This window comes from Parasteatoda tepidariorum, chromosome 6 (genome assembly GCF_982258835.1).
Source record: "Parasteatoda tepidariorum strain Cologne lab strain chromosome 6, Ptep-v5.0, whole genome shotgun sequence".
NCBI classification, from domain to species: domain Eukaryota; kingdom Metazoa; phylum Arthropoda; class Arachnida; order Araneae; family Theridiidae; genus Parasteatoda; species Parasteatoda tepidariorum.
Window position 1 is genome coordinate 62,087,037 of NC_141760.1, and position 288,358 is coordinate 62,375,394.

The following is a 288,358-nucleotide window of genomic DNA, read 5'->3' on the forward strand; positions in this document are numbered from 1 at the left end:
ATAGAATCCTAATTAGAATAAAATTTTGAGACTATTTTAAAAAATTTTCAAGATAAGGAGCAAAAAACATTTTCTTTTTAAAGAAAGGCAAAATAAAAACAAAATGAGCCGAAATTCTTACTTCTTCGAAATTCTTAAACTAATTAGGTGATATACTTACACTGTCCAGAGAAAAAATAACTTCCGTTTCTCTCTCATAAACAAAAGAGGAAAGAATTAGAGGAAGAACCAAGCTTGCTTTACAACGTATGATGTTAAACTAGTTAAAGGTCTTAGATTTTTCTGTATGAGGACAGATCAGGTCCGCTGCTGAGGGGGAAATCAGATGAAGAGATACGCTGAGGATCTTATATATCAGCAAGCAAGAAAAACATAAGTAAGTATAGCCTGACTATGGAAAGAACTCCCCTAGCCATTTGTCTGGATTAGGGGTGATGACTATGGTTACGAGGTTTGACTATTTCAAGTAGGCGTGCTGGGTCCATATTTAAGACAGGTTTTGAATCGGAAATGCGAGTGAAAATGTAACAGGGAAAAAAAGAGATTCTCCCTTTTAATTATGTTATTTCTTGTTTCCTTATCAGCAAGCGGCATTAGACTTTCTGTGGCGAGGGGAGTTCTTTTTATCGACAAACTGTAAGTAAGTAATCATAAACCTGTTACATGTATGTCGTAACTCTATAGCAACATTAGATACAGGATCTCTAAATACGTGTATGACAATTTTCGATTTCTCAAAAATCTGAACCCTGAAAAAATATTTAATGTACGTTAAATGAATTATTAATGAATGGAAATTAATTTTTGTTACTACCATTTAAAAAATTAAAAAGCCGTACCCAATTTAATCTATTTATTACATTTATACGAAATACTATTAACTAGATAAAATACTAAGCTTTAGTTCAATGCCAAGCCTTAAGTAAAACATTCAAAATCAAAATGAAAGAATGTACTGTTTTCCATTCCGAAATTCAGTATTTTATGTTTTACAAAGTATGTAATAAATTTTCTTAATATTTTATAACTTATAAGATTTAAAATTAAATTTTGATAAAATTGTGTACATATAATAAGTTGTTGTGCTTTTACTTCAATGGCTAATTCACAAAATTTCCTTTCACTTTAGATTCAATGGAGCATGTTTCTTAAATATATTCTTTCCTGGTATGTTAGGATTTTGCGAAAGTAAACTTCGGTGAAAAGAGTCTATGCAAAGCAATGGGAAAAAATTCGATTTACTTCCTCCATCTTTCTTTCCGGATTCGAAATTCTCGAAGGGACTACAAGACCTCACATCAATTGCTTTTCTACTATATCCAGAAACTGGAACATGATTGTGGAATAAGATCGATATGTTGCATGTCAGAGCTGAACAAACTTTGAGGAAAGGGCAGCACTCAAAAACAGGAAAAAAGAGGAGAAACCTTTGGAAGTTGATTTCATACCAAGGAGTATGGTGGAATATTTTTTTTTCTTTTTTCTTTTGGAGTTTGTAAAATATAATGTTGGAATGCAACATCAAATCGCCGGAGGGAATAGCGCTTGAACTCACAAAAAAAGAAGGTTGTTATATACTTTGTCTAAAAGAATGGATATGTTGCTTTGTTGTGATAGTTTCAGAGGAAAACAAAACTTTCTGTCCGACTAGGATATAAATATTTGTACGTATAGACAATATAGGTTACAAAGAAAATAATCACAATAGCTCAAAATCCATAAATAATTATTTCAAACATGCTTTAAACGTTTTTAAGTTTTAATATATTTATTCACTCGTGGCAAAAATATTTATTGCTGAATTTATTCCAAACATTAATGTATTGTAAAAATACAATAACATCTTTCAAATAGTTACAGTCGTTGAGAATTTAGAGATTTGTAATATATATTTTTGAACCATTTAAAGTGCTTATTATGCTTTTAAAAGAACATTTAAAAAAAAAATATCAACACATTAATGATACAAAATGTGAATAAAGCACCATCAAAAGTACAGAAATAGACATACTATAATATTAGATCTATAAGCACGAATTTTTCTCGGAGTCTAAGCGCAAAATAATTCATATACAGTCATTTTCTATTTAGACTCTGATGAAGGTTGCTGTTTATAGAAACGAAAATAGTCTTATGTGCTTGTAATGGTTTTTTATTCGTTTTGTTTCATTCATATCTAGCACAAAGTATCCAATTCCCTTATCTTTATATGGTTCAACGCATTATTTTTCAAAATTAGAATAAAAAAATTTGTGAGTTTAATGTATGCTATGCATTTATGTCTCTGATTACAAGTATTTTCATAAACATTTTTAGTTTTTTTCACATTCCAATGCTATTGTTGCAAGTAATACTAGCCAATAATATCGGTAGTATAAGCTATAAATGGCACTATGTAGGGATATTTTTAGAATTTCTCCTTATCCTTAATTCTTTTTTGCGTAAACAAAAAGAAAAGAATGCAAGCCAGAGTATTGAATTGAAATCTGTCTCGAAAGAGAACTTCCTAGAAATGTTACCCTTGTCAAGTCAAAATATAAAAAATGACACATTTTTCAAAATTTTCAATTTCAAATTTAGAACGAAAAGAGATTTTTTTAGATTTATTTATTTTTCATTGTGTTTAAACTGTGACAAAACTCTTAAAGTAATAAAATAAAATTTGAATAAGTTCAATAATTCCGAAATAAAAACAAAACCTTCAAAAATTCCGAAATATTTTTATACTTACTCAGTATACGCCGCAACACCCAAAAGAAGTTCTTTGGTAATGGTTTTGATAAAATAAATAAACAAAAAAGGTTTTGAACTCTGTGTTAAAATTTGGTAAATGTGGTAGAGTGAGGTCATTTTGTAACAATACCTCAGAGAGTGGCATGAAAAGCAATTTATTTTGTGACCTTTAGTTTTCAGTTTTATTTACGAAATGTGTTATATTAAGAAGTATAGATTTTAATACCAGAATTTATAGTATATCGTTATCATGTAAATGTAAAAATCACCTTAATTACCGTTCATTTTGGCTTAATTAACGAAATTATGTTTTTTTTTTACCAGAAATATCTTTACCATACATTACGGTAATTTTACCAAAATTTCTCCGAAAGTATCAAAGCATCATGAATAGCAGTTGGCGTACCCTTGTATTCTGTTTTAATTGCCAAAAAAGTTTATTATTGGCTGTCGACTCTATTTTTTGAACATTTCAGTAAGTGGCAGTGTAGACTTATCAATTTTCTAATGCATGAAGTAAGCAATATGCTAGTGAGTATTCAGTTTAAATTAACCTTTTAAAATTATAAAAATTTCTATCTAAGAAAAAAGAACTAAGGATGCATCATAATCCTAATTTTCATAATTTATATAAAGTTTTCTAGTTTTTTTCAATTAAGTGATGTCATAGGAAATTAATTTTTTTAAGAGACACATAGTAAAAATATCAAAATTTGACTCATTATACAAATATAATCATTTTTCTCTTGCAAACAAAAAATGCATATTTTTTTAAAGTTACAAATAAATTCTATTTAACTCTTTAATTCAGATGCATTAAATTTTTAACACTATAAATTTTTATATTCTGCAAATTAAAATTAGAAGGGTATGTATAATACTATTTTTTACATCATAATCTGTTGGTTTAACATTATCCGTTAATTTTAAATTAACTGATTTTTAAATTCATTGACTAGAGACTTTTCAAATATAATCATTTTTCTTTTTTGAGCACAAAATGCTTAACACAATATTTAAAAAAAATTGTGTATGAATTCAATCAAACTATTCAATTCAGAATGCGCTAAATTTGTAACAGTAACATTGCTAATAAAATACTCTGCAAGTTAAAATTAGAGACGTATACTATTGCTTGTTTCATAATCTGTCAATTTTAATATTATTCATTAATTTTAAATCGTTAACTGATTTTTTTTTTCAATTCAATGACGTGAAACGTTTTAAAACAATCGATTACTCTTTAAGATAGTGCTTATAAATTATTTTGGCAACTCTTCTGAATTTTAATACAGAGCTTAATTTTGAAAGGCTTTTGATAATTCGGAAAACTCGAAAATTCTTTCAACAAATAAGGTGCTCTTCACCGCTATCTTTTCATCTCACAAATGAATAATTCAAAACACCCTGACACTTTAATACCATGGGATGCATTTCCTGGTTGCTGAGTTACAGACCCCCTTGAGAATGCAGGTCAGTAGCATGACTGCAATCTTCTATTGAGAGAATGAGACTTTTGCTTTTGTCGTCCCTAGTCTGTTCTGCTTGGAGAGCTTGGCGTCACTGGTGGTCACAAAATGTGACAGGTTGCATCCCTTTGAGGGCAGAAAATATGCACTTGTCGCCATTGCTATCTATGCTTTTATAAAAGGTAATACGTTCCTGCGATCCATTTAGATAGCGCTTATTTGTGAGATAGTAAAATCGAATAATCCTAAAACTTTTTAATAAACTAGTTTGAAGATAGTTTTAATTTCCAAATGGGTAAGAAATATTACTATTAATTCCATACCAATGTATGAAATATGGCTGATATTCAATACATTTTAAAGTATTATAAACTTTCTTGGTATAGCATAAGACAATTTTTTATAACTGGCGTTGAACAGCCAATCTATATTAAAATTATAAAGCTTAAACTCTGATGTCTTATAAATTTTTTTTTGATAACCGTCGTTAAACAGTCGACCCAATTTTTGATTTTACGACTACTAATGCTCAACTCCGTAGCCTTGTAATTTTGAACCCAATCTAGAAGACAAGGGAACTCCTGGATCAAGTACTGGAAGAAAGTTTGCCTTTGTGGAGCACTTTTTGATGGAACTAGCCCGCATTTGCGTTACATGGAGAGGAAGACCACGAGATCCTCCCACGGTTAGCTTGACGGCAAGGGGACTGTAATCCATGATCCGTCTACCACTGAAGATATTTTAAGTCAGCACTGTAGTTGGTACATGTCTTAGAATTTGGAACTCAACCCAGAAGACGAGAAAACCCCTGGAAAACGTGTTTGAATAAACTCCCTTTTTGAGTAAAACTGCCTCGAATTTTCGGCACAAATGGAAAAAACAACAAAAACCTCCCATGCTTAGCCCAATAACAAGGAAATTCTAACCCAATATTTATCGATCTCTGCAAATCTGTTTCTTGAGAACTGTGATCACTGCAATTCGGGAACGTTATACAATCTGACCAGCCAGTTGTGGGATTCGAACAAGAACTGCCTCCTTGGTAAGCGAAATGTTATCTTTTAAATTGAAAAATGCAGGGTTACAAGATAACATTGCAACCCAGCAAACCGTTTGAAATTCTTTAGAAACCGGTTGATTCTTTCCTTTTTTCATTCAGTTAAAATTTTACTTTTCATTACCAATTCCCAATCAAACGGCTGTTTATCAAAAACAGAATATTCCTGAAACAATGAGCACTTTGCATCTCAAGTATGCTTTTTTTCTTTTCAAAAGGCGTTTTTACTTTAAAATTAGAAGGAAATGAGCTTGAATGTTAGTTTTTATCGCTCTAGTTTCGTAACTTTATGGCTAAAACAAAGTAATTTCCAGTAGTTCAGAAGCAGCCAGCAATATTTATTCAATCAAACCTAAATACTCATTCCCTTTTTACAGGATTGAAGTAAATGAATTCGAAACTTATTATTTTATTCAAACCTCACACAAGCAAGGCTATGCATATATTCTTATATTGTCTCTATAATAATTGCATTTGTGCATTATATTTGGCAAAACTTTCATCAGACTGATACGTAGCAATTGCTCCATTTCACATTACAATACATAAATCACTACTACCACTTTAACTATTTTATCGTTTGGTTTCACTCGCATTATTTCTATTTTGTATTTCTTTTCTAACTATTACTGATACTAATATAATTGCTGAAAATTGATGCCATGTTTTAATACAGTTATAAATCAATTCTCATATAAAAAATGCTGTATCCTCTAACACTAAAAGACTATACTTCCATAACAATAACGATATTTTTTTCTTTTAGATACATTAACAACTGAAGGCTATGTCCCACTGGTGCAGTTAAGGCTTAGAACACAGACCGTCATAAAATTTCTTCCTTTAAAACTAGGTTCACGATAGCCATGGGTCTCTATTTTGCTCCATGTCTGTCTGAAGGAAGTTGAAATATTCGTCTGCTAGCTTAACAACTCGAAATCAGGACTACGGTTGCCTAGTCAACGACGCATTTTCACCAGATAGCCATATTTGGCTACCACCACTCTTTGGGCATAGCAGTGTTCAATGAAATAATTGGAATATTCATATATCTTAGGTGAAATGAAAGTTTGACAGCCAAAAACCTACAGAGTAGAAGAAGATAATTTGTTGAGAAAAAAAAGTTTATAATAATAGTGTTTTTAAAAAGAAATTCAAACCTCTATTTTAATTCAAATCTAGAAATATCAAAGCTATCAGTATATTTTTATATTTTTTAAAACAATAATGCCATTTTTGTTTTATACATGATAAAAATTTCTATGAAACTGTTTCTTAGTAACTCTTGGAAACTTTAACAATTTGACTGACCGATAAGAAATCACTAGTATTACATTAACTATTTTATCCTTTACTTTTATCTGTACGATTATTTTTTTCTAACTATTATCAATAGATAACCAATTTGACGCCATGTTTCATTACAGTTATAAATCAATTCTCATACAAAAAATACCGTATCCACTAACACTTAAAGACTATCTTTTCATAACTATAATGATAATCTTTCTTTTTGGTAATAACAAAAGAAGGCCATATCCCTCTGGAGCAGTTAATGCTTAGAACACATACCATCATAAAATTTCTTCTCCCAAAGCTAAGTGCTCTATAACCATAGGTCTCCATTTTGTTCCATGTCTCCCTGGAGGAAGTCGAAATATTCGTCTGCTATCTTAACAACTCGATATCGAGCTTTAGACTCGATATCAGGACTACGGTTGCCTGGTCAACGACAGATTCAAACCAGATAACCACATTCGGCAACCACCACCCTCGGGCCATAGCGGTGTCAAGTGATACGATTGCATTATTGATACATCATCGGTGAGTTGAAAGTTTGCAGAAGAAAAACCGATAGAGCAGAAGAAGATGACTTTTTTTTGGAGGAAAAAGGAAGAATTTCATTGATTTCGGTTTTCATTTTACTTTCACCTATCCCCAATAATATTGGATTGATATTTTTTTTAACAAGGAAGAATAAGCACAGTTTTTTTTATTTCCTTTATAAAATATTTTGGTTTTTATTTTCGAAACTGATTCGTATTGAAATATTTATTTTGGCACAACGAAAATGATTTTTTTTTATAAGGAATGTATTTTAGTAAGTAAATATATTTAAAACAGATTGTAATCTGAAATGAAAGTTACTATATTTTTTTCAATTTTTTAGTTAGAAACTAATTACTTTTAGAGGAACTTTTGCATAATGCCCAATTACGTTTTGTGCACTTGCTTTATTATTACGAAAGATTGCGATTTTATTCAAAAGAGAATGTTATTTAATTTTCTTTATAATAATTTTGGGGTATAATAATTACAAGGAAAAAATCAGCTTTCTAAAGAAATGTTTTTTTCTCCCTGCTTTGTTTCCTTGATGGCAAACACTCGTTTTTTTCTACAAGAAGCTTAAGGCTTAAGATAGAAAGAGATGCACAGAGAAACAAACTTTGGCAAAATTACACTACTTGTACCGTCAAGATTTTTTTGCTAAAAATATAAATAAAAATATATAAATTAATCAATTAATAACAAAACAATATTGCTGGTCTTAGAAAAAAATATATATAGTAAATAAAAAAATTCCTTACTTGTTTCTGAACAGGGAATAATATTTCCTCTGTAATTAATTTGTCTTAATCTTTTTTCACAAAGTTATAAATTTTTCATGTAATGATGTGTATTTTTTTAGCCTCACTATGAAAAAAAATCTGGTAAAATTACAATAATATATGATAATGATACTTCTGGTAAAATAAATCGTAAATCTGGTTAATAAAACCAAACTGTACGTTATTTAAACCATTCATTCGACAATTTTTTTGCTAGCTATGGGGACGATTTGCCTGAAACTCTTAGCGTCAAAATAATAGTTCTTATTACCACACTTTTAGTTGAAATACAAAACTGAAAAATAACCGAATATAACCAAAAAAAGAATTTTTGTGTCGTTTAATAAAGCAAAATTTTACCAAAAGGCTCTTCAGAAATATCATTCTTTTTACCATTTATTTGATAATTTTAATCTTTTAAAGTCTTTTACCAAACGGAACGGTAATAAACTGTTTAAACTTCCATGGTTTATTAAAAATTGCGATTTATTTAAATGGTTGTTAGTTAGGTGGCGGTTAATTATCTGTTTTTCTGATATATTTCTCAATTATATGTGAGGAAAAATTAAGCTCTCAAGTGCTTTAAAGATACTAAACACGGATTGATCAAACTTCGAAGTTTGTTTTTTACATCGTTTATGGGGGTAGTGGGATTTATTTATTTATTCATTTCTATACACGGGATTATAAATTTTTTTTTTGTAAATGAAAGATTTAGATGTAAATGAAAGAATTTGATTTCAATTTAAAAAATGGATAGCACAAGTTTAAAAAAGACTGCATGAATATGCATTAATTGTTATTGCGGGATTTGATCTTACTTCAGATCGGTAAATAGAACAGTGATACCACTCAGTGATAAATGTCTCTAAGAGTAATGGGAAATAAAACAACCTTACATTATTGGGGGCCTTCGTTGTCGACAGGTATTGAACTAAACCAAACACTCTCCAGAGTAGAGTCAATATTTTTGTGCTGCACTCCTCAATTTTAGGCTATATTTTCTTCAATTTTGCGAGAGAATAGCTATTCTCTGTATTAATCACACTAGACTTTAAAAAACGAAATATATTTATTTATTGTTTTGCATACAAGATTATGGTGGAATATGAAATCGATACTTCATTTTTACTTAGCGTTTGGTGGAATGGCAAGACATCTCGACCAGGGAATCTCCTGCGAAATGAATAATTTGAAAAATAAACGCTATTATTTTGCTTATTTGTTTGTTTATTTATTAATACGCTTGCATATGACGACTTGTGTGCTCATTATAAAATATCGTTTATTAAACTTTGTCAAGTTGAGAAACAGGTAGCTCAAGTTAAAGAAAAACTACAAAGATTCCTCTATTGTAAAGTGGAGGAAGCGGCATAGCAGTCCTGCATATATCACTGTGATGTCATTTTCTATACTGTGCTGTCTGTACTCCAACTTAACAAAGGCTTTTGACAAAGGCATTTAAAATGACCACAGGAAAAATGCATTTGTGTTTAGAGCAATAAATAAATTACTGAGTTAAAAATAAATCGATGCTTCCACAGTAGCGTTTGTATTTAAATCCGCTTTCTCCAAGCTACCATTTTAGGATGATGTGTCTGCCCTGATGCGTGACAGTTAAGTTACAGATTTTGCTCTGCCTTGTCCAGGCAATTGTTTATTTACATTTACGTATTTTATATAGTTTTAAAAGTTGGTACAGGCTAGGCTACTACTTACATAGAAAGGAAAACAACTAACCCGCAAAAAACAAAATTAACGAGCGTTTGCTAAATAAAGTAGAGGTTGTCAAACTAATAAGTTTTGCATTATCTCAAATCATATAGATCTGTCAAAAATACCGATTTTTTAGTAAAACAATCAAATTTATCCACATTTCTTTCCCCACAGCATGATAATAAAACTGCTTTTTTTGTTAATTTTACCTAATGCTATAGCCAAAGCGCTAATGTTTCCAAGGAGAAAGAAACACGGTTAATTTCACCGTATTCTAGTAATTTTCGCCATACTTTTTTTATGAGTGTGAGAAACAAAACATACTTTTTCTTTGAAACAAAGTTTTTTTAATGCAGCAATATTTTGTTTTAACGACGCAACGTTGAAATAAAATAATTTGTCTGTGACGTTTTACTTTAAATGGCGAACTTGCAATTATGCAGAGTAAATTTTTTTTTTAACTCAGTAACTGCTGTTGGCAAAAGTAGCAACCCAAGAAAATATGATTTCTTCCTGAAAAGCTGAGTTATGTTTATAGTGACTTGTACCAATATCTCCTAGAAGAGAAAAGGACTCAACACGGGTTACCATAAACAAGAAATTTGATCCTTTAGTAGTCCAAACGTAATGACATATCTTTCGAATTATCCTCTACTGCGCAGTTTAATGGACCGTAGTGTAATCTTTCTTACCTTACCTCCACTGTGCAGTTTATGTTTATTACGTCGGACTATGAAATTGATCCATTCTGAAAACTTCTCTTTTCTATGAGGTGCTACTTGTATACCCTAGAATTTTCTAATGTAATTATTCTAAGAACGATTTCTGTAGCAAGTATAATAATCCTTAAAGCAATTACATCGCAATTCAATTTATCATATTTAAAGAAAAATATTTAAGAAAAAATATTTCTGACATATGTTATTACGTTGGAAGAACGTCCTCGTGTCTAATTTGCTGTACATATTTTTAAAAGAATATATTGCATAGAGCATATTGCACAGATGTTTTCAAAAATTTTATTCGTATTTCTTGTTTGAGTAATAAAAATTTTATATCTGATGTTTGATTTATAATGAAGTTTTCTAATCAAATTTATGCAATTTATTAAAACTGGCCTATCTATATATCTTACCCCGTATAAAAATTTTTAGTTTAAAAAATGAATTTTAGCAATTTAATCTTTACAAACTAATTTAAGACATAATATGTTGTATTAAATTGACAGGAAAGACCAAAAAAATTTTATTTTTTTTCAGTTTTTATTGCATGTCATGTCTTCACCTTAAAACAAAAAGTTATAAAGAGTAATTTAAAAAAAAATAATTTAAAACTTTTGTTTTGACGGAAAAATTGCTCTTTAGTGAGCCGTAATTTAATTACACCTGACATTTATGGTTATAAAAAAGATATGACATGCATTTTGTTGTATCTCGAATATTACGGGATGTCTTTGTGTCATCTTATTTAATAAGCTCCAAGTAAGTATAGCTTATTATTTTAAGAATATTTTGAATATTAAATTGAACCCAAGATCTCATATTTTTTGCTTGTATAACCTAAAGTTCTTTGTCAGTGGCAAACAATTTAGAGTGCATGGTCATTGCTTTTTAGAAATAATAAAGAAGTAAAAAGTAGCAAAATTTCAGCAATAATCGGACTAAATAATTATTTTTATTCATGATAATATATTTTTTAAACAACTACTGATACATTATTACGTTTTGAGGCATGTTATCAATTTATTACAGTTTATAATATTTTCCCTATAATCGAATACCAGTTAAATCAAACAGGATCTTCTTGGAACCTGATGAAATCCGGTTGAATCCGCTGCAGTAGTGGGAATTAAAGACGCGCCTCAATTTTTGAAGTGTATTAATATGATTAAAAAGCGCATTATCTTAAGGTACAAACGAAGTCTTTAATTAGACATTCCTTCATTTAACTCAGTTTTAGATCAAACTATAAATTTATTTTAATATAAATCGCAAATGTACAAATGAATAGCTGTTTTCAGATCAAATATAAGCACAAATATTGAAAAAACTGAAAATATTTAATTATAAAATATGTAATTTCTTCGACCAAGTATAAAATAATTTTGATGTCAGATAATGATAACTAGAAAATCTCTTATTATAAACATATAAGTGCACTACTGTTTTCGGATTGTTAGGAAATAATACGGTGAGAAATTGAGAAACTATGCAATAGATCAAGTATGCTACAATTTAATGCCTGACACTTAGAATTATGAAAAAGAATATTCAATGTTATTGTGCATCACTATTTCTTAGATAAAATATTTTTTTAGAAATACAGTTATAAGGAAGTAAAAAACCAAAAAACTAAAAAACTTACAAATTATGTAATGGGCGATATCTTTGTACACGTATACGACAATGAAAATGTCAGATTCTTAGAATCATAAGCGTTTTTAGCAATAAAATATACGAAGTATTAGATCAAATATGAAATTGAAAAGAAAAAAAAAATTTATTGCAGATAATTTTTTTCTGATAAAAATGTGCCACAAAGACGATCCGCTTCTTATCGCCACGAGTTAAAAAATACATCTTTGAAAAAAAAAATCATTTATACAGTTTGCATTGACACGCCCGAACGGAAAAGGAAATTGTCGATCTAGGAACCTACATTTCATTTTTTTCACAATAAAATATGACGCCAAAGAAAGATAGGGGAGCAAGAAAAAAAAATAACCCCCTAGGTATGTATCTCCCATATTCGAATATTGCCGTATTCTTCAACCCCGCGGCCTATAGGAGAAATTTCGCGCCTCGTTTTCTTTCTGCTATAATGGTGCCTTCCAGTTTTTCCCGGAAATGTAGAGCAACAACGAATTTTCTGCGCTGCTTCGGAAATTACATTTCTCCTGGAATATTTCCTCTCAGTTAAAGACGGATCCAATTAGAAAGATGCTTCCCTCTGCTTTTTTAGAAACAAATGAAGCATAAATATCAGTCTATGTTCTAACAAAAGAGATGTTGAATTCATACATTTGTTATGATGCGATGGGTTATTTACGATTCTGGAAAAAAAAAATTATGTTTCTGTGCTTGCGTGAGCTACTATTTTGAGTTTTCAGCAATTTGTGTAAGGGTTTTGTCATCATTAGTCGTACATTCAAATTGCTCTAGAAAAACTCATGTTGCGTCATTGTTATTTCCTTGCTTACCAATTTAGATTTAAAAAGAAAAGTTTTTACTAACTTTAAAATATTTTAACTAAAAAAAATAAAGAGAAGCTCCCAATGCATATGTGATTTTTTTTATTATTCTAGTATATTTTTTATTAGATAAATAACTTTTTAATGAAATTTATATTTTTCAGTTAATATAATTAATTATTTCCAGATAATCTCAGTATTCGCTAAATTTTCGGGTCCTAATTTTTTTTAAAATTGCTCACTTGCTATTCACTATTTTTATTGAACAAGCAAATCACATAAAAAAACAAAAAAATATGGATGCCACCTATAGTCACCAAAATAAAGTTAATAAAATTTATCACTTCCTATTCTGCTTATTACACTAAAAAAAGTTTAGTCAAAATACCCTGAAGATGGAAAAATTTTCCTTGCTTCTGGCTCTATGCAAACATCAAAAAATACCAAAATACCGAAATGCTTTGCTAATGATTTTGGTAAAATTAACAGTAAAAAGGCATTTTATAATATTTGTTTTAGAATTTTGTAGCTAATGCTTAATTTTTTTTAAAAAACAAGATTTTTGAAAATTTTACTACACAAATTAGTTACTACACAAATTCAAAAATCTTGTTTTTTCGCAATTAGTTAGGATCAAGAAAATTTGTAATAATGTTGAAAGTTTTCGAGAAGCTGTGGATAATTTTTTAAATAATTTGAGTAAAAATGATTTTCCTTTTAATTTTTGTAATGTTAATTTTTTAATTAAAAAAATGATTGATGGTTTTTAAGTTTTTATATATTTTTTCTTTTAACAGGGCGCAATTCTAGTCTTAACTGAGCAGCCCCAGTTAAGCATTCTATTAATTTATCTACGTATCTCCTTCTCCTGACCTTTTCATATCATTTTTAAACTTTTACTGCGCATTTTTATAGGGGGCGTTGTTTTTCAGTTTTTAGTGTTTTCTTTTCCTCCGCTTTTGAAGTTGATTCTTGACCTGTGACTGTGAGTTTTTAATTTTCTGATGATTTTTATTGATTTTCTTTTCGTAATTTGTTTATTCTTTTGAATGTATCTTGTTTTTCCTGGACCTCTATACAAAACCATCGGGGTACTGAGGGAGATATTTTAAGCTTTTGCTTCTCCCTCAAATAGAAATGGTTTTGTTTTTAATGGCTACCGAGGCCGGTACCCCCTGAAGACGTCGGCTTCGGTGGTCATATTTTTATTTTATTTCATTTGTTTTGTATTATGTTATTGTATGTTACTTATGATATTGTATGTTTTATTTACTTATTTGATTTAATAAGATTATTAAACCAAATTCATTTAACAATTATTGTAAAATTATTAATACAAAATAATTCAAAATAACAAAGCACTATTGGAAATAAATTTCTTTTACAACTGCTAAAATAGATAAATTTATAGCAATATTTTTAAGCAAACCAAACATAAAGTATTCACTGCATTTCTTAGATAAAAATAAAAGCGTATGCTAGATAAAAATGAAAGCAACTCATTTGAAACTATGCAATGGTACCTACTCGATCTTCCACCAGCACATCCTGCGAGCTGAATTATGCGAGCTAAAAATTATCACTTATTTTTCATTGCAGATTATATTTCTAAAGAAAAAAGTAACCCTATTTGAGGTGTAGGTTTATGCATTTTATATTACAGATGGCGCTGTAACTGAGACAATTAAAAAAGAATGGAGACTTTTAAAAATGATGCAGGAGATCCATCAAATTTAAAATAAATAAATAAAAATGGTTCAGTTTCATTTTCTTTTAAAAAATGCTTTTAAATAGATTAAAGAAATTAAATATGTATGTTTTTAAGTTCGTAATTTGTTCGGTCTCACGATTCACCGTTTTAAAAAATCTGCTCCTTATTTCAATTGTCTCCGTAACAGCACCATCTATAAAGGTAAATGCATAAACCGATACGGCAAAAACAATTTTAATTTTTTTCTGGAAAATCTAAATCTACTTTTAAAAAAAAAGAGTTCGTATTTAAGATTTTAAAATTTCTCCCCTCATTTCAGCCCAAGGGGTTGAGGGTGAAGGATCAAAATTTATCATTGAAGAATTTTTAAAAAAAATATTGAATGAGTCAATTTTCACTTTTTCTATCCAATGTATATTTCTCGAGATATTTGACTGTTTTCAAACTTTTTTTACGTCCTGTAAATGAACAAAAATATGGTGTATAAAAACAGTATACAACAAAAAGAGGGAAAAATGAATTTTGTATAAGACATCATTTTTAATTTCATTATGCCATTTCAAGTTCAGAATTCAGTGTTTGAATAAATTAAAAAAAATTTTTTTTAGAAAAAAGATAGTATTGAGAAGTAGTTAACTATTTTAATTTTTTTAAAATTCCTTTACATGGAATGCGGGCATTTGTGATTTGTAAAAAAATATTTAATCTTATCTTAATGTCACTTTAAGTTATAGTGTCATTTATGTACCGACAAAATTCTTGCTTTTAGAGAAAAAAATGTCTGAAATTGTCTGGGGAAACTAATTAATTAAACAATCTCGAGATAAAAAAGGACAATTAATTATTAAAAGGGAGTTTTCCTCATTTAAACAGAATTGTCGACATTTTTCAATAAAATTTTTCTTTATTAGTTCCTCTAAGAAATAAAATAAAAATAGCTCGCTCTAGCAACTGTAATATTAAAAACTCGAAACATTCCATGTAAGAATAAAATTATCTGATAAATTAAACTTTATCCCTCCTTATGTAAAGTTCGGATACATTTTTAATTAAAAGTGTGCAGATTTATTTCAGTAGCAAATTTCAACTGATGCATGATCAAAATAACGGTGTGTGTATAAAGACAAAAAAAAGTATAAATATAAAGATTAATAATAATGTATTAATAGAAATTATAATTGTAGCTTAAATCCTTCTAAAACACGTATTCTCTTATTATTAATACATTTCCTTTTTAACTTTCATTTAAAAAGCTTTTGTTCAAAATATTTAATCTCATTTTTTAATATTTTTAAATGTAATTAATATAAATATTAGTTATATATATTATATGCATCCTAATTTCCAATATTAAAGAAATTTCATGCGTAAATATTTTATATTTAAGCTAAGTTATGTGTTTTATTGGCCGACAGTATCCTTTCTTTTGGAAGTATTTTAGTGTCTATGTAGAGAAACTAATTAATTAACCAATCATGAGACAGAAAGAACCTGATAAATTATTAGGCAGAGAATTTTATTATTTGAACAAAAGTGTCTGGATTTTTAAATTAAATTATTCTCTATAGGTTCTCTTAAGGAAAAAAAATAGCGTGCCCTAGAAAGAAACTTTAAAGGGGAATGAAGGTATCAGATAAATTAAACCTTACCTCGCCCCATTCAAAGTTCGGATATTTGTTAATTAAAAATGTTCTGATTTATTTCAATAAAAAATTTAAACTGCTGTATCTCCAGAACAATAAAAAATATGTGTAATGGTTTATAATAAGATTTTCATTTGAAATCATATTGTTAACTTAGTTAAATTAATATTGGTTTACTTATTACTAATAATTTATTTTTAAATTTTGTTAATTTGAATTTAAAATAACAATGACACTCTTTTAAATTAATTGGTTTGCTTAATTGTGGTCAAACTAGTGATTTTCAATTGCAAGTAACAAAAGTATGAATTTCATGTATGAATTAGAATTTTGCCATCTGAACAAAAGCGCTATAAAATATTATTTAGAAAAAAATGTATAAATATAAGGATTTGCATAATTTTTTGTATTTATTTGCCGACATTTTCCTTTCCTATTTCAAGAATTGTAGCTTTTATCTTAGGAAACTAAATAATTAAACAATCATGAGATAAAGAAAAACTCGGTTAATTATTATATCTAGAATTTTATCATCTCATAAAAAGTGTCTGGTTTTTTAAATTAAATTACTTTCTATGGATTCTTTTAAGAAAAAACATAAATAGCGTACTCTGGAAAGGAAAACTTTGTAAAGATATGAGTTTACAATAAAAATTTTATTTGAAATCAATGTGTCAACTTAAATCTTAGAAAAAATAAAGTTGGCTTTCTCATTACTAATAAGTTATTTTCTAGTTTTGGTTTTATTTTCTAGCTTAATTCAGGTTAAGCATTTGAATTTCAGTTACAAAAAGCAAAAAAAAAGATTAATGAAAAGTGAAGGAATTTTATTATGCATGAATTATAGTTTCGTCATCTGAACAAAAATACAATTAAGTATGATGTTAAAAAAAAAGTTATAAAGATAAGAATTTACAATAAAATTGTTAGTTTAAATCATAATTGCCAATTAAATCTTAGATTAATAAATATTTGTTCTCGTACTACTGAAAATCTAATTTTATGAAAATGACAAAAACAATGAGACTAATTATGATATTTGTTTGATTTTGGATAAACTTATGAATTTCAATTGCATGAAACAAAATTTATGCAAGAATTAGAATTTTATCAACTAAATAAAATTACAGTAAAGCTTTAATTTAGAAAAAAAGGTATAAAAATAAGGATTTATAATAAAATTATTATTTCCAATCATAGTTGTAACTTAAACTTTAAATAAATAAATATTGGTTCTCTTATAACTAAAACGTTAATTTTAGTTCTATTATTTAGAATTTTCAATAGCAGCTATTAAAATAGATTTTTGATTTAGATCAAGCATTTGAATTTCAGTTTCATGTAACTGAAGAATGAAATTTACTTATGAATTGAAATTTTACCTTCTGCACAAAAGTACAATGAATTATGAATTAGGAAAAAAATGCATAAAGATAAGTAATTGAAATAAAATTATTATTTTAAGCCATAGTTGCAACTTAAATCTGAGATAAAAGAACAATGGTTCCTTTTTAAATACTAAATTACTTTTTTTTAGTTTTGTCAGTTGAAGTTTGCAATAGCACTCGATCAAAATAATTGTTTGATTTTGGTCAAACCCTTTGATTTCAATTTTATGTAGTTAAAATAATAATTTTATGTATTAGGTTTTATAACCTGTACAAAAATGGAATACAGTCTGAATTAGAAAAAAAAAGCTTGGAAATCAGGATTTATAGTAAACTGTTATTTTAAAATATAGTTGTAACTAAAATCTTAGTTAAATAAGTATTGGTTCAAGAATTTCCAGACATGAAAGTGAAGAAAAATTTTTTTTTTGGCTTTCTTTGCTTTCTTGTTTGGCAGGTCTTGAAAATGTGCGCTCATTCCTGATGTGCTGGAAATATTTCGACTATTATTTCATACTTGCTTAATTTTAAAACGAATGAGGTTTCCAGTCAGGTAATATCTTACCTTTTCAGTTTCTTGGAATTATTTATTTATATCTTGTGTTGTTAGACATTTACCCTATAGAAAAAAACTGTGACAGTCCAGCGACTTCATTTATGAGCTACGTCATTCCATGGTTTTCATTATTTATTTCAAATGGCAGAGGTAATTGACATGAAAAAGCAAAAACATAGGAACAAAACAAGAAAGTAAAAAGTCATTTCCTTAGGAGCGCTCTTGCTTTCCAATATCGCTCGGTAGACGACGACCCGCGGAGGGCCCTGCAGCACAGGATGTGGCTGCCATCCAAAACAGCTTGGCTCATGCATAGAGAACAATAGGGATCAGGTGCCAGCCCTAAACGAAACAGGTGCGCGGCAAGGCAGTCATGTCCGGTATGTAGTCGAAACTGAGCCACCGCTTCGCGGCGCGGCCAGTCTGGAATGGTGTTCTGTCGAAGATCTCTCCACACTTTGGTTTTTACCCTTTCTGACAATTGTTGGTGTAAATCCCCATGGATTTTTGATCTAATAATCCTTTTTAAAGCTGAAAAGGGGACTGGGCTACTAAGAGCCTGGAGAATTCTTGTGCCTCTCTTTGCCAAAACATCAGCCCTCTCATTTCCTGCAATATCACAATGCCCGGGAATCCATTGTAGGGCTACAGTTTTGCCAAAATGGTGGAGTTTGCGTATCGCATCCTGACATTTTAGAACGTCGCAATTGGAAGGGCAATGCATAGATTCAATCGAGCAAAGCGCCGCCTTCGAGTCTGAAAGGATAACCACATTTGAAAAAGACTCAATAAAACAAAAAAGCTGTTCAAGAGCAATACGGATTGCAACAACTTCCCCGTCAAAAGCAGATCTATTGGCACCCACTGGAGCACCAAAGGAGAAGAGATTACAAGAGATACCAGCTCCAGCATTTGGTTGATCCGGATGGAAAGAGCCATCCGTAAAAACTCTCAGCCAGAGCGGTTCCGGGTAACGGATTCCCATTGTCTCCAGCGCAAGAAGGTGGAGAGCAGCGGTAGATGTTTCACTTTTAACAATGTCCTGTTCAAGAGAGAGCCTGACATTAATTTTTTGGTAGTCAAGAGGGCTCACCAGTTCCACCTGACCTTCTAGTTGGGGCAGATCGATCCCAACCAATTGATCTTTGACAGTCTGAATAAATCCATTTTGAGTTTTTAAATTACGAGGAGTAAGTTGATAGTTAGTCCAGAAATTATCCATTTGGGTAAGTTTAAAGTATAGTAAGACAGCCCTTTCCCTAAAGACAACATCCAAAGGTTTAATGCCTGTGAGCAAGGTCATTGCGTCTATAGGTGTAGTTTTTACAGCACCTGTTATTAGTCTAAGGGCCTGGTTTTGTAAGACCTCAAGCTTTTGAAGTAGGGATGTAGGCATAGAGATGAGTGGTTCAGAGCAGTAAGTAAAAATTGGAAGGATGTATTTTTGATAAGTCAGAGCAAGGGTAGATCGGGCACATCCCCAGAGAGTGCCGGCAAGTCGTTTTAAAATAGGGAGGCGTCTTATTACCCGTTTGGCAACAAATGCAACATGGTTCCTCCAGCTCAGTTTAGAATCAAAAACGGTTCCGAGATAAGTGAAGGAATCAACATTTTCAAGCATAGTGCCAGAAAAAGAGAGATTTGGTATAATAGGTCGATGCATTAGTGAGAAAGTTTGAGTGGCACACTTATTCAGATTTACTACCACATTAGTTTCCTCACACCAACGACTGAGGGATTCCAGTGCAAGATTAAGTGTGGTCTCAACAGCTGATTTAGCGTGGCGCTTTGATGCTGTGGTCCAGAAAACAAGATCATCCCCATATAGGAGGCAATGGATGTTAGGCACTACCGTTAAGGTGTTTATCAAGTCATTGATGTAGACGTTGAAAAGGGCACAGCTGGTAACAGCTCCCTGTGGGAGACCAGTACGGAGATTAAAGCTTCTCGATTTTCCCTTTCCGAATTCAACTCTGCAGCTTCTTCCACAAAGGAAAGATCGAAACCAATTAAGCATGCATGAGTGGACACCAAAGTCAGCGAGTTTTTGTATCAAGAGTTCTCTCCAAACGGAGTCATAGGCCGATTTAAAATCTATATAAACAGCAGTCAGTACCTCTCTATTATCCAAGGAATCCTTTACCGCCTGACTGAAAAAGGTAACTTGGTCAACAGTGGATCGATTTCTTCTAAAACCTGCTTGCTCGTGACGTATTAAATTGAAATGTTCCAGATACCAGTTGAGTCTCGTATTGACCATTCTTTCCATTAGTTTGGCAGTAGTACTTGTCAGAGAGATGGGCCTAAAATTTTCAATGGAGTCTGAGCTTTTGCCCTTTTTTAAGATTGGGAAGATTTTGGCACTCTTCCAGCAATTAGGTACGACTCCCCTTTTCCAAAAAACATTGAAGATTTCTAAAAGTACCTTTTTTGCGTAATTTCCCATGTGCTTCAAAAATTCAGAGTGTATCCCGTCATCGCCAGGAGACTTTTTTATAGGAAGTCTTTTTAAAGACAGATCGAATTCATATTCGCTGAAAAGGTCAGAGAAGATATGATCGTCTTTTTGCCGATCTTCAGCGTGAGAGCTATTAAATTTTCTCTTGAGAACCTTCGAGTTCTTTCTTGCAAAGCAGCGCTTTCTTTGGGAAGAGTGGTAGAAATTTCCAAACGCGTTTGCAATTTTGGTTTCATCAGTTAGGTATCGATGATCAGCATGGATAGGTATGATCTTAATACTAGGCATGGATAGGCATGGTTTTCATTATAAAAAACAGAATTCTTTCTGTTTCAAAAACCAATTAACACTATTCTTGATGAGAATTATCTGTATACGCTCTAGGAACAATCCATCAAACCTTTAACCATGATATACGTGCCTTCAGTCACAATATCGTGTATATTTTTTACTTAATGAGGAATATAATTGAACCATGTTTTAAGTTGATACTCAATGTCATGTAATCAAAGTGAAGATGATTTCTTCTATAATAATATTGTTCAGTTTTGTGCAATATTAAGGTTGTAGAAAATTTGTACAATCTTGTGATTGAAGATGATTTTTCGAACTGAAATATTGCTCAGTTTTACGCAGTATCTAAGTTGTTAGAAATTTGCATACTTTTGTGGTTCAAAGCGTTTAAAAAGCTTTTAAAATGCATACTGTGTATTAAAATCAAACTCTGTGTTGAATACCCAATTTGAAAAGTAATGACTGGTCCTTATTTACCCTTTTGAAAAAATAAAAATTTGACTGACCGGCTAGTGATTTTCCAATCCAGCAGCGTTGAATGACCCGCTCTCTTGGTTGAAATTTTCTTCATTAAATTAATAATAAAAACTTGATTCTTGAAGTTCCTTCAATTCAAGTAAGGAATAATAAAAAGAATAATGAAATAAAAATAAATAAAAGCTTGCAGTACAATTGCGACTAACAACAACCAAGAGAAAAATCTCATAAAAAAAGTGAAAGAGAAAGAAAGAGAGCGAGTAGTTAAAGACTGGTGGATCGCAAATTAGCGTCTGGCTGCCCTATTTATAGGCTATGTTTTTATAAGAAATGGCGTTCTTTGCAAGAAATGCAAATCTTCTTTTTCACAACTCTAAGCATGCTCCATGAAAATTTGTTGTAATTTCAACTAAAAGAGCAATAGATACATGCAAGAGAAATAAAGTTCTCTGTTTTCAAACCTGGACATAAAATATCGTTTTCTGTCTTTTATTTTAATCTAAGTTGTTTCAGATTTTTATTATGAAAATAAGAAAAACCGTTGTTACAAAAGTTAACACAATGCTAGTTGATAATACTTCGTATGCATTTCATGAAAATTAATCCCACCTTCTATACTTTTTATTATGAAATTTTAATACCCCATTTAATCGGATATTTTGTATTATACTATTGTTTACTTTCGCATAGTATTAAGATTGTCAGCAATATTTGGAGAATCTTATGGTTAAAAGAGCTTAAAAGTTTTTAGAAATGCAAACTGCGTAATAATATCAAACTTTGCGTCGAGTCCACAAACTAGAAAATTAATGACTGGTGTACATTCACCCTTTTGAAGAAAAAAATGCGACTGCCCGGCTACTCTATTTATAAGCTACATCGTTCCACATAGTTCTACATAGTCCTATATAGTTCTTGTGGTTGAAAGAGTTGAAAAGTTTTTTAAAATGCAAACTGAGTATTAAAATTAAATTTTGTGTCGAGTTCCCAAACTAGCAAATTAACGACTGGTGTTCCTTCACAGTTTTGTCCCGCAGTGGACTGATCGTTAAGACGCGGTTCCCAGCAGATCACCGAAGTCAAGCATCACTGGCTGCGGTCAGTGTGCGGATGGATGACCACTTAGATCAGTCTGCGTAGGGACCGAGAGTGTGCGGTATTGGTCCTCGTTAAACTGCGCTACCGTTAAGTGCTCGACTTCGCGCGCAGGTCGTCGGGCTACCGAAGCGGGGGTGCCATCCCCTCCGTAGAGGATCAAAATTGTGATAGCATGTCTTCGGATCATCCTCCGGGATGTTTTCCAAACCGTCACCAATAGCCCATTGTGTAGCTCCAGTGCTACGTAAATTAACAACAACAACAACATCCTTCACAGTTTTGAAGAAAAAAATGCGACTGTCCGGCTACTCTTTTTATAAACTGCATAGTTCTACATCGTCCTATATGGTTCTTGTGTTTCAAAGAGCTGAAAAGTTTTTTAAAAAGCAAACTGCGTATTAAAATCAAATTTTGTGTCGAGTCCCCAAACTAGAAAATTAATGACTGGTCTTCATTCACCCTTTTGAAGAAAAAAATGTGACTGTCCGGTTACTCTATGCATAAACTACATAGTTCTATATAGTCCTATATAGTTCGTGTGGTTCAAAGAGTTGAAATGTTTCTTAAAAAGCAAACTGCGTATTAAAATCAAATTTTGTGTCGAGTCCCCAAACTAGAAAATTAATGACTGGTCTTCATTCACCCTTTTGAAGAAAAAAATGTGACTGTCCGGTTACTCTATGCATAAACTACATAGTTCTATATAGTCCTATATAGTTCGTGTGGTTCAAAGAGTTGAAATGTTTCTTAAAAAGCAAACTGCGTATTAAAATCAAATTTTGTGTCGAGTCCCCAAACTAGAAAATTAATGACTGGTCTTCATTCACCCTTTTGAGGAAAAAAATGTGACTGTCCGGCTACTCTATTTATAAGCTACATCGTTCCACGGCGTTCTTTATGAGAAATGAAATTCTTCCTTTTCACAACGATCGACACGCTCGATGAAAATTTGCCCGCGTTTCAACCAAGAGAGCAATAAATACACACAAGAGAAATAGTGTTCTCTTTTTTGAAACCGGGCGCGAACCGGGCCATAAATCACCCGGAATTATCGTAATCTGTTCCTTTTATGTGCACTTTACTAAACGCGCTAGTGGTCAAAAGCATCATCGAACGTTAATTAAACGTCGAAAAATATGAATGATGATCTATGCGCTGTAATAGAATAGCCAAGCTATTCTTTGAGTTAGATTTTTCACTTTGATTATTTAAATTCAAAAGTCTGAAGCATTAATAACTTTGAATATTATTTAGAATCCATCTGATGAACTTTTGTTAAGCCGTTATTTCGTATCTACAATCAGAAATTCCAATTAATTTAATTGCTTTATCCGACTTTTGCGTTAATGAAGAAAGTATTCTTAATTAGGAAAATATATTTTAGAAAGAATTTAATGATGTAGTTCGAGTTTTACACTAATGAATTTCTATTCAGGATGAAATTTTAAACGCGGCTTAATGAAAGGAAAATACAACGATGTTTTCAAATGCAATTTCTGATACTTTAATATTTATTTTAAACTATTCTTTTTTTAATTATAAATCAGAAATTTATAAGTTTTTTTTTATTTAAGGTTTAAAGAAAATTAATATTAGTTTTGTTTCCATCTTTTGGATATAAATTTAAAAATAAAATGCCAGTTAATATTTTAAACCTAAGGTACTATTTTACTTTAATTTTCAAATAATATAAATATGCTTGAGTAAAAATTTGAATAAAACTTTTTGATAAATTTTTGGGGATGAACAATGGCTTGATAATAAATTTGTTTTCAATTGCTTTCAAATAATTCTTAGTTTTAATGCAATAAATTCAAATTTTTACAGTAGCGCTTTACACATTTTTTAGTCGTATCATAGAAATTAAATGTGACTTGTTAAAACTTGAAAGAAAATAAATATGATTTCTAAAAAAAATCCCTTTGCCATTAAGGAAAATTGAAGTTTAATTCAATCGTAGTTATTAAATCATATAGTATTAAATTTCTTTTTTTTTTCGAAATGCATCCTTTTTACGGATTAGAAATTTTATTTCCATGTACTATTTCAAAATTTCTTTTACAAAATGATTCTCTCATTCTTTATAAGCAACGTTTATATATATATAAATTAACATTTTCATTTGTACAAGATGCGGGATTTTCCTATCTGAAAGCAGAGAATTTTTGTTTAAATTGCCATTTTTAGTCTATTTTTGTCGAAATGCACAATTTTAAAAATGTTATACATAACAGAGAGTTGTATAAATGTTGCAACAGATTTTTACTTCATCAGGATTAAAACTGCTTTGGTTCCAACGTTCGTGAATGTCATCATACGCCTCTAGGAGTGATTCTTCATTGTGACCTGTTTAGAAGCATGCGAAGAAATAGTTCATAAGGGAAATACCTCCATCGGCGTATGATGACTTTTCCGGTCATGGGCTTCTATGCAGTTTTAATCCTGACGGTATGGTGTGCTCGAACTGCCATCATTTGTCGCGACATTTACGTGAATTCCTATTTTTTATATTGTTTTTAAAGTGTACATTTCGATAAAAAATGTCTAAAAATTGGATTTCATAGAAATCAGTGGCTTGGAAAGAGAGACCGATTGCAGATTCTATAATCAGCGATACAAAAGTATTTATGATCTGTTAAAAAATCTCAGGGAAGAGAAAATTAAACAAAGGTTCTCTAATTCGTAAATCTACTGTGTTTTGAATTGTGATTGGAAAGTGGTGCATTTTTTTATTGAAGCGCATTTACTCTCTTTTAAAAATTGGACTTTCTACTGCTCATGTTTTAATATTATTAATGCTTATAAATAAAAATTTGGGGATATTTGTGAATAAAATTAACAGCATGAATATTACCATATACCAGCATGAATTATTATATTATGAGAAAATTAATATGTCTACTGCTCTCTTCGTACCACTCCTTCAGCGTTTGAGCTTTTTGTTTATCAACTTTTTTCTTGCGTATTTCGACTATTGACTATTTTGTTTTCAATTGTGGATAATAGATTTTGGACAGAGTTATAACAATTTTATAAAATATTTGTAACAATGGTTTGCTATGTGGTTTGAACTAAATTTAGGCATTCCGTATTCTTTAAGATAGGGGAGGAAAAATTAACTCTTTAATTATATTTAACTTCTCTGTCTGAAAATTTTACGCTTTTTGATATACAGTTAAGTCAACATATTATCTTCTTTTCAAACACTTTTGCTGTTTACACTTTTTTCTGTTTCTGTTTTGTTCTTTTTTTTCAAACACTTTCTGTTAGAGTTTATCTTAATAAATTAATGATTTCTTGGAATAATGAATAATTTCTTGGAAATCGTAACACTTTTCAGTGAAAAGCAAAAATCAGGGTAAATAAAGCACAAACGAAAGTACCTAAATGGACCTACTATTGTTTCAGTTCGAACTTTTCATTTATGTACATTCATTTGTGCTTTATTCAAGTTTTCACTTTAGTATACACTTCACAAAGCATTTTTTATCCTTTGTTGGACTTTTCAGCATACACTGAAAAGAAAAGTATGGTCAAACAAAAGCATCAGAATATGCTAAAATTTACCATGTTTTCGGCTTTTCGGGAACACTGAAAATTTTGCTAAGTTTTAATGAAGTGCATTAGTAATGAGTTTGGGAAAATTAATAATAAAGTATAGTTTTATAATAGTTGAAAAAATTTGGTAAATGTGATTAAGTTTGTTTATTTTATCGTAATATCTTAGCATGGTATAAAATCATTTATACTGTTAAATTTACTTAAATCAGTGTATTTTGTATTTCTTAACTAAATGTATGCTAATAGGAGCTATAATTTTGCTAACCAGAATTTCCAGTAAACCCTAACCATTTGAGCGGAAATATTACCAAATGAATGGTTTAAATACCACCTATTTAAGTTTTTATCACCCGAAATGTTTTTATTTTTACAGAAATGTCATTACCATACAATACGGTAATTTTACCAGATTTTTTCTATATGGAATTAAATGTGATTTTTTTTATCTTATACTTTACTTATTTCATTCTCAATATCAAAGATTCTTTATAAATTTTGATGTTTGAAAAGAAACCTTCAGGGGTAGAAAAAAAAAGAACTTCTAACCAACTTTCTCTTCATGTTTATTCTAACTATTTCGCAGAACAAATAAAATATAAATCTCCAAAATACGCAAACTGTGAGTAGTTATTGCTTAAAGTTCTATCTATAGTTCTCTTGTTACTCCTATTCATGGCTATTTGAATGCATATTGCATCCACAAATCTTGCACATTTATGCGATGTGCTCGCCAAAACTGTCAAGTGAGAAATTTTGTTGCACGGTCACGATTCTTCTCGATAGTCCACTTCACTCTCGATTTTCCTCCCAGTCTAGCACTTAAGGCTACCATTAACAGACTTCTAGCAAGGATTACTCCGTCTGGAGATGGAGATAAATCCTTGTCTTTCCTAATCACGTTAAAAGAGAAGATCTTCTTTATTACGTGAAAAAGTGGATTTTGAGTTGTTTTGGATTGGGTTTAAAAAGATTACAATAATTTGAATTACTTCTTTTTTTACTAAGGAAAAATCTGCTGAAAATGGCTCTAGAAATTTTTAGGTGGAATTTTAAAGAAATCAAGAATTTTAATTTAAAATCTTTGTAGTTAACAAAAAGAAAAAAAAGAAGAAAAAGCTATTTCTTGCAAAATTAAGTTTGACAACGTTTGTTTTTGGCAATTTTGGTATCATGGAAGACTTTCATAGAGAAAATATAGCTTTTTTGCCATGAATTATAATTTTAAATTTTGTTTCGTTCTATTTTATTCTCTGAAATATTTTTGAGTTTCAGTTTCATATTTAAAACCTTGATTTCATATGTAAAGTTTTGATTTCTTCATATTTAAAGTTTTGAGTTTCACATTTAAAGTTTTGAGTTTCATATTTAAAACTAATAAATAATTTTGATATTATTGAAATTCATATTTAAAACTAATAAATAATTTTGATATTATTGAAATTCATATTTAAAACTAATAAATAATTTTGATATTATTGAAATTCATATTTAAAACTAATAAATAATTTTGATATTATTGAAATTCATATTTAAAGTTAATAAATAATTTTGATATTATTGAAATTCATATTTCAAACTAATAAATAATTTTGATATTATGGTAATTCATATTTAAAACTAATGAACAATTCTGATATTATTTAAAAGTGATTTTGAACGCATAGCAATTTTGAGAGAAGTTCATACTTCTAGAAATAATCCATTGAGATGTCATAATAAAAATTTTCTTAAAGTTTATTTTTTTCATTCTTCTTTCTTTTTTTCCCGACTAATTGACCAAAATGCCTTTTAGTAAAATTAAAAGGAAACATTTAGTAGATACTGTGAATTATAGTATTATGTATTTTCTGCTTCATTTCAATACAATCATTGAATTAAGATTATCGAGATAAGATTGGGTTTAGGATATTTCTATCCTTGTTAAGAATGTTTTTTTGCATTGTAAATCTGTGTAGAGATATAAAATTTTCAAAACGATTCCAAATATTTCCTTTTCAGATAAGTAATTAAGGTTTTTTGTAGCATTTTTATTTATTCTTGTTGATTTTGTGCTGTTGTATAATAAATAGACAAAAAAATATTGATAATTTATCGAAAATCATTTTTCTAATTATTGTAAGCAATAATACTGATTCATATTTATTTTTTTAATAGTTTTAAAGTAATAACGGTGCATGTCATTCACATAAGTACGTGTGGTATTCAGCACAGAAACAAATTTAAGAACAGTAAAATATTGAAAAAAATCAGTTTATTATTTTTTTTTTTTTTGAAGTTATACTTCTTATGCGACTTCCAACAAGGTTGCGTTAAACGCTTAACGCTACATTTTTATTGGCCGGGAAATCACGTGGTAGCATCCAGTTTTCACTCATTCATTTCCATATTGTTTTGGTTCTCACTAGCATAAAAATAATAAAAGTCATAAAAATATTCGCGATCGCAACGCTCGAGTACGCCGTCTAGCGGGAGCCTGTAAATACCAGACATTAATTTATCACGTTTTCATTTAGTTCCATCGAAATCATTGACAGAATCAGACGCCATTTTTTAGCAGCAAATAAGAAACAAAATTTCCCTGAGGAAAAGGCTGAAGAACTTGAAAAAAATCTACAGAATATTAGTAAGTCTTTCAGGAACAGAACACGCCAAACATTTGAAGAAAAATTCCTCAATAATTTTTAATTTCTATTATCAACAAACTTGCAACTGATGACTTCCGATTTCGGATACTGTTACAGATGTGTGTATTAAGGTAAAATGCATTTCTTCTGTCTTCAATTCATTACGAATTAAAGTGAAGTCAACATTGCTTTCGTCATTCCAGTGAATAAATATGAATTCAGAACATACAGAATTGTAATAGTTATAACATATTCTTCTTCGTTATAGAATTAGTATATATTTCTGTATCCATATAATTCGGAAAAGTACAATAAAAAATTATCCAAGTTACTTGAAATAGTGCCATTTGTGCTGATTCTTAATTAATTTTAATCGTTTTCTTGGTAAGTATTTTTTAGTTTTGAAAGAATAAGTTCAACTAGAATTCAGCTACTCTGTTTTTAGCTACATATTCAAATTCATATCAATTATAAAATTTTGCTGTGTAGTAATGTTATCTAAAAGTAATGAAGGGATAAACTATGTATCTTATATTTGAGAATAAAGTTTTCAAACAAGGAACTTATCATTTTGGAATTCTCCAGGAATTATAAATCAGGTAAGTGCAATGATTTTTACAATAAAAAATTTGCTTGTAAATATTTTTTTTTCATTTGATGATGGTTCTCTACAGAATGGTTTTTTACGTTTGATTAAGAACTATAAGAATAATAAAAAAAGAAACAATATGAAAGTTTTTATTTCAATGTAAAGAATTCTTAAAATCGTTTTTTTATCCTAAGAATTCTTTATTTTCCGTTTTTTAGTTCATACTTTTTTGATAAAAATTGTTCTCAAAATGATTTTTTTGAAAAATTAAATGGTATAACATTATGTGCTTATGTATACTTCTTGTATATTCCAATGTTTGAAGTAATATGATTCAGAAAAGTATGGAATAAAAATTCGGTACTTACGTATTAACGCAACCGCCGCTACAGATTTGGCGGTTTTTAAGTGCCGCCAATCTACACTTAAAATTTTTGCGACAATTCATAAAATAAAACACTTTATTTAAAATCAAAATAGTCAATCGGATTTCGGTGGAAAATGAGCCGATATAGAGTTTAGCATAGATTCAAAACAATCATATCGCCATATGAACTCTGATAAATAAGATTCCAAATGAAATAACATTTCCAAAACGTACGTTTACCAAGATAAAGTTTCAACGTTATGGGAATTGGTAAATTTTTGTTTTTTCGGTAAAATATTTCCCTCCTGAAAATATAAAATTGCATCTTGTTTTTTTTTTGGCAAATCCCAAAGACGAATTTTTGTAACACTAAAAATGGCGACAAAAATAATTGTTTTTTTGTTTTTGTTTCGTCAGCATTCTTTATTTTACGTTTTTTAGTTTCTAAATAATGATTTTTATTGAAACTTGAAATTTTTTGATAAAAATTGTTATCAAAAAACTTTGTTTACATAATTAAATTTCATAAAATTATGAGGCTTATGTATACTTTTTGTTCATTTTAATTTTTGAAGTAATATGATTCTTAAAACTATAGAATGTGAAGTTTAAATGGGCCTTTCATGTTATATCATTAAATTTAGTAAAACTATTTATCGGGCATTAGGTTTTATATCTTATAAGAATATACACATTTTTTTCTGTTAATGTACAAATATTTTTCCGATGTGTTTTGGATATTCCTTCTCTAATAAAAAGAGATACCATTTTGTTTTCGCTTGCATAAGAAAGAATATCAAGCATTTTTCTTTTTTAAATTTAATTAGCCACAATAAAGAAGGAACGTTGCAATGCTACGTGCTACATTAACGACGTCTCTAGAGTAACTGAATGACTGTTCATATAGAAATCGCAGGTATTAGTCTCATACAACAACGCCCCCTATAGTTCGTTGCGATCGCGAATTGCTTTTCTATAAATATTTTTTTTTAGTTTGTTTTGATACACATATAATTAAATTGGGTATAATATGAAAAAAGCACAACTACTTCCACTTACTAGGAATAACATTTACCTTTTAGTTTAATTAATAAACTGAGTTTTAAATATGCTTACTAAATTCATAAACTTCGGTAAAACAACAATACAAATTATTTCCAAAGGAACTAGACTAATACAATTCCAACCTGGCGAGTAGCGACTTATAAACAAGACACTTCGTTTGATGCTTTTACTTGTTGCTAGAAATCAGGTTCGCAGAAAATGCTGTTTACTAGTTAAATTTAGTAGGAATAACACGATCTGTGACGTAGGCTATAGTATACCCAATAGAGTAGTATTTTTTATTTTCAAACTTAGTGGATAACAATTGCAAAAAATGAGTGAAAACAATCCCACGGACAATGCGACGGATTTAAGGTTATGTCAAGGTACGTCTCTTGTGAATATCAATTGATTGTTAGGTTTTCTGTTTTGAAATTACATTATGACGCATTCACATACATTATTAATACATTTTCCAGGGCGAGATGATGAGGCAACCACAAGCACTTCCACTGGTTCAAGAGGTCCACGAAGGAAAAATACTACCGTGATTACAGAGCACGACAACGAGCGGAGAAGGAAAAAGAGTCGCTGAGTAGAACTAGTGATCCTTCTACGACTGCTGATTCTTCTACAATTAACGTCGCAGGTTGCGAAGTTTAACTTCTTCCGCGCGGAGTGACTCAACGCACTATTTTTTTACTTTAGGTGTTGCGACAAAACGTTCATTGTCTTCATTAACACTTCAATATGTTTTAAAAAAATCGTGAAAATGTTCATGTAGTTAAAGCAAAACAAATATTGCTTAAAAAGAATTTTATATATAAAGTGAAATTTTATAATAAAGCAAGAATAATAGAATACATTAAATTCATCAGTAGTAGCTAGCTTAGCTTTTTAACATATATTGGCGCTGAACCATTTGACAAAAAATGAAACTATTTTGCTACCTTTGAAGTAAAAACGCGTCGGCTCTTCATTTATTCTAGCATAAAGTAAAAACACTTTATACATTTTTCTGTAGTATGAATATTATTAAGTAACCGAAGAATTTTAATTTTTTCCATTGGCTACAAAGAACTGAAAACTGAAACACGAAGCTAGCGAGTAGTCATAAGCATGAATGCTTAAATATACATGCATTCAAATTTTTGAAAGGAAATTCAGTTCTCGCGTGAGTGACAAAAAGCTAAGAAAAACTAAGCTTCAAACTGGTCAGAAATGAAAGGTTAAAAAAGAAAACTGTTAAAACTGTTTTATATTTTTGTTTTAATAATGCTAAGCATTTTACGCAGATCTAACAATAATTTAGAGCAGTATTTTATATTTAAAGACGTTTAATAAATAACGGAATAGACATGAATGTTTTAAAACAAAGATCAGTCAATTAAGCATCTTTTGATTTTTTTAATTCTACTATGGTTTTTATACATTTTTCAAGTTCATATTAGAATAAAGTATTTAAAAATGTTATGTCTCTAAACAAAAACATTTCTAATTGAATTCGTTGAATTATTTTTTTAAATGCAATTTCCAACTAGTATAGAAATGTATACAAATTAAATCGTGATGTATTTAAATTGAAATAAATATATGTAGATCAAGTTTTAAAAAATTGCATAGAGATATGCATATTTTTAAGATTTCATTTTTTAAAGAAAAATACCAACATAATGCAAAGGCTAGCTGTCCTAAATACGTAATAAATGAGTGAAGCGAAATCTAATTGCAAAGATATCCGAACAGAACAATAAAAATAGTTTAGTTGGCGAGTTCAATAAATAGGGTGTTGTGCCACTGAATAATCTATTATATATAATTCTCTTACGTGGCTCCCAAATTTTGGCTGTATTTCCTTTCCGACGGTGGCAACGCTTGCTTTGTTTTGAAAACCCAAAAGCAATCTGCCTTTTAATGATGTGTTTCTGATTTAATATATAAAATTCTCTTACGTGGCTCCCAAATTTCGGCTGAAGTACTTTGTACAACTAAATAAGATTCTTTTCACAACAGTTAAATATTTACTTTATTTTCTTCATTCATAGAGAAAACAGTCGGCAAAGAATTCTGTTAGGTTAAAAAACATTTCGCTAAAAAAATAACGAATTCTAAAAGAAATAAAAATAAACAACTTAAAAAATAAAAATGCTGTTGCCAGCCATGGAATTTTTTGAAATTTAACTTAGCAACATAAATCAAAATGACATAGAAGCGCAACTAGATCAAAATTATGATACCTGAGCCCTTGACGTAACAAATCCTTCAATTCTAAAAGTGTTGTATCGCCAAATGCCCAAATTAACAATTGTGCTCTTAAAGAAATTCTATAAAAAGTTTTAAAAAAACAACCTACTTCAACAACTGCTTCTTGAAGAACTTGGCTCATTGATTAAAAATATTGTTTTAATTTGACAGTACTAACTTTACTTCTACTTTCATTATTGCTATGACCCTCTTTCATTACATTTTACAACTTCATGCTAAATTTGAGGACTTTAAGTTGTTTTGTGGATGAATACTGACATTTAGAAATGTGTACATAAAAAAAATAATATTTAGAGGTTAAGAGTTGCCTCAGTAAAATTTGAATTGTTAGCAATGGCTTAAACAAAAAGTTTTATCTTAACTGACAAATACTATATCATAATTTTAACTTTTTCTATGACTATACTCATTTTCTTACTCTTTTCTTTGTTTTTTATACATTTTATATTTTTGTGATGAAATAAAAAACTTATAGTTGTTCTGCTTCTGAACACTGATGAAAACACAAAATGATGGGCTTCATCAACAATCAAAAATATATACATTTATTTTACAAATTCCATATTATTAAGGTGGCGCCCTTCAGAGAATTAAAAATACAAAATTATCTTCATCAAAGCCGATGCTTTACATCCGGCATTCAGTGGCAGACTACTATTTCATATTGTTTTACAACACATGGCTTTACCCCTCTGGTGGGAAAGACTTTAAAACAAAACTTACAACAGTTACTTTTCTCAACAACTGAAATTTAGAATAGTGTCATTAAGAAAAATTTGTGAACTGTTTGCAATTTCAAATTAATATTGAAATGTACTGGTTTAGAATTTTCTACAGTGAAAAGTTTTCGGAACTTCAGTATTCAAAAGAGTATACAAAAACTAGACGTTAAGAACGTATCCAATGAGCGAGCAAAAAGCGAGCATTGGATTGCGAAGCAATTCGAAATGAACTGCGAAAGCAGTTCCGGGGTTGGAGAGCGCCAGCGAGCAGGGGGCGAAGCCTCCTAGTGAATAATATATTGGATAAACTGTTAGTAAAGTTACTTTGAAATTTTCAAGACACTATCTCTTGAGATTTTGTGTATTATCATCTTGTTATAAGCTACAATAAAATTTGCTAGGCAATATTAATTAATAAATACTTTGTGACAAATTTCCTACAATCATAAAATTTCCTACATATGTATAATCACATTAACCGTTTGAAATAAATTTCAAAACTAAAAAATACATTAATATAGAAAGAGGAAGAGAAACACTATTCTTGTGTTAAAAATATACGTGTTCAATGCGAAAAAGGGATACACAAATTCCACGAAATTTTCTTTGTTTTTTAAGATACAATTTCCTAGTTTATGGTCAGAATGAACATTTTGTCGAAATGACGAAATAACTGTCGTCACTTCTACGAGCAAATGATTTTCGCCAAAAGTGAATAAATAGTAGTCATTTTTCCCCAAAAAAATTCCATGAAAGACTTGAAGGTTATGGTATCTTATTCGATGAAGGTTATGGTATCTAACGAGCGGCATTGTTGATCAATATTTCGTGGGCATCATATAGGTGGATCAACGTTGTCCAACAACACAAGAACAGATAAAACAGAGAGATAAATTACATCCATACCAGAATCAGGATTCGAACCCATGATTTTCCTTTTATAAGGACAACTCTATGACCACAACAGAGGTCAGCCGGTTTTTTTTCTCATTCTAGTTCCGATCGTCAAGTCTCCATTCTAGTTCCGTTATTCCAGCTAAATATCTTCCAAAATGTATTTAGACGAGGCTCCGAGTTGTTGAATTATTTTCGTCAAATATTTGAAAAGTCGCATTTCGTCACAAATCATGTGCTTTCGTGATGAAACGATTCTCAAAATTAACGAAATAGCGCTCAAGAATTATAGAACAGTCAAAAGGGGGAGTTTGATTTCTAAGAGTACTTATCTCTATAGATTTTTTCGGGACAAAAGCTTCATTTTAAATTATTTTAGTTTATTTACAAATCATAATCAATTTCATTTTTCAGAAAACAAAATCTTAAATTAACCCAGTTAAAATAATTTCAGAATCAGCATAAAAACTGATATTAATTTTATTAAATTATTTATTTAATGAAAAAAATTTTTTATTAAATTTTAATCTCATCATTTATAACAATTCCCTGACATATTGTAAGTCCGTTAAAGAAGCTTATGATGCACTTCATATTCTTAGCGCCAAGAAAGTTTATAAAATGGCGCTTTGGCGAAAACTACTTGGCGAACGCGCACCTTCTGTTCGCGAACAGAAAAGTAACTCCTAGGAGCAAACCGAAAGGAGAGTTAGTGTGTATGATGTTTTACTTGAGGCTACAGTCTGCCACGCAGGGGCATTGAGGTAGCGCCCCTGTCAAAGTCCGGACGTCTATCACAGTTTCGCCGCCCGGCAAAACAGGTGACATTGACAAAGTACAACTAAGTTTAACAAAAGAAGAAGTATTACACAATGTTTCAGAATAAAATGTTCTTCTTTTGAATTCTTTAAAACTAAAAAGAAGTGAAGTTGAATTAGAAACTGTCAAAAGTTTTGAGAAACTCTGTGCCGGCAGAAAAAACCACGTGCGCTTTTATTAAATAGAGTGTGTTTAAAAAATTATCTAAGTTAATTTCAACAATTTTAAAATAAGAAAAAAAAAACTTGCTAAGAAAATGACCCATATTACGAATTTGCTTGGAATTGTGTTTTAAATTTTTATTCGAATCGTTTAGGGGAAAATAATTTGTGTTAAGTAGAATTATATTGGAATTAACTAATTAAATATTTCCTATTCTGCAAATCAAAAATTTTCCTAAAGGATTATGGCGACTTTTGTGCACCAAATTCCTAATTGTTTCATATTAGGAATCATTACGTTTTCACTGTTAGGTAAGTAAGAAATTTTTCTAACATTTTTAATTTTGCAGTATTTAATAGTTATAATTAAATGAGTTTGTTAGGAGAAATTTTTATAGTACTGTAATCACTTTAAATATCTGGTTTGATATTTCTTTCTTGTTTTAGAAAAATGTTTTTTTTTTTTGGTTATACAAAAATAGATTATTGATTACTAATAATATTGCTATTCACAGAATTTAGTTTCGATTGTTTTGCTTTCTGCCAGTTAGTTTTTAAATTTTTTCTTCTATGTACAAGGTAAAAATTTCTAGAAAAATTTTCCATACTGTGCAGTAGTAAAATTTAAAAAAAAAAAAAAAAAAAAAAACGTACTTTTATTAATAAAAACAAAAGTATTCTGTATTTAAACCATTAATTTAATTATTTTCTCTTTCAAATGGCAACGGTTTACCAGAAATTATGGTTTTTAGAATTATAGCCCTCACTACGAAGCACTTATCAAAATATATAAAACCGAAAAGTAAATTTAACCGAAAAAAATGGTTTTTATGCCATGCTCTAAGATATCATATTAAAATTGACGAATTATACCACATTTACCAAATTTTATAGCAAATTATAAAATCATATTTTGCAATAAATTTTTAAAAAATCATTCCCAAAGCACTTCGGTAAAAATGATCAAGCTTTTTTGTGTCCCGATAGAGAACACGAAAAATTTGAGTATATTTTGTTAGTTTCGACCATATTTTTTATCAGTGCATGATATTTACGGACAGATAATGCACAAAATATGTTTATAAATTTTGCAAAAATATATTGTTTGATGATCCTTATTTGCAAAAGAGGAATCGTAAGTAAAAAAATGTAAAAGAATCCAGAAAAGTAGGTATTTTTTGTAACAAACTATTTTCTTTCAAGGCAATTCAGACTACGATGAATGCACATATTTGTTTGTGCAGACGTATTATATATAGTATAAATATATAATTAAACTATATATCAAGAATATTTTTCTCTGAGAGTCCGAGCACTCCAAATATTTTATTCACATTTTCTTTAAATTATGTTCAAATTTAAAAATTGTTTTTATGTAGATTTATATAAAATAATTTGCAACCAAAAATTTTATTCACGTTCTTCATTTTTTTAATAAAAAGAAAGTAATTATTTTACACAAAAAACTTTGTATGGAAAAGTTTTAGTGATTTCTAACTATTATTTTAATGACTCAGTAATAATATCATAGATTTTGTCTTTAAAATTCAAAATACAGGCTATAAAATCGTTTTTAGATTACAAATTAATTCCATCAATAAATTGAAAAATGTGCTTCAAATTTAAAATCTAATTTATTGCAATTATTTTGATGTTAGTAACAATAACTAGAGATTTATGCGTTAATGTATTTATTTTATCAATTAAAAAAAAATGTTTTGACATATGTTACATATCAAGCTGCATTTTGATGACCTTCCAAAAGTTTATGCAAATGAGTTGTTACATAACAATGTTTCTCTTACTAAGTAGTGTCATGGCATTCTTTAGATTATTTATTTTCAATTCATTGCAGCCTAAATTTTCTAATTCGTAATACTCATGATGATTTATCTGCAATATTACATTCTTAAGGATAATGCATCTTGCTATACTGCCAATACGGTGAATATTTATTTTTATGTTAATAGTAGAAATTCCACTTTATTGCGTTGACTTCCAAATGCCTAGATTTTAATTCCATTAAACATATGTTGCGAGAAGTCGAAAGTGCCATGCAACATCCAAATCTGCGATCGTCGAAACTACCATTGGAAAAAGCCATGAACGTTATACAAATGACAAATCAACGTTTTATAAAGTCCATACCAATAAGAGGCCGAGCTTTAATAAAGCAAAAAAAAAAATTAACCAAACGGTGTTTTGGGGTAATTACTGTAATAAGGCAGTCACATATTACAAATTGCTTGTAAAAATATATGGCATCAGATTTTAATTACTTGGATTTCCCAAAATGTTTCTAACTCCACAAACCATTTATTCCCAGATATTTCCATTAGATGTTAATTCTATTACATGAGTATTTTATTAAATATATATTCTGTTAGATATTAATATTATAATACATCTGGCTGAATACATGTTCTCCGATCTGCATGGAAAAAAATCGATAAATCACTGAACCACACTACGAAATCATACACAAAATTTAAAGGCTTATACCAGTACAATTTATGAAGCTAAAATAATTCCAATTTACTTTTTTTCTTGTTTTTTGTTCTTGCCATGAACTTTACGTTATTAGATTAAATAAAAGACGTTTTCAGTAGCTTATCCTGAAAAAATAACTTTTAACTGTAATCAGTATCTTTCGGATTGGTTTAATTGGTCAAAGCCAACTCATGATGATCAAAATGCACCACAATTAAGATATTTTCTCTGGTACATATCTATTTTATGGACCGCAAAACACCTCTTTCAATATTATCTATATTGAAGTTGCGCAGCATTAATGCAGCTTTAATTGGTTCCAAATAAATTAATATTAAAGGCATTGGCACATTTGGTTTTGAATAAAATTGCACCAATTACCGAAATACCAAAAGCGTGCATTACCAAAATAATTAAGCACCATGGGAAATGATAGCACTGCGACCTTTTATGTTCCTCCTGAACGAACTACTACCGTTTCTCAATTAAATTTACTTTCCAGTGCATGGCTTGAATTTTATTTTAATTAGTACTGACTACCAAAATTACCTTCCGATTTTTAACCTTTCTCCTAAAGGATTTAATATTATTTCTCCATTAACTTCCGTTTTAGGCAAGTAACTATTTTATTTAACAATATCACTGAAACCGTGGTGACTCAGGTGATAGAGCACTCGCCTCCCAATGAGGTGACCCAAGTTTGAATCCCAGCGATGACTGGTCAATACGAATTCCTCACCTGGCAGACGCTGACCGCAGTGCTGACGCAAAAATGTAAAATACCCTTAGTGGTAGGCTGATCATGGCTTAGAGTTCCCTCACCGTTAGTGTAAATATGAGAGGTTACGTGTTTTTCCTCTCCATGCAATGCAAATTAGGGCTAATTCCATCAAAATATCCTCCACGAAGGCAGATTTATGATAATGCTTAATCCAAGAATTTCTTGTCTTCAGGATTGGATACAAAATTACAAGGCTATGGGGTTTAATATTTATAGTCGTAAACTCAACTCGAAATCGGGTAGGCTGTTCAACGACGGTTATAAAATAAAGAATATCGCTGATTTTAAATTATTTAGTTTTATGGAAATACGTTTTTTAAGCGTAATTATATAAGTGGTTACATGTACTTAAAGAATACTAATTTGGTGACGTAGTCTGCCAATGCTAGAGTTATCGTGAATCATTGAGTTTTTCTGACATAGTGAATAAAAAATAATTAATTGCTAAAGTGCAATAAGCTCCTCTTTTGATTAATAAGAGCTATGAGCAAGCAAACATCACTTATGCTAAATTTAAAATCTTCTGCAGTTTCATTTATATCAATAACGCTTTCCTCTAAGCCAATGAAAAAATTTTATTCATTAAATGTCGCTCATAAAAGTTTTATTGAAATTTTGAACCATTTTTTAGGATGGGAGGCTAAAATGGTTTCTTAATCCTTCTGTCCAAATTTCAGCATTTCACAAATGAGTCTGGAGCTATAAGAGAGACGCACGTGCAACCGTATTATTATTATAGATCATCACGTCTTATCCTAAATTTTACGTTTTCTCCCTAGTTGGATTACAACAGATTGGATTACAACGTTAACGTTAACGCCAGAAGCAGCCAACAGAGCATTGAAATCGGCCAAGATTTTTTTTTGACATTAACAATAGCTTCTTCTTCCTCTTCTTCTTCATTCAGCAAAGCTGTAAAGTTTTTTTCTTGGACAAGGTCATTTTCTCTCTAAAGCACTGGTCGACAATAACGCAAAATTAAAATAAATATTTGTTTCCGTCATTAACGCATGCGCAATGCGAGATAATGTCTGCGTTGGAATGACTGCTCACGTCACGCTGAGCTTAAAAAACAGTATTTTGTTGGCGTCAAGGTACGTCAACTTCCCGCTGACGTCCAGAGAAGGCGCTTGTCTTAAGAAACCAGGCCTTAAGGTGTATTGAAAAGTGTACAGGATTTATGATAGAATAACAAAAATTAGCATTCAATAATTTATTTGAGAATTATTAACTGTTAAATTTGTTTAAAAAAATACCATACTGGCCTCTGTACAGAGCACCGGAATGCAACTACAGAGTTGGAATTTGGCGTACTGAAAGGCCCGCATTTGCTTATGAGCTTAAAGCAGAACTTTTTACGAAACTCTAATTTGCTCGAAAATTAAGTTTAACTATTTATTAAGTAGGTAATAAGTCAATTTTATTGTTATTATTATTATTATTTTTTTTTGTTGCTTTACGTTACATTTTGCTTTGCTGTCCAAAATCTATGCGAATTAGAAACTACGAAGGTGTGTTGAAAAAAAGTACAGTGAGTACGACGTAAGGAAAAAATCGTACTTGGCAGTTAGCTCGAGAAACCTGTTAAACTTGTTATAAATGAATCATGCTGGCTGATCTATTGTCCGTCGAAATATAACTAGAGCTGAAATTTGAAATGCTGACAATGAAATTTTTGTATTCTTATTTTAACGATACTATTTTTCGAAATTATATATTTAGTTATGTATTTAATAAGTTATATATTAAAGTTATTTCAAAGTTAAGTAATTTTTCCAAATATTTGTAAACTTTTTTGTTATAAATATTGACTATTTATCCATTGTTGTAGAAAAATGAATTTTTTTTAACGACATCTTTATTTTATTAGCTTGCGTTTGGGTAGATGTCAATCACCTGTAGCAAGAGAGAGAGAGAGAGAGATTACATGTAGCATTTATTCATATATATCTTAAAACAGAAAAAATTTTAAATCAGAAAAGAACTTTGTAAATAGTGATAAAGATCGTCAGCCATTTTAACTCTTATAAATTTCTTCAAAGCACAAAATTAGTTCTCGTTTATTTCTTCTTATTGAGTTTCACTATCTACATTCCTTAAGTAATTTTTTTTATTAGGCTTATTTTACGGATGATTATTTTTCAAATATATGCAATCCTCTTTTTTGTATGTAATCCTCTATTGCCCCAATATAAAACCAAAATGTTCACTATTTTTGGGGGATTTATTTACGTTTAATGGTAAATAATAAATGATGAATGAAAAGTAATTGGTGAGCGGAGTGAGCTGAGAGTGGATCTTACTAATATTATAAAAAAGCAAAGTTAAAGATATAATTTTTTTCACAAAATTTATAGCATCTTTCTCAATATCTAGCAATTTTGACTTTTATTTTATTTTCTATCGGCTATCAAATAAAAAATGTTTAACATTTTGTTTCAATGCAACTGGTGGATAAAACTTAAGTTCCATAATATCTGAATGAAAGTTTTTTTTTTCAAAACTTTAGTGGTTCATAATAATAATACAAGATAATCATTATTACATTAAAAAAAGAACAACAATGTAAGGCCTTAGCTTTGATAAATCAATGTTCTTCCAATTATTTCCTTTGCTAAGAAAAAGTATTATTAACCCAACCAGTACATGCGAAGTTCACTGTGTTTCTGGCTCTATGGGAACACTAAAAGGCATGATAGTTTAAATCAAAGCTCTTTGGTTACGAATTTTGGTGAATCCAAAAAGAAAATATGGTTTTATTACCTTTCCGTTCGGTGATAATAAGTGTGGTAAAATTTAGATATTTTATCATGATGCCTTAGAGCATGGCATGAAATTCGATTAAATTTACTTTTCAGTTTCGAATTTTTAATAAATGTGTGGGAATAAGAACTATAAATTTGAAAACCAGACAATTCGGTTAACCATTATCAAACAAACAGAAAAATTACCAAATGAATAGTTCAAATAGCGTGCATGAGTTATGTTTTTATTTCCTTACTAGAATCGTCATTTTCCTACAAATACTGCAGATTTACTAAAAAAAATTTTTCCTGTACTTGCATAAATTTTAATTTTTTCAATTTGCGTATGTTTGCTCTAAGTAGCACTGCAGACGATATACTAAATAAAATCTTTGTCCCAAGAGATTTAAATAAAAAGCAGACAAAAGTTAATTAATTTTAATGCATGCAGTGAAGTGTTTTCTGAACAAAACGTATTCTTTGCAATTAACAATTTAAAAAAATACACATGAAATTGGATTATTTTGTATTTTTCCATATGCTTATAACTTTCTAAAATGTTTCAGTTATTTATAGTATTAGGAATAGCTTTAATAGTATTGCTATTTTTTCTCTTAAACTGAGGATAACTTTCACGTGAACAGTATGTCAAATAAAAATATACATCGATTAATAATTATGTTATTAATTTCGAACGTAAGTTAGTATCTACCGCAGAAAAGCATTTAGAGTTTCCAGTCTAACTCTAAAGCGTATGACAAAGCGATTTATTTTTTATAGCTTGGGAAATGGTAATGTTGTTTGCTCTTAAGTTTAGAGTATCTTTTTATACCGTTATTTGGAAAATAAGTTAATCGTTTTCTTTTATTATTTCTTTAATTACATTTATGTAATTTTGCTTAATCGTTCGGTAATTTGTTTAATATTCATTCTCTAAACTGCCTTCATATATTCTCAGAAGATGCCGAATGCAAAAAAAAAAAAGAAAAATATATTTTTTCATCAGCCTGAAAAGAAATAAAAGTTTGATTTAAATATATTAAATATCACCTATTCTTACATATTCTTGTTTTGAAATGTATTTCCATTTTTGATGTAAAACATATTATTAATTTTTTAAACAAATGAAACAGTAATGATTATTTCCTTCAGTAATTGCGTGCAAGAAATAAAAGTTATATATTATAGTTTTTAAATAAATGATTTTAAATAAATTACAGCTATTGCTTTCACTCTCTTTTTTCTGCTATAGTTTTTATTCAGTAACAAAATTGAATAAATGGGAATGAACAATAGCATAGAAAACAATTGAATAAGACGCAAATTTGGTGTCTAATATTTGAATATTTAGCACGAACTAAACAATTTTTATTGAAATCAAACAAAATGCTCCACTGATACTTGGTATCAATTGAACTCTAAGAAAGCAAAGAGAAGAAAAATATGGTCAAACTTACCAAATTTTGGCAAACTTTACCCCTTATTTTCGGCTCTATTAGGAACACCAAAAATTCGGTACTTCTTACGGAAGCGCTTTGGTAAACAAGATAAACACAACATATATATATATATATATATATATATATATATATATATATATATATATATATATATATATATATATATATATATATATATATATATATATATATATATATATATATATATATATATATATATATATATATATATATATATATATATATATATATATATATATATATATATATATATATATACTCTATAGCAAAAAAATCGACGCACCAAGAAGCAATCATCCGATTGCTTTGAAATTTCGTATGAATGAATGTTTTGAACAAATATGGCTGGAATGATGCCGACTGGGGACGTATAGTCTTAAGCGAATCCCGCTTCCAACTGTGTCCTGACGATCATCGAAGACGTGTTTGGAGACGCACAGGGCAGAGGGGTGATCCTGCCTTCACTATTGCACGCCACACCGGCCCTCAACAAGGCATTATGGTCTGGGGCCCCATTTCCTTTGACAGCCGGACCCCTTTGGTCGTCTTTAGAGGTACAATTACTGCACAGCGGTACGTCGACGACATCCTAAGACCTGTTTTGCTACCGTTCCTTTTGCAGCGCCCTGGGTTGGTTTTTCAGCAATGCCAGATCACATACGGCACGTGTTGCTATGAACTGTCTGCAAGCTTGTCAAACTCTTCCTTGGCCTGCCAGAGCTCTGGCACGGAAGGTTGATGACCTCGTTCGACAATTGGATTGAATTTGGCAGGAAATACCGCAGGAGACCATTCGGGAGCCTTATCGGTCTAAGCCACGCCGTGTGGCAGCTTGTATCTAGGATAGAGGCGGGTTAATACCTTATTGAACTTGTTACTGTAACTCTGCAATAAATTATTAAATTGTTCTGAAATTTTATTTATTTACTATTCTGTACATTGTCTTCCTATCCACCAATTTTGGTTTCTATCGGACAATTCCTTAATAACTAAATAAATAAATAAATACAAGAAAACACGAAGAAAGTTAAGAAAAATAATTAAGCACTCTGTTTTGCGGATATAATCGTGTGGGCTGATGAAAAGATTATCTATTTTTTTTCCGGTTTTTTAAATAAAATTTCATCCTTTTCTTTTTTTTTTTTTTTAAACTGTTGTTTGTTATTTTTTACTTATATGTCTATATTTTTTCTTTGTTTTATTCTACATTTTGAACTTATATATATATATACGTTTATACATACAGAGAGAGAGAGATTAAACTTGCATAATAAAAAATAAATGAATAATCATAATGTCTACTTGTTGTCTTATTAATTTTATTTATTCTGAAATAATATTAATTATGCAAAATGCTTAATTATTTTTTTTTATGAAATTTCATCTTTAATTTTTCTTTTACTGCAAAAAAATAAATAGCTATTTTAAATATAATAAATAATAAAACTAAGTTGAATATGTACGGTTGCATTTGTGAAAAAAAACTAAAAAATAATTTATTTTTTTTAAAAAGAAAGGTAAAACATTTTACTTAAAATTTAACTCGCAATTTCAAGTCCAAGATTTTCAACTCATTCATTTTGAATGACAAGGATAAAGTAATACTCAAGGCTATAAATAGAGCATTTTTTTTCAATCCTTAAGACTCCAGAGCAAAATTGGATTTCCCCGCGACAAGATTTTTCCATTTTCATGCAAAGCGAAGGGATAATACACTTTTTGAAAACCTTTGTTTTGTGAGTGGTTTGTTTGATGCGACAGCACAAAATGTTGTTTTTTCTCCTTCTATCCCATGTTGAAAGCCAGGGAAATTACTTGTTGGATGATAAAATGGTTTCAAGTGTTATTTTCGAAAACTTAAATACACTTCCTTCTTCGAATGCATATTCGATGGAAATGCAAAGAAAATAGGATTTCGAAAGTGATTGCGAAGCTGAAATATTCACAATTTACATAGAAGATAAAATTACTTAAATTTAAACCAATTTAAAGATTTAAACTTCATTGCAACTTATTTTACTATAGAAAATGGAGAGGTTTAAAATTCTATTTAATTTTATTTTTAACGAACTCATATTTTTATGAATTACTTTAAATTGGAATAACGTTACTGGAATGATCTTAGCTTGACTAATGAATTTCACTAATAATTTAAAACAAATTCACTAACATATCTTTTTATTTTATAACAAATACTGAATTAAAAAAATTATTTTTTCTGTAAATAAAATAATATAAAGTGTTTTAAGATATCAGCACTTTAAAATGATATGTAACATTAAAAAATGATGTAATTTGGAAAAACGTGAAAAAGTCACAAAAAAATATTAATAACAATAATAATAGGTAAAACAAATATAGTCTACTAGATTTTAAGACAGAAAATAAAATTAATAAAGGAAATGTAAGTAGCAATATTATTCAACAAATACATATGTATTTACACAGAGGTTACAACATTTTGTAATTAAGGGTGTAGCGATGGCCCTAGTACAGCAAGTACTGTCTATAGTGTAGACAGTGTCTTAGTATAGACTCTGCACTGAGAAAAAAAAGCATGGTCGAAATAATTAGAATGTGGTAAAATTTACAGTGTTTCGGGCTCTATGGGAACACCATATTGCTCGGTAATTTTAATAGAAGCACTTTTGGTAATTATTTTGGTAAAATTACGTTATATTGCATGAGTTAAAACATGGAAAATGAGGTAAAATTTGACAATTCCATTTATTCGGTTAATTGTACCTTTCAGTTTTGTATCTTTTACTAAAAATGTGGTAATAGGTAGGATAATTTTTAAAGCCTGAATTTCCTCTTAACCGTTATCATGTACCATGTATGAACGGAAAAATAACCAAATGAATGTTTCAATATATTTTTATCTTATGACCAGAACTACATTTTTTTTTTACCAGAAATGTCTGTACCATAAAGAAAGGTAATTTTACCAGAATTGCTTCCTCTGAATAAGTATGCAACATAAGGATTTTTAAAGCAAGTTTTTAAATTTTACGTATTCTTATAAATGAGCAAATATTTCGCGCTTCAATTTTAAGAAATATTTGACATTCATTATATATTAAAATAAATTTCTAAAACAACTAAACTTAATATAAAATTTTTATGCACTTGAAAATCTGCACTGCCAAATACTTATCTGATTCTGCAAAGTCACATAAACATTTAGCTGAACTTAGTTCTGCGCGTAAAGATGTCAGGAATAATCAAATTAGGAATAAATACATTTTATGTAATCTTTACTGACACATAATCCCGTTTAACTATTAAAAGTAATGATAAAACTGAAGCAAAAAAAACTTTTCTTGGCGAAAAAAGGGGTCTCAGTTCTTCAGAAGTCTCAAATAAACAAAAGTTATCAATCAATAAATTGTCTATAAAAAGGAGAAAGCTGCCAAATTCTCTGTTTTATAGAAAATTTACTAAGCCTTCCATACTAGCCTCGAAATTCCTGTTATGCCCTTTCGGTAATGCTCTTCATTTGTATTTTATCAGCCATATACAGTGTATATCAGATTGTTATTTTATTTTATAACCGTCGTTGAACAGCTGGCTTAAATTTTGGGTATATGATTACTAACGTTCAAATTCAGCAGACAAGGGAACTCCTGGATCAAGTATTGGGAGGACTGTTTGAAGGAACTAACCCACATTTGAGTTGCATGAAGATGAAAACCTGAAAACCTTCCACGGGTAGCCAGGCGGCACGAGAACTCTTAATTCATGATCTGTCAACTACTGAGGATATAGTTTAATTTAAAACAAATTACAAGTGAATACAAGTTGGAAGTTTAATGACCCAAAGGTCAATGCAAGAGGGAATTGATGAATAATAAATGTTAACTTCTATAACTTATTGATGTATAATAGCTAATACATTTTCAATACATATGTTGTTTTCTTTCCAAGTCACAGATTTTTCAAGAAATACACGAAGTAATAAACTTTTGCGTGAAAATAATGTTTTGTTCAAGCATTTAGCACACACATAATTTTACATGTACTGCAGTAGTGCAATCCCTTATAGGAGAGCCGATCATCCTAAAATCTCGGGGCATTTTATTGGTTAGTTAGTCCATAATTTTAGGCTCCAATGTTATTCCGACTGCAATAAATCCCCTTTCACATATGATTTCCGCTTGTGATTACTCACACGCAATTTTAATGCACCTGTCCAAATGACTTATTTAGCTTCATGTCTATTTTGCAAAATATACCGCAGTGATCACTACATTGCTGTAAACGTTTCGCTTTCCCAAAACAAGCAAAATAGTAATATTATTTTCTTTATACGGCAGATGCTTGTTGCAGAAAAAAATCTGAGTAGCTCTATAAGTAACAACTACGTGAATAAATGCAGAGAAGTACCTCATTTTGGTAGTTTTTGATAAAAAGGAAGTGAACAAATATGTATTGAAATTAATGAGGGATAGAATATCTAAAACTTTAATACAAGATACTTAATTAAAAGATATTACTTTTTCTTTTTTTCATATTTTATCATGCAAATTTGCGGTTTTATTTACTAAAAATACCAATTCTATTTTGTGATATGAAATAAATATTCTGCTACTCAAAGTTTTATAATTATAAATAATGATTAGTATGACTATTCCCAATTACGAAATAAATAACTTTGAATTTATATTTTTTTCCTTATCTCCCGGACATTGCTACTATTAATTAAAGTTGATTTATTTCTTTTTGAAGATACTTAGTACAAACTAATTAGGTTGAAAGAATTGCTACTAAATTCTTTTCATTTAAAAGGATTTTTGAAAGAAAAAAAAAGCATCAAATTAAATGATCTAAAAACATTTGCTTACAGAATAAAGTTGTATCATTACACTGTGAGCCAAACAACGTATTTCTTTGCAATTATCTTACATATATCAAGATTTCTTGAAGCAATTATTGAATATACATTCTACTTAAAATAATCGAATTCTTTCCACTGTATTCCTTCGTCCCTCTTTCCGATGAAGTGTACTCCCGATTATCTTTGATTAGAACGAGTGGCTCTTCCATCTTTATTGTTTTAGTCCTCCAATCACCACTACCCCGATTTTAGAAAAGGTTTTTCTTTTCCTGAATCCGGAACCCCAATCACCTCATTAGCCTTAATGACAAGATATATAATTCAATGATGGAGTCTAGCTTGTCCCCTCACAAAGTCGTCTTTTGTCCATTCAATAATTCCCCTATCCACTAATGAAGGATTTCTTTAAAATCTTTTGAACACATCCGAATGTCTTCAAAAGAGATCTTATTGAAATACGGTGATGTAATTGAAATTGAATTTGAGTGGAGGCTTCTAAGAAATTTCAGAAGGGCTTTGATTTATTTCTCTAGGATTAAATTTATAGTTTTTTTTGCATTATTAAACTATGTGTAAAGCTACTTACCTTACTTAGTAAGAGGCAAATGTAATAATTGGTATTTAACAGTATATTTTGGTGTATTATTACGTTTGATAATAACAATAATTAAAAAAAAATTAAATTAACGGATTAAATGTTGATTTTAGAAAACGGTATGTAAACTAGTTAAATGAGGTGTAAAAAACCATATTTATCTGAATTAACTAGTTCGTACTAATGTAAATCAGCCACGAGGGCTCAATGGTTAAGACACTAAACTTCTATTGTGACATATCTAGAGGCTGAAAGCCTATTCATTTTCAGATAGATGGGTACCAGCTTGCCTGGAGAGGGATGGTGACTGGTATATAGTGATGGACACATTGCTGCCCTATTGCTGTTCATCTGAAAATTGTAGAACTTTTATCTCATTGACCATCGTATTAGCTATTGCTAAAGTGCTTTCTATTTCAGAGACATAAGTCATGTATCTAATATGCACTTGTGAAGATACTGATTAAGACTTGCGAAGATTTTTCATAATGTTACTGATAATATTATTGTTATGGTGATAAATTAATTCAAGGAATCATAATTGTTTAAATTAGCTGATTATTATTAATATGAATTAGTTGCAGGTTTATGGCACCATTAAGTTCTAATCGTCAAGACCGCGGTTCAATCCCTGGTGACTTAAAGCCCACTAACTCAAATAGTTAAGTATCCCCCCATCTCAGAAGTAAAGACAACTGGTGTGTAATGCTAACACGATAGCCACCATCTTGCTAATACTTTTGAAATATTGGAGTCTCAACCTTCATTTACCAATTTACGACAACTGGTTGTTGTACGCTTGGTTCACTTTTTTTCACTAACGCGAATGTTTAAAAGAACCAAAAAAATAATTGAACAGATTATTTTTGACGTCCAGTTATGTAGTTTCCAGTTATGTAATTTCCAGTTTCCAGTAAAGTCATTTCCAAAGAAATATTTATAATATATCTCAAAAGATAATATAGATAAGTATTACATAATGACTGCCCTTAATTTATATTTTTCTAAATTCTTGTAAAAAAAAAGTTAAAAAAGTTCACATTAGGGATCGAAAACTAATATTTAAGCGAGAAAATCAAAATCAAATATGATATTGAACTCAGGCGAAACACAATTGGGAAAAAACAAGACACAAAGCATTAGAACTTTGATATCTTTTCGCAGCAGAAAAAGATTGATAAGAACAAGTTAAGTTAAATTAAGCCATCTGACAATTATTAATAATTTATGTTCTGCTCAGTTGTAAATTATTAGATTTTTAAAAAACATTTTTGCTTCTTCTTTTAATTAATATCACTTTTCAAATTCAAATGTATTTAAATTCTACCCTCGTTTTTTCATGGATTTTAAATACGTATGCATGAAAGACGGTGTTTAGAGAACATTCTCTACGTCCAATATCATATTGGTACAGTTCATTATTTCGAAAATATATTTGACTTGGAGTGCTTCGCATGGTAAAGATGGTAGAGATTGCACTCTACCATGCTTATATTTGTTATTGAAAAACTGCGATAATGACTTAATGAAAAACTACGATTTACAAAATTCTGAAAAGTGTTTTATATTTTTTCAAAAATAATATAATATGAAATAAATATGTGGTAGATAATTCAAAACATTAAAAATTTGATTTAAAAAGTATACTTTTGAAAGTAATCCAGGGGAATTTTCCACGTATTTTTGGTTTTAGTTTGGTTTCAGCTCTTTTTCCTGTCATATGAGATTTGTTATGATATATTTATATAATATTTTTAAAGCTGCTATTATTGCATCGGTTTTTCTTTAAATAAGTTGTTATTTACTCAGTTTCAAATGATGAAGAAAAAATTAAAATTATTCTAAAATGCATAAAAAGTGTTTTTAGGAAATATTTTATCTTTATTTTAATCAAACTAAATAAATATATTGAAAAGTAAACGTTTATTCCATCAATACCATGCACAGAATTCAAGAACTTGTAAATATAAATTAATCAGATTCATTTAGCGTTAAAGATTTTCCTTTTTTTTCTTCAAAGAAACTATTTGGAATTTTTTGCTTCAAGATCAAAGTATTTTTACCTGATATACTTGAAATATAATAATTCTCTTAGTCATAAAATAATAATAGCAAGTAAATCGAAAGACATTTATTTCAACCCCACTTTTAATTCAATATTATTTCGCAAATATAATAAAAAATATAAAGAAAAAATAAATTATTAAGCTATGTTAATTAAGATTTCAATTCGCTTTGTTAAACAGCAAAGTTCATTTTTAATTTATTTCGAAACAAATGCGGCACAACTAATTGGGTTCCTTCTTGCTTTCATCTTTAGTGTTAAACAAAGCATCGAACGGTATTCTATCCAACAAAATTCTTCTTTTTATAATTTAAAGAAAAGTTACTTCACTATATTACCTTCATATAAACTTCCAAGTAAAGATTATGCTTAAAAACGTTATTTTCCGACAAAATACGAAGGATTTACTTCGTATCTTATACCCTCAAATGAATTAGTTTTTCTAAATGCATTGTGTATAAAAGTAAATCCTTTTTAATTAAAAATATTTCACAAGAGGAACTTTTGTTACTATGTATTAACAACGATTTTCAGCATCTTCTTGTAAGTTTTTTCAGTTATTGAAAATGTAGGCACGCATATGACAACCTGAGAAGTTTAGCTTTTCATATGCTTTTGTTTTTACCCACAAGATTATTTAAACTTTGTATGAATTAAAAAATGTTTTTTAAAATGGTTTGATAATTTTGCATACCGAGAAAAAGCTTTTATAGTAACATTTCATGAAAACAATCCATTTTTTTTTATTTATCTTATCTTTATCAAAGAAAAGGAATGATTCTATCTTTTAATGAATTAAATGGTCAAAGAATTTTAATTAAATAATGTATTCAAAATTTTAAATTTTTGAAAGTATTACTTTTAAAATTACTAATTCTAAATTTCAAATTTGTGTCGAAAAATATGTTAATTTAAAATAAGTACAGAGAACAAGACTATAACTTTTGATGTTAGCATCAGTTTTTTGAATACTAAGACATTTTAAGCTACAAAATATCACTCAAAAACTTACTCTCTCTGAACAAGCATACCTTTTTAGATTGAAATGTGATTTTTCATCGGTGGTTATTAAAGCAAAATATAGTGAGGAAAACTAATCATTGAATCAAAAAAGTAGTTAACAATTTCGTTTATTTAATATTCAATTTGAGTTATTAAATTATGTATTGTTTTATCGTTATTACACATGTTTAAGATTTTTTAAAATTTTAAAATATCGAAAAGCTTTTAAAATCATAATTTTTTTACGAAATGTGCTGAAACTAGCTTTATACTTTTATTGTTTGAAAATTCTAATTTATTTCATTACACGAGAATCGATATATAAATATAATTATTTAGTTTAAAATTGTTAAAAAGATATAATTTTGAAATTTTATACAATGTAAGAACTGTTTATAACAAAAATATAAAAGAAAATATGAATTTACAGTTTAGCAACGTATAAACATTAAAGAAGTATTTTAAAACATTTTTTTTTATAAATTGCTATAATAAAAGTTTTAAACTTTAGTTAGAAAACTAAAAAGGCACAAGCTATAAAATTTTAAGTCCTTTCATTGCTTTTATTACTATTTTTTGAAATTTTTTTACCTTTTTCCAGTGTTAAAAATTGCTGATTTTTGGGTTAAGTTACAGTATAACATATTTCGTTAGATTAAAAAGCTTAAAAAAGGTGCTTCGCTACGTAGCATAAGGTAAACAGATATGCTTGATAGCAAACAAGATCCTAGATAGCAGTGTGAGGATGATTTTAATGTGGTTGATGTCAGCAACAACCTTTATCCCACCTTCAAACAAGGTTTATGAACGATTAGCGAATAAACCGTGCGAACTTCCATGTTACATTTAATTATGCTATTTTGCGTGCTATGAGTTTAGCATTAAGCTTGCATAAACAAACCTTTTCTCTAGAGATTGAATATGCCTTTATAAAAAAAGGCTGGACAAAACTTGTAAACTCGAGGATGAATCCTCATTTGCAAATCAAAAGTAGAAAGTGTACTCTGAGGATAAATTCACTTTCTCAAGGTTTATTTGAGATTTTTTTACCATCATTGAAATAATGTTTGTAATTGCAAGCTTTTATATACTTTCCTTAACACTATAAAAATGAAAGTTGGCCTGCTTATTAAGTTTTCAACACAGACAAAATGTAAGGTTCCATTTCAGAGCCAGGACAAAACAGAAATGAAAATAAAGCTAACAGTAAAAACTAAAAATTAAGATTTTTTTTGAAAAGTTTTTTTCAATTTTCAAGAAATTCTTTTAATTCTGCAATAATTCTTCAATAATTCCTCAATTATACTTATAATTCTTCAATTTTTATAATTCTACAAATTTTTTAAACAAATTAGTCAAACTTTTTATGCAAACCAAATGAAATTGAAAATACAACGTTTGCAGTAAGGTTACTGCGTTAGGATAGGATGAAGAAATATACTTGATCGCAAACATCATATTTTACTATTAAATTACCTATTACTAGTAGAAGAAATATTTTACTATTAGATTTTATTGTATATCCAAAGGAAAAAAAGGTTTTTCTTTCATTGGTTACTTGTACTCAAGAACACAAAGGAAGTTACAACATAAATAGCTTTACTGAAAGGCTGTATATGACCTTATGCAGTTTATGACTCCCAAAACGCCATAAACTTACTACTTAACATCATCATAAAATGAGTATTACATAAAACAACTACTTAATAAGAGAAACCTCTAAAATGTTGTAACCCTTCATTTTACCCATTTGGACCACTGGTTATTAAGATTCACTCCCACCCAACATAGTTATTTTGAGAACCAAGAATAAATACCCCTTCAAAATCTCCCTATTCATTCCATTCGCGTACCTCCCCTCTAATTATCTGCTGAAAAGCGATATATGGAAATAATTCATGTCCATTTATTTACCGCAAGAGAGGACCCTTTCTAGTACGTTTGGAAGGCAAGTTAATGAGGTGGCTTCAAATTCACGAACTCCTTTCTATCTCATAGATCTGTTCTCTCCAACAAGGATCGTTAAAGGTTACCCTGGCCTCTCTGAATAATACTAATGGAATGGGACATTCCTTGACAAGTGGTACCAGTTACATATTTCTAGTTTGTCGTTTAAATGGAGCAAACATAAAAATAATATTTCAAACGAACTGAACATATTAAGTTAAAAAGGATTGTAAGCAGGCGAGCCTGGAAACATGTCATTACGCTGGAATATTTATCAAAGCGCTTTTGATAGCGGGGAAGTACAAATCTATAATACTCTTTGTGAAAATGAAAGATTTTTAAATGAAACTTTGCGTCTCGAACATGAGTATTTGTTTTATGGAATTAAAATCTGAGAAAGCGTTGTTTTTAGATAAAATCTTGGTTGTTTGTTGGCTTGGATGGGAGGGGGAATATTTCCTGAAGTAGAAGGGATGATTTTAAGTGTGTTTACAAAATTTTTAAGGAGTATATTCGCACTTAAAGAATTGTTCATAAATTAATGCGTTTTCAATTTTTCGTTATTGAGAGACTTTTATCGTCATCAAAAGTAAGAAAATGTAAGAGTTTAAAGTTAATTTCGTTGTGCAAACAGATAACAGGACAGAAAATATCGTATTTTGCTAACTTCAGCGTGAATTGAACGAAAAGAAACGATTAAATGGCATTTAATATAGGATTAAATATTGACTTAAATTAAAAGTAAAGACAAAATTCATAATATAGAAATAAATTAAATTGTTATTATGCTTAAATTGTTATTAGTTTCATGAATTGTAGTGGCAGTTCTCAATATATATCTACTGAAATTTTGTAAAAAAATTTCAATTAAAAAAAAAACTATACTCATTGGACGGTCATCTTAATAAGTAAGAGGAGAAAGAAACGAAAAATCAGTCTGAGTTTGTTCATAGTTTTTTTAATAAACGAGTGCAAATGGATCAAAATTATCAAAACCATTTTATTTCTCTGGCACAAATGGAATACAGTTGTTCCGCACTCATCCTTAAATAAGCTGATGTTAGAGGATTTCACAATTTATATTTATGTTACTGACCTTGATAGGGATTGGTCAGAGTAAGAAATTCTCAGTTTTTTCTCAATGCAAAAATAACTTATAACCGTCAATGTTCATAGCTTAAGTCCACTTTCTCAAACTGATCCAATATTTATACAGTAAGGGACAGGACATTACAGGACATTATAAAATCGCACTTAGCTTCAGGTATCATTTAACATCTTATAAATTCAATAAAAAATTTAATTAAATTGCTTCATACTCCTTATTTTTATGTCATGCGTAGTTTATTTCAATGGGGATGTTTTAAGTGCGAAGAATATTTAATTAATTTTGCTCTCATACCTTATAGTCACCTTTCTATATTGTGTTATTAAACCTTAATAGAAATATCTGAATCAAATTTTCTAGGTTTTTCAAAGATTTCTTGAATGATAGGAACCTTAAAAAATTTTTTAAGCCTACTATCACGTTACATGTATTGTATGTGATTGAATGTCGTGTTATTTCTTAATAATAGAATACACTAAAAATGCAAATTCTTTGTAGCCGTGGTATGAATATTTAACTCAAAGCACAGATTCACAAAAATGATCTTCACTTCTGGGGCTTATCGTTCAGGATTTTTTTTCTGCAAATGTAGGTTTATTTTATTAATACTGTAAAAAAGGATTTCTGAAAATTGAGCGATAATGTGTCAAACAAACAAAGAATAGCTGATGGTTAGAATTGAAAAAGTAAAGAATAGTTGATGCATTTAAAAATAAAATACCATTGACTCTTTGTTTGCAAAATGCTGAACCTCAACAGCTTTGTCGAGGGAGAATAGCGCTATTGAGGTGACCATTGATTATGAACAAAGGAACAGGATTTGAAAAAAAGACCTCCGGAATTGTAGGATACCCTAACCACCTTAGTTGCACACACCAATCCAGGGAGAGTTAGGAAACTCCATATAGTGACCTCTTCAATATCATATCAAGACATGCATACCCTTCTCTCAAAAGCTTGTAGGATACAGAGAAGTTAGCAAAAAGTGTTAATAAAATTACCGATCTCTTGGCTAAGATATCGGAATCATATTTTCCAAATTACCATTACATATCATGACATTAGTTTGTCATGATATGACATTTTGGTGGCCTATATATAAAGTTTCATGACTCTCCCTGATCTGATGTGCATAACTATGGTGGCTAAAGCATGATACTACGATCCAGGAGGTTCTTGGTTTGAATCCTGCAGACCGACAACAAATGTATCTTTCTTGACGGTCTCTCATGTCTCCCTTCTCATGCATTTTCCTCAAAAATAAGTACACAGTATCAAATATAAGTATCAAATATGGCTGTTATTTGGTACGGAACTATTTTGATATATTTTTGCCACATATTGAGACAACCTTTTTTCACAGTGTAAATAAGGATTTGTTGTCCAAATGTAGTATTTCGTATTCATTTTAAATAAAGCTATGATCCCAAAGAATGGATGGAGTTAATCTATAAAATGTCATTAGTTGAAGAGTACTTGAAATAACTTCCAGCATATTAAAATGCGTTTCTGAAAGCTAAGGCCAGAAATTTCAACTTTGCTATTATGAAAGAAAGGCGGGTCATTTTGAGCATTTTTATAATTGCAAGTAAAAAACATTTCAGTATGTTAACGTAAAGTTGTGTAATAATTTACTTAAACCAGTAAAATAAAAGCAAAAAATCATTTTAAAATATATTGTTTTGTACAAAAATTCACAAATCTTAAGCATAGGAATTTTGAAGACACTCTATAGATTTTCACATAAACCTTTAGGGGCAAAAGTTACGGTATATTTTATTTAATTCGGTATTTTTTCACATTAAGAATTACGTTAAAGACTCTTTTGATACCGTTTAATAGCCATGTGTTGAGACTATAGCAAATGTTGGAGCGGAAATGTTGGTCTGAAACTAAAGGTTTTACCAAATATTTAAATAAATATTTACTATATATTGTAAAAAATGTTATAATCATTAAATACAATTAAATTTTCAAAACGTTTATTATAAAATGTACATTTATTTAAAGCAAGTTTTATTTTTAAAATAATTAAACCAGTCACAACTTCAAAAAAAAAGATAATTTTTTTAATTAGTTTAAGTTGAAAGTGAATGCATAAAATAACATGTAAACACATTTAAACTATGAATCTTGTTCTGTGACTTGATATATTTGATAAAATGCAATAAAACACAAAAAATGTCTTCATTATTTTTGAATATTAATCCATCGCTACCGGGTTTTCAATTTCTATTTATAGTTTTGATTTCGGTTTATATTAAGAATTTAGCAGAATATTTATTATCATAACGAACGGAAACATGAAATAATAAAAAAAATGAAACAGAAATATTTTAAAATTGACAAACTAAAATAAGCAACAATAACACCAAAACACCAAGTAAAATAACACCAAGCATTCTTTTTCTTTTGTAAAATTATGTGTAAAATAACTTTTACATCTTTTTAGTGATAAAGCCACTAAATTAACGTTAGTTGAAATGACGCGATTAAGTCGTTTTAACTCAGTGGAACTTTTATTGCTTTACATCATGCATCACTTATTTGATTCATGGCCAGGCAAGTGTTAATATTTCAGCAAACAAGTCACTTTAGTTCTAAACAGAAGTTGTAGTACTTTTCATACTTTCCACTTCATTCTTTTTATTGGAAATGGAAAATTTGAGAGAATGCAACACATTATATAGCGTTTCTTTATCTAATATCGAAGAAATATTTATTTTCTAAGCGAGAAAACTTACTAAATCGTTTGTTAAATAAAGTGCTATTAGAAGGCTTATCAAAGTATCTAAAAAGTAACCATTTTTAGGTAAATGTATTGGAGATTTATTGTAAATTTATTGAAAGTTTTATTGTAAATATATGTTTAACGGAAGGGGATATATTATGGGCGACTTGATTTTCAATCAGAATCGATAGATGAAGCAAAATTAAGCTAAAAAGTTTAAAAATAAATTCACATAATTAAATTTGCGTTGGAGAAAGCCCTGAAGTAAACTCACTTAGTGAAGATAAAACGAAATTACAATCAAAAACAAAAACTCAGTCTTTAGAATCTAATGAACTAATGAACGCTAAAATAAACCTGTATATTCGAGGTAAAGTCAAAAATGGGCAAAAATATGTTTCCCTTACTGCAAGAATTTGAAGAAAAAAAATTGCAAAGTAATCGTTAATTAATTTCCGAATTTTAATAATATTAAGGAAAATGACAATAAAGCAAAGTAAAAACGCATTTGCAACAAAGTTAAGATTTTTTTCTTGAATTTTTTTTTTCTCCAGCGAGTATAAATTGCTTGAATATCTGCTTCATATGCTATCAACTTCTAACAAATCAATTTATATATTTTCAGTTAAGAAAGAAAAAAATAAATATCAAAGTAACACATCGATCCTTAATTTTATGACTCTCATACCATCACCATTTGCAAAAATGCCCTTTCAGTTGAATTAAGAGTGAATGATTATAGAGCTACTTTTTTACGACTTTCAAAATGATCGTCTTTCCAACAGAAACTGGTAAAGCTAACTGCCAGAGATGCTCTACCACTTAGCATAGTGATGGCGGACAACAAGGATCAGCGCGGCCCTTTTTATGCTTCTCCAAAAGAGCCGTAACGACCACCTGGTAGAGGGCCATAAAAACAGAGGCGCGTAGTATCTCGCAGTAGCCACAATTTTTGAAGTAGATGAAGCCTGAAAGTTTTATCTCTTTTGGTATTTTTTATCTTTTGTTTCTGCTACTTCCAGTGTTTCCAGGTTTAGTTGGTGTTTCTTCCACGCCAAAAATTGTTATAGAGTAACGTTTATTTTTCTTTATGGTTGGAAAAGATATGGTAGGGTTACAGCTATAGAGTATGGGGGATTTGTTCAGACAACTGATGGACCATGGAGGTTATTTCTGTTTGAGAGAATGGTGTTCTGTTCACTCAGGGATTTCTGTAAAAATTTAATCAGAAAAAAGAAAAGTTTTCATTTGTAACTGGGCTCGTAATTTTATTTAATGGTTTTTGGAAATTTTATTATTTAGGTTTAGGCAAAATATGAGGTTGGTGATTTTAGTTAATCACATTTGAAAATGATGTTTTAGTTTATAAGAGGTATTAATGAAACATTTAAATATCACATACGTATTTCACAATTTATGATACTTGGTACATTCACTGTGAAAATAAGGACAATAATTTACTATAAATTAATAATATTGTAAATTAAGAATTAAATAAAAATAAGCATAATTCAGATAGGTATTGCACCGTAGTGAAACCTATCTTAAAAAGCCTTGAAAAACTTTAAAAATTGGCGCGAATGATTAATTTATTACAAAGAAATACCAAATCGCTTTCTTACATCTGCAAAAGTTATAATTAAATAAGAACACTGATAGTTAATGAAACTTACATTAATCTGCAGCTCGTAAGTGAAAAAGGTTATGTTTTACTATACTAATCTGCAGCTCAATAGTGAAGATAGTTGTGTTTTTTGGTGCTCCGTAACCTAGGCAAAAATTTGTGAAGATTTCATCTATATAACTAAATTCTTGTTTAATGATTTTGGTCCATCATTAGAAGTTTTCAAGCAAATTATTGTGAAATTTCAAATTATTGACAGTATTGGCCAAGATGACGATTTCGTTTCCAGGAAGTGTATTGTTTGAATAATACTTCTTCTTATCTATTTGAATTTTTAAGGCAAATTATTTTGAAATTTCAAGCTATTTACAGTATGGTGACCAAGATGATGATTTCGTTTCCATGAATTGTATTGGTGGAATAATAGTTTTTCTTATCAATTTGAATAGACAAACTGATCTTGACCTATTTAATAACAAGTGAGTTTCAATCATCTTTACTGGTTGAAAAAATACTGGTTATGGTCGATTATTTGTCAACTAACTTCAAACTTCCTATGGGACTAATTTGATAAACTACTCAAATAAGCTGCATTTAAATGCACTTATGTTTTTAGATGTATAATTACGATATTCATGCTCTAGTAAAATTTATATAAACTTATCAATTGTATTAAACAAATTTTTAATATTTAATTTTTATTCACTTCAGTCTTGCTCGAATGAATTCATATAAATATTCCGTCTTCCCTCCGTTAATGTTTGATTAACTAATTGATTTTTATTTTGAAAAATATTGTATATATGTATCTCAAATTTATGATTCTTGCTTTGTCTAGTAATATTATCTAGTAAAAATAACTTTAATTCGTATGTGTATCACATCTTAATGTAATTTTAAAATTTAGTGTTACTGAATATAAAACATAGTGTCTGCTATTTTACACTAAAGTAGTGTAAAAAAGCATACCAGGAGTTTCACTATACCGGGAACTATCTCTGGTTTGGTGTAAAAGAACACTAAGAGAAGCACCACTTTGATGTAAAGTAGTGGCAACCATATTTGGTACTCCGATACATAAAAATGCTCTCACAGTGTACTAAAAGCGTTTGCATAAATAATTCCGGAGGAGGTAACCCAAAAAGATAAACTTGAAAGTAATTCAAAATCTGTTTGATTTTTTTTCTTTTTCTGATTTTTATGTAATTAGGAAGAAAGAAAATTTACACTCGGGCTTCGTGTGTAGAATTTTTTTAAAAAATAATTTCAATAACGTGTTAAATGTTAATGAACCTAAAACTACTTAGTCGTAAACTTACCTTAAGACTACTACTACTAAAACTACTTAGCTACTACTTAAAACTATTTAATTACTTTTCAGTCACTACTTTTCAAAAGTAAAATTTTTGACTTTTTACTCATTACTTTTGCTTATAATATTTGTACTTTTATTCGCAAATTTTCAAAAATAATATTCCTGTGTATGGTGCTAAGGTGGCAGACAATACAATTTTTTTAGCAATGTAAAGAAAACGTATGTTTCTTTTAAAATTGCAACAGTGAATAATAATAATACAACGAGAAAACATTTCTCACACGTCCTTCTCGATTGAGCAGATTAAACAATTTAAGCAAAATTTCGGGTTAGGGATTCAAACTGACTGCCTTTTGAACCTTTTGTCAAAATATTTAGATATTAGTACAAGAAAACTCACAAAGATGCACAGATTTTTCACTATTCTAAATATCATAAAATTTAAGTTTGAGGGGATAATTTGAGTAATAAAAACTCATCAATCACAAATCACCTTTTATTGTATTACTCAATGGGCTATGCTATAAGAAGAACGGCTTATGGCTATAAGAAGAAATTGGGGTTAAGGCAGGTATTGGTAAGATATGATTAGAAGTGTTTACAATTTTAATTATTTCCTTTATTCTTATTGTACATTATATTCGATTTCAAGTAAATTTATAAATTCAAAATATTTAATAGCTTAACGAAGTTAAAAATCCTAGTCTAATGCGAATTATTTTTAATTTAATATTTGATTTTCTTGCCAATATACTTTTAGCACAGAAACTGTTTGAAGTTTGGGTAATGCAATAGTTAAATACATTAAAGGCAAATTAATTCTGAAATATTTATTAGCTTAACAAAGCTAAAAAATCTTAGTCTAATACAAATTATTTTTAATTAAATATATGATTTTCTAACCAATAAATTTTAGAACAGAAACTGCTTGAAATGTGGGTAATGCAAAAAGTAAATACATGAAATGAAAATTAATTCCATTCTACTAATTTTGCAATTTCTAACTTAAAGACAAGATTATTATTTATAACACAGCAATATTATTTTACGAACAATCAGCCAAAAAAATATGGTAATTTAAACAAATTACGAAACGATTGCAAACAAGCAAAAAACAAAAAAAACGTAACAATGTCGATTACGAAACAAATAATTACAAGCCAATTATAAAAAAAAAACTAAACAAACTTAATAACGTCAATTACAAAACAAACGTAATTACAAACCGATATATAATTCTCATTGTAAATACTATATAATCTCGAAAATGCTTTTGGTATGTAGTTTTGAAATTATTTTATTTGCATTAAAGTTGAAATATTTATGGCAAGGTTTTTATTTAATTGTTGCATGATGATCAATTGTTCAAATATATTGTTGAAATAAATGTGGGACATTTTGATACATTTTTGACTATACGTAACACATTTTATATAAGTTACTTAACTAAAATGAAATTTAGTGTTTTGTGTGAGCTTATGAGAGGTTTACTTTCTGTTCCTAATTATATGATTTATGATCACTTTTTGGCAACTAAAATTTATCGCAGTTTTACATTTTAAAATAGGGTAATTCCAGTAGAGACGATGCAAAACAATAATAATCTTCTTTAAGAAAAATCAATTTACTGCGTTTTATGATAGTTTAATCTGTAACCAAGTATTTTTATCGTGATAAGTATTGTGTTTATTCAAAATATCTAAAAAGTTATTTTAATTTTCTATAGTTCAATTATTATTTTTCAAACCTTTGTTAAATCTCAAGTTCTCTTAAAAATGTTGCTTTTTTCCCAGCCTAATAACATAAATTCACGAGAAATGGTAACAAATAAATATAAAGAAAATCTTAGTATTGTTTAAGCTGTTATTATTAGGTTTAGGAATAGGTTTTTCAGTTCTATTCATGATTGCGTAGTGATGACTAATACTAATTTCTTTTTTATTGTTTGCTTTATGCTTTAGTCTATATCAGGGGTTTCCAACTTACATGAGGCCGGGGGCCACAATTAAACACACAAATCAAATGGCGGGCCGCAACTTTATCAAAATTTTTTGTTGGACTCTTTTATGTTTGAAGAAACATTAAATATTACTGTCAGAGTTTTACCAAGTTGTACAAAACAAAAGTATTGAATTACAAATTAAAATAAGAAGTAGATTTTTAAAAATAATTAATTGTTATTAATAATAATTTTAAAGACATAAATAAATAATAAAAATTCGGGCTACGCTAACTTTAATGTGCACCTATGTATTAAACAATTAATATACGACAGATATCTAATTGGGTATACCATAGCCTACGTCACAGATCGTGTTATTCCTACTAAATTTAACTAGTAAACAGCATTTTCTGCGAACCTGATTTCTAGCAACAAGTAAAAGCATCAAACGAAGTGTCTTGTTTATAAGTCGCTACTCGCCAGGTTGGAATTGTATTAGTCTAGTTCCTTTGGAAATAATTTATATTGTTGTTTTACTGAAGTTTATGAATTGAGTAAACATATTTAAAACTCAGTTTATTAATTAAACTAAAAGGTAAATGTTATTCCTAGTAAGTGGAAGTAGTTGTGCTTTTTTCATATTATACCCAATTGTTAAGGTATTAAAACTTACATAGTAGCACACAAAATATTCAATGAGAAAATTGAGGTTTGTCTGCTGCAACCACCAAAGAATCGATATTTACATTTAAAATTTACAAATGTGTGTGTAAATATTTTCGTCCAAAATTAGTGGTTTCAAAAAGTTAAATCGGAGAATTTCTTCGAGAAAATTTTTGAAACGCACATGCTAAATTATATTCACAAAATACAAAAAAAAATGAAATAAAAAAGAGCAACATACACGATTATTTTTGTATTTGAATAAATATTTTCTTGGATGCAAAACCTGAAAAATAAACCATGCAAAACCTTCTTGGATGCAAAACCTTCTTTGCACCGTTGGTATATTAAATTTTGCAGAAACGAAGAAATTAGGTTTTTATTAACGAGAAAAGTATTTTAAACCCATATGGAATTTTTACGAAAATTTTCCGCAAAAAAATGACAACTAATATATTTTAGTTCGTGGGCCACAAAAAAAAGGCTTCGCGGTTCGGATAACTGCGGAAACGCGTGAATAGGGAATTCAGATGCGTGATCACGAATGCTTTCAATTGCTCTATCAGCTTTCTATATTCTTTCAAACAGGTCATAACAGCTAACCATTAACTGCCTCTCAGTTTCTTTTTTCCCGATGCTATTACATTTGGATAATTGACCATTTTGTTATGTGAAAAACAAAAGTGTATTCAGAAAGAAAAGACAATAATATTACAAATGTTTAAATTAGGAAATGTTTATGGTGAAAAATAAAACTCCTCTAATGACCTATTTAATAAAATTAAAAATTTTGAAAATATAATCTTTTTATCAAGAATTTCTAAAAAAACCTGTATATAAATACCTAATCTCCCAAGCGAGATTTTTTAAATTATTTTTATAATTCCTTACAGCAGATGAATTGAATATTTCTTCTGCAGAAGCAGGACTACTTTGTTCTCGTAATACTGCTGGAGGACATTTGTTGCTATACAAATATTACTTTTAGTAATATATGTCAAGAAGGGTTTTGTTTCTCCCTTAGAAATCTGTGTAGTTAGTGAATTCAGAAAATTTTATCTAAAGAGCTTAAACTTTTACAGAACTAAAAAAAATATCTAATGATTGAGAACTCGTCAAATTAAAAGTTTGTAAACTTTTTTTTCAGTAAATGTGAATTTAAAATAATAAATTATACATTAAGTAAAATATATTTCTTGGGTAATCATTACAATAAAGAGTTATACCTGTTTTTTTTATAAGGTTTCTAAAATTATTAGTCGTGCAATAATTTCAAATAAATCAAAATCAGTTTGATTAAATTCATAAAAATAGATAGTGCTTAAAAACAAAATAATATAATTTAGTATGTGATAAAAACTAAACATGACTATTAATTAATTAGAAAAATGACACAGTCAAGTATAATAAAAATACTTTACCCGATAACGTTACTTTCAGTTTTAGTATCTACGTTTCCATCAGAAATATTTAAGTATGCAAATATAGATTAATAGTAGTAATTCTTACGAATATAGATTATTTCTAAAAGTATGGATACTCTTTGTTATGCGCTATAAAATATCTTTAAATATTTGTGACACCTTAATGTGTCTTCTCATCAGTTGTTTTTTCTGCCTTAACACTATCACCCCAATGTTATTTAATAAAAAATTGCTCACTGAGTAGAGATTTCTATGAAAATCTAGATGCTTTATAATTTTTATGTTTCTATATTTATTTTTTCACATATTTATGGAGGCTTGCAACATTTTTATTAAAAAAAAATAAGGAAATTTGATTTTTTTTTTATTTACATGTGTATTTGGCTTTCTTATATCTATTTAATTACTAATTAGTGACTTATATCTATTTAATTAGTGACTAGACAAATAAACTAGGCTGTTTCTAAGCTGGATCTTTTTTTTTAAATAATCGATTTCCAAAATAAAACGTTTTTATTAATTCTAACTTTACCTAAAATTATGAGCTTATTCCTATGGATTGAGAAAGCGTATAAACAGAAATTATTTATCAATGATAAATTTTATTTTTTACTTTTCATATTTTTTTATCATAGAAAATTTAAAATAAATTTCTCTGTAATAAATTAGTAATATATGTATTCTCTATATATAAGTTTTTACAATACAGCTCTTTCTTAGCGTGCAAAACAATTTATTTTATTATCTTAATTATAATAAAAAATGGATACTATTTCTTTTGCATCATTATAAATTTGTTTGGAAAAATACTTTTCCCTTGTTATCAGTTATTTTAAAATAATTAATAATTTTCACAAAAGGAAATTAACCTAATGATACTTAATATTCTATTATTATTTTAATACAATATTAACAATATTTAATCATTGATACATTTCGGAACAATAACAATGGAAAATTATCACAGTAAATACCATTAAAGAAATGTACAGTGCGCAAAAAAGATAAATAAGTAAAATAAAATGAAAATAAATTAAGAGCAACCTGAATAACTTTTCATCTAATATTCTGATCCTACTCAACCTCGTTATGGTTCGAGGGGTGACTTCAAATATTCTAATTATTTCGTGCAGAAAAAATTTTAAGTTACGCAATCCGACATAGAAACGTACTTTCTCTGACTGAGAATGTCTGAATAGCATTATTTTCCACAAATTCAGATTTCTAACTCTCAAAACATAGAGGGTAGCCACTAATCCGGGAAATATGGTCCAATAAGTTTGGTCAAGAGAGCTGTGCTAAGTTTAAACCCTTAATGTTAATTTTACTTTCTACTTGTTTTACCAGATCTCTATAACTTTTCAAGCAAATTCAACCCATTTTTTTTGCAATTATAAAATTAGTATATACGATGATAAATCTATAAAAAAATTACTTTTAGAAAATATTTATTATTTTTAGTTTCTTAATTAATATGAGTAGATAAAATTTTGAATTATAAGGTACATAATTTTTGATCATTTTAAAGAATGGTAAAATGCAAAATTTGCGCATAATACAACTTATTATAATACTTATAAAAAGTTGAGCTTTTCTTATTATAATTATTAAATTTTATTCTAAAACATGATAATAGCATTATGAGTCTGAAAACTTTTGCAGATTTTTTTTAAATGGCTAGAAAAAATCTATCTGATTAAATATATTGCAGCTATGCTTACACTGTAACATGAGGAGTAATAAGTAGATTGAATTTTGTTAAATTAAGTGTTAAATATTTTTTTCAAAGCGTTACCATAACAGGAACAATAAAGAGGAACTGCAGTAAGCTATTTCAGCAGAATTTTAGTTTAAGCAGTGAAAATAAATTGTGCTGAGATTTACATAAGAAATGCTGAAGTCCTTTTCGATTAAAAAGTAAAACAATGGCACTTTAAATCACTAACATGCACGAATTTTTTATTTTAAAAGAATGAGTTAAACCACACTGTAAGAAAATTTAAGTATTTCAGCTCGAAAAATGATGGTAATTAATTCACTATTCTACACCACAAATGCTGTAGTAAAACACCAGGAATGTTTTTTCGTATTAATTTTAATGAAAAAAAAAATAATGGAGAAAGATCTTCAGTAAAATTAAAATGTAGCATAACACCAAGATATGATGCACTTTAGAGTGAGTGAAGTTATTTTTGAAACACAATTAAAAAAAGACAAACAGTTTTATTTGGGATGATCCATACTAATTCTTGAAATAAAATTTATTTGTAAATTAAACCGGGACTTAGCACAGACATAATATTTTGAAAATTCGAAATAAGCTTAACAGAACAAAAAGTGAACATAAATAGCATATTAAAAAATCATTGAATCTAGTTCAAAGTCATTTCAAATTTAAAACGTAGCTATACTTGCATTTCCTTATTCAGATTCAAAAACCTATTTACATTTTCCTGTAGTAGTGAACTTTTGTTTCAGTAGATGTATTGAAACGTGAGAGTCAAAAACAAACTGTCACAAACTCGTACTCAATTGATAACAGTCTATTTAGATATCCAAACTGTGTCAACATTAGTATTTTGTATTTTTGGTGGCGAAAATTATTCTCAGAGAGAATATACATATACATGCGTACGAAATGCGTGCAAATTATGAATTGCTTATTCTTGTGAAAGAAAATTGAAGTATACTGCTTATGATAGCAAATTATTAATTAGCACCTTGTCCTCCGGCCTGATTTGATGGGCAGGTTTGATAATTTCACTTCGAATTTTTCACAATATTTTAGACACTAATTGAACTTAGATTTCATTACAATTTTCTTATACTTTTGCTTTTAATATTAGCCTATTGACGCATTTAAGTGGGAGTTTCGATTAACCGGTGGATGGTAACGTAGAACAATGAGTTCAGGAGACAAAATTTCGCTTACTCTGTAGTAAGTTCCGAATGTAAATAACGGTAAAAAGTAATAGCACCGTGGGTGCAGCATTCGGAAATTTCTATTTTTACTGCAAAATTTTTTGCCGTAAATTTTATAGTAATATTTATTTCATGACAGAAATTCGGTGATTTTGCAGAAAATATTAATGGAAAGATCACGGTATATCAGATTTTCTGATTAGTAAAAATTTTAGAATAAAAAAGGATTTTAAGGTAAAATGTACCAGCACCATGAGTGCCGGTCCATTTTGCCATAATTTGCTCCAGATTATTTTTGCAGTGAAATGGATTTGAATTTTCATGCGTATTTAAATTTTAAGAATTTCTATGAGCTCTGTATTTATTTGCGTTTCGTATTTAAAATCGGAATATTTCAACTGCTTGTTTAAAATATTTAAACACTAAGGAGACCAACATTAATTTAAAATCGTTAATGGAATCGAGAAAGAATTGATCGAGAATTCAATGTTACACGAAAAAGAATTGGAAAACAACACTCATTATTTCTCTTTTAAAAATTCTTCCTAAATAGGGATTGCGGAAAGGTTTTAGTTTAGCGTTTCATTTGGTTTTTATTGTAAGATTTAGCACTTTATTTACAGCATTCTTCAATTCGTGAAAGACTAAGTAGGTACATTTTTAATTCAAAATTAGTGACTGTGCTTTTAAAAAGAGTAATTCAATAAAACTTAGGAACATTTTTTGGTGTTGTTTTAATTTGCATGAGATTTTTTTATGAATCTTAACTACTTTTGAATCACTGATTTCAAATCTGTTATTCGTTTCTCTCATCAAGCTAAATTTTTTACAATGAAATTTTTTTCTATTTTTAGTAGAAATGTACAAGATAAAACCGTCATATAAAAGAAGTTATCGCGTAAATGTTGCGACAAACGTCTAGCGAAGTTAGGGCACATCAGCAGAATTAAGATTATATAGGAACCCATGCACAAAGCGGTCGTCATATACTTCTAGGGGCGTTTGCCTTTTGTATTTTGTTTTTTCATGTACTTTTGAAGAGATCATCATAGAGACGCACCCCTAGCCACGTACGATTACATTTCCGGGGATGGGTTTCCATTCAATTTTAATTTTTGCGATGTGCCCTAACTTTTTTAGAAGTTTGTCGTGAAATTAACACGACCCCTTGTTAGAAATGACGCTTTTACTTAGTATGTTCGACAAAAATAGCGTTAAAGGGTTATTTAACGTAACCGTGGCCTTAGAAGGCATAACTAAGCTCACATATGGAATCTCCACCATCGAATTCGGCAATATTAAGCATTTGCATGAATGCATCAATAAATTTGTTTTCCTGTGCAATTATCACTGCAAAATTTTCATTCTGTTCTAATTATTTCTTACATTATTGTTTATATTTCTAAAATAGCATGTAACATAAAAATTTTTGGCTGTTTTTTCAAATTGCAGAAATCTGTATTCGTTAACAAACAAAATCTCGTGTTGAAATTGTTTTGGCCAAAATTTAGTTATATTTATAATGATCTTCTTATCTTATAGAAAAAAAATTATATTTAAATTTTTACTAATTATTTATTGACATTTTTTTAAATATTTATTTGGTTGTAAATTATTTAATTTATTGAGAAAAATACTTATTAGAAGAATAAATATATTATTAAAGAGTTCTATAATGATTCAAAGAAATTTAAAGTTTTAAATACATTACTAAATGTATTAGAAATTATGCAAAAAATCAAATCATAAGAAAATGTTAAAATAATAAAAAATTTAAATATTAAATAAGAAACCTTTTTAGATAAAAAATTAACTGTTTAACTTTTGCAATAATAGTTCATAAATTCATGAACACAGTAAAACACTAAAATACAAAGTATAATACGTCCATATTTTTGTTTTAATTAGATGTTTTTCTACAATATTGTATTGATTTAATTTATAAACTCTCTGAGCTGATTTAAAGTATGAAAATAAAAACCGTAATTCATAAGAAAATGCTCTCATATGGTTCATAAAGAGTAATAAAACATTTTTAATTCAAAATTAATATTCTAAACTTGGTAATAAAAGTAACTTAGTTAACTCTTCATTGATTATACTAAAAGTGTGGAATAAAAGTAAGTTTCTCACTTTTTCAAGAAAATTCACGAGTCAGAATCATTTTTAAAATCTATACTTTAATTTTAAAATAAATTTCTTTAGCTTCAAAATAAGTAACTTAGTTTTCATGATTATAGTACATAAAATTCATGAATATAGTTAATCAATGAAAAATTCACTGGAGAGTTATAGATTAATATATATATATATATATATATATATATATATATATATATATATATATATATACCCTTGTGTAAATTAATTGAAACAAACTCAATAAATTCAGAAAACTAAGAGAAAATGCTATTTTATTTAAATTTTAGCAAACTCAAAAATTTTTAGTACATAATATGATCTCAACGACACTTTATTAACATTTGGACACGATTCGACATGGATTCCATTAATTTTTTACAGTCATTTATAATATTTGTGCCCTTGTACCACACATGAATTAACGCCGTGATTAGCTTCTCCATAGTTATACAGTCCATATTTAATAGGCGATTCTTGCATATGGCCCAGAGATTCTCAATTGGGTTGATATCCGGAGAGTTCCCTGGCCAGTCCAATGTCGCAATTTGATTCTCAGACATGAATTTCTTGACAATTTTGGACGTATGGCAAGCAGCTAAATCCTGTTGAAAAATCCCTGTTCCATCAGGGTATCGTTTCTTCAACTCTGGAACAACTTTTTTTCCCAGAATAGTAATGTACTGCTCAGAACGCATCATACCGTCAATTGGCTGCAAAGGTCCAACCCCATTGTAACCGAAACAACCCCAAAACATCTTCTTTAAAAAACACGAAAGAAAAAGTTTGTTTCAATTAATTTGCACAAGGGTGTATATATATATATATATATATATATATATATATATATATATATATATATATATATATATATATATATATATATATATATATATATATATATATATATATATATATATATATATATATATATATATATATATATATATATATATATATATATATATATATATATATATATATATATATATATATATATATATATATATATATATATATATATATATATATATATATATTAATTTTAATTAAATGAGATCTTTTCAAATATTCGTGCTTATTAATTCATACATTATTTTGGAAATTTGGTGCTTTTACACAGTAAAAAATAACTGTAAATTCTATTGAAAAAAAATTTATTTTCAAAAAAAGGGAAAACTGCTTGAAGATGAATGTAATTTTTTTTTCTGTTCTTAATCGTTATCCACAAATTGCGTCAGGCACGCACAGAGTACGCTGCTGGCATAGTTGTTTCAGTGAGCTCCTATTTTGTTATAAATTTTTTGTTAAACATTTTTTTAAAATTAACAGTACTTATCTGCTTAAAAAACAGTCTTCCGTTTTTAAGTAACAGTATGTTTTTGTGAAATATAAGATATATCCTGACACACCAATTGACAGCTTTTTTTTTTCAATTAAGAAAACATATTTTTTTGTTGCCTTGTATGAATAATACTAATACTAATACTAGTTTAAATCTAAAACCAATCTTTAAATAATTCGTAAAATTAATTGATGACCTATTTTCAAGTCAAAGTAAAAAGATAGAATATGAAATAAGTTTTCGATTTCAAGTCAATAAAATTTTACGATTTACTATTGTTTGTAAAATAAATGCATTACGTATGCAAAAGATTTCTCCCCTTTCAAAATAAAGAAATTTTTCAGCAATACCATTTTGGAAAGCTCTTTTATTTGATTTCAAAGGAAACCCGTAACAAATATTTTGAGCAAATACAGTCATTGGATACAGCGATTTCGGTTTCTCGATTCTTCCCTTTTCTATAGAAAACTCATTATTTCTCTGGTTGAAAATCTTTCAAAACACAAAAGAAACAAATGTCAAAACGAGCAGTAATATTTCTTCATTACATTTCTGCTCCAAAGTTCCATTCTTTAAAATGTCTTTTTGAATCTCGACATTTCCATCGTTTTGAAGACAATACCATGACTTGAAATCCAAGATTCTTTTACTTTGAAAGAGGAGTTCATAAATATTAATTAAAATAAGCTGCTATCCGTTTACTCTTTTCTCGCTTTGTATTTGAATGTATCCTTCTGTGAAAACATTTTGTAATCTTTTCTTTGGATGCAAAATAGTAACAACAAGTCGAACTCGGAAGGGTGATTTAGTTTATTTCGTTTTTCTAGTTTTGAATGTAATGTTTAGGCTTTAAGTCCCTCTACATGAATAAAGTTATGCTTGTTAGATGGTCCTATGAATTAGGAGGAAGATACTTAATCCTACTAGTTTCGAAATCCTCACCAGATGGAATTAAGTTAATACTGTGCTCATTTTCATCACCGAATATTTTAAATTCCGTTTTCATTACTTTAAATTTTCTTTAATTTTATGAAAATGAGCCTGAGGATTTTATAACCATTGTTTTGGAATTTAATATATATTCAACCATTATTAGTAAGTAAAAATGATAATATTTTAATATTTGATTGTAACAGTTTACCTGTTTTTAAATGTATTTTAATGGGAACACTTTGACCTTCAATAAAAATGTGTTCATTATTACTTGCAGTGAAGAAATATATATATCCATACATTGTGCTGAGCATTGTATATGTATACAGAAATGTATACTATAGAATTTTTTTTTATTATTATTCTTCTATTGTGTTGGTATTCTTCTTAAAGCTTATGACATAGAGCATTTCCAGTTTTGAATTAATTAATTATGACTCTATTTTAATATGATATGATAATCTTTTCACTTAATGAACGTATCATCATATTAATGTGTTTGCGTAAATGGCACAGTGTAAGGATTATTTTTAAAAACATAAGTAAGCATTGATTTACAATGAAAATTAAACAAACTGTCGAACATTTATGGAAAAGTTGTTTCACATTATGAAATTACATTTTGCTTTGAGAAGATTCACTGGTACTTTTCTCGATATTTTTATAGTTTTAACGTAAGGAATTTTTTCGAAATAAAAATAAAAGTAGTATTTTTAAAAACCACTACAGGAGAAAAATAATTAAAAAACAAAAATTTGAAAAACGAAAAGCGTGGGGTGTATGAAATACAAAACAATAACAGTATGTGTGCTCATGAGAATATGTGTATGGATATCTGTAATTGTATCTGAATGTGTATGCGTATGTGGCTGTACATGTGTATGAGGAAGAAAATGTGTATATGCGCTGTTATGTATTTCATGTACCCCACTTTTTTCATTTTTCAAATTTTTGTTTTTTAATTATTATTCTCCTCTACGAAAACGTGGTTTTTAAAATATTATTTTCATTTTGATTTTTTTTTGTACTCTCTTCCAAAATCTCAATTTTTTCAGTCACTGTACACAAAACCTTTCAACTGACATGTGACACTGATTTGAAATAATCGAACCAACAACAAAAGACAATCGCGAAAATATTAATTTTTCTTAATTTTAATTTAATTTATTTTGTATGTCTTTTTTCTCCTCATTTTCATGCATTGTCATTCAATTCTGAACTATGTGCCAAATTTGAAGTCTGTAGCTAGTCGGGAAGTTAGTTTAAAAACGATTACAAAATTCCACCCGAACAGACATACACGAAGGCAAGTTGATATAAACGTGGTAATTGCCACAACTTTTTTTTTAAAAAAAGAATAGACAAAAAACATTAGAACATATATAACTACTGAAACTTTATGTATTAATAATTTTTTAATCTGTTAATCATATTTAAATTATTGATTTACCAGATTTTAAAAATAATCAACTATACTTCAAAATGAAATATCATAGGGTATGCAGATTGTATCATTCAATACAAAGAAATAAATGAGAAAAATTTTTACCTGTTGATGATACTTATAACATTATAACGTTTCAAATTTTTTAAATTTTTTAAAAATTTCAGGGTAATTTTTGAGATTTTATCAGACAATATCTACTCTTTCTCTCCATCTTTCTTTCTCTCTGTTACTTTTGATATCGACTCAAATGACAAAGTTTGCTTGTAAGAGTTAATATTTCCGAAAAATTAACTCCATCTGTCAATTGTATGACTTGATTTAACAAAGTAAACTTGCAATGCACAAGTATGAAATCGAAATATAAGATAATTAAAAATTAACATGAAATTTTTAAGTATCATAGAAAAAGAATATCGGTAAGCCAAAAACTTTCTGCTTTTGTACAAAGAATAGATGATTTGAGTTAAACATAATGGATAAATAGAAATTTTGAAAATTCATTGCTTTAATATTATAACAAGAAAATAAACAGAAATATTATTTTCTAATATTGAAACATTATTTTTATTAAAATGCATTTCTTTTTTATTATTGTAATCCACGTTTAAAGTAGAATTTTTAATACCACCCAAAAATTGAATTATAAATTTTGAAATGAATAGTGATAAAATACATCTGCAGAAACCCAAGTGCATAGGAAAAGTCCCCTAACATTTATAACTGATTTGCGAAAATAAATAATGTTTCCAATTGTGCTTTTTTTCCAATTTTACCTTTCTTTCCAATTTTACCACCTCAATGGGGCATCATTACCTGAATGAGGTACATGGTAAACCAACCAGTGGCTGAATACATTACAGTGAATTAACAATTAACGAATATTTAAAAAATATCAGATATTGAAAGTTTTTCTCGTTATCTATTTGGAACAGTAGCTGGTACTACCTTACAATATTAAACCGCTTGATTCTATATTAAATTACCTCGCCAAAGAAGCGCCTTGAAAAATATAAACTGAACTGAATACAGTCTCCAGTATTAAGTCTGATTGACCGTTTTCAAGATTAATTTTCTTACTGTGTTGTAATCAATAATGGTAGTTAAATTAGTGTTATCTCAAATTTTTGTATAATGGATTTCTTATAAAGGAGTTCAGAATATAATGAATATTTATTAAATGATTAACCAAGTTGTGAAAAATCAACACAATGAGTACATGATCATTCTCTTATGTTTTTGTATATTGCTGAAAATATTAGACTTTTCCATACCTTTACCCATATTATGCATCAAAGGCTTGATAAATATACAAAAACACCTTATAACCACAGACTGAAATGTACAGACTTAATGAATTGTCAAAATAATATCATCACATTTAAACAATTATATAGCCATATTCATGAAAGGAAATTAATTATAACAGGACTTATATTTATAAATGACTTTTGAATATGGTAGTTAGCCGAATTATTTCTAGGTTAGAGAAATTAATAAAATCTGTTTAATTGTTTCAGATATATTAAAATAAATTAAAAATTAATAATACTTATAATAATGCTGTTTTTTCATTTCACTGTATTTTCAAAGAAAAGATAACAAAGAAAATGTGTTAATTGCAAATATGGTTTACAATGATGGTTTAGAATTTATGTTAATTGCAAAAACGGTGCAAAGATTAAATTAAGAAGTAGAAAAAATGACATTGAGGTTGCAGTCTACTAGAACACAATAACTTATGTGGTAATCTTGACCAATTACTGAAATGGAAATGGAAATCGATTCAGAGTGCAATTACCAGGATTTACATTTGCTTTAAAACAAATAATATAGAGAGTTTGTTTCTTCATTAAGCTATTAGTAGAGTTTCTAATAAATAAGTTATTTTCTTACTTTTTTTATCTGAATAAATGCAAGATGCCTTTTGAAAGTCATTTTACTTATGACCAGAAAAGCTCAGAGTACGTACCTTCATCCTTGCAGTGCTCTTTTCAAACAAGAGGCGCACCTTCCTGATTTATTTGGAAAACGTCCAAAGGCTGGCGAGCTTGGCTTGTTCAAGTGTTATTGGAAACAGCAAGCAAATAGATGAGAGGCTTTCAACAACAGATCTCGATAATACTGCACAAGATGAGCCGCGATGGCTCAGGGGATAGAGTGTTCGCCTTCCAATGAGGTGAACCGGGGTTCGATCCCGCCGATGGCTGGTCGATACGAATTCCGCATCTGACTTGCAACAACCACAGTGCTGACGTGAAATATCCTCAGTGGTAAACGGATCATGGGTTAGAGTCCCCTTGCCGTCAGGCTATCCGAGGGAGGCTCTTGTGGTCTTATTCTAAATGTAACGCAAATGTGGGTTAGCTTCATCAAAAAGTCCTCCACAAAAGCAAATTTCTCCCAATATTTGATCCAGGAGTTCCCTTGTCTTCTGGATTGGGTTCAAAATTACAAGGCTACGGAGTTGAACATTAGTAGTCGTAAACCCAAGAATTGGGTCGGCTGTCCAATGACAGTTATAAAATAAAATACTGCGCAAGCTGTGAGATCAGAAAAAGTCATATATTTAGTTTAATATTCCAAAAGCAACGCTTTACTACGAAATTATGACGGGTTACTAGTAATGAAGATAGCAGTAGGCGTGCGAGATGAATACAAGAACTTCTGAGCACTTCTGAGAAAATTTTTTTGAAAGATTAAATAGTTGAGACGCTAAAATAGACTTTCCCATGCACATGGATGATGTGAAAATAGCTCTCTGCGACGTTTTGACAAAAATTGAAAAGATGAATCCATTTACAGAAAAACATTTTCTTAATGACTACCCACATTGATCATTTTGTTCATCAAGGAATAACTTTAAAATAACTAACCTTCTCTGGAAGAAGCTATTATTTGAGAGTCATTTTTAGGAATTTCAGAAGTATCTTGAAAAAAAAATCGGTAGAAAAATATATATAATGAAAGCACCTGGGCAATGTATGACAGACAAGGCCTCATCCGGAAATTGACTAGAAATAAAAAAAAAATCAGAATAAAAATCTGCGCTATCTTCTTGTTATTAGAGAATTTATTTAGCATCTCAAATACCGAAGTATAAGATTCCTTTTATCATTAAAATTTACAAAATAAGTACATTGTATTATTCTATCACAGGCGAAAACTTGTTTTCCAGTATTTGCATGACTTACTTAACATTAAAAAAGAAATCTCAGTAAAAGTGTTGATATAATCTCAGATAAAATGCTTATTCTCTGAAAAATGTCGTGTTTATTATCAGGTAGGAAAATTTCATTCGGGTAGGAAAATTTCTGACTACTTGATCCTCTTCCCCCCCCCCACCAAAAAAAAAACTTCAAGCAATACTTAATAAAAATTCTGTAATATTTCTTTACATAATATTTATTTTATAAAAGCATATTGAGGCTGTCATTCACCTAAAACAATATATTTACTAATTATTATGAATTATTTATAGTCAGGCTTTACTTAATCGTCTATTCTCTTGTGCATAGATTTAAATTTGATCTCAAAGATTTAAATATTGGCCAAATGGTCAGTTCACTTAAATGTGCCATTTATTTTAATTTCAAATTCTAGTCCAATTTTTTTCAAGTAGAAATCAATATTCAAGTAGAAATCAATTGAATTATTCACCTGTCTTAATACTATAAGCAGTATCAGTAAAAAGAATTCTATGATTAACTTTTAAAGTATTGCTTAGAAATTTTTCAAAGTTCTTCATATGATTTTTCTCAAACCTTAACTATCATTTCCTAACTATCATAAGCAAATAATGATATTTTTTAATCTTAATAGAAAGAATCGAAGAAATTTGGGGAAGTCCGCAATTAAAAATTTTTTACTATAAACTAGCATTGCTCCCTGCATTGTGATTTTATAAAATACAATGCTTATTCACATAAAATAGAAATTGGACCTGTCCCATTAATAAAAAAAATTCAAATGTTTTTATGATTTACAAATTTTACTGAACTGTTTCCTCTTGCTCGTTATACTAATTAATTGAAGTTATATTTTAATCATTATTTGCTTCAGAAACTTTTAACATAAATTTGTAATGTATTTTCCAGGCTCTTCTTCAGGCCACGAGAACCAACGAGGTCCTTCATTTTTTAGTGAGCCACCAAATAAAATTGAATTCACAAATGACACTGGGACTATAGTAACTTGCTCAGCTCAAGGTCATCCCCCGCCTGTGATAAATTGGATACAACAGGACAGCAACATCCTTCGAGATGTTAAAGGCATTAGGCATACACGACCAGATGGCTCACTCGTCTTTCCCCCATTCGCTGCTGAAGATTTCAGACAAGGTGTACATGATGCTGTATACAGATGCGCAGCCACTAATACAATTGGAAGTATCATAAGCCGAGAAGTTCATGTTAAAGCAGGTAACTTTTGTGTTCGTATAATCTCAAGACAGATATTTTTTTTGAATTGGAAAAATGAACTTTAATCCATTTTATACGTAAAGTACAGTTAAATTGTCCACGGGATAGGGTATACTTTGAGCAATGTAGACTAAATCCAAATATAACGTGAATAAAGCACGAACAAAAGCACGTAAATGGACATAATATAATTCAAGTTTCATAAACAAGTACTTTCCTCAGTGTTTAAGCACCAAATGATCAAAGTTATCATTTGGTGTTTAGACTCTGAAATACTTTAAAGAGAATGCAACGAATTCCTTTTTTAATTAGTGAGAGACAAATGATGCTATCTCTTGAAGTATTTGCGGGGAAAGTGTCATCTATAGTTTCATTGATACCTGCAAACGACCTCTTTGTAGGTAAATCGTGGTATTTAAGATTGAAAATCGAATCAGATTCGACACACGCGTGTGACGTCAATTATAGGAATCCAATTAAATCTGATTTAAATCACCTGGTTAGATGTAATCACTTCATTTCTTCTCGAGTTGCAGTTATATAAATCAAAAGCAACAGCTGTAGGTATCGGAACAATGTTCATCTTATGAAAAAAATCCATTTTTCGGACGTATCTCCAGAACAATATAAGAGCAAATAGTTCTGGTGTTATGAGAGAGAAACAAAAGCAGCATCTCCATTTTATCATAATAGATTATTTCATATTCAAAAAATAAGAAAAATCAATTTGCAAAAAATAGTTCAGCTTGATTTTTGAGTGACAACTTCGGTACCTTCCTTCCTTCTTAAAAACATAATATGAATAATCTAGTTGAATAATTAAATAAATACTTATTTTTAAGCACCTATTTTAGTAACAGACGTGACATAATAAAAAAATACTTACTGCCTCATCAACCCTAGATAAGATATTTGAAATAGCTGCTTATTTCCTTTCTAATAAGTCTGGAATAATAAATAAGATTACATTCATTTTAACTGGGTAGTTTAATATATGTGTGTAAATGCATGGTAACAATTACGGGCAGTGATATTTAATTATGCAAAGCTTATATTTTTATAATTTATTTATAAACTTTAACGAATTTCAGTTGAAATGTTTAACACAAGTATAAAAAATTACGGAGTAGATTGTTTTCGCTTTTCGAAAGTAAATTTAACGATGATTCTTTTTCTACTAATTTCTTTAAGAAAAAAAAAGTTTTTTTCTAAATGATATTTTATAATTTCACGTTTCAAGCAGTTGATGTTGTTGTTTTATAGTTTTATGCCATTGATGCTGATTAATAATTTTATATTTATGTATATTTAATATTTATATATATGTATTACTTGACATTCAAAAATGTTCATTTCAATTAGAGAAACCATGTCAAAGTCTCCAACACCTACTAAATTTAGGCATCAATGCATTGTAAAAAAATTAGAGATCAAATTACGGTATAAATCTAGTTAACTCCAAATTGTTTGCATCATCTAAAAAATTAATTTTACAGTATATCCATTTCTGTTGCAAAATATCATACCGTAATTTGTATTGTAATATTTATTTAGTTAAGATTGATTCAATGCTTTCATGATAACTATTGCTGTAAGAATTACGATATACCAGATTTTGTTCTGTAACATATTCAAATAAAAATTTATTTTATAGTAAAAGACCCAAACCCTTAAAAACGGTACTTTTTACCGTAATTTGATCTGGAATATTTTTCCGTGTCCACAGAATTATGAAAACAATAGACCGCTAAATAGTGCGTAAAACTTCAGTTTTTTGCAAAGTTTCCAAAAAAAAAAAAAAAACAACAACAACATGGAATAGCTTTTTATTAATTTGTTTAGTTTCCTTCTATCTTGTTTCTTAAATGAGTTTCTAAAACAAATAAAATTCATTTGCTTTGTATTATCTAATCTGTTTAAAATAGTTTTATTGTTTGCATTAAATCATCTCAACTGAAACACAATATACATTTTAGCTTTTTGATATCTTCCCAATTTAGAATTAGAGAAACAACAGAGCATATGTAAGCTTAGAAAACAACATAGTAAACAACATAGTAAGCTTAGAAAACAAAAGAATGCCAATAAAATCATCTAGAAATTAGATTAACTCTTTCATAAGACATGAAATTCAAAACAATGCCGGAATATTGATTAATTACATTGTTAACCATTATTTTTCCGTAAGAAAGAAATACATGAAATTCTTTAAAACTATAATAAATAAATATTTTACTTAAAAAAATTATTATGAAATATCTTTTCTCCAAGACATCAGAAATTATATACTTGCATGCAAATGTATATACTTATATACAAACCTATACCTTTCATGAAGAATTCCACACCATAATTTAATTTAATTTTGGACCATATTTAATTTAAATAAGTGAATAATTAATCCATGCATTTCAAGACAATGATGTATTTAATTTCCTTATTGTGATACTAATCAGCGGGATTAAACATATTTCAACCAAAACGAATTTTGACATTAAAAATGTATCATTATTAATGTAGACATTGATAGAGACGTTGTTTTCTCCTTCGAAAAAATATAACTGCATTCGATATCATTTGGCATAACACTGTTGATTTAAGCCAAATTATGATTGTCAGAATTTACCACAATTTAGCAATTTTCTCCGTTTCTTATCTATTTCAAGAGGTCGTAAAATCTTATATACAAATTAAAGCTGAAAAGTGTTATGTTAGTGTAAAACAGGTACTAACTATTCTGAAATAATACTTTCCACCTATGTTTGAAAATTTAGTACCTGTAGCTCCTTCTACCTACATTAATTAAGCATCATTTACGTGAATAATAGTATGGAGATTTTTTCAATGAATTAATACTATTTCTTTATTAGTTTTACTTTTCAGTCGATAACCTTATTTTGTGCTTCAATTACCATTAATTTTAAATTATTTAGTTTTATAAAAAACACATTTTAAAATCATAACCAATGACAAAAAAAAATAAACATATTGCTCAGGTAATTTTGGAAATACTAATTTAGTGACATAATCCGCCTGTTACTTCATTTATTTTGATAATTGAGTTTATCTGACATATTGAATATAAAATAATTAAATATTAAGAACTATGCAATAAACTCTTTTTTTTGGAATAATTTGGAGCTATAAGCTAGCAAACATTGCAGATGTTATGTTTAAAATATTAGATAAAGCAGATTAGCTATAGTTTAATATAAAACAATGAGTTCTTCTAAACCAATGAGAAAATTCTAACAAAAAAATTCTAATTCTATCAACACATAAATAAATTAAAGAAATTCTAAATGTCTAACACTGTTGAATGTTGAGTTTGATGATTGCGATGCATTTTTTCTCAAGCACATTTATTCAGAAGATGTAATTATTGATATGGAGAAAGCAAAAAAAAATATGCAAAGCAACATAAATCTACAGACAAATTAATTAAAGAAATTCTAAATGTCTATTGCCGTTGAAAATTATGTTACACAAGAAAACATGATAAAAGCGATTTACCAAGTTTCTTTATCTAACAAAAGTTTTTTATGTGTTCATCTTTTCCTGATATATTTGAGTAAAAAAAAATAAGAAAATTGTAATGTAATATGTATAGGGTGGCAATATGCCAAGAAGCTAACATTAATAGCTGCATTAAACCTCAGAATATCGGCTTTTGACTGAGCTGGTCATTTTTTTCCCCACAAAAACGTCTATTTTGTCCGTCACATGTATTCTGTGACAAATTTGACCACGTCCACCCACGCAAGAAAGACATTCGGTTTTAAAATGGAGCGCAAGAACTTGTTTTTTTTAAGAACATTCCAATACATATCCGTATCATCAGTCTTTTGCGGATATTCCCCATTTTGAAAGAAAAATGTATGCAGTAAGCGAAGATAAATGTCTTTATTCAGGAAACTAGAATATATAGGACAAGTGTGACAGAATATCTGTTCATTCAATATCTATTAATTTTGTTTTCTTTTGTCGAAAGATTTTTTTTTTCGATCAAGGGTCAATACACAAATAATTTTATATATATATATATATATATATATATATATATATATATATATATGCGCATTTTAATTTTTGAAACCCTTTTACATAGTGACTCTGTTTTCAATGCATTTTTATCAATTTAAAGTAAGTTTTTTTTTCGACATAACTTACTATTAAACATAATTTTCTAGATATAATTTTCTGTATACATGACCGAAAGTTTTATAATTTTTAACGCTTAACTAAACTTCTAAATCTTAACAAATTATTTCTGCTCTTATTTTCTTAGAAATTGAAGTTAATTATTTTTTCTTTATATAACTATGCATGCATATTTTACCTCCAGATTTTTTTTTATACAATGCTAACTTTCATATCTTTTAATATTTATTCTAACTTCTCTACCTAATATTTTTGTTTTTACAAGGTATTTTTACTGATAAAATAAATATTTTTTCTTTGCATTTTATGTTGAATATAGAATCATTAGTTTTATTTCTTTTGTAACGAAATTTTGAAAAGCTTCCATCTTAAATGCATTAATAAATAAATAAAATTTATTGTTATCCAGAATATCAATTAATTCTTTTTGCTTGCATACGATGAATTTCAAACCTTTTAACTGAGAGAGTTTCATTTAAATAATATTAACGAGAACTTAACTCAAACTATTGATATCCGTACCGTCTGTCATTAATTTTTTTGCTATTGTTAAAAGTATTTATTAACTCATATAGAATTAAAATATTAAGATTCCTACGAAACAAATTATTTTAATGTTTATTTATTAAACCTTATAAAATAAGTTGAGTCTGTTTCTTTAAACTATTTATAATAAATGCGAAGTTTTAAGTATTTTATAGAAGATTGCATTTTTTAGTTTTTATTGAAAGTAAAATAAAAATTTACTCTACCGCAGTCATATAGTCATTTTAAAATTAGTCAAGCTCTTGAAAACCAAGCCTGCTAGAAAGTCAAGCATTTTACGGCATATGTTTCAACTATTTATTATTAATGGAAAATCGGTATCAAGGAAAATGTAAAGAGCATTGTCCCGAATATTTAAATCGTATAAACTTGACTCGCTCAATTGGATGCATGCCAGCGACATGACACGTGGTTAAAACTTGGCATTTCTTTATGCTATGATTCCACAACCAATCAGGTTCTATACCCACGCTGGACGTTGCTTGAGGTTATTCAATTAAATATGACCCCAAAATCGATTTAGCGTAATAATAAGCAAATCCTAATAAATGTAATGTTAACACGCTATACCTCTTGATTGGGCATAAATATGGGAGTTCTGCGGTTTTCTTCTACTTCAGATCCAATTATCAAATTGAGGTAGGTACTTTATTTAAAGTCTCACTAGAGCTACACAATGGGAAGTTGTCGATGGTCTGGGAAACAATCACTGAGGAGGATCCAAAGACTTATCACAATTTTGATCCTCAGCAGAGTGAATGGCTCCCCCCCTTTTGGTAGCCCGACGAGTGTGTAGTCAAGCACTTTACGATGTAGCAGTTTAACAATACGTTGCAACCTCAGTCCCTACGCAGGCTGATCAAAGTAGTCACCCATCCACTTTTTGACCAATGCCCGTGATGCTTGCCTTCGGTGTTCTACTGAGAGCCGTGTCTTTGCGATCTGTCCGCTGCGAAACGTGTCAAATTGAACCACGTTTCAGCATAAAATGCTCTATACTATTGTGTAATAAAATACAAAAAGGTGATGATTTAGTTCATTATAAAACCGTACAGAAGTTGAAGCATATTTCCTGATATTCTATAAATTTTTCGACGTTTAAAGGAGTAGAATTTTTAATAAAATCACATCTAATAAAATGTATTAAGTTAAAAGCAAATAGCATTAAATTTACTTTAAACATTCAAAAAAATCTCTCTTCAAAACTTGACTCTATTCAAAAAAATTAACATTAAGGAAAAAAAGATTGTAAAGATTAAGCCATAATATCAATATTCTGAGGCATATTATCACTGAAATGCGATAAAAGATTTAAAGTATCAAGTTTAAAACTTCATCAGTTTAATTACAACCACTGAGGAGGATCCAAAGACTTATCACAATTTTGATCCTCAGCAGAGTGAATGGCTCCCCCCCTTTTGGTAGCCCGACGAGTGTGTAGTCAAGCACTTTACGATGTAGCAGTTTAACAATACGTTACAACCTCAGTCCCTACGCAGGCTGATCAAAGTAGTCACCCATCCACTTTTTGACCAATGCCCGTGATGCTTGCCTTCGGTGTTCTACTGAGAGCCGTGTCTTTGCGATCTGTCCGCTGCGAAACGTGTCAAATTGAACCACGTTTCAGCATAAAATGCTCTATACTATTGTGTAATAAAATACAAAAAGGTGATGATTTAGTTCATTATAAAACCGTACAGAAGTTGAAGCATATTTCCTGATATTCTATAAATTTTTCGACGTTTAAAGGAGTAGAATTTTTAATAAAATCACATCTAATAAAATGTATTAAGTTAAAAGCAAATAGCATTAAATTTACTTTAAACATTCAAAAAAATCTCTCTTCAAAACTTGACTCTATTCAAAAAAATTAACATTAAGGAAAAAAAGATTGTAAAGATTAAGCCATAATATCAATATTCTGAGGCATATTATCACTGAAATGCGATAAAAGATTTAAAGTATCAAGTTTAAAACTTCATCAGTTTAATTACAACCACTGAGGAGGATCCAAAGACTTATCACAATTTTGATCCTCAGCAGAGTGAATGGCTCCCCCCCTTTTGGTAGCCCGACGAGTGTGTAGTCAAGCACTTTACGATGTAGCAGTTTAACAATACGTTACAACCTCAGTCCCTACGCAGGCTGATCAAAGTAGTCACCCATCCACTTTTTGACCAATGCCCGTGATGCTTGCCTTCGGTGTTCTACTGAGAGCCGTGTCTTTGCGATCTGTCCGCTGCGAAACGTGTCAAATTGAACCACGTTTCAGCATAAAATGCTCTATACTATTGTGTAATAAAATACAAAAAGGTGATGATTTAGTTCATTATAAAACCGTACAGAAGTTGAAGCATATTTCCTGATATTCTATAAATTTTTCGACGTTTAAAGGAGTAGAATTTTTAATAAAATCACATCTAATAAAATGTATTAAGTTAAAAGCAAATAGCATTAAATTTACTTTAAACATTCAAAAAAATCTCTCTTCAAAACTTGACTCTATTCAAAAAAATTAACATTAAGGAAAAAAAGATTGTAAAGATTAAGCCATAATATCAATATTCTGAGGCATATTATCACTGAAATGCGATAAAAGATTTAAAGTATCAAGTTTAAAACTTCATCAGTTTAATTACAACCACTGAGGAGGATCCAAAGACTTATCACAATTTTGATCCTCAGCAGAGTGAATGGCTCCCCCCCTTTTGGTAGCCCGACGAGTGTGTAGTCAAGCACTTTACGATGTAGCAGTTTAACAATACGTTGCAACCTCAGTCCCTACGCAGGCTGATCAAAGTAGTCACCCATCCACTTTTTGACCAATGCCCGTGATGCTTGCCTTCGGTGTTCTACTGAGAGCCGTGTCTTTGCGATCTGTCCGCTGCGAAACGTGTCAAATTGAACCACGTTTCAGCATAAAATGCTCTATACTATTGTGTAATAAAATACAAAAAGGTGATGATTTAGTTCATTATAAAACCGTACAGAAGTTGAAGCATATTTCCTGATATTCTATAAATTTTTCGACGTTTAAAGGTGTAGAATTTTTAATAAAATCACATCTAATAAAATGTATTAAGTTAAAAGCAAATAGCATTAAATTTACTTTAAACATTCAAAAAAATCTCTCTTCAAAACTTGACTCTATTCAAAAAAATTAACATTAAGGAAAAAAAGATTGTAAAGATTAAGCCATAATATCAATATTCTGAGGCATATTATCACTGAAATGCGATAAAAGATTTAAAGTATCAAGTTTAAAACTTCATCAGTTTAATTACAACCACTGAGGAGGATCCAAAGACTTATCACAATTTTGATCCTCAGCAGAGTGAATGGCTCCCCCCCTTTTGGTAGCCCGACGAGTGTGTAGTCAAGCACTTTACGATGTAGCAGTTTAACAATACGTTACAACCTCAGTCCCTACGCAGGCTGATCAAAGTAGTCACCCATCCACTTTTTGACCAATGCCCGTGATGCTTGCCTTCGGTGTTCTACTGAGAGCCGTGTCTTTGCGATCTGTCCGCTGCGAAACGTGTCAAATTGAACCACGTTTCAGCATAAAATGCTCTATACTATTGTGTAATAAAATACAAAAAGGTGATGATTTAGTTCATTATAAAACCGTACAGAAGTTGAAGCATATTTCCTGATATTCTATAAATTTTTCGACGTTTAAAGGAGTAGAATTTTTAATAAAATCACATCTAATAAAATGTATTAAGTTAAAAGCAAATAGCATTAAATTTACTTTAAACATTCAAAAAAATCTCTCTTCAAAACTTGACTCTATTCAAAAAAATTAACATTAAGGAAAAAAAGATTGTAAAGATTAAGCCATAATATCAATATTCTGAGGCATATTATCACTGAAATGCGATAAAAGATTTAAAGTATCAAGTTTAAAACTTCATCAGTTTAATTACAACCAAATTATAGCATCTTTATATATAAGAAAATAGAACTAATGTAACACGGTCACTAACCCTATATTTCAGGATAAGATTGTTGCAAATTTTAACCATAATTGTTTAACGTGATTCGATTTATTTAATTATGTATAATAAAGAATAGGCTAATTTAGCATCAACAGTCTTAACACGAAGCATGTGGTAATAATTATTACTCACATGGATAAATATGCTAAAATTACCACAGATCCAAATTTTATTACCACCGAAAGAAATTTATTCCATCTTATGTCTTATAGCAAAATGAATAAAGTTTCTCTTTTTTTCTAAATTTATTACTTTTATTCAAAGCCGTTTTCCAATTCCGAACTTTAGAATTTTGTTTATGAACAAAACATCATGTACAAAATTATATTTTGAGTTGTTTCAAAGTTTTGTATTTAACAGTTTCTGCACTGAGTAAAATTTAAATACTAAATATCCATGTAAATTTAAATACCAAGTATGCATGCAATTTTAAATATTAAGTATGGAGAGCGTGCGTGTAATGTCATTCAATGCTTTGACATTAGGAAAAATTAAACTTGCATGAGACAGACTAAAAAGATTATTTTAAAAGTATTTAAGCATACTGCTCAAACAATAATAATGGTACAGGAAAATCAAAATTCAAAACATAGCTAATATTTTTTTATTATAATGCTACGTGTTAGATTATATTCAAAAACTATTGCAATGCCATTAATTTATTTTTCTAAGAATGGAACAATACCCTTTCTGCTTAGATTTATTTTATGAAATGAATTGCAATAAATCAAACATTCAACTTTCAAATCTATGCCATTTCAATTGTTTTTGTAGTTTTCCTACGAAAATGTCGGTCTTTTTGATTGAATTGGAGTTTTCTGTAAGACGAATAAATTTGTTAGAATATACGAAAAAGAAGAGATGTTTCAAAAGTTTAACAAAGCTATTTTTGTGCGGTTTTCTTCCAATGCAGAAGATTTGACGGATTTCACTAAAAAAATTTCGTTTTTCAACAGATGAATGGAACAGCTCAAAACAATATCCTCACCCGTTTTACAAAATCCCAAGGAGATGGGATTCTATCTCAGATGAATAGCTCAAATTTTTCTGTAAAAATGAGAAAAAATAATAACATTATTTGTTTAGAGTTTATTATCCATTTATTTATTGTTTATATGTCAATGCATTGGTATTTTTGGACTTTGAATCAATAGCATTTGGTTTAAAAGCCAAAATAATGAAACTTTTAAAATAATTAAGTTTTGCTTAAAAACCAATACAGCAGTGTTAGTCTTTTCTAAGAATACAGTAATGCCCTATTTGCTTAGATTTATTTTAATCAAATGAATTGTTATAAATCAATCATTCAACATTAAAATCTATGCCAATTCAATTGTTTTTGTAGTTTTTCTTAAAAAAGCGTCAGTCTCTTTGACTGAATTGTAGCTTTCCGTAAAACGAATACGTTTGCCAGAATAAATGTATTTGATATAAGAGAAGAAATGTTTCGGGAGTTTAACAAAGCTATTTTTGTGTGTTTTTCTTTCAATGTGGGAACACTTGAGGGATTTCGTAAAAAAAAAATTCCCTGTTTCAACAGATCAATAGAATAGTTCAAAACAATATCCTCGCCATTTTTATAAAATTATAGGGAAACATGTGAGATTTTATATCAAATGAATAGATCAGACTTTTCTATCAAAAATAGGAAAAAAATTGGAATTATTTGTTTTGGGTTTCTTACACTATCTGTATATTGTATAGATTTCAATTCATTGATAGTTTCTGTTTTCTAAATTGATAAAACTTGATTTGAAAGCCAAAATAGTAAATAGTCAGAAAATTATAAAATTCATAAAATAATATAGTTTTCACTAATGCTGTATAGTTAATTTTTTTCATGGAATGAAACAAAGATCTATTTGTTTAGATTTATATTTATCAAAGAAATTGGAATAAATCAATCATATTCAACTTTAAAATCCATGTCAATTCAATTTTTTCTTATGAAAATGTCAGTCTCTTTGATTGAGTAGGAGCTTTAGGTAAAACGAATAGATTTGTCAGAATAAATTTTCGATATGAGAGAAGAAATGTTTCAAACGTTTAACAAAGCTATTTTTGTGTAAATTTCTTCCGTCGGGGAAAACTTCAGGGATTTTGCTAAAAAGTTTCCCTGTTTCAACAAATGGATGTAACAGCTCAAAACAATATCCCCACCATTTTCATAAAATCTCGAAGAAACAATTCAGATTTTATCTCAGATGAATCGCTCAAACTTTTCCATAAAAAATGGGAAAAACAGCATTATTTGTTTTGGTTTCGTATCCATTTATAAATTGTACTTAAGTCGATGATTCATGAGATGGTACATCAGATTTTTGAATCAATTAAATTTGTTATACATACATTTTTACCAAAAATATAAACAGTAAAATAATTTAAAAATCTTTGTAAATTTCAAATATTTAAATTAATTTTGATTACATAAAATATCAGTTTTAATAATAGTGAATGTTATGTTATTTTAAAACTATAATATAACATGTTACGATTGTCTGAAAACTTATCCAATGGTAGGTTTAATTTTATTTTATTCTACTTATAGTTTCAATGCATTAAATTATTTTGTAATGCAAAAATGGAGTAATCTATGTTAGCGTCTTGAAAAAACTACAATAATCCTAAAATATTTTTACATTGTTAATAAAATTTATTACAACCATAATTAACAAAAATACTGAGGAAATACATTAACTAAAAAATAAGCGTGTAGATGCTTGAAATGAAACTAAATATTTTAATTTTCACCACTGGTATACGCTCGATACCTTTAACTAGTAACCATTAGTAACTTTGACATACTTTTCAGCATTGTTTAACTAGTAGCACGCTGTGAAAAATATTAGAGTATTTTGAACCATTATTTTGTGACAATTTGCTGTAACTCTAATATAGTGCCAAACTATTACTGTGGAAATACTTTATTCGTAAAACTCATTATACGATACAACGGTTCACTTTTTAACAGAATGATAGATCAGTTTTACGTGTGATAAAATTTAGAGCAAAAAGAACAGTAAATTTCAACCTATCGTTATTACGATTAGATTCAGTATTTAACTGAATTTTCTGTTTTTTGTTTATTGATTCCTATGGAATTTTTTTGATATTTTTGAACTGTTTGTAATTTTTGAAAATGACTTTTACTGTTTTAATATTTTATTTTTACTGAACTAATAAAAATTACAACGCAGCCCTTTTTTTACAGGTTCAGATGCAACAATAGACAAAATACATTTTATTTGAAATATGAAATGTTTTATAAACTTATATACTGAAGAGAATAATAAAAAAAAAAACTTTCTTTGTCACATGGCCAACCGTTTAAGTAGAAAGATAGCCTACATATCAGTTTAGAATTAAAAAAATATTTATTTAATGAGACAATGGTGCGTAAAACAGTTTTAAACAATTGTGAAAGATGATTTATTGGGAAAAAATGGTTCTTAAAAGGAAGTAAAATAACCACTAGTTATAATATGGTTTCCTTATATTTATTTCGCAATATATATGCTGCTCGGTTTAAAATCTTTATTTTAGTGCTTAAATTTCAAATTGATTTTAACTTACAAAAGCTTTAAAATGGTACAAAGCATATTATCTTTGCAATTATTTTATATTTATGAGGTCAATTTATCAACAAGTATGTACTAAAATCTAAATTTAAATAAAATTTTGAGCAAAAGATATAATTTGTCGACGCATATTTTAGTACATTTCTACGTTTTAAAATTAAGTGAGTTAAAAAAATATTAAGTTATATTGATTGTAATTAATTATAGGTTATTTTAATTATTTATATATAATATATATATATATATATATATATATATATAAAGCAAAATGCATCAATACAATAGTGAGAGGAGCACCAAAGAAATTGACACAAAATAGAATGTATTAAGTAAAAAATATATCACGTGAGAAACAGAAAATAAAATGTAAACAAAAAACAGAACAAAACACAAAACGAAACCTATAAAGCGAGTAGCGAATTCAAATGATCTTACATGTACGGGAAGCTTTCAGGAATGATTTAAAATATTTTTTTAATACGATTGCCAGATTGTAAAATATTAAAACAGAAGAGCAAATGGTGCTAAAAGCGAAAATAGAGATATTTTATTTTGCGGCTTGTTCCTACTGCAATACTGAAGAGCGTTTGACTTGTTAGTTACCAATGTGTGGCCCGAAAATAGATGTGATGGATAATTAATAAATGTGATGATAGATGGATAATAGATGTGATGATAGATAGATCGAAAATAGATGTGATGATAGATGGATAATTTTAAGAAGTTTATAACTAATAAGGTATATACAGATTTTTCTAACGGATTTGCTCGAATTGGATTTACACATTATAATAATATAAATTAACAAAGAAATTTTCAGTAAATTTATTAACAACTAGCCGCCTAAGGCGGCCAGCTGTCCGCCACGCTGAAGGTTTTCACAAATAAAGTTTTTAAAACATAGCAGGAAATCTGAAGATTAGTGGACAATTAAAGTGTTCCTGTCCAGCAATTTTGTCTTCATATCCAGTTCTGCTGCAGATGTGTTATAGCTCTTGAGGATGTTTGAAATTATATTGCTACAACGCTTAAGAAAAAAAAAACTAAAATGCTAAATACATGAAAAGAACACGAAAACAAATAAATTTTTTATGGTATCAATTTCTATTTCTATATAATTTTTTATGGTATCAAATTCTATTTCTATATCTGTTACGTCAAGCACTCAGGTATTATAATTTGATCTAGTTGTGCTTGTATAATTTTGATCTAGTTGCGCTATCTACGTCATTTTGTTAACATCGTTTGGTTTGTTATTTAACATCGTTTGGTTTGTTATTTCTAAGTTAACTTTCAAAAAATTGGCTGGCATCAGCATAATTATTCTTTAAGTTGTTTATTTTTTCTTTTGGAACTCGTTCCTTTTTAGCGAAATGTTTTTCAACCTAATCGAATTCTTTGCCGACTGTTCTCTGTATATATAAAGAAAATAAAGTAAATATTTTTAAAGTGTTGTGAAAAGAATTTTTAGTTGTACAAAGTACTACAATATCGCTATTAAAATTATCGTCTTCGCTTAAGAAAAATAAAATAGAGCGTGGAAAGAAGAAGAAAAACTTATTATAACAATTGGGTATAATATAGCCTACGTCACAGGTTGTGTTGTTCCTACTAAATTTAACCCATGAATGGCATTTTCTGCGAGCCTAACTTCAAGCCACAAATAAACAAACGAAGTGTTCGATCGTTTAAATAGCTGCTCGCCAGATTTTGTTGCATTATAAAGAAAAGTTATTGAAACTAAATACAACTAAATAAACAACAACAACTAAAACAAATAACAACAACTACTAATAACAATAACTAAATAAACAACAACTAAATTCCATTCGTTTAGCATTGCGTCATATGTTGTTCCTACTAAATCGAAGTAGTTGTGTTTTTTTCATATTATACCCAATTATGAACAACGACAAATATATCAAAGCGAAGCGTTCTATTTACGTATCAAATATGTTGCCACATTTTTAATACAAAAGTTAAACTTTTCTCCACTTTAATAAATGTAAACTAATGCGAACTTTACAACTAAATTATTAATTCCTTCGTATATTATTGGTTTAAGTTGTCGAAAATTAATATTTCAATTGTGAGGTTCGCATTAGCATACATTTATAAGAGTGGGGAAAAGTATATGCATCTTTTAATAGTTTTTTGAATATGGCTCTTTGAAGACGAAAAAGCAGACGAAAAGCATAGACTTACAAAATGACTGATAACTAAATAACTAATCAAAATTTTTGAAAAAGAAAAAAAATACTTCTTCATTATGTCAAAACACAATTATGGGCCGAGTTTCGTGCGCGGGCGAGGCTTCTGGGGCGATATATTGTGATTACAGACACACACACACACACACAGCCGCGTTTATTATTATGTATAGATGTATAGATAACATACAATTAGCTCACGGATTTCATATAGAATTTAATTACTTTAATTGTGCATACATTGTCTTTTATCAAATTTCTAAAGTGTTTGTCTATTTGTTTCTTGGATAAATAAACATTAATAAATATTCTTTTAATTCTATTCATTTGATTAAAAATTGTATTTAAATAGATGCTTTTAGAAACATTGGAATTCCAAGTAATTAGTTTATTTATATTAAAATAGAAATAATTTATTAATCGTTTAAATTAACAAAGCATATATTTTCTTCTTTTTTAATACCCTAATAAAAAAAACTTAAATTAATATTATCATCATGATTACGAAGCAATATTAATTCATCGGGTTAAATATTATTTAATAAAATTGTACAATCTTGAAAATTAAAGGTAATTAAATCATCAATGATTCTAAAAACAAATTTAAAATAATATTAAGAGTATATTTTTCTCCTAATAGTACAAAAATAAGTTAGCTAAGAGAAATAAAGAAATTATATAGATATATATGGCCAACCATTTCAGTTTTTCTAGGCTTCCCTCACCATGTAATTCAAATGCGGGTAAAATGTGATTCATCAAGAAGTCCTCTACTAAGGCTAGTTTCTCACAATGCTTGATCTCGGATTTCCCTTGTTTTCTGGGTTGTTTTCTAAATTACAAGGCTACGAAGTTGAATATTCATTGGTGTAAACCCAGAACTGAATCTGTAGTTCAACTCCGGTTATTTATATAAAAAAATGTTCGAAGAAATATATGAATGAGTTCTAACTTTTTTTCAATAAGAAAATGCAAAGCTACAATTAGGATGAAAATAATGTATTTCCGGAGTATCATAAAATTGAGTTTAAGAATCTGATAAATTGAGATTTAGTTACTATTTGAATGAATTATACTATTTAAAAGATTTTCAACAGTCAGCAAACTGAAAAAAATATCTTATACATTTACGGAAAAAAAACTGTTAAATGTTGTGCCGTTAAAAAAACCCGTTCATTTGACAGAAAAAAACTGTTATTCAAAGACAGAAGTCTGTTTTTTAACCAGATGAAAACTATTATTTTAACCTACAGATTCTGCTATTGTAACAAACAGACTCTGATGTTATAACAAAAAAACTTTATAAAATAGCTATGACATTATTGTTATCAGTGTGATGCATAAGTTACATAAAGCAGTATTCGTAGTACCGTGCCTGGGTTACGTTATTGCGAAATCTACTGCCCCCCTAACGTCAAAGGATGAAGAAAAATGTTACACTGTTTTCATTTGAAACTGTGTTTTGCTGCCTATTAAAATATTATATAAGTATATAAATGTTTAAAATTATGGTGTGGTCCATCCATATAAAATAAAATATCGGGAAACTTAACTTACCTGAAAATTATATCCGAAAAATATAATAATTAAGTAGAATATAAATTTGAGAATAAAATTTGTTACATTACACGAAGTTCATAAACATAAAATAATTGCTGGAAAACATGAGCAAATAAAAAAAAAGCAATTGCAAAATCATTTGACTAAAGTAGAATTATCGGACCGTAAGAAAAAGCTACATTTCATAAACTAGAATTAGAACTGACTGTTTTAATCCGTTTTTGATTGGGATTAAAAACAGAAAAAATCATTCTGTCAACAAAACAGCTCCTAGCCACCAAATATACAGATGAAATCTGTACAAAGAACGGGAATTATTTATAGTGCAAATCTGTGTGGGTTAGTATCGTAAGTTTCTAATTTATGTAACAAATGAAATAATACCTATCCCGACCGGAGTAGTAGTCATATCGGAAAGGCCCTGGGTTCAAATCGTGGATAAGGCATGGTTGTTCATTCATTCTCTGTACTATCTATCCTTACTGTGGGAGCGACATAGGTCCACCTAATATGGTGACCCAGAAAGAGTAGCCATCAAATCTGTCTAACTGATATCTGAATGTCGAGTATTAATCTGGTTGGCATTGGGAAAAAATGATACTTATTTATGCAATTTTTTTTTCATTTATAGACGCATATTCCTTTGTTCTTTTCTTTTTTTACGTAATACATTTCGTGCTATTTACGATATCCATTTTAAAGAAGTACTTGTAGTACTTAAATTTGATCCGATTCTTCAACAAGTGTCTAAAATATATTTTTCAGGCAAAACATCATATCAAACTTGATAGATATTTAATAATATCAGATAAGCTGATAAGGTTTTCAAAAAATGAAATAATGTCTATATTTAAACTTTAAATTTCTACTAAAATTCAATGACAAAATATATGGTTGAATTATTCAAAAAGGAAATGGAACTGTTATAAGTTTTCCAAAGCAGTTTTCTGTAAATTATGTAAAAAAAGTGCCCCTAGTAAAACATGTTCCTTATATTTGCTTACTTGTTTCATACAAAATATTAAAGAAAACTAAAATGAATCTTTCAATTAAGTAATAATAAATTATAAAAACAATATCTCATTTAAAACAGTCTCTTTCTTCTTGCGTTATTATTATTTTATACAAAGGAAAAAAAATATTAAATCGATATTTTTATTTAATTGATACGAAATGATAAAAATAATACCTCTGTGCAATTTTCATTGGCATACTTATTTTTATTTAAAAAATTACAAATATTAATTAACATTTTCATGTACTTGATATTAAATGATAAAAACAGTATGTGTTGTAGTATTAAATCGCGTGTGAAAATATTAAACCGACATAGATCAAAATAACAATTAATATTTTTAAGAGTGTCGATTTGCTATTTATATTTATTAATTAGTTAAACGTAAAAGTTGTATTCAATATGTAAGAAATAACCTCCGCATAAGATAGAAATAACGTATGAAACATTTCAGTTAATGTTTGTTACTTTGTCTAAGGATGTCCGTCCCAGGCTTTCGTTCGTAAAAGTAAGCTCTTAATCCAATTTTCTGTAAAGATTGCTCCCACTCAGGAAGTGACATTTCGTTATTGACCACCAACCGCTCTGAGCCATCACAAATTTCCCCCTCAGCGCCTATCATTGATGGATTGATCACTGAAGCACTCAGTTCTGTCTCATCGATTCTCTTTGGCCTCATCTTCTAGCTGGCACGTCTCTTCCACAAATTGATAGAGAAACGGCATTGTTCTTAAAGCGGATCTTTCAGAAAAAAAATGGCGAAAAGAAAATTCCAGCTACTTTCAGATCCTCTTCTCTTCTTCTGTTCAAATAATACTTGGTTGTAATTCGGGGTACCTATTCCTCTCCACAAATGTAATGACAGGGAATGTCCGAAAAAGTTTTTATTGGTTTGGTCGTAAGAGTTGAATGGTTTTGGTTGGAAAGTTCTTGTGTAGTGAAATTGATAGGATTTAGAGTTATGATGATTGAGTATTATTCAACTCAATAGCTTCTCTACTTTGATGTGTTTTTTGATAAAATATATATTTATATAGATTCTTTTTTATGTTTCGATTTTTGAAAAAGTTTTATTATTATAGTGTTAGCAAACGTCATAAATAATATTGCTGCCAAAATTTCTTTCGTAAACTCAATTTAGAAAATTATATATTTTTTTCCAAATCTGTTTTTTCTTAAATATTACTTCAAGATATTTTTATTGTACATTTTTGTTTATTTTCACACATAAGAAATAAATCATAGGTACATAAAAATTATAACATTCGCAATGTAAAAAGTTTTTGAAGAAATTTCAATTTTCGTCTATTCCCTATACTCGCTAAATATGTAAATCTCTGTAACTTAAGAACCTATATTCAATCATTTCAATTATTTTCTTAAATATTTTACTGCGATTTCAAAATCATTCTAAATGATTTTAATAGATAAGAATTATAAAATGGTAAAGAATAGAAAAGTTGAAAATAGAAACAACAAAATGTTGTATTACAAATATGTCCATTTTTATAGGGTGGGAGTGATTTCTCTGAATGTTTTAATGTTCAAAGCAGTTTTGTAGACGAAACGGTTTTTCACACTAATCATAAATTAATAAATCCATCTGTTTAAATTCCTGCCATACAGTTTTACTCATTTTCTAAAATAATTTTACTGTTATTTTCAGTACCTTTCCTAATATTTCAGCAATTATTCTGTTGTTTTGAACATAGTGTAAACAGAACTGGAATTTGATATTATTATTAATTACACAATCTACTTCATTATTATCTTTCTTTGGATATAATTTTTTAATCTAATTTGAAATAACTTCTATATAATTTTTAAAAACTCCTTTCTTGCTAATTGAACAAGAAAGCAGCAGTGACTCAGAGGATTAAGTGCTCGCCTCCAAAAGAAGTGACCCAGGTTTGAATTCCAAAGATGACTAGCCGATACGACTTCCGAGCTCGCACTGACAACGTAACTGTCATAAAATATCCATATATGGGGAGAGCAGCAGCTTTTCTGAGAAAATTTGTTCTTAGCTTTTACTGAGAAAATTTGTTCTAATAGGGAAACAACCGTTGTGACTACAGATTTTCTTTGTAACTTATACAGAAAAAATTGTTTTGGTATAGAAAAAAAAACAGTCTGGATATAGATATTCTTAGTAAATATTTAAAATAAATTAATTCTTGAATGGTAAAAAAAAAACGATTAAGGCGGCGTATTTACTTCGAACGTTTTAATTTTTCTGATCTAGATGACAGTTTAAAACCTGAAATTTTACCCTTTTTTGTTTTTCGCTACGCAATACAGTTCTTAATTTTCTTACAATATACTTCGAACAGGCAATTAAAATTTTTATTCGAAATTTGAACCATGATCCCATGTACTCGTCTTCGTCAATTTACTCTCAGTTTGACATTTTAAAAAACTGCTATTGAGTGACTAATCCGCCTCTATCAATCAGTAATTTATATTTTAAATTTTTTGTTACTTCATAAATCTAAGTAAAATAAAGTAACAAAAAACTGCCTTTTTTCTCTATCCAATAGTTTTGTTAAGAATTTTATATTTTTTGTTCCTTTTCAGAATCGCACTCAAATTTAAAATAAATAACTTACACCTTCATTTTCAGCATTAGTAACGATTTCTACTAATCTGCCTTTGGGGTTAGAAATACTTAGGCATTCCTAAAAATTACAGTTACGCAAATTTTAATTTTGTAAAAATCGCTTGAATTTGTAATTTTCCATGGGGATGGGTTATGACACCAGTAGCTTCATTTTCGATTTCACCACAGTGATGTTAATGCACTAATTCGACAAATAGATACTTCTCTGTAATACATTTTCTAAGAAAATAATACGGAACTAACTGGTTTGCTAAGTAAAAAAGAATGTAGAATGCAAATGTATCAAGGTGTAGAAGACATTTTTCAAAAATATGGTAAAAGTTATGTTTATTTAATAATTCAATTTTTCATTGAAACAAAAAAAGTTATATTTTTATTTATTTATGCATAAAAAGGCACAATTCATTAGTTTGATATCAGAATGTATAGTGCGTTTCTCAGTGTAAGATTTAACTCCGAAAAAGGTTTCTGAAGCTGTCCTTTACAAAAAAGGCTTGTTTTTACATGTTGTTAGGGTGGCAGTTGTAAAACACCTGATGTTGAGAATGAGGTTGTATTTTGCACCAAATAACCTCATCAATATACCTTATTTATGACGTCATTTACATCTCGTGAAATCAACCTTATATATAGCACATCAATACTTTTATTTGAAATCGAGTGAAATTATTCGAAACACAAATTTGCTCATTTGCTTGAACTGTAGAAAAAAATTTATTGTTCACCTCAAAAGCAATTTCTCTAATCGATTTTCTTTAAGGTATAAATCAATTTCCACACAACCTCAGATAAACCTCAAAAACACCTAAAGTTTTGAAGGGATTCACAAATATTTTCCTTTTTGTCAAGTTTAAAAATCAATGACATCCTAATATCATTAATTGAGTGAATCATGTATTACGACTGATAAATATGACTTAATATGTGAACTAAATGAGATATTTTTATAATAGAATCCTTCCATAAATCAGATTTAGCGATGTAATTTCAATGTGTTATGCTTTGTGATAGAAAAATATGATATCTAGAAATAAATGTGTTTTAATTGAATAAATTATACTTTGTGAAGCATTTATTTAAAGAAAAGGAAATTTATTATTTTTATTTTTAATTATTTAATTATTCTTTTTACATATTTAAATAGAAGAATAAGAATTGAACAGGTAAAACGCATTATTTAAAAGCGTATTAATTTTTTAAAAATACTTAATTTTTGTTCTTAACATTTTCTATATTAGTTCACATTAAAATAAATGTCTATTAAACTTAGGATAATGCTACTAAGAAATTAGTAACAATTTATAATTTGCTATAAGTGTAACTGCTTTGATGAAATAGCCTATTATGTACGCAAATATTACTTCGAAGGTATGACTCAAGAACTCTTTTTTAATTAGCAAATAGCTTCTGAAGTGAATGGCTTATTTCAATATGGCTATATAGTTAAAGCAATGATGTGTAGACTCAATCATAATAAAGCTAAAGAATCTTAAACGAAATGTTGAATCAAGTGTAATGGGATTCCATTTTGTTGGAAATTCTATCTCTAAATGGAATTGAATTCAACTCACTTGGGTAGTTTAATCGAAAAATGGAATGAAATTCAATTACAAATAGCAAATTTAGTATTTCTTTTAAAATTTTAATGGAAGAAAGCTATTTAAAAAATAATCTATTTTTGAAATTCTAGAATTATTCAGAAAGCAGTTGGAAATACGTTGTAACTGTTAAAGAATTTAATTCTTAGATGAATGTTAATAATATTTGTGTTAAAATAAATTAGAAAATCGTTTCAGTTTATAAATTCGAGAAATAAATAGTTCCAATAATCACCAAGGGAAATTCAAGCACAAATTGCAAAATTTGATTGAGAAATTTGTCTGTTAATCCGAATTTGCTATTTATACTGATCTTGAAAAATAGCAACAAAAAAAGGAATATTAGAAGATGTGAGGTTAATAAAAAAACAGAATAGTAGATATGAGGTTTATATTTATTTTACAAAAAGGTTAAGTTTAGAATATGAATTAATCTTTTATTTGTATATATATATAATATATTGATACAACACAAGGAATAAAAGAGGAATAGAGAGATTAATGTGAGGAAAATTAAGAAAAATAATAATAAGCTTCATTAACTGCACATAAGCTGCAAGTGCGTAGAACTCATTAAATAAGTTAAAAATATAGAGAAACTGGGATGGAAATTGAAAGATTTTTTTAAAATTGAAGACAAAAAAATTTTAATTTAAAATATGTTTAAAGATTTTTTCGAAAATTAAAAAAAAATTTAAATTAAGAAAAAAATTATGTTCTTAATATTAAATTTGTTTTTAGATTTATTGATGATTTAATTATTTTTTAATTTTCTAAATTATAAAATTTTGGTAAAAAATATTCACCCCGAGGAGTTAATCTTGCGTTGCAATCCTGATGATAATATTAATTTTAATGTTTTGGATTTGAGTATTAAAAAAGAGGAAAATATCTGCACTGTTGACTTTTACGATAAGAGGAGTAATTTCAAAATTAATATGAATAAACTAATTGCATGGAATTCTAATGTTTCTATAAACATTTATTTAAATACTATTTTTAATTAATAGAATATAATTAAAATAATTTGTGGTAATATTTATTTATCCGAAAAACAAATAGACAGACACTTCCGAAATTTGCTAAAAAACTGATGTAATCAAATTCTATATACAATCAGTGAGCTAATTGTATATTATAATTATTAATTATGTATTAAAAATTACTTTGCTAACCAAACTTATATTTTTCCCTTATTCAAATCCAGTTCAGACAAATCACTGACAAAAATCTTCGAATATTTAATGAAGAATTTTTTAAGAATAATTTTTTTTCATTAAATGTTAATGTCTCTAAAATCATAAGTAATAAATTTCCTTAAGATAATTTATTCTCATTAAACGTGAATAATGTCTCTAAAATCGCAAATATTAAAATTTTGCTATTGAAAATCTTCAAACTTATTAACAGTAAATTTTGAATTATCCAGCATAATATTATTACCTTGTACAAATCCAGATTCGGGCCAATAATGGTAAACTAAAATAACAAAATAAGTACTTCAGTAAGAATAGGAGATAAAAGAATTCATCATATTCTATTTTCAAATTTTGTAATCGAGAAATTTTGTTAAGAAAATATTTTGAACCATTTTTGAAATATGACGGTAAATCTAAGTACATATAGGAATTCGCTGCTCGCTTTATACATTTCCTTTTTTGGTTTATTCTGTATTTTCCAGATTGTTTATTTTCTACTTTTTGTTTAATATTTTGCATTTTTAACCTAATTTGTCTATTTTCGTTACAATTTTTTGGTGCTTCTCACAATATTGCATTAATATGCCTAGCAACCAACCAACCTAGCATGCCTAGCAACCTAGCATGCCTAGCAACCAATTACAACCAACCAACAACCAAGCCTAGCAATACAATGTTGGAAAGCAATCTTTTTTGCAGATATAATTGCTTGAGCTACTGACGAGGTTTTATCTTTTCCTTATTGTGTTTTCTAGCCTTTTTTAATTTTTTTTTTAAATTTTAAATATTTTTCTAAATTTTATGAATTTTTTTTTCCTTCTTCTCTAAAAAATTTTTTTTCGTGTTTTTTTCTTTAAAAAATATTTTTAACTAATATATACAATGTGTTATTATTGAATATGCTATTATTTTTGTCAATAACTTCCAATCCAGAATCTATTACTCGGACAAGAACTCACATTTAAAAATTATATTTTTTGTTCATTGTCTAAACTAAATTAAGCCAGAATAATCAAAATAAAGCTTTGCATATTTAAAGCATAATTAAAAAAATATTATGTTAATATTTTTTAGTACATGATTTCATCCTCGCTTGGCTCTTAATAATTTTTTTTCTATTTACTACTGTTGGGAAGCGTTTGACTCTCAAACATTGCGTTTCCGTGTTTCAACTGGGATAAAACTCGTGAACTTTTTTCAATGGAAGTATCAGAAAGAAAATAGAAAAATAAAATAAAAAATAATAAGAAACAAAAAAGAGATAGAAAATTAGAAAAAGCATAAGAACTTTTGCCAATTAACTTATAAATTCATGAAGATTGAAATCCATTATATTTTAAAAAAACAATAAGGGTTATAGTTTTGCTACAAAAACTAAACTAAATTCGTTAAAATTTGCTTCAATAAAACGTTATGAAATGAAACATATATTCTATTCAAAATTAAATGAATAAATAAAAAAATAGAAAATTATAATTTTATGCTGTTAGAAATACTATTCTATATGAATTTTTGGAGCATAATTAAAGATAAGATATGAAAAAAATATATTCCCTTGTTTTTACTTACTTTCAAATATTAATCATTACTTAAAGTTGTAATAATGAATAACTATTTTTAATGAAAAATTCAGACAAGAAAAAGATTTAGAATATAAGTTAATAACAAGAAATAGGCTAGGCTATATTAGCACAGATGTGTTTAAATTTTACAAAAATATTGGTTTATTTATGTGCTCCATTTATATGCATAATTTTTCTGATTACAAAGCAATTAGTAAGAAAAAACAGTTAAAAGTGAACAATTTCAAATTATTATTAACACTTAAATTACACCATTTAAAATAAATAATTCTACATTTTCTTACTCATGTTAGCTAAAGCTTATAATATAAAGCAAGTTGTCATTTCTTCTTTAATGATAATATAAAGCAAGTTGTCATTTCTTCTTCACTTTGAGATGAAAAACTTGAAAATTTAAAACAGAAAATTTTAATTCTTTAAAATTTCAAACAGTACGGGAGCAAAATTATTAATAAAATGAGAGTAAATTAGAAATAAAATGAGGTAGATAGTGAGCAAATTTAATGTACGGGGAATAATTTCATGAAGTGCAAGTCAAAAACATAAACTGAAAATCTACACATTCATCCGTTGTTCTGCTTGTAAAAAATATTATGTAAAATAGTTAATCAAGTTTAAATTCTGAAGTAAGCAATTTATATCATTAGCATCCAGTTATTAAATGTTAGGAAAGACCGTTTTCTCAAAACCAGCTTAAGATACCCAAAAACAACTGAAGTTTCTTAATATACGGCTCAAAGAAATGGTCACAATTTTTACGCTTAACGTAGAGTACTAGATCTCTTTAACTATATATATATATATATATATATATATATATATATATATATATATATATATATATATATATATATATATATATATATATTTATATTTATATTATTATTATTATTATTATTATTAATGAAAAGCTGTAACGGATGTTTTTATTAAATTTTCAGTTTTAATTCATTATTCAAAGCGAAACCCATTCGCACAAGTAATAATTCACTTCCTACTCGAAAAAAAGATTAAAGAATTCAGAGCTAGCAATCAACAATTTTTCCCCCTTATTATATTATTCAGTTCTTAGTTTTAAGCATATAAATTAAACTAAACTATACATTTTTCGGCAAACAAATATTTTTATTTACTAAGAAAATAAAATACAAATATATTCTGTAACAAAAGAGCAGTTTTGTTATGCATTAAACACGTATGAATGAATACTTAGTATAAATGCATAGAATGAAACACAAAAGTCAGAAAATAAGAAGGGACTTTTTATTCATTTTAAATAAATACATGAATTTCTCTTATTTTTCTAATTCAGTAAAATAATGAAAAATATTGTCTTGTCTTATTTCTCTATTTTTTATTAGCTATTATATGAATGCATATTTTTATTCCCTACTCACACTTTTATACACATATTTTTGAAAAAAAGCTACATTTATATTTCAAAATAAGCCACCTACATGCTTCAAAAAATATAAATATTTTCTAAATTTTAGGAATAATAAATTTATATTTATTTTTGCCATCTAATAAATTCATTTGCTAAAAAAATCAGTCAACATTGTTAATGTACCAAACTTCGTAAAAATATATATTTGTATCAAATATAATATTCCTATAAGTGTTCACATAGATCCCTTGGGACACCATTATGTTCGAAGTAGCAAATGTATATATATATTTGTTGTAATTAAAATCGAAAAGTAAAGTCAGAACAAATATATTCAAATATTCAAATGAATATTCTCAAAAATGGAATATCAGAAAAAAAGTTCAATATTTTTCAGATATTCGTACAATGTATACTATTAAGTTATTAATTTGTTGTAACGCTTCTCTTTGTTTAAAACAACAATAACTGAATTTTTCTTCGATAAATATGCATTTTAGAAATTGTTTCAAACATATATTATGTATATAAAAAAGGATAACAGCAAAAAATTTGAAATATTGCAGATAAGTGACACTATATTTATAAAAATACTATTAAACTATAATTTAAACTATAACAATAATGTCAGTAAGTTTATTTTATCAATCGAAATCTTTCAAAAATAGAGATTCTCCAGACTTGTCAATATTTCCCAAAATAAACGCCTGTAAGAAGTACCGTATATTTTTCATAGAATTTCAGAATATATATATATAATATGGTTAGCATTTATATACAATACCATTACAAAGTGAAAACCTCAGGCGATTCCGTGTTTGCTTAAAATTCTCAGAAATACATTTGGAACTCTATACCATTCCATTCCATTTTGTTTGCTTTGGTAAAATTTCGGAGATTTACAATCGAATAAAGCTATACAATTTGAAAAAAGGTTAACGGTTTTTGGTGAACAATAAAAGGATTGAAATCAATGATAAAATAAAAAAAAAGTAATATTAAACTCTGCCTCACTTTAAAAACTTTAATATTAAGGAAACGTAGCTAGAAATTAAAAGGAAAATATGCTTTCAGGATATTTTAACAAAATTAACCTTTTCGCTATGCAGCATGATAGTACATTCTATTCTGGACCATCAATTGTGCCAGTCGTAAGCAAATGGTTAAAACTATTCTTTCAATGTTGAAATGCCTTGCAAAACATTTTCTTCCATTTTATGTCTTAAGGGTTTCCTCGATAGCTAAAACTTAATATTTCTTTTCTTGAGACAATAGAAATGTAACTTAGCTTTCTTTTCCTAAAACGTTAATTAAAAAATACTAAATAATATGAAATATTTCAGGACATTGTGAAAAAAACATTGCTTTAAAAATATTTATAATCGTATATGATGTATTTTTTCGATGCTATAAAATTAAGGCATTTCGAATGTAAACGTAAAAAACGCAGTAAATTTTCCGATAAATGTGAGCAACTCATAGCATGAGTTATAAATTAAACTGTTTTTTAATCGATAAATGTGTGTCTTATGGACTGAATATTACACTTCGTTACCCATTATGTTTTGAACTATGATATGCGTAACATTTAGAACACATGGCTGTTTAATAAAATTATCCCATCATTTGAAATCTTGATATTAATTTCCTATTAATAAGTGGAATATCAAAAACTGATACGCCTTAAATTTCAACTAGAAAAGAATTAACAAAGAAGGGAATGAAAAGTTTTCTTACAATTCTTCCGACAATTTTCAATATTGTACAATATTTACAATACTTTGTAGAATATTTGCAGTAATTTGTACAACATTTACAGTGATAGTTTTTAGACATGGATTAAGAGCAAAAAATTATGTCATTATGATTTCAAAGAGTCACAGAATAAACAACGTAAAATCAAGGATTAAAAAAAAAATTCTTAACGCATACAGCTGTCGCGATGTTGTAAGCGAGCATATTTGTGACAAGATATAGAACAAAAAATATACTGTGCCGTTTAAGTTTGTAGACAAAGTTATGCTTGGAAAAATTGAGTAAAACTGAGAGTGTGTAAGGGGGGCAGGTGTAAAGGATTATTACCGAGGGAAATTATTTGATTGTGATAAATTATCACTTACCTTAAATGATACTGAATATAGTCAATCTTTATTTTGACGAGATGATCTTCTAAAAATGTGTTTTGCTTGATCTAAAAATAACAATCCACCCAAATGAGCAAGAATTATTAATAAATAAAAAATTTATAGTTTATATTTTGCAGTTTGTGCACGATTTTGTAGTGTTAATTAATGCCAATTTATAAATTTTAGTAAACTTTTTTCACCCTGCACGAAGAACGAGTATTAGCTTGTACTGAAACTATTCTACTTGAAAAATTGCGCAGTTTTAATGAAAAAATGTTTTCAAATGAGTTAATGTTAAATGTTAAATGAGTCTTGTAGAGCAGGATGTCCTTTGTAAGATGCAGACAGCCAGTAAAACTCGTAATAAACATAGGTAATAAAAATTTTAAGAAAACATGCCGTGAAAACTTTATCAGTGCTGTAAATTACAATCCAATTCTATATTTCTTTTTTTTCCTTTTTGCACTTATTTATTGTGCTACATATCTATATTCTTTTTCAAAATTTTGAAATCACCACTTTAAAAAAATTTATGCGTGCAATTATGCTTAATATACAGAAAGAAACAACCTATTTCATTCTTTTTTCTGCAATAGTATGTGGTGTTTGGCATTTAAATAATCTTGCACCATAATATCATTCAAATTTGTCGGAGGCATAATATAGTTCTTAATTAATTAAAAGCACTTGTTAAACTCAATTAACTCATTTAAGGACTGTGATAACATATACGTGATTGAGCAATTCTCCTTTCCCGTTCCATGGTATCATGTGTGAAACGAGATTTGGCATGTTACATCTTATTTTAATTCGTATGCGCACTCGATAGTACGCATTATTTTTTCGGATCATGTGAGCTTGGGTTAAAAATCTTACTCCTTCTTCCAGTCTTGATTGGATTAAACTGCCGTAATCTTCAGCTTGAACGGAATCATTGTCCAAAGTGTTTTGTTTTAAACTATGTTGCAATGTTTTAGGATTCAAGGAACTGATATGAGATACGATGTTCAATTGATTAATTCAGAGAATATTGAAAGTATTTGGCAATATTAATAACAGCTAATCTAATTACAAATATTTATTCAGTTTGTCTGATCTTCAATAAGGATCTTCAAATCGCATAAATAAGTAAATAAGTAAATAAGTTTTATCTTGTAAATGAAATATTTATTTATATAAATGACTATACGGAAAGTAAACTATAAAGTCTGCTTAATTAGTAAGAAAAAAGTTATTAGTTGATTATATTCAACAACATTAATTTTTTTATTAAAACAATATGATGTTTTTTTATTAGAAATACTTTCACTTGCAATATATTTACTTTAATGCCGCAATTGTTAGTGAAAATAATTTTCCAGTATTTAAAAAAAAAAAAAGATTTTGAAATCAATTCATACATTTTCTGTACCTATATTCAATCAAAACAGTGGATATTTAATGTAATATTTAATTAAAATCACGTAAACATAAACTTTTGTTTTATATAACAGCAATTTTGGACTTAAAATTAAATTAATTAATACTATTTTTATTAATTTTTTTTTAATTTGATTCAGTACATGCTTAAATCTAGCGAAACTGAAGTAAGCTTAAAACAACATCTAATCCCTTTTCATTATTTTTATTTTTTTAAGCGAATTTACCAAAATCCCATGTTTGTCATTCGGTTTATTGCAAACCACTATATCTAAAGGTTGTTGAAGTAAAAAGAAAATACACGAAATACAAATAAACAAGTAAAAATACTTTTCCCCATCCTTCACTAGCTGAAAGAGATGAGTTCTTTAGTCCATGATGGATGAGAAGCAATTTGAGGCGTCAGACCGCTGGGACATTTGAGGAGACGTGATCCGCCATTGCTGGTTTCAGAAAAAAAAATATATAGATCAAAAAATTCTCTATTTCATTCAGAACAGGGAACGACATTTCCTGTGTAATCAATTAGTTTTAATGTTTTTATTTGCAATAAATCGATCACATAATATCATACTTTTTTCTTAACCGCATAAAGAAAAAAAAGTCCGATAAAAATACAGTCAAGTATGGTAATGAAATTTCTTAAATAAATAAATAAATTTAAAATAAACTTAATTCTAATTATTAGAACTAAAATATACAGTATTTAAATAATACGTTTAGTAATAGGGTAATGGTATTTGTAATATGGTATTAATACGGCAAGTTTATATGCCAACGGTTTACCGGAAATTTCGGTTTTCGAAAGTATAGTTCTGCAAGTTGTTCAAAATGATATGTGCACAAAATAAAAGTTCCACATTTATAGAAAATATCTTGACACGAGGTGCACATAATGAAATGCAAGATATTTAGAACTTCATGACACTTGAAGAGATAAGTAAAATGTTAAAAATAAGCACAGCGGGCGTGCTCATAAAGTATGCGATTTTATATTCAAGAGTAAATTTCGTTGTTTATTTAAAATATGCGTAATAATTTCAAGGATAATTACTATTTGAAATGTAAAATTGAACAAAAAGTAATGCAACACAAAATTCACAAACAAAATTCACACATACATATATATATATATATATATATATATATATATATATATATATATATATATATATATATATATATATATATATATATATATATATATATATATATATATATATATATATATATATATATATATATATATATATATATATATATATATATATATATATATATATATATATATATATATACACACACAACAATTTAGACAATATTTCCCAAATTGCGGCTACCCCCTATATTTTGGGGGTTAGAAATCCGAATCCGTCGGCATGTTTATTCAAAGAAAGTACTTTTTTATGTCTGATTTTCTCCCTTAATGTATCGTTGGCACTAATTAATTAGCACATTTCAGGTCACCCTCTCAAACCATTAAGATTGAGTCATAGAATGTGAAGATCCGATCATTAGATCACAAGTTATTCAGGGTACCCGTTTTTTATTTTGCGCACTGTACATATTCTAGAATACATAACGATTAATCGCGCAATGAATTTATTTATTATTTTATTTAATAAAAAATATCCAGTTGTAAGAAGATAAAAATATATTTTTAACAAACATCTCCTCATACTGATTTGCGATAAATAATTTCCCACGATGTGAGGATATTATTGAACAGTTGTAATTACATTATTTAACAGTTTTCACAATGTCTTATACAACTGACTTTGCTATAGAGCATTTAAGAAAATGTGTTTTAGGGAAACATGTAATTTTGTTTATGTTACTACTAAAATATTAAACATTGAAATATTGAGTCCATTTAGAAAGTGGGGTTAAGACTACTTCAGTGGTTAGTTAACTTTGATGGTTAGTTAACTTTGATGGTTAGTTAACTTTAATGGTTAGGTTTTGAATGAATTGAAAAATTTTAGATAAATTTATCAATTCGGGTGATGCTTTCCACACTATAATTTGGTAAATTACCAAAATGCAACAATGATTATTAAAATCCTAAAAAAGTTAATAACCGACATTTTAGCACCAAATAGATACAATCCACTTAAAGATAAAAACTTCTCAACTATGTTTTTATACTAAAAAAAAACATATATAATTCTTTTATTTTTAATTTAAGTCAAATACAATACTTACTTACTATAAATAATGATTTAATTAATAATGCTGAGAATAAACGATATAAATTTTCAATGAAGATTCATTTTCTGTAATTCTTTGAAATGAAGGAGCGAATGAAATTAGTTTTGATTAAATCGTATAAATAGGGTAGTTAATCATGCTATAGCTTGAATTTTCATGGGAATTTCAAGCATTCAGTATCATTAGAAAAAAACTTTTTCATTAAATCATCAACTGTCTTTATCTGACTTAATCTGACTGCCTTTTTCTAGTCAACTGCGTCAGTAGATTCTAATTAAGCTCTTTTCTATTCCTCCGTTAGTCCAATAGAAGTTTTTAGAACCAATAACAGAAAGCAGTATTTTTCATCGTTAAAGTTTCTGATTATTTTCTTTGAAACTTTTTTTCCATTAAATGTGCATGTTATACAGCTTTTATATAAGGCACAGTTGTGTTATTGTGGAATAAGGTATTATAATGTCCACTTATTATTATACTTCTTTAGTTATCTGAGAAAATAAAATCATGAACAGTAGAAAAACTTTTGTTGTTTTGAGATCAGAACAGCTCAACAATTTACTAAAAAATTTTAAAAGTTTTTTTTTAAAATTTAAATTCAGACTGTTTGATTTAAATTTAATTTATGTTGAAAAATTAACATGTATTAAAAAAATTGCTTTTGAACTATTTAAAATATTGTTAAAAATTATAATTTTATGTATGGAAGAAAGAAGCTCAAATATGTAAACTAGTTAATTTATTTAAATTATGTTTCTAATAAATCTTCTTCTAATAAATCTTTCTTTTAAATCTTAAAAAGGTCGGACAAAGAGCGGGTAAGCAGCTAGTGATATATAAATGTGATCATCATCACTCAAACATGGCCACTAGCGCCATATATAAGGCTATATCTTTTAACGGTCATAATATAAATGTGACGTAATTTTAACCTTATTCAGGTGACATGGACTACACCTGAGTTGGTATCCCTCAGTCCAAACTTCAACACCACAGCCAAAGTGAGGACTCTTAGCCACGATTGATACACATTTTACTGCATATACACGCTGGTTGTTTTGTCTGCTGTCAGGACAATTTCACTCTCCCCAGCTTTCCAACTAGCTGTTTGAGCAGACTGTTGTTAGCCGACTAACCACCAAAGAATCCTATAAATATGATCATCAATAAAATACAATATATTGACAATGGGGAAAAATTTTCGTTGTTAAATATTTTCCTTATTTTTAAAAACTGAGGTACAAACAAGAATCACTGATGAAAAGTATTTCAATGAATCATATTATTTTTATCAAGTTATCTGTTATGGCTTAAGTTATAATATCGCTTAATTGGGGGAAGGGACATTGTGAACGATTTATTTACTTCGTTATAAATAAGAATAAATGAGAAATTTCATATAATGTTTGAAAACATGAACCTTGCAAAAAATAGATCACAGGAGCCGAAAGCCGCGGAGACTGTGTTACTTGCAAATTTAAAGATAGTCGAAGCACAGTTGCTACTTATCAAAGAAGAGAACTATTTGGCATTTTACTCGAAGTCGAACCAAGTACAATTAAGAAAATTAGTAACAATTCTGAATTATTTGGAGAAAGATAAGACTTAAAGAATGCTTCAATTTCATGGAAAACTTTTATCGACCTTTAATTTGCAAGCAAACATATTAGTGAGTGGTGAAATGTATATCTATTTATAGCATTTGATTACCGCTTTCAGTATATTCTGACAAAAAGCTTTCATGAATATTTTTATTGAAGACTATGTGGGGGAATAAATATTTGTTTAGAGATTAATTTGTTATGCACGTTTTATATGTATTGCATGGCAGTAATGTATAATTATATTACCAATAAGCTTACAGATGAAACTTGAACAAATTAAGTTATTTAAGCACGAATTTGAACACAAATAAACGAACTAAGTGAAGGATAAAACATTTTGTTATTTTGACAATATATATGATTTTTTGTCTTGCATTATTTCGTGTTCAAATTAATTAGCAATTAGTACTGCAATTACTACATGGATTGAAAATAAATTAATACGTAGATTTTAAATAAATCCTTCAAACCATGAAATTTAATAATAAAATTGAATGCACATACCTATTGAGCACATACGCTGTGCTTCTTTTAACATTTTACTTCTCACTTCGCGTGTTATGGGGCTCTGTTTACTTTTTGCTATTTCGAATATAATCCTGTCCCTCTATAAGACAAAAATACGCTTTCTAATTGTAAACTTATTTTAAATTCAAAACTCATATGTAATAATTCTTGAAACAAATTAAAACAACCTATATATGTGGGTTAATTTCAAATTTCCGTCTTAAATGCGCAGCCGTTTCAGTTAATTTGTTCACTTTTGATTAGAAATGGTGAAAGTCCCACCGATTTACATTATTCCATTACTTTGCCATATGCGTATGGTACTTTGCCATATGCGTATGGTACCCTCAAAAATAATATAAAGCTTTGGTATCCCGCCATAAAATGCTTTACAAATGTCGATGGTTACCATACCCTTATGGTGTCTTGCTATCAGAATGTCATACAAATTTCCATAGTAACCATATACTTAAGACGTCTTGCCATATAAACCCCTTATGGTCACCATAGGTTTATGGTATATTGCCATACAAATTTCTATGGTAGCCATAGTTTTTTATTTTATATCTTATATCCGTCGTTGAACAGCCCACCCAATTTTATGATCAACTCCGTAGCCTTGTAATTTTGAACCAATCCAGAAGACAAGAAAGCCTGGATCAGTATTTGGATTAGTAGTGGGAACATGGAGGACTCAACAGATTTAATGCGCATCAGTCACCATTTACTAAACGTGGAGTCTTCGGATGGCGGGGATGGAACCCACGAACTCTTGAACATGGGTGCATTGCCCTACCAACCAGGATATCCCGGCCTCTGGTAGCCATAGTGTAACATAGATTGCCATAGTTATGTCTATAGCAAATTTTCCTAAGGTACAGACGTTAGCAGCAAGAACTACATGAATCTTTAGGGCAGCATGTTTAACATTTTCTGTTCGTTTGCTGTTTCAATGGACAGATATTTTATCAGAAAAAAAGGTGGACAAAATAAAATCGCTTTTACAATATAATCTTTTACTATTTAAAATTTATTGTATTGTATTCTAAATTTATTGTTATTCCTCTGTTATTTTATTGATCAATGCATTTTCTTCATATTGTTTCTCGATGCTCTTGAGAAAGTTTGAGATGATAACCGATCTGATTATAAGCCGAGCACTCACTTTAGCTCCCGAAACTTCTGTGTTTATATTCCGATATAGTCGATATATAGTTTTTTCAGCTTTATTTCCAACAGTATAAATACAACGATTTCTATTAAAATTGAATGAAATTTCATTCTTGTACTAAATTTCTTCTTTTTACTGATCTTTGGTGATATATATATATATATATATATATATATATATATATGTTAAATCTCAAACAAAAATTCTTAATTCATCAAAAAATTCAAAAACTCCTAAACTATTATTAAACTTTAAGACATTAACAAACTTTGTTAGTTGGTTCATTATTTAAAAAATACCAGACATGATTCAAAAAACATTATTAAAATCTCGTAATCTTGATTACTCGTAATCATGCTGAATACTCATTTTAAACGTAATTAAACTGCATTTAAACTATATTTTCACAAATATTTAAGTCATTTTTTTTCTCATTAATATACACTATAAATTTAGACTTTAATTTCGAAAAAGACATTGCATATTATGTTACAGTCATATTAATTAAAATATAAATCTTAAAATCCATTTTTTTATAATGAGAGACACTTTAATTCACAATATTATTTTTTTTCTCCAAAAAAGAAGATTGATTCGATGACAGTTTAAAAAAATTGTCTATTCATTGTACACATTTTTCATTAAAATATTTCAAATTGAAAATATTTTTTTTCAACAAAAAAATGAAGATGCCTTTTTCGGGTGCAACTTAATCACCGCTTTCTTTCAAGAAGTTTTTAATGCGACCAGCCTGAAACAAGCTTTTCGCTGCGGTTGATTGTGAAAACAATTTCTCCTTCCCTTCATTAAGGGGACCCCACTCATTGAACATAGACTTGAAGATGGAGGAAAATGTTACGTACGTACTAAAAAGCGGAGAAAAAAGAAGAGGAGTTGAGGAAAAGGGAATTCTTTTTAAGCTTTTCTCAGAAAAGTATCCTCTAATGAGAAAAAGTTTTGACTGCAAAGATAGCTGGAACTCGTTATAAAATAGGATAACTTCTGGCTTCAAAAATGTCGTGCTATATTCGTAATAAAAGAAAATGGAAGAATTCCGTTTATATAAATTTTCAACTAAAGCTCGGTTTATTTTCAGATTGATAAAGCTTCATTAGAAATTCTTAAGAATGCATACCCTGAAACTCTTCAATAATACATGCACTGAAAAAAAACCTCCAGATCATATTATGATAAAAATCACAGGCACCCAAGATGTTGGTATTCTTTACCGTGAAATCCATTTTTACCTGAACATGTTACGGAACAAACAATTCAATAATACATACACCGATAAAAAACCTCCAGATCTTATTATAGTAAAAATCACAGGCACCCTAAAACCTCCAGATCATATTATGGTAAAAATCACAGGCACCCTAAAACCTCCAGATCATATTATGGTAAAAATCACAGGCACCCTAAAACCTCCAGATCATATTATGGTAAAAATCACAGGCACCCAAGATGTAGGTATTCTTTACCGTAAAATCCATTTTTACCTGAACATGTTATGGAACAAACAATTCAATAATACATACACTGATAAAAAACCTTCAGATCATATTATAGTAAAAATCACAGGCACCCTAAAACCTCCAGATCATATTATGGTAAAAATCACAGGCACCCTAAAACCTCCAGATCATATTATGGTAAAAATCACAGGCACCCAAGATGTTGGTATTCTTTACCGTAAAATCCATTTTTACCTGAACATGCTACGGAACAAACAATCTGATACACCATAAGTTTCACTGTAATAAGTTCAGTAAAATAACCGAATAACTCGAGATTAAAAAAAATGCTGTGAAAATTACAATATATTATTTTACATTAAACATGACTTTTACAGTAAAATGGATTTTCAGGATGATGCGAACAAAGTACCGGTACTTTATACCAAAATGTGATGCGGAATTTTTTACAGTGCGATTTGATTTTTTAGTAAAATGCACAGGAGGTCTCATAATGATAATATTTAATGTATGAATGATAATATTTAATATATAAATGAAGTAAAAAACCTGCATATTAACCCGTTCAGAACGGGGAAAAGGGGATAGCGACTTCCATAAGTATACGTATTAAAAATTGAGTATACGTATAGTTATTTTTAATATTACATGAGAGTACCAAATTGAGATCTTGTTTGTGTGATCATGGGCATCAAAAATGCTCGTCATAAATCGAATCAATAATTGCGTAATAAAAATTGCTTGTACGAAATTATACAAGATATTAGGTAGATCTTCCGTTCGCTCTCGCGCGTAAGATTGAAGCAACTGTGCATACTCGCGTTAATTTTAAATACTAAGTTTCCTTAAGTTGCGTTGGCGCGATTTACGCTAGAAAGCAAAAGCTACAAGCACGCTGTTTATAGCTGTTAAATGTTGTTTTCTGTTTAAGCCTACCTTCCCCATCTGTGATTTAATCATTGGTTCATTCAATAAAAAATAATTTTAATAGTTTCTATTTGCCTCTTCTGTATGCCTCATCTTTAAAGAAATAGTCTACATCAATTGTAAATTTTGCTTTGATTTTGCGGTCAAGGTTGAAATGATATTCTACAACGTTAATGTTTTTAACTTGCTGATTTTTTTCAAAATCACTTACTTTCACTTACGACAGTTTGATATTTTTTCACAAGTGCATACGCATTTCAATGGAACTGACGCATGTGCACTAGATGTGCGCATGCATCAGTTCTAATGAAGCGCGCATTTACGTGAAATGCAAAATGACTTGAAATGTTACTTTCGGAAGCTAACGCAAATTCGCGAAAGCTCTCTATTATTGAGATCTTGTTCGCGTGATCATAGTCATCGAAATTGCTAGTCAGAAATGGAATCAATTATTATTTATTAAAAATTGCGTATACGTATTCATACGAGATATTATATGATAGTCAAAATTTAGCTCTGGTACTTGTGATCATGGGCATCAGAAATGTTTGCCAGAATTTGATTCGGAAATGCTATCTCTGATATGATAGTTTGGCCATGAAAGGAGAATCGTGTCATGCAGATTATCTACAGCAGATTATCTACAGCGAACAAGAAATCGCTATTTAAATCTAACAAATCACTAATAAGAAAGGTGTTGCGTAAGACAACTATATCTGTTTGATCGCCTATGAAAAAGAGAAGGAATGGAAAATAATGCCAAAAATTTTCATTCTGCAATTAAAGTGGTTTTGATGTTCTTCCACCTAATTTCAGAGATTCGTTTATGTTTTTTTTTCCTTCCTTCTTTAATAACGGTTTCTTTACAAGTAAAAAAAAGATTTTAACCGTATTTTTAACATTTATTTTTTAAAAAAGGGTATTAAAGGACTTTGTTTAGGTTCTCGAAAAATGCCTGGCCAAGCATGTAAAAGCTTAATCTGAAATGTCTATTAAAAACTGCCTGAAACTTTGATAATAAATAAAAAATATGAAAATTATAAAAAAAGTTAGCTAAACCTTTTTTATTCTTCTATCATATGATTATATATATTTAAAAGAAATCCCCTTCAGTCTGTGGGCATTCAAAAATAATAAATATAAATGTTTACAAAAGAATATAAAAACAACACCGAGGGTGATATCGTTTGATAATTTAATTATAACTTAAAAACTACATCATCATAAATTTCTAAGAGTGTAAAGGTACATTCTTGCTTAATACATTCAAAAAAGATTTTAGGTTATGTAAAGGCTCTATTAGGCCCTGCGTCCTACTGTCTTGCATGCCAGCAGGGCGAGAAAAATTTCTTGGTAATTTCTTTTTAGAATAATTACGAGCATAATTTGAGTACGTTAAATTTGATTAAAATATTTTACTTTTGTGCATTCTGGAATTTTTATCAGCAGTATAAATGGTAGAAATAACAAATAATAAATTGTCATAAAAATTGGTTAAAAAAAATCATATTAGAGCGAGCAAAAAAAGTGCGGGATTGCCCATCTAATTTGAATCTTTCTCAAAAACGGGGGGAAAATTCCTTGAAATAAGAAATATCAATAACTCAATTACTTTTTAGTTGAAACATCATGAAAAAAATAATTGGGTAAGAAAACATGGAAAAAAAAACCAGATTAAAAATTTTGAAAAAAATTTGAATTTGAAGAAAAAAATGAATGAAGAAAAATGAAAAAATGAAGAAAAATGAATAACATCATCTGACAACTTCTTGTTTAACGTTTAATTACAAAATATTAATAAAACGAATAAAAATTACAAGTAAGCGCAAAAGAGATTTTTCTAAAAAGGATAATAACCCAAGTTTTACTCGCGAATTAAACTGTATTTTTATGTGCATATATATTTTATAGAGATTTCGCGTCAATATTTTATAACTTAAAGTAACATAGTTTCATTGAATTGGCGTTATATTAAATTAATACGCAAATCAAAAGTTGTTTTTTTTAAGTACGATAAAAATATTTTATGAGTTTCAATCTCGTACAAAGATGATTTAAGTGTAGATTAGTTAAGGATTAAACCAGAATTTTTAATACCGTGCTATATAATCACAAAATATATATATATATTACTATTCTTATATTTTCATGTCTGATATCGTTTTCTTGCAAAAATGAAACAATAGACAAGTTTTTCTTAACCATTTTTAATAATAATAATTAAAAAATAACAGTGCAATTAGGAAAGTTTAACAGCTTATAAAGTACGAGATAAAAAACGATTATTTTTTCCAGTTAATCTCGATTGCTGATCTAACTCTAGGTTAACAAGCGAAAAATACAATTTGAAAAATATAATAATCAATAATGATATCTTACCAAGATGAAATTTTTATGATATCTTACCAACGTTTTCTGTTGTTTTTTATAGTTAAAAATTTTAAATGAACGCTGTTTAAAATAAAAAAAGCAGCAAAATTTAGTAATACAATGGCGATGCAAAATTGAATAATTTAAAAATGTTATATCGTTTTTAGAGAATGTTATTTGAAAAACGCTTTTTCAAGAAGTGATACTTAAAAAAGAAATTAAAAAATAATATGTAAAAGCATTTATGGTTTTATTCTGAAATGAAATAAAAAGACATTGTATTATTCCTCCCCAATCACTATTTATTGAACTTAAAAAATCTTTGGAGTGAAAAATTTTGTACAGCTGTATTATAAATAATGAGCTTTGAGATCACTTGTATTGGAGTTTGTCTTGCTATTTAAATGTCACAAAACTTAAAAAATATCTATTGTTCCAGGTTCGAAAAATGAGAAAATAATATTTTATAGTAAATATTAGTTTTTATTATGGCCAAAAATATTGAACTACAATAATATTTATATTTTCACCTGTTTGTAGCTATTGAACGACTTGCATTGTTTTGTGATAAAACAATATACTTTGTTTGGACTGAAAATTGAATATTTAAGTAACATAATTCGAAATGACGTTGTTAAATCCCTTAGTTTATTTTTAAAATGCATAGAAGCATTTATTTTAAATAATAAACAAAAAATTCGTAATTTAGAAAAATTCAAGAAGAATTCTAAAAAAATAACTTTCAATTATCACTCTTTATAGAACAATTATAATGGGAATTTTCCTTTATTCGATTTCTTATGATACTTGAATTCCGAATATTGAGCATTGTTTAGAATAAATATGCAATGATAGTTTATGCATTACTGATTTATATGCATTTTAGACATTTCTGATTTAAGTATACAGTATTAATTTCATGTTAGTTTACTACGAATGTTTTTTGAATTTATTTTTTTAAGGGAGAGTGGAACTTTCAGAAAAAAACTATACTATCTGGGTTTTTTTCGTCCATTTATTTTTGAAGAATAATATAGAAACAACTTATTACATATTCTTTTTCCGAATATTTTGGAGCAGAAAAATCCGCTAATATGCTTATTATTCCGCCAAGCAAAGCGAATCTCAGAGGCTCAGTCGACAATGTCCTTGAAAGTGAAACACTGTCGGAGAATAAGTTTTTCTCTCTTTTTTTACGCAAGTGAGTTTCAACCCTTGGATCACGATAAAATCGGTATTTCCCGAGCATCGGTATTTTGCGTTATTTATCGAGTGTCGATATTTATTGATTGGCGTCATTTTTTGTTTCTTATTTTGTGTCTATATTTTTTTTGTCGATATTTGTCGTATTCACGATAGTTAAAATATGTTGTAATATTGTTGTTGTTGTTAACGTATGCCTGTTTAGGCAGAGGGGGTGCGATTGTTCTTGTTTTCCAGTGGCGCCATCTATGGCCAAGAATTCGACTTCTGCCACACTATACGTCACACCCACTCATGGGGCGGACCCATTCATACATCCATTCATTCATCCTCAAATCGTAATTTTGGCCTGCATCAGAGAACGATCGATCTCCAACCCAGTACCCCCAGAGGTATTGATTTGTTATGGGAACATGGAGGACTGCGACTCGACAAATTTAACGTGTATCAGTCACTTTACTACACGGGGAGTCTTCGGCGGCGGGGTTCGAACCCATGAACTCACGGACAGGGACCCAATGCCCTACCGACTAGGCTATTCCCGCTCTATAGTATTGTTATCGTTATAAATAGAAAAATATTGATGTTTCACTATACTTGTAAAATTGGAGGTTGGATGAAAATTACAATCAAGTTGTCGCTTAATGATCAACAAAAGTTTATTTAGTAGAACTATAACATGGTTTAAAATTTATTGGATAATTCTAAACTGATTTTTTGTGAACTAATATGTAAATACTTTCTACTACCTTAATATATAAATATTTTAAGATGCTTTTAATACTTTAAGAATAATTATGAAAACGAATTAATTCTGACGTACTTCAAGAAAAGTCAAAAAATTCAGCTTCTAATTTATTTTGATTTAAGAAAGATTTCACATCAGAACGAAAATCATTTCAGTAATAAAAGTTTCATAATATATAATTTTAAAATATAACTGAATTTGTCTTTAACTTCACTGTTATTTTTTCATTCAAAATGTAATTAATATTTTATTTAAAGTATGCAATAAAAATGTATTTATCGTTACACTCGCCTTAATTGTTTTTATATTAAAACACTTTAAGTACAATGATATAAAAAATTAAATCTGTTATACTTTAAATTTATATAGAACGAAAAGTACAAAAAATCAGTTCTTACATTATTTTGCTTTAAGACTTTTTTCACACACAATGCAAAAAAATACTAGATATTTGGTATTTCAACTCCAGAATAATCACAAGTATTGCATTTGAAGCTGTTAGCTTTTGTTTAGTATTTATAGTTTTGAATAAATACTTTACAATATTTCGTATTTGAATTTCTAAGACTAATCATTAGTGATTTAATTTAAATTCGCTTTTAAAGTACGCATAACTATTACTGTTAAATCTAGCATTAATCTAATTTTAAATCAAGAGTAAATTGTAAGCTAAACATAGTACATAAATATGGTATTCAGCTATCAGCATTGGAATAATACCAAAAATAAGCATTATTTAATATTAAAAAAAATCATTAAATACTATTTATACTACAAAAAGTTAAAATTTAATGTAAAAATAGTTTTTTTATAATTATATTTATGCATAACATTAAATTATAACAATGACGTATACTAAAAAATTACAGATTAAATTACGGTGCAAAATTTGATAGAAAATTATTTAAATAAGATTTAAATATTAAATTTTGACTTTTCTTATTTTTTTTTATAAATATTCTTTTAACCAGCAAAAACACTACAAATAATTTGTAATCATTTCGCCAACCGAAAACAATCCGACAGATAATGCAATTTACAGTTTAAATGTGCATGCAATATACTAGGTTTCAGAAAATTTAGCTAGAACACGCATCGAAAAACAAAAATTGGATTGAACAATAAACAATCCAGATTTTATGAGTTAAACTATGCATAATCGTTTCAAAATATACCAATCCCTAGTTGCCAGTAACAAAAACGAATTGTTCTATACTGTGAAAAATTACTGATCAAATTACTGTAAAAATTACTGGCACCCTGAGTGCCAGTAATTTTTACAGTAAAATCCATTTTTACCAGACCATATTAAGGAGCAAAAAGCTGATTAACTTTAATTTTTGCCAAAAATAATTACCGTAGAACCTTTGAATCACTTTTACTAAATAAATATTCCTGATGAAATTACGGTATAATATTTTGCGGCAAATATGGATTTTACAGGTGATGCCCCGAAACTTTTTCGGAATTTTTTACAGTGTAGGAACGAAAATCATTTCAGTCATAAAATTTTTTTAAGATTACTATTTTTTTTAATTGGTTTTTTCTTTATTTATAACGTATTTAGTATTTGTTTCTTCAATTTCAGTTGTACAACGTCGATACAAAGTACAAGTCTACGATGAATTTGTTGTGCGTGGAAATACTGCTGTCCTACGATGCCAAGTCCCATCTTTTGTTCACGATTACATAACATTCATGTGGAAAAGAGATGACGGAACAGCAATAACTTCCACAGCCTCAAGAGGTAAATAACTCAAGTTTTATTTCAAATATATTTAACAACAAAAAAAACATTAAAACTCTCCTTATAAAACTATTTCTTTCTTTTCAAATCTATTCCACAACGAGTAAAAAATGACTAAAACAAAATATATATTCGATAGATATATATATAAAAAGGAATGATAAACTGTTAAAAAAAGACACACTGCAAGATTCTTTTTCTTTCAACAAAGTCTTAAAAGATTGATAACTTATCGGAAAATATTTTTAGCCAACTTGTTTTTCACTGCCATCACCAAGTTTATTATTTTTTTTAGTTTCTTTCGTGAGGTTCTCAGATGTGTGCGGTTTGTGATTTTTAAGCTGCTAAGAAATGTTTTCATTTGTTTTAAGAAAAGAAATTAGTGTTAGATAAAATCAATGATTAATATGTTTTTATCCTAAATAGAATATAGATATTATTTACTTCTCATATATATTTAAGTTTTAAAAGCTAACTCTATGATGGGAATAAACCAATTATAAAGATATTTAATAATTTATGGTATTGATAGTTTAATATCAATTTAAGCTTAAATTATTAAATTACTAATTTCATGCACTGTGAAGTTCATTTTTACCGGAACATATTAAGGAAAAAAATCTGTTATACTATAAGTTTTACAGTAATAATCACCGTAAAATCACTTAATCACTCCAATTAAATAAACATAACTGTAAAAATTGCGAGATTAAATTTTAAGGAAAAAATGCATTTTACGGTGAAATGGATTTAACGGAAGATGCACCCTTGGTTACGATAGTTTATATCGTGATTTAAACCGAAATTTTTTACCGTGTATGAGATTAAAATGATAGAACTGTTAGTTGCTGTTGTCGTAGACCATTAAGGCATTGGAGGTGCGATATAGAACTGTCAGTTAAAAATAAAACTTTTTTCAAATTTGCGATCAGTAAAACTATATTTATGATTTGATTTGCCTAAATGCATATAGCATAATTAAATAAAAATATATGTAGAAAAAACTTTAGGCATGCAACAAGAGGGAATCATATAATTCAAACTTAAATAATACCTAAAGGCATTTTTTCGAGAACAAATATTTCCATCTACTTCTAACAAAATAAAACACGAATATATTCTGCAACAAAGAGCAGTTTTGCTGTGTATTAAACATGTATTAATGTGTATGCATTATAAATGCATATAAAGAAACACATTAGACAGAAAATATGTAGGAACTTTTAAGGCATTATAAATAAATAAATGAATTTTTTTTATTCATCTAACACAGTAAAAAAGAAAAAAGAAAAATATTGTCTTTGTTTTATTTCTCTATTCTTGATGAGCTATTACATGAATGAGTATTTTTATTCCATCCTCGCACTTTTTTTAACATGTATTTTTCTTAAATGCAATTATATTTCAAAACACACCTCATATGAATTTTAAAAAATATAAATATTTCCTATATATTACAGAATAATAAATTTAAGTTTATTTTTACCATTTAATAAATTCAATAGCTAAAAACATCAGTCAACATTATTAATGTATATAAACATTAATAAAAATAATGTTTATATACTAATGTCTTCTACTAATATGTTATATACTAATGTTATATACTAATGTCTATTATATAATAATGTCTTCGTAAAAATATATATTTATATCCAATATAATATTCCTGTAAAAGTTCATATAGATTAAGAGACCATTATGTTCGAAATAGCGAATCTCAATTTTTCCAAAGTAATATTTGTCTTTGAATAGTTGCTAATTTTTTTTCAAAGATAATGATAATACACCCTTAAATGAAGTATTATCCCTCAACATAACCAATATACTCCAGTAAGCATGAATTTAATTGATGAAAAGGGGTGAAGCTGAAGAATATGGAAAATTCGTGACTAAGTGGCTGCTTCGTAATCAAAGCTGTAGTCAAAGAAACTTTAACAGTGCTCAATGCTCGTTGCCGAAGGGCATTAAGGCAATTTACTCACCATCTTGAATTTAGAAGCATTTTAAAAAAATGCTTATCGTAGTGAAAAACGCTCTTAAACAACTTCTAATCACATAGAATTTGTTTTATCCCATTATGTTTAATACATATCTAACGTAACAGTGTGTGCAATATTTCACTCGATATTTAATAATAAGTACGATTTATTATAATTTATGAAACGTGGTGTATAAATTTTAAAAAATTGTGGTATTATAATTCATTTTCTCTTTATACCTTGGAATCTTGCATGCATGAAATCTTGCTTTATTCCATATCTAACGATTTTTTGCAGCAAATTTTGAGTTCTATATTTCGAAACACTTTTTATTCTCATTCACGTCTAGCAAGTCGTGAAAATGAGTGCCTGGTTTTGAGTGAATTGAATCGTGTCGACTGCTATTTCCAATTTGCACATTTAAGTGAATAAAAATTTCAATCATCTTACCTCTTCAGTTTTTTTTTATTATTTATTTTTATGGATAATTTGTTTAAGAGACCTGCTGGTTATCGGCTGTCCCATACAAGACTTACAGTACAATAACTTATATCAAAAAGGAGTAAGGAAATACAAGAAAATTGTTTTCTCCATCAGCGTAGGAAACTAGTTCAAATAAATTTCAACATTAGTTACAAATTTTGTCAAAAGATGGCAATGCTGTTAAAAAATATAAAACTATATTTATATTATTTTTAAAAATAACTCTCATAAGCAACTGCAACATGGGAGAGTTGTTGATTTGAAACTCCCGCCCAAATATTTTCATTAGAAATTTTCTGACAAGCAACTAAAAGTATTTTTTTTGTTTTTCAGTACGCAGCAGTATGTTCTGACAAACTTCATGACTTATTTTAAATTTCGAACAGCAAACTTTACATTTCTATCTTTTTCAGATTTCTTAAATTGTCGCTGAGATTTGCGAATTTTCTTATAACGAATAATAAACAACGACATTATGTATAAATTTAAAATTATTTTTGTTAATACATATACACATGCATATTAAAATAAATGTTCAATTATACAAAGCAAAGTTACATCTATGTAAATAGTTATTGAAATAGCCCTGTTACTGACATTAACTAAATAGTTAAAGTGATAGTTAGAATTAGCAATATATTAAATATTTAAACATAAACAGCTTTATTACATTCAATGAGATTTACATTCCCCTTCTAATGTTGAGATTTATAATTAAATCAGACTTTAAAATGTAAAACTAATACATTTCTTAAATTTCGTCGAAACAAAATTAAAAGTTTTCACTCGCAAATTCTATTCATACTTTTCATAACATTTGCCATTGTTACATAATTTGTCACCTTCCAATTGAAATATAATTTCAAAGAGTCTTGCTTTCTCAATAACTGAACATTTCTACAAATTCATTTCATTCTAAATTTCTGTTGAACTAATTGGAAAAGGATTGTTCCCTCCAATTACTTTGCAATCATTTCTGGTGCTACAAATTTCGTTAAATATAATTAGTTCGATAAAGTTTTCCCTCTAGTTATTTTGATGCTTGGGTAAATTAACTGTCTCCAACTTGACTTAGTAGCGTAAAACTTAGAACCGTAACTCTTATAAATATTATGAATCTGATATACTTAATATATTAAATTATCTCATTCATTTCACCAGCATTAAATTTAAATTATCGTTAATTTAAACTAAGTTTTCGCCTTTAAGGCTTTGAAATTTCATATGTATTTAAAAATGAAGAGAAATGTATATAATATCTACTTCCAAGTGACAGCGACAAGCTGCTAATCTGGGAGAATATTTGAAGGAAAAAGTTTACAGATAAAATAAAGCAAAATAAGTTATTACCTCATAAGAGAACTGAGAGGATTAGAACAACGGAGAAATCCCAAAAACATCCGAACACGAAATAACATCCAGGAAACAGGAAATAACATCTTAAAAACTAAAAAGGAAAAGCTCTGAAACGAAATTAATGTGGAGGCACTGACATACGTGGCAGCTTCGTCAGGCAGGCGGGGGGCATTACGATACAGTCAGAGAGGAAGCAGTTTCAGCGGTTGGAGGTATAAAAATACAAATGAAACGTGGAAAAAAAATATATTTTCAACGAGAAGAGGAAGAAATTATTAAATAAAATCACTTTTAAAAATATTTAAAAATTAAAAAGTAAATAAATAAAAGGCTGGAAAATAAAGTAAAGAAAAGCTCACACGATCAGCTCACACGACTATATCCGCAAAAAAGAAGTGTATATATATATATATATATATATATATATATATATATATATATATATATATATATATATATATATATATATATATATATATATATATATATATATATATATATATATATATATATATATATATATATATATATATATATATATATATATATATATATATATATATATATATATATATATATATATATATATATATATATATATATATATATATATATATATATGCACTTCTATGATATATTACGTAAATATAAAAAATCAGGAAAAATTTAAAATTGGTATTTTGTCATTTAAAGTATGTTACAAAGAAAAAATTTCATGTAGAAATAGCGCCCCCCCCCCAAAAAAAAAATAATTTTTGTTTGGCAGCCTAATTTGCATTTATTTGTAGAATTACTCACATGAGCAATTCTACAAACAAATGCCAATTTTTATACTAAAATATAATCTTATAGTATGAAATCTCTATAAATAAATTTTAGAGAGACATTATAATAATATTATGTTTATGTAAAAATCGTTTAATTTGAATAAAAGGCTCAGATTTATCTGAGTATGTCAGAAAGAGTATGCCACATTTAAAGTATGTCAGAAAGAAAAAATTTCATGTTCACGATTTTTTCTTGCCTTTTTAGGGTGTAAAAAGGAAGAATGTTCATGTAGAAATAGTGTACCCCATGTAGTTCATGTAGAATAGTGAAGAAATTTTTTTTTGGCCGCCTACTTGGTATTTGTAGAATTGCTCATATATCGGCGAAAATCCACGTTTCTCCTTTAATGCATCGGCAATTATTTATTTAAGTAGTTAGATTTATTTAAAAACTTTCAGTATAACGACGTTGAGACATGGTAGGACTTATTTTAAAGAAAATGATTGAAATATGTATTTCGCTTAAAAATTATTCATAATTATCTTCTTTTAAAAATGATTGTTTTATATATAAGATTGTATGCATTCTTTGAACATGCAAAACATTCTGATTGGTCACTTGGAAACAAAGCATCCCAAATTGAGTTTTCAAGGCAAAAATAAAATAACAATAAATGAAGGGATTGATGATGAAAAGCTATTTCAAAAAATCTCATAATATAAACATATTGCATTAAAGGTCAGTTATACCATTGCTCCAATAACTATTTCTTCAATTATTAACTCTTCTTTCACCAGAAAAAAAAGATCTTTAATATTAACCATTCACTTTCCTTTCAATTTTCCACATGATAGGTTATGAAAGTCTATAAAAACACTTGGATACCACATTTGACTTTGAAATCATTTTAATGCTTCTAAAATAAAGTCAAAATAATATTTATCAAGAAAAACAATACGAACAGATAGAAAAATAAAGAATAATTTCCATACTTTTTCCGCATTACAGCGTTCGATAAAAATTATTTCTGACTGCATTTTGTCTTTCTTGAAATCCGAAATCAATAATTTAAATCTTCTTTCCTAGCTTATTATTTCGGAAGAAAATATCGGAAAAAGAATTTAGAAACATCATTGGTTACTATTGTTTCGAAGAATTGAATAGGTGCATTGAAATTAAGACAAATAATAAAATTTCGAAGAAATCTTTGATAAAATCTAGAATTGAAGCAAAAGTTTTATTTAATAAGATATATCTGGAGGCAATATGTAATTTTGTTTACTTGTATCTAAATATAATTTCAGCAATAATACTGAGTTGTTTTCTAAACTGTTCAGCTTGATTAAATCAAACGACATTTATTTGAAATAAAGTGAAGTAAGATAATGTTTTACTTTACGTTATTCAAAATTATATTTTATTTTTTACGGTGTGTTATACTTTTAACAAAAGAAATGATTTTTATAAAAATGGCAAAAGGAATGATTGGAAAACTATTAACTTATGTTAGATATTTTTTATGAGCAAGAATTTTTATCAAATACTTAAAAATATTGTATTTTTGTACAGAATGAGTTCTGAGATTTTATAATGTAAAAATAAAAAAGATGTTTTGCTTCAAGTATGTATTTGCAATGAAACTAAGGATCATCTGGGGGTCAATACTTGATACTGTCATAACAGTTTCAGGTATTTGTATTCAACAGTCGGAATGAAACAAAATTTAATTTAAAAAAATGCCAAAAACAGTATGGGAAAGAATAACTAAAGTCAGATAAAAAAATAGATAAAAACTATCCACCCTGGAAATTGCGGTGATGCTTGCTGAAAACAGCTAAAAAAAAACAAAAGTAACCCATAAGAAAACAACAAATTAAAGAGAAAACCGAGTGAAAGTTTAACTAAAAACTATTATTGATAAAAAACTATTACTATTAGAAGTTTTAATACCTTAGCAAGCACTTTTGTATTTCAAATTTAGTTGGAGTAAATCTTTATTAGAAATTCAACCACTGGCGCCACATTTTCTTTTCTTAGAGAATTTTACTGACAAATTCATTTTTGATGAGTACGATGTGGAGATTTTATAACTTACATAATCTTTCATCTATCACGTTTGTTGCCATTGGTCAGTTCAGTCAATCTATACATGCGTTTGAGTAAGTTCAAGTTAACTAGAAACAAAAATCTTTATTACTTTTCTTCTCTTTCGAGTGGACGGTCTTTTTGGTTCTTTCTTACGAGTAGGTGGGTCACGGTCTTCGTCAAATCGTTTTTCCATTCTGCTCTCTACCTCATCTGGGTGTTCAAGTTGTTCGATCTCAATGACTAGAAACAAAAATCTTTATTACTTTTCTTCTCTTTCGAGTGGTCGGTCTTTTTGGTTCTTTCTTACGAGTAGGTGGGTCACGGTCTTCGTCAAATCGTTTTTCCATTCTGCTCTCTACCTCATCTGGGTGTTCAAGTTGTTCGATCTCAATGCTTTTAAGTGAACTTAAATACAGTCAACACACATAAATCAGGGCCTGCCTCTGGTTTCATACGTATTGGAATTATAGACTCGGTTAAAAATTATAGGAATATATTTGATAGTGCACAAAAAATCTGATGCGGTTTACTTTAATATGGTTAATAATACCTTCCTCTCTATATAGCTCGTAAATCTCATTACTGTTTCTTGTATATTACTCATAATAATATTTTAACAAAGTTTAATTACATATAAAATCAGATTAAGTTTGTATGTTTATTATTTATAATAAAACAAAAAAAATTATCTCAAATCTAATTTCAATTACATTCTATGAAACGCATTTCCTATAAGGAAAGAAATTGCGTTTTTTCTATTTTTCCTATTTTTCTTTATTTCTTGTATTTTATGAGGATAAAAATCGTTATAAAACAATAATTCAAGCATTCCTCTTAAAATTGAAAAATAATCATGTTTGTTGCCAAGAAGAAGCAATAACCATAAAATATGGTTAATTATTTTGTAGTTTTCTTCCCCTTGAGATTACGATGCAAAAGATTTTTACTTCTCGGTCTGTATAAAGCATAATTTTTTTAAATTAAAATTATCTAATTTGTGTAGTTAAGAATACGCAAAAACAACTAAAAGAGGTGTGTGAAACTAAAAATGCGATTTTATTATTGCAATAATCTCTAAATTAAAGAAAAAAAACATTTCGCCTAATTTCAAATTTTATAATTTTCTCGCACTAAACTAATCGTAACATTAAATATTTTTTTCCGTTCGAAGCAGTATAATTATTTGAATTTTTAAAAATCTCCTTGCTAACTTTACTTTTTAAATTACAAACGTTTTGATTGTGGGGCTTCAAATTCAAAATTTTTTAAATCAAATAAAAAAAATGTTTAATTCATTATTGTTCCTGTAAAATTTAACTTTATTTAATTTTACCTGAACAAACAAAAAACAGAAAAAAATTCAAATTATTCATAATCTCAAAAAGGTATTTCTTCCAATTACAAGTAATAAGCATGGATAAGGAATCACAAATGCTTAAGAAAAACAGTTCTTTTTTTTCTTCCTTTTTTTAAGTTTCTTCTGATAAACGAGCTTATAAGAATATATATAAATATTTTGACAAACGTAATGATTTTCGGATAAAGATATTTTCCATTTTGATTGAATTATTATCTTCAAAAGTTTAAATATATCTTCTAAATGTTCCAGAAAATTTTGAAATTCTTATTCGAACTTTAGAATTTTTTAGACATTTTGTATTTCTTGAACACGAAAATTGGAATAGTATCCCATTGTATAGATTAATATTTTTCTTCCTCCTAGAATTTTAAAACGTGAAAATGGATTTGAAATCAAAATCTATGAAATGTAACAAGCAAATATATCAATATATATTAAATATTAATTTCACTTAACAACAAATACATCAAAAGTACTTTATGATGTTTTAGGTAAGTCCATTAAGTTGAAAACATGGAATTCTTATAAAAATGATTCAGTGTATCTTTTTCCTCTTTTTTAGGAGATGAGTAATGCAAAAATTTAAAGTTTAAAATAGTTTGGAAAAAAAGCCTAAGATTTTTTGAAGCCATGAAAATCAATTATAAGAAACCTTATTTTTTGGAGTAGGTAAATTGACATTAATTACATCAATAAAAAATCAAAAAATGCTCTTTGAGATTTAAAACTCTCACTTTTGACGATTCAGCAATCCTTGAGCACTACTTCGTTAACTTTGAGAATTATTTCGTCACGTGATTCGGGACAAAACGCAATCTCCCAAATATATGACGAAAATATTTCTTTAACTCAAAACCTAATCTATATGCATTGTGGAAGAATAAAGACTGGCCAATCGAATCAAAGACTAGATAATCGTATTGTGCGAGACTAAAGACCAGACTATCGAAAATATAGTGACCAAGTAAGCTGACCATCCTGTTGGCCTCATACTGGGAAGATCCGGAGTTCGAATCCCTCTTCGGGCATGGGTGTAACTTATCTCTCTGATCTATCTTTTTTCGTTGTGTTGTGCTACCCACATTGTGCCTAAGATAAAGTGATTATCAGAGAAGTTAGATTCATTTTTTGACGAAATTTGTTTCCTTGAAGGAACAACGATAGCTATTTCATCACATTTAAGAAATTTTTAGTCGGGACATTTACCAGAAAACTTTTTAGCAAAAAACGAAGAAGTTTCTTGATATTTGGAGATTCATTCTTCGCAGTGCATCGAATTATCAATCATCAATGATGTAATAAAATTCATTTCGGATACTTCCTCTAGAAATTAAATAAATCATAGAATTTTAAGTAAACATCATCTTTTTCATTTCGCTTTTTCATAATAAGTTCCCATGCCATAGAAATAACAAAAACTATTCAAGCACACCATGAAATATGATTCAATAGAGGATACGACACCAACCAACCAACCATAATAAGTTCCCTTTTATAATGTGAAAAAATAGCACAAAATGTATTCAGGAGAATACAAAATATATTTAGGAAGAAAAACAAAATATATTAGGGGAATACAATTATGTTTAGGGAGAAAATACAAAATATATTTAACGAAAAAAAAAAACTAAAGGTGACTTTGAAGCTTTAGTCAATTCTAACTAAATCGTTCGAAACTTTGATAAAATAACGAAAAATAAACTATAGGATTAATTTCCATTACTTAACCATATTGTAATTTAAAAATAACCATATAACTTTCAAAGAACCACATGCTTTGATGAATGACTTTACTTCTAGGTGGTCGTTACAGCATATTACCAACTGGCGAGCTTTATATTCGAGGAGTGACGCAGGCAGACGGACAGAAAAGTTATAGTTGCCAGACACGACATCGTTTGACGGGAGATATAGTTGCCAGCGCTTCATCTGGAAGTCTCTTTGTTACAGGTTGGGCATAATTTTTGATTCTTTAAACACGTATATTATCAACGATATTTGCATTTTTAGCACATTAACATGGAATGTAAGTTTAATAAACTATGACTGTTTTGACATTTGGTATATTAATTTAAGGCTGTTTTTCAAAAGCCTCTTTTGTTAGATGATATAGCACGCCTTAGAAAGTTATATGCTTATTCTTAAAAATTCCGCGAAATTGCTGAAGTCATTCATTTCCGTTAGTTTTTGATAAAATTCAAACTAGACAATCATTTCATTTTCAAAGTTTATGAAGATGTTTAACTATATTAGCGACTATTTAAAAACAGTTTAACAGTTAATTTTTAAAGGCTTAAAATATTTTTCTGTTTTGAAAATCCTATCAATTCAGTAATATCTATACTTTTTTAATGTTTTCAAAAATGTCATCGTATTTACAAACATTTATTGATTGTGAAGATTATGCGGAATATGTAATATAACGTAACAGTATTTAAAATATGATTTAGAAAGTTGAACTACTTTCACAAAATACTTTTTATTCCAAAAATAAACTGCCTTTAAATACAAATCAATTGTAATAGAAATACAGGAAGAATGTTGTTTATTTGAATTTCCTCACAAGTGACAATAAACGTTAAATAGTTGATAACATGAAGATTTCTGAGTCTTACAAATCTTGTTTTCTGATTTTATTGGGAAGAAAATGTTACATAAATAAGAAAGATTTAATGCATACGATTTCGCCGACTGGTCTGTGTGGGGGTCAAGGAACTGACCTTGCATCAGAAATGTTCTGGGTTTGAATCCCAGGAAAGGTATGAATGTTCTACCATTCTCTGTACTATCTGTCTTTACTGTGTGAGCACCGTTGGCCCAACAAATATGGTACCGGTGGTAAAGTGGCCAACAAATCTGCCCTTCAGGTGCCTGTATGAATTCCCCAGGCTGGCATTGGAAAAAAATAATATGATTTCACTTTTTCTCACGTTCAGTCACACAAAAATTGAAGAAAGTGCGCATATTTGTAAGCAAAATCTTCTAGCTTGTACATATTCAATTACTTCAGGGCAATCTAAGAATGCTCAGTTAGTGCAGAACGTAACTGAGCTACGTACTCAGTTATTAATGCTGAGATACATTCATATACGCGAAAGGATTCCGAACCGTAATGTTACACTTCAATAATCTCTTAAATATATAGGAATTATAAAACCACCCCTAAAAATATTATTCCCAAGTTTGTAATAACTTAATCTCCAAAGAAAAGACTGCTAAGAGTTGAGTTATACAGTCATTGAATTTTAAAATTGCATTAATTATTTAAGTACATTATTCTTTCTTTGGTCGAATAATAGAATTTGCTTTACTATTTTTTGTACTTTACCTCATTTTCTTTAATTCATTAAATCAAATCCCTAGTTACAAAAATTCTATATCTAAATATTATTGGAATAATTTACCTCAATTTCTTCTTCTTTTATATTATGTCTTTAAAAATCGAGAAAGATAAAAATCTTGATTTTTTTTTTCAAAAAAAATGTTTGCTAACTTATCTTTTTAATGAGATTCAAAAATCAACATTTGAAATTGGAACCTATTAATAAATAAATGATTCTTTGTTTGTCTTGGTAGAACCTCATGGAACTTCATCACCTAAAATTATTGACTTCAGACCGATTGCATCCGCCAAAGAAGGTGAAACTATAGAGTTGGCGTGCGCAGCAACTGCATTCCCACCACCAGCGTATCGGTAAATATAAAATAGACTGAATTTTAAAAGTTAAATTTGCTTTTAAAAATTGCAAATTTGAATATATTTCTAAAGAACAAAACTAACAAAAATATATTAAGGAGTTAAAATGTTTCAAAAAAATATTTTAACCAGTCTATTCATAAAGTGGTTAAAAGTAAACTGGTTAAATATAAGGAAAAATGTTAAGAGGAATATTTTCGGTTTTAACGCATTTTTATTGATAAACAATAACTGCATGAAATTTGGAATATATATATATTACTTATTTTACTTAATGGACTTATAATAAATTCTCAAGAAAATCATATTATTTTTAAGAAACAATTATAAAATTATAATGAAAAATTAAGTTTGAAATTTTCTTATGCACTAACAGCTATAAGAACTGACATCAATTTAAAGTATATAAGCATTTTATTGACCAATTTTATTATTTTTGTGTAACTTTTTCAGTTACAGCAAGCAGTAGAAAAATCGTAAAATTTCAAAATGTCTCATATAACATTTGGGACAAATTTCCGTGCATTTTTTGCTTCACAGCATCAAGTAAACACCCTGAATGATGTTTGTTCTAATGATCTGATTTTCACGTACTAAGACTAAATGGTTTTTTATCCTAACCTTTAATATGCTAATTGCATTGCGAGACGATATTTTAAAACACAAAATAAGACGCCAAAGCGTTTTTTTCTCTCAAAAAGCTTACATTCAGTTTCTGAGTTAGGAAAAAAAGGGAAGTAAACATTAATGGTTTCAAACTCTCCTCCGCTCTCCTGGTCAAACTATTTAGGCAAAGTTCTACAGATTGCGACAACCCCCTCCCGTATATTAAGGGTTGAGAATAAGGTTGAGAAGGGTTGAATCTGTTGTGAAAAAGTATGCTTATTCAACGAAAATGAGCTTTTGTATCTTATTTCGTAACTTAAAAATATCATTTTTACAAATTAATTAACATATTTAAGGTTAGGTCCTCGGTTAGGATTAAAGTCGGAACCCAGTATCTAAGAATCCGATTTTAAAATCAAAATTATTTCTGGTTATTTTCTGTGCACCATAATACAGCATAAAAATTCAAAAGAAAGTTTTTAATAAATAGTTTAAAAAGTGTGGCACTTACTCTAATCTGAGTTATCTTTTTTTTAAATGTATTCGGTAAACTGAGCTAGTTAATAAAGAAATTAAAGAGAAAGAAAAAAAAATACTTTAAAATATAAAGAAAAATTAGTTTGCAACCCTAATTTGACCACTAAAAATTTCTTTCATATTTTACCATAACAGTCTAAAATTTTAAAACTGAATTATTTAAATATTTAAGAGGGAAAAATGAAACTATGCTATGTTTTATTATGAGATTAAATTATTAATTTTTTTTAAACGTTAATGAAACATTTATGATTGTGGGTATGCTTGACCCTGACATCGTTCCAATCTTTGTGAGATCACTCCATTTTGCCAATTTTTGTTCTTATTGTTCATTGATAACATTAGATATTGCAAAATTACACTTAAGAGTTTTTCTCAAGTTCCACGACGTTAAAGATTGTATAAAGAATAATAGCTTAATTTTGATAAAAAATAACTGAAATTTACTTTAAAAATTAGCGTAATTTGAATGAGAATTCCTAATTCGAAAATTTTTAATTTGCATTCTTAAAACATTCCACTTCTAATTTAAATAAAAATTGCAAATACTATTTTAATTAAAAAACCAATTATATGTCTTAAAAGTGCCCTAAGTCAAACAGTTGTGAATGCTTATTATTTTTATCTAAAAAAATCTGTTAATAATCCTCTTTAAATGGTGAAAAAATTATGATACTTCTTTTCAAGAAAATGATTCATGACTTCCCTTGACATCATTTACACCATGTTGAACTTTAAGTGGTGCTTAAAATTTGAATAATGTTTTTCGAATGATTTTTTTTTTCAATTTCAAAATAGTATGTCCCGATATTATACTATGTATTCTTATACTGTATATTAAACTATACATTATTTAAAGAAGTAGATATTTTTTATATTTAAAATAGTAAAACAAAACAATATGCAGATTTGACTTCAGAAGTTTTAAATTTGTTTCAAACACAAATAGCAAAAAATTCTGAAAACAAATGGAGACTTTGGAGGCTTTTCTTCAAACTAAATAAAATATATTCAAAAATGGAGCACATTTTTTTTCAGTTCAGAAATGATAAAAATATTTTTTTTAAAAAATATCATTTATAAGATAATAATTTTTTGTGTGTTTATACACTCAAAATATTATTGCTTTATTCAGTTATATTGACATATCAGAATAACAGCCAGACATAACAACACCGAAGCATAAAGGAAAAAGATTCGTCATATTATATGCATTAGTCACTGTAATAATCATGAAGTATTTCTCAGATCACTTTTATTTTCCTCTTATTTATATAAAATATTAAATTTCGCATTACATATTTCCCGAAAATAAAATAAACTATTGCTTCTTTCGATTTAAAATTTTAACAGATGGTACAAGGAAGAAGATGGCCGGCTAAGTCATTTGATATCAAATCACCGCATAACTCAACTTGATGGTTCTTTGATACTGCAATTTGTGAGTGTACAAGATAGTGGCCGCTATGTGTGTTCTGTAAATAATACAGCTGGAGAAGACAGATCTTTTACAGTTCTTACAGTATCAGGTAAAATTATTTTTGACAGTTTTCATACTTCTCCTTATATTAGCAATTTTATTTTTATGTGACTTAAAAGCCTCTTTTATATAACTGAAAACCTACTTTTGCGGATTTAAAAATGAATGGCGGAGATATATGAAGTTATAAAACTTGTTGCGCGTAAAAATAATTCCCCATGTGAGAAATAATATTTTGAAAAGGATGAAAGTGTTTCTAATGTAGTTTTTGTTGGGTATGATTTTTAAATGAATCAGTATTTATTAGTAAGAAAAAATATTTATGTCTTACCTTATATATTACATTGTTAAAAATAAAAATATATTTCCTGTATCAAAAAGAACGATATATTGTAAGGAAATCTCCGAGCGTTTACGTTAAAAAAAATACCGTTATTCAAGGTGCAGATATTTTCCTGTAAATCATTATTATATTTATGATAGAAAATAATTGTAAATGTCTGTCACACTAAGTCTGAAGGGATTTATTTATTTGTCGACTATGTCAACCATCATCTATCAAAAGGTACCTCAAGATGAATTCAAGTTAACATATCTTATACACTAGTGAATTGTTATTCAATATTTATAGTGGTAGTTACGCCACATTACTCCCCTTCCAGAATTCTATCTGTGATTCGATGGACGATTACCAATAGTTGATTCATGCTGTTTATTTATTTATACAAATTTTGCTCGTTATATTTTTTCCTCATAGCATTTCGCTCATTATTTTTTTCCTTCTTTTCTTATAGCATTTCGATAATTTATTATTTTTTTCCTCCTCATTTCTGTTTATTGACCGGGAGATTTTATTTACTTCACCGGATTTTTTCTCTCCTTTGATCAGTATATTTTTAAGCAAATCAACTGTTTAATGTGGACAATCCAATGTTAACAAGTTCTTATCACGTCCGGGTCACCAATGAAGGGATTTATTTATTTATCGACTTTGTCAACCATCATCTATCAAAAGGTACCTCAAGATGGATTCAAGTTAACATATCTTATACACTAGTGAATTGGTATTCAATATTTATAGTGATAGTTATGCCACATTACTCCCCTTCCAGAATTTTATCTGTGATTCGATGGACGATTACCACTAGTTGATTCATGCTGCTTATTTATTTATATAAATTTTGCACATTATATCTTTCCTTCATAGCATTTCGCTCATTATTTTTTTCCTTCTTGTTTTTGTAGCATTTCGCTAATGTATGGTTTTTATTCTTCATTTTTGTTTATTGACCGGGAGATTTTATTTACTTCCCCTGATTTTTTCTTTTCTTTGAGTAATATATTTTTAAGCAAATCAACCGTTTAATGTGGACCATCCATCAATGTTGACAAGTTCTTATCACGTCCGGGTCACCAATGAAGGGATTTATTTATTTATTTAAAATGTCAGCCATCATCTATCAAAAGGTACCTCAAGATGGATTCAAGTTAACATATCTTATACACTAGTGAATTGGTATTCAATATTTATAGTGATAGTTATGCCACATTACTCCCCTTCCAGAATTTTATCTGTGATTCGATGGACGATTACCACTAGTTGATTCATGCTGCTTATTTATTTATATAAATTTTGCACATTATATCTTTCCTTCATAGCATTTCGCTCATTATTTTTTTCCTTCTTGTTTTTGTAGCATTTCGCTAATGTATGGTTTTTATTCTTCATTTTTGTTTATTGACCGGGAGATTTTATTTACTTCCCCTGATTTTTTCTTTTCTTTGAGTAATATATTTTTAAGCAAATCAACCGTTTAATGTGGACCATCCATCAATGTTGACAAGTTCTTATCACGTCCGGGTCACCAATGAAGGGATTTATTTATTTATTTAAAATGTCAGCCATCATCTATCAAAAGGTACCTCAAGATGGATTCAAGTTAACATGTCGTATATACTGGTGAATTGGTATTCAATATTTATAGTGGTAGTTACGCCACATTACTCCCCTTCCAGAATTTTATCTGTGATAGAGTTCGATGAACGATTACCACTAGTTGATTCATGCTGTTTATTTATTTATATAAATTTTGCTTGTTATATCTTTTCTTCATAGCATTTCGCTCATTATTTTTTTCCTTCTTGTTTTTGTAGCATTTCGCTAATTTATGGTTTTTATTCTTCATTTTTGTTTATTGACCGGGAGATTTTATTTACTTCCCCTGATTTTTTCTTTTCTTTGAGCAATATATTTTTAAGCAAATCAACCGTTTAATGTGGACCATCCATCAATGTTGACAAGTTCTTATCACGTCCGGGTCACCAATGAAGGGATTTATTTATTTATTTAAAATGTCAGCCATCATCTATCAAAAGGTACCTCAAGATGGATTCAAGTTAACATGTCGTATATACTGGTGAATTGGTATTCAATATTTATAGTGGTAGTTACGCCACATTACTCCCCTTCCAGAATTTTATCTGTGATAGAGTTCGATGAACGATTACCACTAGTTGATTCATGCTGTTTATTTATTTATATAAATTTTGCTTGTTATATCTTTTCTTCATAGCATTTCGCTCATTATTTTTTTCCTTCTTGTTTTTGTAGCATTTCGCTAATTTATGGTTTTTATTCTTCATTTTTGTTTATTGACCGGGAGATTTTATTTACTTCCCCTGATTTTTTCTTTTCTTTGAGCAATATATTTTTAAGCAAATCAACCGTTTAATGTGGACCATCCATCAATGTTGACAAGTTCTTATCACGTCCGGGTCACCAATGAAGGGATTTATTTATTTATTTAAAATGTCAGCCATCATCTATCAAAAGGTACCTCAAGATGGATTCAAGTTAACATGTCGTATATACTAGTGAAATGGTATTCAATATTTATAGTGGTCTTCAAGTCTTCGAAAGAAGTCTTCGAAACGAGAGAATTAGTAAAAAAGACATCGCATTAACCAATGTCACCTCCCGTTATAGAGTATCAAAAGATAGAATAAAATATGTTTATGACACTTGCTGGATGTCATAGTGGATGAGAAGAAAGCAACCAACTCCCACTATTATTATTAATCTATGTTTTTTTCTCATATAATTTAATTAAACAGTTAAATGATATTGTCGAAACAATATTTTGCAATAATATCCACCATTAAAGCATCCAGAATTTTTATTGCACAGGAAATATTTTTCGTTGAACAGTTGTTTATCATTTTTTTTATAATCCCGTTTAAAGAACCGGTTTGTTAAAAATTAAAATTAAACAAGACTAAATATTATTATGCACAAAAATACTTTGATTGGTAAATAAAATAAATTTCATAATCTTATAATTTTCAGAAGAACAGTTTTCAACACTGATTAAAAATTCAAAGAGTTAGAGAGTGTTTTTATACATATTTTGGTATACTTATCTACAACTTTACTGGTCATTTGAGATTGATGCAACACTTCCAATTCAAATTTTCAAATTTATTTTCAATTGAATGATAAATGTGAACTCCTTCATAAGATAAAAATTCTTTTATCTTCACCTTCATTTTAAAGTTAATGTTAAACATATTTATGTTTTTGTTGATTTGTGATTAATATAAGATCATTTTTAACTTCCAAAATAAGTTAAAATACATAGCAGAACTTAACTTTAATTTATCTTAAAATGAAAGTTAGAGCTCAATTTTCTTTTAAATACTATGCCATAATAAAACTTGCTTTCATATCATATTCATATACGATTGGCAAAATATGTACTTTAAAAATCATACCTTCCATATATTACCTTCTAACATATTGTATGCAATTGCTTTGGAATTCAGATTGTCTATAATCTTCTGAATAATCAGAAATCCTATTAACTGCCCTTCTTCACTATTATTTCAAGTTCAAAAATATATTTTTTTAGTGATCTTATTATCAATGTCCATGGAATGGATTCATAATTATAAATGAAATTTGAATTCCTTAAGGAAATATTTTAATTTGACCTTCATTTGGATTGCTGTTGAACTCAGAATGGTCTAGAGAAAAATTTGTGTCAATGCATAATCAAATAAGTTACTGAAGCACAAATCAAAGATATTATTCGTTCAAGGCTTATAAAGAATCCTAGTGCAAATATTTGCCATCGCGTTTTAAAAAAGGAAGTTTCATTCCATCTTCTTTCGGTGTCTCACCTTTGTTGAGGTAATAAAAGGCAGCACATGATTCAATTATAGCCTACAGCTAAAATTCATATTATTATTAAATTATTTTCATATTATTTCATTAAAAATATTTAAACTTTCATAGTATCATTGTTCTTAAAAAGCTTGGTAAGAAATCGACAAAAGTTCATTTGCCACTTCACTATTAAAATATATAACTTAAAATATTTCATTACTTATAAGGATAGTTATGTCAAAAATACCTGCTTTTTTCAGATACTTCAGATAAACTACATTTATAAGTTCGAAGAAACCAGTTCTCTAGATCTAATGATACTTGAATGATTCTTTGGTTTGTTTATGTTTAATTTAAATGAATCCTAAACTAAAAATTTAAATAAAAAAAATTATGACCACACATTTATATAACTTAACGTATTAAAAAAAATATAATAAAAATAATATAATAAAAATAATATAATAAAAATATAATTTCATTAATTTCGCATTCATTCGATAGTAATACGCATTAAATTTGAAATTAAAATAAATATAAGTACAAGAAAAATCATTTATTAGATTAAAATATTTAAAATAAATCGTAATTAAAATCAACAAAATATGATTTTGTCGTCAAAAACACATGATATCCTAAAAGAAAAAACATCCAAGCATTTATAGAACTAAAATCAAACTACAAAGAACATCATAAATCCAATTAAAAATAATAAAAAAAGGATATACTAATCTAGCTGACCAGTAGTTACGCTTTTTACCGCAGCATGGCGCTGAAAACTTAAGAGTGCCAAAGTGTTGCCCTTTTGGCATGCATTGATAGAAAAAAAAAATATGTCGTCCTCTTATATGCTGTAGCATTGGAGTAGAAACTCTTTTTATATTTCTCTTTGATACACATACGTACACATAAACATTTTGATGTATTTATATAGTCGTCGAAAATTTATTCCTTTGCTCAACGGCAGCGCAACTGAGTGCTGCTTGAAAAGAAGTCGTGACTCCAGTTAGCATTGTATTTCAGTGTTTTCTAGTGCAAATTAAACAATATTTAGCTTAATTACACCACTGTATGAATCAATTTGAATGAAAACATGATTCAAATTAACATCTTATTGAAGTTGCAAGAAATCAAACGATATTATGGTACATTATAGAAAAATTTTGAGAGTGTATACAATTAATTAAACATATGGCTTTCATCGGATAATCAAGAAAATGCAAAATCTCCCGATTTGCTAAAAGAAATAACTTGCTTGTATTATTTATTCATTTATTTATTGTCTAAAATGTCACACGTCACTCAGTGCGACTTACATAAATATCCGTGAAAAATTTACCAAATTTAACCGAAACTTGATGGCCTTCAATCGATTTTGAGAATAGAAAATAATTCACTACACGGATCTTAATTTTACGCGCCTGAGCTTAACGAACATACTTAAGTAATGCATAACATTGATGACATTACCGCTCTTCACCCGACATCAAACGTTAAAAGCAGCTTCTAAAGTTTCGAGCTGTAAGACGTCATTAATCCTCTTCGTGACTAATGCACTTGTAATAGACTTGTTCTAAGTAATTACGACATGTAACATTTGCATCCGTCGATTGGCAACACTAATCACTTTTCGGGTTTTCGAAACATGAAATTAGATGGGGGAAATTTGAAACTCGAGGAACGTCCAAACATATATTTGCAGTCTACGGTGAAAGTGTATGAGAAATAGTAAAATCAATTGATATTTCAAATATCTTGCGAATGTCTAATAGTTGTCACACTTATTGAATAAGATATTAGAATTCCAATATCCCTGTAGTTAAGATGGAAGAATGCAGTCCTTAGTATGAATGTTTATTTGCAATTTGTCTTCATATTCCACTTGTATAAGATTCCTGGAAAATACATTTATTGCTAATTGGAGAAAACAGTATGTGATTACTTAAACAAATAAAATGTGTTAAGTATCGGAATTGTCAAATAAATTAAACTGCATCATTAGCGTTATATTTAAACAAACAGGCGTCAATCTGAATGGAATTCTTCAAAAAGTGCGTTTGTTCATAATTTATCATCTTATAGATTTTAAATAGATATTAACATAGCACATTTAAAAAATATATAGCTAATGAGAATTTATGTGATGAATATTTCTTGACTTATAATATCAAGTGTTACTATATCAAAATACAGCTTATTTTTTTTATTTCTTTCATTTTACATAAACATATGTTACCAAATCAATTGAGATGGAAATCCTTTATCCCTACTTATAGTTAGATTTAGTCCCCACTTATAGCTTGTTTTATAAATATACAGACTTACAAAAACAAACACTAAATGTGAAAATTTTTCCTTTATACAATTTATACATCATATAAGCAGTAAGATATCTAAGATATTATGGCTTAAGATAAGTTATATATAAAAAGTAAATAATGTACTATTTATAGTTTTACACAATCTCCTCCACATTTACAAAACTTCTCTAAATTTACTGCTCCCTGAAAAGTAATTTAAGTTTAATTTACCTTGGTGCTTTAAGCATTAATTATAAAGCTATAAGTAAATGATCATGTTGCCGAAAATTATTTAGTTTAAAAATAAATATTTAATAAAGCAGAGGTCTATCATGTGAAACGATTGTTAAAGATTAACATGGCAGTATTTTTTTACCCAATTTCTCAAACTCATTTGTACTCGTTTGCTATAAACGAGAATAAAAGAATTACTTTAATTACTCATATCTTGCACAATTTAAGCGAATTTTTCTCAAGTTTTAAAGATATGATTTTCTAACTAAATATAAATTGCTCTAAAAATTTCTCGTAATTTTATTTAATATTTATAAAGCTTCAGCAAAAATCAAAAGATGAAAAGAAATTAGTTTCTTATGAAAATGTCTGTATCTCCATAAACATTTAAGCTTGACTTATAATTTTTGTGAATTTTTCTGTTGTTAATAATACCTAAAATAATTTCTGCAAGTTAAAAATTTATTGGTGCATTTTTTGGCCTAGGGTTATCAAAAACACTATTTTCTGTTCGTATTTTACTGCCATTCTCTCAACCCTCTAAACTGCATTAATAACTATGAGAAATCTTATAATCTAAACACTTAAGTTACAAAATGATTCTTTAGGTATTTCTTGAGAATTATGAAAACATGTATTATTACATAAGTGTTTCCATTATTTTTCCCACCCCCCGTATATACATTGCGCCAAACAATGCCCGTGATTGACGCAAAGGCCTTAAAAGAGAATACCATATTTTAAAATTTTTAAATAGTTTAAATAATATCTTTCCTCTTGAGCCACAACAATGACAGCCTGGATATAAATATTTGTATAAAACAGATAAAAAATATTTGCGATATTCAATTTTTCTAAATATTTTTGTATCATGATATCTAATTTTTAGAAATGTATGAATTTTTCTTCAATAACATACACTGCTTAGTTTTAAATCACAGAAGTATTCATTTAAATTTTAATTAATGGAATTATTTCGTTATTTAATTAAATGGATTTTTCCTACTTTAAATGTATCATTACTTTTAAAATTGTTCTTAAAATCCTTAGTAAAACAAATTAAGTAAACAGGAACTACAAAACAGAAAAGAAATGTTCTTTCATTTCCGTACTCAATTTTCTTAAATAGTTATGAAACTTTTGCAGAATCCCTTTGGACTTTTACTTGTTTTCATTGCACGTTTTTATGCTGATGAATAGGGAAGACTTAATTAAATATAGTGATGTATTTTTGGCGAACTCAAAACAAATATATTCTAAACATTTTTTGAGATAACTAGGCATTATAGTGTTAAAAAACTGCGTTCATAAATTCATTCTGATATAATGAAATGATAAAGATTTAAGCATTGTTTACAGAAGTGTTAATGAATTCCGTTTCCTTGTTTCCGATGGTGCAAGTTGAAGACATTATTTTAAGCATTTATCAAAATCGTAATATAATGATTTTTATCCTATTTTATATATTATTTGTTATAGTCTTAAGCTTCCTTTAAAGTATCAGACTGCTTTCGATACTTTTTTTCATTTTTTAAAAAGGCTTAACTAAAATTTTAATTTCATTTTATGCAAACAAGTGTTCTAAGATCAGAATTTAAAAGCAAAGTTTGAAATTCTATAAAATATTTTTTTTAAAAATAACTACTCAATTTTTTTAAAAATAACGACTAATTTGAGCTCAAAAACCATAAATTTTTATGTCATGCTAAAAAACTTTATAACGCATTGTTAAGCGTAAATTTTTTAAAAAAACGTTCTCGATGAATAATATAATTAACTGTAGTTCGAAGTTAAAAATCAATGGAATGTAACTAATTATATTGTCTAACAATTAATTTTTAACGAAAAATTCTAATTATTCTAACTTAAAGTTTCATAAAAAAATAAAAAATTCACATTAAGACTTTAACTTTTAGTTCAAAACATAGCTAACATACAAAGTCTACGTTCAAAATTTCAAAGAATATTATAAACATTTTTGTCTGTAATGTGTATCAGCGGGAGTTTCGGGAGTTTATTTCTGGTTTCGTCTGTCTGCATACGAAAAAACTAGTAAAACTTCATTTCCAAAATTCAAACGTCAAGAATCTAAAGCGTTTTAGAAAGCTTATGAACTAAAAGTAAGATATGGGTAGTAAAAAAGGCAATTTTCATCAAAATTGCCAATTTTCCCAGTTGGATACCCTAAATTAAATAGTACTGATGTGATATATTAGATACAGTCATTTTCAATAACCTAGCAGACAAAATTTATACATTATTGCACAATGCAATATCTTGAAAAATCTAAAATAAAGATTTCCTCGTAACAAAAACTAAGCATTTTATCCCTCTTAATATTATCTGCAGCTTCAAACTGTAAAAACTAACGTTTTCTACATTAGTACACTAAGATAATTTTAAGTTTGATATGATACTGAAGCAATTATATCAAAAGAAAATCTCATACATTTTGCGTCCAAGTATGCATTGTTTTTATATTCATATAATTTAAAACACTTTTAATATAATAAATATATTTGTTATATAATATTACTATAGTTATATTTAATAAAATATAATATAATTTTAAATTGCAAATCTTGCAGAAAAAAATTCTTGGCAATTTTTCGCAAAATTTATTTTTGAAAAATTCAAGTAGAATGCAAATAGTTTAGTTTGAATTGTTTAAATGTATTATATAAGTTAAAGGAATAAATTATAATATGAAGATAATAGGCATATTGTTTTTAAGAAATGTTTTAATTTATAAAAATATTATTGCATTTAATGAACAATAATCATCAATTATACAGTATTTTTCAGCCTAGTTGAAAATTGTGTTAAAAAAAAATATTATTACCCGCTTCCTTTTTTTATACTTATTTTTGTAAATTGAAACAATACTCTGTTGGAATAACGTTGAAAATTACATCAGAAATGCATGTAATTTCAAAACATTTCACGATTAGGGCTTTTCTCCAAGTGATAGCCTGATTAAATATTATGAAACTAAGGAGAAATAACCACGGGATTGATAATATTCATATTCATACAATGAATTTATAATACTTATAAAAGTAGGATAACATTCATAGTCATGAATAAAAGCGACAAACTTTTATATGTAGAATAACATTCCTAGTATAGAATAACTGTGACTAATTTATAACACTTATAAAAAATAGGATAACATTCATAGTCATGAATAACTATGGTGAAGTTATAATACTTAAAAGTATAGGATAGCCTTTATAGTCATAAGTACCTGTGACGTACTTATAACACTTATAGATGTAGGAAAACTTTCCTAGTCATAAATGTTTGTGAAGAACTTATAACGCTTATAAAATAAGAATAACATTCATAATTTTAAATAACTGTGACCGATTCATAACATTATAAGAAAATATCAGATTTATGAAAAAAGTTTAAAAAATAACTTATGCAATCAAATTTTGTTTTGGTAGATTATAATTTTAAACATATTATCGTACATTTAATGAAAACTGAACTAAACAAGTTATAACATATTTAATCTAAAATTCAAATTTAATTACTAAGTCCAGTACTTAAAAGTTAATTCATTTTCTAACACCATACAAAGTGTCAGTTGAAATTATAAACATAGGACACTGTTACAAAAATTTATATTTGACGCATTTTGTGTCAAATTTATGCGTAAAAGTTCTGTTCATCGCCAAACATCATTTTAAAAGTGGATATCGATTTCAGAACAAGCGTGATTCTCGCATGCATCAATGAATTCCAATAAGGCCTGTCTAGTAAAATCCGCCGACTTAACGACTTTTCCAGATTCTCCATAAAAATAACATTGATGAATGGGCGTCGATATGGAAAAGTCTGATGGAACTTTTAAGAACCGAGAGAAAAAAACACTTGCATTTAGAAATTAGGAAATGATTGAGCGTTGAAATGTTTGGAAAGATAAAATAAGTCATAAATTATTATAAAAGAACGTTTTTTTAAACACTGCCAGTGTTGATGATGAAATCAATAAATAGGTAACGATGATATATTAAGATTTTTTGCATGTTTTTACTGCAATTAGAGAAAAATTCAGGAAAATTAATGAAACAAATTTAAACACGAGGAAAAATATTTTATTTTTGATGTCAATTTGAATCTTTTTGATTATACATTCTTTTAGGCTAAATAATGGAACAGTAACTTTTGCGATCCATTCTAACATATTTAGGAATTTTTTCTAGCTTGTCATGATTTATACATTTTCAAATTTTAACAAATGATTTTTAACCTATTTTTTGTTGTTAAAAAGACTTATTAATAGGTAAAGAGATTTGTTAAAAAACAAAAAGGCGGTTATGGCTATGAAATTACTACTTACAGAGAATTAATATTACATAGTTTGTATTTATTTTCTAGATTTGATTTATTTGACATGAAACCTATAAGTTTTATAAAAACAATTTAATATTCCATTCTGCATTTCATAACGTTTTGAAAATCACCGTACGATAATTTTAAATGTTCCCCCATAAGTCATTTTTGCATCTTTCAATCTTTACAAAATTTGTATGCATTAAAACCCATCTGAAAAAAATGTTAAACAATTAAAAATGTCTGTTGAAACAATTTTGCACTAAAATCCGTACCTTTAAGAAAATAAAATCTATGACATGTTCCAAGAATTCGCTGCAAGAATATGGTCACTTAAACTTAATTGTTTTCCTAATAGAAACTTTTGAAAAACATCAGTCTAATTCATTGCACCCTGTTGTATAATAGTTTTTCATACTTTGCTGTATATATTTGGTAGTCCATTGGCAAATAATTACGCCATGTCTGCATTAAGATGAGGAAAAGCAAGGCTCAGCGATCTGTTACTTAAAAGTATGTAAGCATTTTTTTAATAAAAGTAACGATAAACAACACTTAATTTTTACTTTTGCAATCTTTAAAGAACAACATCCTATTCAGATACAAAATGAATCAAAATTTTCGTTACTCCATTAATTTATGTAAAATAGAACATTTTAAGTATCGTACTCATATTTTATGAGATATTAGAGTGACATTGTTTAAGTTCATAGTTCCCACCAAGCTCTGACGTAACGTAATTTGATCTTTACAGTGAATGCGTCAAAATTTCCCTACAAATTACGGTACCCTTAAGAGGTAGAAAATAAGATTAATGTCATGAATAACTTACACAAACAAGCTCTATTAAAAAACCAATAATCTTAAATGTATACGTGATGTATCGAAAGGCTTCTGCGTGTGTACTTTAGATATTTTGATAAGGTTCTCATTTGACAATTACAAAAAGTCTTTGAAAAAGATGAAGTTGTTCAAATTTTTAATTTATTTCTGACTGTTATATTACTTATAACTCTCGTCGTGTAGCACGTGTGTGCCATTTTTGAAAGTATAGTCGTATTAATGCATATGAAACTTTAGTCGTATTAGTGCATATGCTCTAATAAAATTTACAAATATTCAAAAAAAAATTTATTAGAGCCAAGCAAACATTATTGCAAAATACGTTATTGAAAATTTACCAGTAACTTTTTGCTACAAATAAGTTCAAAAATGATAGAAAATGTTATAAATCACCCGGTCTCCGCACCACACTTTCTGTATTCTTATTAGAGTCTGTACTTTTAAAGTAAGTTCTAAAATCTCTATGAATATTAAATTATAGTAAAACGATCAAACAAGGTGTAGTACGATAGCACATTTATTATTTATTTATTTCATTGCTGAAAATAAAATCCAGTAGAAAACTTCCCTTTGAATATTGTGTTTGATTGTACTCAAATTGAAGTTTAGGACAGATTGGAATTTTAATTAGAAAATATTTCATCGATCATGTTTTATAAAATTGTAGGAAATAATTACAAAATTATAAAACCGAAAAATGAAGTTAAGGGTTTTCAATACATAAAGTTTAAGCATAATTTATTCAAAATGTAACAAACCAAAAATTTTGTGTTTCTAAGAAAATATTAGTGACATTCAATTGGATTCCTTAAAATTACAGAAGACATTTTAGAATAAAGTTTACTTGTATATAAAATAAATGCTCATTCAATTATTAATATAAAAAAATATTATTTTTCAAATAAAAATTATAATAAGTAAATTTCTTTTCAGGAACATTGAAAAAATAAATATGACTTGGTTAAAAGATATTTTAATCAAACACTTAATTTATTTGATTATTTTGTTTCCCTAAACCATAATTTAAAATCTTTAAGTTGTAACTTTTCCAGACTTACATATCATTTCTTAATAATTAAATAAAAGTTAAATGAGTTTCGCACTTAACTAAAAATTCCAGACTATACCTTAGGAGTTATGAAAGAAACATACAAAAACAGTGAATTAATAAATATTCAGAAACTCTATTACCTGAATTTAGAGCGACTTATTTATTGGCATGAATTTTAAAACATATATAATGCTTAAAGTTTTACATAAATATTGCCATTCTACTTTTTTAGATTAGAGATTATTTTATGCACGAAGAAAACTTTCTTCATAAGGTAGAAAGTTCATAAATAATTCACGTTGTTTCTTCAGTCTTCGAGTACGAGTGTACGATAAATTTATGCTTCCCTAGAGATTTGCAGTAGCTTGCTTACGATACTCATTAAGTTTAAGACTTTCTTTATGTAAGCATATTTCTTGTCAGTTTCATTCAGTTTTGACAAAAAAAAATATTCTCTTGATATTTATTTGAAACGTTTCGGCTTCACAAACTACTTTCTTCTTTTAAATATTGCTCTAAATTTTGAGAAATTGAGAAGAAAAACTTCAAAGGCTTCTTAAAAAATATTTCATTAATGTCTTAAGTGGCAAGTAAAATATATTGAAGAAAGTTTATATTTTTTAGCAAAAAAATTATATTTTATAATTTTTAAGCATTTTTTGTACAAAAGAAAAACTATTTGTTAAAAATAAAAACATACATCTGTTTTTTTGAGAAAAAAAAAACTTACTTTAGTCTATACTAAAGCGAAAAAAGGTCTAGTCAAAATTATCTGAATATGGTGATTAGAATATTATCAATTAGAACACCAGAAAACTCGGAAATTTTACCGAAGCACTTTGTTAATTATCTTAGTAAATATAATAATAAAATATGATTTTATAATGAGGGGTAAATATTTGTAATTATAATAAAGTTTGCTAATTTTATCATGATACTTTAGAGCATGTCATGAAACTATTTATTCGTTGTATTATATCTTTCGGTTCTTTTATTTTTTTCTAAATGCGTGGTAAGAAGAACGGCAGTTTTGAAAACCAGTAATATATGATAATTGCTGGTACTTATGAATTAAAAAAAATTACCAAATGAACGGTTTAAATACAGTATATTTTGGTTTTATTACGGAAATTATGATTTTCCTTAACATAAATGTCATTACCATGAAGTACTGTAATTTTTGCCAGAGTCTTTTTCTCCATAAAAAATAAGGAAAGCTCTTTTCAATGTTTTACTGATCGTACTTATTAAACGGGTCCCAGTATACAGGTTTAGTTTTGAAAAAATCAGTAAATGCCGTGATCACATGGAGAATTTTTTGTATTAAAAAAAATTAAATAGAATTTTATTTAGGAAAAAATTGATGAATAAAATTAATGAAAATAAATCTAAAATTTGCGCGTTTTATAAATACTTTTCTGTAGCTTAAAATAGGCTTATAATGGTTTTTTAGATTAATAGCAAAATTTACTATTATAAGTAGTTATTTTTTAAAATTTTTATTTAAATTCTTTAACCAAATATATTGTCATATACATCTTGTATTTACGCACATAAAAATTTCCGTTATTTCACAAATAATTAGAATTAATTAATTACTAATTAATTATGTGTTTTGCAAAAATTGATTTAAAACACTTTATTTTGTGCCTGTGTGGAAATTGTAAAACATGAAAATAATAAAATAAATAAAAAACAAAATTCTTCAAAACCTCTCTTGGGCATATAGGTGGAGGTCTCAGCGTAACTTTACACCAGTCTTACGACTGGTTGAATTTCATTCACATAAGTGGAGAAACATGTCATAATTAGAAGGTAATATAATATGTAAAGGTAGCATGTGCAATATGTTATTTATGTGAAAAGATGATATTTGTTACTTGTTCATATTCTACATTGTTAAAAATCCCGGATCAAATAACAGTATAAATTACCGGTACTTTGGATACATCATCTGTTATATATATTTTCAACGTAAAATACTATACCATAATTTTTACAGTAACATTTATTTGGTTAGAGTGATTCAGTGATTTTAAGATAAGTATAACTTAATTTTTAGTGTAGCATTTGTGTGGATAGAGTGATGTAGCAATTTTAAGATAACTGTACTGTAAAAAGTACGGTATGTCAAATTTTTTGTTGCGTAATATGTTTCGGTAAAAATGGATATTACGGTAAAAATTACCGATACCCTGGATTTACCACCTTTTTTTTACTGTAATTTCAACCATACTTTTTTACAGTATAAAACAATTCGTTTCTGTTCCGGCCAATTCGAGATATAAATATTTCAAAACAATTATGCACTGTTTTCTAACTTAATTCTCAAAATATGGAATATTCGCTGTTCAATTCTAATTTCCGGTTCTGATACATTTTTTAGCTAAATTTTCAGAAATCTTTTATAGTTCATGCATATTAAAACAGTTGATTGCATTATCTGTCAGTATTTTTTGGTTTGAGAAATGACTACAAATTAACTGGTAAATTTTTTTTGGTTAAAATAATATTTATTTTAAAAAAAAACAGAAAAAAAATAAAATTTAAGTTTAGTTTAATTAATTTTCAATCAAACTTTTATAGAAAAAATTTATTAGTAATAACAACAACATTAGTTTTTGCATAATTCCCTAAAAACAGTAATTTGTTCTGGAAATTCAATCCAAACTCTGTCATTTCCAATTATTAACTTCAATAACATCGACCTTATATTATTCTGTTAATCCTTTTAGATTCTTATCAGAAGATTTCAATTAATTTTAAGCAATCAATTGCAGCTCCTCTGTCAGTGTATGTGACGCCGCAACGACAAGTAGTGGACGTGGGCCGTTCAGCGACATTCAATTGCACCGTGTCCGGACGTCCGATAAGGTCTTTGAATTGGGTGAAAGATCAAAAGCCCATTGAAGATTACTATGGGGGTGGAAGATTCATGCTTTTAGCTCGAGATGTCCTCCACATTCCTCTCGTACAAAGGGAAGATAAAGGAATGTACCAATGTTTCGCCTTCAATGATTTTGAATCTGCTCAGAGTTCTGCTGAATTGAAACTTGGAGGTGTGTATTTTGAGTTAAATAAATAATATCTAATGAATGATAATTCAATAATAACCATATTTGTTCATAAATAACGGTTGAACTGAAAATAAAAGTTACGTTTAACAGTTATTGATAGTACTTAACAGTAATCCGTACCAACTATTAACTCTTTTTCAATAATATATTTATGAATTCTTTGATAATATTATCTGCTGTAAAAACATGTCTGTTTTAATAAGGATAATCCTACATAGTTGCTCATTCGAGTATTTATTTCATATTTTAACGCTTTCGTAGTCCAATTAGTTTTCTTCTGAATTTCCCTCGCTTTATTAACAATTAACAATAATATGTAAAGAACTATATTCTGTTTAGCCAAATTCAAGTTTTACATTTAAATTTTAAGGATAGGGAGTATACTTCTCAAGGAGTCTTTTACAGTTATAAAGGTAATTAAAATAATTAATATTCTTGCAATTAAAATATGAGATAGATCGCATCCACTCTCAGAAATAAAATTCTCACTTTTGATGGTTCACTAATTCTTGAGCTATATTTAGATAAGTTTGAGAATCATTTTGTCACGAAATCACGTGGCTTGTGATAAAACGCGTACTCTCAAATATATGAGAAAAATGCTTCCCTAACTTGGAAGCTAATCACAGTGCATTGTAGTGGTTTAATAACTAGAATAACTACCTAGAATGTAGAATAGACATTCGAAACAAGAATGACGACTTAGCCCGACTGAGCCTGTATGAAGGTAAAGGAGTTAGCCTCCTACCAAGAAGATCCCAGGTCCAAATCCAGCTTTGGGCATGGCTGTAAATTATCTCTCCTTTCCATCTGTCCTTCTTGGTTGTTGAGGTGACGTTGATTCACGTATATAGTGCCCACGAAAAAATATTAACAATGCCATCCATTTTTGCAAAATAAGATGCAATTACAAAAGATTTTTTCGACGAAATACATTTCCTTAAAGAATAACTTTAACAAAATGTTCGTTTGCAGAATATACCAGAAAATGATTTCGTCGAAAACGAAGAAAGTTTCGTGATATTTGAGTACTTATTTCTTACAAAGTTTCGTACACATGTAACGGATCTTCTTGTCTTGTCCCTTTGTGAAACATTTCCTACTACATCTATAGTTGGAAATTATCTTTCGGCATATAATTTTTCACACTGGCTTCAAGATGTCATTTTTCTTTCCGTTTCGAAGTACGAGAATGTCATATGAAAACATGTGTCATAACAGAATAGATCTCACACGATTCCTTCAAAATATTAAAACATGTGCTCTAATTCTATTTAATCGATTGCGCAATAGACTAATATCCCCATTTCTATCACCAATATATCATAATGGGTTTTTCTCTTTCCACAGGTGTATTCTTTAAAGGGGAAGTAATCTTCCTAAGGCCTATTAAGGGGTTAAAAGATCTTGACCAAAGCTTTGATTCATTTTATTTCTGATCATTCAAAAATTTATATGAGTACCGCATCTATGCAATTTTATCACATAAACATCACATGAATGTACCTGTGTAAATTGAAAAACTTGTGTTTATTTATTTATAGGCAATAAATAAATCTTTAATTGGATTACTTTATTTTAATAATAATGGAAAATTTTAGTAAATGCTAAAAATACTAAGGGCTAATAAAATATCTAAATATATTATTTATTTCTCAGAAATGTTACAATTACAAGAATGTTCAAGTGGATCGAATAAAATGATACATGATAAGATTAGATATCGTAGTAAGAAATGAATGAAACCTAGATAACTCGGAAGATAAGACGGAAATTATTTTCTGTCTTATTTTAACTTATCTACCTTCTTTGTTTCCTAGTTTCAATTATAGTTAAAAATTGTTTTAAATTGCCCAAAATGAGTCAATTCTTTTAATATTCTATTAGAATTTGAAGAAAGTTTTAGCTATTTAAACTTGTTCAACAAAACCAACAAGAGTTAAACCTCTTTCTTAAACTGTATTGGAGCTTTTTTTCTATGAACTACTTATTTCATAAAGAAAACCAGTATTTTGATGGAATAAATTCTAAAAAAATGCAGTAGTTTAAAAAAAAGTAGATAGCTTAAAGTATATAGATTTAAACAAGGAAATGTACAGTAAATTATGGAATAAAAGAATCTAAAAATTCAAATATTGCATTGCAAATGAAATTTTTTGTTTATGATATTCTATTGTTTGAAAGAAAAATAGGAAGCCTTTATATTTTAGTGTATTGAAAATAATATGTTTTACTAATAAAGATGATAATATTATATGGAAGAGCACCAACTGCACTATCGGTTGTGATAATATCTTGAAATCTCTGAAAATATCCTCAATTATCTTTATACTTATTCATTTCTTAGATAATGAGTCATAATCATATTTCGTAATTCATAACTTAATCGAATTTCCGCTGGTTCAGAAACATTGCTTTGTAATCCTGAAAAGTATTTCTGTAAAAAATATTTGCCTATATTCTTAAAACTGAACGTTACATCAATTTTTTAGATGTAGCACCTACGTTATTGTCAACATTTGCCAACGAAGCCATCCGTCCAGGTTCATCAGTATCTTTGCGTTGCACAGCTTCAGGGAATCCTTTACCTCAAGTAACAATACCCATCTAATCATTAAATTTTTCAACGAAAAAAATATGCATGTTTTTATTGTAAACACAAAATGTTAAGATAATATGAAATTACCCATTAAAAACTTTTTTATTACTTCGTTGCTGATTGTTAATTGCATAAGAAAATAACCGGTAAAATGCATATAATGCGAATAACAATATACTTACCACTTTCCGTCTAATTTATCTACTCCAAAATTAACTACTAGTTTTGTAAGAAAAAGGTTAAAAATTTTATATTTAATCATTACCTGCGGAAATAATACAAATGATCAATAAAAAAAGTTAACTTGAAAATTATCTGCATGTATTCAAAACTTGAGCTACTCATGGATGCTTATTGAAGATGCTTTTATTAGTTTATTTTGTTAGTAATATTATTCAGGCAAACTTTTTTAAGATTTTTTTACCTATTGTTTATAATATTTGTTTTCAAAATCGCAATTATTTAGTTTTTCAGAAAATAAGTAACAACTTCACTGTTTATTAAAGCACATTAAGTTTTAATTTTCTTCTGTCACTTGAGTTTCTCAATCATTTCAAGTTGTGCAGATGCATTATAACTATATTAGTACTTCTTTCTGCAAGAAAATTTGAACATGTGCTAATTTAATGAAATTATAAAATTTTTGGTGCATATAATTTTAAATATTTTTATTAACTATAGTACAATCAAATGTTATTATTTTTCTAAGCTATTGAAATAATTAAATTAAATTAAAATTATTAGTTAGTAAATAGTCAATTTACTTGGAATAAAATATAAATGTCTTTTAAAAATACACTAGAATATAATTAACAAAAGATTATTTTTTTACTAGAATTTATCTTCGTTTATTTGAACGGCAAAAGTTATTTATTTATCTTATTTCACTAATATCAATCACAGTGCCAGTTAACTTTAACAGGAATTTAGAAACACGACTATTAAACAAAAAGAACAGAAATTAGGTTATTTCGCAGTATATTTGAATTATTATTTGAAAATTTAAATAACTAAGTTAAAGCTGTTTTTTTTTTTATTTAAGGTGACATGGTTTTTAGACGACATTAGCATACCGGATGCCGTTAGGTTCCGAGTTGGAGACTATGTCACATCCGAAGGTCATGTGATGAGCTATGTCAACATAACAGACACCCATGTTGAAGACGGTGGAGAGTACTCATGCTCTGCATCTAACACCGTTGCATCTGTCCGTCACACAGCAAGACTGGATATTTATGGTCCTCCTTTTGTTAGACCAATGCCAAATATCAGCGTTGTAGCTGGACATACCATTGTTGTCAAATGTCCGATATCTGGATTCCCGATAGAGAATGTGTTTTGGATGAAAGGTAAGTAGTGCTAACTGCAAGGAATGTGTCCGCTTATGTAAAATATAATGTTCAAAAGCTGTTAGATTTATTCATTTAACCTCTTAATATAGATGGTGAAAAGCTTCCAATGAATCACAGACAGAAAGTTGAGAAATTGGGAAGGCTTGTTATTCAAGACATACAACGATCTGCAGATGAAGGTTTCTACGCATGTGAGGCAATTGGATCAGATAATAAAAGAGCCGGAGGAAAAATGCATATGAGCGTGCTTGGTAAAAAAAAAACATTAAAGTGTTTTACTGTAATTGAATCATTTGTAATTGACATTTTGTAATACACCAGGCTAATTGGAAAATCTTTTTTATCAGACCAATTGCAATGAATCAATATTATTTTAGGAAGATAGGAAAATATGCGAAGATTTCTTTCTTTCATGTTTAATGTGCTTAGATTTATTGCAATAAACCTTTTGTGATACTATTGACAATAAGCTTTCATGGAACAATCAATTAAACAATGAAGGTAGTTTTTTTTAAATCAAGAGAAGGCAGGTTTTGGACTTACCTAAGGCCAACATTGGGAGACAATTTAAGTTTGATGATAAATTTATGTCCTTTCAAAATGACTGACTTTTTAATTGATAAATATTGCTTAAAATTCAACGTTTAAAGGCTTTTAAAGATTTTTCTCGTTTTTTTATTAATGTAATGAAAATATCACAATATATTGAACTATTTTTATAGAGATAATTTTTTTGCAGGACTAGTAAAGATGAAATTCAATATCTTAACAAATATAAACAAAATTAAACTCAATTGTCGTAAACAAATTTCTTTTAATCAATTTTTGTCCCCATAAATTGCCTTCTGAAAATTTTTAATAGTTATTCCCAAGAGGATTCTTTAGTATGTCTTAGTTTAGTGTAATTTAGTTTAGTATAAAAAAAAACACATAACTTAGGTAGTTTTTTGTGATTACACAGAAATACTAATAAGTTTATATAAGTTGTTATAAGTTATCCAAACATAAATTCAAATCTTAATTGAAATAAATAAAACAGGAGGTAACCAAAATAAACATAACTACATTGATTCAAATTCAAATTGGAACAGCGCACAAGGCAGCTAAAACCAAATTCAAATCTTATAAACAAGTAATAATATAAATTTACTCAAAAAAAATATATATAAATATAATTAAAAGAAAATTAAATAAAGTTGTGTGTTTACAGAGCAGCACTTCATCAGGGGACACACTGTCTGTAAACACACAGGAGCCTTTCTGTTGTTAGTGGCAAAGCCAAAACTAACAGTGCCCCGAGGCCCCTAATGAAAATTCAAGCATAAAGAATAATAATAATTACCACATTAAATAAATATCTACCATAATAACATTCATGAAAAACTTTGTAATAAAATCACCTTTACTGAAACAAATATACAAAACATCCAAAAGACATTAAAAAAACCGCTCCCAAAGCACATAAAAACAGTTACAGTTAGTAAAAGTGAGGAAGAATTTCCTTATAAATTCCAAATCAGCTCAAAATTTATATTGTGCTGACACCTAGATAAAAAAACAAATTAAAGAGAAATAGAATCCAAGTGCCGCCATCTATCTAAAAATTCCAACAATTTCGAAAAAGAAAACATATTCCCAATAAATTTTGTAAATGAAAACAAATTCCAAAAAGTTTAAGATGAAAATCAAATTGTTCACCGTCTAGGCCTGCTTAGACGGGCTTCAATATCGGCCAAGTTAATAGAATTTGTTTAAAATGTCTTTAATCAAAACATCAAAATTATTAAAGTTGAAAGGAAATTTATTTTTCTTTAAACTTTTCTTTAATACCTCAATAGCCGTCAAAAAATCCAAACGGTTATTACAAATGAATTTGAATCTCATTATTTGACCAAATACAATATTCTTGAAAATTTTATAGTAAAGGTTGGAATGAAAATGCGTAAGGTTAATAACATTAAAATTGAAATCCTTTCTTTTATCATAAACCCCAATGAGATTATTGTAATTAGAAATATTTATATCAAGATCTAGAAAAAAAGCACGAGAGTCTTGTGAATTAGTTTTAATTAAACTCAGTTCTTCAGGATAAATATTATTAATCAAGTCAAAATTACAACAATCGAATATGATTAAATCATCAATAAACCTAAAACCTTTTAAAAAATTATTCTGTAAAAATTTATTCTCATAAAAGTGAAGGAAAATATTAGCGAATGCACTTGAATAACTATTACCCATAGAAATACCTTTAATTTGCCTGTAAAAACTAATACCGTTAAAAAGATAATTTTCAAAAATGTTGACATTGCATAAATTAATCCAATCTTCCCTGTCAATACCTTCATTAATCAAATAATGTTCAAAAATTTCAATACAAATATTTTTTAAATTATTGTGAGGAATACTGGTAAAAAGATTTTCAAAATCACAGGTAAGAATTGTATTAACACGTGTGTTGTTTAAATATTTAATAACTTCTTGGTTGTTATTAATGATAAAATGTTTATCATTAGAAATAATTTTGTTTAAAATAATGTTTAAGTATTTAAAAAATCGTTTACCAAAAACAGAATTATAACACCCTGTGCAGCATGTAACAAATCTAAATTTAACAGGTGTTTTATGAAATTTAATGGTCGGAAATAAGTATGGGAAATTAAAACTATTTGGTTTTGTTCCAATTTTTTTATAAAAAGCCAAAATTCTATTTTCAATTTCTTTCTTAGAGCTGTTAATCTTAAGGAAAGTATCATTATTATCATATTCAAAACCAATAATATTTCTAAAGAATTTTTTGCACATAAAGCCAAAATTATTTGAAGCTTTATCAACCACACAAATAATAAATTTTCCTTTCAAACCAATTAGGTTTTAGGTTTATTGATGATTTAATCATATTCGATTGTTGTAATTTTGACTTGATTAATAATATTTATCCTGAAGAACTGAGTTTAATTAAAACTAATTCACAAGACTCTCGTGCTTTTTTTCTAGATCTTGATATAAATATTTCTAATTACAATAATCTCATTGGGGTTTATGATAAAAGAAAGGATTTCAATTTTAATGTTATTAACCTTACGCATTTTCATTCCAACCTTTACTATAAAATTTTCAAGAATATTGTATTTGGTCAAATAATGAGATTCAAATTCATTTGTAATAACCGTTTGGATTTTTTGACGGCTATTGAGGTATTAAAGAAAAGTTTAAAGAAAAATAAATTTCCTTTCAACTTTAATAATTTTGATGTTTTGATTAAAGACATTTTAAACAAATTCTATTAACTTGGCCGATATTGAAGCCCGTCTAAGCAGGCCTAGACGGTGAACAATTTGATTTTCATCTTAAACTTTTTGGAATTTGTTTTCATTTACAAAATTTATTGGGAATATGTTTTCTTTTTCGAAATTGTTGGAATTTTTAGATAGATGGCGGCACTTGGATTCTATTTCTCTTTAATTTGTTTTTTTATCTAGGTGTCAGCACAATATAAATTTTGAGCTGATTTGGAATTTATAAGGAAATTCTTCCTCACTTTTACTAACTGTAACTGTTTTTATGTGCTTTGGGGGCGGTTTTTTTTATGTCTTTTGGATGTTTTGTATATTTGTTTCAGTAAAGGTGATTTTATTACAAAGTTTTTCATGAATGTTATTATGGTAGATATTTATTTAATGTGGTAATTATTATTATTCTTTATGCTTGAATTTTCATTAGGGGCCTCGGGGCACTGTTAGTTTTGGCTTTGCCACTAACAACAGAAAGGCTCCTGTGTGTTTACAGACAGTGTGTCCCCTGATGAAGTGCTGCTCTGTAAACACACAACTTTATTTAATTTTCTTTTAATTATATTTATATATATTTTTTTTTGAGTAAATTTATATTATTACTTGTTATAAGTTATTTATATATTTTTATGATATTACCTAATATACTGTTCCTCTGAATCCGTATTCTACTAACTATTCGTAAAAAACTGGTGCTTTGAGTATTGTTATAGTTATCAAGGATTATCATAGCCTTTTTCTAATGTATAAATATAATAATAATAATAATAATAAAATATATATATAAAATCGTTTGATGCATAAAATTTAATTTATTTAAAAGCGATGCAATTCGAGGCTTTATATTTTTGTCAATTCAAAAAATTCTTTAAATCTATGTAATAAAATATTTCTTAATTTTCAATTCCGATTATTCATTACCTTATTCAAAAAAGCTTAGAAAGAAAGTTTAGAAAGATAATTATGGGGAGTAATGATTATGAATAGTGATGAAATGAATAATAATCATGGATAATATTTAAATTTAATCTATGAAGAAAGTTATTCGACTAAATTTTTAAAAAAAATGTAAATTTTAAGGCATTTCATTAAATTCTAATTGAAGTTTTACGATACAAAAGATCGATGCGAGAAAATTGGAACGGAAAAAGAAATATATCATAATATCATAATTTTAAAGTAATCTCAAAAATAAGTCTTTAATTTAAAAACTACTCTTTCTTAGAAGCAAAAAAATCATTTATAATTTATATTTTATCATTTAGAAGTAATAAATGTATCAGTGCTACACCGCTAGAAGTTTTGGTCATGTTTTTGAACCATAATATCAATCAAATATGATGTAACCTTAACTTGCTTAGTTGAACCTTATCATCATACTTCTTAAACTCGATTTCATGTTACATTGGTTTGCCCTGAACAGAAACATGATTTTTATTGCCCCTTCATTATAGTTTCAGTGAACTCAAACCGTACATTTGTGAAAATAATTATATTTAGTTCAAAACTAACAAAATTTTTCTGAAAATGTAATGATTTTGGTCAAACTGTCTTCAAATAGCAAAAACTTAAATATAGATAAGCAAAACATTTCCCGCGTTTCAATTGCTGATAGAATTAAAAGAAAGTACACGATGAAAGTAAATGTACGATCAAAAATTCAAATATTAAACTAATCATTCTAATACAAATATACTTTTTATTCTCTTGCATTACTTTATTTTGTCATTATTGAGTAAGTTGCAATCTAAGTATAAAGTGTAAATACAAAAAGGCAACTATGGAATTGATAAAATATAGAATAACAGAAATTATGCACTGTTAGAAACTTCTCGGCTAAAATAGTCAAATCGCAATTTAGTTAATTGTAAATTTTACCATATTCAGCCCAAACCGGCCAAATAAATAAAAAAGGAGTATATTCAAATTGTTAAGTATAAGATAAAATGCTTATTGAGTGTTTTCACCTAAAATGGTTTAACAACCAGAATTCTATCTGAGTCTCCTAGACTCACCTTATAAAACCATTTGTTCCATGCAATACATACTGTGGATAAGAGAGCTAAACAGTTTATCTCATGACCGACTGAACAGAGGTTCAAACCCCAGCGTTGATACCTCAGTATTTTCTACCATTCCTTCAATGCATGAAAGGTTTCTAGTATCCTACACTCTTAAATTGGTGAGCTTAGACTATTAGAATGCGAAACTTTCATTCACTCATAAATGATGCAGCACCCTCAGCTCTCCAACGTCCGTTTTATTTTTACGGTTTAGATACTATACTAGTTTTGAATGGTTACAAGACCGTATAGCTTTGCATTCACGGATTTTAAACTATACCAATTGAAAAACGGTCTCAAAACCGTAATGGTACGGATATGTTCCTAACCTTAAACTTTATGGTAAATCGGATGGACAGACTGTTTTTTGCTATTTTGCAGTAAATTCAGAATGACAATTTAAACAGTGTGGTAGGAATTCATCTTATCTCTTTCAAAGGTAAAATGCTTTTTTAGTTAATATAAAGTAAATATAATAGAATCGCTATAATTTTTTTAATTTATAAAAGCAACTTAAAATGTTGAATTACTTGTATAGATTATTTCCTTTTCTCTATTGAATAGAGAACCAGAAAAACAAAGACAAAATTTATTTGAAATTTTAGATTCGCATTTAATCCTTTTAACATACATTTATTGATGTTTGAAGCGAAAATTCCCTAATACAATGCAAATGGGAAATTTCCATTAAAATATTCCGCTTTTAAGCATTTCTCTGTATGTTTAGTTCCCTATCGATCTTTAAATAAATAACTATTTACCTTGCGAAATATTGATTCGAACTAATAAATTAATGAGAAATAGAGAATCAAATTTAATAAATTCTATACAGACGAGGATATGTCGCATGTATTAAACTGGGATAATATATTGAGATTAACAATTTAAGGAGAATTTATTCATCATGATAGATAAACAAATTTTACAATGTGTTTTAATTTTAAAAACTATATTTTGTAGTGCATATTAAATATCTTTTGATTTCGATCAAATGAGTTTTTTTTTACTTATAATTTTCAGCGCTTTATATCAAAGGAGAGATAAAACAAGTTGTTTTAATATTCTGTTTAACTAAATAATCCGCCATTATTTTCAGCATTAAAATTTAAATAATGCAAGCATTTAATTGATTTATTTTAGTTCTTGTTTGAAATATAAGTGAATACATACTTTACATTAATGAGTATTTTATCAAATCCATTTCTGAAAAGTGATACTTATTTGCTTATTATGATTATCATTTTATGTAACATTCTTCAAGTTATAATTTCCTTTCTGAATATTTTAAACAAACTTGATTCGTAAATCAATCCTTCATTTGAATCTTTAATTTAAAATATCTTTCGTTAAATGGAAAATTTTATAATTTAATAACTATTTAGTAAATAATATAAAAATTATTTTCGATAGATTATTTTTCTATCTAATGTCTTTTAGCTTGACATATTTTCATCAACATTTTTCCAACTTTTTAAGCCAGTCAAATGTAAGATTTTGATGATCCTCAAACATAGTAGTCTGTTTGAGCGTGTAATTCGTCTTCCACCATTCAAAATGACATCTAGTCAAAATAAGACAAATCCGGTGAATACAGTGGCTTCTAATTTCCCAGTCGAAACTTTGCAGGCTTGTGCTCTAGCGCTGTCTTCATTGCAGAGCATTCCTTTTCTTTGTCATATTTTTTTTCTCTCATTAGGTGAAATAATAACTCATTATGATGTGTTTTTTCCTAAGACACTTAATCAAGCAAAATACGCCAACTATTTAACTTTGCGTATTAAGTCAATAAGGTGCGCCCTTCCCTTGGCAAGAGAGCATCACAAGGGTGAAGGTATGTCTTTGCTGAGGACATCTAAGTCAGATGGCAGCACCACTCATTCGAGAGGATACTTGCATGTTTCCAACATAGATCTTAAGGGGAATAACTTTTTAAAAAAATCCATGTACTCGTGGTACTGTTCAGCCATCGATCACAGAACTCTCGATTCCACATGTCTTACTGAATTTCGCATGTACTGATAAGCCTTAACGGAGAGGAGGATCGAACCCTGACTTCTCCGGATATTATTCGGATTCTCTAACCACCGGGCTACTGCAGTCCACGGCGTTTGATACTTATAATTAATCATCTGTCTATTTTCAAATTAATCGACGTTGATTGCTCTTCACACCCCCCCCCAGAAAAAAAACTGTCGAAGTCGATTTCGCAGCCTTTGGAGCTAGATAATCTTTAAAAAAATACATTTCAGAGTGTTACTGCTCCCTTCGCTTCTATCCGTTTTGTTTGTTATTGGTAAGTAAGTTCGCTGTTTCCTAAGGACTTACTGAATAAAATAGAATTCACTCTCCGGCTGTTAGTCGTAAATTTTATTTCAATTCCTTGTGGTTTGTTAATACTTCAAATAAATGAAATATCACATTCAAGATGCCACCCTCCCTCTTAAGTAGCCAAGGAGCCTCAAATTTGGGAGAGTGTTCAAGGTATTTACCAATGTCAGCTAGTATGCTTAAAAACCAATCCCTTAAATATCTTTTCAACCATGATAGTCCAATTCATATTCAATTAAAACTTTTTAAAGAGGAAAAACAATGACAGTTTCCATTTATTCTAATTACAGACAAAAAGTATTAAGTAAATATTGATAATAAAGTATTAAAAATACCCTCAAAAGCTTCACTAATGACCATAAGTGCTGCTATAATTTTTCTTTAAAAGAAACATTTTTACAGTGTTAAAGATTATACCATACAACCGTGCCGAAACATTTTACATTAATTGGCATAAAAAGTTTAATAAAGAATGTTTTAAAAAATTCTCAAATTATTTAATAGAAGTTAAATGAAAAGAATTCACAAAAATTATAACTTTAATAATAATTAACAAAATACGAATGAAACGGACTTGGTACTGTTCAAAATTAGTTTAAGGTTGTTGCTATATCTAATTACAACAAACTTTTCTGAGTAGTGTGTTTGCTCTACTGCCATTATATATATATATATATATATATATATATATATATATATATATATATATATATATATATATATATATATATATATATATATATATATATATATATATATATATATATATATATATATATATATATATATATATATATATATATATATATATATATATATATATATATATATATATATATATATATATATATATATATATATATATATATATATATATATATATATATATATATATATATATATATATATATATATATATATATATATATATATATATATATATATATATATATATATATATATATATATATATATATATATATATATATATATATATATATATATATATATATATATATATATATATATATATATATATATATATATATATATATATATATATATATATATATATATATATATATATATATATTCCTGTTCTTGAAAGATTATAATTTTAATATTAATTAGAAAAATATTTCTTACATTTCAGCCGTAACAAGGGTAATACACACAATGAAAAGTGAAAATACGCAAGTTTCTTTTACCCTGACCAAAAATTTCTTGGAGACTTCCTGAATTGACCATTAATTAGCCAAAATGTATTTGAGAAGAGAACTGTTCAGTAAAGTCCAAAATTCTTATTTACTTTTATCAAGAAACTTCAAATGATTGCAAATTAACTAGTCTTTCATGATCTTAGGAACATCTAAAACATATAAAAAAGGATTTTTTAGGGAAAAAACAGAATCAGAGTAAAATACATATTTTAATTAGAAGGAAATCACAGCACTGAAATTATTATATCTAAAAAAATTTCAAATATGCTGCTTAAAAACAATAACAATAATAATTCAATCAAGTATTTATAGATAAAAAGAAGCTTATGTTTAACACTCATTTTAAACAAAAAAATTTTAAAAGTAAATAAAAGCATAGCTATTTTTATATTAATTCTTTTTACAACGTACTTTTCAGTTGCTCCAACAATCGAGAATGCAATGCTTCCAGAAGTACTGTATGCTAAAGAGAGTACGAAAACTAAAGTTATGTGCAGTGTCAGCCAAGGTGATCCTCCTATTCAAATAATGTGGCGCAAAAACGGACATGCTGTAACTATAGATAAAGACGTAACGGTACAAAATCTTGAAGATTCTTCTATTTTAATGTTCAGAAGAATTTCTTCCAAACATTCTGGAAACTATACCTGTTTTGCTTCAAATATGGCTGCATCTGTGAACAGAACCACCCAAATAATAGTTAATGGTAAGATGAATGATCAAAATATCTATTTCCATGAGGCAATTTTATTATTTTACTAAAATAATACATAATAATCAGTAAATTTAATTTAGCATTTTTATTAAAAAAAAAAATTTCTTATTTACTTACTTTTTACGAGATGATTTATATGAGCTTATTATAGTGGGTGGCTACTTTATTATGATCTCCGAAGAAGTTTTCTTAGTATTGTCACAAGGGGGGTAAATTTTTTTACATGCTTTAGGAAAATCATTCTGTGTGTAATCTAATAAAGCAATCATGGCTAAATATGTTTTAATAAATAAGTGAGTCCTGTTGTTTTACCAATTGAGGCCAAAGGCGACGGTTACTTTAATTAACGTAATTTTTTACCATTCTGCTTAGGAAGTTATGGTTATCAGAACATGATGAAGACCTCCCCTTACATTGGCCTTCACAATACACAGATATTAATCCCATTGAGCATTTAAAATGTAAAGTTCACAGAAATATCCCTAATATAGGTTTATGACCACCGATAGAATCACGCTTTTAAATAATGCTTTTTTTCTGAACCTATCAATATCTCGTAGTGTCCATGCCAAGAACAACAATGTCTATATATTAAATACAAAAAGGTGGCCACATGACATAATGAGATGATGATCATAATAGGGTGGTAGATCAATGCATAACTAATAATAATGTTATACTAGCATAGTATACTAGTATAACATTATTAATAATAATAATGAAGTAATAAATAATACATTATAGTCATAATGAAAAACAATATACTGGTAATAATAAAGTTAAATTTATTTCAAAGTGCCTCCACGCTGGAAAGTCGAACCTACAAACAGTTTTGCTGTGGTTGGAAAAACTGTTGTAATGCACTGCAGTTCTGATGGCTACCCAAATCCTAGAATTTATTGGAAAAAAGCAGCAGGTAAAAAACTTGTTTTTGATGAAAAGCCTTTGAATGAAATTTCTTCATTAAAAATATTTTTTTAGGTTAAAATTTCATTTTTATGACAGGTTGGCATTAAAAATGAGTGCGAAAATAAGCTTAACATGAAGAGAAAAATAATTTTATATAGTATCATGTATATACATATAGTAGCAAATGCAATAAATTTTTAAATTCTCGAAGGACATTGTTTATGGTATTTACTAAAGCCTCACTATGTAAGTTTTTTTTTAAATTTTCCTTTACTGTGCAATTGTTTTGATTGCTTGATCTGTTGGAAGCTGCTTTTTCATTACTTCCTTATACTACATGTAATTCGGAAAGAGAAAGTCTTTAATTTTAATAAATCTTCTGATTTTAATTTATTTCTCAACTTCTTAGAATAATAAAATTTAAAATGTGGGAATTATAAATGTATGCAAATGTAGACACAAAATACTTTTGTTTAATTTCATTCCTAAATATCTAGTTAATTAATCATGTAATTTTGTAGAAAAATTAATCAAAATATTTTGCAATCATTTGACAATTATAATATTATAAGCATTGATAAATCATGTATGCTAGTCAATTCTCCTCTTTGAATTAACTAATGATCCCACTCTGTTCAATGACCTATTCCATTTCTAAACAGTTTTTATACTCGGTCGTAGTTAGCGTATTGCGAGCGTTTATTTTACAAGGAATTATGACGTTTAATTTTAGCAAATATTTTCTAGACTATGATAGCTTAGTGAGATCATTCTTTTGGAAAAAGGACTTTTACTAAACATGTTGAAGTATTTATTATTTTAAACGTATGTCAATATATATGTAATGAATTTAATCTGGGTAATTTTAATAATCAACATAACAAATAGAAGAAATAACATACCAAGGCAATAAAAAATATCCTCAACTGTTATATAATATAGTAAACTCTTAAAAAAAAATCTAAAATTTGAGTTTATTTTCAATATCATTTATATTTGATTATAAGGAATGCTATTATGCTTCATATTAACCAGTAAACTTAGCATTTAATAAGCTTATCAGCTGTTTTCCATTAAAAAAAAAAGAGTAATTATTGTTATTCTAACCATTTCTTGAGAATAATAAATTTTTTTTAGTTACAGTAAATAAGGTATTGTTATGAAAAATTGCTAGTTGAATTACTGAATTGGATGAATTTTTTCATAATATCTATTCGCTATAAAGCTATAAAATTAATCATCACAATAAAATTAACTAAATTGCTTAACATTTGTGTATAATAACAATTTATATAGTTCATTCTAACTTATTATTAATATAAAAACTAACGCACACATAAATTACGGGTAGAAAAACAAAGAAGTTCTTTTCAAAATCGCATTAATCGAAGGGAAAAAATGAGGTTGAGCTTAGCAAAGAGCCGCAAAAACATTTATTAAAGGCACAAACATATCTATTATTCATTATCCAATTCTAACCATAGCTTCAATTATAAATGAGAATCCTTTCCCTCACGGCTTTTTCAGGCAACCTTGCTACAGACTTTCGAGATGTTTTGTCTAGCTACAGGAGACAGGTGTTCGACAATGGGTCACTCGCTCTACAAGAAGTGACAGAAGCGGACGGAGGTCATTACTTATGCCAAGCGACTAATGGAATTGGAGCAGGCCTCAGTAAAGTCATCCTCCTCACCATCCACAGTACGTATCTTCCATAAGTAATGACTTAACCAATCCTTTCTCCCACTGGTCCCGTGAGTACCATTTTGAATCTCTGGTGGTCCGAAAGATTTAGATGGATGGTTTCTCCATGGGCTTTACGCAAACAGATCTCTGATGGACTAAGTAAAAGGAAAGCCTGTTTGTAAGGAAAAGTATCACTCAGGCATTTTGTTCCATAGATGAAAATGTTACGGATTATTAAAATAAAATTTTGATACTAACAATTCGAGGACATGGTCAAGGTAGTTTTATTTTAGACTCCATTAAAACTGCGAATTTTTATGCTATTTCAATGTTTAAATTTATCGTAAAAAGAGTTTAGTGTGAATTGCCCGTTTTTTGTAAACCTTTGGAGAAAGAAAATGACCGCTTACATAACATCAAATTATTCATGATAATACAAATAAATAGTTACATTGTAGTATAATCACTCAGAATCACTGGTTTAATTGATTAATAGAAAATTTTGGTAAAACAGCAAAATAAAACAAAAGAAGTTAAACGTAAAGTTAAATTTTCTTATAAAAAGTTTAAAATAACAACTAAAATAGGAACATTCAACTAAAGAGCAGCTATGCGATTAATAAAAGTTGTACAATAAAAGAGAATTTAACATCTTGACTTCCATGTTCTTAAAGTTGATGTTTCCAAATATGTTTAATTTACCCAACATTTGAAAGACTTCATTAGGTAGAAATTTTTAAATGCTCCAGCTACTAATGCCGGATTAATCATTAATTCACTTAAACGGAGGGAAATAATTGTGTAATTCCCTTAAAATTGCTTGTAGTAATATGTATTACGAAGGAGGGGGATTTTTTTTTGTTACATTCATACAAGTACATGATCTTTCCTAATTTGTGTGAAAGGACTATAAATCTGAAATTAGATTAGTTCCGAAAGCTACAGGTTTTATCCCAAATGATACTCTTAATTTAGTTCATTTTTTGTCTGAATGTTCAGTAACAGTAAATAATACTTAAGACAAAAAATATATGGTCTCAAAGAAATCGCATCGTAATCTGAAATGTATTATTGTCTTCCTCTTACAATTCCGTGTGAAGTAGAGAAGTGGAAACACTTGGTATTCACTTAAGTGAATTTGAAAAAAAAAAAAAGTTTTCAGGAGAACGTTATAAAATTGCATAAAAACTGTATCCTGTAGCGAGCAGAAATCTGTCACTCAACAGAAAACAAAAATTGCTCCTCAGTGTTATTATAGAATGATGTTGTTGTCGGGGTGCGTTTAATTTTTTTGTTTTAACTAGCGTATTAGACATATCTATTTTAATGTTGTTGCAGGCCATTTAGGCACTAGGGGTGATTGTCTTTGTTTTCCAGTGACCCCATCTATGGCTAAGAATTCAACTTCTGCCACATACTTATGTCAAAGCCCGTTTATAGGCAGATCCATTTATGCACCCATTCATTTCTCCATACATCGTAATTTGACTTGAACCAGAGAGCGATCAAACTCCAATTCAATAACCTCAGAGATATGATTACATATGGGAATATGGAGGACTTTGTGAACAGACAGATTTAACATGCACTTGTCACCATTTATTACGGGGGGTCTTCAGTCGGGGAGGGGAGTATCGAACTCACTACCTCTTAGTTATGGGCCTAACGTCCTACCAAACAGGCTATCCAGGTCATATTATAGAACGATATGAATCATTTAAGATCATTAGGATGTAAAAATTTTGAGCATTATTTTTATGCATTATTTTATTTTCTCATATTTTACATAACTGCTTTACATTCTTATCCAATTGCATAATTATTTTTATACAATAAAACACGTATTTTTAAAGAACTTTACAACAATGAAATTTCAAAATGGTTTAAACACATCGTTCATAGAAACTAAGATCAAAGGAAACAAGCATGCTACCACTGGATTTTTTTTCGTGAAAAATTTGACGTACTTTTGATACCTTTTTCTTTTGTGGTATTCAAATTGAAAAATAATTCATTGTTTTAGAAAAAAAAATAAAGAATTTTGTTCCACCAACTTCTATGATTTTGTTTATAAAGCGTCAGTTAGAAATCAAATGAAACGTTAGTTCACACTTAAGTCTGATTATTTTTCACTTAAAGTAAAAATTTAATATAATACGCGGCACTTAAATTGCATTTCACTGTCACTAGGAAATCTCTAATTTTTATAAAATGAAAAAAAAAAAGTTTAACTGTAGAATTATGAAAAGGAAACAAGTTTTTGAGTTTCATGGAGCGTTTAATTTAGAGGAGTTCTTAAAATAATCCTTTCATTTTTAAAGTAAGAAAAATAAAATCACTCTAAAGCAAAAATCATAAATGCTTACTACTTTCATATTTAATTGCTAAAACATGGAAAAATAAAAGGGCATTTCTAGAAGAAAATACCATTTAATTTCGCATTTTTGGAATCTTTTTCTGCATAGATATTCAAAGGATGCTAGATTCTTAGTTAGTTTTAGAAATAAAAATGCAATTTTTTTCGCATTTTTATGCTTCGATTTTTTATATTTTTTCTTCTCACTTTTATATCCTAAACCTTTCGATTTTTTTATTTATAATTTTCTTAGTCACACAATTAATTTAATATACATTTTTTAATAAATTAACTACTGTGAATTTTTAGTGATAAAATACATATTGTAAAAAATTATTTTTAATATTAAATTGATTAATTTATAATCCTTATCTTATGAAAAATTATTATTTAATAGTTATTACACCTATACAGTATTTGTAAAAAAAATAATATTTACTGAAAAATATATGCATAACCCTTGAATTAAGCATCTGTTGTTGTTGTTGTCGTCAGCCATAAGACAGAGGGGATGATTTTGTTCTTGCTTTCCAATGGCGCCATCTATGGGCAAGATGGATCAGAAAATATGCTTAAAGTAGTTAGCTTCATCACCTGCTCTCACTTAGCTCACGACTGCATCATTTTAGTTTGTTTATGACAAACATAATGTTACAAAAAATATTCACATATGGGGGATCACAAAACTTTTCATTGCACTCACACACATTTAGCTTACAATTTTATTAGGTGAAAACAATGCAACACCACACTCAAATTTGTTATCGTAATTTTTTTACTCAAATTTTGGTTACTATTTAGCTTAAAAATTTCAAATATGCATTTTGTATTCATTATTTTAATAGCGCACAATATTTGTACATAGTTTTACAGAAAATTTGTTAAATAAGTAAATATAATTTCCTGAAAAACAAAGTTAAGATATTTACCGCTTAGTAATTTTAAAATGATAGCTAAAACATTTTATCATAAAATGTTAAATGATATAGTAATAACAAACAGTTACTTATAACGATTACTTGTAATGTAGCAAAGAAACAATATTTTTCTTTTTAACCTTTAATTTAAGTAATAATCAAATCAAAGACGTAACATAAAAAAATAATATTAAGATAAGAGGATTCACAAATGTTATACTACCGAAACACTAGTTCAAAAAAAAGAAAGATTTAGCATTTTTGCTAAAAATCTCCAAACCTTCTTTCCACAAGCATAGTTCTCATTTTTAAAAATAAAAGGAAAAAAATAAAAGTAAAGAAAATTTACAATTAGTTTCCTAGAATTTTCAATTTTATGCTATCACAATAATCAATTAGTTATTTCAGAAATATTAATTAATGAACCACAGTTCGAAACAAACGATAAGTAGCAGAACGTTTCTGTTTGCATTAAAATTAAAATCTATGAGTTTTGGATTTTATGTTTCTAAATTAAAATAGCGAATCATTTTTATTATAAATAATATTAATTTTCAAAAAAACTAACAAAATAATGAAATTGCTACAGTTCGATTAGGTGAATGATTAAAAATAATAATCTACATTCTCAACTGTAATCTTAAACAATATTGAAAATTAATAATTTAAAACCACTTCTTCAATTATTTTCTACATCCCTAAAATAACAGGCAAAAACTGTTTAACTTCCTCTCATTAAACTATAAAGTCTAATTACTACTTTAGTCAAAGTATTTAAAGTTTTTTTCCCGATATTTTACATTACATATTTATAAAACAAACTGTAAATTACTAAATACTTCGGTGAAATGTATATTTGTAAAATAATTCCATCCCAATTTAAAATGAAACCTGAGTATTCAGTATTTGCTTATTAAAACAGAATTTACTTAAAAAAGACTAAAATCCTAATTAGTTGACAAATTCGTTAATTTTGTTTTAAATAAACGTTTATATTCTTCAAAAGATTCTGAATTTGAAATATTTTAAGTTTCAGACAATATGCAACAATACTAATGAAATGTAAGCAACTTAAATTTTTCTTCTTATTGCTTAAACAATCAATATTAATTTATTAAGATTATTTAATATTTGACATTTTGCAAATTTAATCATCTGAAATAGGCTATAGGGAGAGATTTAAATTAGCTTATTAATTATAATTAATTAGAAGGCACCCACATTTTTACGAAATTCTGACAAGCTCATTTTTTTTACATTGCAACTTAGTAATTTTAAAGTCTAACTAAAAGGAATTTAACAATCCATCTGTAATACATGAGATTTAAATATGTGTTGGCTGTACTACAAAGAATTTCTAATCTTACGGAAATTTTCGCGTTATAGTTTTACATACAATTAGCCTCTTTAAAAGTTTTAGCAACCAATAGACCGAAAATTTAATTTCTGCAGTGGTTACACACAGCGTGGTGGCCAACTTTCACGATTTTTTCGTATTTCTCACAAAAATTGTTCCATTTTTAAGATTTTACAAAAATGTTTTTCAGATTTTTTTTTTTTTGAAAAATGAGAGATTCTGGTTTATTTTTTTCCCATTCAGAGCAATTTAGATAAAATTTAACTACCAGTAGTAAAAAGAAACATGTTTTATCACTAAGATTTTATTTTGTTTTTCAGTGTGTTAATTTCCAAATTGGAGTATTTAGACACTACTGAAGTAAATATTTTTATGTTTTATTTGGATTTGATAAATGCCTTTTTTTTCTTGGGTATTGGCAGGTATGACAATGAATCCACACATTGTCCACACTCAGTGAATAAAAATACACTGAGCAAATTTTGAAACGAAAACAAACCCTATATCAACTTTGATTCTGATGATTGATGATTCTGAAAAAATAGCCAACAAAAATGGGTAATCGATCAGCGTCTGCAGAATTAGAGACGCAAAATGCAATAGAGATTCGGTCTCGCATTCTTTATTATGAAAAAACGCTCAGAAATTTTTAAATTGAGAGAAAGTAATGTATAAAATTCGATGTTTTCAAAGTTGAATAAATCAGTTAAAAAAGTACTCTTATGTATTACAAACCATTTTCAATACTCATTTCAGTTCTGCCAAAAGCCTACTCTGAATTTAAGCTCCGATGTAGATGGACTTTATATTCACGCAATATATTTTGCGCCAATTTAAACACATAAGCAAAAAAACACACGGAAGCTTTTTTGCAGTTTGACAAAATCACCACTAAAATAGTTAATCGTTCGATTGCTTTCCAAGTTAAAAACTCATAATATAAGGTCTAAGTTTTTAATGATTCATTGTAAAATGAGTCATAACTTTTTACGATAGAGAAAAAAAAAACTATTTAAAGAACCAAATGGATTGCTCAGCTCTGAGTCACCAAAAATTTGCATGAGATCACAAATTTAAGTATGAATACATTTGCACAACTAGTTAAAACAATATAGTTCAATTAATTTAAAAATTGTAGCAAAGAGAACAATATAATTCCTATATAAATTCTAATAAAATATATACGAGAAATAGTTAATAAAATAAAAAGGTAATCGTAAAAATTTTGTTAACATTTTGCCATATCGAAGACACTATAAGCTATAAAGACATAAGCTATATTATAAAACAGTTCATAAACTTTTATATATTTTTTTATTTTTATTTAAACGACTTAAAACTCCTCATGCACCACAAAGTATAGCATGAGGCTTACAGTTGTAAGTAAAAAACAAAAGGAGAAAAAATTTACAAATTTACATTAACTATTATATTGAAAACTTTTATATTGAAACAACAAACTTTTATATTGAAAAAAAAATTAAAAAAACCGAAATTTTGAAACTCATTAGTATCTATATCAACGAAAAGAGTTAGGAAATTCTTCTTGATTGTTTAACTTGACGAATTATAGTGCAACCTTAAAATATTTTTTACCTTTACAGCTCCATCGAGATTCGAAACTAAACTTGTGAGCCATAACAGTGACAAAAGGAAATGTTGCCGATTTGCAGTGTGAAGCGGAAGTGTGAAGCGGTAGTGTAAAGCCAATGCAATTAGATTGGAAGACAGATAATGAATGGAAAATCGTACTATTGCTTACAAGATTAAAGGCATTATAATGTATAAAGACTTTGCTTCAAGAGCTATATTATAAAATGATTTTTAAAATTTTACACTGAAGGAAAAACGATTTTCAGAACGGAAGCGATTTTCAGACAAAAAATTTAAGCGTGAATGCATTTGCACAACAAATTAGAACAATATAATTAAAATTGTAGCGAAGAAAAGTATGCTGTTTTCTTAATAAGAGGCTCAGAAAAAACTATTAAATAGTTAAATGCACAAAGAGTTAATCTTAAAAATATAGTTAATCGTTTGCCTAATTAAAGACACTGTACCCTACTGTTTAAAAGCTGTATTGTAAAATAGTTCATAAACTTTTACACTGGAAAAAAAAGAACAATTTAAAGAAGTTTGAAATTCATTAATTTCTACATCAAAGAAATGATTTAAGAAATTCTTCTTGATTGTTTAACTTTAAGAATTGTTGTGTAACTTTAAAGCATTCTTTACTTTTACAGCTCCGCCGAAATTCGAAACTAAATTTGTGAGCCATACAGTAACAAAAGGAAAAGATGCGGATTTGAAGTGTGAAGCGGAAGGGGAATTGCCGATGCGATTTGATTGGGAGAAAGATAAACAAAGCTTGGAACCACAAAATATCAAAAGGTAAACGAAAACTCTCCTTTCACTCCCTTCTTCGATGAACATTTCCATTGTTAAATAAATATAGAATCTTAAATTATTTCTCTATGAAATATTGCTTTTTGAACAGTTTATGCTTAGACTCTTTTAGAGAGAATTCAAAATATAATAGATTCTCTTTCGAATGACTGAATTTTTAAAAAGCATCGGTAACTAAGTACGAAAGAACTTAAAAACTGAACTTAATTAAAAAAAATTATTTTTAGAGCATAAAGATAGTTTTATGTGTTATACCTAAAATATAGTTTAAAATACGATTTGTTTAAAAATCAGTTTTTTTTAATTACAGTACAGTTGAAAAAATAATTTATTTAAAATGGCACTTGAATATACAATGTATCTTTAAGAAAGTTTCCAACAAAATTGATTTGAAGTACGATTTTTTGTTAAATATTAGTAATATTTGAAAAGGGAGAAAGTAGAAATTTTGATATTTATTTCGTAAAAACAGTAACATAAAAATACAATTTATTTAAAATACATTTATTTAAAGTACACTTATATAAAATAAAATAAAAATTTTCTTTTTAATAGAATTGTAAAGTGCGCAGAATAAACTTTGCACTTATCTAAAACTGTTTCTTTACAGTATTCGTTAAAAACTTTACAGTTTTTTTTAATGCGTAACAGTGTGCAATCAGTATTATATATATATTGAAAACTTAATAAACAGATTCTTAAAAATATATCAAAATTAAAATGATATATCCGATGAAATCAATGAGATGTGTTCTAGAGTCGTGGTGGCTCAGGGAATCGAGTGTTCGCCTTCCAATGCGGTGAACAGGGTTCAAATCCCAACTATTTCTAGTCTGTACGAATTCCACACCCGGCTCACACCGATCACAGTGCAGACGTAAAATATCCTCAGTGGTCGACAGATCATGTGTTATAGCCCCCTTACGATCAGGCTAGCCGTAGGAGGTTTTCTTGGTTTTCCTCTCCATACAACGCTAATGCGTGTTAGCTCCATCAAAAAGTCCTCCAGCCCAATACTCGATCCATGAGTTCCCTTGTCTTTTTTTTTCTTTTCTTCCAGACCTGGACACGTACCTAGGTTCGCAAAACCCTTAACCGTATAGTCCACGTCTGGCCGACAGTCTAGCTCGCACAATACACAGTACATAAGCAAGCAATAACAAAATTCCTAACTACACCACAAATACAAAGCACAACTGCGTTATGCAGATGGCAATAATGTGTATCACATTAGTTAATAAAAAAATAAATGCATAAATAAAAAAATGAAACAACAAATGAAGCGAAAACAATAGTGAGTACACCAGTACATATAGGTGAACAGTAAACAGCAAATGGATATGAAAAACTGCATATGTAGTTTTTGACAAGAAGAAACGTATTTTTTCTTTTTTAAAATTTTCGCTATGTCAAATTCGGAAGAATAATAAAAAAAGAGAAAAGAAAATTTAAAAGTTTTTCAAAAGTCTAAAAAGTTTTTTTTCTATTTTTCCTAAAGTTTTTTTAAGGTTTCATGAAGATCAAAATTTTGTAGGAAAACATTTATAATGTAAATGTATCTAGCTGTCGATGAATTTCATTCTTAGCGAATGTAGTATTTGTTGGTAAGTCGGACAGTATGAGACGAAGGCTGAATGATCAGGGTTGTAGTTGGTACCTTTGTACGTGTTCGAGTGCCAACAGTTAATGCAATAGCACTCATGGCAATTGCATTCATGGGTGTGATGATTTCCGCCGCATTTTGCACAGGTTGCAGAATCAGCCGTGCACTGGTTGGTATGGTGATCCAGGCCTTGACACTACTGGCACCGTCTGAGAACTATGCGTTTCTTGATGATACACTTGTTAAGACCAATGAAGATATTTTTCATTTTCAGAAGATGGGTAGCTTGTCTATGCAATACATTTACTACGATGTGTTTTTTGTCCGTGCATTTTTTGTGTGGAATGGATTTAAGATACTTTATAACGTTGTCGTCGTTCGATGAGTAGCTGTTCGGCTGTAGTATGGTAGCTATATCCTCCCCTTCAAATTGAGCTGGAGCATTTAGAATTATGAGTGATGTAAGTCTTTGAACTTTATCTCGAAAATCAATTTTGTTTTGAATGGATGATGTGAATTTATCCTTATCCTTTTGGTTATGGAATTTGATTTCAATGAGGTTTTTATTTTTGAATACTTTTTTGACCACTGGTTTAACTATTGAGGTATTTATTATTTGTAGGATATTGTCTGAATTCTTATCCTCGTCTGTTCTGATGATTATTGGAGCAGGTGGACGAGGGTTACTGACTACTTCGCTGTACGATGGTTGTTTATCGGAGTTTTTCAGATCCTTAATCTGTATTGTGAGATCTTTAATCTGGTCTTCAATTAATTTTAGTTGGTTGGATTGTTGAGTTTCAAGTCGGTCTGATTGATTGGAGAGTCTTTTAATTTCTGCAATAGCCTCTTTGCATTCGTTAAATTCTTTTGTATTGTGTTGACCCCGACCGTTCAGATATCTATCAAGATGTTTCACTAGTATCAGTAAATACCTGTCAATATCAAAAGAGGAATCAAGTACAGGCCAATCGGGGAAGGCGTTGATTTCCGCTTGGACATCTGATGATGAAGCAGGAGGGTTGTGTTCAACTGACCTATTTTTAATGCTGTTTTTACCATAAAAGGAAGTTGAGAAGATAGAATCAGTGTTTGATAGGGAACTACGACTATGCGATATGTTCGATAAATTATCCGGTGATGTTTGTGGAGGCTCTCTAGAGACTGGAGGATTTATACGGGCAGAGCGTCTAATAGGTGAATCAGTGGCTCTTTTAGATGATGAAAAGGGACAAATCATCCAGTAGACAATCCCTTGTCTACTGGATTTGGTTCAAAATTACAAGGTTACGGAGTTGAACATTAGTAGTCGTAAACCTAAAAATTGGGTCGGGTATTCAACGACGGCCAAACTAAAACTAAAATTATGTGTTCCAGAATAAGTAGGATTCGCTCCCTAACTTTCTTCAGTTTTTTTCTTAAACAAATTATAAATGAATAAATAAAAAAACGTTTCTCAAACCTCGCTAGACTTTCATTTTATTTTTTGTTTTCAAATATTTTGTAGCACATGAAAAAAAAATTTTGGCTTTAAGTTATAGAATAATTTACCATCAAAACTCACGCTTCTGTTTCATTCCAAACATCATCAATTTCTTTTCGAGTCAGGCTATAATACGTATCTTGGTTATACAACTATTTTCCAGTAGCTAACTTGCTTCAGATAATCTGATACTCGTACGGAAATTTTCTGAATTTCCCTAAGATATATTTATATTGTTTTGAATAGTATTGTATGTTAAAAACTATTTTAACAAAATATTAAGTTTAAAAAATATATGTTTACATAATGACAATAATATAGATCAAATTTCTTTCATATGACAGTGAATCCCGGAAAGTAGATCAGGTTGAACATAAAATTTCAGAAGAACGTTTTCTATATCACTTCCATTCATAGTCCTATGAAACAAATTATAACATTAAAACGTAAATTTTCATTCAATTTAAGCCTGTATTTTATAATTTATTTATTTCAAAATTTGAAATTTAAATTAACTAACAGAAAACTTTTAAGCACCAACTATTGAAGTAATATTTTTTTTAATTAAATAAAAATCTTTTTAATTGAAATTTCTATCATTAATCCGAAATATTTATTAAAAGAAATTGTTAGTAGAAAAACGTTTTCTTTTCTTTATTTCCGCTTCCTTTCATAATCGTATGAAACAAATTATTACATCAAAACGTAAAGTTTCATAACAATTGAGCAAGTATTTTATAATTTATTTATTTCAAAATTGCACTATCAATTTTATAACGAACAGGAAACTTTTAAGCTCCAACTAATAAAGTAATATATTTACAAAATAAAATCCTTTTGTAATTTAAATGTCAATCATTAATCCGAAATTTTTTACGTTTCATATGTATAATCACTTTTATATAGATAGATCACATTTTTCTATTCACTCGGGTTTCAAATTTAGATTTTTTTATTCTCTCATTTCTTATTCTCATCAACCAACTTTTGGTCCCATTTACGAAAACTTGAACAGCGTTTACATTTAGCACGTTAAAATGGCCCTGTTTATTGTGCAATTAAATTCCACAAATCTAACTCTTTTACCAAAATAAAATTTCAGTGCAATGCTTACAGTTTACGAATTTTTAGAATATCTGTATCTGTAAAATAATTAGTTTATTCATTTTACTGTTTTATCCATCTTTCATAGTAGTTAAAATTTTAGGTTGTCAGCTATTGAAGAAACAGGACCACAATCAGCTGTGTCGAAATTAATAATTAAAAGTGCTACAAGATCTGATTCAGCTTTGTATACATGCACAGCTTCAAATGAATTTGGAAATGATCAGACCAATATTCAGCTTGTGGTTCAAGGTAAGTATTACGTTAAAAGCATTAATTCCCCAAATAACAACAAACAATTGTGGAAAACTAAATGTTCAAGAAAATAAATAAAAAAATAATATGGTAAATAATAATTATAATAATGTTAAAAAAAATTAATAAGGAATGCCATGGAGAGTGATTTAAAATTTCGATATTAAAACAGAATTTTTCCAGCTTTCAATACAAATGTGGCATTAACTTTACGATCACTTATTTTCAAGTTATAAAAACTTTTGAAAACATTTGTTATTCTGTATTTAAAATTCATGGCATTAGCTAATATAAAGTTCATTAGGGGCAGATAAAAGATAAGAAAATCTCAATTATCAGGTCCAACTTTCAATTCTTAGGGTTTCCAATTTTGAGCTAATTTCTAACCAATTATTTATTAGTTAGTTTTCCAAATGCAAATGAAGTTCCGTTTTTATTTTCGTTTCCCAGTTTGATGCTATTAAAATTTTGAAAAATTAATTTAATAAATCGAATGTTATTTCACACAGAACCCGAAATAGAAGTTCTCAATAATCATTTATAAATATTTTCTAGGCTTTAACGAAAAAGTAAGTGATGCCAAAGAACATAGCTATAATTGTTAGGAAAAAAATACGAACATTTTCAAAAGATATGACAACATAAAAATTTTTATGCATGGATTTTATTTGTATATGATTTTTATTTGAATGCAAATTTTATTCGTTATTATTTTTCTTACTATACATGTTATCATGATATGTATTTTATATTACGTAACACATGACAGCAAATTGAAGCTAAATTAAGTTCGAAACCAATATGTACCTATATGTTTAAATTATATTTATTTACTTTTGAATGTGTCAGAATAATCTATAATTTATTATGATAACAAATTAAAACTTAACTAAAACATAGGCACACATAATTTATAAATATATTGCCCCAATATAAGACCTATCTTATTTTACTGTGAAGTGAATTTACGGATCGATAGTTCGTGCCTCTATAATTTTTATAAAAAACATTTATTAAATTAATTGTATTAAAAGTATGATTTATGTTAAATAAAATAGTAAATTTAATAAAAATAAAATTTAAAAAATATAAAAACAATTACTAAACAATTATTAAGATGTAAAAATATAGTTTATATTAAACACCTTTTTAAATTATGTAAATTATTCTACACACTATATATAAAACGACAGTTTAATAGCGCCATCTGTCAATTAGTAAAATAACTACACAATTAGGTAAGATAATTCCCATACATTGGGACAATACACAATTGTTCATTGTTCTTTTATTTATTTTTTCATTTATTGTATAATATGTAATTCATCTTAATTATGATAGCTAACTGAAACTGAGCAAGAATGCATGAGAATAAATTATTTACACAAATATGAATAATCTATGTAAATAATTTATACTCATAGTATTTTTCCTTTCATACACTTATTAAAAATATTTAACCTTTTATTTAGTTGGTAAATTTAAACTGTACTAAGATATATGTGTTCCTTTTTTTCAAATGAGAGCTGAAATATATTTAAGAACAATTTTTGAAATGTTTTGTATTTAATTTTGGTATTGCAATGCCTTTTTAAATTTAGTATATTTTAACATTTAACAATTTCAGTGATTATTTGTTACGATTTATTTATGTAAATTGAATTTTCTTCAATATTTAATATCATATATGTAAGTTCAATTTCTGTTTTCTAAAGTATTTGACTAGATGGCAGCACTACTTTAACAAAAATGTAAAACTTTGGTGAAAGTTATATTAAATAGATTTCAATTATTTTTAAACTATTTCTTTCTTATCAGTTTATAATTCTTTCCAACTGTTGCATAATTTTTTACACATAGAATGTCCGAACTTTTCTTAGACTTTTTTTCAAACAATATTGTTTTTAATATTGCAGTCATGGAAGTTATTCAGATAGTTTCGAAACTATAACCGTATTATTTTCCTTAAAATCTTATGAAAAATTTCGTCGAAGGTGAATCATTATAATATTGCTGTAATGTATTATATTTAGTATGTTATATTTGTAATTGAATTATAAATGTTTTTATAGATAATCATGAAACAGTTATATAAAAGCAAAATTAGTAAAAAATTTGGAATTTGACTCGTTGAACATAGAAACAGCATAACTTCTACTATTAGAAATATTTCCCCTATAGATTCTTTCATTTAAACTATAACACTCTCTTTCAAAAATTTCGTTGCTTAAACACTTATATTCAATCAAACAATTCTATTTAAATTTTCATTGACTTATTTTTTAGTAACTATCAATTAAACCAAATAAACGTAGTTTAATCAGAATTATTTATTGAAAAATTCGTCTGCAAAACATAGGCTGAATTGTTATGTTTAAAAAAAAAAGTACATTAAAATAATGTTATACATGCTTCCTAAGAAAATTTTATGTCTAAAACCCTTGAATAAAACCTTTGATTTAAACCTACGTTTAAACCCTATGCTACGATTAAAATTATTTCAAATACGTATCAATACTTATCCTAACACTCTATAAATTTGTATGCATATGCAAAAATTTAAAAAAGGAATCAGAATTATCAATTAAAAAAGTATTTATTTTCAAAATCATGAAAACGGTTACATTTTCTTCTTCTTTCTTCCATTAAAAAAACTGTCAATATATCGTACGATATAATTAATAATAATAAATGAATTTAAAATTGTATTTCTTCTGATGACTTATAATCAAATCACAATGATCAATATTGATACTGTCTGTATAAAAAAATATTCTTGTGCCTCTGTGGTTAAAAATCATTTTCCAGAAACCTGATTCCTACGAAGAAGCATCTTTACGATACAATATGAGGGATAAATTTAACTATGTACTTCGTGATTTTTGCCTTGGACATGTAGAGAATTTTTCGATTTTTTTCTTTTAATGTTTAATTCATATCTACGGAAAAATTTAAAATCTTAGTTCTGACTTAGCTGTGGAGTCGATCAACTGCGAATGCAAAACGTAGGCTTGTGATCTGAACTTAGTAATAAATCTAAGTTTCTTCAAGCAAATATCATTTAAAAAAATGTGTATGTACTTCCTTCTATTTGCGTATTTTTATAGTTATATGAATGTTTAGTAAAAAAGTTATTTTTAAAAAAATAATAATTTGGAATCAAAATATTGCGAACAGTTATACAAAACTGCAGAGCAGGTCGATAATTTTTTGATCATTTCATGCAGTAAGGAAAATAATAAATTTATAACTTTTATATCCGCATGTTTACATCTGATTTCGCATTTTCACAAAAATAGGGAAGATTCTGTTAGAAATAAAGTTGATCTTTTGCAGCAAATTTGAATTTTTTTATTTAATTCATTTGTGTATATATATATATATATATATATATATATATATATATATATATATATATATATATATATATATATATATATATATATATATATATATATATATATATATATATATATAAATTATTATTTTTATCTAACATTGTCTAAAATTTATGTTTTTTGCACAAATAGAAAGAAAACTTCCTAAAATTACCGAGTATTTCATAAAGATTCAGAAAACTAAATAGTAATTAATATGAATATAAAGCTTCATTCTTAAAGACTGAAATTATGCAATTTTTATTTTAGAACCACCATCTCCTCCTGTTGATTTAAGCATAAAAGAAAAAAGCAGCCGCACAATGACATTAGCTTGGTCACCGACTTTTAGTGGGAACAGCCCGGTAATGAAATATACTGTAGAACACGGAAACGCAACTGCAGGTAAACAATTCCTCTTGGTTGCAGGTTAATACTTTTTTTTTACTTGGAAAATATTTCGTTTTAAATTATTACATTATAATATTTAAATAAAAACGTATATATAACATTTAAGCTTGAAATAACATTTAAGGAAGGGAGATTTGCAGAACAGCCGTAACGATTTCAATTAAAATCGAAGTTAATTCATAAAAACAATATAAAATTAAAAACAAATCCATAAAATTTTCATTAATTTAAGAATTATATTCATTTGTGCCTATTGAAGAAAATTATCACCTGAGGCAATCCATATGAATCTTTAAAAAATAAATTGAAGATAACATAGGCAGAAATTTAAAAAATAGAAATGTAAAATACAAATTATATTCTATAAAGTTTTTTTCTGTCCTCTCAAAACTTAAACTCATTTAAACAATTTGCAAGGACTTTTATTTTTTATTGACAGATGTTTCTAAATATATAATGTTTTTAACGATTTTTTTTTTTAGAAATACTTATCGGCTATTTCATGTATATATATTATCATTTCGATTTAGGAAAGAATGAAGGCCACCTCAAACAAACAGTTGTACCTGGTTCAGAAATTATGGCCATCGTCCGAGGTCTTCTTCCCTCTTCGACCTACAAATTTCGTGTGATTGCTGAAAATGCTCTCGGTGTCAGCGAACCAAGCGATTTTGTAACTGGCACGACAGAGGAAGAAGGTTACTTATTTTCATTACCATAACATACGTTATTTATATGTTAGAAATTAAATTGGGTTTGCGAAGATATTTTAATAAACATTCAGGGTGCTTCGTAATGACCATGATTAATATATATTTTTAGAGTCATTGTCCTTTTGCATGCAAAAAACATAAAAACCAGTTTGATTGCTTTATAAAATTTGGAAATTTAAATAATTATTTTCAATGCCTCCATTTTTTCCACCGGTATTCAAACTTGCTTGGTGATTTCAGTTTCGCTTTTTATGGACTCAGTTTGCTAATTTTTATAGCATTTTCTTAGCTTAAATTATTATTAGAGATCACTAATGTGTGTGTGCTTTTTTTTACCTCATCTTTAAAGCGAGTTCTAAAAATTAGCATTATAAGCAGTCATTACACAACATCCTGGAAGCATTGGATAAATATATATATAATATGAATACTGTATAATATTCAACAAATTAAAAGTGCTTATAGCAGGGTATTTTTAAATTTGGTGGGATTATCGTAATCAAAATTTGTCCCTATATCAATACTTTAGACCCCATTAAATTTCAATCTATATTTCATGTATCAATAATTTTATGTCTTTGAAAGTAATAAAATAAAACTTGAAATGCATAACATTTCCTTTACAGGAATAAATAAATTATAAGACACATCTTTGTAAATAAAATTTAACTTGCTGAAACGATTTTCTTAAGGGTTTATATGTCGTTCAAGTACTTAACCATTCAGAATTAACTATGAGCGATTTTTTAATTTAATATTGAATAATTAATTTCAAATTTGCTCCCAAAGCGAAAATTACTGTAGAGTAAAGAAACTCATGGAACTGTAGAGTAACTCATAATAATAATTGTTTTAGAACTTGAAGTTAAACTTCTAATTAAATTCCATAGATGGCGCCAAAAAAGTAAACATGGTAAAATAGTTTTTCTCTAAATTATATTTAATTGAGAGAATTTCATTTTATGACTTTTTTATTTACCAGCAATCTCTTAATAATTAGGAATATAGAGTGCATTTTATTCAAATCAATCGATTTTCGGATATACACTCGTCTACTCGTAAAAAGAAAAAAATCACAAATAATGTCAAACTGATTTTTTTTATATATTAAGTGCTTATTATTATTTTTATATTATTTTATATTAAGTTATGTTTAGCGTAATAAAATGGGAATTAATGAAACAAACAAACAGAACACAGTACATTACCAATAAAATACAGCATAATTGTTTCATCTAATTCTCATTAGCAGCATATAGTGCAATTATACTTATCATGAATTTAGTATAAAAATTTTTTTCGAGTCCATTATATTTCTAACACTCTTAAAAAGTATGAGAAAAGAACTTTTTTCTTTCTTAAAGGTAATACATAAATATTTTTAAAATAAATTTCATACGATTTTAGAGAGGGAAATAAATAGTTATTGCTATGGTGCTGCCATCTACTTAGTTCTATTTTAAAGACGTTGAAGAAATAAATAAAGTAAAATTTAAAGAAAATATAGAGACTGTCCAACTCTCTTAAAAAAATGTAATTTTCGAACTTAACTTTCAAGTCTGAAAATTAAATCTGAACAAAATAACATTATCAAGTTTAGAATAATTACAGAAACACAAATATTTTTAATAAATTGCGGAAAACAATATTTTTACTACAGTTTAATTCCATCATATTTTTGATAGTTAATCAAACTTTATTTTTTATTTGATTCTAAGAGTAATAAATTAATCTATTGTTTACAAAAAGTACAATAAAATCAAACAAATTAAACAGTTATAAGGTAATAAATAATAAAGTAGGAAGTAAATTTTTTTGTTTATCTTTCATTTTTTTTTTAAATAATTATCTTTATAAGTAATTAAGGAAACTCGTATCATTAGTAAAACACATTTTGAAATTGTTCAGACGAGCATTTTTGGTGAAAAACGAATTAAAAAAAGAAAAAAAGAATAAAAGAAATAATGAAAAACTTATCATGATTTGAGTTAGATCTTAAAATGTTTTGCGCATCGAGCTGTTATCGAGAGTTGAAAATAAATTTAATGTAAAAAGCACCAGCCTAGATACAATGCTATGAAATAGTTTAACGTAAAAATGCAATCCTTTGAAATAAATGTCGCTAATCCCATCACTGATGTCGTGAAGAATCCAGTAATTACAAGAATGTTTGTGTTGAAGTAATGATGTAAAACATCAAGCTATCATGGAAGCATTGTGGAAATATTTTTCATCAAATCCCTTACTTGTGTCACATCACTATATAGAATGTAGTAGGAATCTAATGAAGAAAAAAAATGAAAACATTGAAGTTAATACTATCGTCTTAGAATGAAATAAAATAGAACAAAATACATTGTATATTTCTTGCCCATAATGAAGTTGCGACAGTAATATCACAATGCATGTGTCCTATCACTTGAAGGAATTTGGACCATTCGTAGCAGAAATTTATAAAGAGTTAAGGCCAGCTATTTTTTTAAATTGTAATAAAAAAATAACAACCATTATTGTTATATATTCTCTGTTGATATTAATTTTCAGCTTTTTTACCTCAAAAATGAGTCACAGTCAAATTTAATATTGACAAACTATGCATTTTCACCTGATTAATCAAAGACCATACATTCAGATGAATGTATGAGTTATTTCTTAAAATATTAGAAGATATTGAAAAATTATTATTTAAATTTTTTAAACATGAAAATTTTAGTTACATTATTATTTTTAAAAAAAATACGGGACATCCTTAACATTTTAACAATAATGTTTTAAAATTTTTTCATTTTATATTAATTTAATTTTCTGTTTTAGTTCCTGGTGGTCCTCCTTTAGAAGTCAACGTTCAACCGACAGGATCACAGTCTTTGAAAGTAACATGGAAAGTAAGGATATAATGTTATATGTATGCTACCGTTAAAGTGTTAGATATGTTAAAGTTAAAGTGTTATATATATGTTAAATTTAAGGTGTTATATATATAAATTACCGTTGAAGTGTTATATATATGTTACCTTTATTCAATTATTTAATGGAATAACTAGGTACTAAATAACTAGACAAGCCAGTTAAAGTATATAATACATGAAAAATTTCATACTTTGCTTAACTATTCTGTGAAATAACTAATGACAGATGGTTAAAGTGAAGCATAAACTAGTTCAAAGTTATTTTATAAATTAATTGATCGCATATTAATTGATAATCAATAGCTATAATCTCTCGAAAAATACATTTTAGCCCTATTGCGAATCGTTAATTGATAAATAATAAGGAAAAGCAGATAATATAATTTATTATTGCTCTTATTAATAACTACGTCTAAAAACAACGGAATGAAGCTTATACACATGCGACATTGCAACGTCGCTATAAACAGTTCATAACTGACTAAAAGCTGCTAGAACCGATGCAAAGAACTTTCTAGTACCGTATTTCATACTTTAAATATCAAGTAATCGTTATTCTACAGAATACCTATTTAATCGCAGAATTCAATAATCTTATATACTTTGACTTGCTTAGTTATTTCATGAAATACTTAGTTATTCTGTGAAAAACGGATTTCACACTTTAACTTCAACATATATAATGTAATCGAAATTTTTTTAAAAGAAAATAAAGATAAAAGAACAATATTACGTTTAGGAAGCATTTTTTATTAAAAGTATCTTATTTCTCCAACACTTTGTAGGAGTCAAAACTATGAATCATTTTGCTTATCATTATATTTTTTTAAAAAGAAAAATTTCCTCTGAAATCGAATTTCAGGAAAAAAATTTAAATGCTCGCATACTTTGTCAAAAACATTACCATACAATCGTTACTATACAATAATTATATCAAATATCTGTAAGCTTTCAATTAATTAAAGGGTGATTCTCACGAAACACGACAATTCACTGTCCATTGCTCCAAAATCTAATACTATAATACTAAAAGAACTTTTTTTAAAAAAAATAATAAATAGCATTGCTGTTAGTATTTTAAAATGACTTTGCACTAGCATTGATTGTTTTGTATTCTTAAAAAATTTAATTGAATATCGAAATGTCATTTTCCAGGCATGTCCCAAACAATATTTTCAATAATAACTACCTTCAAAACTTCCCATATATTTTTCAAAATCTAATTTTTTTATCTTATCCTATGTAAGCATTTCTAGAATATACGCAGAGGGTATTGTTTACTAAAACTTCGTGTAAAATAATTTCTTCTGTCAATAATTTTTTTGTCCCATGAAAATCTGTCATTTTCCTGGCTACTTTTATTTAGTGATTTATAACCAAAATAGATAGAGCCATCAATCAATATCTTATGTTAATAGATTAATTAGATACCCTCTTATCTGAACGTATCTTTTTGCATGAATAAAGAACTAATTTTCTGGCACAAAATCTATTTCAAAAAATTTTCTAGGTGAGTAGGTTTTTATGCTGTCATTTTCCTAGATTCTTGAAATCATTAATAACAAAAACTACATAGATTTATCTGAGTTATTTTAAGAAATACTGTTGTTTTCTGCAGAATATGAACGTCTTCGGCCAAAATATTAAATTAAAGTTATATGCTATAAAACGGCAAATTTGTCATTATCCTGGCTGTCATTTTCCTGGCTTATATATGCCAGGACATTGAAGTGTTACCAGAAATTCTTTTTAACTGCTAATACTGTAAAGAGGGAAAGCAAATATAGACCTAATACCAAGTTTATGTATGATTGTAATATGCTTGAATGTAATCAAAGTTATTTATTTATTTAATGATTGATTATTATACACAATTTTATTCTGTACGTATCAGCAACAAAAAAATTTTTGTTTCTTTCTACAGTGGATAAAAAGAATTAATTTAAGCAATTTATGGTCCATCTAACATAAAGGCGTAAATTGAGTTACTTACTATTAACTTAGAATGACTGTTTTTCTAACTTCTAAGCTAATATGTCATTTTAAAAGCAATCAAGATTTGGTGAATTTCTATTTTATTTTTTTTCTCGAGCAAAAGTCAATAAACTACACTGCTGTCTATAAGATATTAATAAGTGTAGCTAAAGAAGTATACAAAAAAAAGTAGATTATTTTGAAGACTTTAAATTTGAAGAAATTTTTTGGACCGAAATGTCATGTTTCGTGAGAATCACCCTAAAGCAGTTAATGAAACACTACATATCTCACTAGATAGAAACAGTCATCACCATACAATAATTTTCATTGCTCAAAATAACCATAAGCGCACAATTTATAAGAGCAGTTATGAAAATACATACTGTACACTGATTATTGACGATTGACTACAGAAAGGCTCCAGTGTGTTAGCAGACAGTGCGTCTCCTGATGAAGTGTTGTTTTTGCTATATATCTTTAAAATTTCGTTTTGCTTGTTTTTAGTTAACTTTTTTTTAAAATTATTTACAAAAGACAAATTTGGTTGTAGCTGCTTTTAGCACTTAACCATTTTGACTTATTATTTTAAATTTTTCATCTGAAAATTGGTATAAATCAATTTCATATTTTGATTGAACACTTACTGCACATCACTCCAAATAACAATGATCGTCGTCATACAATTTTCATGTATCTATATGAACATATGGAAGAATTTACCCCGACCCGCCCTTATTTAGGGCATACGGGTAAATGTTTATTAAAACAAAAAAAATCCAGAAAACATTACAAACATAAAATACATAAAATACACATCAGACATGGCAACAGCTCATGAACATGGCGGGCGTAGAGCTGCTAAAATCATGTAAGGTGATAAACATTAAAACATCAATATATTAAAAGTGTCAATTAAAAGAATAATTTAAAAGAACAAATTAAAAGATAAACATGCAAAATTTACAAAGGAACAATATTGTAAAACATTTAAAAACAGTACTTTTAAAACCAATTAAATAGTACGAAAGTAAATAACAATAAAAATGGAGAAAGTGAAAGAAGAAGAGTTTATGAAAGACATAGTAAAAAAAAATGAACATATATCTATATCTATATGAACATATCTATATGAACATATATCTATATGAACATATATATGAACATATATATGTATGAAATTAATTTAACTCTTTGGTTTACTCTCCTTTCAAATCTGAAAAATTAACTTTGTTCAAAAACATTGTAACTGTTTAAAAATATTTGAAGAGTTTTTTAAAGCTTATAATTCTTGTGTTTCAGTCACCACGTAAGGCCTTACAACATGGAAAAATACATGGTTATTACATAGGTTATAAGGTGGCAGACACAGATGATCAATATCAATACAAAAATGTTGAAGCTACGAATGGTCAAGAACTCAGTTATTTAACTAATCTCCGCAGACTTACTAAGTATAAAATAATTGTTCAAGCTTACAATAATATTGGCGCAGGACCTCGATCTGATGAACTCTCTGCGACTACACTAGAAGCAGGTAAAATATTGATGGTATTTTTCTCTTTCTTTCGCTTTTCGTAAAGTTCTTTTTCAGATTTGATAAATCTGTTAACTCCTGATAAGCAGAAAGATAAAGAAATTAAATAAATATTTATTCATATTTTATTTTAACCGGCTCCTAATATTTTTTTTCTTTTGAGCTGTAGTATCCGTTAACCATTTATTGGGTAGTTCGTTCGATTTAAGTTTACGGATTTATGGAACGAAATTGGTTTGTAGTGGTAAATTCAGCGAGATTATTAATTCGAGCCAATTTTAAACTTTATGACCATTTTCTTTCGTTGAGATAGTTAAAATTTTCACAATTTTACCTACTGTAAATCTTTAGCTATAAACTTCCATTACTGTGCTTATAAATAATCAAATTTCTAGGTTCTATGTTTATAACAGCAAATTCATTCAAGAAGAAATGATCAAGTTAACAAATACATAAAACGCACAAAAGAGAAAAGCTTCATTGCTTTTCTTGACTCCAAGCAAACATTTTCTCGTAAACAAAACTCTTCATTGGTATTTTTTTCTCCAAAACTAACTGCAGATGGCTGCACGAATAATAGATGAAAACTCAAGCTATCAATCTACATTTTAAAATTATTGTAATTTGTGAGCAGTATACCTTCCATTGCTTTATAAAGGGTTAGTCCAGCTGACTGTCTAATATATGTTACATATAATATATTATCAGTCATGCAAGATCTCTACAATGTTCTTAAAATGGTTTTTAATGTTTTTTTAATTTATTTCGTCGTCATCGAAACGGAATCATTCAAAATCTTAGTAAATGAATTTTACGTCATCTTGAATCATAGCAAACGTTGATAATTGCTATGAAACAATGATAAAACAATCTCTGGCAGACGTTACAAAATCTTACTAACGTTAGTAGAAAGTTGTAAACAATATCCCTGCAAATGCTATCTCAGACATTGACCATCAAACCTTTGAAATTCTACAGCTAGTCTTAATAGAACAACACTATATACTCCCAATAATCTGAAGGTGGCACCCAATGACTGCTATCTTTTCCCTAACCCTTGGTCAGAAAGAGAATCAAGTCTTTTCCGAGATGAAAAATGAGGTTTAACACTTTCGCAAGGACATGGTAGGTAACTGTTATGACATAGACACAAAACCTGCCCCTGCGAGTAAAAAAATGCGTAATTTGATCTAGCCTTTGCATAAAAATGTATACAAATGCTCAACTTTTGAAATATTTTAAGTATTACCTAAAATAAACTTGTTTTGATACATTTATTTCGGATAGGAGACTTTTTCCTTTTGTGACTTCATTCGCATTAAAGTATCCCAATTATAACTAAAAGTTAATTTGCAATATTTTATTGATTTAGCACTGTCACGTGATGAGTTATGATTATGTATTTGCATGAATCGTGCTATTATTATAAATAATTAATACGTTTTTTTTCCAATTATTTATAGTCAGTACATTCCGATAGAAAAGCGAGTTACGCGGATTTTTATTCTCATAATTTGTTCAGCACGTAATTGAATGCTATTTTAGAAATGAATCATTATTTCTTGCAAAGTATTTTGTCTTACTAATGTATTTTTTTTAGCTCCTCCAACATCTCCACTGCTTACTCTGCATTCTGTGACGTCATCATCACTCACAGTTGTATGGGACAGGCAACTAGATGATACTGGCATAAGAGGTAGAATAATTCAGAGTGAATTGAATAATTACTCAAATATTCTGCTTGCAAATTGAAAAGTATTCAAGAGAGAAAAAAAAACTTAAAATATATTATATAACATACCCCTACATTAAACACTCTATAACAAAAAAATCGACGCACCAAGAACGACGCGCAAAATCGACGCTCGATCAGGCTCGAATGATGCCGACTGTGGACGTATAGTCTTTAGCGACGAATCCCGCTTCCAACTGTGTCCTGACGATCATCGAAGACGTGTTTGGAGACGAACAGGGCAGAGGGGAGATCCTGCCTTCACTATTGCACGTCACACCGGCCCTCAACAAGGGATTATGGTCTGGGGGGCCATTTCCCTTGACAGCCGGGCCCCTTTGGTCGTCATTAGAGGTACACTTACTGCACAGCGGTACGTCGACGACATCCTAAGACCTGTTTTGCTACCGTTCCTTTTGCAGTGCCCTGGGCTGGTTTTTCAGCAGGACAATGCCAGACCACATACGGCACGTGTTGCTATGAACAGTCTGCAAGCCTGAGAAACTCTTCGTTGGCCTGCCAGATCACCAGAACTCTCTCCCATCGAGCATGTCTAGGATATGATGGGAAGGCGATTGCATCTGGCACGGTATGTTGATGACCTCGTTCAACAATTGGATCGAATTTGGCAGGAAATACCGCAAGAGACCATCCGGGAACTTTATCGGTCTATGCCACGCAGTTTGGCAACTTGAATCCAGGCTAGAGGCGTGTCAACACTTTATTGAACTTGTTACTGTAACTTTGCAATAAATTATTCAATTGATCTGAAATTTTAATCATTTACTATTCTGCAAATTGTCTTCCTATCCACCAATTTTCGTTTCAAGCGGACAACTCTTTCCTGGTGCGCCGATTTTTTTTTGTTATAGTGTATATATATATATATATATATATATATATATATATATATATATATATATATATATATATATATATATTTATATTTATATTTATATTTATATTTATATTTATATTTATATTTATATTTATATTTATATTTATATTTATATTTATATTTATATTTATATTTATATTTATATATATATATATATATATATATATATATATATATATATATATATATATATATATATATATATATATATATATATATTACATGGTAAGAAAAATTCATATTTGCTTACTCAGAGCACAATAAAGGAGGTCAAGTTTTTTTTATTTTTTATTTTTAAAGTTTCGGAATAATTACTGCAAATAATTTATTGTAATCAGAATAAAAAGGCATAAAATATTTTGAAACCGGTTAAAATGTTCCGTTTGCGGTTTTTACTTATAAGTAGTAAACAAATGATGGAAAAAAAGCATATTTTTTTAATTTTTTCTACTGAAGTTGGTGAAAACTTTTGAAATTAACACGCTTAGTGTTTATGCTTTTTTGACAGTTGGCATAACTTAATTAAATTAAATACACATCAATAATTTAACTTTTTATGCTTTGTTATTTAAAAAAAGAATTGTATCAATTTTTTGTAATTTTCACTGTGTTCTTTACTGTGTGTGTTACTTCGCTTGTTTTCCTAGAGAAGATTTACCTAGAATTAGCCACGTGGAGGTGGCTACACGTCAATTTTCACCCGCAATTTACCCAAACAACTATCTAGTTTTTTTTCCGTGTGATATTTATAACTATTTGCAAAGATTTTCTATAGAAGAGGAGGTTTCTTTAATGCTTGCACAAAAAAATTTATTTTTCTCTTTCCTGTTGAATTCATTCAATTATAAGGTATTCATTCACAGAGTAAAACAAACTCCATTCAATTACGAAGCACCAGTGTTCCTAAGTTTAAGTGTTTACAGTCCAGTCACATTGGTCTGAAAGCGTTGACCACCACAAGTTTTCGGTGTAAGCTTGAAATTACCAAAAGGATCACAGAAAGCAAGTGGCAAGCACACTACAGTCAAGCGTATATAAAGGGTTTTGAAGGAATCGGAAAAATTTTAATCGTTGGCGTAATACAAAAATGGAGGGATTTATGTAGACTTTTCCGAAAGGAAGTAAGGGTGGAAGATTTTCCGAAGCGTAACGTTGTAAACTTGTCACGTGCTTCTTTGGTAAAAGTATATCGTGTATTACGAAATTGCTTAGTTCAAAACCAGTGACGGGGCAAATGTGGTGCACCGTGGGCATAGATGAATTAGTTGAATGACCGCTGCGAAATAAAGCATTTGACCACTCAGGTGAGTCAAGGGGCTACCAACAGTATCTCCTCAATGAGGGTTCAACGAACGTTGCTTTGTGTGGGCCTCAACAGCAGACGCCTAGTTAATGGACTTATGTCGACGAAGGCTAGAAATTGCACCCTTCATCAGCCGAAATCAGCCGAAAGTATCTAAGTTGAAGGAAGGAGCCCTTATGTTACGGGGTATGTTTACGTCCATTCTCTGGGAGCACTCCCCATTGTAGGAGGCACGATGAATCAACACACGTAGGCATCTGCCTTATAGAACCATATCCCCTACACGTTGTTGTTTATTTTTCTGCAGGATGATGGCATCCACATTGGCATTTTGCAGACATTTTGCAGAGTCATACATATCCCAGTGTACGTGTTTGCTTCAAAAAAAGTCATCATACTTCTCAGACTTAAACACGGTAGAAAATCTTGGGGACCACTTCGATCGGTATGTTCACGCCATAGATCATCAACCACGTGATCTAGCGCAGCAGGCCAAGACACTGGTCTCAGCATGACTGAACATTCTAGTGAACACCTTCAAGACACTAATTAACTTTCTTCCTAAACATCTCGCAGAGGTTGTTATTCTAGTTTTTGTAACATTTGTGTATCTTTGACTGTGTAGCTTCTAGCGTATAAATTAAAACTTGATCTGAGTTAGTTATAATTAGGAACAATTGTTGTTCAGCATAATCTCACAATGTTTTCGTTATTATTTTAGAGTACATACTGCACTATAAAACAGAAGGAGGAGGAGATAAATGGAAAGAACAGAAACTGAGCACAGGTGGAAACCAATACACTTTAGAAGATCTCCGATGTGGCACAGGTTATAGGCTTTACATGACAGCAACTAATAGTCTCGGTAAAGGAGAGCCAGGTGATGTAATAACGGCAAGAACTAAAGGAGCAGGTACGTGTTTATGAGGATTTAGATGAAAAACTTCAGTTTTGACCAAATTATTATAGAGTATACAGAATACTATTTTTTAATTATCTGGAAAAATTAACCAATATCAGACCAAACCATAACAATTTCGAATGGACAGCAAACTGAAGTATGTTAAGAATTTAAAAAAAAAATTAAAGGTTTATCTATAGTTCGTTCACTAGGAGTTGGAACTTGACTCCGCCTTCATCACGTGCTATCCGACGATACTATTTCGCTATTTTTGGGAGAAGGATGTGAACAATCGTGAACACGGTTGCTATTTGGCTATCGTGTGACAGAAATGTTTATTTCGCACTAAGTATGTGCATTTTTAACATTAAATATTTCATAAATTTGGGAATAATAAGTGCCATTTTTATGATATTTCTCTCTTTTGAATGAATAGTTTGCTCTTTTTGAGACATTTTGCTGGAAAAACAGCAGTTTTTAAATTTTTAATATATTTAATTGAGCTACGAAACACATAACGGCAGATGATAAAGCGAAGTAAGTGAATTTAAAAGAATTCACCATGTGTTTAGCTCGCAATAAGGGTTCTCTCAGTTTCAAGCACGGAGATGTACCCCTCTTAAACCCACGCTAAAATGATTTCCAAGTCCAATGAGGTGGAACTAAATACCAACTCCTGGGGAACGAACTATAGTTTAGATTGCCAGAAGTTTAATATTTAAAATAAAATTTCGATTATTATTAAATTCGATTAGATTTCAATGCACAATTCTTTCAGGATAATAATGTTTGAAAGATAATGGCCATAATAAGAAAAATTCGAATTTTTTAAATGTTTATTTTCAACATCATTTCTACCTAAATCTTTCTAGTTTTCTGCTTTGCGTAAAATATTATGCCGATTAAGTAGATGCAAAATGTTCATAAAAAATATATAAATATTTCTATTTACTCATCTTTCCAATTTACTGATCTAGAACTGATATATACTCATACCAGAACCAAACTTTATTACCCTGAAATTCATTGCTTCTTTTTTTGAACTATTGTACTACAATCAACTTTCAAAATTTATCTGCAAAGTTGAAATACAATCAATATAAATTAGGAGATATTTAAAGAAAAAGCATAAAAATCAACATAAAAACGAATTTTGCAATATTTTCTTTAAATTTTATGTCTTTCAGATTTTTTATTATTTTGATAACTTTTATTGAATATTTAATATCTCTGTTAAAAACTTATAATAACAATTATTACATTTTATAAATTACTTTTTTTTAAATAAAGACAGTTGTTAAACATGTATATTATTTCATTTTTTCAGCTCCTGTATCACCTCAAAAAGACAATTTTATACGCGTCAACTCTACATTTGTGACTCTTCACTTTGGAGCATGGTCAAGTGGTGGTTGTCCTATTCTCTATTATTCTATTCATCTACGTGTTCAGGGTCAGTGGAAGTTAGTAGAAGATAAAGTTGATGCCGCACAACCAAACTTAGATGTTAGAGGTTTAACACCATCCAGAGAGTACACGATACGTGTATCAGCACACAGTGATGCTGGTACCACTGAAGCTGAATACAGATTTATGACGTTGAATATTACGACACCAGGTAACCGACCTAACAATTCAAAACATCCATTAATTTTGACAAGTTGTGTTTTTTAATTACAGTCAATTTAATGAGGTGTTAGGTATCAAATTAGTGAGATGATTTGAGAAAAGGGAACAATAAAAGTATTTTATTTTTTGGGCATTCGCAGTAGGGTGAATAATTTTGAACCTTCAGAAATAACTGACTCCCTTTAATTTTTTTGAAGTTTTGGCTGTCAAAAAATATATAATACTTCTGAATGGATTCTTCCTTCAAACTCAGATGATAGCTTTTCGTTTATTTTTGTTTATAAATGTCAAATTGAAAATGTAAAATTATTTAAATTACAATGAAGTTTTGCCTCTGCTTGCTCCGATCACCAACTCATGTAATTACGTTTTAGTCAGCATTTTTTTTCGTAAACGTTAATATTTTTGACAAAAACACAGATAATTTTGTTTCAATTCGAATATTGTTTGTTTTATTTCATCCTACTTCCTGTGCCTTTTCTACATAGTTCTTCCTGTGCCTTTCTTTGTATTTGCAAGTTTCTAAGTCTCATAGATTTTGCAAAGCAAAAAAAAAGTTAAATTGAAATATGAAACAGTGATGTCTAAGTTGGTCCATACGATTTTTCAATATGAAGATCTCTTTAAGCCCAAACAAAATCGAATGAGTACATGAGTCTTAAAGTACAGAGAAAAGCATATTTTCTGTAATTATTTTTTTCTATAGCGAAAGAAATATTTTATGAAAAAAATCAAACATATGAAAAAAACATTGTAGAGTTGTTTTCAAACTTTTTGTCAAAGTAATATAATAATTGTAATATATTATATTTTTATATTTGTAGACATAAAGAGTTAGAGTATTTGTATAGAATAAAGAGTCACATATATATATATATATATATATATATATATATATATATATATATATATATATATATATATATATATATATATATATATATATATATATATATATATATATATATATATATATATATATATATATATATATATATATATATATATATATATATATATATATATATATATATATATACATATAGGATTTCAGAAATCGTATCTACCGACTTTAGAGAAAAGTAATTGGGGAAAATCACATTTTTATATCCTTGGAAAGTGTTTTCGAAAGCTCGATCTTTTAAAGTTTCATTAGGTTTGACTACTGATTTAATTAGAAATAACGCTGCAATAAAATAAAATAAAAATTTTTTTTTTTATTTTATATGTTTTTTTAATGTTATATATTTTAGTTTTAATTATATTTGAAATACGGAATGAAATTTTGAAACAAATAACGCCCATTAATGCAATAATATTTCTTATCAATATTATCATTGTGTAAACACGGATAGTTTTGCTCGGTTACATTTTTTTTTAATTATTAGGTCTACCGGAAAGTTCTGTCTGCGAAAGTGCACATCTCATTTTGCAGTGTAACAATAGGCTCTCTTACAACAAAAAAAAAAGTGTTAGGGTATTTGCCCCTTAACTCAATGATAATGCTCTAAATTAATGAGACAGCATATAAGGTGTTAAAAAGCATGTTCATACATATTCAAATTTGCAATGAAAGTATCTGTCTGAACTAAGGGGTGCATCTAATATACATTTTCAGGTTCAAATGTCCAACCACTAAAACGTTAATAAGTGTAAAAGTATAATAATAATAAAAACTATACTAACTGTAACTATAATAGTAATAAAAATAATTAAATGTACTATAATAATAAAACTGAAATTTTAATTATAAAATTAAAACATTAATAATTTAAAAAATAAGACACTTATTACTAGTGGACTTCACCTCCTCATAGTCCCACTCATCATCATCCGTAATTTTCTTTCAGTCATCATTCTTTTTTTTTTAAAGTCAATATTTTTCAGAAAATAAATTGTTTATAAAATTCATATAAATATATTAATCACGACAAAAGGAATAATTAATTAAAAATAATCTGTGGTACCAAATAAAGTTTAAATTTACAAATACAGAACGCATGACACATTATTTAAAAAAAAAACAATGAAGAGTAATTTTACTGGTTAAGTATTACCTAATGTCATTATACAAACTCAAATTCGAAAGTTTTAATTTTTCCTAAATTCTTTAATGTATGATGCATAATGTTTTCTGATTACTTCGCTGCGTAACATGATTTTGCTATACTGAGCTTTTTACATTTTTTTCAGATCCTGTCTTCAAGGGTTATCCGCCATTATACTCTCAAGACAGTTTACCAATGCCATTTTATAAAAACTTAACTGTTTTGTTGCCTGTTGTTATATCTGTTGTTGTACTCCTAATTGTTGTTATAACTGTTATTGTGTGCCTGAGGAAACAAGTGGATACAGGAAGCATAAGCGAAGGTAACATCATTTTGTAAATTTCATCTTTTTATAAATTTCAGTATATATTTACATAACTAAACGGAAATTTCGTTTACATTCTAAGTATATATATATATATATATGTAGTTGAAATGGTGATATTTGCACTTTAATTTTTGTAAATTCAAAATTAAAAAAAACTAGGATACAAATATCTACTTACATTTGCTGTAAAATGCATTAGTTTTGCTTTATTTACCATATCTAAAAACTATAATTAATAAAGCTTTTGTAATTTTCAATTAAGTTTTAAAAAGAAGATTAATACAAAACATAAAAATTTCCAATAAATTCCGAACATATTTTATCTGAGTTCTACTTAGATAGATTTTCATTCCATTATTCGTAAAATCTGTTTCCGTCTTATTACTATTTACTCTTGCTTATTTCGTACTGTTATATGATAAATTCTACTCTAATACGAGAAAAAAAAATTATAACTAACTCATTTTCCTATTTTTTCTTCAATTAGTTAAAAAAAGATCCTTGTTGAATGTCATAATGTCTTGTTCAGTGAAATAAATTTAAGAACAAGGAATGTAGTTAAAAATTAAAATATTTAAAATAAATCCTAATTAACTTCCCTAAATGTACTTTTGTCTTTATTAATGTTCGACATCTTTGAACAATTTACTTCTGAACATTATATAGAATTAAAATAAAACAAATAACCAAACGATTAAAGTGAACTTCATAAATTCAATTGAAAATAATAAGCTAAGGCGACAAACTCATCAATTTAACAGTAGTTAAGCTTTCTGCTGTTGTCGAAACCTTTACAGTGACCGTTGCCATCTTGCCGCACAATGAAAAAAAAAGATGTTGCATATTTATATATACTCACATTAGAGTGAAAATCTTTTAATTGTGTATTGTTCTGTGATGTGTGTTCTAAAAATAACGTTCTTAGAAATCGTTGTTGCCCCAATATCTACATATTTCCTCTGCATTTTTTTTATGTTTGAGTTCCGATAATACTGCAGAACTGTTTTCATTTAAATATTTTAATTGTAAAAGTTAGAATTTCAAATGCAGACGACTAGGCTTTGATATTTAATATTGTTTGCTTGATAATTAATTAGTATGTTATTAAGAAAAAGCTCTGATATTAAACTCAGAAGACCGATGTCTACAACTAATCGAGATGATAATATTAATTACTTGCATAAAAGAACTAGATATGAATAAAATTACCTTATTTGTATCGAGATTTAAATGGAAATGACAAAATTAATACCTTACCGAGTAAAGCACTGATGTTAAATTCGGAATAATCTAACCATGATCTAACTATTCTAGTAGCTTAAATTGTTTATTTATAATACAAAATTTGTTTTCAATAAAATTTGCTTATCTACGCTGAAATTACAAAAAATGAAAAATCGTCATCTGAGTAGATTACAGATTTTACATTTGGAAAACACCTCACAAAGTCGAGTCACTAAAATTAATTCCTTGTATAATATTTCATGTAAAGAATTTTTTTTAAAGAGTACAAGTTTATTTGATTTAAAGAAGAAAAACAGAATGATTTTTCAAATGTAGTGTACAAATAATAGTATTTAATGCTTATTAAAGGTATACTCTTTTGCATTTCGATATGCTTGATAAGTTTTATGCTATTATATTAAGTAAATTTTGTTTATAGCTGAGCTTTGGCTCATTCTTTCTCATTGGGTTCTTGCAAAAAGTTTAGGACACCTATGAGATGGCGACATCTACTGGCACTAAGTGACACCAAGTAAAATCCACAAATCCATGTCACCATTCAAAATTTTGTGCATAACAATTCATAATCAAAATAACTTTATTTCACACGAATTAATCAAATTATTAAAGTCAAAACATAGAGAAGAATCTAATATCATTGTAATTCCATGAAGTTATAAAATTAAATTTTCTACAGAACATAACTATCCGTTTCAATTTATTTTATGATGAAAACGTTACTTAAAAACAAATAATAAAAACTAATATAATTTATTTTAATTTATGCTTGTTTATGATGAGAAATTATTTAATAATATGTATTAATTGAAGTCTCAAAGTCTTAATGATATATATATATATATATATATATATATATATATATATATATATATATATATATATATATATATATATATATATATATATATATATATATATATATATATATATATATATATATATATATATATATATATATATATATTTAATTAAAAAAATTCTAATAGTTAAGATAACTTATACTAAAGTAACTATGTTAATTATACTTGTACTGAAATATGAATTCCGGAAAGTGAAGTTTTAATGTCTTTTTATTTACTCAAAAATTTGTCAACAATTGATTTTATAAATTAAAGAAATTTCAATGATGAATAATTGTTTATCCTAGATCTAAATAATTGCACAGAAGTGCAAATTCAATAAATATTTCTTAGAAGTTATAAATAAATATATATTTTTTTATTTATTTATATTAAAAAATTTATCAACACTTGATTTTATAAATTTCATTGATGAATAATGGTTTATATTAGAACTATGTAACTGCAAATAAGTAAAAAATCGAAAAATTATTGCTTGTAATTGAGATTTTATTTTTAACGCAGAAAAAGACTACGGTATTTTATGCTATATTTCATAAATATAAATTATTCAAATACTGTTTGCTTATTTTGTCCCAAGCTAATACAACTAATGAAAAGAAGTATGAGAAACATATAAAGTAAAAAATTCTGCTCTTAATGGTTAACACTGCTTCAATCGGAAGATAATATTTACACAAAGTTTTAAAATCAATTTATTTTACAAATTTTAAATTTTTCTTCGAATTTTAAATTATTATAATTAATTTAATTAAGCTTTCCTGATTATAGTTGAATCTTAAATATGTTGTCCACTATTAATAATTTTAATAATTAAGTAAGTATGAGTTTAATTTTATTCATTGGATTAAATTAATTCGAATGAAATTTGTCACATTTAAAACCTAATTCAAAAATGTGGTTAAATATGATGTTAGTATGAGTTTAAAAACATTAACTGCAATCCATAAAAACTTCAAAGATCTGTTGAAAATAGGATTAAGACACGACGGAATTAGTTTAAAAATAAAAATATCTATAAATAAAATAAATATTTATAAATAAAATAAATATTTATAAATAAAATAAATATTTATAAATAAAATAAATATTTATAAATAAAATAAATATTTATAAGTAAAATAAATATTTATAAATAATATAAATATTTATAAATAAAATAAATATTTATAAATAAAATAATTATTGATATAATAAAAATATTTATATAATATTTATGTAATAAATATTATATAATATTCATATAATAACTTTAATGTCCTAAAAATATATTAATTACTTAATAATTTATTAGAAAAGATTTAGAGTTCAAAAATTAATTCTCTTTTGTGAGTTAATATCTAGCAACTATCTACCGGGGAAATTACAATAAGAACATTTTCTTTTATTGTTAGATAGCAGAAAAGTTAGAAACAGCGAACACATGGTTCTAAGCGAATTTCCGCAGAAAAGTTTAAAAGATCACGATGCATACGGTGGAAAGTCTTCGTATTATTCGTCACCAGCAAGAAAATCCCTTGCGATGGCTTCCAGTTCACAAAGAGGTAAATGATTGTAATTGTTTATATCGTAATAACACTTTTGATAAATTTCATGACTAATTATTTAATTTTTAAAAAATACAAATTTAAGACATTCAAACCTTAGATCTAAATTTATTTTTCTTAAAATATTTAGAAAATGTAGTTTTCGTCACTTTTTCTTTAATTGTGACCACTACCGACTGCAATTTAATATATTTTATCCAACTCAAATGTGTGCTAATTTATGTATGCTAAATAAAATGTATGCAATGCTCAAAATGAGTACCTTTTAGAAAAGGTTTTGCATTCATCTTTTAATTATAAAAGACTAAGATTCTACAAAATTAAAGAGGTTGAAATTCCAAATTTTGTATATATATATATATATATATATATATATATATATATATATATATATATATATATATATATATATATATATATATATATATATATATATATATATATATATATATATATATATATATATATATATATATATATATATATATATATATATATATATATATATATATATATATATATATATATATATATATATATATATATATATATATATATATATATATATATATATATATATATATATATATATATATATATATATATATATATATATATATATATATATATATATATATATATATATATATATATATATATATATATATATATATATATATATATACATATATATATATACATTATATATACATATATATATATACGCCCGGTGGCTGAGCGGTAGCGCTTCGCGCTGTCGTGCCACAGGTCCTTGGTTCGATCCTTGGGCCGGGCAAGGCCGACTCAGCCTTTCATCCTTTCAGTGGGTCGATAAAATGAGTACCAAGCATGCTTGGGAACTAACACTGGGGGTACCGCGTTCGGCTGACCACCTGACCGGAACATATGCTCCTGCACCCCAGAGCCCAAGGTCAAGAAAACTGAGATGGGCACAGTCGGCCTTGGCCCTCTTAATGGGCTGTCGCGCCACTGAGTTAGTTAGTTAGTATATATATATATATATATATATATATATATATATATATATATATATATATATATATATATATATATATATATATATATATATATATATATACATACATATATATGTATATATATAATATAATAATATAATGTATGTATAAATATAATTGCCTCAGGAGCTCTAAAGAGAGAGTTTCGTAAATATGATTTTATCAGCTAAAAATATCACAAAAAATCCAGAAAAACATATAAATAAATATAATAAAGCAAATAATTTAATAAAATATAAAAATATAATAAAATACATAATTTAATAAAATATAAAAATATAATAAAACAAATAAAATCATGCAAAGCGAGCAAGGAGCAAGATATCATGTACTTAAAAATAACTTACAAAAACAGTTTATAATTATTTTCGTAACTATTGCCGGTTTAAAAGAAATAGGAAATTAAAGCGAAATAGGGGAGATGCATTTTTCAAGCACGTTCATACTGAAGAGAACCGTATTTAATTTGTCCGTTACCATGGATTGGCCCGTAAGCTGGATTTACACAAAGTAATAATATATTATCATGTGTAACTCAAAATGTGCACTTCATAAATGTTCGAATTTTAAGTGCACCATTTAAATCAATGATTTTATGTAAACTATTAATATTAATTTAATAATACTAATCATTTAAGTAAATTTTGTAATATGGTGTTGGTTAGTAATATAAGTTCAAATTATTAATAAAAATTCACCGAACTAATTTTATTATTTGATTGCCAGGGATTTGTACGAATTGCATTTATAGAAGGCAAAAATATTATTCAGTGATCAAATTTTGCAATAGTATGTCGATTTGCTTTCATAAGTAAATAATACTGCAAATTCTTTTAATTTTATTTTTTAAATAAAAATAGTTTAAATAAATGCTTTTTGAAACATTAAAATTTCATTTATGTAAAAAAAAATTGATGTTTTCTTCTTTTTTAAACCAAAGGAATTAAAATTAATAATATCGTAATGATTATGAAGCATTATTAATTTGTCGAGGAATTCAAATATTAATTCCCTTTTTTGGTGCTCCTAACATATTTGTATAAATATATTTTGCTTTAGCTACATTAATGCAATATTTAAAATTGCTATTTTTGTGGATATAATCATCTGAGTAAATTACGAGGGTATATTTTGTTTTCTATTTTCGAATTGTTCTTTTTTTTATTTTTAATAAGCACCTCTCAAATAAATTGCATACTACTAAATACTCTTTCTTTTTTTTTCTATGCTTTTTATCTTGAATTATAGATTCAATATACTTGCAGTTTATGTAACGCAATTAAAACGTAATAAATCTTAAAACTTCTCTGAAATGCTTGAAATGAAATCCTTTCATTATTTATTGTCTCTTTTAAAATACAAACATAATAATAAAAGAGAAAAAAATGAAAAAAGTAAAATTTTAAAATAAATTAAAAAGGTTATTGTTGAATGAGTTAAACTAAAAAAAAATCAATTTCTAAAAGATATAACATCATTTTTACAACCTAACAGTTCTATTCAAAAAAATTTGCTCTTTTTGATATAATAGTAATGTCGCCCAAGCTTACATCTATACAATAATCTAAAGTGAAAAATTTAGAAATATTATCACCGCTGCATAAGTCAACCTCTGATTTCTTATAATTGATTACGAGATCGAAAATTACTAGTATATGAGGTGTATAAGTCGACCAGAGAAGAAATGAATAACAAAAATTTATATTTTATTGTAAAACTGTGGAATTTCGAATTCTGTTGGATGGTTGAAGAAGATTTTTCCATTGATTCTGCTAATGGAGTAAAGTCCCTTGAACAGTGGGATCAGTATGACCACAGTGCTAACGTTGTTGAATCAAAAACAGATAATGTTTTTGAACTCTTAAATTTATAGCTTTATAGAAAATTGTTTTATTTCTTTCTTTTAAATTCCATTGAGTTATACTTCTTCAAATATTATTGGATAAGTTATTTTTACTTCCTTTATTCTTATATTTTGAACGCAATTTAAAGTATTCTTTAGAGTAAAAAAATAATTGAAATTGTGACGAAAATTAGATAGGAGAAACTATATATATTTATAGTAATTAAGTATTGAGCAACATTAGTTTTTATGTATTATTTTAAAACATTTTTGACATATTTAATACGTTTTACGTTTCTAGAAAATATTTAGGAAAAATATACATATTGCATGGATATACAATTAAATAATTTTCTTTAATCATAGTTTAAAATCATCATTCCTACCGGAAGACTTATGAATATTTCATCTATGATTCTTCTTAATGTTATTAGTATAAGGATTGCACTAAAAAGTTATGCTACTTAAATGAACATCTTCTATAATCATTCGTCACGATATATCATGAAGAATTAGGGAATTAGAGAGATTCTAAGCTATGTACTTGAGATCAAAGTAGAGAAGAAAAAAACAGAAAACCGAGAAAGATCGCATTTACTGTAAATAGTTTCTATCTCATTAAGGTTTTAATAAAAACTGTATGGCTAAAACCAAGACCTGTAAGTATTAATGTTTCCTCTTCATCTGTAAGATATGACAAGCTTAATTAATATCTCATTATCTCTCTTGCATAATTTTAATCTTCGTTCCATGGTAAATTAGAATGTAACGACGTATCGCATTATCGCAAGTAAATAAATGAAAAATGACGTTTTGCTAAAATTCGTAATCTTTAAAAGTGTTGAAACGTTTTATTTTTCATGCTTAATAAACTTACTGGAAGCCAATCGAGATAAGCTGGGATGCACTTTTCGAATTTATTTATTTACAATACAATAATGTTACAATAATTAAGACTTTGCAATACGAATATGCAAGACTTCGTATGATGTGTCGAGGCATTTTTATTTAAATAGTATCCTTATTAAATGGTATAAATTTTTATACACCCTTATTCGGAAATGCTTAAGTAGAAATGACGGGAAAAAGTGAAAGCGGATACTAATTTACCATCTTAAATAAAGTGTAAAAGACAATATCTCGTGAAATAATAAATGGAAAAAAAGGAAAAAATCCGTATATTTTTGAAATAAAAAAAACTGCGAAGTATTAAAACTTACCAATATATCTTTAATATAACTAATGTTTCATTGCAAGTTAATTATTTTAACTTTAATGAAATATTTTATTTATTTTTCACAATGGATTAGAACAATGTAAATAAATATCCAATGGTGTTATGAGTTCAAGGGAATAAGTCCTAGAATGTGCAGAGACAACAGAAAAATGTTTGCAAAATAATTAAATTTGTTCTTTGTTTTTTAGTGGATTGAATCAATTTTACCCTAAAGATTGTCATTTATCTATAAATTTTATTGTTTTCAAAATAAGTCTTAACATATTCTTTTAATGATATTATCAGCTATAATATCCAACCTAATGGAGATACCTATCTTTTCCTTTTGTATTTTCTTAAAAACTGAAGATGTTAAACAATACGCCAATGCTTTCAGATAAACTGCACCTATTAAGTTTGAATTTCGTGATATGTAGTTCATCACAGCTCTAAGAACATCCTTTTAGTTTTCTATATTATAAAAAGAGACAATAATCAAATTATTTGCATTATTGCATTTTTTATTCTTCTTTTAATGTGTCCTTTAATTTTGCATAAATAATACTAAATAAAAAACAATTGAATTCCGTAAGAAAATTTAAATAATAATTAATCATCCTACTTCACAGTATAAAAAGTTTAAAAAGTGGACTAAAGTGGACATGGAGTTAAAATGGACATCTTCAGTAAATTGATTAAAATGATGATTTCCCTGTAATTATTACTGAAAAAAATACGGTATATCAGATTATTTGTTCATTTACATGTTCCTTTAAAAGTGGATTTTACGGTAAAAAAATACCGGCACTTAGTGCAAAGCATAATAACTTTATAAATAATGTATTATTATAGGGAAATATTCTACATGAATTTAGAAAAAGCAAATGTTTCTGAAAATATCAATTATAATGCATTTCTTTTATTTCAAACGTCATAGAAAAATGACAAATTCTTGCAAAATAGCAAAGGACATGAAATATAAAAAGAAATACAGAAAGAGAATAAATAAGTCAATGTCAATAATTATAATACATGCATATGTAGCTATAATACTTGCATATTTAGTAATGATATTTGTATATGGATAGAACTTTTGTTACTAACACTACCTGAAAATACATTTGTAGGTGACAATTGTCCTAAATTTTAAAGCTCAAATAAAACATCAAGAACTAATGTAAATTCAAAAACATTTTTCTGTAATTAAAAGATTTTAAGCTAATGTAAATTATAATAAATAGTAGTTACTGTTTAAAACTAATCAAACAAAGCTCTCTTGAGCATCCGAAAGAAACAAGAAATTATAACAATTCGACTAGATTGTTTTGAAGGAATTTCATGGAATTGTTTTCCCCTTTAACAATAGTACAATTGATCTACAGAAATTTCATTTTCACACTTAGTCAAACAATAAGTTCTCTCTTTAGAAAATGGTTTCACCATATCCAGATGGTTTTAATGCTCTCTATTCCCACATAGGGAAGGATTTACCAATACCTGGGTGATGAAATAGACTGCGTTTAGCTTCTTTCGAAAATATTGTTTAAATGTGCGTTGTTTTATCGTAAAACAAATGCTGAAAGTAAATAAATAGTTTTCTAATATTTACCAAGCTTTTGTGTGGGGAACAATATTATGTGTTAAACTATGTTTTTGATTCCTTGTAGAAATGAAAGAAATTTACAAGTTTTAAATATGTTTTTTGTTGATATTTAAATTGAAACGACATAAGGTGTTTCCTATTATTATCTAAATCATAAATTTATTTTGAAAATATACTTCAAATGGTCATAAGTACTTCTTGTTAGCAATAACTTATTATTTGGAAGGGGTTGGTTTTTAAAAAGATTGATTTGAAAAAAAAAATCTTATACTTTTAATTTTAGAATTTTGCATACTTTTGAATTTTGTAAAATTCGAAAGTATAAAATTAAAGAAGATGTGTCTTAAATACGATATTTTCTCCAATTTACAGCATCTTATATACACGTCTTTTTAGCTGAAAAGAAATTAATATAATTTTAAAATTTTTCCTAACACAAAATTTTTCAAATTAGTGCTAATATTACTGCAACGATCACGAATATAGTTAATAAATTATCAAAAATCTTATAAAATTATTAGTCGTACTAAAAAGCGTATGTAATTCCATTTTGAACAAAAATTGGAACAAATTACATTCTGGAAAATGCTCCATGAATTTGAGTTTACTCATTTCATCAATATCAAAAGAAATATGAAAGTGTTTGATGATAAATTAATGTTTACCCTGAAATTTTGCTTAATATTGCCACTTTAATTATTTTCAAAATTTTATAATCCCAAATATACCAAGCTTACCAAATGCCAGAACTTACCAGGTTTTGTTAAAATAAAATTTTCGCATTTTATAATTATTTAGCTCTATAGTTTATTAAAAAATTCACCTTTATAAAAAACAATTTTCATAACAAATTAGCAGTTTTTCTTACCGTTTGCGATTTGACAAAAAATACTTATTTTTCTTCACACTGATTTTGGCTACAGTTTGGTATGCTAACTGCATAAAAGGACAGTTTTTTTTCTTTTTATTTAGCTATTTTTTAAAGTATCGACGTAGCCTTCTGAAATTCGTAAAATTTAAGATAAAATCTAACGTAGTTTTGTTAAAGCTCTATTATTTAAAAGTTAAGGAAAATCTTTTCAAAATTTTACGGTACCAAATATATCAAGCGTACCAAATGCCAGAACTTGTCAGGTTTTGTAAAAATGGAATTTTCGCATTTTTTAATTCTTTAGCTCTATAGCTTATTGAAAAAATAAACTTTATAAAAACTTTTTAAAATTGATTTTTTTGAAAACTTACAGAAAAAAAAAACATCGTACTTATTTTAAATTTACCAAACACACGCAGCGAAAGTCAGTTTCAAAATTTCAGACATCATTCAGAAAATACACCAAAACAATTTGTTGCAAGTGGAATTCAATAGTTGTTCTGCTGTTAGCCATCTTATCATATAAATTATGCTAATAATGATTGCCTATTTTGAATTGATTTCCTCAATACATTTTGATTGTTGGAGATGTCTTTCTGTAGGAACCATCCTATCTGATTCTTTTATTTTTCTCTTGCAGGAGTTCCTGGAGACACATCTCTAACAATCAAAAAGTATTCGGGCTGGTCCTGATCCAATTATAGAAAACTATATCGACGTGTTGTTGTATATTGTTGTTGGAAGCTCTACCCTCTCACCTCATCCTAATGTATTTTCATGAAAGAATGTCCATAATTTGTATAAATAAAATTTTATCTGCAAACTATACTGTTTATATTTACATTTGTTGAAACAGAAAAATATAAAGCACTGGCATTATTTTGAGCACTAAAATAATAAAATTTGAATAATAATAATGAAAGTTTTAAAAGCAAAATGTGCAATTCCTGAGTTCATGTTTTATACGAAAGCATTAAAATCCCTTAACGATAGGTTAATTTTCAAGAAAACGATCATAAAATGCTTATTTTTTATACACGTATATTATACATGTATTTGATTAGTGCTGACATCTAGTTTAAAAAAAACTATCTAGAATTACCTTAAAAATATCCTGGTACTTCCATCTAGTGTGTAAAATGAGAAATAAAATGTTTTCCGGGCAAAAGAAATGAATTAGTTTTATTCTTATTGGCGCGTTACTACTGAATACTCCAGCCCGGGAATATCACAGGAACGAGAAATAGAGGGCAAAACTTCAAACAGTTATTTTCCCGGGAGCGAGAAGGAGACACTTCGCAGTTTTACGTATCATTTCGTAGTCTCCGGTACATGAGATTTGAAAAAACTGCACACGCACAGCTTAAAATCGCTTGTGTCAGCATCTGATATGTGCTCAAGAGTCAATGCGAACCTGAGTGAACAAAAGTAAGAAATTTTGCAAAACCCATAGATTAAAAACGTTATCGTAATTAGGGGTAAGTAATCGCTACGCTTATTTATTTACTGCAATTTTTTTTTACCCGAGTAAGAATATTACAAGCGAATAATTAGTTGGGAGAAATATGCAATTAATTGGGAGACATCTTTCTATTTTAATTTAAAATAACATGCATACAAACAACGAAATATTTATGAATTAAGGAAGAAAACTATCCTTTTTAGGGCCTATTGGATGTTTCATCGAGAGAAATGAAATAATAGATTCTAAAAGTAGTGAATTACCAAAATTTGTTTAATACGTTTTATTTGCCCATGATATTTTAACTGTTACGTTATAAAAAATGAGTTTTCTAAACTACTAAATTTTTTTTAACCCAAGGAAATAAAAACAATACACACAAAAATAATACAGGGAACACTACAGTTAAATCTCGATCAATCGTTTCTCATGGTAGCACTCATTGCGAACGATAGGTACGAAAAAACGACACGAATGCGGATCAACAAAATATACCAAGTAATAACCTCAAAAAAATAATGATAAGAATAAAGAAGTTATTGATTTAAATAATAAAATTTAAATAAATGTAAAAAAAAATAATGTAGAAAAATTGCATTTTTACTGCGATTACATTTATAAGGCACGAGAAAGATGATTAAATATATTTATTTTTAAATACATGTGCCTGGACCATTAAATTAAGCAATACATACGGAAAAACGACGGATGCGGAAATGATAGACCGAGGTTCGACTGTAATGTAAATAATTAAATAAAGTAAATTTTATTAATAAAACTCCACAGAATCAGGAGATTCAGATTGATTTGTACTCCATTAAGAATGACAACTAAATTTAAAAAAGAAACATCTTTGAATTACAACATTAATTACAACATTACAGTAACTGTGCATTTAAGTAAATATGTAATTAATAACGATGTATTCACTTATTTTTAACTGTATTTAAATATGTGTTTTAAATTGTCATCGTTATTGCACGTTGCATAATTATAGCTCAGAAGAATTTTTCAAAGTGTTCTTACGAATATGAGAACTATAAAGTAATTTTTTCACAAGAATATCAATTGATTTCCTGTGTAACGAGCTGGTCAAAATTTAAAGAAAAATTTAAAAAAAGAAAAATTTAAAGAAAAATTTAAAAATTTAAAGAAAATAAGAAGAATAGAGAATAGAAAAATTTAAAGTTCTACATAAGGAATTTACAGTATTTCCTCATGCTCATTTAGCCTTGTTCAGTTTCAAACTTTCTGAAAACGCTAATGATTCGTTGTTATATATTTTGCCTATGATTCTTTACCAATGATAACGTGCTCAAGTGTAATGAAATTGATAGTCAATTATATTTTTAATTAATAAAATCAAAATTTGCTCATGTCAATGGAAAAAGATCGTGTCAGTGTAGAATTTATTTTTATTAAAATAAGTTTTTTTATAACTTTTTGTTTACTGGTGAAAAATAAGAATTAAGGAAATTATATATGTGAATGTTTACTTTTAAACTACAAAATAGTAGTACTAAGCTATTACTTTTCTATATGTTTTTCTTTAAATATCAGAATATATTGTTAATTATCACTATACTGGCTGCACTCGATTGATGTCGAATGTGTTATAGCTTTAAAAACTGAAATAAAATGTCATTTAAAAAGCTCTTAAATTCCATGAATTCGAATTTGAGGTTAAAAAGAGGTAAAGGTGGTTTACCTCATGTAAAAAAAATTAAATTTAAATTTTTCATGCTTTTTTTTATTGTTTCTGCCTTTAAAAATGCTATTTAATTTTAAATTAAACTTTTCAGACTCAATATTTTAGTTATAATTGATAAGTTCAATTTGGAATACATTAATATTAAAGAAGCCTCTTTACAGCATTAAAAAAGAAAACACATAAATCAGTCTTGAACAATTATTAATAACGTTAAAAACAATAAGCTCATAATGTAGAAAAACAAACAAAAATATTATGAGTTATAATTTTTAAATGAATACAACTTTAGATGCAAAATTTTTTCTTGCTCTATATCCTTATACTGATTTTTAGTTTCATTTAATAGTTCCATAGCAATTTTATAGATGGCGACACAGCTCGTAACTTACTGCCCTGTTCTTCATTGTTGCGATTATTTATTTCAAAAAGCCTTTAAAAGAAAATCAACCTCCAGTCGACAAAAAGTCAACCTTCTTCTTGCCACATACATGTACCCTGTACGTACAGAACAATTTCGTGTACCGCTCGATCTTAATTAATCTTTCAACATTTCTTTTTACTAATATAATTTTAAATGTTTTGCATTAGTTTAAACAGCTTATGAATTTTTCAGTAATGCAGTTTTGAAACTTTTATCAATATTTATATTTCAAATAATTCTAAAAAAAAATTAATTTCAAACGCATCAAATAACTGCACCGGTTAACACGAACGTAATGCGATATCTCAAAACACGGGTAGAAAAGTCTATTTTTAATATTATTTAAGGAAAAACATCCGACACAAAAACATTTTTGTTCCAAACGAAATTGTATTAAACGAAATTCGTTCAATATACTAAAAGGTATTTAGTAAAGACGAAAATAAAATGAATTTTTCAAAGCAAAATTATTTTTATTAAATCAGAATGTTAATATTTGGTTTACAAAATATTATCCTCATTCATAGGAAAAGGGAAATAGGTTTTGCATAGAATGACCTGAAAAGGATTGCTCTAACAACTATCAAATTTACATATTTTCATAGAGGCCAAAAGTGTAAACCTAACTAATAGTATTCTGATTGCTTTAATGCAAAACTGCCTTAACTCAGCAAAAGCAGGTAGTCCGACCAATATTTTTTTCTTTTTGAATTTAAAATAAATAAAATTAAAGTGTTTATTAGTAATTTCTTAATAACTATACATACCTGTAAAAATTGGGCTTTCAATAAATATAAAAATGATAATTAAGCGTTTATGAGTTTCTCAAACAGCAAATGATTATTTTTAATAATTGCACCTTACCTATTTATTAGAGAATAACAAAATAAATAAGTATTATTTCTTACTTGGGTGTGACAAAAACAAAATTTAGAAAAAGAAAGAAAAAAAAAACATTTCGCTAGTTACTAAACGAGGAAGGAAATAGGAATTGATAAAAAGTGAAAATATTCGAAAACAGCGACTTCTATTATCGATCATTCAGATTAATAATATCTCATGATATATGTTGGTTAGTTATTTTAAATTTGTTTATTATTTTTCATTCCTAAAAATAATTATAGTAATGTATTTACTATTTTATCTTATTTTAATTTAAATGTTTATTTATTACAATGCGTTATGTTTATTTATTTACATTTTTTAGCCATTTTTTTCTTACGTTTGAAACTGAGATTAGCTATCTGTGATTTTGAACGAATCAAAAGTATCTTTTACAGTTGACAAAATTTGTGTCTCGGGGCTAAAGAAATACCTACGCTCCATCACAGCAGTCGTTTTCAATCTTCCAAATGCAAGAATTGGTTGAATGGAATTGCTTTTAAAGCCTTGCAATCCTCAGGGAAATGTACCTTATCCGATTTAAGAACACTTTCTTCTGTTTCAGGCAATACTGCTTCTTTCTCTCGGTTGTAAAATAACATTTCCTTCGACTGACAAAAATAAAAATTGCTTTGTTTTCGAAGCTTTTCAGTGTTTGATTAATGAAGTTCAACACCTCAAATTTTTATAAGTTTTTTCGAATACATATATATATATATATATATATATATATATATATATATATATATATATATATATATATATATATATATATATATATATATATATATATATATATATATATATATATATATATATATATATATATATATATATATATATATATATATATATATGTATATATATATATATATATATATATATATATATATATATATATATATATATATATATATATATATGTATATATATATATATATATATATATATGTATATATATATATATATATATATATATGTATATATATATATATATATATATATGTATATATATATATATATATATATATATATATATATATATATATATATATATATATATATATATATATATATATATATATATGTATATATAAATCGACGCACCAAGAAGGAGTTGTCCGATTGAAACGAAAATTGGTGGATAGGAAAACAATGTACAGAATAGTAAATGATGATTGAAATTTCAAAACAATTGAATAATTTATTGCAGAGTTACAGTAAGTTCAATAAGCTGTTGACCCGCCTCTAGCCTAGATACAAGCTGCCACACGGCGCGGTATAGACCGGTAAAGCTCCCGGATGGTCTCTTGCGGTATTTCCTGCCAAATTCGATCTAATTGTCGAACGAGGTCATCATCATTCCGTGCCAGATGCAATCGCCTTCCCATCATATCCCAGACATGCTCGATGGGAGGGAGATCTGGTGATCTGGCAGCCCAAGGAAGAGTTTGACAAGCTTGTAGACAGTTCATAGCAACGCCTGCCGTATGTGGTCTGGCATTGTCCTGCTGAAAAACCAGCCAAGGGTGCTGCAAAAGGAACGGTAGCAAAACAGGTCATAGGATGTCGTCGGCGTACCGCTGTGCAGTAAGTGTACTTCTAATGACGACCAAAGGGGTCCGGCTGTCAAAGGAAATGGTATCCCGTACCATAATGCCTTGTTGAGGGCCGGTGTGGCGTGCAATAGTGAAGCCAGGATCCCCCCCCCCTGCCCTGTGCGTCTCCAAACACGTCTTCGATGATCGTCAGGACACAGTTGGAAGCGGGATTCGTCGCTAAAGACTATACGTCCCCAGTCCGCATCATTTCAGCCTGATCGAGCGTCGATTTTTTTGTTATAGAGTATATATATATATATATATATATATATATATATTCGAAAAAACTTATAAGGAAACTTAATGAGGAATGGGCAACATGGCAATTCGATGTTCGAAGTAAAATGTAGAGCGTAGATCTAGTGGGTATCAATTTTTTTCACCTGCTTGTGGACAATCATGTATTTGTAGATTACTTTCTTGATACTCTATATTCAAATACCATTTAGGTAGAGATGAAATTGTAGGGTCACAGTCCGATAATTAGTTAAAATATTCCAAAAGCCTTTTTTTTCATTCCATTTTTTTTTAAGAAATTGAATGCTTTTTTTTTCCTTTAAGAACCACACACTGCTTAACTCTCGCATTTAAAAAAGTATGAAACTTCCAGAGTAAGTTTGAAAAGGAAATTAAATGTAAATAAATATAAGAAAATATTAAAAATTCTTATTTTTTCATTGAGATAAACTATATCTAATCTGCTAGTAATTTTATTTAAAAAAAAAAAGAAAACAAGTGAGAGAGAATATGCATGAACAATTTTAAACCAGTCTCTCGTTAAATTATGCTACTGATTTTAACTACGAATTAAGTTTATTTTATTTTTAATTTGTTTGATAGCGACATGCCTAGAGGGCAAAATTCGAATGTCAAGTATAAACCCGATATGCATTAAAACTTAAACTTTGATACTCGATGTAATATTGAAAGTTACAAATACTTATAACTGTTAAACTATTTTGAATTTCGAGTTTAAAATTTCTAATGAATGAGCAATACGCTAATATTCTAAGACATTTTTGCAAATGAAATAAATTTAGCTTATATTAAATCAAAATGAGAAGCATAAATAGAAACAGGTTTAATAGGGAGAAATAAAATAAAATACAAATAAGACTATTGTTTCAACTTTTATTGTATTTATAAAGTGTGATTTTCAAATCTTTTTTCTAAGTGTATATTTGTCGGTTTATAAAATCAAATGTACCAAGAACAAATGCAATATTAATAAATGACAGGCATTATACTCATTTTTTCAAATCTAAATCTGTGTGTTTGTTTTGTATTCAAGTACTTTTTAATTCGTTAACAATCCTGTTTTAATAAATATGAATCAATTAACCAATGTGTGGTTCTTGAATAATTAAAAACATTCAATATTTTTTAATAAATATTAATTAATAATACGGGTTGAACTACATGAAATAAAACCTTCATAAACTGTTTGCGTGATGAAGTTCTAACTTCATTGTTTGCAGAAGGGCATGATGGGAGTTCGCAAGTTTGAAAGAACTGGCAGTTTCTGTGATGATAGTGTTGCCAATGTTAGTTGACAAAAAAGTTTGAAAACGTCTGAAAGCATTGAGAACACACGTGTCGTGACACACGTTATCAAGTTTTGTTGTTTTAATTTAAGTCAGTATACCATAGTAATATGCGAAATTCAAAAAAGCTTGTACTAATGCTAGTCTGGTACTAAATATAGATATTTTATCCCTATTTTAAGAACTAGGTGTATGATAAATTCGAATGCGAAAATTTGAATAACTAGGCGTATGATAATTTCGATTTGTAAGTTAAAATACATTTCAATTAGTTATTTTGCCATGATAAATGTATTTAATATGTAAAATGTATTTAATATGTAATGTAATAGTTACTTTGACCGATGAAAACTTCTAACGGTAATTCAATACTAAAATGATACTTAAAATGAAATTTCCGGTAAGATAAATTAAAATTAAAATTGTATTTCAACTAGCTTTGAGTATCCCGTAAAAAATTGAAGAAAAAAATTAATTATGCGTTTATAAAATATATTTCTTAATCTGATCCAAACATCACTAAATTAATTTGGTTTAAATTTACTTAATGCAACATAATCCTTTTGCTATAGAATTTCAACTCTTATAGGACTAAAAAAAATGTTTTCTAATTTCCATCTAATATTCTTTATACGTTAATTTATTGGTTAATTAGTTAAAACAGATTCCAACGAATACTTTTTTCATGTAAAAAAAAACAGTTGACAAAAAATGGCGAAATTTTAAATATATTATTATTAAAGTTCTATACTATGAATATTTAACAGAAAGGGCTTAATGATTAGCTGACTAAGTAAACTGAAGTTTATTTGTATGCTGTTCCTATTTCGAAGGACTAACATTTTTCAATTTGAAACTTTTATCTTCAGATGATATTGATAACAATCATGAATATGCAGAGCCTTACTGTACCGTACCAGCACCACGATGTTTGTTAGATGATTCTCCAATGTCTGCTGAACAAGTGATGGGAAGAGTAAGTAGCTTTGAGTTACAAACTGAATATTTGTTTCTGATCATTTGAGTAATGGTCTTCACGGCACACAAAGTTCTCGTTCTGATCCAGAGCTTTACGTGAACATTAATTCAAGTTATTATTCATCATTTACATTTATTCAAGTTATTCATCATTTTTGAGGAAGAAAAATAACAGAAGAACACGTATTGGGGTTTAAGAGCACAAAGTAGCAATTATGCATGAAGAAAATTGTTTTTTTTTTTTTTTTTTTTAGTTTTAATGGATTATTTGATACATTATATTACATTTCAGAAAAATATTTCAAATAGAAATTGCATTAGGAGCACTTGAATTGATAGATTGCTTACTTCTAATGCTAACTGCTAATTTCATTTTTTTTTCTGATACACTATTAGAGTTTTCGTTCTAAAATAGCCGGCAGCAATCTGACCCTACAATTAACCATGAAGCTTACGGTGAAGCACATTTTTACCTTTAGGATTTTGAAGCCGCTTACAACTAGTATGGTTTAAAAAGGCCTAAATACAAAATTATTTGGCTTTTTTAACCATTTACGACTAGCATAGTTTTAATACCGTAAAATTAAATTTAATTGGACATTGTTTTATCAAATGGGCCTTGGAATGTGGCTTATTCAGTTTATCTGGTGGAGCTCGATCGCGAGCAATGGTAAGTACTAGATTTTTTGTATTAAGCAGCTTTATAATGCTGCTATCTATGCGTGAATGTCAGTGTAGTATTCCAATAGGCCAGGGTCACAAAGCCACTAAAAACTCTTCAAGTGTTAAAGAGAATGGGGGAAATAGTATCGTGTCAGCGTTGGGTCTCGAATCCCCATTCTATCGGTCGTATTATCTTTCTCGGCTATAATATGTGTGAAAAGAACTGAGTAGCTTCATTAGGAGAACTTAGTTGATGTGATGAAATTATGGTTTTTATCCTTATAAGGTGAAAACAGTTAGTAATAGGTTTTTTCACAATTAAAAGTTTGAATAGCCACTCCTTTGTGGTTATTTGAATGTTTTGGTTCAATGGGGTAAAATAACAATTAATTAAATTGTTATTTAGCCATTTTTTCGAGACAGTGCATTTCGGCATTGTAATAGTGCAGACTGATGGTTTGTTAAACATTTTAAAGCATTTTACTAATTTATCCTTAATTATTATTTATGAATTCATTATAAAAGCGTAAAAGGGTGCCATACCACAGGAAAAACTTTTCATCGAAAGTTTCCTTTCATCTCCGTTACTAATTTAAAATTTCAAAGAAAGAAAAAGCAGGTTCATATCCACGACACCAGGTGTCATTGACCCAAATGCTATTCCACACAAAGCCCAATACTCTTTACATTATAAATCACAAATTTTGAATAAGCACTAGTTTTATTCAATGAAATTGCCTGCTTCTTAAATTTTGGAACACACTGTATTGGAAATGACAATTCGACTATTCGTTAGGTAGTAATGTTCGAACTAAATGTGTATTTTATTAAAAAAATGTATTTGTTTTTATACTACTGAATGTTAGAATGTGAAGTTATTTATACTTAATAAAACTGCCTCCTGTTTGAAACGCAAATTTTGATGGTCAGTTGCAACATAAAACATAATTAAAGTTGTTCTAAAACTCTATAAAAGTCAAGCATTTTTCGACTAGAAAGTTCAGGCAAGCCTAGAGTAAGCCATGAAGATTCAATTGATGACAAAAATTAAAATATCAAAATTCAAACAAATTATTGGAAGGAAAATTCTACATTTCATAATACCAAGTCATCTTCTCATAATTTTTTTTTCATTCGAACATTTTAAAATTTTTTCTTCAGTATTTAAAACTTTATGACTTACTTTAGGTTTATCCGAAATCACTTTTTCTATATATTGAATTAGTTATAGAGGAGAAAGAGAAGTTATAACGAAAAGTTTCTCCCTTGGAATGGCGTAATCATAAGGAAATACGCATTTTTAATATATCTTACTTCACATTTGAATTAAATTTTAGAACCCTTACAATATGATTCAAAAGTCGGATCATCAGTTTTTCTTTTCTTTTTTTTTGTGTCAACACTATTTAATTAAGAGGACTATTTAAATTGGGTATCTTCAGTACTTAAAGAGATATGGGTTCAGTTCTGTACATCTACTTCGGGATTTTGCGTCATATCACTCAGTATTCTAACTAATCTTTCGTTTTTAGTTAGTATATAAATAGTTTTCATTGTTTTGCTTTTCTGTTTTAGACTGGAGTTGAAGATTCGTATTCAACAGTGAAACGTAGCCCATCAAGAACTAGTCATTTTATTGCTATTGGTCCAGGTAAGAATTTAAGATGCATAAGATAACATTTATATATCATGTGTTTGACTGAGCATCAAATTATAATTAACTATGTAGAATTAATTATATATTAATCATTAGAATGCAATTATATGATCTAAAATAAAACTGTAAATTAAAAAGAACTATGTTTTTAGCTTGAATTATATAGGAGAAAATAATACAATTTTCGTCACATCGAAATCTGAAACCTAAGGATGCATAAATTATTATAGATGTTGAGCCAATTTTTGGCTATGAAAGAAGATGACTAAGTGACTTTAATTTTTTAATTTTTGTTTTAGGTGTTTCAATTTCTTTTCTCTAATTTTGGTTCACTTGAGAAGCGTTTTTTTTTTTTAAGATTTTAATTGGTGAAAAACTTACTTGCAACATTTAGAAAGAAATTGTAACTTTCATTGTCATTAGGAATATAGCTCCGGTTTTAATATGAGTACTCCAACAAGTCGGAGAGAGACCGGAAATCAGATAAACTTTAATTTCTATTTGCTGAGAAAATTCTACTTGTTGAAAAAATTTCACTTGTTGTGGTCAAAAAACGCCTAAAAACTTCTCTACCTGTTCGAAAAAGTGGCGAAATTTTTATTGACGCTCTTCTGACCATAACATCCTAATGAATTCAGCTTGTAAGTTTCTGAAAAAGGAGTAAAACATGAATTGCCGTCAGGCACAGGCTCAGAGATCCAAAGGAAATTTGAGAGATACAGACAATTGGAAAGTAGTAACGTCTCAGCACAAAATAAATTAAATAAATACTATTAATTAAATTAAACATAGAACTAATTAATAGTTATATGTTTACACATTTTCGTTGTCTATAACACTCATGTGAGTAGCTTGCAAGAATTACATATAAAATCATATTTATTTTATTTTTATTTATTATTTTATTTATTTATTTATTCAAATTGTACTCTTATTTACTGATATGATTGCAGAATCTCTGTTATTTTATTTTATTTTTATTCATTAAGTCAATTTTTGAAATTTTTGAATTTTATGTATAAATAAGTAGCTTGAAAAGCTATAATTAAAAATGCATTCGTAAACTTAGGTAGAACCAATACTGAATTAGTTACTTCAACATTTACTATCACGTAACTGGATTGCTAATTTGAGACAAAGCAGTGTCTAGACGGTTTACATAGATAGTTAGACTAATTAAGGAAATTGGTTTTAAATTTTCCTATCTCAAATGAATATTACAGTAACGTAAAAAGAAGTTCGCAGAATATACTAAAATTATTAACGGAATAAACATTTTTCAAGAAAATTTAGATAAATACTCCAACACTTTATTTAATATTAATTTGAATATAATTATTAAATTACAGAGGATATCTAAAATTCTAACTAATGGAACATTTATAATGCGCAATTACTTAGAAGTATTTTATGACATAATTATATTTGAAAGCAATGAAGGTATTATATGCAATCACTAGTGGATGATCGAAAACTGTGCCCATAATTTCTAAACTAACTTGGAACAAGATAATGCATTTTCTTCATGTTTAGAATGAAAAAAAGTAATGGTAAGAACTGAAAGTTCTTTATTTATTCTGGGGTATTTTTATGGAGCATAAATATTTTCTCCTTGGAAAACAAAACAATGATGAATGAGAAAAAAAAAGTTGGAAAAAACAAACAAACAAAGGAAACGTGAGATAACTGAGATAAAGCTCCTAGGTTTATAAAATAAAGTTAATCAGCTATGGGTCACATTGAATAAAATTACATTGAATGCGTTGAAATGAAATTGCATTGAAACTTTAAGCACTTCCCAATACACTGAAAAAAATTTTATATTACTATCTGCATTATTTTTACAAATTATGAGCAAATTAACGCTAAAAGGCAGGAATTATTCCAACAATTATATGATCCTCATTTTTTCTGAATTTTCTTTGAGACATTGCTCATAGCTAACTATAAAATATATTCTAATTAGTATCTAAACAAATTAATGCACATATTTCTAAACTATTTCCTTCATTAGTTATCATTAAGCATAAAATAAATAAGTAAATAAATAAATAAAAATAGAAACGAAAAAGCCTTAGGGATTGAAAAATTAGGAATTCAAAGCAAAACTAGAAAAAATTACCAAATTTTAAAATTAACTTGTGAGTGTCAGTTCAGCGTTTAGTCAAACAAGAAAGAAAGTTTAGTTTACTTTTATTTAGAAACAAAAATTAATGACAACTGTGACTTCTTAGAACTCAAGAAAATATAGTTAAAGAAAATTATATATAGTTAAAGAAAATTAAAAATTAAGGAAATTCGAAAGAAATTTTGAAATAATGAAAAGAAAACTTGTAAATAATTTAAAATTTTATGCTTCAATATTTTTGCTAATCGTGCTAGGTGAAAAACTGAACAAAATCAATTTTGTGTTGTTTATTAAATGGTGGATAGTAATAGTTAAAATTTGAAAAACAAAATTTCCGATAAACCATTACCATATCAACGAAAAAATAAATAGTTTAAATACCGTGTATTTCGCTTTTATTAAACAAAATTACATATTTTAAAAAATAGAAAAGAAAAAAAAATATTTCTACCATATAGTTTTGTAATTTTACAAAAAATGTTTTCTCCGCGTACAAAAAATTAACTTAATAATGAATATGAATAATAATGAATAGAGAAAATGAACTTAATAATGAACCTACTTGATTATGAAAGAAAATAGAGAATATAACGATACGATTCTCTATTAGCTGTATAGAACGATAATAGAGAATATAACGATACGATTCTCTATTTGCTCTATAGAACGATAATAGAGAAATAGAGAATAGAGAAATAGAGAATAGAGAAATAGAGAATAGAGAAATAGAGAATAGAGAAATAGAGAATAGAGAAATAGAGAATAGAGAAATAGAGAATAGAGAATAGAGAAATAGAGAAATAGAGAATAGAGAAATAGAGAATAGAGAAATAGAGAAATAGAGAAATAGAGAATAGAGATATAGAGAAATAGAGAATAGAGAAATAGAGAATAGAGAAATAGAGAATAGAGAAATAGAGAAATAGAGAATAGAGAAATAGAGAATAGAGAATAGAGAAATAGAGAAATAGAGAAATAGAGAATAGAGAATAGATAAATAGAGAATAGATAAATAGAGAATAGATAAATAGAGAATAGAGAATAGAGAATAGAGAAATAGAGAACAGAGAAATAGAGAAATAGAGTTGAAAGACGATCATGAAAAAAATTTTCTCGTTTCAACCTGAAATCATATAGGCTTTGGTTTTCTATTAAACTCTCCCCATTTAAAGGGATTTGTCAGTTCTAAATTTTGATTTTAATTTGGAAATTTAAATTTTGTCTCATGTGTATACTATATTTCGTCATAAGGAGCCTACAAATATACTTTAAGGGTGACATTTACACAACACCATGGATATCTTTAAATTTGTCTCTATATCTCCATGATATTTATTATCTAAATATCCTTACATAATGATATAAAAAATTATATCAAAGGAAAATCCAAATTTCAACATATTAAAAAATAAATACTTAAAAACGTGCATTTTTTCAAATATCAAAGATAGAAAGTTTTAGAAAAAAAGATTAGGCACGCACTGCTGCCAACTTAAAAGCAAAACTTTAATATCTATTATCATCTTAAGAGTGGCATGTTCTCTTTACACGATTAAGCCATCAAAGGTTTATGTATCTAGAAAATATTCTTCTTCGATTTTATTGAGCTTATGAAGATAAAAAGAAAGAAACCTGCACCTTAAGATAAAAAAAATGTTCTTATGATACTCTAAGGCTTAGAAACACGGTTTCCATTATTTAAGGTTGACATTATATTTTGGCTTCATCAGTTAATGGATCTTGATTAATATCAAGAAAAACATTTTTATTTATGATAGTTAGGAAGAAATAAAAGCAAGTCGGAATACAATCAATAATTTATGTTTACTTCTTAAACGTCATAGATAAGTTATTTACGATAAATTATGCTGACATTAACTGTCCACTCCAATCTTTATAAGACTATTAAAAATTGCCAATTATTTTTATATATTTGTGAATTAATTTGAGTACTTTGTGGTACACAAAAAACTTGGTCAATAGGCTCGATGATAAATTACCTATAACTCTTAAAAAGTACAAGTAAAAAATTCCCACATAGCCTGTCGTGGGCCAAGAAGGTCATAGAGCTTAAGGCTCTAAAATTTTATGACCAACGGCATGATTGTAGCAACGCGCATTTCACCTCTTATCCATAGATAAGATGGTACTCATCGATCTGCAGATGGGTGGGCAGGGTCAAACCAACACTGAGAATCAAACCTAAGTCTGCAATGACAGTTCAGCGTCTTAACCTTTGAGCCCTACTTTTGAAGAAAGTTTGGATCGTTCAAATTTGCTTTAACCTAAATATTTTGAAACATATTGTATATTTCTTATACTTTGGGAGATGATTCTATGGTTATTTTTGAATATAAACATAGTTCTTATTAACACCTGTTGAGGTTATAAGCAAATTTATCCTTTATTATGATTATAAGCACCAATATTATTCTTCAACGTTGAACCAATTTCTTTGATATGGTAATTATGACCACTTATACCATATTTAATTATTGTTATATACTTTTTTCATTATTGTACTCATGACTGCTCAGATACAGACCACAGAACTTTCGATTCCTCATATTTTATGAGCAAGTATATCGGATTTACTTTCTGGTTTTAGCGGAGTTGAGGATTGTAATTCTGCCCCTCCGGACCGGAGACCGATTATCTAACCCATAGGCTACCATGTCTCAGAAGAAAATTTCGACATTATGATAATTTATGAAGACGTATACTGTCCATCCCTATTTTTTCCATATTATTTCTTGATATTAAGGCACGGTGGCAGTACCGGACTATTTGCAATGTGTTTAGAGATAGTTAATGTTTAACTAGATATCAGCACTCAGCAAACAAGCAAGGTAAAAACTTACGCAAAAATTAAAAAGAAATATTTATATATATATTGTTCAAATACTTAGTCTTATATAATTTTCTTGAATAATAAATAATCACTTTAATGACCGTTTTCTTCAAAATAATGCAACCATGAAAAGTTTGAAGCCTGACTGAGTTGACAGCAAATTTGTCGCTTATTATAGTTAAAGGTACCGACATTGCTCTTCAACGTTTAGAAGATTTCTTTGCGATAGTTATTATGATCACTCCTGTGAGATTTAATTATTATAATATGTTTGTTACCCGTAATGAAACTTTTTTCTTACTTACTCCTTTAATTAGGCTCTTCACGCCATTTGGTGTATGCTTCCAGCTTACATGTCCATATCCCATCATCTTTATTTTGTGATCTGACTTCCTTTAATCTTTCACTTTTTGCTCTCGTGAAATCCGTGTAAATTCGTGTAAATTTGTGTCTGGAAAGTCATTTTTGGACTTCCCTTTTTCTCCTGCTACCAATGCTGATATTTTCTGTCTAAATACTCGGGAATAAAAATAAATGTTTCCACTCGATAATTAAAATAATTTTATTAATTAGAAGAAAAATATTCAACTAGGACTCTTTATATTTAAATCGCCGAAACTATTAATCATGTAAATCTTAGATTTGTTTTTCAAGTTTAAGTCACCAGTTGGGAAGCAAAAATCGTAGATTCAACCAATAAAAGAATTTTGATATTTTTCTTAACGAAACTAGTCCAAAAATTCAATGTTGGAGTATTATGATATTAACAGCAAAAAAAATAACAATAAGGCATCGAAACACGGATGAGAGTTGAAAGTTATTTGAAATAGAGTGCTACAATAAAGAACAATAAGCAGCATTTCGAGAATCATTGAGGAATTCTTTGTTCGTGTTCATTTTCCGTTTTATTGATCAGAATTGCCAGCCAAATTGAAATTGAACGTCGCCAAACTTTTTTTTTAAAGTTAATCTTTTATGCTATCAAACACTCAACCAACTTCTTCTTGAAAGAAGATCAACTTGCATAATTCAGCAATATTTATACAAATGTTTGTTGAAAGTTTTGTCAAACGATATTGCATGTGCAATCATATCCACGACACTGGATGTCATTGACCCAAATGCTATTTCATACAAAGCCCAATACTCTTTACATTATAAATCGCAAATTTTGAATAAGCACTAGTTTTATTCAATGAAATTGCCTGCTTCTTAAATTTTGGAGCACACTGTATTGGAAATGACAATTCGTTAGGTTGTAATGTTTGAACTAAATGTGTATTTTATTAATTAAATTTATACGTTTTTATACTACTGAATGTTAGACAGTGAAGTTATTTAAACTTAGTAAAACAGCCGCCTGTTTGAAACGCAAATTTTGATGGTCAGTTGCAACATAAAACATAATTAAAGTTGTTCTAAAACTCTATAAAAGTCAAGCATTTTTCAACTGGAATCTCGAATAAATTAAAAATTAGTTAATCAAAAGTTAATCAATAATTTCTGACGTAAAATCTTTAGACTCAGTAGAAAAACTGCTATCTTTATTTTAACAGAAAATAATCGCCTCCACAGAATCGAACGGTGTAATCTTGCGTGAATTAAATATGTTGTTAAGTAGCGGAGTTAACTTCTTTTATCTACAGACTTTGCGCCATCTGACGTTCGATCCACACAAATTTTCTTTTCGGTACCCGAAGTCTGTATGCAGAATTCTTTGATGCGATTAAGCATTTAACGATTTAAGGTAATTACTGGCAGTAATTTATTATGCAATCAATTTTAACTAATTACAAATTATTTTTTGTTGCAGTGGTTGATCTTAGATTAGTTCGCCCCATGTCTTGCGTGGAGAGGCAAGATCTTTGCAATAACTCTAGTTCTAGCCAATCAGGCGCGAGCGGCAGTGAAGGCTACAGACATTACAGACAAGGTAATTTTTTTCCATTGTTATCAACAAATACCTTATTAAATATGATATTAAAATAACACCTAGTTTAATTATATAATTTCTTCAATTATTTTTTTTTGTGTATTTTTGATTCGAAATAAATGCTTCATATTTCGTTGTTATTTATTTTATACTACACGATTTAGAAGTTTTTTTTTCATAATATGCCATGAAATGCGTGTATAATTGCGAAATTTTAAGTGTTTATTTATTTGTAACTAATAGAGTAAAGATGGTCCGAATATTGTCAAACTTGGCCAACCAGAAAAAAGAAGCTCTAACCAGAAGAAAACTGTCAATTAACTTCCTATTATTAAATTGAAAATACTGTATGCAATCTGTACTGTATTCAGGGAGTAAGTTTCAAATAGAAATATAGACAAATGATGCTTTTTTTGTCCCTCGTATATTTTATGACCATGCACGAGAAAATCTGATTAAAGGTGAAGAATTTATATTTATGTATGAAACTTTTGGAATTATTAAAATCAATTAAAAAATTAGATTATGCATAAAAATTAGGTTATGGAACTCCAAAACTACTTAACTCTCTACGAAAATATGAAAAGTGTATCTCGTCAATTAAGATAATTGTACTTCACATCCATACACATTCCTGAACAATGCTATGATTTGTTTTATCTGTGTATAGTATCTAATATTGAAATTTCGTTAGTAAAAGAAATTTTGTTTATTGTGCTTTGGTTTTTAGAAAGTAATAAGTTTACTCGGTTAGGCTTTGGGATGCATTTTTTAACCCTAAATTTATTCCTATGCAAACCATTATAGGTTTTGTTGAAATATTTTGGTTTGTTTTATTTCGAAATACACATGCTAGTTTTTTTCTTATCACTTTAATAAAACTGCAAATGTCCAGACAACGGGCATTTTTACAGGGAAGAAACGCCTCACTATGAGTAAAATTGCGTTTTTAATCAACACAAGCTAAAGTAATAGCAAGTTTGAATTTCATTATGCATTATTTTAGACAATGATGTATAAAATTACTTTGAACAAGTGTGCTTATAAATGAATGGAATATATTTATTATTTGTACCCGATTTAATTTTTTTATATTCAACCGAAGTAATATTCTGGTATCAACATAATTCTGCCAAATCTCAATTAAGATAAATCTTAAAATGTTGAGAATGTTTCTAAGCAACTCTAAGTCTCTAAGCCTGTTTCCTTGAATCTACGTGTTATATAGCAATCTATTTCATGACAATATAGCAACCTATTAAACGTATATGATATAGCAAACCATTCGAATGAATTAGCATTTTACAAACAAAACCCATAATTTCAATGATAATCAAAAAGCTTTACGACAAAAGATTATACCATTTATCTTTAATATACATTTAGAAGCATTTTTTAAATATTATAATTAGTTTAAAAATAGAAAATTGAGCTCAATTAATCCAAAGTCACGGATAACACTAAGAACAAGTTTTGATAATTTTCTTTGATTACTTGGTTGTTACAGAGCTAAATTGCGAAAACTAATAAACTCAATTAGTTCTTTTAGTCTCCAAATTAATTATCTCCAAATTATAAAAAATATAACACAAACAAATGTTATTATTCATAGCAATCATAACAATCTGTTATTTTCTCAATTTTTTTAATCAAATTATTTAAAGGATAGCATCAATCAATGTCATCAATCATAACAATTATTAAGCTATATCATAACAATTATCATAACAATTCTGAGACACTGGGGAATTAACTAAAATATTTTCAATTTAATATGAAATGCTTGTCAAGGCTTAGTATGAGTATATATTTCCTTTCTTGGTTTACACGCTTCTCTTTTGTATAAAATGAGCTTAACAAGTTTAAATATAGCATACATGGTTTTTCAATTTAGCTGAAAACTTAATGTAATAGCGCAAAATTTTTTAAAAAAGATAAAATCGAATTTTAGCTTTAAAAAAGTTTAAATTCTAAAAAAACAAGTAGATATTTTGCACTTTTAGAAATGTTAATTTTATATAATCTTGAAATAATTTATTCAAAATTTCTTGATTTTATTATTTTGCTTATTTCATTATAATATTTTGTGTTTTTTTATCTTAAAAGAAACTGTGGTTCATTTTGCATATGTAACATTTTCATAGTATTTCTTAAATACATGATTACTTATGAATTATAAAATATCTGTTTGTTTCTATGTTTATGCAACGGATTTATTATATAAAATTATAACATGATACGCTTGTGTATCATTCTTATAGTTGCGCTTATATATTACAAAAGAATAACTAAATGTAATTTTTACAATATAGAATTTACATTTTCAGTGTAGAAAATATTTTTTTTTTTTTTAAAAAATAGCAAAACTTAAAAAATTAACTTAGAAACTAATTTTAATTAAAAAAATGTATGAGCAATTCACGTTATCTATTTTTTTATGTATAATTAGAATTTCATTATCTGAGACATATTTCTTTTCTTTTTTCTATTTAACTTCGAGAGCGATACTTTCTACTGTATTTGTATCATCAAAATTGTAGAAATCAATGTTTCAACTTTGAAAGAGAAAAATATTTTTTTAATGACAGTGCCCTTTGAATAGAAATGCTGACTGATAAATCAAATGAATATTTTAAAATTTCAAAAGAGTTTCCGGATATTCAAAAGGAATATTTAATCGAATTTCGGAAGATTCGAAACAGAATTTGTTTATTTTCTTAGAGTAATAATGCAATGATTTAATTAGTTAATTTATATGGATTGGCATGAAAGAAAATTTTTATCTTTTGCGTATCAATAAAGAGGAATCCAAACTTTAGACTGATTCAGTGTACCTAGTTATATTTAGTTAGTAAAGTCGTAACATTCCTTCGTTAATGAATATTGGGAGATTTATGTGTAACGTTTTAAAACTAAATGCAAATACGTTAATTTTTATAGAACTGAATAATAAGTTTGGATTATATATATTCTTCTAAAGCATGATTTTGAAATTAATTTTAAGTTTTAGATTAATTAATTAATAGAGAGCAAAAAATTTTGAAATCAAATCAATTTTAAGAAGAAATAATTGAGACTTGAAACTACAAAGTAGAAGAAAACGACGTTCATTCGAAAAATTATAGTATGTTATAATTGTAATATGTTGTAAACAAATTAAAATAAACAGAAAGCTTACAAGAATTTTAATGAGACTTAGTAATAAATACTGCTGCATAGTGCGCCGAATGAATAACTTTTGATGTAATGATCGAATCTTCAAGTTCTGGGATTCAATCTTAATGGCTCGAGAGAGTGTTCTCAAATAAACTAATTAATTAGTGCAAATGATATTTCAAGTTAAGAAATCAGACACAATGACGTACTTTCTCAAAATAAACTTACCTTTTTTTCCAACAGATTCGGATTTCTGACCCCCAAGGCATAGGAGGTAGCTGCAATCTGGGAAATATTACCTCATTAGTTTGGTCAGGAGAGCTGTCCAAAGTTTGAACCCCTTAATGTTAAATTTACTTTTGGCGTATTTTGCCATATCTCGAAAAATTCCAAAACTAATTGAACAATTTTTACATTTAATTTTAAAATGCGTTTACCCAAAGATAATTCCAGGAAAATAAATAATTTTCAGCAAATATTTATCATTTTTTATTATTTTATTTAATATTAGTCGAAATTTTTTTTAATTGTAAGGTATACATTTTTGTACATCATCGTAAATAATGTAATTTTACGTGGCAAAATACAAACTTTCAGCGAAATCGGTCGAATAGTTCCTGAGAATTTGAATTTTAAACATCTAGCTTTTTTGAAATGCAATTTCTGAGGAATTGTGAAAATGATCTTTGGGAAGGAAAAATTATGATCTTTAAAATGATGCAAAAAATTTTATACTTTGCAATTCAATATTTTTTCGACCATTATTAAATAAAATAATAGAAATTAATAAACATTTATTAAAAGTTATTTTTTTGCATAGCATTATCTTTGGATAAACAAGTATTATAATTGCGTGTAAAACTTTTTCAATTCACATAAAAAAGTTCTTCAGATATAGCGAAATACACAAAAAGGAAAAAAAAATATTAAAGTTTCGAAACTTAAGAATCCTCTCCTGACCAAACTATTTGGACCATATTTCCCAAATTGTGGCTCCCTGCCATATTTTGGTGGTCAGAAATCCAAATCCAATGAAAAATGATGTGTTTAATTCAGACAATGTACATTTCTGTGTATGATTTCGTAACTCAAAATATCGTTTGTACTTATCAATTAGCATATTTGAGATCACCCTCTCGAACAATTAAGAATGAGTCCTGGAACGTGGAAAGCAGATCATTAGATCAAAAGTTATTCAGGGTGGTCCTTTTTTATTTTGCGTTCTGTACACTGTGCAGACATACATAAAATAAACTTCGTATAATGTTAGTACTGGAAAGTTTTTTTTTTTTTAAGGGGAATGAGCAATCCCGTCGTTTAACTTCGAACTTCGAAAAATAACACCCATATACATATATATTATATATATATATATATATATATATATATATATATATATATATATATATATATATATATATATATATATATATATATATATATGCATGCTACTCAAATGCCTTTCCGTACTCAGAAATAGAAATTAAACTAAAACTTTGCATCAATGATTTAGTTTTATTTAATTATTTTTAACTATAATTTTAATATCAAATAACGTAATTTTTAATAAGACGTGAATTCTCAAATGATTGACAAAACTGTTGTCGCACACATGTACTCATTTAAAACATTCTGACAACTCATCTATGATTATTCTTTTTCTTCATATTCACCATAATACATATTTTCCGACAATCTGGTTTTTATATTACAGCGTTTTTCTATTTTTAGGTTTCTGAGTTTATTATTGGAAAAAAAACTATCATGAGTACATTTCATTAAATTACATTTTTTTTCTAAAAAAAATATTCACAAAAATAGTTACCTACGTATGAGAGAAAATATTTATGTTATCTAATTTAGTGTTTAGCTGATTGACTTTCGGGTAAATCGAAATTCTCAACTATCGTAAGCATTAACGCCCACAACACTCATAGGAACAAGAAAGTGATTCCGGAGACGAAGAAAAAAGTCCACATTTCCACTCTAGATGAAATACAAAAGGCGAAGTCAAAGAACTAGAAAGCAGAAACGACTGGTGGTCAGAACCGATTAGCGGACAACGGTCATCTCTATTGTTGGCGACGAACTCTCCTTTTTCTTCTACTAGCGAGTCAGATGCCATTAAGAGATCTCCGTGTCGCATTTCTTCATCAGTAATTGGCTCGAAAAAAAAGCACTCTTTCGTCCTATTTTCTTACCTTTTCTTTTTTTCTTCCTTTCTTGTCTCGGTTGCCTTGAGAGACTAATAATCCGAACTCACCCCGTAAATGTCGTTAGCAAGTCGTACTGTTTTCCTTCCACTGTGTTTCCTTTTACGAACTTCCTCAATACACACACGGGGTGGATTAGAAAAAGAAGGGCATTAATAAAGTTGGTGCGGTAATTAGGAGGTAGAAAGGAGGGTTCGTTAATTGTTTTGTTGATCAACAACGGGTCATCCATTTGTATTAGAAGGTGTACACTTTCTATTGGGTCTAACGTAAATGGGTAAATCACGAGTAACGAAGTTTAACAGAGTCGGAAGAACTTGAGGAGAATTTGTTAGGTGCATTTAATAAGATTTTATTGCCCATTTGTATTACACTGATGGGTGAGGAATTGTAACAATTTGCAATTTTTCAAGTTTATTTATTTTAAATGAAACATATACATGCATTAAGAATTTTTAGAAATTTGTTATTAATATTATTTTAAATCCAAACCCTTTATTTATGAACAAAATGGGAGAATGCTTTATTTATTGAACTTTCTTATACCTTAAACAATATTTAGAACATTACCAGTTTAAGGGACTCATATAAAAACGAGTATTTAGCCTGACCAAAATTATTCTTCATTAGATAATTAATAAATAATTTAATTATTTTAAGAGATGTTGTAGTTTCTGATGACATTTGGACAAGCAAAACTCGCCAGCCGTTGACATTTACGAATTAAGTCAGGACGGTGCATCTTTTGTTTGACAAGAGAGCACTGCAAGGGTGAATTTACGTCTTAGCTCAAACCCCACGGATAAATAACAGAACCACTCATTCATGAGGTCACTTTCTCAATTTAGACATAGATCTGAAGGGAAGGAACTTTTCTGTACTCATTGTTACTGCTTAGAGACCGATTCATCACACTTCACGTATATCGCATGTACTTGGTTTGTCTTAATTTAGTCGAGAATCGAAGTCCTCGATTCTCTAGCCACTGATCTGCCACGGCCATTTTAATAAATAATGATTTTAATTTAACGATTTTTCACCATTGTTTTCTATGTTTTTGTTATTTGGAAAAATACAAACTTGTATTGTATTTACAAAAAAAGTTCTAAAAAAATATTTAATCAACAAATTTTATTGGAAAATAGATTTTTGATTCATGAAAGCCTTTCACTTGCAGCCTATACTGAAAAAGTATAAGACTCCTGAACAAAAGCAAAGCGAATTTTCCTCATCGTTTTCATTAATGAATGTTTTGTTTCTAATTATGCTATTTGCGAACTATTATTTCACTTCATGTTATTTTTCATTTCTAATGATTACTATTTATCAAAAAGTACACCACAAGAATAGATGATTTTTAGAAATTATTTATTCTTTATATTTTTAACTTTAAATATTTTATCTAATTTCATTACTACAATTATTTGAGTTTGTCCCTTTGCATTAGATTATCAACCAATTCAAATATACTAATTTACAATTAAATAATTGCCTTATTAAATTTATGACCTGACAACACACGATTTATTACAACAGCTTTGAATAACATTTTTGCTAAATTACATTTATAACGAATATATGAGCGTTTTTATTAGATTAAGCTATATCTATGTTAATTTATTACTGGAAATTACCGGCGTTTTATGTTTTTTCTCAATTTAGATTAAATAGCGTATTTATAACAATTATACTTATTAAATAATGCGAGTCATATCTTCATTTTCAATTATTTCAATGTTTATATTAAAAGTAACTTTCTTTTTCAGATTTGTCATAGGATCAGTATATATTAGGACTTTTTTAAAGTAATTTTTTTAAATGATGAGAATATGTCATTGGTAAGTTGGATAATTTTATACATGTTTACAAATTATTATTTTATGCCAAGGTTTATAAGGTTTTAATGATCAAAAAAAAAAATTCGACTCATTAAGTAAATACTATGCGTTTGATGCAAGTACGAAAAAAATTTAGATTTTGTCATTTTGTTAAGGTTTCTTTTTTTGTTAATTATTCAAAAGTCTGTATTTGAAACATGAGTACCTCCTTTCTTTACTGATAACTTTATTAATTTTTAAAAGAGATTATTATTTTCAATTATCTATTTAAAATAACGCTAAATAATCTGTAAAATCGGCAATATATTGAGCTGCTATATCTTTCTGCACTAACATACGAGGGCTGCAACTTTAATGCGGACAGTTGCAGAGGCGACTTAAAAAGGAACCAAACAAAGTTGCTTATACCACCTGTTAGTTGCATACCTACCTTAGCTCCGAATAAATAATCTCTTCCAAGGACAAGGGAGTTGGACAAAAATAAAATGTGCCAGAGATCATACAGCACAGAAGTGTTGCAAGATTTTTAACTTTCTTGAGAATAATCTGCATTGCTCTACAGAAATGTGGTAAGATGGTGACGCCAAAATGTGGCTGACTTTCACTCTCCAGAGTAGCCAAATGTCAATGAAGAACAATAGAACCATGAAGTTAGGAAAATCAGAGCCATTAACCTTCCCTGATTTAATCTGAAATTAGTCATTATCATTCCCTGTGTAAGTTGTTTTTCACATAAGTTTTCATAATAAAAAAATAATTACGATTATTTTCTAAAGAGAAACCTAAAGGATCTTCTAGAAAGATTAAAATTACTTTTTAACTATACTTGAAAGTAAAATGTTTTAAATGCTTCTTAAATTATAAATATATTGAAATATATTCTTTTTTGTTCATAAAATATAAAAGAGGGGGATCAATTTAGAAAGAAATACGACTTTTGATATGAAAAAAGATTTTCTATTAAATCTTACAAAAAATTATCTTAATCTTAATCTTAAATCTTTATCTTAAATTGTTTGATGCGAAGATTTTGTGAGGGAATAAAAGGACTATAAAAGAGTTGAAAATACTTAAAATACTTTTCTTTGAAAACAACTTTTTTTGGATGCTAATGATTTTCGATAATACTGTAGAATAATAGAATTTTTATAAAAAGAGACAGCAACGAAAACTTGAAAACTTAAAAATGCCGATTTCAATTAATTTTCTTGCAAAAAACTATTTATTAAGGGCAGAATTTAAGTGATTATTTGAAAAAAAAAGGTACGGTGGTATTTATTTTCTTGTTTACGTAGTTAGTACATTATATATGGTATATATTATATGCGGTATTTTTTTGCTTCATATAGGGTATATGGTATAATTTTTTTTTCTTCATTTTCTCTATTAATTACAGTTACTAATGATATTTAACGGAGAAGGGAGCTATTCTGACTATTTCTATAATCTTGCAAACATGTTTACTAATCATCATATTAAAATACCGTCTTCCGGAATTATTATGGCCACTTTTCAATTGAAGACCTATGTCACAATACTTTAGACAATACTTCAGAGGTTAATAAAATGTTTCATACGTATAAGTTACGCTCTATGTCTACATACACGAAAATTTAAAAAAAAAGCGCAATTTAAGAAACAAAAAATAAATTAAGTGATCGAATCTAAGTTATCTTATCAAATTAGGTAATTTAGATTAGCAATATTGGTATAATATATGATTTTATGTTAGTCGATAGTTGAATAATTAATGTACACATTCTACTCAAGATATTTATTACGTAAAAAGAAATAGCAAATATATATATATATATATATATATATATATATATATATATATATATATATATATATATATATATATATATATATATATATATATATATATATATATAGTCAAATACAAATATTTCAGGACAGAGTATTTTGACGCTTACCTGCAATTGTAATAAATGATTTTTAAAATTAAAAATAAGAAGGAACTAATGATGTGCGAAAATTGTTATTTTTATAGCAACTGAAACGCACTATCTAACTGTGCATGCAACATTGCATATGGAGAACAGAAAAATAGAATCACAAAAAGGAAATTAAATAGAAAGCTCACATTATATTATTTGATTCAATAAAATTTGGTTCAATAAACTTTATTGAAAAATGAAAAGACGAAACAAAATAATCAAGATTTTTGGTCATATTCCTTTTTTAAGAAATATTTTTCACTTTTAGACATTTAGCTGAATTTTTTGCTGTAACAGTATAACTTGAAATATTTAAGTTCTAGCAAATGTAATATTTGCATTCATATACTGACATTTTGCATTTTTATTCCTACTTCTATTTACTACATGCGGTAGTGATTCTGTCACTTTAAAGCAACTAAATACAATAACTTAAGATAAATTACTCTTTATGAATGCCTAAGACGTATTGTATCTTCTTCTCTAAGAAAAAAATATAATACCCCTTTCCTTTCAGCATTATTTTCCTCCATAGCCTGCTTTTTTTTCTCCAGTTTTTGCTCATTATTTCAGGCAATCATTCAACTGATGGTGACCTAAGCAACCTTCGGCCCCTATTCTCGAATACCGGCGCCAACTTATCTATGAGCACAGGAGAGGATATGATAAGAGGGAAAAAATGTTGAAAAGAGTAAAAATGAAAAAAAAAATATATGGAACTCCTCATCTTTCGCCTGAAAATTTCTGGATCCAACTCTTTCTCTTCTACGTTCCCATGGCAACGGGAAGGTGAGAGGAAAACGCTTGGAATTGAGAAGAAAAAAAATAAGAGAAATGAAATTCCAGGTTTTATAGGTCGTGGAAAAACTTCCGGTGGGCTGAAAAATTGGAATGCTGACTCGTTGTATAGCGAGAGAAGTCGAAAATAAGCCAAAGTCTACGTAGAAGATATATCTGGTTTACGTGAAAAATATGCTGACTTCTTACATGTTAAATGTTTGAATTACGAAATAGCTAAAGCGCCTATTCTTCGCTAGTGGAAAAATGCATTTATGCATTAAATCAGATGTGAACATATAAACTTACTTCATATAAACATTTTTAATTAAAAAAAGTTTAGTATATGTCGTATTGAAGTTGAAAAATAAAAGTTCTTTTATTACATATTTTGATGTTGATTTAATTTTCGTTTTTGTACACAGTATTACAAAATGCCAACATCCAAGTGTGCCCCAAAGTTTTAAATCAGTGAAGAATCTTTTATTATTCACAGTTAAAATTACATTAATTCTGCCACAAATGCAATTTTTACAGTTTTTATGCATCATTTCTTCAAGCACTACATTTAAGGCAAAATTCCAAGCACAATATGAACGTTTCATTATTTAAATATGAGTTTTGATTAGTTTCAATTTTATTTAAGTGTAATCTTAATCATCAATTTTATCTAATGATATTGGTATTTGTCAAAAATTTACTTGCAAAAGCATTGCATCCTGATAAAAGCTTTTGACCTTAATTTTTATCATTTCGCTTAATTTAAATTTAAAGAAATCTAGGGAAAAAAACTAAGCACATTCAACTGTTTTAAATTAAACATTGAAATAACGAACACGCTTCAGAAATATAACAAATCCCAAATAAAGAAGACGGGTGTACACAACATCGGAACCTAATTCAATGGCGTTTGAAATTAGTAAATGTCTCTAAAATTAAACATCTTTCCATTTTCACTAGCGATCAGACATTTCTGCTGTTATCTACACCTATCTCCAAAACTGGATTTCGTCTGATTTTTGTACCGTTCCTGACTTTCCTTCATTCAAATATGAGTTTGGGAATCATAACATGCATACTTTTGCGTCTTCTTAGAATTTTAAGACTCTGTGTTGAAAGGGATATTTCTAGATTACCTGTACATAGGGAATATAGTTATATCTGTGTTAGCACGTACTTTGAACTACTTTGGGCAAGATAGAAAGGTGATCATGCATTCAGGATATGGGGTTAATGCCTGCAATAATAGGTACCGACACCTGTGCTTTATTTATCAAATTTTAGATTTTACCGGCATGTGCTATGAGAATATATACTGTTCTTCATTGATAAATTCTTTTCAATTAATTTGTGTGTGAAAGAAAATTCACATTTGAATACACTAAAGTAGATAAATATGAAAATGCTATTGGATTTAAGACAGAAAATCACTTAAGTAAAGTGTAGTTTTTAGGCATGATACAATTAAAAAAAGTTCAAGCTTGCTTTACGATTGACCAGCCTCATTATTGTACCTGGAGCAGTTCTCCGCTTGGGGCTGTGGGTTCAGTTAAAAGAAATATATTTCTTTGTGGACTTTTCCGCTTACACTCTAAATAAATCTATAAAATTTTTAAAATAAAATATTTGGTATTACGTTTATCATTAACGTGATTATTCTAGCTTATTCAGGCTAATTGAAGATTACATTTCAATTGTATGAAAGTCTAAACTCAATTAACAAGCAGATTTGGAGGAAAGTAACTTAAAATATATGTTTAAAATTATGTACAGCACAGGATGGTCAAACATAAACACCATAATGCAGAATGGTTTAGTGGTGAGTGGTGCAGAGAATAAGGACATCATGTATAGTAACAATCAAATTTAATAATTGTAAGCAATAAAAATAAACAATATGATATTTATTAGGCTTATTAGGATAGTGTGATATTTATTAGGCTTCCCAATAAGCTTTCCATACCAATCCATTACCTGATACACAAGCGATACATGATCAGAATTATTGTAAGTGATTTCAGCAACCTCTGTTGATCAGGCAGAAATTCAAAACACTCCAATTTTCCTTACTTCAATTTTTTAGTTTCGGTATTTACAAAAAATGTATTTACAAAAAAAAAATTCTTTAGATTTTTTTCTCTTTGCATTAAAAAATAAAAATTAGCTTAATGTATAAAACTCTTTTCTCTTATTAAAATATAACTAAATTATTATTGCTGCATTTTAATTAATAATATCGTACTATCAATAACATATTTCCTAAAACTGCCAAGTGCGTTTGGTAGGTCAAATGTAAGGTCACGCAAATATCGGATAAAATATATAATTTAATTTTATGAAGACAAAGTAGGATCCCTTTCAATTGCAAAAGAAAAATATTGCATCCATACTTTTATAAGTATACATAGATACACACATTATAAAAAAAAAGAAGATAGGTCCTATGGTATCTTCAAATAGAGGCATAAACTTCTTTAATGTTTCCATGTTTTCTATTGATAATAAATTGGTGTAAAGAAAGAGTTTTGTCAATAATAAGAGAGAAAGTAAAAGTTACTAAAAAAGTGCAAATAAAGTAGCAAAAATAATCAATATTGTAGGAAATAGGGCAAATCCCAGCTGAATTATGGTATAAGTATTGACTGTGAAGAATCTTGCCACCCTTTTCTCCCCATCAAAGCTAACAACAATAGGGATCTTCACAACAACAAATCGTCGGACGGGGGCACAGAAAAGAAAACGCAATTTTGATGAGCTTGGCTGGGTTATTTGATCTGTGGTAGTGACCATTTCCGAATTGAATGGACAAGGATGGGAAAACCGTGAAAGGGAAAATATTGCGACTACAAATGAAAAGTGTTGAGTACTTCCATCCCTTTTCAAAGATGAAATTGCCTTACACTTACCAGCAAATCTGGTGATATTGATGGAACTTATTACGTTTTCAAAATTTCTGTTTTTTTATCTTTTACTTATTTATTTATTTATTTTTTTGAAATTTTGCTTGATCTCAAAATATTATAAATGATGTATTGCATAGCGTATTTTGCTTGGATATAAATATAAAAATAGAAAACAGAAAAAAAAAAAATTCAACGATTTCTTTGCAAATGTTTCAAAGAACATATTTTATTATTTTACACCAGTCATTAAACTCCGTATTCAAATCAACTATATTTTTTTATTCTTTTTTTTTCAAAATTTCAGAATATAAATCTCAAAAAATTGCAGAACAATGAAATTTATAAGACATTAACTCTGCAGAAAACTTAGTTACAAGAAAATATAATATACAACATTCTTTTGTCATTGATTAATGATCTTTATCTTTTTATGTAATAGGGCAATTCTCTTTTCTTTTCACCACGGTTAGTGTTGCAAAAAACTCATAGTTTTTTGGAAGAAAAAAAATTGAAGAAATTTGGAGTTTTGGAGACTAATCCCCGAATTTTGGCGAGTATTGGAAATTTTGGAGAAAAAGATAAACAAAAGCGGTCTATTTTCAATATGAATGGAGAGATTAATATATGCTGCATAACAGCTGCAATATAAAATATAAGGTAGCATTTGCAGTTGATCAGCTAGAAAATGTAAGTTTAATTGCGACGGTTTAATTTTTTTTCAAATTCTTCCTGCAAATAATTTTGAAATATTTTAATACAAGTCAATTCTAAATTTAATATTTTTATCTTTATAAATTCATTAAGAAGTAATTGAACATAATTAATTTGAGATAAAAAAAATAGCTAAAATAAAAATTATGAAAAATATAAAATTGATAATTTCTCAGTTTTATAATTTTTTCAAGTGAAATATTTAAAGAAAAATTTACGCAAAGCAAAATGTTATTTTTTACAATAAACTTTAAAAAATGTAGCACAAAGTTAATAAACATATTTATTATAATTCTTCGTACGAAAAGCTTCTATTACGTCTGCTGGAAAATGTAAATGATTGTCTATACTCTCAATAATGAAAAAAAAAAATTTAAAATTTCCTTCCCGAAAAACCCGGTTTATTCGAGTAACAAACCGAGTTTTCTTTTTTCATTCACCCCTTGGAACTCTATCGTCATTGGTCTACATTTCTCTTCTTATGCTCTACTACTTATTTCTACTAAAAGTATTTCTGCTAATATAGAAATACTTTTACCGTCAAAGAAAACAAAAACATTCCATAGTCAGAAAAATCCAAAATTTTTTTTTAAATGTAAATATAACCTTTAACAGGTCTGACGCGCACCTTAGAAACAAACAGAAACGTGCTGGTAGCATGTTCCTTGACCCCAAATTCCATAACTGTTTAAATCCTTTAAAAATTTGCCAAATACCTCAAATATAAATACTTACTATATAGTTCTGAAAAAGTGGAATCTGTCGGATAGCAAAGCTATCGTACAGTTTATTTTTCCGATGTTTAGAATCGGAAGAAACTATAACATTAGCTATCTGAATGCAAGCCATCTGATGGGAAAGCTTAGAAGGGTTATAGATTGTTAGGATTTTATAACTGGGTTCTTCTTTCACCCGATTAAATCGTCAATCATATGTCATTGTGTATGGAGGAAGACAAAATGAGGCATTGTCATTCCTTTGGCCTATCGAAAATTTCAATTGCGTAACTGGGTCCAGACAAGATGCACCTCGGAACATAAAAACAATTATTGTTACAAAATAGATATCAATCTTAAAAAAATTGACATTTGGTGGGTGCTTAGAGAAGTTTAAAACGTGACTAACAGAAAATGGACATAACAAGACTACTAAGATTAAAAGATGACAATTTAAAACTTCTTGAGATCGGCATCAACCATGCACACCTTCTTCCGAACTAAAGTGAAACAAACTAGCATTTGCATTACTTGAAATTTAAGAAAATTCTCAACAACTGTATATTTTTACTGCTGGGAGATATCTCTTTAACAACACATGTTTAGCTCAAAGACCCATCTATCACTAAGTATATGTGCTCAGTGGATCATGCTAATCCATAGGAGAATTAATCATACTATCATCGGAATTCAAATCTCTTTCTCTTAGAGTATTTGTTTTTAGCATTATGCATTAAAATGCATTTAACACTTTCCACTAAGCCGTTTCTAACTTCATAATTATAATTACGAAGAAAAAGTTAAATTAAATGCTTAAAGTCATTTAAATCTTGTACTATATCTATATACTTAAGAAAATGAATAATAATATGTGTGTCTGGATATCGGATTGTAGGTATACTGCAGGTATACTTTTAGTTCCAGTTTTCAATTAGATTTTTAATCATGGGATTTTTCAAGTGTATTTCAAACTCTTCCTTTTAGATTTTAGCAATATTCCTGCATTTTAAAGCCCATGTGTGAATTATCTAAGAAAAAAAGTTCCGACTTCTTCTTTCAAAATGAATTAATTATCTCTTTTTCCTAGGGAAGATTTTTTCTGTATTTATAATTTGAGATACCTAATTTATCGTAATTTATTAAATTTTTTAATTGCCACGTTCGTGCACGATCTTACAATGATGTATTAATTGTGTTTTTGAAATACCAGTACCTTAGAATCAGACAAATGCTGCTGAATTCAGCAGAACCAATGTAGAAACCTCGAGATCAGAAAGCAATGTTACGCAGAACCGCGAAGTGGCAAATTAGTGGTAATATACATGTATTAAAAGATTTTTTTCATTTCCTCACAATTATTGTGAGGAAATGTGAATTTAATTTTCTTATTTTTATCACCACCATTTTCCCATAAAAGACTTAGTTAATATTATATTATATTTTCCCATTTCTTTTGAAATTGTTTTCTCTTTGAAATGTTTCGAATTGTGTTTCTTAATAATTAAAAAATACATTAATAATAGTATTTAAACTATTTCATTATTAATTTTGAGAATACTACGCATTTATGGAATACGGTATATTTATTAATTCTTCAGGTAGAAAAAATTTATCTATTTTGCATTTAATATAAATTGTTTTAATTAATGTAAAATAGATAATTAAGACAGCTTCTTATTTCGAATATTGATATGAATAAGTATTATAAGAAAGCTATAAAATATCACCTTCCACTTAAAAATTATTTATTATACATTCTTTATACTTCAAATTTATAACAAATTTTAACAAGATTAAATTTTTTTAGTGTCGCTAAAATGGTGAGAAAAACATGAAAAATGCATCGAAAAACATCCCGGCGTAACTTATATATAGCCCCTAATAAGTCACGTATTTGCTGTCTTCAGATCTAGATCTTATGATCTATGGAATTAGATTCAATGATAGATTGAAACATGCTATTTTGTATCCAGTTAAGTCACTTAGGGATTAGGGTATATACTGAGTATATTGATAGCATTACTTGCTCTTATCATTTTCAGAATTCACTTCAGACTAAATTATGAATACAAGGATTATAAAAAAATAATGCGTTTATTATATTATATTATCACATTTACAAAAAATTATATTGAAAATACTATTTTTTTTCAAAATGTTTCAACTTATAAATAATTTCAAACACTGATTTTTAAAGTTTTATATCCTTCAGCTTCAGATTAGCTTGAAAATACATTGTTAACTCTATTAAACAGTTATTATAACGGTTATTATTTTTTAACATATGTTTTAGCAAATATGGAATTTTAATACTCATCAGGCCACGTAGTTTTTCTTTAAGAAAAGAAAGATGTATTTTAATTTTTTTTTTCAGTTGAAACGATTGAAATTAGCTTGTTAAAGATCAAAATAATGAAATCAATAGAATGTTGATGTGTTCTAATTTTTTTTCATAAATAAGTTAAGCAAGTTTTTACAAATATGGATATGTGAATCATAATTAATTATGGTTTCAGCTACTAATTTCCAATTTATCTATATCGATGCATTTTGGGAATTAATTGCTTCAAGCTTTGCCTTATAAAAAGCGTAAGATTAAATGTATGAAGCTACACTTCACTTTGTTAATAACTGTTATAAATTGAATTAATAAAATTTTAGGGATCAATGTTGTCAAATTTGTATTGATCCGACTGGTTTCACCACATTGATCCTGAAAATTTAGGTGATTGACAATGATTTCGTCATATGATGCTAATGCAATGACTACAATATAAAGAATCAAACGAAAATGAAGATCAAAACAATATTAAATTTCCTTCTAATTAATAATCATTAAAATCATAGACCACATTCCTAATTATCATATAAAACTATATTTTATAAATTAAAAAATATATTTTATAAATTATAAAAATTATTTTTAAAAAAAAACTATACAACATCTGGAACTTTATATGTCGATGATCAATCAATGATCAGTTTTATCTCTTCAATTAACTCACAAATCTTCCAATAAATTCCCTTCACTTCTCATATCTGAAATAGTTACTAGAACTGCATTACATTACGTTATACGCATGGATAGAGTATCCCAGTTTCAAGAAATTGTGTTCGTTAAAAAAAGGGTATATAATCTTCAATTCTGTAGGATTGGCAAACAGGACGCACACTTAACAGTGGGCATATTGTGGAGGACAAACTTAACAGTGAGAAAAAGTTCGCTAAATCAACTAATGAATTGAACCAGATAAAATTCAATAAATATAAAACTGTATATATAATTTGGATATTGTAGAAGTTTCACAACTATATATATAATTTGTATATATATTGTATTTATATATGTATATATATATATATATATATATATATATATATATATATATATATATATATATATATATATATATATATATATATATATATATATATATATATATATATATATATATATATATATATATATATATATATATATATATATATATATATATATATATATATATATATATATTGTGGAAGTTTCACGGAAACACGTACTGGTGTTCAACTTCTTAAATCTGAAACATGTTTGCAATTTAAAATGTATCCTGCTTTTCAACTTTCGTTGTAGTTTTATTGTATTTATTTTGCTCTAGAGCTGTTAGAGCTGCTGGGCTATTTTATTTAATTTTTTAACAGCCGTTGTTCAGTCGGCCCAATTTTGGGTTTACTATAACTAATGTTCACCTCCGTAGCCTTGTAATTTCAAATCCAATCCAGAAGACAAGGGAACTCATCAAGTATTGGGAGGAATTTGCTTTCGTGGAGGTCTTTCTGATGGAACTAACCTACATTTGCGTTGCAGGGAGAGGAAAACCACGAAAACCTTCCACGGTTAGCTAAACAGCGAGGGGACTCTAACCTATGATCCATCTACCTACCACTGAGGATATTTGACGTCAGCATTGTGATCAGTGCGAGTCGGGTACGGAAATCGAATCGATCAGCCATCGCTGGAATTCGAAACCAGTTGACCACATTGGAAGGTGGATGTTCTATCGCCTGAGCCATAATGGCTTAGAGATGGACTATTGGCGATGATCAGGGAAACATCCTTGAGGATAATCAAAAAATGCCTTCTCCTTTTCGATTCTCTAGAGAGGGGTTGACTCCCCCACTTTGGTAACCCGATGACCTGCGTGCGAAATCAAGAATTAATGGCAGAACCATTTAATGAGGACCAATACCGCGTACCCTCGTTTATCTTTTAGGCTGATCAAAGTGATTACTCATCCGTTCACTCACCGATTCTAATAATGCTTGATTTCGGTTGTCTACTGGAAACCTTGTCTTTAGTAGTCCTCTGTGTGGATGATGAATATTTTTTTATTAAATTAGAAATTAATAAATTAATTAATAATAATAATCTAAATGCACTCATCAAATTAAATGGAAAAATTTATACTTTGTATAAAGATTCGATGTTAATTGTTCAAATTTCTAAAAAAAATCTTTTTTGATTTCATTTTGAATGTATTATATTATTTTTATGAAGTAAGAAACCTCAAATCACATTTTAAAAAAATATTAGCTTTAATTCAATATTAAAGTTATCTAATCATGGAATAGATTAGTATATAATGTACTTTTATGCTTCAATGTGCTTGATGGCTTATAAATTTGACTATTAAAACAAAGCTTATCCTTTTTCAATAAAATGTAAATAAATTTTAAAGAAAAAGAAGAACTGGAGAAACAATTACATATAATTTGTAGATTTATGGAATGCAAATAAAATAAATCTTATACTAAATGTTCATAAAGCTCTACAACAACAACGAATTTGGGCCAAAAATTTTAAATTTCAATAACTAATTGCTATATATATATATATATATATATATATATATATATATATATATATATATATATATATATATATATATATATATATATATATATATATATATATATATATATATATATATATATATATATATATATATATATATATATATATATATATATATGCTACTAATGCAATAAATTGTAAAAAAATTCAAATAAGTTTTGATAAATTGTGCCGATAAAGCTATTTCGCGCACAATAAAAAGAGTTATGTCCAAACACAATAAACGTAAGTGATTGTAAATATTCATGAATGCTAACAATCTTATTTTTCATCATCTTAGCGATAACTTTATTCTATACCTTAAATATTTACGCAGTTTAAAAACTTATTTTTTTTTAAAGCAAAAACATATTTTATCTTTATTTTATTCAACATTAGCGATAATTTTTTTTCATTCTCTTGAAAAGCACTTTTCTCTTCTTCTTCTTGGGCACACTGGGAATAGTTTATTAATATTCAAATTTTAAGCCATATAATGCTATTCAAATAAAACATAAAGTGATTTATTATAAAATAAATGGCTGTTTTGTAGTAAATCACCAATAAATGCAAATCACACTAAGCGAAAAAGTGTGATAAATGCAAAGGCGTTAGCCAAAGTTTTTTCTCTTCATCGTAGTTTCTGTTTTACGTTAATTTAAGTTTCTTAGCTATCTCTTTTAAATCTCTGAATTTTTAACAGAATTTAAAATTTAAAGAAAAATATTTTTTCAAACGTTGCATAGTAAATTCATTTGCATAGTAAATTCATAATTGCATAGTAAATTTAGCAGAAATTTAGTGATAGAGATGCAAGTTAACAAGTCTTAACTAGTGAAAAATATCTATATATATTTTCTCAAACTACTTTAAAGAAGCCTCAATTTAGTATTTAGAGGTAAGCAATATTTTGCAACTTCAGTTTAATTTTAAGTACTTTAAAGTTGTTGTTTTTTTTAGAAGATAACATCAAATTATAAAAACGAACTCTTTAAAGTCACAAATTATCCTACAAATGAAATAATTAAATAATTATATGAAATATAAAGAATTTCGGAAACTCAATGAAACATGTTTTAAATTAAGATATTACTAATAAGTTTTCCAAGTACTCTTTTGAACTTTTTAGTAAAAGTATTTAAAATATTAGTTTAGATTTCTTTCCGTATGTACCTCAGACATTTTACTATGAAGCAATCCAATATTGATTACATATTTTTCTTATAATAATGCACATAATTTTGCTTCTTACTTTACCTCCATATCAGAAAAACCAAATGTCCGCCTGTCTATAACTCGACAATTAATATACCACACTTTCGACGAATAGCAGCCTTAATGGCGAAATCAGTTAAACATGAGATGAGAGGTCCAGCGTATTAAACAAATATTTTTTTATAGGCAAACAATATTCTAAAAATATTTTCATTACTACAAACAATATTCTCGCGATCTTCTGAAATGTAGCTTGCAATACTAACTAAGCAATGGTCTACTAACTTCAAACACTGATGTTTCCACAACTGATTAGAAAAACTGATTTTCTCCAATAAACCACATACAGTTTATTTCAAGTCTAATTTACTATTTCTAATATCAGAAAATTACAAATAAATCTTTGATTAAAAAGAAAACCAGTTACAAATGTTGTTTCTCATTTTGCACTTTCTCAGAATTGTATTCAAACGGAAAAAATAGACTGAAACAGAAGAAAAATCTAAAATCATATTCTAAAAAGCTAAAAGTTAGTTGGATTCTCTTTCTTTCTATCTCCCTTTGTACACAGTCACTACCTAACTATGATCAAGCACCAGCCTCATTTTTATGGTATTTTTAACTGTCATTTTAGGAATATCACTTTATCTTGAATTCGGCCGCATTACAAGGACAGATCTTAAGCTGGTATCCCCTTCTCGAAACTTTTACATCCAACGAAAAAAATTTCAGCTATGGCATTTAACGTTCACCTTGCACCATATGCACGCTGGTAGTTCAGTCGGCTGCCAGAATCGAACTCAAAATTTTCAATTGCTCACTAGTAAGTGAAGTTCTTACTGACTGCGTAACCATAACTACTCTCTCTATCTCTCTTGAAAAAAAGGCAGTCTATTAAAGTTGTGCACTGTCCAAAAAGTCTTAAAGTAGTTAGTTTACCGTAATTAGTAACAAAAGTATAAGTAAATAAGTAATAGTACTAGTTTTCAAAAGTAACGAAGTACAAATAAAGTTTTACTCTGTTTAATTTAGCATTCATTACAAGCAACATCATTCAAAGTAGCATGTACTTTTCTACGGACCGATTTTTGTAATTTTGGAATGGTAAGGAATGCATTAGTTTTGTAACTTCCTTCAAATAAACTTGTATATCTCTACCATGTTTTAAAATACAAATTTTGAGAAACCTCAACAATGGAACATATATTTAACCAGAGACAAATTAAGGGAAAGACTGGAGAATTTCGTGTTAAAACTCACTACTTGCTTATCAGCTTCAAAACAGCTTACGAATCAGTAAATAGAGAGCTACTTATACAGTTAATATGGGAGTTTAATACACCTGAGAAGCTCATTAAGCTGGTAGCAATCACTTTAAGTGAAATTAAACTTGGAGTCGAAGTACAGAGCAACCTGTCTGAACTTGTCGATTTTTCAAATGGCCTCAAACAGGGAGATGCACTGGCTAGATTACTCTTTAACCTTACTCTCCAAAAGATTGTTAAAGTTTCTGCAATCAACCCCAGAGAAACAACATTCCACGAAACTGCGCAAATTTTTGCCTTTTCTGATGATATTGCTATAGTTGCCCAGACACCGGGGGCTCTCAAATAGATATTTCTTTCCTTCGAAAAAATGGCAAAGAAAATGCATTTTACAATCAACCAAACTTTTTTCTTTTTTAATTTGCATTTAGTGTTACACACTGCAAAAAAAAGCCAACATTCACCATTCAATGATTTATCCAAAACAAGCATAAGTTATTAAAAGACTTAAAATCATTAAAATAATTTTAAATTAAAACTCTGTAACACCTAGATTGCAACAAGATTTAAGTATCTATAAAATGAAAGAACAAAGTTAAAAATTATTAACTGATTAATTCCCTAAAGTGTTGAAAAACTCAGACATGGTCATAAAATTAAAAGTAATTAAAAATTATCATGCAAGCTGTTACTTCTTATTACTTATTTTTTAATGACTGTCATTAAAAGGAAAGAAACGATGAAGGTTTTTTAATAAAAGTGAGACATTTTATGAGATTTTTTTCTTAATGGAGTAATCTACATTTATTTTGTAAGTTACGCTTTCATTAACTTTGTAAATATCAGTAATGCTCACTAATAATCTAAAGTATTAAAGTTTTAACACCAAAATGCATTAACAGTGGCATATTTTGTTTATTGTTTGCAATTTTCATAATTTCCGTATTTCTCTTTTATAAAATAATGAATAAAATTTTTCCTTGTTATAAAATTTTTCTCTTGTAAAATTATAGAAGATATTTATTAAACTATTGTATATGTATATATTATAGATTTATTAGTATAGATTTATTATTATAGATATTTATTAAATATTATATTATAAAATTATAAACGAGGAATGCTAATTTATTTATTATGTTTGAGATCTGAGTCATTAAACTAGAATTTATAAGCAAATGTGAGACCTCATATGAACAATATTGTGCTATGACACCTAAGATAAGTAGAAAAAGAAAGATATGCATAAACGAAAATAGCACTCATATATTTAGTTTGCATACATTACAATATAATGCTATGAATACCATTTTATTTTGAATTCAGCGTTAAACAAAAAACTTTAGATATGTAGTTTCTCCATTGCATTGTTTTTTTGTTGTTGCTAAAATGCAATTAATTTTCATATTTTTTAAGAGCAGTATTTTATTAGTTATTATTAAAAAAAACTGTGCAGACATTTTTACGTATTTTATAATTTAAGTTCACGGGAAACTTCAGAAGTCTAAAGGATTACATTTTTTTACTTCCTTGCTTTACTGCTTATAGTGATTTTACTGACGAGTATTTAAAGCTAAACTACGATTTTCGGATAAAGCATTCTGTAGAAAATTAAAATTTTAATTTCCCAATTTATTCCAAATTAAAAATAATATTTTTAGTAGATTTTAAGTAAGTCACATTAATACTAAATTTTAAACTTCACATTAAAGGTTAAGTAAAGTGGTAAGTCAACTATTTCATTAAGTTAATAAATAATTTTTGGGGCTACATTCAATGCTATTAAAGTCACCTTACTTTCACATAATTTTGGAGATGGATTTAAAGCTTCACAACAGCTTCTCATTACTCTTATATATCATGTCAAGCTCATACATAAATTCATTAAACATTAAACAAAGTATGTAAGAAATTAAATACAACCTTAATCTTTATATAACAGCATAAGGGAACGTTTCATTGTAATAATAAATTATTCTAAGACATTTAAAATCATATTTTTTCACGGAAAATACTAAAATTTGTTACCTGAACTAAAAAAAAAAGTTAAGAATCAAGTTTTATTACTACTACTTAAGGAAATGCCAAGCAAGAGAAAGGGATGAACGGTGAATAGGAAAACTGCTCACGAGTAACACTTACCACAATTTCCGTTGGTTAGAATCATGGATGCATGGATCATAGGTTAGAAACCTCTTCCCATCCGGGTTAGTGTGGGATGTTTTCGTGGTATTCCTGTCCTAGTAACACAAATACTGATTTGGTTCTTTAAAAAGTCCCCCATAAAGATTAGTTTGTCTTAATGCTTCATTTAAAAGCTCCATTGTCTTCCAGTCTGGGTTCAAAACTTCCAAACTTCCGAGTGGAAGTTTGATAGTTGCAAATATGATCCGATTCTGCTTCTTAAAGTAAGATTACATAATGAAGCCGGTAATGGTCTTTTGGCAAAAAAAATATTTATCCGTACATCGAATTTAAAAGCTGCTGCGATACTAAATAAGAGGAAAAACGCTTATCATTAAATCTTAAGACATTACTTTAATTTCTCTAAAGTTGTTAAACTAAGAAGAATAAAATTCACGTAATGGCTAAAGTTTGATAGTTTCAAATATGATCCGAATCTCTCTCTCTGCTGCTTAAAATAAGATAACATAATGAAGCCGGTAATGGTCTTTTGGCAAAAAAATATTTATCTATACGTTGAATTTAAAAGCTGCTGCGATACTAAATAAGAGTAAAAACGTTTATCATTAAATCGTAAGATATTCTTTTAATTTCTCTAAAGTTGAATAATAAGCTGAATAATAAAGATAATAACTAAGAAAAATAAAATTTACATAATGGCTAAAGTTTGATAGTTGTAAATATAATCCGAATCTCCTGCTGCTTAAAGTGAGATAACATAATAAAGCCGGTAATGGTCCTTTGACAAAAAAAAATATTTATCCATACGTCAAATTTAAAAGCTGCTGTGATACTAAATAAGCGCAAAAAAGTTTATCATTAAATCTTAAGACATTACTTTAATTTCTCTAAAGTTGTTAAACTAAGAAGAATAAAAATTACGCAATGGCTAAATTCTCCAAAAACGTAGATAAATACATGAAGTCCTTTATCGATCGATTAGAGTATAAATGCATTACTTTAAGTTTCAAACAAATTTAATTTTGACTTTAGAAAATTAGTGTACTTACCGTTCCTATGTGTCACAGTAAGCAGTCCAATTTTAGCCTTAGGACGTGCACTGACATTCTGACTCCCCAATTAACTTTATCTCATTGAAAGAATGATGAAGAAAATATTTGCTTAACCCTAAAGCAATTACTCCGCACTTTAGAAGCAGGTACTTTACCGGCACTCTTAATCCCTCCAAAATGCCTGAAAGACGAAGAATGTTCAAATTGAGAATCCGTCCACGTTTTCACGGAATTTTAATTCGGGACTGAGAACAGAGGTCGGAATAGTTTGAATATTCTCTCCAGCAAAAATAATGCATTGAGCTTTAAGAAATTAAATAAAAGTAATTTAAGCTCTTAGAAATATAAAAGTTACCTTTCTACAAATGGATACACATTCATACTCATTATACTCGTTCGGAATTACATTATAAAAGAGGATATTCTCTATTTGTCTTTCAAGTGCACAACCAGAGTTTAAGTAATATGTAAATTCTAGAATATTATGTAATACATTTTAGATAAAATTTATGCATAGTTTTAATGTACTTTTCAAATTGTGATTATACTTCCGCTGGCAAGTATATTTTCGGATTTGAGTTAAGTAGTGTTTAAATAAGCGAAGAAATAGCGCAATAAGTAATTATTTAAGGTAATAAATTAAGAATTGCGTATGAACTTCTTATTCAATCCAATAATGAATATAATACGAATACTTGGATAACTAATTGTTTGAATTATAAACGGAATTATTCACTTTATTTCTCAAATGTAAATTACATGGGTAATTGAATGCTACTTAACGGGTATGTATTAAATTTACGGGTATCTAAAGTATTGTCGAAGTTTTAATAGTGCATAAACTCAGGAATAAGTAAAGAATGGTTTTAAATAGGATAATATATGATTTAAATATATATTCGATTATGGAAATATTTAAAATAGTTGGCTCTAACTGTTAGTTTTCTTCCAATGAATTAATGAGAAAATTGAGATAAGAGTTTTAAGGCCATTGAGATCAAGACAGATCCTACAGTTTTGAGAACCGGAAGTAATTCTCGTTATTCTAGTTACATATTTTTATTTTCGTTTTGTAAAGTACAATGATTCAGTAACAAGTACTTTAAAACTATAAAATATCCATAGTAAAAGCCTTTTTGCATATAAGTATGTTCGCAACAATTCTAAAGTCAGAAAATGCATACTGGATTTAATATTAATTTTTCTATAATTCTACTATAGGCTTTGGTTTAAAAAAGTGTCTTTAAGAAAATTATTTTTACTTTCTATCATGCTTTAATTTAAAATATATATTTATTTTATTATTATTTTAAATCCGTGCCCACCTATTGATATATTTAAAACTATTTTTCAAAAAGTTTTCCACTTTTCTAATTAAAGCAACTTAATAAATGATATGATATTAATTTATAAAATTATTAGGAGTTGTGGAACATAAAAAATACTATAAAAATATAGTATATAAAAATTATATAATAATAAAAAAATACTATAGATTTTTCAATAACATATTATATGACATAACTCGTGAAAAACATTCTATTCTAATGTACGAATTCTACATTATCCAGTCCCGCAGTGGACTGATCGTTAAGACACGGTTCCCAGCAGATCACCGAAGTCAAGCATCACTGACTACGGTCAGTGTACAGGTGGGTGACCACTTGCATCAGTCTGCGTAGGGACCGAGGGTGTGCGGTATTGGTCCTCGTTAAACTGTTCTACCGTAAAGTGCTCGACTTCGCGCGCAGGTCGTCGGGCTACCGAAGCGGGGGTGGCATTCCCTCTGCAGAGGATCCAAATTGTGACGGCATGTCTTTGGATCATCCTCAGGAATGTCCGTCACCTATAGCCCATTGAGCAGCTCTAGTGTGACGTAAATGAACTACTACTACTACTATATTATCCAATTCTTTTATTGCAATGAAATCATGTAATTATGCTTAGTATTTATCAATTCAAGATTGCTGGAGAAGATCGTTACTTAATTAAATCCCTAAATATGTTATTTATCGATTAATGATTTAGTAAAATATTGAAAAAAATTTTACTTAAACAATAAATAACAAAAAGATTTTATAAAGAAGTTAATCAAATAGAACTGTTTACATTAAAATGCATAACTTGTAAAACTAAACAACTCCTTATTTGTAAACATAACTGAAATACTAAGTTGTGCCTAATATATCTTATCGTGTAATGCTTATCTATGGCAATAAAATACCTATTGAGTACTACAGCGACATTGATCAGGTAAGCAGAATATCATTCCCAAAGCCCATTCAAAGAATAGAGTTGAAGTAAGGTTGGCAAACAACATTTCTTTCTCGATTAACCGCTAGTGTATGTATATTTTCTGGGAAGTGTTTGCCTAGGTTTCCCTTCATTCATCCTACATTAATGAATCGGCAGACTATCGGAGATAAGGGAAACAGTAAAAGTGAATTCCAAGAATCCACGTATCATTCTTGTATGAACAAAATGAACCATTCTTCTATCCCTAACTTCATTTCTTTATGCCCTCAGGGTTGTGCAAACAGAGAAAGAGTAGACTCTGGGAGTTGATCCTAGAGTGAAGTTAAGTGCACTTCGTGTTTTGTGTGAGAATGGATAACTAACGGAGATAGATGTTTGGGGATTCCAAAGAATGGTGAAGGATACAGAAGAACGACCCAAGTACTTAGGGATTGTTCTGACTTTCTTATTCATGGCGTTATGAAATATGAAAGACAATACAAGAGATGTCATTCGCAATGTAGCTATGAAGCATCACTATTATTAACAAGCATTTATTTTTAGAATAAAATATTAAAATTAGCAATCTACTGCTTACATGAATGAAAGTCTATTTAAATGAATAAAAGTGATTAAAATATTGTTGCGTGCTGAGCAATAGATCAATCATATTTGTACAAATATAATATTTTGTCACAACGGATTCCTGCTTAATGTGGAACCCAAGGAAATGAGGAGGTCTGTTTCTTGGCAAAAAGGGGGTCTCTCTCTCCACTAGATATCTTATCTCAGACTTCCTTTTAATAATGTCAAATAAAGATCAGGGAGTCTTTAACAAGAGTCTTCAGAGACTCTTTCAACGAAGAACTCAAAAAACGCTATTCCAATAAACCATGGCTTGAAAAGATTCCCAATGTCCCTTATTGTCCTTGGTCGAAATCTGTCGCAATGTTTCGTCTGATATCTGGGCAAGATTGACTGAATAAACATCTACGTCGCACCAACGTGGTTCTGATCTTTTTTTGTACCTTGTATGATCTTCACGAAGATATAGATTTGTTTCACCGGTTTATATGTCCTTTTCTTCCCCGGACATCAATCTGGGAGCTCTACTGGACTGGTCTCTCTCATTTATAGATTTATTGTTATCTTTTTGATGTTCAGTAGTCTTTTAATGTGCCATTGGAAATATAAAAAATTATAATATTTTGTCAAGTTGAACTGTGCTTACGCTCAAGTTCAGTGATCTTATACTTGATACTATAGTTCAAACTGAATGGAAAAGGGATTTAATTTAACTGTTTAATGCAGCAAACTTGAAAGATACTATGATTCAAGGAACTAATATTGCCGTTTAACTTAAATCAAAATTTGAAGGGAAATCTCTATAAAGGCGAAAGTCTGTCTGTATAGATGCTCACTAATAATCCGATAATAAGAACACCGATTTGGATCTTGTATATTTCTACAGTTTGCACATTTTTATGGGATGATATGTAAAAATCACTACTTTTAGGTGTCGAGATGCCGCTAGGCGTCGCTAGATGCATTTAATTCCAAATTGTATGTCTTTGTGTTTACATTTAATGCCTAGATCAATCAAGTCTTCAATCATCGGTCGAAAATTGTAAAAAATTAATATTTTTATCAGAAAAAAATATTTAGTATTGTTGAAATAATAAAAAAAAATTTTTTTGTAGTTAGAAGACTATTTTAATTTACCAGTTGAATGCGTGATATGATTGTAAAGAGTTTTAAGTTTCTAATGTAAATAATAATTTACTTGGTTATTCAATCTTTTAGTTCTTAAGTTGCGCTATTAAGCTAAGCACTTTTTAAAGCATGTTTTTTGGTTTAAAATGTATTGTTTACTGTTTTAAATTTGTGTTTTTCAACTTAAAGTAATTTATAACAGTTTAAATTCGAACATAAAAAAAAAATTAGCAAATTGATAAAACTTAACAAATTGAAAATGATGGACTCATTTTATTAATAACAAATAAGTGCACAGTTTGATTTTAAAAACATTTGCAAATTTGATATATAACGTTATATATTTCTATACAACAAAATATATTATTCATCAAAAGTGCAAATGAGTTAGCACATTTGGTTTTTTTATTATTTCTTTTTTTATAATGTTAGCGCGTATTGCACAACGCATTTTCACAAATGATTCATCATAATAACCCCAATAAATTGCCAACATAAAAAAGAGAAAAAAAATTCACTCTCATTTGAGCAATATGAATTTTTAATTCTTATTGTCGTGATTTTTGACTCTGCGATTTTAAATCTCGAAATACTTGAAATTCTACTTAGTTAAAAAGGTCGATTATTGGCAAAATCGTCGGAGGCGGTTAGTAGTTATATAATTCGATAGTTTTCTTCTAGAACTATTAGCTGCCTGTTCATAATTTCATAGTTAACAATAAACAAGTTTAATAACTACTTGCAATACTTTTTATCTATGTAAATAGTTACAGAGATATATCAAAATAAATAAAAAGTAAAATAAACATTAAGAGGCTCAAACTTTTGACTGATTTTCCGACTTAATAATTAAGACTATTTTCTTGGATCACAACTGCCCATATCCAAAATATCTTAAGAAAAAAAAGTCGAAAGTATCCAAAAAAGTATTTTTATTCAGCAAAAGTGGGTTCTGAGGTCAGATGTTCTAAGTTCATTTTGCAACAAACAAATACATTTAAAGTCAATCATTAATCTTGAACTTTTACGCGTGATGATCCTATAATTTAATCAAACGCTATTACGTTCTTTTTTTTTTCAATTTTTCACATTATACATTTAAACACAATAAATTATGACTAGCATGTTATTATATTTGATCTAAGATCTAAAATATTTATGTTTTCTTTTAAGAAATGCAGGAGTTTACTTTTCTGTCTTTCCACAAGTCAGAACTGTTTTCCTGCCTATTAGCACTGGCTTGAAAATTTGGGCTGTTTCTGATCCCTTTTTGGTCATTGTGTGGACGAGATCATGTCTTTGATGTCTCACATCTCTACATGTGTTCTGCACTAGAAAGTTTTGTACTAGAAATGTAGTTGCAAATTTAAAAGGTATTGGATGTCAAAAAAATAATAATGTCATCAATCTTTTGAACATTTGTAATAAATAACCAATTATTTATTTATCTAACGTTTGAAATGTACTTTAAAGGGATTATGCTTTATTTTACTGTAAAATTCCAGTTTGTTAAGACTAATTAAAAGTAACTCTATAATATATTTTCAAATTACATTTACAATAAATGTACTCGATCATTATCAATTCTGTAAGTAGCATCAGCTAACAGCTTTACCCTGAAATTAGTGCATACGTTAAGCTAGTACAATATAATTCAGATTATATGACATTTCGAGTAAAGTTAGTGATATAAAAACAAATTAAAAAAAAGTTAAAACTTACACTTTAATAATTTTCAAGACTTTTTCTTCTTTTTTTCATTTAAACAAAAATTTAACTTACAAGTATTGTGACAACATAACACAATAAATCACTTTAAAAGTTCAGCATTATTTCCTGAAAAAAAAAACATTTGCTTTAGCTCATGAATTGCAAAAGAAAACTAAGAAACATCTATCCAGCTAAGTGAAGAGGGATCGTGCCAGCAGGAATCTTTTTCAGAGTGTAGTGGTCTGGAAAGAGCCAGAGACTCTCTCATTAGGGCTCTTTTCTCTCCACTTGGAATCTTTTTAGGGAATCCTAACGAAGAAATATGTCCTCACTGGCCAACCACAGTCGCCAACTGTGTTTTTTCCTAATACCCTCACTTTTCCTTCCTGCCTGCCTTCTGCGTCCATCAGTTTCTCTCGCTTCGTTGAACAAGTACGCTCGATTTAGAAAGAAAACCGAACCTTTCTCTGTTTCTCACTTGAACGGAAAGACATAGTGAAAACTTGTTTTACTATATTTTTACCGTGTAATACGCAAGGAAAAGTCCATGTAATACTCAAAGGGGAGTATTAGTAAATAATTCAAAGTGATTGCATACCTTTATCACTAAAGCGAATCAGTATTGATTTGAATGAAAACTAAATTGTGTAGAAATAATAACTATTTTAAAGAGATTAATCTTTCCGAAAGATCCAGTTTCATTCATAAAGGAAATGTTTTTCGTAGATCCGCTAGATTAGATCCTAGATCCGCTAGAGTAAAATGGGGATTTTTTAGAATTACTTAAAATAACTTCAATATGCAAAATATTTTCAGTGGTAGACGCCTCATGGGTTCAGTGGTAAACGCCTCAGCCTGATGGCAAGTCCCCTTGCCGTCAAGCTATCCGTGGCAGATTTTAATAGTTCTCCACTCTATGTAACGCTAATGTGGGTTAGTAAAATCAAAAAGTCCCCCATATAGGCAAATTCCTCTAATACTTGTTCCAGGAGTTCCCTTGTTTTCTGGATTGGGCTCGGAATTACACGGATACGGAGTTGAACATTGGTAGTCGTAAATTCAAAATTAGGTCGACTAGTCTACAGAGGTTTTAAAATAAAATGAAATTAATAAAAATACGTTCTATTTCAAACAAAAAAAGCCAATATAAACAGCCATAGCAGCAAAATATATAATTACTGAATTGAGAATGCAAAATAAAATAAAAGAAATCGATATAATTTAGACTGAATAAATAGTATTTGCAGTATAGAAAATTGAATTGTTGAATAGAAATAAAAAAAGAGTAATTAAAATTTAGATACAAAAAGTATGAACATCTCAAGAGGGAATAACATATATATTCACGAATACAAAATATAAAAGCTAAACCATATTCACACATAATTATCCACCTATATAAATAATAAAATAAAGAATTTGTGTGTCTGTCTACGGGATTACGGGTAAACGGTAGACTCTATGAATACAAAATTCAACATGAATCAGAATGAGTATAATTGCAAACCTTTCACAAAGCCCCATTGTCGGTTTTAAATCAGATTTTTAAATTCGGAAACATTTAAGAAATTGAATTTTCTCATTGGCTTAGAGGAAGCCATTGTTTTAAAATAAACCTTAAGGTCTGGTTTCTTACGACAAGACGCCGTCAGCTGGAAATCAGCGTTAACCTCTGATTGGTCCATTTGTGAGTTTGATAGTATACGTCATCGAACGCTCATCTTGAACTACAATTGCCGTTCAACTCAACTGCAGTTGGATTACAGCGTGACGTTAACCACAGAAGCAATGGCGGACAACATCCAACAGCACATAAAAATCAGCCAAGATTTTGATTTTGACATTAAACATAGCTTCTTCATTAAACATAGCACTCTTCATTTAGCTCAGCTATAATGTGTTTTTTCTTGGACAAAGTCATTATTTGTTCTCTAAAGCACTGGTCGACAATAACAAAATCATTACAAATTCAAAATAAATATTTGTTTACGTTATTAACGCATGCGCAATGAGAGATAATGTTTGCGTTTGACCAACTGCTCACGCTGAGCTAACAAAAAAGTATTTTTTTGGAGTCAGTTCTACGCCAACTTTCCGCTGACGCCCAGATAAGGCGCTAGTTCTAAGAAACCAGGCCTTAAGCTAACAAACCAGTATTTTGTCGGCGTCAGCGGGACGTTGACGTCCAGATAAGGCGCTTGTCCTAAGAAACCAGACCTTAAAGGTCTGGTTTTATTCAATTTTGTTCAATTTTGTTTTTTGTCCGATTCAATTTTGTCAAATATTTTAAAGATAACAGTAGTGTGTTTGTTAGTTTATAGCTCTAACAAAAAAAGTTGCTTATTGCGCGTTCTGCAATACTTAATTATTTTTTATTCGTTATGCCAGGTTATCTGAAAGATCAACGTGATCATGCTAGCATAAGCGACTACGTCACCTGATTAATATTTTTTAAAGTTGTCTGAAGCCACGTGTTTATTTTGTTAATAGTTAAGCTTTTAAAATGGGTTTCATAAAATTAAATAAATTAAAATCAACGGTAATTGTAATAAAAAAATAAATTTTGAGCTGAAAAACAAAATTAAGTGGAAAATAATACTAATTTATTGAGCTGAAAGTAATAAAAAGCCGATACTATTAATGACGTCATTGATTATTAAATATGGCAATAGTTACAACTTGTTGTCATGTTCTAAAAAGGAAAACTAATAAAAAAATAGTACTAATTCATTTGAGAAAACAATAAAAAAGAGGAAAATTAATATTGATGACAATGATGCTTAATTATTTTTAGCAATGGGTACTAACTGAAATGAAAAAGATAAGCTAAATTGATGTAGAAAATTTATTTATTCGTTACGGGATACCGTGAAAATTTGTCGCAATATTATTAACACTAATACTATGCATGTTTATAATAGATTTGCTACGGCTTCTCGAAGATATAACTACAGGAGTACTTATATCTTCGACTAAATCTTCGATCTAAAGCTTGGCTGTGATAAATTTTAAATGTCATGAGTTGCCTTGAACAACAGCATTGTTCCAGATGACACTGAATGCAGTTAGTGGTTATTTTGGTTTACTGAAAAAGCGCTATATTTAATCCAATATGTAAAAACCACCGAGAAGAGTAACAAATAATCTTTACATAAAGTAAAATTTAAAATTTGTGTGTGTGTGCGTGTGTCTGTTTGTGGGTCCATACACCGAATGGGGGATATACCGTAAGCTCTAAAAATACGACATTAAAAATGTATCTAAATATGCAAAGTAATAAATGAATTACGACGTTATTCGTCAAGGGGTACCGTCTGCATACTATTATTGACATCTTATATAAGTGCAACGTATTTTAGAGTAAATTTAGCGCCGATTACAGCTACAACAATACTGTGCATTTTCATGATAGAATTATTATAAAGATCGATATATACAGAAGAGAGTAGCTTGAATGTAACAAATTTTAAATATCATGAGTCGCATTGGGCAATAGCATTAAGCCAGATGATGCTGAATACAGTTAGCCTTTATTTTGATTGGATGAAATACTAAAAATTTGCTTTGCTGTTTAATCTAATAATGTAAAGCAACTGAGAATGCCAAAAAATAACAGTCGATAAAAACATTGGAATCATTTTAACTTAATTATTTGTGTCGGAATCTGTCTGAAAATTTTATCCATGATTTTGTAGTGTTGTTCAGCACAGATCTATTAATGTGTTTTTTTCATCCCGTACGAAAAACTGGAATTTAGCTAGTTTTAAAATGAAATAAATGATATTGCAACTATTTCGACTGATAAAGATGGATACATTTACTGGTATTAGCTTTAATAAAATTCAAAAAGTAATAAGGAAATAAAAGATGTGATCAAATATGATAAGTAAGCTTCGTAGTTACTAATTATGATAACTATCCTGAAAGTTTCTTGTATAATAAGATTAAATGTACTCAAAGTGTTGCAAATACATCAGTTATGTTAAATACTACTACATTATTTTTAGACGGTGATAAAAGTAGATGAAAATTGGAAGAAATAATAGCCGGTGATAAGTTTTCTAACACTCTCAGAAATAAAACTCTCATTTTTGACGATTCAGCAATTCTTGAGTAGTATTTCGTTAATTTTAAGAATAATTTCGCCAAGAAACCGCATGATTTGTGCAAACGCGAACTCTCAAATGCGTGACGAAAATGTTTCCTCAATTCGAAATCTCTTCGCAGTCCATTGCGGGAGATTGTTAACTAGAATGACTCGGCTAGAATAAAATCTAGACAATAGAAAATAAACATAAGAGGTACGTTGTCCGATTTGCACGGTAGTCAAGAAGTTAGGCTCGTACCTCGAAGATCCGGAGTTCGAATACCTCTTTGTACATGGGCGTAATTTATCCATCTGTCCCTGTTCTGTTGCGTCGTCTGTATGACGCCCATGTTAAAGTGATTATTAAAATAGTTAGATACATTATTTTCCCCACAAGCTTTTATTGTATTTTTTGGGGAAAAAATAGAAATACGAAATATTTCTTTAATTTTGACGGGATTCGTTTCCTCAATGAGGGGACGATAATTATTTATTAATTTTGACAAAATTGCTGCTCGGAGCCTATATCAGGAAACGATTTCTTTTAAACGAAGAAAGTGTCGTGATAATCGAGTCCCCATTTTTTACAGTGCATTGCCATCAAAATTTAAAATACAAAATTATATTGATTTCTAGCGTATCTTTCAAATAAGTGCTCCTATTAAGAAGTTAAAACTGTTTATCCAAGTTCTCTAATTATTCAAATCTAACTGGATCTAATTTTCTTATTTTTCTGAAAAAAATTATATTAATAAACACTTTTTCGAACGTACTGACATTCTTTTTTTTTGTGCTAAAAAAAACCTAATATATTCGTTAATTTAATATCCCGTTTTCAGACATATTATTATCCACCCCGAAACTCATTAATTCAAATAAAGCATCACCAGCTCTATGTCTGAGGCCATCATTTATAAAATAAACATGCGTCTTCTTCAATAATAATGATGAATAACTACTACTTCGACTTCAAAAAGCATTTGAACCAAACATTCCTAAAATTCTTTCATCTCATTTAATGAACATTCTAGTCACCGGAGTAGAGAGAAAAAGTTTAGAGGAAATACTCATTTCGAAATAAAAAAAAAAGCTTAGTTTTTCTCCTCTTTACTTTTCGAATAATTCGAGTATAAAAAGTTATTTGCGAGCGAAAAACAAATCAGTTAAACTTGTTTTTGGTTCTCGAATAACACATTCCAAATAAAGAATTTCATTTAGTGTTCAATCTTGAATTACTTTTATAAGAATATTGAGGTATGCAGCTTTAGTCGGTAATGATTCAAATTTTAAGTTCAATTCAATGTAAAGAATACTTTTAAATTAAAAGCAAAAGTTGCTAAAGTTATAGAATCCATATTCTTTTAATTCGTATCTCTATCTTAATAATTCCTTGTAATCTCTATAATTATAATAATAAATTTATCCATATCATCATTACATGCTATTCACTTATTTAAAAAAATCACCTTCTTTTTTGTAGAAATATTTGAAGATTAAAACTATTTATTCATTTTTTTTTCAAATAAAAAAATAAACTTTACTTAGCTCAACATATTAAAAAAGGAATCGCTCTCTTAATTCGGACTGCATACTTTTGATGTATAATGCATTTAAGAGAAAACGGCGAGAAAAAAACATCAATGTTAATGATTTCTTCTCAATTCCTCTCTCTAAAAAGAGTGCTAAATATAAAATTATTCTAGTGCTAAAGATAAAATTATAATAAAATACAACTGTTAACTATAATCTCACAGAGAAATTGAAAGGACATGAATGGTTTTTTAGATCTCTATGAAATAAGATTGCAACAGTAGTAACCATGTAAAATAGCATTTATAAAATCAAAATCGTATGAGTTTATAAGATGTCATTCAACAGGGTATGAAAATATGTTTTCTTAAAAAACTCGATCGTCGAAACAGAATAAGTATAAATAATTATTAAGATCCCCACTAAATTATGCTGAAATTCATGATTGAAGTCGCAAATGCGTTTTAAGTAATTATATGTAGTTCTTTTGAGACAAAACTTTGTAATGGTCATCCTTTGTAATGGTTTTCTTATAAATTTGAATTTCCGAAAAGAGTTGATTACATTATTTTACAGCACTGTAATCCTTTAAAGAATGCGAATAAATAAATTCAAGTAAATAAATATGCAAATATACAAATAGATTATAATGAGTAGTTTTAATAAAGTTCAAATTTAATTCGTAAATCTAAATCCCACGTGCAAAAATGATATGATAATAACCAGTTGCCAGTTTTAGATTAAATTGAATTTAATAAACTATTCTGTTGAATTAAGTGATAAATTGTAATAACATAAATGTAATTAGTTATAAAATTTACTGAATAATTTTCATTACAGCAAGCTTCAAAGAAATATTTTAAAAGCTTAATCTATCATAAAATATCAATAACTACATTTATTATTTAATGATTATCATTTCCATTAATTTTTTTTACATATAAGAGCTTTATATTTTTAAGAAAAATAATGTTTGAGGATAAGATAAAGTTTAATATTAATGCTCCTATACTTTTTATAAATTATTGAATAAGCACGTACTGCTGAATAACATGACTTTAAAATTCAAATTCAACAGGAATAACAAAATATTGGACAAATTCATGACTTTCTTATTTAATGCGACAACGTAATCCTAGAAAACATGGCAGTAACTAGAAATATTTTTGTGCCAGAATTCCTGCAATTGAATACGGAAATAATATGTCTGCATAAATTCTATTTCGAAACGTTTTGACTTATTTGATTTTATATTCGACGAAACTTTTATATATTCAGGATGAATTATATATCCTCTCTTCAGTATTAGTTGGAAATATTTCTTAACAGGTTGAAAAAATATTAAATTTCAAAAGTAGTTTTAGTGAGAAAAAAAATGTAAATAATTTCAATCCTGAACCCTAAAAAAAATAATAATTTTGAAATAACTTTTGAAAATTCTCACTATAAAGTATTTGACTATTTTTGATAAAAAGTGTAATGTATACACACTACAGAACAATTGTCATTTCAAGTTAATACTTTATCAAGCGTTCATGCAAACTTTAGAGGGTTTAGTAAAATCTAAACTCCAATAAATAATAAGGCACAAGTGAAGCAAACTCTATTCATGAATTATTTTAACAAATCTTGGTGGAGGTTTTTTCAAATGTCAGACGATAGTTAGTTTTTGTTTACAAGAAGGTGAAATGTTGCTGAATATTTTACAGAAACAGAAGAACATTCTTATAAACAGGTATTTATGATATTTGCTGTATGATATAGATAATTATGTCCTAATTAGAAGGTGTGCATGAATCTGTCAAATAGATTAAATAATTTAATAATATCTTTCTTTTTGCTGAGTCTTGCTCGAACTCCTATTAATACTCACATGTTGTATTATTCGAACTCATTTTGTATAAGCTTGATTAACCAACCAAATTTTCGATTAAGAAATATTGTATACATGCTCCTAAATTAATGATTCTTGCTTTAGATCGTCTCATAAAAATATATTTACCAACTCTTATGTGTATCATATTTTATTGTAATTATAAATGTTAGTATTATACTGATAACAAAAATGGGGAAGGCTACTTTATACCAAATAAAGAACATTCTTGTTTTTAAACTACGTCAGGATTTGTCTTCGGCTTTGCTTGAATTTGGTATAAAGTAGTTTCCATCTTTTATGGTGTTACAATGGGGCCGGGATAGTATGGTCGATAAGGGCGCTGGGCTCATGTCCGAAAGTTCGTGGGTTTGAACCCCGCCTTCCGAGGACTCCCCATGTAGTAAATGGTGACTGTGCACGTTAAATCTGTCGAGTCGCAAAGTCCTCCATGTTTTCATAACAAATTCAAACGTCTGGGGGTACTGGATTGGATATCGATCGTTCTCTGATTCGGGTCAAAATTACGATCTGTGGCATACGAAAAAAAAGAGAGCAAGCATGGGGTTACGATACCCTAATATTTTTAGCAGTGTAGGGCAGGCAGTTGTGAGAGGGATAAAATAACCGATCAAGAAAGGTATTTCAGTAAGAAAGGGGAGGAACACTCATAATTTAGAGAAACCACGTGTCAAGTACATTGTTATAGCCAATTTGTGTACAATATTTATGGCGTAGTGAAACCAATAGATCCATAAGAATTGTACATGGTACTTCACTACTCCGTTTTAGTGTCAAATTGTTGCCGCAATTTATGATGTTGTGACAATAATTTTTTCCCAGGGTGCCATAAGAATGATTTCGTTGCATACTGGAAATATCACTGAAGACAAAAAGCTCAAAATGAAGCGAATTATCCTCAAATTATGCTAACAGATATTATTTGTTAAAATACATTTAATAAACAATGAAAAAGACAGAAATAAAAGCAGGTTAGGAGAAAAAGAAATATCTTGAGTGCCAAGTTTAATGTTTTTATTTTTGTATGGATTGTGAAAATCGAACTAATCCGTCAGAAGAAGAAAAAAAAAGAGGAAAATTCTTTCAAGATCAGTTTTGTCTAATGTTTTTCTTGGAAATCTTTTTTTCGGGCTTATTTGGGACAATTGTATTAAGAAAATGAATAATTTATCCAGTAATGTTTAGGATTATGTTTGAATGAATTTTTAAGGAAGTTGTGGACATAAAATAATATTACAACTATTAACAATAAGTTAAGTGAACTCATTAACAACTTGTATATTTTATGCAAAATAATTGAATAAAAGGTGAAATCTAAAAACACACTTTAAACATATTTAAAACAGTATTTTTAATCAAAATTTAAAGTGTACTTTAATGTTTCTTGGATCAAAATAAGCAAAGCTATAATAAAATTAGCCACCATAGCATTACTGTCTTATAAAAATAAACCAGACAAACAAGCTGTGAACAAATATCGATTTTCCTTAAGAACTTTCGAAAGTTTCATCGTCGCATCAAGTGACGCATGCAATTAAACGTATTTTAGGCAATAGATATACTATTTTTATAAATATTGCAAGTTCATAACAGTTGTTCATGATTCTTAGGTTGAGGTCCAGTTATCTCTACCAAGAGCCTATTTTGCTGAAATTGAAAATAGATCGATATGGAAGTAGCTGCTTTTTCTGTAGCTGTTTACCGAAAAATCATTTTAATTAAGCAAATATATCTGCAAAAATATTTGTATTATATCACGGTAATAAAAATTAAAATTACGGTAAAATTGATTTTACGGTAGACTAGATTTCACCGCGATGACTCAAAATGCCGGTGCCTAATATCGTAATTTTTCACAGTGAGAATAATAAGAAATTTTTATAAGTTATGTGAGTTTGCAACAGTTAGTCAAGTTTTGTTTATCCTTATCCTGGGGTATATTTTTATCTCTTCTGGTATATTTTTATCTATTCTTATAATTCAGGAAATTGCGCAAAACATTCATATGAAAAAAATATCTATTTCAGAAAAATGAAAAGCATTTGTGATTTTTTTTTAACATTTAAAAAGTTACCTCAACACAATATTTTCAATCATCGAAGTTCCCAAAAATGGAGAATAATTCATTGATATTGATAATTTTTTAATCGTAGAAAAAATAACGCAACACTGACATTATTTAATGTATTACTTAGAATATTTTTGTCAGTTCAAAATCCCGGTTGATTCTTCATTGCACAATTGTATGTATAGTTTAAAAAGTGAAAGGCAAATTTCCTCATGAGAAAGGCCATGGTTTTTTAATTTTCTTTGGTAAAGAATTTTGGCACCAAAAAAATATCATTTCCCAGATGGTTAAAATCCTCGGCAAATCAGTGATTCTAAAGGAAAGCATTTTTTAAGCATAGAAGTGTTCATCCGTTAAAATTCATCCAATTCTTCTGCACAAGATGCTATTTGAAAATTAGAGCTTTGCGTTGAGCTACAGGCACTCAATTTGTAGGTTTTTTGCTTTTGGGTAATGAACTTCCAAAATCTAGGAAGTCAAATTAAGAAATTTTAATTTTGCATTGTTTTCTTAAATGTATTTTTACGAAATTTCAGAAAAAAATATAGAACGAAAAAGTGAGACTTGCAATAATGTTTTCCTTAATTTAAGAATACAAAAAAACCTTTAAGAAGACAAAAACTTCTCTCAGCAGTAATAGTAATAATAAAAGTTTACTTTTGCAAGTTTTAGTTGCACTATTAAAGTTTTCATTATAAAATTACTGTAAAATAACCGTAAGTAGTTGGTTCATCGAATTAACCGTAAAGTTTACGGTAAAGAGCATTTTTCGCCTTATAGGTTTTAAAATCGTTTGGAACAGGAGTAGTTAAAAAACCACGAATACAGAACTATATAGTTCTTTAATTATAACTATAACTCTATAGTTAAGAGACTATGAATACTAAACTATATAGTTTTTCTTAACATTTACAGCTAGCATGGTTTCAGAACCGTAAAAAATTTAACTGGACATTGGAGTTAGGGTTTACGTGAGACAATGAACATTGAAGTTAGGTTGTGTTTGAGTAGTATTTTCTCAAATTAAACATGTAATGTGATTTAATTAGTTTATCTGGTTGTTTCAGTCATCGTAAGAGATGGGTAACATATGACTTTTTAAGCAGTTTTATGTTACAGTTATGTTTTATGTTACTAAGAATATCGTATTCTTATAGTTTAGGGTCACAAATTGGGAGTCAGAACATTGAAAATTTTTCATGTGTAAATGGAGAAAATATTGTAGTGTCAAAACTGGACCTCAAACCATAATTTTGTCAGTCCTGCGATTGATATATTAGCCGTATCGGTTATAATATATACATAGCTGCAAGGAACTGATTGGATTTATTAAGTTGGCCTAGTTGCTGCAACAATTGTTTAATCACATTCAATGAAAGCAATTCATGAACTGTTTTTCTAGCAGTTAATACTTTGAATATCCTCTTAGTTAGCTTTATTTGACTGATTTGTTTGAAGATGGTAAATTATTAATTAAATAAATTATTATTTAACCATTTTTTCTGAGAAATTTCTAACAGTTTAGTTCAGCATAACTGATTAGAATAATTTTCCATAATCATCCGAATATTTATCGCATATTTATAATAAATTATCGAAAATAACTTTTAAGAAAACACAAAACAAACTTAACGACGAATGAGACAAAACAGTTCACAAAAATATTTGAAAACTTCATTAATTTTCAGTTCGCCATCGGAAAGACAAACGACAAAATTTCCCAGACCCAGTGACATCGAAGAAAGAGGCTTAGTGCAGGCAAGTGGGATTAAAAACTTAAACACTGGATCCTTATAGAAGTTCTTTTAAGATGAAAGAAAAGTACTCGGAGCAATATCTAAATCTTGTCTGAGAGGGGATTATGTATATTTTCGGGAAAATGTTAATCCTACTTTTGAAATAGAAAGAATGAAACAAACTCATTTTCGATTCACATTTGAGGAAGATGACATGGGGGGAATTCGATACAATATGAAGGTAATCTTAGATATTTTGTCTGTTCTTACGTATGCCATTCTTTTCTGAATTTATACATAGATAGCAGGAGATTCGGGCGATATCAGCACGTGCCAACTCCTGAAATATGCATGGATTGTGTATAGAGCCGCTGGATGCGGCTGAATTACATCACCGGTAAACATGTAAGAGAAAAAATCACCAAGTTACTGAAATTGAAAGTAGAAGAAATTGCATCTCTGTAAGTGTTTAGATTTTTATTTCTAATGGAATCCAAAATTGTAATATATATATATATATATATATATATATATATATATATATATATATATATATATATATATATATATATATATATATATATATATATATATAAAAGTGATACTTCAGAAAATATAGCTCTTCTTTAAATTCTTTATCATTTATATTCATACAATTGCTTTAACATTGAACTATAAAATATGAAATATGACTTACGCCCATCGTAGTGAAAATCAGAATAATAATTTGTAAAGAAAATTTTAATTTGTATTCTCCCATTTTGAGCACATTTGAAAGAGCTAACTGTAAAGTTTTAATTTTTTTTTCTTGATTGATATCTTGATCTAAACCCAATCACAAATATAAATATTTTTTACTAAATTTACTTTTGAAAAAAAAAGAAAAATATTTTGCTTAAATTTAAGCAATATGGAAAAATTTCTGGTGGAATTTTTTTAATGGAATCAAAAATTGTAACATATATTTTCGAAGTAATATTTCAGAACACATTGGTCTTCTTTAAACCCTTTATAATTTACATTTATACAATTGCTATTAAATTGAGTTATAAAATGTAAAATATGGTTAAAATCCAATAGAGTGAAATAAAATATTTCCGAATAAAACTATTTGAAATCTGTTATTTTGTGCGCATTTCAAAGAACTACCAGCAAAATCTTTTTTGAATTTTTTTTCCTGATTGATCCTATCGTTTCTAAACCCTATCACAGGAATACTATAATTTTACTGAATTTATTTTTACGTAAAAAAAAAGATAAATTATTTTGCTTAAGTTTGAACAACGTGAAAAAAAATTCTATCAAATTAAATGCATTAAAATATTCAACGGGAAAAAAAATTATGGATTCTCTGCTGGCCGAAGACCATGCACATGCTTTTCAAACAATTTTCATTTTTAAGAGGTTAGTAATTTGTGTGTATGTACTAAAAAGGAAACTATAAACGAATTGTTTATCTACGAAACTGTAAAAAAACAATTTCATAAATATTGTAAATTAGTAGATTTTATTTTTTTAAAAAAACTTCGTGTTATTAAGGTAATTTTCATATTTTTAGAAAAAATAGTGTTCTCGATAATTGTTAACTTTTGATCTAATGATCAGATCTTCTAGGTCTCAATCTAGAACTGAATCTTAATGGTTTAGGAGATAACTTCTAATATGCTAAGTAGTTAGTGCAGACGGTATTTCATGTTACGAAATCAGACACGAATTAAATATACGACTTTTTTAAAGAGCTCGCATTATCAGGAACTATTCGAATGATTTTGTTCGAATTTTGAATTTTGCTATGTAAAATCACATTCTGTAAAATGGCGTAAAAAATAATATGTCTTACAAGTCAATTGTATCTACATAAAAAAATTATAAAAAATAATAAGTATTTACTAAGAGTTATTTTCTCTAGTTCTTATAAGAATTATCTTTTATTTATCATTTTACTAGTCAACGGATTTGATAATTGTGTGTAAAAGTTTTTGAATAAGTTCTTGGGATACAACGATTTACGCAGAAAGTAAAATTAACAGTAAGGGATCCAAACTTGAAATCGCTGAAACGAAACTTTTCCCAGATTGCAGTTGCCCCTACATATTGAAGATCAGAAATTCGAATAAATCGAAAAAAAGATATGTTAAATTGAGAAGCTATATTTTGTGTCAGATTTCGCAATTTATGATCTCGTCTGTATTAGTTAGCCTATTTAAGATCATCTTTTTGACTGATTATGATTGAGTCATAAAACGTCAAGATTTGATCATTAGATCAAAAGTTATTCAGGGTAGTCCGTTTTTTGTGCACTGAACATATGTGTAAACAATATAAAGAAATATTTTAGGACAAAGGCTAAGAGCTCCGCATCCATATTTGCCAATACATCTTTCTTTTTTCTTTTATAATTTTACGAACGGTATTTGCTTGTTAACTTGACTTTTTCAGGAAATGAATTTTGCAATATTACATTCTATCATAACACTTCTCATAAGCGGTACTCATCTTAGATGAACTAGGATGTGAAGTATTTTTAAATCTAGATTTATCTAATTATTTTAACTTAAGTGTGCATAAACCTATGAAGTTCGCATTAAACCATTTTTTCACTTAGGTGATTATAAACACTTTCTTTTTATTCTATTTTGATGGAAAAAGCTTAACTTGGATAATGTATTTGTATAAGTTAAGTAAATTATAAATATTATTCATTTATTACATACTTACACGCGGAGGTAAGAATTTATATTTAATTATTATATTTATGCCTTTAATGTTTTTATGTTGCGTTCCTTAATTTCAAATTTTTACGTATGTGTTTAACATTGTTTAAAAACTAATTTCACATTTTGTACATATTGCCCAACGTTAAAACTCATATGAGTATAAAAAAATATGATTTTTCTTTAATTTTCAGTACATGAATTAAAATGTGTTAAAGGTTTTGCTTAAGTTTGTCTTTTAATAATGTTTGTAAAAAAGTTATAATAATCTTATTATATAAATAATGTGATTATATTTTACTTAAACAAACTATTTACTTAAAACCTTTTAGTTGAATTCTAATAAAAACAAACTCCTTTAGGTCTGAAAATCGCTTCGATCGAATTTTGATAACGTACGTTTTTGAAATAGTTCTTTGATGTTTCAAAAATGATAGATATTTTGATTTTATTTAGCACTCTATTTTTTCGATGGAAAACTTGATAGAATAATGCAAATTCTTTGAAGAAAGTATGCTTTTGAAGTTGCGTCTAGTACTGAATGCAACGCATGAAGAAGAGTCATATTCTATATATACATGTGTTTTTGTATACACATCACATACTGATACTACAGCGCATAACATAAATATTTATTAAGTCAAGTTTTTATCAGATTTGTTTTCCGATATAAGTATGTATTCCACGTTGAAAAAATAAAATCTTTATTTCGTCGAAAGCATTTTTCAAGATCTTTTCGTTCCGTTCGTGAAATCAAAGAAATATATATATGGATATAAAATTATGTAGTTATAAACCTTTTACATCTAGTACAAATTTGTACATATTATCAAGTAAGTAAAATACTTAATCATTGTGATAATTTTTTAGTGAATGGTGTGATCTCAAAAAATTTACTTAAACAAACAAGTATGCAGAATTTTTACAAAATACACACTGTTAGAAATTTCCCGGAAAAAATGGTTAAATAGCAATTTATTGAATGGTCATTTTACCATATTTAATAAAAACGGTAAAATAACAATTAATAAAATGTTAATCAAACTGATAATTGTGAGAAAACCTGTTTATTAACTGCTTTCACCTAATACGGTTAAACAACCAGAATTTTATCACACTAACTAGAACCACCCAATGAACCTACTTAGTTCTTTGTAATTGCGTACATATCATAGCCGGGCAGACTTATCTGTCAATCTCATGACCGGCAGAACTGGAGTTCGAGTCCTAGTGTTGACACCACAACATTTCCTCCATTCCCTTCAACATATGAAGAGTTTCCAGTGTCCGGGACTCTCCTATGCCCATTACCTTACGAAATGTCTAGTTAAGTCTAGTGTCCAGTTCTCCTATGTCTAGTTAAATAATTAACTTTTTCTTACGTTTTTGAAAAGTGCTAGTTGTAAATGGTTGAAAAACCGTATAGTTTTGTATTCATGCTTTTATAACCATACTTTTTGAAAATGGTTTCAAAACCGTAAAGGAAAAAAATGTTCTTCACCGTAAACTTTACGGTTAATCAGATGGACAGACAGCTGCCTGTTATTTTACCATAATTTTAGATGGACAATTTTAACAGTGCATGATTTATACGCCAAATTTTTTTGCTGTGTAGAAAACAAAGAGGTTTCACATGACGTCATTCAGAAGATTTTATTTGAAGGTATTTGACATTAAAACGTTGTACGATTCGAACATCCTGCATGCATAAATTATCACTGCCAGTAGAAACACTCTTGTACGCTGCAGTAACGGATTATTGCCATACATATATAGAACTTTACCTTTTAGTTTAAAAAGCAGGACATGCTCATAAAAATTATACAGTAAATTCATATTTTTTAAATAACATATAAAAAAAATTAAATACATATTTCGCAAATTATATTTTGTCAGTGATATGTAAACACGTTGTAACACTCGTAATTTTGTTACCGAAAAAAAGTTCTTTCCGTAAGTTGTTACATATCTTTTGACAGTGAAAAAATAATTGAAATAAATCAATTGATAATAATTAAATTAAAGTTAGTAATAAAATTTGTAATAAAAATATATTTATTTGTAAAAATGCTTAAAAATTTAATTTGAGATTTTTTGTATCTCCTTATTCTTTTAAACTAAAATTAGGCATTGGGATATATTTGTAGTTAAAATTGAGTTACCTAAAATATTTTGAATATATTCGATTCAATAAGGATTACTATGGGCTTGAATAAATTTTTTTCTGATTTTGAGGTTACAAATCAGCTTAAATAAAATCTCTTCAACCAAGCCTCAGTAAACATTTAATTAAAAAAAATCGTGTAAGCCTCAGTAAACATTTAGTTTAAAAAAAGCCTGCAAGTCTCAGTGAACACTTAATTAAATCTAAGAATCAGTAAACATTCAATTTAAAAAATCCTGTAAACCTCAGTAAACATTTAATTAAAAAAATCCTGTAAGCCTCAGTAAACATATAATTAAAAAAATCCTGTAAGCCTCACTAAACATTTAATTAAACAAATCCTTACCATTAATTATTACGTACCCACATTACAAAATTGGGTATGCTGATATTTTTAAAACTATTCAGAATATTCTACTTTCTAAATTAAAAGAGATATTCAAAAAACATTCAAAGAAAGGCATAAAATTACATGGCTTTACTGTAATCAAACACATATACACAGCTTGTAGGTGCCCTACAATGATGGATCTTGCATTCACCAATTTTATTTATACGTTAGGGATAGATATTTATCACATTTTTGATATGTTACTACCAAATTTAAAAGTACTTAATAAAGAGGCATAAAGTTTAGTTAAATGGATCAGTGGAAACGCGAAAAAATATTTTAATATTTAGTTTTAAAAAAAACTATAATTTATTTCTATGAAATCACGTTCATAGCTATAGTATCTTTATAGAACTTATAAATCAGATATAACACCATCAAAGGGTAAACTCGACTAAGATTCTACCTTAATTATGATTTTATTATACTTTTAATCGAACAGTAATTATACACTGAGAAAAAAAAATAATGGTCGAAACTACTAGAATATGGCAAAATTTACTATGTTTCTTTCTCTATGGGGGTACCAAAGATCCGAAAGTATTACTGAATTTAACTAAAGCTCTTGGTTGGTAAGCAAATGGAATGATTTTGGTAAAATTAACAATGAAATATCATATTATAATTTGTGATAAAATTTGGTAAATGTGACATATTTGGTAACTTTACCATGATGATATCTGACAGCATGGAAAAACTATTTATTCGTTTAAATTTAATTTAAAGTTCTTTATTTTTTGCTAAATGTGTGGTAATAAGAACTATAGCTTTGAAAACAAGATTTTCCGGTAAATCGTTACCACATGAATAAAAAAATAAACTAAAAAATTGCTTAAGTACAGTAATTTTTTATTTAATTAACTAGAATATTATTTTTCTAACTGGGAAGGTCATTATGATACATTACGGCAATTCCATCAGAACTTCTTCCCTCATCCTATGTTATGGATTTTTAAGGCACTACTATGCATATAAGACTCTCTATAAAATATATTTCAATGGCAAAGTGAAAAAAAAGTAACTTTCCAAAATATTTCAAATAAATAAACAAATGTTCAAAACTGACATCATGGAAAAAACTTTAAAAATATTTTGATCCATTATTTGGATATAAATATTTCGTAAAAATAAATCTACTGCCTCACTTTGAAAATTATTAAAATATTATTAACATATATTGAGGAAATTTTCACACTTAAATACAAATATTTAAATTCAATTATACTACTTATTACTTTTTTTTAAATTAATTAGCTCTAGCTTTTCCCTAAATTAATTAATTTAAATTCTATCCCAACTACATTTAGTACCTTAAGGTATTTCTGTCACAATGCATTGTAGAATTCACATTTACTAAAGATTTCCCAAATGAGCTCTTTAAGAACATGACTGTAATTACAAAGGTCCTAAGTGGAGGCAAACCTAAGTGTTCATTAGTTTCCTACTTAATACTGTTACACGAATACTTTGAATTAAAAATCAAACTGTAAGATGATTTCTAAATTCTATAAATAGTAATATTATATCTCCTTTAATGAATAGAATTTTGCATCCAATAATTCGTAAGAGGTTTGATTTCATTTATTATTGAAAGATGATATTTGCAGTATATACTAAATTGAGCATTACATTTTACTTTCTTTAAAATTCATGGTATGTATTGTGTTTGTTTATGTCAATTTTAAGTAATTAAAATAATTATTTGAAAAAAAAAGAGAATTTTTCGAAGTATTTTGACCAGTTTTAGCAAATTCAAAGTAAATATACGTTTTTATAAAAGCGACATCATAATAAATATCAAATAGAAGAACTTTTAGGATTTTGTGTTAATTGAATTGATTAAATCTTTAGCTTAATGTAATGCATTAATTTATCCTTCTTGTTTCCAGTTTCCATTATACTAAAATATTTATTCATCTACGCAAACTAGGAAAAATGCATTTATGTATATTTGGCCACTAATATAAAGTTTAAATTTTGTTTCAAGTATTATCATTACAATTCTCTTAAAGCTATAAAAAGTGTACTTTGTCAACTATCTCTGTCTAAATGTTATTCATTTTAATTATATTTATACTTATGTTAATGTCAACTTAGCAAAAATAATTTTTAGAAATTCTTTTAAATCTTACAATGCAATTACTCATTTAAATCTTAATACTGAACTTCATTTAAATAATTTAAGCTAGCATTATGTAATTCGCTATATAAACATAACTGTGTATTGTTTAAAAACAATTTAAAATTTGTTATAAAAATAAATTTTGTAAAAATAAGCATTATTTTAATGTCTCTTATCAGAAACTAAGTTTAAAAATTATTATTGTCGGTTTTTGAATTAAAGAAACAAATCGCCTCTTGTGTCATTAAATCTCTTCTGGCAATGTTCACCTAATTCATAAACAAAAGTTTTAAAAGCAATTTCACTCAGTAAATATAGTGGTTTGTATTGTGACTGAAAGAGCTTTAGTTAAATGTCTGTTCAGATATTAAACATCACAGCATTTGACTCAGAATTTTAATTCAATTAATTTTTTCTGTACTAAAAGGCAGGTTATATAATGATAAGAAAACAATATATTGAGAAAAATATTTCCTGCATCTATGATCTTAATGCATGCAAAAGAAAAAAGGATGAAATGCAAATGTAAAAAGTAAGTTTATTATTTAAAAATTTAGAATCACTTCACAATCTCAGCGTATTTAAATACTATATTCGTTCCATAAAACAGCATTGATGTTCATTCTAGTAATTTATGCCCTTTTTTATATTATTAATAAATTTGCTTTCAAAAAGAAACTAAGAAGCTCTAATTAATACTCAATTACGTGATGTAAAAGTTCTTTTAATAACATTTTTAAAATAAATAAAAATAGACATTTGTAAAATCATTTCACGTTTAGATTTCATAAATTTAATTTCATAACATTCAGATTGCTAGTTTTATTTCATTCTCGTGACATTCTTTATTTTCTTTATTTTCTATTATTTCCAAATTTTAAGTTAAAATTTCTATGAGTTTGAAAAACAAATACGAAACTTCATTTTGCAAATTTAGTGATTTCTGTTGAATATAGCTTGCCTACGAACATCGCGTAAAGCGTGGATGAATAATTAACCATGAAACATCTCTATTATCACTGTTTAGAGATAAACAGAATGAAACAAAAATAATGGACAAGATAAAATTCTCTTTCATAATCATTACGCATTTAAATGGCATTTTCTCAGTATTCATGTTGCTTCTTTTAAGTCCCAAAAGAATAAACGGGGAAACCTTAGTGTTTTAAGTACAGAATGTGTTATTTTGGCGTATTTTTTTTGGTCTTGGCGGTCGATATATTTGAAAGGCGTGCAGCATTGCTGATAACAAAAATCGGCTTTCTCCCTTGTGTGGCGACGTCATTGTCAGAAGCACAGAAGCATTTGTTCCGCCTATCAAACTTCTGCATTTTGGCACGATCTGGAAAATAAAAAAAAAGAAAGAAAATGTAATTAACCTCCTTTTAACAAAGAGACATAAAAGAATATTGAACGCACCCCGTAAAAAGTGTCATTATTAATAATAAAAAAGAAATTTTGCTATCTCGCTACGGAGACTTCAGTTATACACTACCTTTGCATTTTAATGATGGTATTAATTAATAAAGAATATTGTCAAGTTTTTATGGGATTTAATTTTGCTTAATAAATTATTTTAAGAAACTTATTGTTGTTTTTAAAAATATTTAGTGAGAGGAAAAAGAGGAGGTTTGATAACAGTATTAAAGCAATTTAAATTGATAATATTTTTTTAGCGTTTTTTTTCATAAATTTGTTATGTCTAAAACTAGTGGCTTCAAAAATGACATTAATTTAAGATGCAATTAAATAATAGTAATGCAAATTAAATGTTAAATGATGATGTCTCTTACGAAGTACTTAATTTATAGATTGCTATAATTTTGTATAATATTACATGCATACGTACAGTACATTACACTTGTTCCTACTTTCAAACTTCTGCATTTCAGCATGATCTAGAAAATAAAATAAAGGAAATGTAGCTTACCTAATTTTAACAAAGAGATATAAAAGAATATTGAACGCACCCCGTAAAAAATGTCGTTATTAATAACGAAAAAGAAATTTCGCTACTTCACTACGGGGAATTTAATTATATTTGAAGCATTTGAGTGATAATATTAATAAAAACTATCATTGTCAAATTTTTATGTAAAATTATTTTACATAACAATTTATTTTAAGGAAATTATCATTATTTTTTAAAATAATTTATTCGACAAAAAGGTGAGATTTAATAACAGTATTAAAGAAAATTTAATTAATATTTTTTTAAAATATTTATTTGATTTCTTAAGTTTAAAAAGGTCGTTATAGAAAATACATTAGTTTAAGATAGAAATAAATTATAGAAAAGAGACCTAAAAAAATTTAACTCGGCCCGTTAAAAGTGTCATAATTAATAATAAAAAAGAAATTTTGCTATCTCTCTACGAAGACATCAGTATACATTACTTTTCATTTTTCTTTTAAATTAAAATGTTAAATGAGGTAGCCTTTTAAGAAGTACTTAAAGACTTATAGATTGCTGTTATTTTGTGTAATATTACATGCATATGTGCAATATATTTTTAACCAAGTATTGCACTTGGTCGTTATTTGTCTAGTGAGCTTTTCAACTGAGAATGTTTTTTTTCTCACTATTACTACAAGAAATACCCATAAATATTAGCTTTCATGTTTTTCACACCATATATCCATAATTCTTAAAAGTTACTTTTTTTTCGAAAGTAACCTGGTACACTTGTTATTTAAAAAATTTCAAGTGATTCAATTCTATGATTGAATGATTAAATGATTATTGATTAAATAATTAAATTTTATTATTTTATCAAACTATGAACCTTAATTAATATATTTGTATAATTATTAATTTATTAGTTTTTCAAAAAAAAAATCAATAGTTTTTATTTATCTTAATAACAGGTAAATCAAAATTGTGTTTTCTTTCTTCATTCCTAACGAATGCATTATAGAGTTATGTATGAAATATCATATTCGGTAAATGATAAATTTTTTGTTGTTGGCGCAAACAAACTTTTTCGTCAAACTTTTTAATGACCATTTTGCGTAAATATGGTGGAATTTTATTAATACATTTCCTCCTTTAAGACGCTCACTATTGTGGCCATGTTGTCATAAGCTTATTATTATTATTAAATTTATATTTAAAAAGAAAATAAAAAAATTAAAGAATCCAATAACATAAAGTCGAATGACAACAGCTGCCATTTCTGCTCCCCCCCCCAAAATAGAAAATTACACGGTGAAAGAATGACATAATATTGCTCAACAATAAAATCGTCTAGTTTCTTCGTGTAACACAAATTTTTCAAAAAACTTGAACTGTTAGCTATTCCTTTGTTTCTTTATCAATTCAGGAAAATTTTATTCTTTAAATGAAACTAAGAAAAAAAATTATAAAATATTAAGTGCATTTAAGGAATCATTTATATAGATACAATTCATATGTAAAGGCAGAGAGATCCAATGATATTCCACAATAATAAAACTCTCTTACTGGAAAATTTAACAACGGAGCTTCAGAACTTTTTTTAAACATTCCGTTTTTTTTTTTTTTATAAATTTAAAAAAAATATTTTTTCTTCGAATGCAATACCGCAGTTAATTTGTAATAAATTACGATATGCGTTTCTGTCACCACATTTGAGATCATAAATATTTTTTTATGTCTTCTAATAATAAATTATGTATAATTTTCAAAATATTTGTAATGCAATATTGATTCTATTGAGACTATTTTCTATGTAATAAAATATGTAAAATTATTTGCATTCTAATTTAGTAAATAAATCAGTAAACTTTCATGTCTTTAACTCGTATTTAGGTTAAAAAAGACGACTATTTTTGTTTATTTTATTTACTAAGTAGCAACACCAAAAGATTTTTAATTGTTACTTTAAACAATATTAAAAGAAACACAACATCAAACTTTTTTAAAATGTTATATTTAGGATTAAGTCGATCTTTATGCTACGTTTTTCAAGACACCAGGTAAATATGACTGCCTTTTTCCATCCATATCTTTACGTGGCCACAAGTGAAGCATTAATCACAAGTAACAGATGCGAAATAAGGGGTGAGGTTTACTTTCGCCAAAAAGCTTCGATGAAAACAAAAATAATGTAGTATTTTCTAAGAAGTTACAAGAAAACGTTAAGAAAAAGAGAAGAAAAAAGCTAAAGTGGTGCCTGATCGATTCGCTCTCGCCAAGTTTTGCATTTTTAGGTTGGGAAGTTTTTCCGCGTTTCTTTTGGTTTAAATTGCATCGTTTAAGTGATTTATGAGTGCGAAAATGAGACAAGTTTATTTTTTCGTATTTTTTTAAAATGTTCAGTTATATACATTGTTTAATAAATATTAATTAAAGTAAAAACTTATGGTATGGTTTTGGATTTGGTCGAATGGTATGTTTGAAGATAGTTAAGTTTTTGCCATTCAGCATTAATACTTGACATTGTGAAATTATATTGATGACAACTCTGCTGGTGTACAATAGATATTGTGGTAACGTTACTATTTCAAATGTTTTCTAGAAGTTTAAGATGTTTCTGAAAATAAAGGTAGCTGTGATTTAGAATTTTTTATTTTAAGCTTTTGAAAGACCAAAACTCAGTATATAATGTTGACTCTGCAGGCTCGGAAAATAATGAGGTTAGGTAATATATCATATTTTTGGTTCAAATATATATACAGATGTATCCTTCCTATTGCTTCTTTGTTTTCGGTGGGAAAGAATTAGTGAAACCAAGCCCTTTAAAATTTTATTTCATTTAGAAATACATAAAATTGGAAAATTGTGTTTTTTTGACAGAGGTGGGGTTTTTATTTAACGAATTGTTTTTCTTTTCTTTTCTTATATTTATATTTTTTATGTTGCCTTTGTCATTGTTTATAATAGCATTGAAGAAAATACCAGATCAAAATAAGACGCCTTTTTTTATTCCTTTTTATAATCCCATAAAATCTCCTTATTCATTAGTAAAAATCAACAATTATTTTTACTATTCTTATGAAATACTATGACTTATTATTAATGCAAACCAAAAAGTATATATTTAAAGATTTTGTTTGTAACTTTCAAAAACGGATTTTGCTATATGCGCAACACAATATATTAAGAAGATTTTTAAAAGTAGCTAATTCTAGAGAAAAAAAACAATTATATTTTTATAAATTAGGCCGGCTCAGATATTTAAGTACCTGGAAAAATGTTGGTCAATAAATTTTTTTCTGAGCAAACTTCTGAATTTTATTTGCATTAATTTTAATGTATTGAAATATTCCTATTAATAAATTTTTTTCTTATTAGTATACTATTTGTGATAGTTGGAAAGAAGCAATTTATTCTAAAAATACAGTTGCATGAAACGAAATAATTAAGACAGTTAGTTATGTGTTCAATTAAAAGAAATGTTACAAAACTATGATATTTATAATTTTCGTATAAGTTATTAAAAATACGAAAATAATTTCTTGTAACTTCTGTCGGAAATTCTGTAATTAATATTTTCAAAAATTTCCATTCGCTGAAATAAAAACCTCTCTTTGCTTTTATTGTCCACTCTGTGTAATTTAATATAAATGCAATATATATACTCAGGTTAGAGAAAAAACTGTGAAACTAAAGCTATAAAAGCAAACAGTAACACAAATCTCAACAACGAGCAACGGAAAATGCTGACAGAAAATTTATGAGATTGATAATATATCTTTTCCCCAAGTTAAGTATCTTTAAAACTGAAAATAAATCATTGCGTACTCTATGAATTGACCTAAAATAATTAAGTTTGCAAAACTTTAGTAAAAAAAAATTGCATTTTCTTATTTTTTTATTATTCTTTTAAGGAACATTTTAAAGCAAATGAGCAATTATTAATGAAACAAATATAATAAGGTAATTAATCTGCTCAGGATCTGCTTGCATTTTTTAACGAAATATTTTTTACTATCCACTTCCTGAATAGTTCGGAATTACTTTTGAACTTCCCGAAAAATATTGAATCTAGTAGTTTTTGAGCTAGGAAGATGATATTAGTTTATTGAAATTATATTTTTATGTTCATTTCGGAAGTTGTTATTTTGGTCGCTATTGTTACTTCAGGTTAAAAAGTTCTTTTTTTTTTGTCTTTTTTGTTTATATTATTAACTTTCTGCCCATTACTAACATTGTTGGATTTTGAAACATTTAAAATCTGGAACTGAATAATATATAAATTTTAATGTTTAAAAACGAAAAGGAAAAAAAAAGCAAAATTGGGAATCATTTTAAAGAGCAGATATTTTATTTAAGAATTGTTTAAAACACTCTTTTTTAGATATGAACAAAATGCTTTTTTTTTCGCATTTGTTTGATGACTCGTAGATTCATTTTTCTGTATTCCATATGACAGTAAAGATGTATACACAATCGTATTTTGTCATAATAATATCACATATATTACTCACACTCATCTTCAAAATTATAATTTCCTTGAAACTGTTTCATTGGTACTTGAAGTTTACATGTACATAGTAAATAGTAAGGAACCATTGACAATTTTATTTTTGAAATCCATATTTTTAATATTTGAAATTTATCTCGTATAAATTAAGCAGTACATTGAAAATGCTTATGCATTTCTTATACTAATAAAATTACAACCGAACATTTTCTGAACAGATAAAAAATACAATACTTTTAAAAATTTAAACATTTTTGCTCAATGTCGGCCCATGGGTGAATCCATATATTCCGTTTAAGACCATGTGGTCTTGTATTCTATTCTATATGTGTATGCCTAATTTTATTTTATGCCCTGATATTGTTTTTATTCTGCACTTCTCATATCATCTTATTTTACTTCGAGGGCAATCCGCATTTTCAAGGGATTGTGTTTTTAATTTACTTGTAAAGGGAAATTGATTTGTTTTTATTACAACTTTATTATTATTTCATACCCTTAATAGAAGACTTTAATTAAAAAATTAATATTAAAAATATTAACAAAAAATAATTATAAAAAATAAAGTATTAAAAAAATTAGTAAGTAATTAATTGGGTGTAAAAATTATTTGACGTTAGTAATTGTATATGTTAGCTTCATTGACTAAACGTGTTTCTATTTAAACGTAACAAATTATTACAATTAGACTGCATAATTTGGCTAGCAAATACATTCTGATATCAAATACTTCATTATTTAAGTAGTTATTTATAAAAGTAGATTTATAAATGCCATTTAGACACTGGTTTCGATAAAATGTTCGTTTAACAAATTAAATGTTAGAACTTTTATTAAAATAACATTATCCAAATAATTTTATCCCAATAAGTACAATATATTTTGGAAGTCATCTATCCTAACAGTAATCCTTCCTATTCATTACTTCTCTTTCAATATATCTAGAAGAAGCAGAACATAAAACATTCTTGAAAAGTCACTTTTAAAGAGTTATGAGGCAGATTAAAACACTGACAATCCTATTTCCTAAAGTTTCCTCCACATCGTTTCTATCTAGATTTTTTTTTCAAGCTTGAGGGATTTTAATGTCTCATGTATTTCTTTAGTGGGGTATTTATTTAGTTTTTACAATGCATTCTTCGTTTTTACGATCTGCAATTTTCAAAAACTCTTGCTTGGACATTAATTATATTCAGAATGCAGTATTATTTGTTAGTGACTGTGGAAACCTGTTAAGACATCTATTAAACAAGTTTTATGCTGGAGTATTATTTTCTTTCTTCAAAGTAACATCAAAAATATTTACACATCCAAAAAGCCATATATTCTGTAAAAAAGTAATTTTATATTGCTTTATAATTTTTTTTTCGTTTTTATTAAGCACTATATTAAGAAAAAAGTCTTGAAATAATTTTTAAAATGAACTTTCAAAATTTTATAAGAAAGAGTGGAACAATAAAAGACATATTTTTTTAGATACCCAAATGGGTGTATTTTTAACTAGATATTTTATAGGATTTTGATGGCTTTCATATAAATATTAATACATCTACATTGTAAAAAATGGATACTGAAATATTTCGAAACTTTCTTCGTTTTTGACGAAACCATTTCCTGATATATGATCCGAGAAGTGACAACAGTAATTTCGTCGAAGTGACGAAATAACTGTTGTCACTTCTTTAAGGAACCAATTCCCGTCAAATTACGAAATAAGAGAAATATTTCGTCATTGAATTTGCTTCCAAAAAAAAAAAAAATTGTGCGTAATTTTCCATATTTTCTGATAACTACCTCATCATGAACACCGCAAAGGGGAATGAATGTCTTCCCAACAACTCAAGAAGGACTGATAGAATGGAGAGATAAATTGATAAATTATACTCATGCCAGAAGCGAGATTCGAATCCGGGATCTTCCTACCTCGAAGCCAACTCTTTGAACACCATGAACGCTGGTTGCCTTATTTCATTATTTTATTTTTGATCGTCTAGTCTTTATTCTAGTTTCCTCATTCTAGTTAACATTCTTCCACAATGCTCTATGATGAGAATTCGAGTAGAGGAAACATTTTCGTCATATATTTGAGAGTTCACATTTTATCACAAATCTCGTGATTTCGAGATGAAAGGATTCTCAAAATTAAGGAAATATAGTACAATGGTTGCTGAATCGTCAAAAGTGAGAGTTTTATTTCCAACAGTACAGTAAAACACGGAAACTACATTCAGAAAATTCGGAAGCCAACAAGTATGGAACAGTGTTGTACACATGTAACGTGGATAAAAAAATATTCATCCAAACAGCAAACGAATTAAGTGCCAAAAAACACATAAATTCCATATCAGAAGCTCTTTTCTAACGTGATAACTGCTTTTTTAAATTAGCAATAAATTAATTTTTTAAATAACTATTCTTTAAAACATTTTGGAACACAATATCATTCAAATTTGCTATAAACTTAACGTGTGCCAAATTATACCATATCTATTTGTGCGCATTCTTAAACTTGATTACATGGTACTAGGAACCACGGAATGAAAATCATGCTAAAATTGGATTATACGGGACGAAAATCATGCAAAGTAATAAACACCTCATGAAGATTTCTGTAAGCTTGCAATGTTATTTGTGGTATTGCAAGGTTGGTTACCAAGATCAACAAAAACCATTAGGATGATGAGAGTAACTACATAAAGTTACACTTTTATTCGTAATGTTTTGTTTTATTATGCATAAATAACAGAATATAAACAGAAGAATATGATTCAATATTCTCATTGTTCAATGAATTATTTACCGTCTTTTTCCGAATAGAGTGAGTGGTGTGACGGACATACAGTCAACAGTTTAAAAAGAAACTAAATATAACAAAATAAAAATAATCAGAGAACTTACCTAATTAAAATTCTATATACATTTATTTCCAATGGAGCACAGAGAAATTTAGTTTATGTACCAAAGAAACAGGGGCATGAAAATATTTTTCAATATTTTTAAGGTACGCCCACTATGGAGAAGATAAGCATGTTATGTAGGTTAGATAATTATATAATTACTCATATATATCTCTAATCTTAACTTTAGCACTCAGTAAACGGTTAATTAATAGATAATGGCACAAATAATATTAATATTATTATGTAAATAAATGTTACAATAAATGTTATGTAAATAAATGTTAATAAAGGCTTTTCATCTCCTATAATTTGAAAAGACGTAGATAATTTCTCGTTTTACCTAACCAGGAAAAATATTAAGTAGTAATTTCTTTCTCACTTTCTAATTGCAAAAATAGAAATAGTTTTTTTTTCTTTTTTTGAAAAAAAAATTACACTTTAAAGTACTTTTTAGGAGATTAAAATGCTCGAAGACTAGATGACTAACGTCCGAGTTCTTTGTCCAGAATTTCACGCTTTTACAAAAACTCGAGGCAGACGACAAATTAACGAATTAACTAAGTCCTATACAAGTTTTTTTTTATCGATCATGTAAATATTCTTGGAGATTTCAGCAAAAAAAACAATAACTTTTTAATCTTTTCTCATTCACCTATTTTTTCATTCTTGTCAAAAAACAAAAACAAAAAAATATTATATATTTTCTATTTAAGATCTTTCTAGAAATTTCCCTTAACTTTTAAGCAACTGTAACTCTGCATTGTGTGTTAAAGTGATATCCTTGATTGAAAATTATATTACTCGGCATTCCCTCTATATACAAAAAATAACTGATGGGGAATGTATTTTGTGCATTTGCATACTCGCGTGGACAAATAATTAGCCTAACAGAGTTGCCATATCTTATTAATTAAGTGTCCATGAAAATAATCAAAATATTTGTTGAGACGAATAAGTAGAAAGGGAGAGGTAAAAATAAAACAAATTTATTAAATTTCCTAATAGTTAGTTAGTCCTAATAGTCGGTGTAGTTATGTTGAAGTATGTAGGCATGTTGTATACACTTTCCGATAATAATAATTCGGATAACAATTATTTATTATAAGAAATGATCTGAATTTATTTCATCAATGCCGATTTGAGATTAATACCTCTCTGGGGAAAAAAAACCTTACAGCACCATTTTGTAATTAGTACTTCCAAATAATTCTTAAATATCGAGCAGATGTAATGTTGTTAACATAATTCTTTGACAGATGATTAATAGGTTATTTTCAAGTAATTTTTAGCTATATACATTTAGTGATGATGCTTGGGCATGGAAAATATTCATTCGAGCATATATTTTGCAGACTAACTTTCCCGACAAAGGAGATAAATTTTTAAATTTTTTTTTTTATCCCTAAGTAATGTCAAAATTTCATCAAGAGAGACTGGCAGTGTTCTAACTCCCCCTACGGCAGCATCTTAATCTTCCTCCAGACGACAATTTTATTACATTGCGTCATGGCCAACAATCTACCTACACTTTATTGCCTAAAATACAATATCCGTTTCGATCAACACCTGTTTAATCACACCTCCGGCCCGGTTTTCTCAGACTCGCAAATTAATACGAGACTACCGTATTCAGATCACGCCCGTGTACCTCCTTCTTGTTTGTCTTCTCCAGGTTTGAAAACTCCGAGAGTATGTACTAATACGAAGTTTAAGAGTATGTATTAATACGAAGCACCATTTTGAGATCATCTCCATGTGAGCTTGACCCATAGAGTCAGAAAGACTCGTATTATGCATGATACTGTAGTCAGTGAAGGGAGAATCACGTGATCATATATATATGTGGTCATGGTCTAGAATGGGTTTAATACCACCTAATACTTTGGGCATCTAATTGCACTGCCATCTGTCCCTTACTTAATGTCATGAGTTAAGTGTCGCACGGAATGATCCTGTTTTTAACAATTTTCTTCTGTTGTTATGCGCATGTATAACCACTGCACTTTTTGTTTTACCACTAAGTTGTCAAATATTAAATCAAAAGGAATTGTACATATTTGCACTTCTTCCTAACACCGCAATTACTAGTGTGTGAAAGGCGGTAAAGAAATTCGCGATAAATGCCCACCTCACCGCAATTTCACCTATTTTAAGAGATAATAAATAGAATTGACTTCCTGGAATAAATATGTAGTATCATATACTAAGCAATCATTTCCCACAACTTTTTTGTTCTTAAATAGTTGTAAAAACACTATTGTCTCCAGTGATATGAAGACGTTCATTGAAATATTTTATTGTAAGCTCCTTCCATTAAAGAAACATTCATAATTATACAAACGAAAAAGGGTTTTCTTTGTGCCAATAATGTAGTTTCTATGTTCTTATATTTAAAAATATTTTAAATCCAAAAATTGATATCAATGTAAGAAATTCCCTTGTAGTACTAATAATAGTCTTCTCCATAATCCATTATTTGTGTAGATCGAAGATAAATATTTAAAAAATTGCCTAAAAAATACTTTCAAAGAATCACAAGGAAGATTAAGGAAATGACAGTTCTATTTCCTTAAAACCTTTTCTTGACGTTTTTCTTCTAAAGGAGTTTTTCTTCGATTTTTTTTCGTGATTTATATATTAAGATTTACTTCCTCTAGAAAAATAGTACTAGAAAATCCGAACACTAAGGCTAATAGAAATAAAAATTATTTATATATCTTGTAAGTATCGATGAAAAGTAAAAAAAAAATTTTTTTTTTCTTTAATTTCAAATGGTCAAATGAAGCAAATACTAAGAAATGGTTGAATCTCTCGTAATAAAAATCTCTCATAATAAAATCTCTCGTAGTAAAATCTATATAAATGAAATCTATATAAATAAAACAGAGCGTTTTTTGTATGGGTATATGTACCATACATGAGTCCTCTTTTTGTAACAGGTCCGCATAGATTTCAGCTCCAAAACACATCGGTTGTAACTGCCCACTTTAAAACTCCTTTTGACAACTGGTTCACTTACTACCTATCAAAATAATGGTTTTACTTTAGAGTTGATAAAGTTATAAGTGAACATAGAATATAAGCGAATTGCTAGCTTGCCGCTCTAATAAATCAAAAATGAATTTTATGACATTTTTTATGAATTTTTTATTTTCGGTTTTCTTTGTTAGGTTATCAACGTTAAACTCAACATTAATAATTTCGTGAATTGGAATGATGACTTTACCGAATTCGGATTTTAAAAGTTATAGGAAACTATGCGTCTCTAATATTGATACTCGAATGTCTCTAAGCATGTCTCTATTAACTTAAAGAATGGAAACTCAACAAGAACCTATAAAACAAAATTGAAGTAATTTTGAATAATATTGGTTAAATGATTCTATATGTATATAGTTAAACATTTGTCTGGTGCTTGGAATTTCTGGCATACTATGGTAAATCTAAATGTACAAAGCCACAGCGAAGTATAAAACTTATCACAAAACAATCAAGATTATTTATGTACGTGCAGTATGGCGATGATAGGGTACTGATCCGTTTCGGCGAAGAGTACTAATATTAGGCTACTGCCATAGTACTAATATTAGGCAGCATCTATAACAGCAATACCTGTATCAAAATCACGTCTAATTAAGCATCAGTACCATCAATAACAGCTTGGTGACTTT

The 288,358-nt window shown here is 28.0% G+C and overlaps 2 protein-coding genes across 3 annotated transcripts; one reads left to right on the forward strand and one right to left on the reverse strand.

Annotated features, from left to right (window-relative positions):
- Nucleotides 1–18,274: 18,274 nt before the first annotated feature.
- LOC147808074 (uncharacterized) lies at nucleotides 18,275–20,818 on the reverse strand. The gene has a single exon (XM_087166855.1). The coding sequence runs from the start codon at nucleotides 20,816–20,818 to the stop codon at nucleotides 18,275–18,277; it is 2,544 nt and encodes an 847-aa protein (XP_087022981.1).
- Nucleotides 20,819–35,134: 14,316 nt separating this feature from the next.
- On the forward strand, nucleotides 35,135–236,522 carry LOC107439444 (cell adhesion molecule Dscam1). Of its 2 annotated transcripts, XM_087165949.1 has the most exons (29): nucleotides 35,135–35,757; nucleotides 77,075–77,398; nucleotides 120,203–120,361; nucleotides 130,199–130,348; nucleotides 131,975–132,092; nucleotides 134,592–134,767; nucleotides 150,433–150,711; nucleotides 153,222–153,322; nucleotides 154,371–154,677; nucleotides 154,770–154,931; nucleotides 164,003–164,290; nucleotides 165,096–165,215; nucleotides 166,736–166,909; nucleotides 173,768–173,915; nucleotides 178,224–178,372; nucleotides 182,023–182,157; nucleotides 182,694–182,861; nucleotides 185,691–185,761; nucleotides 189,062–189,296; nucleotides 190,897–190,992; nucleotides 193,951–194,142; nucleotides 195,458–195,748; nucleotides 197,953–198,129; nucleotides 201,635–201,784; nucleotides 216,848–216,954; nucleotides 219,195–219,270; nucleotides 226,069–226,188; nucleotides 233,324–233,395; nucleotides 235,930–236,522. In XM_087165949.1, the coding sequence occupies exons 1-28, from the start codon at nucleotides 35,691–35,693 to the stop codon at nucleotides 233,332–233,334; spliced, it is 4,551 nt and encodes a 1,516-aa protein (XP_087022075.1). In that variant the 5' UTR covers nucleotides 35,135–35,690; the 3' UTR covers nucleotides 233,335–233,395; nucleotides 235,930–236,522. The 2 variants fall into 2 exon arrangements, with proteins under 2 accessions (XP_087022075.1, XP_042899058.2); XM_043043124.3 differs by lacking the exons at nucleotides 216,848–216,954; nucleotides 219,195–219,270; nucleotides 226,069–226,188; nucleotides 233,324–233,395; nucleotides 235,930–236,522 and adding an exon at nucleotides 208,998–209,180.
- The last annotated feature ends 51,836 nt before the right edge of the window (nucleotides 236,523–288,358 follow it).

Bases quoted from the DNA above. Each gene is read 5' to 3' on its own strand.
- LOC147808074 (XM_087166855.1), bottom strand. From the start codon at position 20,818: ATGCCTAGTATTAAGATCATACCTATCCATGCTGATCATCGATACCTA.
- LOC107439444 (XM_087165949.1), top strand. From the start codon at position 35,691: ATGGCGACTTTTGTGCACCAAATTCCTAATTGTTTCATATTAGGAATC. The intron at 150,712-153,221 runs GTGTGTATTTTG...TCAATTTTTTAG, and splicing joins TGCTGAATTGAAACTTGGAG to ATGTAGCACCTACGTTATTG. The intron at 195,749-197,952 runs GTAACCGACCTA...CATTTTTTTCAG, and splicing joins GTTGAATATTACGACACCAG to ATCCTGTCTTCAAGGGTTAT.